General features: G+C 46.2%; 8 protein-coding genes, 1 long non-coding RNA gene, 3 other non-coding genes and 1 pseudogene across 29 annotated transcripts; 5 read left to right on the top strand and 8 right to left on the bottom strand.

The window, feature by feature from the left end:
- Positions 1-26,615: 26,615 nt before the first annotated feature.
- Positions 26,616-51,579, top strand: Ankrd52 (ankyrin repeat domain 52). Of its 3 annotated transcripts, none has more exons than XM_045151669.1 (28): positions 26,616-26,691; positions 27,006-27,089; positions 27,512-27,590; positions 27,759-27,829; positions 29,469-29,669; positions 31,771-31,858; positions 32,218-32,330; positions 32,648-32,860; positions 33,110-33,188; positions 33,412-33,526; positions 33,730-33,812; positions 33,902-34,019; positions 34,212-34,280; positions 34,456-34,596; positions 34,676-34,756; positions 43,552-43,663; positions 43,861-43,932; positions 44,184-44,385; positions 44,826-44,913; positions 45,035-45,152; positions 45,904-46,123; positions 46,290-46,377; positions 46,493-46,576; positions 46,678-46,823; positions 47,035-47,117; positions 47,303-47,385; positions 47,558-47,649; positions 48,062-51,579. In XM_045151669.1, the coding sequence occupies exons 1-28, from the start codon at positions 26,665-26,667 to the stop codon at positions 48,310-48,312; spliced, it is 3,201 nt and encodes a 1,066-aa protein (XP_045007604.1). In that variant the 5' UTR covers positions 26,616-26,664; the 3' UTR covers positions 48,313-51,579. The 3 variants fall into 3 exon arrangements, with proteins under 3 accessions (XP_045007604.1, XP_004650036.1, XP_045007605.1); XM_004649979.3 differs by having other exon boundaries at positions 32,218-32,360; XM_045151670.1 differs by having other exon boundaries at positions 32,218-32,360; positions 47,558-47,711; positions 48,062-48,259.
- A 1,975-nt stretch (positions 51,580-53,554) lies between these two features.
- On the bottom strand, positions 53,555-59,477 carry Slc39a5 (solute carrier family 39 member 5). 2 transcript variants are annotated; one of them, XM_004649978.3, is made up of 12 exons: positions 59,402-59,477; positions 59,036-59,116; positions 57,999-58,338; positions 56,973-57,156; positions 55,913-56,075; positions 55,596-55,765; positions 55,243-55,380; positions 54,793-54,886; positions 54,536-54,706; positions 54,326-54,406; positions 54,007-54,197; positions 53,555-53,815 (listed from the first exon to the last, which is right to left on the bottom strand). In XM_004649978.3, the coding sequence occupies exons 3-12, from the start codon at positions 58,265-58,267 to the stop codon at positions 53,672-53,674; spliced, it is 1,605 nt and encodes a 534-aa protein (XP_004650035.2). In that variant the 5' UTR covers positions 58,268-58,338; positions 59,036-59,116; positions 59,402-59,477; the 3' UTR covers positions 53,555-53,671. The 2 variants fall into 2 exon arrangements, with proteins under 2 accessions (XP_004650035.2, XP_045008525.1); XM_045152590.1 differs by lacking the exon at positions 53,555-53,815 and having other exon boundaries at positions 54,013-54,197; positions 54,306-54,406.
- Positions 59,478-59,639: 162 nt separating this feature from the next.
- Positions 59,640-69,235, bottom strand: Nabp2 (nucleic acid binding protein 2). 4 transcript variants are annotated; one of them, XM_045152282.1, is made up of 7 exons: positions 69,104-69,235; positions 67,254-67,355; positions 66,723-66,861; positions 66,517-66,588; positions 66,258-66,339; positions 66,103-66,166; positions 59,640-60,180 (listed from the first exon to the last, which is right to left on the bottom strand). In XM_045152282.1, exons 2-7 carry the CDS (start codon positions 67,330-67,332, stop codon positions 59,981-59,983), a joined length of 636 nt encoding a protein of 211 aa, XP_045008217.1. In that variant the 5' UTR covers positions 67,333-67,355; positions 69,104-69,235; the 3' UTR covers positions 59,640-59,980. The 4 variants fall into 4 exon arrangements, with proteins under 4 accessions (XP_045008217.1, XP_045008218.1, XP_045008216.1 ...); XM_045152283.1 differs by lacking the exon at positions 69,104-69,235 and adding an exon at positions 68,810-68,885; XM_045152281.1 differs by lacking the exon at positions 69,104-69,235 and adding an exon at positions 68,568-68,644.
- Positions 69,236-69,450: 215 nt separating this feature from the next.
- Rnf41 (ring finger protein 41) lies at positions 69,451-112,668 on the top strand. 4 transcript variants are annotated; one of them, XM_045152278.1, is made up of 8 exons: positions 69,451-69,649; positions 73,480-73,603; positions 73,681-73,859; positions 101,936-102,048; positions 106,378-106,649; positions 107,728-107,863; positions 109,169-109,272; positions 110,246-112,668. In XM_045152278.1, the coding sequence occupies exons 4-8, from the start codon at positions 101,959-101,961 to the stop codon at positions 110,595-110,597; spliced, it is 954 nt and encodes a 317-aa protein (XP_045008213.1). In that variant the 5' UTR covers positions 69,451-69,649; positions 73,480-73,603; positions 73,681-73,859; positions 101,936-101,958; the 3' UTR covers positions 110,598-112,668. The 4 variants fall into 4 exon arrangements, with proteins under 4 accessions (XP_045008213.1, XP_045008212.1, XP_045008215.1 ...); XM_045152279.1 differs by lacking the exon at positions 69,451-69,649 and adding an exon at positions 69,773-69,791; XM_045152277.1 differs by lacking the exon at positions 73,480-73,603.
- Positions 107,119-107,254, top strand: LOC123461975. The gene has a single exon (XR_006638017.1).
- An 11,152-nt stretch (positions 112,669-123,820) lies between the features above and the next one.
- On the bottom strand, positions 123,821-126,992 carry LOC123461421. The gene is made up of 3 exons (XR_006637685.1): positions 126,910-126,992; positions 126,703-126,784; positions 123,821-123,866 (listed from the first exon to the last, which is right to left on the bottom strand). It is a non-coding gene; the product is annotated as an uncharacterized LOC123461421 (long non-coding RNA).
- Positions 126,809-126,890, bottom strand: Trnas-cga. Its single transcript has one exon. It is a non-coding gene; the product is annotated as a tRNA-Ser (tRNA).
- A 593-nt stretch (positions 126,993-127,585) lies between the features above and the next one.
- Smarcc2 (SWI/SNF related, matrix associated, actin dependent regulator of chromatin subfamily c member 2) lies at positions 127,586-176,086 on the top strand. 7 transcript variants are annotated; one of them, XM_045152034.1, is made up of 30 exons: positions 127,586-127,721; positions 129,975-130,094; positions 136,597-136,682; positions 137,089-137,170; positions 137,265-137,357; positions 138,732-138,801; positions 139,043-139,112; positions 150,611-150,686; positions 151,147-151,278; positions 151,362-151,477; positions 151,989-152,113; positions 158,128-158,187; positions 158,333-158,370; positions 158,629-158,759; positions 159,054-159,125; positions 163,518-163,631; positions 164,076-164,229; positions 164,907-164,999; positions 165,236-165,352; positions 165,446-165,508; positions 165,881-166,139; positions 166,379-166,540; positions 167,367-167,431; positions 167,573-167,708; positions 167,789-167,955; positions 168,334-168,468; positions 173,718-174,099; positions 174,375-174,458; positions 174,738-174,803; positions 175,326-176,086. In XM_045152034.1, exons 1-30 carry the CDS (start codon positions 127,611-127,613, stop codon positions 175,400-175,402), a joined length of 3,456 nt encoding a protein of 1,151 aa, XP_045007969.1. In that variant the 5' UTR covers positions 127,586-127,610; the 3' UTR covers positions 175,403-176,086. The 7 variants fall into 7 exon arrangements, with proteins under 7 accessions (XP_045007969.1, XP_045007968.1, XP_045007972.1 ...); XM_045152033.1 differs by having other exon boundaries at positions 165,233-165,352; XM_045152037.1 differs by lacking the exon at positions 164,907-164,999.
- LOC123461877 lies at positions 148,885-148,990 on the top strand. Its single transcript, XR_006637936.1, has one exon. It is a non-coding gene; the product is annotated as a U6 spliceosomal RNA (small nuclear RNA).
- Positions 176,087-177,392: 1,306 nt separating the features above from the next.
- On the bottom strand, positions 177,393-180,424 carry Myl6 (myosin light chain 6). Of its 3 annotated transcripts, none has more exons than XM_004649973.2 (7): positions 180,308-180,424; positions 180,066-180,093; positions 179,164-179,307; positions 178,806-178,979; positions 178,635-178,712; positions 178,293-178,337; positions 177,393-177,577 (listed from the first exon to the last, which is right to left on the bottom strand). In XM_004649973.2, exons 1-6 carry the CDS (start codon positions 180,308-180,310, stop codon positions 178,309-178,311), a joined length of 456 nt encoding a protein of 151 aa, XP_004650030.1. In that variant the 5' UTR covers positions 180,311-180,424; the 3' UTR covers positions 177,393-177,577; positions 178,293-178,308. The 3 variants fall into 3 exon arrangements, with proteins under 3 accessions (XP_004650030.1, XP_045007974.1, XP_045007975.1); XM_045152039.1 differs by having other exon boundaries at positions 180,253-180,339; XM_045152040.1 differs by lacking the exon at positions 178,293-178,337 and having other exon boundaries at positions 180,253-180,339.
- Positions 180,425-180,605: 181 nt separating this feature from the next.
- Myl6b (myosin light chain 6B) lies at positions 180,606-186,746 on the bottom strand. Its single transcript, XM_004649972.3, has 7 exons — positions 186,619-186,746; positions 184,919-185,135; positions 183,971-183,998; positions 183,630-183,773; positions 181,482-181,655; positions 181,006-181,083; positions 180,606-180,880 (listed from the first exon to the last, which is right to left on the bottom strand). The coding sequence occupies exons 2-7, from the start codon at positions 185,087-185,089 to the stop codon at positions 180,852-180,854; spliced, it is 624 nt and encodes a 207-aa protein (XP_004650029.1). The 5' UTR covers positions 185,090-185,135; positions 186,619-186,746; the 3' UTR covers positions 180,606-180,851.
- Positions 186,731-208,134, bottom strand: LOC101607195 (annotated as a pseudogene).
- A 560-nt stretch (positions 208,135-208,694) lies between these two features.
- On the bottom strand, positions 208,695-229,418 carry Esyt1 (extended synaptotagmin 1). Its single transcript, XM_004650492.2, has 31 exons — positions 228,971-229,418; positions 226,059-226,100; positions 225,662-225,796; positions 225,472-225,545; positions 225,274-225,346; positions 225,009-225,098; positions 224,782-224,837; positions 224,023-224,146; positions 223,761-223,937; positions 223,555-223,637; positions 223,250-223,298; positions 223,038-223,124; positions 222,867-222,959; positions 222,577-222,648; positions 222,371-222,457; positions 220,366-220,515; positions 218,459-218,605; positions 218,163-218,339; positions 217,909-217,991; positions 217,761-217,809; positions 216,811-216,900; positions 216,610-216,705; positions 216,297-216,368; positions 216,120-216,206; positions 212,401-212,541; positions 212,071-212,225; positions 211,867-211,965; positions 211,656-211,787; positions 211,474-211,579; positions 210,333-210,382; positions 208,695-209,135 (listed from the first exon to the last, which is right to left on the bottom strand). Exons 1-31 carry the CDS (start codon positions 229,370-229,372, stop codon positions 209,096-209,098), a joined length of 3,318 nt encoding a protein of 1,105 aa, XP_004650549.2. The 5' UTR covers positions 229,373-229,418; the 3' UTR covers positions 208,695-209,095.
- Between the last annotated feature and the right edge of the window lie 19,632 nt (positions 229,419-249,050).

The raw sequence follows: 249,050 nt of genomic DNA, 5'->3' as shown, positions 1-249,050 counted from the left end.
GGTAATTCCCTCCCTCCCCCCACTTTCCCCTTTGAAACTCTACTCTCCATCATATCCCCTCCCCCTCTCAATCAGTGTCTCTTTTATTTTGATGTCATAATCTTTTCCTCCTATTATGATGGTCTTGTGTAGGTAGTGTCAGGCACTGTGAGGTCATGGATATCCAGACCATTTGTGTCTGTAGGAGCATGTTGTAAGGAGTCCTACCCTTCCTTTGGCTCTTACATTCTTTCTGCCACTTCTTCCGCAATGGACCCTGAGCCTTGGAAGATGTGATAGAGATATTTCACTGCTGAGCACTCCTCTGTCACTTCTTCTCAGCACCATGATGCCTTGTGAATCATCCCAAGGTCACTGTCATCTGAAAAGAGAAGGTTTTCTTACCAAAAGTAACAGTAGCATTAATATATGGGTATGAACATTAAGAGAAGTGCTTACTGGGCAGTTTGGTGAGTATAGTATATACTTATAGCCAGACAGCAGCAGACGTTACACCCCTAGGACTCATGACTACCCCTGTTGTACGTTTTCAGTATCAGGGATGTGTTCCCTCCCATGGAGCAGGCCACTTCTCAGCACCCTGCCTTTTAGTCATCCCAGTGGTCACCACCATCTGAAAAGGGAAGCTTCCCTAACCAAAAGTAAGAGAAGCATAGCATTAATATATTGGTATGGGGCTGGAGGGATGGCTTAGCAGTTAAGGCATTTGCCTGCAAAACCAAGGACCCAGGTTCAATTCCCCAGGACCCACGTTAGCCAGATGCACTGGGAGCATATGTGTCTGGAGTGCATTTGCAGTGGCTGAAGGCCCTGGTGCGCCCACTCATATTCTCTCTCTCCCTCTTTCTCTGTCAAATAAGTAAATAAATGTAAAATATTTATACATATATATATATGTATATATATAAATATATATGTATGTATGTATATATGTATATATAGAGAGATGTTAAGAGAAGTGCTTACAGGACAGTTTTGTGAACATAATATATGCATTTAGCCAGAAAACACAGGTTACTCCCCTAGGGCTCATGATCTCTCCTGCCATAGGCTTTTGACTAGGTTTTTAGTACAAGGCATGTGTTCCCTCCTGTGGAGTGGCCTCCAGTCCAATTAGAGAGCTGTTGGTTTCCCCCATAACAGAAATGCCACTGTTGCACCCCTGAAGTCCTGTATTTTTTGGGGGGGGGTGGAAGTAGGGACTTGCACTAGCCCAGGGTGGCCTTGAACTCACTCTGCCTCCTAAGTGCCACCACGCCAGGCTCCATTTTTTCCAATTTTTATTTTTTGAGACAGACTTGCTAGTCAATCCCAGGCTAGTTATAAACTCCCAGTCATCCTCCTACCTCTCCAAGATTTTTTTAATTTTGAATGAGATCTAGCTGTGTAGCCCAGGCTGGCCTGCTACTTGCCATGTAACCCAATTGATCCTCCTGCCTCAGTTTCCAAAGTGTTAAGATTACAGTTGTGAATCACCATGTCTAGCCAAGTAAATATAAGAGGCCAAATCAAAGTATCCAGTTTTTTTGTTTCTTGGTTTGTTTGTTCCTTTGTTTTGGTTTTTCAAGTTAGGGTCTTGCTCTAGCCTAGGCTGACCTGGAATTTAAACACCCAGTGATCTTCCTATTTTGTCCTCTAAGTGCTGAGATTAAAGATTAAAGTCTTGTGCCTATAGTGTCTTTTGTTTTCTTTTTGGTTTTTCAAGGTAGGGTTTCAGTCTAGCTAAGGCTGACCTGGAATTCACTCTGTAGTCATGTAGTCTCAGGGTGGCCTTCAACTCACAGTGGTCTTCCTACCTTTGCCTCCTGATTGCTGGGATTAAAGGCATGTGCCACCATACCCCAGCAAGTGTCCAGTTTTTATGTGAGTTCAAAGGATCTGAACTAAATATAACAAGCCCATTACCCACTAAACCACCTTCCCAACCCCAAAATTTACTTTCAGTGGAAAGACCCATCATTGGAAAAATGTACACTCAATGAAGGATGAGGCATTAGGCAAAAACCCAGTGAGTACTGCTGTACTGCTTTCCATGATTCAAGGTGAAAGCAATTGCTCGTTATAAAAATGAAATAGAGCAGGGCATGGTGGCACATGCCTTTAATCCCAGCATTTGGAAGGCAGACATAAGAGGATTTCCATGAGTTTGAAGCCACCTTGAGGCTACATAGTGAATTCCAGGTCAGCCTGGGCTAGAATGAGACTACCTCAAAAAAAAAAAAAAAAAAAGTGAAATAGGGCTTATGCTTAATAAGGCTTTTGCCTGTGAAACCTAAGAGCCCCAGTTCAACTCCTCAGTCCCCAGTCCCCACGTAAACCAGATGTACAAAGTGGTGCATGAGTCTGCATCTGGAATTCATTTGCTGTGGTTAGAGACCCTGGTGCAGCCATTCTCTCTCTCTTTCTCTCCCCCACTTCTCAAATAAGTAAATAAATAAAATATTAAAAAAGACAGTCGTGGGGTTGGAGAGATGGCTCAGTGTCTAAGGTGCTTGCCTGAAAAGCCTAAGAATCTGGGCTTGATTCCCCAGTACCTACGAGGCAGAGGTAGAAGGATTACCATGAGTTCAAGGCCAACCTGAGACTACATAGTGAATTCAGGTCAGCCTGGGCTAGAGTGAGACCTTATCTCAAAAGACAAAACAAACAAAAAATAAAATAAACAAATATCAATAAGTAACACAGAAATATCATTTAGTTATGTGATAAAATTTTATCTAAATAGTGGTGATCTTGCCCCTCCGGGTTTTTGGTCGGAGCATTGAACCCATAGCCTCACGCACCCTAAGAAGTATGTGCTCCACCACTGAGCCCCCTCTCCCCCCAGCCCTTAACCCCTTTTAAAAAACTGTTCTGAGGACTGGAGAGATAGCTTAGTGGTTAAGGCACTTGCCTTTGAAGCCCAAGAACCCAGGTTCAATTCCCCAGGATGCATGTAAGCCAGATACACCAGGTGGCACATGCATATGGAGTTTGTTTGCAGTGGCTAAAGGCCCTGGTGTGCCCATTCTCTCTCTCAAATAAATACTACTACTGCTACTACTAATAAACTGTTCTGAAAGCCAGGCCATGGTGGCACATGCCTTTAATCCCAGCACATGGAAGTAGAGGTAGGATCACTGTGAGTTTGAAGCCAGCCTTAGACTAGAGTGAGTTCCAGGTCTGACAGGGATAGAGTAAGACCTTACCTCCAAAAACACAATGAATGTTTTGTTACCCACCTTTTGTTCCCTTTCTTCCACCTATTTGGGGCGGGTGTCAGGAAACTCCCACATACAAAATGGTTTTATTTTTTAAAAAAAAATTGTATATGTGGGCTGGAGGTGATGGCTCAGTGGTTAAGAGACTTGCCTGTAAAGCCTGACTGCCCATGTTTGATTCCCCAGTATCCATGTAAAGCCAGATGCACAAAGTGGCGCACGCATCTAAAGTTCCTTTGCAATGGCTGGAGGGCCTGATACACCCATTCTCTCTCTCTCTCTCTCTCCTTGCAAATAAGTAAATTTACATATATACATATTGGTTTTTCGAGGTAAGGCCTCACTCTAGCCCAGGCTGACTTGGAATTCACTGCATAGTCTCAGGCTGGCCTTGAACTCATGGTGATTCTCCTACCTTTGCCTCCCAAGTACTGGGATTAAAGACCTAGCTTTCAATAAAAACATTTTACAAAATTTCATTTATTAGTAATTTGCAAGTTGCAAGAGAGAAAGACAGCTCAAGTGGCAGAGGTAGGAGGATCACCATGAGTTGAAAGCCAGCCTGAGACTACATAATGAATTCCAGGTCAGCCTGGACTAGAGTGAGACCCTACCTCAAAAAAACAAAAATGAAAAGAAAAAAAGAGAATGGGGTGGTGGGGAATGTGTATACCAGGTCTTCTTGCCACTGAAAACAAATTCCAGATTCATGAGCCACGTTGTGCATCTGGCTTTATGTGGGTACTAGGGAATCAAACCTGGGATGTCAGGTTTTGCAAGTAAGCACTTTAACTGCTGAGCCATATTTCCAGCCCATTTCTTTTTTTTTTTTTTTCTCCTAACATATTTTTTTCCATTAGTTTACCAGGAGTGTCCTAATTCTCATCCCCCTTCTCCAGTACCATAGTACACAATCTCCTTCTACTTCAAATAGTTTTGTGAGGGGCATATGACTTTGAAGAGACATTGACTCATTCCAGCCTCACTGCCATCTGGTTCATCTCCTGTAAGGACTCACATATGTGAGGAGTAAGGATCTAGTTGGGTAAAAGAGATTAACTGGTGCCAGGCATGGTGGTGCATACCTTTAATCCCAGCACTTGGGAGACAGAGGTAGGAGGTTCACCGTGAGTTTGAGGCCACCCTGAGACTACATAGCAAATTCCAGGTCAGCCTGAGCTAGAGTGAGACCCTATCTCAAAAAAAAAAAAAAAAAAAAAAAAAAAGGTTGGAGAAATGGCTTAGTGGTTAAGCACTTGCCTGTGAAGCCTAAGGACCCTGGTTCAAGGCTCGGTTCACCAGGTCCCACGTTAGCCAGATGCACAAGGGGGTGCACGCGTCTGGAGTTCATTTGCAGTGGCTGGAAGCCCTGGAGCACCCATTCTCTCTCTCTCTCTCTATCTGTCTTTCTGTCTGTCGCTCTCAAATAAAAAAATAAATAAAAAATGACCAAAAATATTTAAAAAAAAAAAAGTTAACTGGGATGCATGATTCAGCTGTGACCTCATTAATACTCTGTCTTAACTGAGTTAACTACTTCAGAATCCCTAAGGTCCAGTAGGCCTGCAAAGCCAATTTACTTGCTATCTCCCTACTAATTAAATGGATCATTGCTGCCATTCAAACCTTTCCTAGTTCATTTCCTGCACCTCCTGTCATGTCACTGCCATTCTCCACCAATAGCTTCAAGTAGAGACTCAGAACACACCTTTTCCAGGAAGACCCTCTTGACTAAACCTATCCATCAACACTACAGTGAATACATAATTCCTTTTTCTTTGTTTTTATTTATCTTTTTAAAAATATTTTATTTTTATTTACTTATTTCTTAAATAGGGAGAGAGAGTGCAAATGAACTCCAGACACGTGCATCCCCTTGTGCATCTGGCTAACATGGGTTTGGGGAATCGAACCTGGGTCCTTTGGCTTTCCAGGCAAACACCTTAACTGCTAGGTCATCCCTCCAGCCCTATTTATCTTTTGCTTTTTTGAGGGTGAGAAAGGGAAAGAGGCAGATAAAAGAGAAAGAATGGGTGCATCAGGACCTCTAGCCACTGTAAATGACCTCTGTGGGAAGCCGCGCTGGCTTCCTCAGGCTTTGCTACCTCAGCTTATTTACTGCTTTTGTATCCTAATCGTCTGCACATGAGCATATGACGTTATCCTAACATGGCTGCTCACCTATTCCGATTGGGTGATGCAAAGTCGTCTGATGAGACTTAAGCCAATCAGACGACGCTTCACATCCACATGACCACAAGTATATAAGCTTGGCGCTCAGTAGGGTTGGGGTCCTTCTCTCTTTCAGTTTGGAGCTCCCAATAAAGTGTGCTTGAGAAGAATCCTGTTGTCGTTCTTCCTGCTGGCGGCCTGTGCCACTTGTACATCTAGCTTTATGTGAGTACCAGGAAATAGAACCTGGCTCCTTTGGCTTTGCAAGCAAGTGGCTTAATAACCGCTAAACCATCTCTCCAGCCCCATAATTCCTTTTACTTACTTTTTTTTTTTTTTTTTTTTGAGGAAGGTTCTCACTCTAGCCCAGGCTGACCTAGAATTCACTATGTAGTCTTACGGTGAACTAGAACTCACAGCAATCCTCCTACCTCTGCATCTTGGGCTTAAAGGCGTGCACTACCACGCTGGGCATAAATTTGCTTTTTATTTTGGGTCTTTTTGTCTATACATTGCCTCTTTCTTATTAAATAATTACATTTATTGAGAGAAGTATAAAACCAAGGGAAGGAAAATGGATACACCCACATAGTCTGAGAGCCCATGTGATGGGCCTGGAAGAAATGTGAAAAGGGATTTAGAGAGGAAAGAAAGTACAGAGAGCTCCTGCTATATGGAGGGAGGAAGGAGAGAGCCCTTGTGGGAGTAGGGGTCAGGGGAAATTTACCAGGACCTGGAAGTTCAGGAGAGATGAATGGGCAGCAAAGAGGGCTTACCCCCTGGCATGCATCGCTATACATTCCCTATTACCCCAGGGCAGATCAGCAAGGTCACATCACTGAGGAACTTTTCAGTGCTGACAGGTGAGGCAGGGCTGGTTAGTACTGCTGATCTGCCATGGGGCTACCGGCATAAAAGGCTTGAGCTGTGTTTTGGAGAGGGGAGGGAGTAGTGGTTATAGCAGGACTGGGTCATGCTTGACCTGGAGGCTGAGAGGGCGTCTGGGGTTGGACACAGGTGTTGGTGTTGATGGAAATGGCTGATACCCCTCAGACAATGCTATCCTGAGCTTAATGGCCTGCAATCTGGAAGACAGCAATTGTACTAGAGGGCTGAAGAAACAGCAGATTTAGAACAAGACAGGGGCTGAAAAAAAGAGTAAAAAGAAATAAAATAGGGCTGGAGAGATGGCTTAGCACTCTAGGCACTTGCCTATGTAGCCAAAGGACCCAGGTTTGATTCTCCAGGCCCCATGTAAGCCAGATGCGCAAGATAGTGCTTGCGTCTGGAGTTCATTTGCACTGTCTGTCGTTCATTCTCTCCTCTCCCTCTCTCTGTCTCTAATAAATAGATAAAAATAAAAAGTTTTAAAAACTTAAAAAAATATTTTTTAAAATGTTTGGGTTGGAGGGATGGCTTAGCAGTTAAGGCATTTCCCTGTAAAGCCAAAGGACCCAGTTTCGATTCCCCAGGACCCACGTTAGACAGATGAACAGTGGGGTGCATAGGTCTGGAGTTCATTTGCAGTGGCTGGAGGCCCTGGCATGCCCATTCTCTCTCTCTCCCCCTCTTTCTCTGTCAAATAAATAAAATATTTTTAAAAAGAAATAAAATAATGCTCTAATGGTTAAAAGTGACACCAGGAGCCGGGCGTGGTGGTACATGCCTTTAATCCCAGCACTCGGGAGGCAGAGGTAGGAGGATCACCATGAGTTCAAGGCCACCCTGAGACTACACAGTGAATTCCAGGTCTGCCTGGACTAGAGTGAGACCCTACCTTGAAAAACCAAAAAAAAAAAAAAAAAAAGTGACACCAAGGCTAGAGAGATGGCTTAGTGGTTAAGGCGCTTGCCTATGAAACCTAAGGACCCAGGTTCGACTCTCCAGAACCCATGTAAGCCAGATACACGTGGTGGTGCATGTGTCTGGAGTTCCTTTGCAGAGGCTAGAGGCCCTGGTGTGCACATTCCCTCCCTCTCTCTAACAAATAAATTAAATATTTCTTTTAAAAGTGACACCAAGCCAGGCATGGTGTTGCATGCCTTTAATCCCAGCACTTGGGAGGCAGAAGTAAGAGGACTGCCATGAGTTTAAGGCCACCCTGAAACTACATAATGAATTCCAGGTTATCCTGGGCTAGTAGGGGAGTGGAGGTTCAAAGAGGAAAGTGGAGGGAAGGGAGGGAATTACCATGGGATATATACAATCATGGAAGTTGTTAATTATAAAATATAATTTTTTAAAAAGTGACACCATCCAGGCATGGTGGCACACATCTTAAATCCCAACGATTAGTAGGCTAAGGTAGGTGGGTCACCATGAGTTCTAGGCCAGCCTTGGCTACAGAATGAGTTCTAGATCAGCCTGGGTTAGAGTGAGACTCTCCTGCAAAACAAAACAAAGTTTTAATTTTTTAAGATTTATATTTATTTATTTGAGAGAGGGAAAGAGGCTGAGAGAGAGAGAGAGAGTTAGAGAAAGAACCACGGTTTCCAGCCACTGCAAAGGAACTCCAGATGCATGTGCCACCTTGCGCATCTGGCTTACATGGATCCTGGGGAATCGAACCGAGGACCTTTGGCTTTGCAGGCAAGCGCTTTAACCTCTAAGCCTTCTCTCCAGCCTCCAAAACAAAGTTAAGAAAGAAAAGTGAGCTGGGCATGGTGGCGCACACCTTTAATCCCATAAACATACATAGTGAACTCCAGATCTGCCTTGGCTCGAGTGAGACCCTACCTTGAAAAACCAAACCAAACCAAACCAAACAAACAAAAAAACACCATTTTTTGAGGTGGGATTTCACTCTAGCTCAGGCCGACCTGAAATTCATTATGTACTCTCAGGATGGTCTTGAACTCATGGTAGCCCTCCTACTTCTGCCTCCCAAGTGCTGGGATTAAAGAAGTATGCCACCTTGCCTGGCTAAAAAAACCTGAATAAATGAAACTAAAGGAGAGAACTACCAAACCAGCAGTATTCATTGCTGTCTGCTTCTTCACTGTGGGCTGAATGTGAGCAACTGACTCAAGCCCCCATGACTGTACCTCCCCCTCCACCATGGAATATAACCTAGAACTGTAAGCTGAAATGAACCTTTCTTCCCTTAAACTGATTTTCATCAAGTACTCTGTTCCAGCAAAGAGAAACTGACTGATACAGAAAATTAGCAGGAGGGCTGGAGAGATGGTTTAGTGCCTAAGGTGCTTGCCTGGGAAGCCTAAAGACCCAGGTTCTTCAGGTTCCATGTAAGCCAGATGCACATGGTGGCACATGCGTCTGTAGTTCATTTGCGATGGCTACAGGCCCTGTAGGTACATGCCCGTTCTCTCTCTCTCCTCTCTCCCTCTAATAAATAAATAAAAAGGGTTGGAGAGATGGCTTAGTGGTTAAGCGCTTGCCTGTGAAGCCTAAGGACCCCAGTTCGAGGCTCAATTCCCCAGGACCCACATAAGCCAGATGCACAAGGTAATATATGCTCTGGAATTCGTTTGCAGTGGCTGGAGGCCCTGGCATGCCCATTTTCTCTCTCTCTCTCTCTCTCTCTCTCTGTCTTTCTTTCTCTCTCTGTTGCTTTCAAATAAATAAATGAAAATAAACAAAAAAAAAAAAAGGAAAAAGAAAATTACAGAAGGCATCATGGTGCTGGAAAGAAGTGACAGGAGTGCTCAGTACTACAATATCTCTATCACACCTTCCAAGGCTCAGGGTCTATTGCGGAAGAGGTGGAAGAAAGAATGTAAGAGCCAAAGGAAGGGTAGGACTCCTTACAACGTGCTCCCCCCAGACAGAAAATGGCCTGGATATCCATGACCTCACAGTGCCTGACACTACCTACACAAGACCATCATAATAGGAGGAAAAGATGATGACATCAAAATTAGTAATAAAATTAGTAGGAGTAGTAGTATTGTTGCTGTGGCAAACGAATTCCAGAGGCTTGCACCACCTTGTGCATCTGGCTTATGTGGATCATGGGGAATCCGACCAGGTGGGTCCTTTGGCTTTGCAGGCAAGCACCTTATCCATTAATCCATCTCTCCAGCCCCATGGAATTTTTTTTTTAAGTGATGGACTAAAGCCAGATGTGGTGGTGCATGCCTTTAATACCAGCCCTTGGGAGGCCTAGGTTAGGAGGGAGGCTTAGGTAAAAGGATTGATATGAGTTTAAGTCCAGTCTGGACAACAGGATGAGTTCCAGATCAGCCTGGGCTAGAGTAAGACCCTACCTAAAAATAAATAAATAAATAAATAAATAATAAATAAATAAAAGAAAGGGCTGAAGAGATGGCTTAGCAGTTAAGGTGCTTGCCTGTGAAGCCTAAGGACTCAGGTTTGATTCCCCAGAGTCCACATAGGCGCATGGTGGCACATGTGTCTAGAGTTCATTTATAGTGGCCAGAAGCCCTGGCACACCCATTTTCTCTCTCAAATAAATAAAAATTAAAAAATAAAGATTCTTGCCAGACATGGTGACTCATCCCTTTAATCCCAGCACTTGGGAGGCAGAGGTAGGAGGATCGTCATCAATTTGAGGCTACCCTGGGACTACATAGTAAATTCCAGGTCAGCCTAGGCTAGAGTGAAACTCTACCTCAAAAAAAACAAAACAAAAATAAAATAAAATTATAATAATAAACCGGGTGTGATGGCACACACCTGTAATCCCAGCACGTGGGAGGCAGAGGTAGGAGGATCACCATGAATTTGAGGCTACCCTAAGACTACATAGTTATTCCAAGTCAACCTGGACTAGGGTGAAACCCTACCTCGAAAAATAAAAACAAAAAAATTATAAAAATAATAAGATAAAAATCCAATTCAGCCTGGGCTAGAGTGAGACCCTACCTCAAAAAAACAAAAAATAAATAAATAATAAAGTAATGGACTACCGTGTATGATGGAGAAGATTTCAAGGCAGAAAAGCATTTCATCTGTGGGACAATATCTCTTTGCCACTCTGACTAAGATTTATAATGAAGCTGGGCTTGGTGGTGCCTGCCTTTAATCCCAGCACTCAGGAGGCAGAGATAGGAGGATCACCATGAGTTCAATGCCACCCTGAGACTACATAGTGAATTTCAGGTGAAACCCTACCTCAAAAAAAAAAAAAAAAAATATATATATATATATATATATCTATAATGAAAGACAGACAGGAAAATACAGAACAAGAACGGAGAGATATAAAAAATATAAAGTCTGGGCTATAGAGATGGCTTAGCCTTTAAGTTTAAGGCACCCACCTTCAAAGCCAAAAGACCCAGATAAGCCAGATGCACAACGTGGCACATGTATCTGGAGTTCGTTTGCAGTGGCTGGTGGCCCTGGTGCACCCACTCTCTCTCTGTCTGCCTCTTTCTCTCTATCCCCTCTTACTAATAATATTTTTTTTTTGAGGCAGGGTCTCATTCTAGCTCAGGCTGACCTGGAATTCACTAAGTAGTCTCAGGGTGGCCTCGAACTCACAGTGATCCTCCTATCTCCTACCTCTGCCTCCTGAGTGCTGGGATTAAAGGCATGTGCTACCATGCCCTACTATAAATAAATATTTTAAAATATTTTATTTATTTGAGAGAGAAGCAAAGAGAGAGAAAGAGACAATGGGCACATCAGGGCCTCTGGCCACTGCAAATGCACTCCAGACACCTGTGCCACCTTGTGCATCTGGCTTATGTGGATACTGAGGAATTGAAACTAGGTCCTTAGGCTTTGTGGGAAAGCACCTTAACTGCTAAGCCATCTCTCTGCCATAAATTCAAGGCCACCCTGAGACTACAGAGTGAATTCCAGGTCACCCTGGGCTAGCATAAAACCCTATCTCGAAAAACCAAACAAAATAAAAATAAAGTTTAGCACAGTGTGGTGCCACATGCTTTTAATCCCATCCCTTGGGAGGCAGAGGTAGGAGGATTGCTGTAAATTCAAGGCCACCCTGAGACTACACAGGAAATTCCAGGTCAGCCTGGGGTAGAATGAGACCCTACCTTGGGAAAACCAAAGAGTTTGACATATAAAGAAATGAAGAAATGTAAACAAACTTAAAGTCCTAGCTTGGGACTGGAGAGATGGCTTAGCGGTTAAACACTTGCCTGTGAAGCCTAAGGACCCCGGTTCAAGGCTAGATTCCCCAGGACCCACGTTAGCCAGATGCACAAGGGAGTGCACACATCTGGAGTTCATTTGCAATGGCTGGAGGCCCTGGCGCACCCATTCTCTCTCTCCCTCTCTCTATCTGCCTCTTTCTCTCTGTCGCTCTCAAATAACTAAAAATAACAACAAAAAAAAATTTTTTTTAAATAAAGTCCTAGTTTGGAGACTGCAGATCCTTAGGCTGTAATTGTTAGAGATTACTACCTTGAAAAGGATATCTAGTGTTCTGTTCTGGACACTAGGAAAGATGCCCTGAGGGTAAAGCCAAACCCTTTGAAGATTCAAGATAGAAAGAATATGAATTCTTTGAAAGGAAAAGGCCTAAGGGAAGGTGCTGAAGGAAGCCAGCGGCTCCCCTAGGCTAGCACTAGAGGCAGGTGCAGCTGAGCTCCATGGGTGGCAGGCTTCATTTGGAACTGACAGCAGAACTGGATAGCATCTCCCATGTGGTACTAGTTTTAGAAGAATGAAAGATGCTAGATACAGGGCTGGAGAGATGGCTCAACAGTTAAGGTGCTTGCCTGCAAAGCCTAAGGACGTGAGTTTGATTCCCCAATACCCACGTAAAGCTGGATGCACAAAGTGGTGTATACATGCAGTGGCTGGAGGCCCTGGCGTGCCCATTTTCTCTCTACTTGCAAATAAATTATATATATGATGAACTATTTCATCATAATTCTGAAGAGCCATTGAAACTAAGCAGTGTGAGGCAGGGTCAGAGTCATTGCACAGAGGTCATGAAAGGCCACACTGCATGAAGCTATGAATACAAATCATAACTTGCAATGGAGACCCCAGGACGTTAGTAATGCCAAGACCATGACATCTTCCAAGAAACACTGTAGGCTTGGGATGGCTTCAGTCCAGAAAAGCAGCTACAGATAGCCCAGCTTGGAGCAACCTAAGTCTTTTGAAGCCCAGCTGATTTCATCATGAGTTCCAGATACTGGACACGCAGCTGCACAATTTGTGGTTGCCCTGCTGGGTATGGGTCTTGCTTTGGTCCAATCTTTCCTTGCTATGCCTCTAGTTCTCCCTTTTGGAATGGGAATAATTATTCTGCGCCATTATAAATTAAAAATACAGGGCTGGAGAGATGGCTTAGCGGTTAAGCACTTGCCTGTGAAGCCTAAGGACCCCAGTTCGAGGCTCAATTCCCTAGGACCCACGTTAGCCAGATGCACAAGGGGGCACACTCGTCTGAGTTTGCTTGCAGTGGCTGGAGGCCCTGGAGTGCCCATTCTATCTCTTTCTCTCTCTGCCTCTTTCTTTCTCTGTCTGTTGCTCTCAAATAAACAACAACAACAATACACACACACACACACACACACACACACACATATACACATATATGTATATGGAACTTGTGGCTCATATATTTAAGAGACTGCCTTGAATTTCAGATGAGATTTTGGATTTTTGGACAGTGTTGAAACTGGTAGAAGAAAGAGTGCTGGTGAAATGGCTTAGTGGTTAAAGTGTTTGCCTGCAAAGCCTAAGGACCCCGGTTCGATTCCTCAGGTCCCACATAAGCCAGATGCACAAGGGGTGCATGGTTCTGGAGTCTGCAGTGACTAAAGGCCCTGGTACACCCATTCTCTCTTTCTCTCTATCTGACACAAACACACACACACACTCTCTCTTAAATAAATAAATAAAACATTTAAAAAAAGAAACAAAAAAGCCATGAGGACTTTTAGAGGTTAAGTGAATATATTTTATATTATGAAATAGCCATGAATCTATGGCAAGAAGGGAGGAAAGGTTATGACTCAAATGTAGTATGTTTCAGTGTCAAACTGACAAGAGGGGGATTTGTGGTGGTTTATATTGATTTTCAACTTCATAGGACCTAGAATCATTACTGGGGGTTATGTAGATTAGGTTAGCCTCTGTGCAGTCTGTACCTAGGTTAATTAAGTGGAAAGACCCACCTTAATTGTGGATGGCACCATTCCATATGCTGAGGTCCTATACTATATAAAAAGGAGAGATAGCCTGAGAGCTGGTTCTGTGGTAAAGGCACTTGTTTACAATGCCTGAAGGCCTGAGTTTGATTCCCCAGTACCCACATAAAGCCAAATGCACAAAATGGTGCATTCATCTCGTGTTCCTTGGCAGTGGCTGGAGGCCCTGGCTTACCTATCCTCTCTTTCTCTGTGTATTTGCAAATAAATAAATAATAAAAATGGTGGGGGAGCTGAGGATATAGCTCAGCGTCAGAGAGCTTGCTTAGCATCCATAAGGTCCTGAGTTCCATGTCTAACACCACAAAAAAAAAAAAAAAGGAGTGGGCACACACCTTTAATCCCAGCCTGGGCTAGAGTAAAACCCAACCTCAAAAAAGAAAAAAAATAAGTTAACTCAAGAGTTAACTGGAGTTAAGCTGGAGTGATGGTTTAATTGTTAAGGTGCTTGCCTGCAAAGCCTAAGGACCAAGGTTCAATTCTCCAGTACCTACATAAAGCCAGAAGCAGAAGGTGGTGCATGTGTCTAGAGTTTGCAGTGGCTAGAGGTCCTGGTGAGCCCATTCTCTCTATTTGCCTCTTTTTTCTCTCTCAAACAAATAAATAGGATATTTAAAAAGTGTTAAAAACAAAAAGTTAGCTTAATTTTATTTCATTTCATTATTAGTAGTATTTTTTTTTTTTTTTGAGATAGGCTCTTACTCTAGCTCAGGCTGACTACAAGTCACTATGTAGTCTCAGAGTGGCCTTGAACTCATGGCAATCCTCCTATCTCTGCCTCCTGAGGCTGGGATATAAGGTGTGTGCCACATGTCCGGCTCTAATTTTATTTTACTTTATTTTTTTATTTTTCAAGGTAGGGTCTCACTCTAGTCCAGGTTGACCTGGAATTCACTATGTAGTCTCAGGGTAGACTCGAACTCACAGCAACCCTCTTACCTCTGCCTCGAGTGCTGGGATTAAAGGCATGCACCACCATGCTGGCTTTTATTTTATTTTATCATTATTTATTTATTTATTTTTGGTTTTTTGAGGTAGGGTCTCGTTCTAGCCCAGGCTGACCTGGAATTCACTATGTAGTCTCTGGGTGGCCTCGAACTCATGGCAATCCTCCTACCTCTGCCTCCTGAGTGCTGGCATCAAAGGCGTGCACTACCACGTCTGGCTTTATTTGTTTATTTTATTTGAGAAAAAGAGGGAGAAAGTGAGAGAGAGAGAGAGAAAAAATGGACACCCCAGGGTCTCCATCTCCAGCCACCGCAAGTGAACTCTAGACATATGCGCCACCTTGTGCATGTGGTGGGCAAGGGTACTGGGTAATATAACCTGAGTCCTTAGACTTCTCAGGCAAGCGCCTTAACATCTGAGCTATCTCTCCAGCCTCTCATGTTGTTTTTTTAAGATAGGGTGTGGCATAAGCTGGCTTGGACTTGCTATGTGGTCAAGGATGACCTTGAATTCATTTTTTTCTTCATTTAGTTGCAAGGAGGAAAAGAGAGAGAACATGAGCATGCCAGGGCCTCTTGCCACTGCAACTGAACTCCAGACACATGGGTCACTTTGTGCATTTGGCTTTACTGGGGAATTGAGCTTGGGCCAACAGGATTTGTAAGCAAGCCTTTTTAACTGCTGAGCCATCTCCCCAGTCTGACCTTGAATTTTTAAAAAATATTTTATTTATAGCCGGGTGTGGTTGTGCACGCCCTTAATCCTAACACTTGGGAGGCAGAGGTAAGAGGATCACCTTGAGTTCAAGGCCACCCTGAGACTACATAGTGAATTCCAGGTTAGCCTGAGATAGAATGAAAGCCTCCCTCCAAAAACAAAACAAAACAAAACAACAACAACAAAAAAAAAAAATTGAGAGAGAGAGAGAGGCAGATATAAAAAAAAAAAATTGAGAGAGAGAGAGAGGCAGATATATATATAGAGAGAGAATGGGCATTTCCAGGGCCTATGCCCACTGTATACGAACTCCATATACATGTGCCACCTTGTGCTTCTGGCTTTACATAGGTACTGGAGAATTTAACCTGAGTCTTTTGGTTTTGCTGGCAAGCACCTTAACCGCGAATCCATCTCTCCAGCCCAACCTTGAATTCTTGATCCTTCTACCTCTATCTCCCAACTGCTAGGATTACATGTACATACCACTACCCCCAGCAAGTTACCCAAATGTCAGTTGTCCAGTTGAATTCAGGACTGTGCACACGTGGACTTTGTCCCAGTTCTATCCTCTTCTCACCTCGAGCGTCACTCTGAGCCTCCATATCTCAGTGTTACCTACACCAGATTTCTTTCTCTTCTTTTTTTTTTTTTTTTTTTTGGTCTTTTGAAGTAGGGTCTCACTCTAGCCCAGGCTGACCTGGAATTCACTATGTAGTCTTGAACTCTCAGTGATCCTCCTACCTCTGCCTTCCAAGTGCTGGGATTAAAGGTGTATGCCACCTCACCCAGATCTTTTTTTTTTAATTAAATTTTTTTTTCTGTTTATTTATTTATTTGAAAGTGACAAACAGAGAAAGAGGCAGAGAGAGAGAGAGAAAGAGAGAGAATGGGCATGCCAGGGCCTCCAGCCACTGCAAACGAACTCCAGACACATGTGCCCCCTTGTGCATCTGGCTAACGTGGGTCCTGGGGAATTGAGCCTCGAACCAGGGTCCTTAGGCTTCACAGCCAAGCGCTTAACCGCTAAGCCATCTCTCCAGCCCTCTTTTTTTTTTTTTTTTTTTTTTTTTTTGTTTTTCGAGGTAGGGTCTCACTCTGGTCCAGGCTGACCTGGAATTAACTCTGTAGTTTCAGGGTGGCCTTGAACTCATGGTGATCCTCCTACCTCTGCCTTCAGAGTGCTGGAATTAAAGGTGTGCACCACCACGCCCGGCTTCCTCTTTTTTTTTTTTTTTAATATACTTTTGTTTGTTTGTTTGTTTTTGATGTAGGGTCTCACTCTGGTCCAAGCTGACCTGGAATTCACTATGTAGTCTCAGGGTGGCCTTGAACTCACAGCGATCCTCCTACCTCTGCCTCCCAAATGCTATGATTAAAGGTGTGAGCCACCACTCCTGGTTTAAATACTTTTTATTTTTACTTATTACAAGCAAAGGGAGAGAGAGAGAGACAGAAGAGAGACAGACTAAGAGAATGGCTGCTCCAGGGCCTCTAGTGCTGCAAGGGAACTCCAGATGCATGTGCCTCTTTATGCATCTGGCTTTATGTTGGTTCTGGAGAACTGAACCAGGTCATCAGGCTTTTTAGGCAAGCGCTTTAACTGCTAAGCCATCTCTCCAGTCCCAGATTTTTTTTTTTTTCTTTACTGGGAAATATTCCTTCTTGTTTTAAATAATATTAAATATAACTTTTCTAACCCTTCTTCCTTCCAGCTTCCCAGAGAATCAGTCTAGCAAGCTTTCTTGCTCACCTCCACCCTCATGCCAGACCACAGCACGTGACCCCAGCTCAACCCCTGACTCCAATTCCTCAGGTTACTAAGAGCTATTTTGGGCAGAGGAGGGCATATATTCCCCTCCTCCCTGCTGAGCTATATCCTAGCTTAGCTCTTCCTGGAAGGTACCTCACACCAATAGCCAAGCAAACATGTCCCAACACCCATAGCTGTTTGATCCTCCCATATGCTCTGTTTTTACTTGCTCAGCCTCTTCCTCTTCATAATTATCAACATCATCAAGCATTAAGTAACTGTTCCCCTGGGCTGATCTTTCAGAGAATGATTTAGGCCAGGAATGGTGGTACATAGCTTTAATTCTAGTACCTGGCGGACTGAGGTAGCAGGATCACTGTGAGTTCAAGGCCAGCCTGATAATACTACATAATGAATTCCAGGCCAGCCAGGGCTACAGTGAGACCTTACCTCAAAAAAAAAAAAAAAAAAAAAAAGAGGCTGGAGAGATTGCTTAGCATTTAAGGTGCTTGTCTGCAAAGCCTAAGAACGCTTGTTCGAATCTCACATAGTCAGACTCAAAAGTGACCCAAAACCCGGGTATGGTGGCACATGCCTTTAAACCCAGTACTCGGGAGGCAAAGATAAGAGGATTGCCATGAGTTCGAGGCCACCCTGAGACTACATGGTGAACTCAAGGTCAGCCTGGGCTAGAGTGAGACTCTACCTTGCAAAATAAAAAAAAAAAAAAAAAAGAAAGAAAGAAAGAAAGAAAAAGTGACGCAAGCATTCAGTGTTGCACATGCACACAAGGAGGCGCAAACATGGGGAGTTGAGTTCACAGCAGCTGAAAAGCCCTGGGGTGCTCATTCTCTTTCTCTCTCTGCCTCTTTCCCTCTCTCAAAAATAAAAAAAGAAATAAAAAAATGTGAAAGGAGGGCTAATCAAAATCTAAGAGGACATAAATAAATCATATGCAAACCTACTTTTTTGGACAATGGAACACTCAGGAGTCTCAGATTGTTACTAGAAAATTTTCAGTGCCATGGATGGGATACCTCTCAGTGAGTTGTTGGCCAGGGAGGTCCCTGATGCCCCCCAAACATTACAGGCCATTGCCAAGGTCCTTGGATTCCTACCGGGAATAGATGGTAAGACCCTACTGCTGAAGACTCCACATACTTGGGCTGCAAGGCCACTGAGAAACCCTGCTGGAGCTGAGCTGAAAACCTCCTCCATGTAGACCAGCTGACAGGAAGCTGGAAGAAGCCATTCTGCATGCAGTTCAGTAGGAGAAAGAGAAATCACTAGTGAAGATACTCAACAGTGGACACTGCAAGCCTTATATTTTGCCAGTCAGGTCAAATGGACCAAAGGGTGCAATAGTGACACATCTGTCATGGTGGAAACCAAATGCCCTCTAATTGGAATGGAGGCCTGCTCCATGATACTGATGCTGAAAACTTAAATCAGAGATAGTCATGAGCCCTAGGGGTGTAACATCTGCTACTGTCTGGCTAAATGTATGTATCAAACTGCCCAGTAAGCACTTCTCTTAATGTTCATACCCATATATTAATGCTACTTTCACTTTGGTAGAGAACCTTCTCTTTTCAGTTGGCAGTGACCTTGGGATGACTCAGAAGGCATCATGGTGCTGGAAAGAAGTGACAGAGGAGTGCTCAGCACTGCAATATCTCAATCACACCTTTCAAGGCTCAGGGTCCATTGCTGGACAGGTGGCAGAAAGAATGTAAGAGCCGAAGGATGGGTAGGACTCCTTACAACGTGCTCCTCCAGACATAAAATGACCTGGATATCCTTGACCTCACTGTGCCTGCCACTACCTACACAAGAACATCATAATAGGAGGAAAAGATTATGACATCAAAATAAAATAGAGACTGATTGAGAGGGGAAGGGGATATGATGGAGAATGGAGTTTCAAAGGGAAAGTGGAGGGAGGGAGAGCATTACCATGGAATATTGTTTACAATCATGGAAGTTGTTAATAAAAATAAATAATAAATTTAAAAAATAAAAATAAAGGGCTGGACTGATGGCTAGGTGGTTAAGGCATTTGCCTGCAAAGCCAAAGGACCTTGGATTGATTCCCCAGTACCCACATAAGCTAGATGCACATGGTGGCACATGCATCTGGAGTTCCCTTGCAGCGAACGATGCCCTGGCTGCCCATTCTGTCTCTCCCTTTCTAAGTTTCTTTTGCTCTTTCTCTCTCAAATAAATAATAAAGTTTTCATTTTATTTGAGAGAAAAAGGGAGAGAGAGAGAGAGAGAATGGATGGGTGTGCCAGGGCCTCCAGGCACTGCAAAGGAACTCCAGATAAGTGCGCCCCTTTGTGTATCTGGCTTATGTGGGTCCTGGAGAATGGAACTGGAATACTTTGGCTTTGCAAGCAAATGCCTTAACCACCTAGCCATCAGTCCAGCCCCAGGTGTTTTTTTTTTTAATAAATAAATAAATAAAAATAAAGAGGCTGGAGAAATGGCCTAGCAGTTAAGGTGTTTGCCTCCAAAGCCAAAAGACCCAGGTGTGATTCCCCAGAACCCAAGTAAGTTAGTTGTACAATGGGCACATGTGTCTGAAGTTCATTTGCAGTGGCTAGAGGCCCTGGTGTCCCATTCTCTCTCTGTCTGTCTCTCTTCTATCTCTCTCTCTGCTTGCAAATAAATAAATTTAAAATAAAAATAAGGGCTGGAGCCGGGCGTGGTGGTGCACACCTTTAATACCAGAACGCGGGAGGCAGAGGTAGGAGGATCACAGTGAGTTCGAGGCCACCCTGAGACTACAGAGTGAATTCCAGGTCAGCCTGGGCTACAGTGAGACCCTACCTCGAAAAACCAAAAAAAAAAAAAAAAAAAAAAAAAAAAATGGGGGCTGGAGAGATGGCTTGGCCTTTAAGGCATTTGCCTACAAAGCCAAAGGATCCCAGTTTGATTTTCCAGGATCCACTTAAGCCAGATGCACAAGGGGGCACATACATCTGGAGTTCATTTACAGTGGCTAGATGCCCTGCTATGCCCAGTCTCTCTCTCTCCCTCCCTTTCTCTCTCTCTCTGCCTCTTTCTCTCTCTCAAATAAATAAATAAATATTTTTAAAAACCAAATTTTTTTTTAAACTTTAAAAAAAGAACAATTGCCGGGCGTGGTGGCGCACGCCTTTAATCCCAGCACTCGGGAGGCAGAGGTAGGAGGATCGCCATGAGTTCAAGGCCACCCTGAGACTACAGAGTTAATTCCAGGTCAGCCTAGACCAGAGTGAGACCCTACCTCGAAAAACCAAAAAAACAAAAAAACAAAAAAAAAGAACAATTTGGGGCTGGAGAGATGGCTCAGCATTAAAGGCACTTGCTTGCAAAGCCTGATGGCCTGGGTTTGATTCCCTAATAAAGCAAGATGCACAAACTGGGGTATGCATCTAGAGTTCCTTTGCAGTGACAGGAGACCTGAAGAGCCCATTTCTCTATCTTTAATAATAAATAAAATAAAAACATATTTTTTTTAAAAAAAGAATGATTTAAGTAGGGTGTGGTGGTGCACGCCTTTAATCCCAGCACTCAGGAGGCAGAGGTAGGAGGAATGCCATGAGTTGGAGGCCACCATGAGACTACATAGTGAATTCCAGGTCAGCCCAGGCTACAGTGAAACCCTGCCTCAAAAAAAAAACAATAAATAAAAATAAAAGTAATAAAATACAAAAGAATTATTTAATGTATTTTTACCTAAAAGAGGAGTGCCACATATTCAAGGTCAGCATGGGCTACAGAACTCTGTCTCAGAAAAAAAGAAAAAGAAAGAAGGAACTAAATTGTGTTGTGGGTGTGTGTTGTGCTTTTGTAATTCTTTTTGTTTGTTTGTTTTTTGAGGTAGGGTCTCGCTGTAGCCCAGGCTGACCTGGAATTCACTATGTAGTCTCAGGGTGGCCTCGAACTCATGGAGATCCTCCTACCTCTGCCTCCTGAGTGCTGGGATTAAAAGTGTGTGTCACCATGCCCAGTTTATTTTTGTGATTCTGATGGTCAAAAATTACAGGTACTAGATACTTTACCATTGAACACTGAGCTAGATCCCCAACTGTCTTTACTTAAAAAAATTTATTAGAGAGAAAAACTGGGCAAGGCCTTTAATCCTAGCATTCAAGAGGCAGAGGTAGGAGGATTGCTGTAAGTTTGAGGCTACCCTGAGACTACATAGTGAATTTCAGGTCAGCCTGGGCTAGAGCGAGACCCTACCTCAAAAACAAAAAACAAAAAACAAACAAACAAAAACACCAAAAGAGAGAGGGAGAAAGAGAATGGGTGCAGTAGAGCCTCTAGCCACTGCACATAAACTCCACCATGTACATTTGGCTTATGTGGGTTCTGGGGAGTCAAACTTGGGTCCTTAGGCTTGTGCATGCAAGTACCTTAACCACTAATCCATTTCTCCAGCCCATCTTTATTTTTTATTTTGAGACAGGGCCTCACTAGGTTGCCCAGGCTACCCTACAACTCACTTTGTAGCACAGGTAGGATTTGAACTTGTGATTCTCCTGCTTGAGCCGCTTGACTAATTGGGAATATAGTCCTGTGTCACTAGGTCCAGCTTTGTTGTCTTTTGTTTTTGCAGTGCTGGGGGATTGGAACTCAGACCTCCTTTGCCAATGCTAGATGACACATGTTGTATTGTTGACCCAAACAACACCTCATTTTGTTTGTTTGTTTGTTTGAGGTAGGGTCTGGCTCTAGTTCAGGCTGACCTGGAGTCTCAGGGTGACCTCAAACTCATGGCAATCCTCCTACCTCTGCCTCCTGAGTGTTGGGATTGAAGGTGTACACCACCATGCCCAGCTTTTTTTTTTTTTAATTTGTTTATTTTTTTATTTGAGAGTGACAGACAGAGAAAGAGGCAGATAGAGAGAGAGGGAGAATGGGCATGCCAGGGCCTCCAGCCTCTGCAAATGAACACCAGATGTGTGTGTCCTCTTGTGCATCTGGCTAACATGGGTCCTGGGGAATCGAGCCTTGAACCAGGGTCCTTAGGCTTCACAGGCAAGTGCTTAACTGCTAAGCCATCTTTCCAGCCCTATTTTTTGTTTTTATGAGGTTTCATTCTAGCCCAGGCTGACTTGAAACCTAGAATTCACTATGAAGTCTCAGGGTGGCTTCAAATGCATAGCAATCTTCTTACCTCAGCCTCCCAAGTGCTGGAATTAAAGGCATATGCCACCACAGCCAGCTCGTGCTCTCTCTCTCTCTCTCTTTTTTTTTTTTTTTTTTTGGTTTTTCGAGGTAAGGTCTTGCTCTAGCCCAGGCTGACCTGGAACCTGGAATGCACTATGTAGTCTCAGGGTGGCCTTGAACTCACAGCAATCTACCTACATCTGCCTCCCTAGTGCTGGGATTAAAGGCACGCACCATCGCCCTGACTTCTCTCTCCCTTTTTTAAATGAGCGTGAGAGAGATTTGGTGCACCAGAGCCTCAAGCCACTGCAATCAGACTCCAGGCACATGCGCCACCTTGTGTGCATGTGCGACCTTGCACGCTTAGGTCACCTTGTACATCTGGCTTACATAAGATCTGGAGAGTCAAACATGGGTCCTTTGGCTTTTCACAAACGCGTTAACCACTAAGCCATCTTTTTAGCCCATACCAGTTCTTTTAAATAGCATTTTAAATTTATAATGGTAAAAACATTATTATTATTATTATTATTATTTTATTGGATTTTTGAGGCAGGATCTCACAGTTCAGGTTGGCTTTGAACTCATGGAGTCCTACCTCAGCTGCTGAGTGCTGGGATTAAAGGCATGTACCACTACACCCAGCATCCAAATGTTATTTTTAGGTTTTTTTTTTTGTTTTTTTTTTTTGTCGAGGTAGGGTCTCACTCTGTTCCAGGCTGACTAGAATTAACTATGTAGTCTCCGGGTAGCCTTGAACTCATGACGATCCTCCTACCTCTGCCTCCCGAGTGCTGGGATTAAAGGTGTGCACCACCGTGCCTGGCTCTTATTTTAGTTTTATTTATTTGTTTTTGAGGCAGGGTCTCACTGTAGCCCAGACTACATGGGACTCATGCTGTAGTCCCAAACTGGCCTCAAACTCACAGCAAGCCTCCTACCTCTGCCTCTCAATTTCTGGTATTAAAGGCATGCACCACCACACCTAGAGAAAAAAAAAAAAAATCCAAGGTAGGGTCTCACTCTAGCTCAGGCTATCTTGAATTCACTATGTAGTCTCAGGGTAGCCTAAACTCATGGCAATCCTCTTACCTCTTCCTCCCAAATGCTGGGATTAAAGGCATGTACCACCACACCTGGCTGAAAATGTTATTTTAAAAAAATTATTGAGGCTGGGGCCTGGAGAGATGGCTTAGTAGTTAAAGACACTTGCTTGCAAAGTCTGAAGGCCCAGTTTCAATTCCCTACTATCCATGTACAACCAGATACACAAAATGATACATGTCTGGAGTTTGTTCTTGCATGCCCATACAACTCTCTCTCACTGTTTCCCTTCACAAATAAATTTAAAAAGAAATGAAATTAGGGCCCGGGGTGTAGTGGTTCACTCCTTTAATCCCAGCACTTGGGAGGCAGAGGTAGGAAGATCATTGTGAGTTTGAGGCCACCCTGAGGCTACATAGTGAATTCCAGGTCAACCTGGGCTAGATTGACACCCTACCTTGAAAACCCAAACCAAACAAAAAAAAAAACAAAAAAAAACCGGTGTGTGGGGGAAGTTGCTGGAGAGATGGCTTAGCAGTTAAGATGCTTGCCTGCAAAGCAAAAGGACCCAGGTTTGATTCTCCAGGTCCCACATAAGCCAGATGCACATAGTGGTGCATGCATCTGGAGTTCATTTGTACTGGTTAGAGGCTCTGGCACGCCCATTCTCTCTCTTTCTTAACAAATAAGTAAATAAAGCAATTCTTTTAAAAATATTTTATTTTTATTTATCTATTTGAGAGGGAGAAAGGAAGGGAGTCAAAGAGAGAATGGGTACCCCAGGGCCTCCAGCCACTGCAAACGAACTCCAGACGCATGCACCACATGTGCATCTGGCTTATATGGGTCCTGGGGAGTTGAACCTTTGTCCTTTGGCTTTGCTGACAAGTTCTTAACTGCTAAGCCATGCCTCCAGCCCAAACAATTCCTTTTTTTATACTGTATTTTTAAATATTTTTATTTTTTATAATTAACAACTTCTATAATTGTGAGCAATATCCCATGGTAATTCCCTCCCTTACCCCACTTTCCCCTTTGAAATTCCACTCTCCATCATATCCCCTTCCCCTCTCAATCAGACTCTCTTTTTATTTTGATGTCATCATCTTTTCCTCCTATTATGATGGTCTTGTGTAGGTAGTGTCAGGCGCTGTGAGGTCATGGATATGTAGACCATTTTGTGTCTGGAGGAGCATGTTGTAAGGAGTCCTATCCTTCCTTCGGCTCTTACATTCTTTTTTTTTTTTTTAAATTATTTATTTATTTGAGAGCAACAGACACAGAGAGAAAGACAGAGGGAGAGAGAGAGAGAATGGGCCTTCCAGCCTCTGCAAACGAACTCCAGACGCGTGCGCCCCCTTGTGCATCTGGCTAACTGGGACCTGGGGAACTGAGCCTCGAACCGGGGTCCTTAGGCTTCACAGGCAAGCGCTTAACCGCTAAGCCATCTCTCCAGCCCAACATTCTTTCCACCACCTGTTCCTCAGTAGACACTAATCCTTGGAAGGTGTGATAGAGATGTTGCAGTGCTGAGCATTCCTCTGTCCCTTTTTCTCAGCACCGTGATGCCTTCTGAGTCATCCCAAGGTCACTGTCATCTGAAAAGAGAAAGTTCTCTAATGAAAAAGTGAGAGTAGTATTAATATAAGGGTATGAACATTTAAAAAAGTGATTACTGGGCAGTTTGGTGAGCATAGGATATACATTTAGCCAGACAGCAGCAGATGTTACACTCTTAGGGCTCATGACTAACCCTGTTGTAGGTTTTCAGTATCAGGGATGTATTCCCTCCCATGGAGTGGGCTTCCCAGTCAAATTAGAGGACGGTTGGTTTCCCCCATAACAGATGTGCCACTATTGCACCTGTTGGCTCATTTGGCCTGGTTGGCCAAATATAAGGCTTGCAGGTCCATTGTGGCATATCTTCACTGGTGATTTCTCTCTCTCCCATTGAGCTATATGCAGTGTGGCTTTTTCCAGCTTTCTGTCAGTTGGTCTACATGGAGGAGGTTATCAGCTCAGTTCCAGCAGGATTTCTCAGTGATGTTGCAGCCCAAGTATGTGCAGTCTTCAGCAATAAGGTCTTAGTAATGAATGAGCCACTGCAAATGAACTCCAGATGCATGTGCCATCTAATGCATCTGGCTTACGTGGGTACTGGGGAATCAAATCTGGGTCATTAGGCTTTGCAAGGAAGCACCTTAACCACTAAGACATCTCTCCAGCCCAACTCTTGGAAATCACCTTTTATAAAATGTACTTACTAATCCCTCAATCTCAATTTTTCCTTCTCATTTTTCTGGGTTATCCTATAGCTAGGTGCTTCCTCAGGGCCACACCTTGACCTCTTCTATAGGTGAGGGCAAGCACCTATTTTCCCTGAACTATTCTGGAGAGGAACAATTGAGTCTTTTGAAGCAGCGTTAAGGTGCGTTAAGGTGACAGAGGAGTTAAACTAAGTGTCCTCTTTTCGCCAATCTTTTTTTTTCTTTTTAATTTTTTTGTTTTTATTTATTTATTTATTTGAGACCGACAGACAGAGAAAGAGGCAGAGAGAGAGAGAGAGAGAGAGAGAGAGAGAGAGAGAGAGAGAGAGAGAGAGAGGGAGAGAATGGGCGCGCTAGGGCCTCTAGCCACTGCACAGGAACTCCAGACGCGTGCGCCCCCTTGTGCATCTGGCTAACGTGGGTCCTTGGGAGTCTCGAACCGGGGTCCTTTTGCTTCACAGGCAAGCTCTCTCCAGCCCTAACCTTTTTTTTTTTTTAAATTTAATTAATTTATTTGAGAGGGAGAGAGAAAGCGAGAATGGGCGCACCAGGGCCTTCAGCCGCTGCAAATGAACTCTAGACGCAAGGGCCACCTTGTGCATCTGGGGTGTTTCGGAGGCAGACGCCTTACCCGCTAAGCCATCCCTCCAGCCCAACCCTGGGGATTTCTCTTTCCTCCGCCAGAGTCGTGTGTCCTCTGCGGAGACAACGTCGACCCCTCCTCTTGGGGCTGCTGTCGCCAGTGCCACAAACTTTAGGTCTCCGTGTTCCCAATTTTCCCTATCAGCGAGGGACCGGCGGGCGGGCGGGAGCGCGATCCGGGAGGGAGTCCGCCCAGCCCGAGCCTTGTGGGCTGGGTGAATTCCGCCCGGCCGTTTGGTTTGGCTGGGGAGGCACGTCGGGAGCGAGACTGGCGTTTGTGCCATGGTGCTGTGGGGTCCCCTTCGGCCCGCGAGGCTGCCGCCCACAGCGCAGCGCAGCGCAGCGCAGCGATCTCCAGCCCGGGGTGCCGGGGCCGCTCGGGCTGCCCGCACCCGGCGGAGGACGCCCAGGCCCGGGCCGCCGGCGGGGCCGCGAGCGCCCTGCGGCCGGGCCCAGGATCGCCGCCAGGGAGCGCTGCGGGCTCCCGCTCGCCCCCCCCGCGGTAGGCGGGGCCGCCCTCTCCCCGCAGCCGCCGCCGCAGCCGCCGCCTGGGCCGCCCCGTGTCCCCGGTGGAGCCGCCGCCGCCGCCGCCGCCGCCGCCGCTGCCGCGAGCTCGATGCGGACGGAGCTTGGACCGGGCCATGGGGATCCTCAGCATCACGGACCAGGTCAGCCCTTCTGCCTTCCCCCCGCTTCCTCCTTCCAGGGGCCGGGCGCCTCCACCACGCGAGCCCGGGGATGTGCGGCCTAGGTTGGGCCCGAGCCCGGGGCTCCCGCCGCGCCCCACGCCGCGCTCCCCTCAACTGAGCGGGTGCCCTTGGGGGCCTGGCGATCGGAGGAGGGCGCCGCGGGAATTCGCTACAGTCAGGACCCCCATAATGGAGCCCCTCCAGCGACGCCCCCCTCCAACCTGGATGCTCCCCCACTACCCCGGCTCCGCTGTGGCAGGGGCCCGCTCCCTGAATGCCGGCTCTCTCTGCAGCCGCCCCTGGTCCAGGCCATCTTTAGCCGCGATGTGGAGGAAGTGCGTTCCCTCCTCTCGCAGAAGGAGAACATCAATGTGCTGGTGAGTTGGGAGCTGGGAGGATGGTGAGACCGGAATCTGGGTTCCAAGGCTCTGGACCCCTCCCCACCAGTGGGGCGGCTCCGTTTCTCCGTTCTGATGAAACCGCAGCTCTTCCTACCCTGGAGTGGGAGCCTCTGCATTCGGGGTTGGTCAGGCGTGGAGCATGGACCGGTGGGGCTGGGGATGCTCCGAAACGGTGTTCTCTTCCCCAACCATCGGGGTCTGCAGCGCCCCCACCCCTCCTGAGGAAGGTGGCCCTGACTCCACCCTCCCAAGGTGCTTGCTTTTAACTCCTAGTTCTGGGATTTAGGACGCTGCAGAACCATTGGGAAAAGATTGTGGGGAAGAGCCTGGAGCTCATACTTAAGCCGGGGTCCAGGATCATATCTCTCCACAGCTGCTTCTCTCTTTTACCTTTCCAGGACCAAGAGAGGCGAACCCCATTGCATGCTGCTGCCTACGTAGGCGATGTCCCCATCCTCCAGTTGCTACTGATGTCAGGTGAAAGTGGGGAGATAGAAGGTGTGGCATCTGGGAGGGGAGAAGCCTTTTTTCATATCCAAGGATTGAAACCTGGTGCTTGGTCCAGGAAAGACTTCCTTTCCATTCAGATTCCCCTTACCTCTTTCCTCCTCTCCTCCCATCAAGTAGGAAATTGTGTCCACACAGGTGCTAATGTCAACGCTAAGGACACACTGTGGCTGACTCCTCTTCATCGTGCTGCTGCCTCCCGAAATGAGGTATGGGCCTCCTACCTCATTTCACCCTCCCAAAATGGATGAATTGATGGAAAGCATGTTTGTTATTTTTATTTTTTATTTTTTAGAGATAGGGTCTCACTCTAGCCCAGACTGATTCACTCTGTAGTCCCAGGCTGGCTTCAGGCTCACGGCAGTCTTCCTACCTCTGCCTCCCAAGTGCTGGGATTAAAGGTTTTTTTTTTTTTTTTAATAATTATTTAGTTATTTGAGAAAGAGAGAGAATGGGTGTGCCAGGGACTTAATGGAGCCACTGCAAACGAACCCCAAATGCGTGCACCACCTTGTGCATATGGTTTATGTTGGTACTGAGGAATCAAACTTGGGTCCTTAAGCTTGGCAGGCAGGTGTCTTAACCGAAGCCATCTCTCCAGACCCAGGCCTTTTGTTTTTTTTTGTGTGTGTGTGTGGCATGTATGTGGCATGCATGCATGTGTGTTTGTATGTGTGTGGGTGCACTAGTATGTACAGATGCACATGCATATATGTGTGCACATGCCTGTGGAGGCCAGAGGTTGATATCCGGTATCCTCTTTCACTCTCAGAAAGGTGGATTTTAAAGGCTAATGAAACTCTGCCCCACACGGGGAGGAGACCAGACCTTGGCCACCTCTCTTCTACCCCTTAGAACTGGCTAGTAAGGGGGAGCTGAGTGCTGCCAGCTGATGTGATGTCAGGGAGGGCTTAACACTGGGCTGGCAGACGGTAATGGCCCTACTGCCAGACCTGAGTGACTCATTCCTCTCTGGGGGGCCACCTTGAGTCTGGTCCCCCTTGGAGCACTGAGTTTTCTTTCCTTGTGATGAGGGTAGGGGTAGGGATCTGTTGCATCTCTATCCCCCAAGCAGCATATAAGTTGACGGCACAAGGGGCCAAACAGACTTCTCAGTGGGATCCTATACTGAAGAGAGGGAAAGGAGACCTCATCTTGGATCTTCCATCACTTCCTTGGTGCTAGCCACCAGGGTGGGGGGGGGGGGGGGCCTGACGCTAATGGGAACAAGGTGGGTGATGATTAGGATGGTATTTAGCCTTTTTAAAAAAAAAATATTTATTTATTTATTTTGGTATTTCGAGGTAGGGTCTCATTCTAGCTCAGGCTGACCTGGAATTCACTATGTAGTCTCAGGGTGGCCTTGAACTCACAGCAATACTGCTACCTCTGCCTTCCAAGGCTTATGCCACCATGCCCAGAAGAGTAGCCTGGGTATTGGAGAGAAACCATTATGTTTGTTTATTGAGGTAATGGAAATGATTTTAGGGCCTATGGAAGGGCCAGTGATGGTACGTGCTTGGGACATGTATTTTTCTTGGAAATAGGATTGGGATATGTAGATTTCCTTAGGTCAGATTCATGTGTGAGTGAAGATTTTTCAGGAGGTGGGTTAGAGAGTGATAGATTCTAGGTGGCTTGAGAAAGAGGAAGGGGTCCCTGGCAAAACCAGGAGATCCAGAAGATGGAAAATAGGTATGGCCAAGCCAAGTATGTGAGCAAATGCAGAAACTAAGCTAGGAAGATGGGATCATATGTGCCACATTGACCTGTTCTGACTTCCATTTCCTCTTTTTTTAACCTCCTGCTCCCCTTCTGTCTTCTCTCTTGTCTTTTGCCCCTCTACAGAAGGTGCTGGGGCTGCTGCTGGCACATTCAGCTGATGTGAATGCCCGGGACAAGCTGTGGCAGACACCATTGCATGTGGCTGCTGCCAACCGGGCCACTAAGTGTGCTGAAGCTCTGGCACCCCTGTTGAGCAGCCTTAACGTGGCTGACAGGAGCGGGCGCAGTGCTCTGCACCATGCAGTGCACAGTGGGCATCTTGAGGTGAGGACCACTCCCACGTAGGTGCAGTGTTCTCCTATCACCTCTGTCTGCAGCTAGGCCATCAGACCTCAGGGAGGACTAGCTCAGATACTCACACAAACACTTGGGCTCAAGCACCAAATGAAGGGTTATACGAGATTGAGTTCTTCCAGGTGAATCCAGTGTGCCACGCGTATTTGGAAAGGGTTGTACCACTGAGCTATATCCCTAGTCCTGGATTGAATTATTCTTTTTATTTTTAATTTTATTTATTTATTTATTTGAGAGCGACAGACACAGAGAGAAAGACAGATAGAGGGAGAGAGAGAGAATGGGCTCGCCAGGGCTTCCAGCCTCTGCAAATGAACTCCAGACGCGTGCACCCCCTTGTGCATCTGGCTAACGTGGGACCTGGGGAACTGAGCCTTGAACCGGGGTCCTTAGGCTTCACAGGCAAGCGCTTAACCGCTAAGCCATCTCTCCAGCCCGGATTGAATTATTCTTTTCCCTACTTTTGGAGATTGAACCTAGGGCCTTGTCCATGGTTGGCAAGTATTCTATCACTGAACTACATCCACATCCCTCTTTTTGCTTTTTTTTATTTTATTTTAAATTTTTATCTATATATTTGCAAGCAGAGAGTGGGAGGGGGGAGACAAAGGGCACGCCAGGGCCTCCAGCCACTGCAAATGAACTCCAGATGCATGTGCCCCCTTGTGCATCTGACTTACATGGGTCCTGAGGAATTGAACCTGGGTCCTTTTGGCTTTGCATGCAAGTGCCTTAATCACTAAGCTATCTCTCCAGTCCCTATGTTTTATTTTGAGACAGGGTCTGGCCAGGCATGATGGCACATTCCTTTAATACCAGCATTTGGGAGGCAAAGAAGATCGCTGTGAGTTAGAGGCCAGCCTGGGACTACAGAGTGAGTTCCAGGTCATCCTGAGCTAGAGTGAAATGCAAACTTGAAAAACCCCCAAAATAAAAATAAGTAAAAATTAAAAATTGAAAACAAAAAACAGAGTCTGACTAGGTTGTTCAGGTTGGCTTTGAACTAGTGATCCTTCTGATTTAGCCTCATGAGTAGCTGGGATTACATGCATGTGCTATCACACACAGCCTGAAATTCTTGACTTGGGTTTCAGGAGGACTCTTTGAGGTTTCATGGAGGTGGAGATGTTTATATACATGCCTCCCCCCACCCTTTTTTTTTTTTTTGAGGTAGGGACTCGCTCTCCAGCCCACAATGACCTGGAATTTACCATGTAGCCTCAGATGGCTTCGAACTCACAGCCATCCACCTACCCCTGCCTCCCAAGTGCTAGGATTAAAGGCATGTGCCACTATGCCTGGCTCTTTCTTTTTCTTTCTTTCTTCCTTCCTTCCTTCCTCCCTCCCTCCCTCCCTTCCTCCCTTCCTCTCTTCCTTCCTTCTTAATTTGTTTTATTTTTTAAAGAGAGAAATAGAGAAAGAGGCAGATAGAGAGAATGGGTGTACCAGGACCTTCATCAGCTGCAAACAAACTCCAGATGCATGTGCCACCTTGTGTATCTGGCTTATGTGAGTTCTGGGGAATTGAATGTAGGTCCTTTGGCTTTGCAAGCAAGTGCCTTAACCACTAAGCCATCTCTCCAGCCTCATCTTTCTTTCTTCTTTGAGGCAGGGTCTCACTCCAGTACAGGCTTACCTGGAACTTATTCTATAGTTCAGGCTGACCTTGAATTTATGGTGATGCTCCTACCTCTGCCTCCTGAGTGCTGGAATTAAAGTGAGCACCGTCATGCCCAGCTACATGCCTTTTTCTGAAGAGTCCATGTTGTTCAACACACCTCCAAAGACTCATAAGATTTTGAGAACCACCAGAGCACCTAACGAGACTTCCCCTAAGTTTCCTTTAAACTCCCAGATTTATCTCCTGCTCCTCCTCTGTACCTGCTCCCACTATTCGCTCTAGTCCTCCAGATTGTTACAGTAGGAACAAAGGTATTAGTCTGCCGCCTCCAGCATTGTAAACAAGAAGGAAAAAAAAATGGCTGTCTTTGTCTTTGGGAGATGAGAAGTCTCTGTCCTTTGGTGGGTTGAGGGCATGAACCCTATCTGTGTCTTTTGTATTCTCATGTAGACGGTGAACTTGCTCCTCAATAAGGGAGCCAGCCTGAATGTGTGTGATAAAAAGGAGCGGCAACCTCTGCACTGGGCAGCTTTTCTTGGTAAGAGAGACTATATAGAAGTAGGAATTGAGTCCTTAAGATTCCGAGGGCAAGGCTAAGGAATTGCTGCCTTTGGAGGAAGGAGCACGGGGCCTTTGGGTTTACTCTCCTATCTCCTCCTCTTTTATTTAGTATTATTATTTATTTATTTTAGAGAGAGAGAGGCAGATAAAGACAGATATAGAGAGTTTGGGTACACTAGGGCCTCTAGCCAGTGCAAAGGAACTCCAGACACATGCACCATCTTGTGCACCTGGCTTTATGTGGGTACTGGGGAACCGGACTCAGGTTGTTAGACTTTGCAGGCAAGTGCCTTAACTGCTAAGCCATTTCTCCAGCTTGAATGTCCCTCTTTTTAGGACATTTGGAGGTCCTCAAACTGCTGGTAGCACGCGGAGCAGATCTCGGCTGTAAGGACCGCAAAGGCTATGGGTTACTGCACACTGCTGCGGCCAGTGGCCAGATTGAAGTGGTGAAGTACTTGCTGCGGATGGGGGCTGAGGTCAGGGCACTGAGCACTGGGGCTGGGGCGCAGGGCAGGGCATTGGAGGTCAGAATCTCTTAAAGAGATAGGAAGGTGCTGAGATCATTGGTGTGGCTTAGGGGAGTTGGGAAGATGTGACGAGAGGGTCTGAATAAGACTTGCACTATGTAATAGAATCCTTGTTCTTTTGGGTCAAAAACCTGAGGGGTTTGATGCAGTCAGATTTCTAGAACTGTAAGTCAGATTGGCTACTTTCAACTTGGTTTAAACTGATACAACCTTAACCCTCACTCTTGGAAATCCAGATTGATGAGCCCAATGCTTTTGGAAACACAGCTTTGCACATCGCCTGCTACCTTGGCCAGGATGCTGTGGCTATTGAGCTGGTGAATGCAGGAGCCAATGTCAACCAGCCAAATGACAAGGGCTTCACACCACTGCATGTGGCTGCAGTGTCCACTAACGGCGCTCTTTGCTTGGAGCTATTGGTCAATAATGGGGCTGATGTCAACTACCAGGTACCTAAAGGATGAAGCATACATCAGGGGAGAGGAACCTGGCTCTGGGGATCCAACCACATCTGCATAGCTGTCCTGGGGGAGTTGCCCACTTGTCTCCTGGAGTAATCAGGCCTTGCTAGGCACCCAGGAGGATGTGGGCTAAGGTGTCATGACCCTTCCATTCTCATAGATGTGTCCTTTGGAAGGGGGAACAGGGCATTCATTCTCTGTGCTTTGCACTGAATAAACCCCATCATGTTTACACAGAGCAAAGAAGGGAAAAGTCCTCTGCACATGGCTGCAATCCATGGTCGTTTCACGCGTTCTCAGATCCTCATTCAGAATGGTATGGACCCAGAGACTGTGCACCCATGGCAAGAAACCCCTTTCTTCTGCTACCCCATCCTCCACTCAAGATAGACATGGGGATCTCTGTCCTCTTAAAGTTTACAAACAAAATAATGTGTGGAGCATGCTTAGCTTGGCCCAACATATAATGAGCATTTGAATGGTTACTAACTGGTGAGAGTGATCTTAAGCCTGGGTTTGTGTGTGTATTCTTGTGTCAGGTAGCGAGATTGATTGTGCTGACAAATTTGGGAACACGCCACTGCATGTGGCTGCTCGCTATGGACACGAGCTGCTCATCAGCACTCTCATGACCAATGGCGCGGATACCGCCCGGTGAGTCAGGGTCCCTGACCCCACGTTGGGGCCACATCAGGTCTCTACGTATTGCTCACATCAGACACGGAGGTCAAAAGATGCTTGCCAAGGGAAGCTTGAGGAACTTCTCATCCTGACTCCCAGGGTGGTGGTGGGTCACAGAAAAGTCTGTAGCTGGCCCCTCCTGGAACAAAGGGCTGAGTCCCTCAACCTCTCCTCAGGCGTGGCATCCATGACATGTTTCCCCTGCACTTAGCTGTTCTCTTTGGATTCTCTGACTGTTGCCGGAAGCTTCTTTCCTCAGGTATGTGCTGACTGGCTGGGGGTTGGGGAGTTGGCAAGGGGAATGGAGCTCAGGGCTCCTGAATGCAGTCTGGCTGGTCTGCTCCCCAGGTCAGCTGTACAGCATCGTGTCTTCACTCAGCAATGAGCATGTGCTTTCTGCTGGGTTTGACATCAACACACCTGACAACCTTGGCCGCACCTGTCTTCATGCTGCTGCTTCTGGAGGGTGCGTTCACGTTCTCTCGTTGGGCTTGAAAGAGGCTGGGCAAGGTGGGCTAGTGCTGTCTGCCTGGCCCCTTCTGCTCAAACAGTGAAACCGTCACAACAGAGAGGTCTGTCCAGTTCCATCCTCTCAGCCTCTTCCTGGGCCAGCGGCCAGGCCTCCAGGCTCCCACTCTTACCCTTGTCTTCCTTCTAGGAATGTTGAGTGTCTTAATTTGCTGTTGAGCAGTGGTGCTGACCTGAGGAGGCGAGACAAATTTGGAAGGTAAGTTAATCTTTAGGGATGCACATAGGGAGTGTCTGGTTAAAGAGAAAATGGTAGGGGAGGTAGACAGTACGGGAGGAAAAAGAGGGAGAGTGAGGAGACTGTTATAAAGCAGGTCTTGTTGCGCATCTGGTTGTTTGGATCTGATTCTTTTACCCACCCCTTCCTTTTCCAGGACCCCACTGCACTACGCAGCCGCCAATGGGAGCTACCAGTGTGCGGTAACACTGGTGACTGCTGGGGCCGGTGTCAATGAGGCTGACTGTAAAGGCTGCTCTCCCCTCCACTACGCTGCTGCCTCTGACACTTACCGGAGGTGAGGCTCCCACGTGAGGCCTTCCCCACCCCATATGCCTCTCTGAGCTTTCCTAACCTCTTTACGCTTGTCTTCTCAGAGCGGAATCCCATACTGCTTCCAGCCATGATGCTGAAGAGGACGAGCCACTGAAGGAGTCCCGCAGGAAGGAGGCTTTCTTGTGAGTACCAGAGAGGCCTCTGGGAAACAACTTCCCCACAGTGCCACCCTTGGCACTGTTGTCTTCCCACCCACTCTGCATCTCCCCTGCCACATTACTGCTGCGTGACTCTAGCACAGCCCTGTCAGGCAGCTGGCAGCGTGTGTGGGGCACTTTGTGTATAGGTGAAGACAAAAGTGTGAGACACAGTTCCTCTCTTCTGAACAGGAGGGCTATTTTTTTTTTGGGGGGGGGATTGAGGTAGGGCCTCATTGTAGCCCAGACTGACCTAAAATTCACTACTTAGTCTCAAGCTGGCCTTGAACTCTCAGTGATCCTCCTACCTCTGCCTCTGGAGTGCTGGGATTAAAGGCGTGTGCCACTATGCCTGGCTAATTTTTGTTTTCTTCCAGAACAGGAGGCTTCTTGACATGACTGGGAAAATTACATACCCAAATCCAGTTTTTTATTTTAATTTTAATTTTTTTGTTGTTGTTTTTTCGAGGTAGGGTCTCAGTCTAGCCCAGGCTGACCTGAAATTCATTCTGTAGTCTCAGGGTGGCCTCAAACTCATGACAATCCTCCTACCTCTGCCTCCTGAGTGCTGGGATTAAAGGTGTGTGCCAACATGCCCAGCTATTCCAGCTATTTTTTTTTTGGAGGTAAGATCTCACTAGCCGAGGCTGATCTGGAATTCACTATGTAGTCTCAGGGTGGCCTCGAACTCACAGTGATTCTCCTGCCTCTGCCTCCTGAGTGCTGGGATTAAAGGCATGCACCACCACACCTGGCTTTTTTTTTTTTTTAAGATTTATTTTATTTATTTGAGAGCGACAGACAGAGAAAGAGGTAAAGAAGAAGAGAGAGAGAGAGAATGGGTGCTCCCAGGTCTCCAGCCACTGCAAATGAACTCCAGATGTATGTGCCACCTTGTGCATCTGGCTTATGTGGGTACTGGGGAATTGAGCCTTGAACCGGAGTCCTTAAGTTTTCAGAGGCAAGCTCCTAACCTCTAAGCCATCTCTCCAGCCATCCCCCCATTTTTTTTTTTTTTTTTTTTTTTGAGGAAGGGTCTCAGTTCTATCCCAGGCTGACCTAGATCTCACTTTACTTCCAGGCTGGTCTCAAACTCATAGCAGTCCTCCTACCTCTGCCTCTTGAGTGCCATTTGTTTATTTTATAAATATTAGCTGAACATTTACTTATTAGGTTCCAAGTATTATACTTCTACTAAGGCTAAGTGGTATTTTTTCATGGTACTGGGGATTGAACCTAGGTCCTTACCCCATGTAGGGCAAGCACTTTACCCTGAACCATGCCAGTGCTGGTACTAAGGATAAAGGATGAATTTCTCCTGGGCTGGGGAGGTGCTTCAGTGATAAAGAGTGTAAGGCTCTAGAATTGATTCAGTCCTCAACATCCAAACAGAATGACCTGTCTCTAGGTACTTTGTCTAGAGTGCAAAATTTGTTCCTATTTGAGAACTATTAACATAAATGAATGAATGGGTGAAATTGTGTTCCACTCTAGCCCAGGCTGACCTGGAATCACTGTGTAGTCTCAGGGTGGCCTCAAACTCATGGTAATCCTCCTACCTCAGTCTCCTGAGTGCTGGGATTAAAGGTATGTGCCACCACTCCTGGTTAAACTTCATTTAAAACAAATTTAAAAAAAAATTTTTTTTCCAGGTAGGGTCTCACTCTACCTGAGGCTTACCTGGAATTCATTATGTAGTTTTAGGGTGGCCTCAAACTCACAGTGATCCTCCTACCTCTGCCTCCTGAGTGCTGCAATTAAACGCATGTGCCACCATGCCCAGTTTAAAAAATTATTTGTTTATTATTATTTTTTGTTTGTTTTTTGGAGGTAGTATCTTACTCTAGCCCAGGCTGATCTCCAGTTCACTTTGTAGTCTCAGGGTTACCTCATACTCAATGAAGTCCTCCTGCCTCTGCCTCCCAAGTTCTGGGATTAAAGTTGTATACCACCATGCCCAGATTTTTTTTTTCCTTCTTTTTTTCTTTCTTTCTTTCATCCTTCCTTTCTTTCTCTATTTCACTTATTTATTTTTATCTTTATTTATTTATTTATTTTGGTTTTTTGAGGTAGTGTCTCACTATAGCTCAGGATGACCTGGTATTCATTACGTAGTCTCAGGGTGGCCTTGAACTCATGGCAGTCCTTCTACCACTGCCTCCCAATATGCTGGGATTAAAGGCGTGTGTCACCATGCCCGGCTTTATTTTTCAATTTTTAAAAATTAATTTTTTATTAACTTTCATGATTGTAAATAATATCCCATGGTAATGCTCTCCCTCTCCCCACTTTCCCTTTGAAACTCCGTTCTCCATCATATCCCCTCCCCCTCTCAATTAGTCTCTCTTTTATTTTGATGTCATGATCTTTTCCTCCTATTATGATGGTCTTGTGTAGGTAGTGTCAGGCACTGTGAGGTCATGGATACGCAGGCCATTTTGTGTCTGGTTGTAAGGAGTCCTACCCTTCCTTTGGCTCTTACATTCTTTTACCACATGTTCTGCAGTGGATCCCAAGCCTTGGAAGGTGTGATAGAGATATTTCCGTGCTGAGCACTCCTCTGTCACTTCTTCCCAGCACCATGATACCTTGTGAGTCATTCCAAGGACACTGTCAACTGAAAAGAGAAGGTTCAGGCTGGAGAGATGGCTTAGCGGTTAAGCGCTTGCCTGTGAAGCCTAAGGACCCCGGTTCGAGGCTCGGTTCCCCAGGTCCCACGTTAGCCAGATGCACAAGGGGGCGCACGCGTCTGGAGTTCGTTTGCAGAGGCTGGAAGCCCTGGCGCGCCCATTCTCTCTCTCTCCCTCTATCTGTCTTTCTCTGTGTGTCTGTCGCTCTCAAATAAATAAATAAAAAATTAAAAAAAAAAAAAGAAAAGAGAAGGTTCTCTCCCAGAAGTGAGAGTAACATTAATATATAAGTATGAACATTAAGAAAAGTGCTTACTGGGCAGTTGGATGAGCATAGTATATACATTTAGCCAGACAGCAGCAGATGTTACACCCCTAGTGACTACCCCTGTTTTAGGTTTTTAGTATCAGGGATGTATTCCCTCCCATGGAGCAGGCCTCCATTTCAATTTGAGGGCAGTTGGTTTCCACTGTACAGACGTGCCCCTATTGCACCCGTTGGCTCATTTGGCCTGGCTGGCAAAATATAAGGCTTGCAGTGTCTACTGTTGAGTATCTTTGCTGGTGATTTCTCTCCCTCCCATTGAACTACATGCAGAATGGCTTTTCCAGCCTTCTTTCAGCTGGTCCACATGGAGGAGGTTCGCAGCTCAGTTCTAGCAGGATTTCTCAGTGGCCTTGCAGCCCAAGTATGTGGAGTCTTCAGTAATAGGGTCTCACTATCTATTCCTGGTGGGAAACCAAGGGCCTCAGCAATAGCCTGTGATGTTTTGGGGCATCAGGGACCTCCCTGGCCCACATCTCACTGGAATGTATCCCATCTGTGGCACTGAAAATTTTCTAGTAACAATCTATGGCTCCTGAGTGTTCCATTGTCCAAAAAAGTAGGATTCCATATGATTTATTTATATCCTCTTAGATTTTGATTAGCCCTCCCTCCACCTTTTCTTTACTTAGTTTCTTCCCCTAACCTCACTTAGGCCTTTTCACCCCCATAAAGCGGGCTTCTTCTTCTTCTTTTTTTTTTTTTTGAGGTAGGGTCTCACTCTGGTCCAGGCTGGCGTCTCAGGTGGCCTTGAACTCACGGCGATCCTCCTACCTCTGCCTCCCAAGTGCTGGGATTAAAGGCGTGCGCCACCACGCCCGGCTAAAGCAGGCTTCTTTAATGCAGTGTTACACCTTTTTAGAAAATGAAATTACTGTGAGTTGAAAATAAGATGGCTTAGTGGTTAAGGGTGCTTGTTTGTAAAGCCTGCCTGCCTGGGTTCAATTCCCCAACATCTCTGTAAAGCTGGACACAAAATGACTCGTGTCTGTGATCCCAGCACACCTACAACAGTGGGAGATGGAGAAGAATCTCAACTTTAGTCAGACCTGTTGGCCTCAGCAAGGGACCCTGTCCCAAAGAGGGTGCACCACAGAGTGCTGACCCACACATGCAGATGTTTTCTTTCTTTTTCTTTTCTTCTTCTTCTTCTTCTTTTTTTTTTTTGGTTATCTGAGGTAGGATTTCAGTCTGGCCCAGGCTGACCTGAAATTAACTATGTAGTCTCAGGGTGTCCTTGAACTCACCACAATCCTCTTACCTCTGACTCTGGAGTGCTGGGATTAAAGGAGTGTGCTGTGATACCTGGCTCTAATGTGTAGCCCAGGTGGGCCTCAAACTACTGATCCTCCTGCCTCCACCTCTTCATCAATATCCCACTGGTGTGCACCACCACAACTGACTCTTTTCTTTTTTAAATTTATTTATTTGAGAGAGAGAGAAAGGCAGATAGAGAAAATGGGCGTGCCAAGGCCTTAAGCCACCGCAAAGGAACTCCAGATGCATGTGCTACCTTTGCATCTCGCTTACATGGGTCCTAGGGCATCCAGCCTGGGTCCTTTGGCTTTGCAGGCAAGTGACTGAACCACTGAGCCATCTCTCCAGCCCCCCCCCCCCTTTTTCAACCACAGCAAATTTATTACTCAGTATCCAGTTCCACATCATAGCACCATATAGAGCCCTCATTTTCCCTCCTAACCAGGCCCCAAGAAGGGACTTCGGCCAGGAAGTTCTTTCCACAGGTCTCAGTAGGCAGGAGAGCAAACCCCTGTGTGCCTAGAGAGCAAGGTTCCAGGCTGCCAGGAAAAGAGAACATGCAGGCAGGAGCCTGTCTGTGGGGAGGAAGAATGAGAGGGAAGGGCACTGCCTGAGGAGTCTGGGAGTTCCAGGTCCCCCCACACCTTTTTTTTTTTTTTTTTCAAAGTAGGGTCTCACTCTAATCCAGACTGTCATGGAGCTCACTCTGTAGTCAGGCTGGCCTTCAACTTGTACTGATCCTCCTATCCCAGCCTACTGAGTGCTAGGATTAAAGGCATGAACCCCCATGCCCAGCTCAAACTTCATTAAAAAAAAAAAAAAAGCTGGGCATGGTGGCACAAACCTTTAATCCTAGCACTTGGGAGGCAGAGGTAGGAGGATCACCGTGAGTTTGAATCTACCCTGATACTACATAGTGAATTCCAGGTCACCCTGGACTAGAGACCTTACCTTGAAAAGACAAAAAAAAAAAAAAAAAAAAAAGGTTTGGGAGAGGGCTCAGGTGGTAAACTACTTGACACTCAAGCATAAGGGTCTGAGTTTGAATATCAAGCACCCATGCCAAATGTTGGATATTGTGGTGCACCTGTAATTTCAGCACTGAGGAGGTGGAGACATGTGCATCTCTGGGGTTTATAAGCCAGCCAATCTAGCTGAATCAATAATTTCTAGGTTCAGTGAGAGACCCTGTTGTAAAAACAAAAGTGGAGGAGGTAGGTGTGGTGGAACATACCTTTTATCCCATAAATTGGGAGACTGAATTTGGAGGATCCCTGTGAGTTCAAGGCCACCCTACGCTAAAGTGAAACCCTGCTTAAAAAGAAAGGGGGAGCTTGGTGAAGTGGCACATGCCTTTAATCTCAGCACTCGGGAGGCAGAGGTACGTGAATTTGAGGCCACCCTGAGACTACATAGTGAATTCCAGGTCAGCCTGGACTAAATTATACCTTGAAAAAACAAAACAAACAAAAAGGTGGAGATCACCATCCTCCCCCCACCACACACAAAAAAAAGAGCCTGGTGTGGTGGTACACACATTTAATCCCAGCACTTGGGAGGCAGAGGTAGGAAGAACACCATGAATTCACGGCCATCCAGTGACTACCAAGTGAATTCCATGTCAGTCTGGGCTAGAGTGAGACCTTCCCTAGAAAAAGAAAAAAGAAAAAGAAAAAGATGGAAGCCTGACGTGGTTACATATGCCTTTAATCCTGGCACTTGGGAGGCAGAGGTAGGGTAGGTGAATCTGAGTGAATTTCAGTTAATCCTGGGCTAGAGTGAGACCCTACCTCGAAAAACCAGGCAGGTGCCTTAACCACTAAGCCATCTCTTCAGCCCCCTCAAAAAAAAAAAAAAAAAAAAGGTGGAGATCAACTGAGGAAGACCCTGATGTTATCTTTGGATGATGTTATCTCCATACTTGTGTCTTCACACATACAGATGATACACACATATACATACAAAAGAAATAATAAAACCCCCAAATACCAGCCAGGTCTTTAATCCAAGCACTCAGGGAGAGCAGAAATTGGAGGCAAATAAATAAAACAAATATATATAAATAAATACATATATATACTTAATATATAAATATATATAATATATTTAAAAGGCTGGAGAGATGGCTTAGTGGTTAAGGTGCTTGTCTACAAAGCCTAAGGACCCAGATTTGATTCTCTGGGTCCCATATTAGCCAGATGCACATTGTGGCACATGTATCTGGAGTTTGTTTGCCGTGGATAGAGGCCCTGGCATGACCATTCTCTCTCGTGTATCTAATAAATAAATAAAACAATAAAAAAAGAAATTGGAGGCCAACCTTGATCCATAGAGTTTATACATAAGGGACATATGAGACCTGCCTTGGGCTGGGGAGTTGGTACAGTGATTAAAGGCACTTGTTTACATGAGACCTTACCTCAAAACAAAAGAAATAAAGTGGCAGGAGAGATGGCTTAGTGGTTATGGCACTTACCTGCAAAGCCAAAGGACCCTGGTTCAAGTCCCCAGTACCCACATAAGCCAGATGCAGCAGCTGAAGGCCCTGGCATGCCTATTCTCTTCTTTATGTATCTGCCTCTGTCTCTCTCAAATAAATAAAGTAAATAAAAATCATTAAAAAAAAATTGAGAGCTAGGCATGGTGGCACACACCTTTAATCCCAGCACTCAGGAGGCAGCGCTAGGAGGATTGTGGTGAGTTCAAGACCAACCTGAGACTACATAGTGATTTCCAGGTCAGCTGGGCTAGAATGAGATCCTACCTTAAAAATCTTACACAGACAAAAACCAATTACTTGTGGTACATTTATACCTATAGTCCCAGGACTTGGGAGGCAGAGGTAGAAGGATTGCCATGAGTTGGAGTCCATCCAGCTCTATAGGGTAATTTCAAGGTTAACCTGGGATTAGAATGAGATCCTAAATTGAAAAAAAAATTAAAAAAAATTAAAAAAAAAAGCAAGCCAAATCTGGGCATGGTGGTTCATGCCTTTAATCCTAGCACTCGGGAGGCTGAGGTAGGGGATCCCAGTGAACTAGAGGCCATCATAGGCTACAGAATGAAATGGAGTTCAGGTTAGCTTTCACTGGAGTGAGACTGCTTCAGAACAAATGAGTGGGCTGGATAGATGGCTCAGTGGTTGAGATTCTTACTTGTATGCAAAGCCCAACAACCTGGGTTCGATTCCCCATTATGTACATAAAGCCAGATGCACAAAGGGGCCCATGTATCTGGAGTTTGTTTGTAGTGGGTAGAGGTCTTGGCCCTCATTTTCTCTCCTCTTCATTTCTCTGTGTGAAAATAAATGAATAACAAGGTTGGAGAGAGGGCTTGGCAGGTAAGATGCTTGCCTGCAAAGCCTAACATTTACAGGGTTCAAATCCCCAGTACCTATATAAGCCAGCTACACAAAGTGTCATGCATGTGGAGTTCATTTGCAGTGGCTAGAGGCCCTGGCACACCCATTCTTTCTCTTTTCCTCTTTCTCTGCTTGTAAATAAATTAAAAAAACAAAAACAAACAAACAAAAAACAGCCAGGCATGGTGGTGCACGCCTTTAATTCCAGCACACAGGAGGCAGAGGTAAGAGGATCACCATGATTTTGAGGCCACTTTAAGACTACATAGCAGGTCAGCCTGAGCTAGAGTGAAACCCTACCTCAAAAAATCAAACAAAACAAAACAAAAACAAACACTGGAACCAGGCTTGGTGGTGCACACCTTTTTAACCACAGCTCTCAGGAGGCAGAGATAGGAATATTGCTGTGAATTCAAGGCCACCCTGAGATTGCATAGTGAATTCCAGGTCAGCCTGAGCTACACTAAGACCCTACCTCAAAACAAACGAACAAAAAAACCCAAATAACTAAGTAAATGAATAAAGCCAGATGTGATGGAGCATACCTGTAATCCCAGCACTTGGTAGAGGCTGGAGGATCAGGGGTTCAGGTCATCCTCAGCTTGATACAGTAACATCTAGGAGGCTCAGCTATATGGCCTTTGGCAAGTTACTTTAATCCCTCTGTGCCTCAATTTCCTTAACCCCCTTCGGGATGCAAATGGCATCTACCTCTCTGAGTTATGATAGTATACCTGCTACTTACCTTAAGGTGCTTAGCGCATGCTTGATGCATGGTAAGTGCTGGGTGTGATTACGTAGTCATACAACTATGACTAAGGAATGAGTAGGGTGCCAAAGCAATACAGAGAGGTGGTAACTAACAGAAAGCTGGGCAAGGCCCCCCAGGACAGCAGCAAGGGTTGGATATTCAAGGAGTTGGATTTCTTCAGCGGAGCTAGGAGGAGCAAGCTAGCTGGTGGAAAGCTGAGCAGCATAGTGTGCCCCAGATTCTTGGGGGGGTTCTAGAGGATAAAGCATGGTATTGAAGCTGGTAGAAATCTCATTAAGTGTGTCCATAGCTGAAGTTGAAAGTTAGGATTTAAAGAACCCATCTAGAGCACAGGGTGGCCTGGGGGGCTCCTTTGCCCCTCTCCTCGGTCCCTGCCAGAACTGTACCTTTGTGGCCTGGGCTTCTATGCCTCACAGTCTATCCCTGACTTCCCAGCTGTCTGGAGTTCTTATTGGATAATGGTGCAGATCCCTCCCTGCGGGACAGGCAGGGCTACACAGCTGTGCACTATGCAGCCGCCTATGGCAACAGACAGAACCTGGAACTGGTAAGTGTTGGGACGTGGTCTGCGGGAACAGCAGGGCAGGGGTGCAGTCTGCATTCTGGTTTGTGGTTCTGAAACCAGGAGCATGTGGACTGGGTGTGGCCTCTGGGTACAGGATGGGGAGGACCGTGAGCGCCGCAGCCGGGGACTACATCTTGGAAGTTCACAAACCTAAGCACCTATTTTCTTGTTTATTGCAGCTCTTAGAAATGTCCTTTAACTGCCTGGAGGATGTGGAGAGCACCATTCCAGTCAGCCCTTTGCACTTAGCTGTGAGTCCCACTTCTATTCCTTGTCCCTACCTTATTCCCCCTCCTTCACTGCACACCCCCCCCCCCCAGGGATGCTAGCACTGTGACTATCTTTCTGCATTCTTGTGGGGATATGGCAAATTGGTAGTTGTCTGCCGAGGGATAGCATGAAAGAGGCCCGAGGGGCCCAAAGACGTTCTGGAGGATTAATGCCTGTCCTAGCAGCAGTGTTGGGATAGATATATCCAGCCATGTCCATTGGTTGCCTGCAGGCCTACAATGGTCACTGTGAAGCCCTGAAGACACTGGCTGAGACGCTGGTGAATTTGGATGTAAGGGACCACAAGGGTCGGACCGCGCTCTTCCTGGCCACTGAGCGAGGCTCTACTGAGTGTGTAGAGGTGCTTACAGCTCACGGCGCCTCTGCCCTCATCAAGGAGCGTAAGCGCAAGTGGACACCCCTACATGCTGCTGGTTAGTGCCTTTTCAGACTGCTGTCCTCCCTGGCCATGCCCTATCCCTTTAGAACAGGGCTGAGATTGGGGCAGAGCAAAGAAGATAAGAACTGAGGGCTGGAAGGATGGTTTAGCGGTTAAGGCATTTGCCTGCAAAGCCAAAGGACCCAGGTTCAATTCCCCAGGACCCATGTAAGCCAGATGCACAGGGGCGCATGCGTCTGGAGTTCATTTGCAGTGGCTGGAGGCCCTGGCACACCCATTTTCTCCCTCCCTCCCTCCCTCTTTCTCTGTCAAATAAATAAATATTAAAGAAGAAGAAGATAGGAACTGATTCATAACTTAACTACCCTTCTCCTTATCCCAGGCTTTCCTGGTACTTCAACTCATGAGTCCTTCCTGCTCAAACTGACTCCCTCCTCCCTAACATGTCCTGATGCAGGCTCCCTTTTCTTCTAGCTGCCTCTGGCCACACTGATTCCCTGCACTTGCTGATTGATAGTGGGGAACGAGCTGACATCACAGATGTCATGGATGCCTACGGACAGTGAGTGTGGGCCAGGGATGAGGGTCGTTTTCTCCCCTTGACAAACCCTTACCCTTTCTCCATTTTTTCTTAGCAAAGGCTGAGAAGTGATGAGCTTCACACTTTTCTTCTGTCTCCCTAGAACCCCACTGATGCTGGCCATCATGAATGGCCATGTAGACTGTGTTCATCTGCTGCTAGAGAAAGGATCCACAGCTGATGCTGCTGACCTCCGGGGCCGCACTGCTCTCCACCGTGGGGTGAGTAGACTACAGGGGTGCTTGCTCACAGGTGGGCCTCAGTGTGGGAGCACAGGACACATAGCCCCAGGGCACGAGTGTCTAGGATGTGTGACAGGGTTTTAGATCTAGGTTTTACTGACCCTGTGCTTGCCCTGTGATAAGTAATTGATACCTCATCTGATGACCTTCATCTTTTCATCACAGTCAGCCATATGTTCACCACCCAAACTATGCTCAATATGTCCTGCCAGTACTATCCTATCGGATTTTTTTTCTTTCTTTCTTTCTTTCCTTTTTTTTTTTTTTTTTTTTTTTTGAGGCAGGGTCTCACTCTAGCCCAGGCTGACCTGGAATTCACTATGTAGTCTCAGGGTGGCCTCGAACTCAAGGCACTCCTCCTACCTCTGCCTTCCAAGTGCTGGGATTAAAGGCATGCACCGCCACACCCTGTTCTTTTTTCCTTTCAAGATGGTATCTGGCTATGTTTCCCAGGCTGGCCTTGCAGTCTTGGGCTCAAGTGATCCTCCAGTCTCAGCCTCCTGAGTGGCTGGGACTACAGGTATACCTTGCTTTCTCACAAGAGTCTCACAAGATCCCTCAGCCTCCTCACTCTCCATTTGGTCTTTTGTTCAAAAGCTCCATCCATGGAAGGAGCTGCTGACTCCTAACACTAGAATTGTTGTAGAGATCAGGAAGCCCTGTGAGTGATTCTTGCTCCTGGGCCTGTCCCCAGTAACCTGCACTGTTTCTATCACTGTGTGTCTCACAGGCAGTGACTGGCTGTGAGGACTGCCTGGCCGCCCTGCTGGACCATGATGCGTTTGTTCTGTGCCGAGACTTTAAGGGCCGCACACCCATTCACCTGGCCTCAGCCTGTGGCCATACTGCAGTGCTGCGGACTCTGCTGCAGGCTGCCCTTTCCACAGACCCCCTGGACGCTGGCGTGGATTATAGCGGATACTCGCCCATGCACTGGGCCTCCTACACTGGTACTTGTGGGGGTCTTAAGCAGGTACAGGGAAATGTGGGGTGTAGAGAAGGAAGATGAGTTACAGGAAAGGATCTGGAAGTAGAGTGAAGGGTCAGAGACAGGGCAGAACAGATGGAGGACCTTGCCTCTTCTTTCAGTTGCCATATTTCCCTCCTCATGCTCAGGACATGAAGATTGTCTGGAGTTGCTACTTGAACATAGCCCGTTCTCATACCTGGAAGGAAACCCCTTCACTCCTTTGCACTGTGCAGTGTAAGTCCCGTCCCCTGTGTCGGTTCACTGTCAGTGCTGTGGCCTGGGCTCAAGGCAGGAAATATATCTCCCTTGCCCTACTGATGACCCTTCTCCTCCTCCTCCTCCTCCTCAGAATTAATAACCAGGACAGCACCACAGAGATGCTGCTGGGAGCTCTGGGTGCCAAGATTGTAAACAGCCGAGATGCCAAAGGACGGTGAGTGACAGAGACTTGGAGAGAATTGTGAACTGCCTCTGGCTTTGGCTTTCTGCTCATGCATAAGAGCCTCCCTATTTCACTCTGCCCTGGCTCCCCAGGACCCCCCTTCACGCCGCTGCCTTCGCGGACAATGTCTCTGGGCTCCGGATGCTGCTGCAGCATCAGGCCGAGGTCAACGCCACTGACCACACCGGCCGCACTGCACTCATGACAGCAGCTGAGAATGGGCAGACTGCTGCTGTGGGTATGTAGGGGACCCCTTGTGGCAGGGAGGAGTTCTTGGGGTGTTCATAGGATGGGTCTTCTGTGCCTGCAGGGCCAGTCGGGCTGAGGTTCTGTTGCAGGAGAATGTCTCTGGATGTCCCACCCCTAGCAGATGGGGTACAGAGTGCATGCACACAGAGTGGCAGGTGGAGCAGGAGGAAAATACCAGCCCCTCCATGTTTCTTTTGTAGAATTTCTGCTGTATCGAGGGAAGGCAGACCTAACTGTGCTGGATGAGAACAAGAACACTGCCCTCCACTTGGCTTGTAGCAAGGTATTGCCTGGAGCCAGGGGCATTGCGTGAGGGTCGGGGCTTGATGAGGTGGGTAGGTCCTGGGGGCAGAGCACCCTAGAACAGAAGCCAGGGTTGTCCAACCTGACTCGTGACATAGCTTGTCTGCCTTCCTACCCTGTGGCCTGCCATACTTATGTTCCACACATCTCCACTCTGTCCCTCAGGGCCATGAGAAATGTGCCCTCATGATACTGGCAGAGACCCAAGACCTTGGCCTTATCAATGCTACCAACAGTGCGCTGCAGATGTGAGTACCTGACGAAGAGGACTCCTGGCCGGGGGACGCAGGGGGTGGAGAAAGGAGCCCCATATTCCAGGGGCTCTCTGGCGTTCACAGTGTTGTTCATTGCCATCCAGGGTTGGCAAGGCAACCTAGCATTCTTCTGACTTCGCACTCCTTTTTTTCTCTTCCTTCCAAGGCCACTCCACATTGCTGCCCGGAATGGCCTAGCTTCTGTGGTGCAGGCCCTGCTGAGTCGTGGGGCTACTGTGCTGGCTGTGGATGAAGAAGGTGGGTGGGGTCCAGAACCCCCCGCCTCTCCTAGGTTTGGGGTCAGGGACATACTTCAGGAGGTGACTTCTTAACCTTGCTATAAATGAGATTTTTTTTCCCAGGGGAACTCTTGAGACCAGGGACCCAACACCAATATTGAGTCTCACAGGGGAGTCTGATGGAACTAGGTGGATCTAACAGGGTCAGGAAGACTTCACACACGTCCCAGGCTGCCATCCCATGTGCTGCCCTTTACCCCACACTCACAACCTGCCGTCAGCCTCCTGGGTCCTTGCCACCCTGGCTTTCTGACCATGCTGGGTGCTTGCCTGCCTTGGCTCCCCTCCATAGCTGAGAGCGCTCAGGGCCGGGGAGGGGGGGCCGTGAAATACAGAACCCTGTGCTTCAGTTTTTCCCTTTGGCCCTGCAGGTCACACCCCAGCACTGGCCTGCGCTCCCAACAAAGACGTGGCAGACTGCCTGGCCTTGATCCTTTCCACCATGAAGCCTTTCCCACCCAAGGACGCCGTTAGTCCTTTCAGCTTCAGCCTGCTCAAGAACTGCGGCATTGCAGCTGCCAAGACGGTGGGTGGCTGCGGTGCCCTGCCCCACGGGGCCTCCTGCCCCTACAGCCAGGAGCGGCACGGCGCCATTGGTTTAGATGGCTGCTACTCTGAGTAGCTCCCTCCAGTGTCCCTCTTCCCCACCGGTGGCTTGATATCTTATTCTATTTATTTAGAAAAAGTCTAAACATTTAGGGCACTTTAAAGGAGAACACGACTAGGTGGCAAGGCAGAGGGGGAAAGGAAGCCCTGGGGAGCAGCTGCTCACTCCTTTGCCACACCATCTTGGCCTGGCAGGGGTCTGGGACGGACAGGGAGCACCCCAGGCCCTTGGTACCCCCAGGGCAACCCCTTCTGCCAAGTGTCCCAAAATGATTGCTAAATGCCTGGCTCCCTCTCTCTCTGACTCCATCTCTCAGTTCCCCCTCTTTTGCTGCCAGCTCCCCCAGCTCTTCCCTCTGACTCTCCTCTCTGTGTCTCCTTCACCTGCTGCCAGGCGAACCCCTCTTCTTCCATACCCATCACTGCCTCCCTGCTCGGCCCCTCCATCCCCGCAGCAGTGAGAAGCCTTAATTTCTGGTACTGTGTGAGCACTCTGGGGGTGTCCCCTCCCCCTTCAGGGGCAGCTAGAGGACAAGGGGGGAGGGTATTTAGCACTGGGGCCTGGAGCTTTTTTCCTACTCTGTACCCTATCACCCCTAAAGTTCAGATGCAAAACACTTGAAGCAGCAACTACTGTACCTGGGCCCCAATCCTGCACTCTCCCCTGACTCCTCATATGCAAATCAAGGGCTGGTTTTGCCCCCACAGCCTGCCCCCATTCCCCCCGGCCTGGCCCCCTTACCACGCACTTTAACCTTGCTCCTTTCTTTTCTTTTAACTTCTTTTGAGAGAGCAGAGCCTGTGGCTATTCCCTCCCTGGCTCTCCTCCCTGAACTTTGAGGCTTGTCATGAATTTTTAAGTAAGCATTTTATTCTTTAGGGGAAGAAACAAATTTAATTTCCTGCCCATTTCAAAACCACAGCCCTAGAACATCCTCCGTGTTTCGGCTTGTGCTGGCATGTGTGTGGAGGGAGGGACCGCGTCCTTCCTCCTGTTTCCCCAAGTCCCAGAGGTCCTCCGTGTCCCTGTTAGCCTGCACCTCCCGTCATGTCTGAGAACCCACTGCCCCAGTCACTCCTGAACTGAAGCCAAAGATGGTGGGAGGGGCAGGGGCAGAGCAGGGAAGCAAGCCGCCTTCCAGCGGGAGGGGCGCTCTGCCAAGGGAGCAGCAGGTAGACCACGAGGCTAGGCCCCGGCCCTCCCGGCACGGGGGAGACAGGAGTGAGTAGGGGCTACACCAGTAAGATTCCTGGAAGTGCGGAGAAGCCAGACTGGGCTAGAGTGAGGAGGAACAGTGTTCTCTCTAAATGTAGCATTGCATCTGGCCCTGGTCCCTTCAGATGCCCCGTCCACCCATCTCTTTTTTGGTAAGCCTCTGCACAGTCAAACTTCCCTTGTAGTCCAGTGTCCCTTCCTCACACACAATACCTCAGCCAGGGGCCAAGACACAGAACTTGAATAGAGGTCCTGCCCCTCCACCCCACAGTGTACCCTTGCCCAGTTTGGCTGTCATCAGTATTGTCCCCTGAGAACTGGACAGGCTTCGTTTACACAGTACAGGGTCTCCCCTGGGGGATTCTTTTGCCTCTCTCCCCAACCCAAACTTGCTTTATTCACGTTTACCTGTTTTTCATTTATATTCCTTGAATGTCTTGCCCCCCTCCCCTTGCCAAGGGTGAGCTGAGGGGAGAGGAGCATCCCAGGGACCCCTCCGTCCCCGCAGATACCCTACACCATACCTCATGCTGGCTCTCCGAAGCCTGCGGTGTTTGTCTTTATCCCTTTCCATGGTCTCTCTTTATCTCTCTGTGTCTTGCTGCCCCAACCCCCCCCCATCCTAAACCATTTCAAGGCTTCCAAGTGACCATTATTGGTAAGAAGGATTGTGCAGCTTTTCATTTTTGTTTTTGTTTTCAAAGCCAAAGGGCCTTGCAATGCCCCTCTTGCCCACTCCCCTTCATCCCCTGTCCTCCCCTATATGACAATCAATGTGACCTCTCTTAAGGGCTGCCGCCCCCACCCCGACCCTGCTGGCTCTGCAAAGCTTGCCCCCTAATTTCAGTTCTCCTAAAATCTTCCCATTCCACTCCCTCCCTCTCATCTTGGTGCTGGGAATTAGGTGGTAGGGGCACGGGGAACAGGAAAACAAGTCCTCTGGGGATGACTCCGGGGTGTCAGTCGTGTTCTCCTTTAGCAATGCTTGGCAGTGACAAAAGGAATCTGAGTATTGTCAGGAGCCCCATTGTTTTGTTTTGCTAGATGAGATTTCTGGTGGCTGTCTGTTCCCTGCTGTCCTGGGCACACTGTCAGCAGTGCTGGGAACATGGCGGGGAGTCCTCTGTCCCTCATGTGGCTGTGAGGAGACCTGGAGGGCGAGCAGCTTCCTCTCCTATGCCAAAGGAAATCCCGCACCCCACCCCTGGATCCCCGACCCCCTAGTGTCTTTTGAAGCATTTTGACCATTCTCATGGCCACTGCATATTTATTTTAATGTTAAGGTTTCTTTTTAAAAACCTTTTTGACTTAAACGGGTGTGGAGAAGTAAAACAGGCAGGATTCCCCCCAATCTTAAAGGGGTTGGATGGGGAGGAAGCATCTCCTTTCTTCCCCTCCCTGTCCCCTTTCCTCTCCCCACCACAGCTCTAAAGCACTTGCTTCAAGTAATAAGCACTTTTGTGAAAAGGCCTATTTTAAGTGAGGACCCTGGGAACAGCCCTAGGTCCCAGCAAAGGAGACAGAGCGAGGGCTGCATAGGAGACAGGGAAACAGATGTGTGAATCAGAGGGCGAGATGAAAAGAGCCAGTGTTTAGTTCCTGATTTTGGGGGGATGTTTCTGATTGGGCGGTGGCTTTGGTAGGGTTGTGTACTATCCTTCAGAAAAACACATGGCACAAACTGTGGGTCCTAGGATGGACCAACAGACCGGGTCACTGCCACTGTCCAACTGAGACTCTGAGACTGATGGGCCACCTCCCCTACCCCGTGGCCCTCTGAGCCATAGGACTGCTGAAAACCACTGAATGTACAGCCCAGGTTGGGGTGGGAGCAGCCCCGAGGGGAGGGGGCTTCTCCTTTTGTTTGGTGCTGTGGGGGGTGGGAGACATGAGACTGAGGGAATGCCACCCCATGTAGACATGTGTTCCTTGGGGTGAAGGGGCTGAGGAGGGTCTGCCTCCCTCTCCAACCCCAGCCATGGCCCCTCCTCCTTCCTCACCCCTATCCGTTTTGACTGTAAGTCCAGCTCACCTTTGCCTTCAATATGTAACCAAAGGAAAACTCAATACTGTTTCCAGCGCTGTCTGCCCACCCAAGCACTTTCTTACTCCCTGGACCTAGACGGGGAGAAGAGGCCAGGGGTGGGACCAGAGTGAACGGTTCTACAACTGTACCCCCAAAACCCTCTCTGTGGTCTTGGAAGGGGTCCTGAGAGATGGGGTGGGGCCAGGCTGGCGGGCTGGGAGTAGGCACACTCTGTATCTTATGCATGTGAGTGTTTCTTTGTGGAAATGACTCCAGTGACTATGCTCCAGCAGGGAGGCCCCTTCCTCCTTCCCACTTAGCTGTTTCTCCCCTTTTCCCACCCAGCGTTCATCCCTGCCTTCCCTTCCCACCGCAAAGGAAAATAGCCTTACAGACCCTAGCCCAGAAACCCTACTCCTGGGGCAAACCAGTATGGCCCCTTCCAACCCACCACGTTTGAACCCTACCTTTTGAGAAGGAGGACCAAGGAGCAAAGCAGCCTCCTTCCCTCCATGGTGACTCTAGCCCTTGACCCAGGCTGGGGCAAGGGTGGAGGTCAGGAATCTTTAAGGACCAAGCCTAGTGGTCTGGGAAGAGGGAGGTAGAGAAGGAAGGGTCTGAGTAGACTAGGAGACTCCCTCCTCTCGGCCCAACCCCTAGAGAAGCGACCAAATCCCAGAGCTGGGAGGGAGCTGGGGTGGGGAGGGTCTGCTCTTTGAATTACTTGAAGGTACTGACTCCGAGGCTGCTGTTGCCCGCATAGGTGTGAGGGGGACACTGTCACTGCATTTGGGAGGGCAGAGGATGGCCGGTGACCCGCCCTCAGCCCTTGCTCACTCCCGTTTGGCCCTCTCCCTGGAGTGTGTGCAAGCCTGCTCGTCCCAGGGAGGGTGGGGAGAGCCTTCCCTCCCGTCTCCGCCCTCACTCTGGGCACCCTCTCCAATTGCACTAAAGTAGCTGTTGTGCCAGTCTTACCCCATGCCAGGGTGGGGTCTCTGCTTCCAGTCTTTCCCACCGCCTCTGCTCCCATCCTGGACAATCTCCTTGTTCCACTTGTATTCCTGGATAGCTCAGCTTTGTGTGTGTGTGCGTGTGTGCGTGCGTGCGTGTTTGGGGGTGGGGTGGGGTGGGTTTGGCTAGAGTGGGTTTGGCAGGGGTTTGGGAAGCACTAGGGGAAAGATGGAGGATGGTCTCCTACCCCCTTCCCCAACTCCAAGCCACAGAAGCCTGGGAGGGAGGGTGCCTACTCTCGCTGCTGTGTGTCTTGCAGATGTGCCAAAATGGGGGTGGGTGGGAGGGGAGGGTGCCTGGCAGAGCAGCCCCCAGGGTGGCTCTCTCAAAGCAATACAGTTCCCCTGCTGGGGGACAGCAAGACAGGGGAGAGGGTTGGGTGGGGACCTGGAAGTTCCCCATGTACAGCTGTGTATATTCTGGGGTGTTCTCTGTCTGGTACCCACTGTGGGCATCTATGTGTGTGTGAACCTCTCCTTCCCCATGCCCTGCATGACCTGTGATGCTGCAGACACCACCATCCTGTGTGCAGGTGTGTGCTGGGGGCACGGAGGGGCATGTCCCTGTTCTGCTGCACCCTCCACCCTGTGACCCATGTACTCGGTTGTAGGAAGTAAAGAGAACTGAGCACAATTCACTGGATTCTAGTTGAATCTTTCTCTAAGCAATTTCCCATTCCTGCCCTTCATCCTGTCCTGGATCCACCCGTGGTGCTAGTGTTGGGGTTGGGGGTGTTTAATGCTGGTGGGCAGCAATAAAGGGCAGATCTGCCCAGATTCCTGCATCCCAGGGTGCTGAGGGCAGCAGGAAAATGTGGGGACCTTGGTGCATTTGCCCTGCCCCTCCCCTTCTTCCCTGGGCTAAAGCACAATGCTCTCCCTTAAGGTTGATGCACCCCGCACTCTCCAGGCCCCCACCCATGTCCTCCAACCTGCTTTGAGCCCTCCTACTACACCCTGGTTTTCTATGCTGTTTTGGTGCAAGTACAACTGTCGTAGTCATGGCTTTGGGATGGGTTCTGTTTATTAAAATCCTATTGCTCCTACTGGCCCTGTGTCCCGCCTCCATTCCTGTGGTTGGGGGGAAGGAGGGGCAACTTGGATCCATTGCCACTGGACCCCCTCAGCCATCAGAAACCACGGGCAATAGCTGCTCCTCCAGCAGGGCTATAGTAAGCATAAGGCTGCCCCCCAGAAGCAGCCCCAGCCCCTGCAGAAGCACGTGGAGCCAAGGCAGGGGCTCAGGAGGACGCAGCAGGGCTGGAAGCTGGAAGAAAAGAAGAATATCAGGAGTCTGGTCTTGCCTCTTAACAGGAGAGAGGGTGTCAGCCAGTACCAGCAGCGTTCCCTCTGTGTTCCTTTTATCTGACAAGCCCATGGGTCAAAACCCCTAGGACCTGCTGGTGGGGATGAGGGGCTTCACTCCTGACTATACCCACTTCTGTACCCCATACTTACCATGTCCACAAGGGCCACATAGAGGAAGACCCCAGCGGTGACTCCAAATACCCAGGGAGTGAGGGGGACAGGGCCCAAGCTGAGCCCTACCCCCAGGGCTGCCCCCGCAAGTCCCAGAGCTCCAGACACGAGGCTCAGGAGAATCAGTCTCCGAAAGGACAGCCCTGCTTGGAGCAGCATTGCGAAGTCACCTGTTGGGGAGATGGGACAGGAAGGGATAAACCAGGGCTACCCCTCACCCTTGTCACCCACCAGCCTCCAAGTTCTCCTTGGAGGTCTCTTTTATGGAGCCCACCTACCCAACTTGTGTCATTCCTACCCAGTTCATGGGGTAGCTCATGGCAGAAGACTGCTAGTGTGGTGCTGAGGCCACTGGAGAAGCCGTCAGAGAAGGCAGCACCTGGTGTCACCAGAATCAAAGGGTGTCAGGAGCTTCCTTTGGGGTCTTCTCACCTGTCCCACCTTCCTGGTTGTCCTCTCAGCCTCAGCTGGTGGCAAGGAACCCCCCCCCCATTATTCTCCCTCACACCTATGGCCAGCCCATCAGTGAGGTTGTGCAGGCCATCTCCCAGGAGCACCATCCATGTGATACTGGTTCCACTGCCACCCTGGTGTCCATGACTGTGGCCTTGGTGCCCAGGAGGGGCTGGAGCTGGTGGGGACTGGGTGTTCTGCTCCCTCTGGCCCTGAGCCCCTGGCTCTGCAGCAAAAAGGACAAGGACAAGTGTTGGCATCTGTAAGTGAGAACTATGGACTGGGAGCCTACTCGTTTTTTCTTCTAGTCACCTGGCGTTGCCTGCAGGGGCCGCAGGACCATCTCACTGCCGTCCTCTGGGTCCGGGTTCGGTGCTCCGAGATCCCTTTTGCACCTGCAGCATCTCTGAAACGGGAGGGTATCCCTCCTGGTGGAGGAGGCAGCAGGGCAGGGGGCTAAGGGAGGCCAGACTGGCAGCTGGGAAAATGAACACTTGGTTCCACCTCTAGCACCTGGTGAATATTTGGCCTCCACCCTCTCCCCAGGTTGGCACCTTCCTCTGTTTAATGTTGATTTGAACTCCAGAGAAGCGACCATTTGGCCAGAAGACCCAGGTCTATACTGAGAGCCTGTGGGCAGGTCCTGCACAGTCAGGCAAACATCCAAGATACCGGGGCATGTGCTGCCCCGGACCTCCTGGCTTGGCCAGTTCTTGATTAGGACTCTAGTCTTACAGGAGAAGAGAAGGGTGTCTCACTCACTGGCCTGGGCCCTCTGTGCCGCAGAAACCCTAGCATGTTCTCCAGCACGAAGAGCAGGAAGAGTCCGCCCAGCACCGACAGCCCTGGACTCAGGTCCTCTGGTTGCTGACTAGGTCCTGTGTGCTGTCCTCCTTGTGCCTGGTAGAGAAGAGGTCAAGGCAGATTCTGGAAGCCCCCCACCCAACAGCACTCCCTTCTCCCTAGGGGAGGAGGTGTGCCTTTGCTCATAGGGGACGGGTCGGGATGGTGGGTGGAAGGCATCTGTGGGCTGAGGCTCTGGGGCTGGGGCAAGGCTTATCCTGTGGCTGGCAACACCTTTGGGGTTAGGGGTTTGAGGACAGGGCTTCACATACATGCGGTAGCAGGTGGAGCAGCGCATCCCCACAAAGGGTACCAACTGCCAGAGCCCCCAGGAAGCCCAGGAGGGGTCGCAATAGATGAGGTCCCAGAAGCCTCAGCAGCAGCAGGGAAAGGGGAGCAGGGAGGCTGAGCAACAGGACTGCCAGGGCGCTGTGGAGCATGGCTGAATCAGGGAGAATCGGGCCCATGTTAGGTTAGGGCTGGCCCAGAGACGCACCAAAGGGAGGCTGGGCCCCAGTGAGCTCCCTTCTTTAGCAAGGGGGACCCACTCCCTACCAGGATGCTTTCCACCCCATTTCTGCCCACTGACCAGATAGTACATCCCCTGGAGGGGCTGGGGCTGGGGCCTGGATGCAAACACGGCTGTCAATCTGGTAAAGCAGTGCTGGGCACAGCAGAGAAAACTGACGAGGGGTCAGAGGAGCGGCAGGGCTCAAGCCAAAATTGACCAGTAGCTGGGAACCATTCAGACACTGGGAATTGAAGAGAGGGTCATACATTAGGGACTCATGGGACTATAGTTCAGATCTGTTCATTGCATGGACTCCTGGGTCTTTGCTCACAGTGGCAGGTGGATCAGATGGGTCAGGGTCAAGAGTACTTCTAATCAGTGGGTGTTAATTACTGCTGAGTATCCAATCCAATGCAAATATTCAACTGAATGCAAATTGAACACTCCCACCCATGCTCTGGTAATTGCCTTGGTCTGGTGATAGAGCTCTTTGGACTAGAGCCTTCCATGCCATAACCCTAGAAGAGAAGGGAGTTGACACCCACCTGTCCAACCTCTCAACAGCCCTGCCAAGTGCTCATCCAGTGCCTCCTACGGAGGGACATGCTGCCTACTTCCAGGGCTCAGTAGCTTTCTCTGCCCACTTGGGTATGTGGAATAAAGAACAAGGTCACTGTCTTTCTAGATGGGCCCAGCCATCCTCTCTGCTGGTATTCTCTCCAGATAACCATTACTACATCCTACCCTGGTCTGCTTCTCTGGATTTCCTGTTTTGCTATATGTGGCCCCTAAACTTGGGCTACCCACTGTGAGCCCAAAGGAACCGTCTTTCACTATTATAATTACTAATATGTTAAGACCACATTGAGATTTTTTTTTTTTTAAAGTAACTATTAAATTACTGACTCTTGCCGGGCATGGTGGCGCACGCCTTTAATCCCAGCACTTGGGAGACAGAGGTAGGAGGATTGCCATGAGTTCAAGGCCACCCTGAGATGAAAGAGTTAATTCCAGGTCAGCCTGGACCAGAGTGAGACCCTACCTCAAAAAAAAAAAAAAAAAAAATTACTGACTTTAAACACTTTAGGTCACCTAATCCCATGTCTCCTTCCCCATCTCTGGAGATCATCAGACTCACATCCTCATTCAAATGGTCAGCCAGTGAATGGTCCAGCAGCAGAAGCCTGTGAAAGAGGTCCAGGCCCGAGGGTGCTGGCCCACGGGGCAGGTTGGGGGCCTTGGACTCCTCCAGGTCACCCCACCCTGAAGGACCCAGGGGCATCCCTGCCCACACGTCCACATTCAACTCTGGGTCCGGTGGCCTGGAATGGATGGGATAGTGAGTCACTCTCACTGAAGCTCCCAGAAACCCACCTGGAGATCTCCCAGGAGCTTAGGGGATAAGAGGGCCAACCACTGGCTAGAGTTTCAGACACCATGACATGCCAGTTCTGGGGAGATCTGAGAGCTATCATTTATGTTTATAAAAAGGCCTAGGAATGACAGCTCTGAGGCTGAGGGGGGAAAAACCAAAAGGGCCAGGTGTGGTGGTACATGCCTTTAATCCCAGCACTTGGGAGGCAGAGGTAGGAGGATCACCATAAGTTTGAGGCCATCCTGATACTACATAGTGAAGTCCACGTCAGCCTGGGCTGGGCTAGAATGAGATACTACCTCAACCCCCACCCCCCACCAAAAGCCAAAAGGCCTGAAGTTTGGAGGAAGCAAGTTGGATATGGAGGGATATATTACCCATAATGAAATACATTGTCATGTATAATTAACATGCCAGTAAAAAAAAATTAAGTTAACCCAGGAGTGGTGATACATTCCTTTAATCCCATCACTTGGCAGGCAGAGGTAGGAGGATCACATGGCCATGAGTTCAAGGCCAGCCTGAGACTATATAATAAATTTCATACCAGCCTGGGCTGGAGCAAGACCCTACCTCAAAAAAAAAAAAAAAAAATACACACACAAACACACACACACACACACACGTTAAAGAAAACTGGCAAAAAAGACAAGTAAGGCTTCTAAGGACTGAGCAGCTGGGTTCTGAAGGGTTTGTTATTCTGAGGGTTCCAGAAACCAGCTCTAGGCAACTAAGTACCAAGAAAAGCTGGGAGATGGGGCACTTTGGAGGTGACAGAGGGGTCAGTACCTGAGTGTGAAGTTCTCTGGGGGTGTAGCCCTCCCAGTTGGAGGCCCTTGGTGTCCCAGGCGAAGGCCCTGAACTCGGCCCAGCCCCAGGCTGTGCAGAAGCCGAGCCAGGCCCCCTGCAGTCAGCGTTCCATTCTCTCCGTACAGGCCGAACAGCTGGGCTAGGTAGTGGTTCTGTTCCTGCTCAGCTGGCCCCAGGTTGGGGTCTGAGCACCCTACCAAGCCCAAGACTACCACCCCACTCAGGAGAGACAGCATCGGGGGGCCCATCACTGGAGGGAATAGATTAGAAGCACTGGTTCCAGCGTCTATTCCCCCTGGAACATCCTGAGGATTGTACCCTAGAAGAATGAGGAGGCGGCTATCAGGTCTGGGGGCAGGGAAGGAGGGTGAACGTGACTCAGAACTGCCCCCACCTGGCCTGAATCCTCAGCTAGGCCTCTTCCCTCCATTCCCACTGCCTTCAGGAGCAGCCTCGTATTTGCCAGGTTTTGAGGCATCTTCTTAAAACAGAATTCTCCCTACATCTCTGATCCAGGATTGGCCATTCATTTCAGTTCCCCCAATGGTCTAATCCACCTGTCTACCCCCCACCAATGCCCAGGGCCTCACCCCTACTGGCAATGTGAGAGCTGTCATCTCAGGTCCCTGGAAAGCCTCACTGTGGATCTTAAGAGGTTCCTGAGTCATGGAGCAAAACCCAGACTCAACCTTCAGGTGCACTGGAGGCCACGTCACATAGAGGGCTGAGACAGACAGGTTCCCCTCTTAGCCCACCTGCTTTGGGGCGGGGTTTGGGTAGGGCCAATGCAGAAAGATTCATTCATATAGGAGTTAATGGTTCACTGGTCTGTGGGGTGGGGGTCAAAGGTCAGTCTCTGCTGGGGCCCTGATTGGGAGAGGCCACCCTCTGCCCTGAGAAATCCACATGGTTAAGAACCTGCACTCAGTTTTTTCCTCTTAAAACTTCACCCCTCCCCCCAGTGCATCTAGTACCACACTTGAGCCTTTTCTGACATACTCTCCTACCCCACCTACCTTACATCTGGCACTGAGCTTCATCGGCTTCCAACCCCATCCCCATGTTCACTGAGAAAGTTGGACCAAGGTTTCCTTGAGCTGGCAGGAGGGGCAATAGGCAAGTTAAGTGGCAACCCCAGATGCATTCAGGGAAGAAACTGTTCTCAGCAATTCCCCACCCAGGGATGCCTAAGCGCCAGTGGTTCCCCACCCCAGCAAGCAGAAATGCCAGAGCTCCGGGCTCTGGAATCATGGCCAAGAAAAGGGAAGTTCCTCCGCTGGGGGAAGCAAGAACTGGGCTCGCTCGGATTCTGATTTGGTCAAAATCAGGGGAGCAGAAGTCTGATTGGAGCAATTGGTTTAGGGGGTCGAGGTTGGCATTACCTGACAGCAGGAGACAAGAAAGACACCCAGAAGAAGGGGGACCCAGCCTTCTTGTGGCAGGCAGGTGGACAAGGGTCACATGCAGGGAGGGGGCAGGGGAGGGGCACTACCTTAAAGGGGCAGGCCTGTTTTGCCTAGGCCTCCTTGCCTACAATCACCTGTCCTTCTCCTAGGGACACCCCACTACTGTAAGTGCCCACCTGCTAACCTCCTTACCCACAAAAAGCAAAGGAGTCCATTACAGAGTGGGAACATTTATTAGGAAGACAGGATTTGGGGGGGAAGGATTTCATTTAGACCTTCATATCACATATAATAAACTGATTGTAACTGCCGTCTCTAGGAGGCGAGCAGGCAGCCCTGAAACCCAAGGGGCAGGCAGCTTCATCTGGACAAGGAGGACAGGAGCTTGGGGTGGCTAAGGCCACACTCACTTCCTTTCCAGGGAAGTTTAGTGGCTAAAATACTGCTACCTCATCCCCCAATTCCAAATCCAGCAGCCCACCAGAAGGCTGTGTTGTGCTCCAGCAGACACACCTGGCTGGCGGCTGGCGGTGGGAGAGGAGAGCGGCTGGCTCACTATCTTTTGCTGCTTCTGCGGGTTTCTTTGCCGTTGCTGACAGGGTTGCTAGAGGGGCCAGGAGGACCAGCAGGTGTGTGGCTGGGCTGGCTTCGGGTGATCCGAGTGCTGGGGGGATGGGAGGGCGTGTGAGCGGGATGGGGGCCACTGCCAGGACCTGATGAGGTGCTCAGTCCATTCCCATTCTGGCTCTCAGAAGCTAGTTGTAGGAGGAGAAGAAGAAACATAGAATTAGAAAGTTAAGGCAGGCGAGGGGTGTATCCCAAGGCCCAGACAGTGGCATGTCTTCACCATGCCCAACTGCACAGTAATGCCAACTGGCCAAACACAAAAGATGATGCGGGTCGTGGATATGAATGTGGCCCCACAGGAGAACCGATCATTTTAGAAGTTGCTACATGAATCCTAGAATGACATATTGCTTTTTATTCATCTTGGTATCAGTGAGAGCCAGGTCTAGAATTAAAACTGGAAAATTGGACTGTAAAACTGGAAAAGCATAGGAAGGAAAAAAGCCTGAAGTTTCTGTTAAAATGTAAAGGGGGAGCCTTGAAAAAACAAAAAACAAATAAACAAACAAAAAAAAAAAGTAAAGGGATTTTAAGCTGAGCGTGGTGGTGCAGGCCTTTAATTCCAGCATTTGGAAGGCAGAGGTAGGAGACTGCTGTTGAGTTCCAGGCCACCCTGAGAATACAGAGTGAATTCCAGGTCAGCCAGAGCAAGAGTAAGACCCTACCTTGAAAAAACAAACAAACAAACAAACAAAAAATATAAAGTTGTGGGGTGCCTGGAGAGATGGCTTAGCAGTTAAGGTACTTGCCTGCAAAGCCAAATGAACCAGGTTTGATTTCCCAGAATCCATGTAAAGCCAGACGCACAAGGTGGCACATGCGTCTGCAGTTCATTTCCAGGGGCTAGAGGCACTGGCACCCATTCTCTCTATCTGCCTATTTCGCTCTCTCTTAAATAAATAAATAAAGGTAAAGGGGAGACTGGAAGACATAGCTTAATTGTAGAGTGCAGACCTAACATGTGGGAAGTCTTGAGATCCATCCCCAGCACTACAGAAGAAAAGTAATGAGAGTCTTAAAAAAAAAAAAAAGTAGGGTGGCACACACCTTTAATTCCAGTACTCCTGAGGCAGAGATAGGAGGATCATTGCGAGTTCAAGGACACCTAAGACTATATAGTACATTCCAGGTCAGCCTGGGCTAGAGTGATACCCTACCTTGCAAGCAAGCAAACAAAATTTGTTTGGTTTCTCAGCCTGAAGTGGTGGTACAGGCCTTTAATATTAGCACTTGGGAGGCAGAGGTAGGAGGATCACCATGAATTCAAGGCCACCCTGAGACTACATACTGCATTCCAGGTCAGCCTGAGCTAGAGTGAGACCTTACCTTGAAAAACCAAAATAAGGGAGCTGGAGAGATGGCTTAGCAGTTAAGCGCTTGCCTGTGAAACCTAAGGACCCCAGCTTGAGGCTCTATTCCCCAGTACCCACGTAAACAAGATGCACAAGGGGATGCATGCATCTGGAGTTTGTTTGCAGTGGCTGGAGACCTTAGTGTGCTTATCCTTTCTTTCTCTCTCTGCTTCTTGCTCTTAAATACATAAATAAATAAAAACAAAATATAAAAGCCAAAAAATGTTTTGTTTGGTTTCTTGACACAGGTCTCTCTATAACAGCCTAGGATGGCATATAATTCACTATGTGGAGCCTCAGCTGTCTTCAAACTTGAGACAATCCTCTTGTTTCTGCCCTCTAAGTACTGATAAACATAGACCATCATGCCTGGTCTTAGATGTTCCTTACTAAAAACATTTGGTGGGTGGGGGGGGTGGCTGGAGAAATTTCTCAGTGGTTAGAGACACTTGTTTGCAAAGCCTGACAGCCTGGGCTCAAATCTCTAGTATCCACTGCAAAGCCAGATATACAAAGTGGTGCATAGATCTGGAGTTTGTATGAAGTAGCTAGAGGCTTTGGTGTACTCATACTCTCTTTCTTTCTCTGCTTGCAAATAAATAATTAAAACATGAGAGCTGGCTCAATGGTTAAGGCGCTTGCCTGCAAAGCCTAATGACCCAGGTTCAATTCCTCAGAACCCACATAAAGCCAGATGCACAAAATGGTGCATACATCTGGAGTTTATTTGCATGGCTAGAAGCCCTGGCATGCCCATTCTCATCCCCCACCCCTGCAAATAAATAAATAAAAGTATTTTAGGAAGAAGAGGGAAAAAAAAGAAAAAAGAAAAGATAAATCATTTTGTGGGGTTGGAGAGATGGCTTAGCAGTTCACCTGCCTGTGAAGCCTAAGGACCCAGGTTTGATTCCCCAGGACCCATGTAAGCCAGCTGCAAAACAAAACAAAAAAAAGTTTTAAACAATGGAGTCCTGAAAACAGTCACTTTTTTTGAAGTTTCTTTCTTTTTTTTTTTTTTTTGGTATTTCGAGGTAGGGTCTCACTCTAGCCCAGGCTGACCTGGAATTCACTATGGAGTCTCAGGGTGGCCTCGAACTCACAGCAATCCTCCTACCTCTGCCATGAGTGCTGGGATTAAAGGTGTGCACCACCATGCCCGGCTCTTTTTTTTTTTTTTTTTTTTTTTTTGAGGTAGGGTCTCACTCTGCCTCAAAGTGCTGGGATTAAAGACATGTGCTACCACACCTGGCTCTCTCTTTTATTTATTTTTTTTCTTTTGTTTATTTGAGAGAGAGAGAGAGCATAGGCACACCAGCTCTAACTGCATGCACCACTTTGTGCATCTGTCTTATTTACATGGGTCCTGAGGAATTGAAGGCAAGTACCTTAACCACTATGCCATCTCTCCAGCCCAATAGTTTTTTTTTTTGTTTTTTTTTTGGTAGTTTTTTGAGACAGGGTCTTGCTCTAGCCCAGGCTGACCTGGAATTCACTATGTAGTCTCAGGGTGACTCTGAACTCACAGCAATCTAGTTCCTACCTCTGCCTCCCAAGTGCTGGGATTAAAGACTTGTGCCACCATATCCAGCATCTTTTCTTATTTTTGTTTTTTTTTTAATTTTTTTGTTTATTTTTATTTATTTATTTATTTGAGAGTGACACAGAGAGAAAGAGGCAGAGAGAGAGAGATTGAGAATGGACATGCCAGGGCTTCCAGCCACTGCAAACGAACTCCAGACATGTGCGCCCCCTTGTGTATCTGGCTAATGTGGGTCCTGGGGAACCCAGCCTCAAACCGCTAAGCCATCTCTCCAGCCCTTATTTTTGTTTTTTGAGGTAGGGTTTCATTGTGGCCCAGGCTGACCTGGAATTCACTCTATAGTCTCAGGGTGGCCTCAAACTCATGGTGATCCTCTTACCTCTGTCTCCCAAGTGCTGGGATTAAAGGCATGCACCACCTCGCCAGGACTTTTTCTTTTCTTTTCTAAGAAATCTTTATTTTTAAATATTTTTAGAAATATTTTATGTATTTATTTGAGAGAGAAAAAGAGACAGAGAGAGAGAATGGGTGTGCCAGGACCTCCAGCCATGCAAATGAACTCCAGATGCATGTGCTACCTTGTACATTTGGCTTATGTGGGACCTGGGGAATTAAGCCTGGGCCCTTTGGCTTTGTAGGCAAGCACTTTAACTGCTAAGCCATCTCTCCAGCCCTTTTCTCCCTGTTCTTGGTCCTAGGGTTTAAATCCAACACCTTACCATTGCAGTAAACTCTCAACTCTATGGTCATAATTTCTCCCTCCCCCACCCATTTTTTTTCTTTTCTTTCTTTTTTTCAAGGTAGGGTCTCACTCTGGTCCAGGCTGACCTAGAATTAACTCTGTAGTCTCAGGGTAGCCTTGAACTCATGGTGATCCTCCTACTTCTGCCTTCCAAGTGCTGGGATTAAAGGCGTGTGCCACCACGCTTGGCTTTTTTTCCTTTTCAAGTTAGGCTTTCACTCTAGCTCATGCTGACCTGAAACTTATTCTGTAGTTCCAGGCTGGCCTCAAACTCACAATGATTCTACCTCTGCCTCTTGAGTGTTGGGATTAAAGACATATACCATTATTCTTGGTTTCTTTCCTTTATTATTTTATTTGCTAGGAGAGGGAGGAAGAGAGGAAGAGGGAAAGAGAATGGGTGCACCAGGGCCTCTAGCCACTGCAAATAAATTCCAGATGAATGCTCCACCTTGATCTGGCCTTAGAGGAATTGAACCCAAGCTTTCAGGCCTTACAAGCAAGCATCATAACTGCTGAGCTATCTCTCTCCAGTCCTCTTTCCTGTTTTTTGTTTTTTTTTTTTCTTTTTTGAGGCAGGCTCTCACCATATAGCCTTGGCTGGTTTGATATTCCCTATGTAGTTAAGACTGGCTTTCAACATATAATAATCTTACTGTTTCAGCCTCCCAAGTACGAGGATTACAGGTGTGAATAACCACACACAGCCAATAACAATCATTTTCTATTGAAAACACAGATGTTGCTGGGCATGGTGTCACACACCTTTAATCCCAGCACTTGGAAGGCAGAGGTAGGAGGATCACTATGAGTTTGAGGCCAGTCTGGGACTACACAGTGAATTCCAGGTCAGCCTGGGCTGGAGTGAGACCCTACTTCAACAACAACAAAAAAAGGTTATAGGGTCTGGAGAGATGGCTTACAGGTTAATGTACTTGCCTGCAAAGTCTAATGACCTGAGTTCAATTCCCCAGTACCCACATAAGCCACATGCACAAAGTGATGTATGAATGTGGAGTTCATTTGTGGTGGCTGGAAGCCCTGGTGTGCCCATACTCTCTCCCTCTCTCTGTGTCTGTATTTTTCTCCTTGCAAATAAATAAAATAATTAATTAACTAAAAACATAGGTTATATCAGGCAGGAGAAATGGCTTAGCAGTTAAGGTGTTTGCCTGCAAAGCCAAAGGATCCTGGTTTGACTCTACAGGACCCACATAAGCCAGATGTACAAGGAGGCACATGCATCTGGAGTTCATCTGCAGTGGCTGGAGGCCCTGGTACACCCATTCTCTCTCTCTCCCTCTTTCTCTCTCTCAAATAAATAAATAAAATATATCAAAACATAGGTTATGTCACACAGCATAGGTTTGTAGTTGGCTGTATCATGCATGTTTGTATGCATGTACTCTACAGTGTTCATGTCATCTAAGGACACATTTCTTAGAAAGCATCTCCATCACTCAGTAAACAACTTTGTACTTTTACATATGACTGTACTTTTTAATACTTATTTTATATATAAAACAAGATTTGTGAGGTGGAGAGATGGTTTAGTGGTTCAAGTTCTTGCCTGTGAATCCTAAGGATCTGGATTCAATTCCCCAGAACCCATGTAAGCCAGATGCACATGGTGGTGCATATGTCTGCAGTTCATTTACAGTGGGTAGAGGGCCTGGGGTTCCCATTCTCATTCTCTCTGTCTCTCTGATTGATAAATAAATAAAATATACATACATACATACACACACACACACACACATATATATATATTTAAAAAAAAAGATTTGCTACAAAGAATTTTAAAAACTTGTTTAGGAATGGAGAGATGGTTTAGTGGTTAAGGCTCTTGCCTGTGAAGCCTAAGGACACAGGTTCGATTCCCCAGAACTCATGTAAGCTAGATGCACATGGTGGTACATGCATCTGGAGTTGATTTGCATTGGCTGGAAGTCTTGGTGCACCCATTCTCTTTCTCTTTCTGCCTCTTATCACTAAGTAGATAAATAAATAAATAATTTAAAAAACAAAACAAAACTTCTTTAGCCAGGCATGGTGACCCACACCTTTAACCTCAGCACTCAGGAGGCAGAGGTAGGAGGATCATCATGAGTAGTTCAGGGCCAGCCTAGGCTTCAGTGAGACCATATCTCAGCAACAAACAAGATCCTTCACTTTTTCTTTGGCCTGTATCAGGCAAAATAATCACTGTACTAGAGCTCAGTGATTGAAATGGTCTCCAAATCTGTTCACTACAGACTTGAAAAAGGTATCAAAAACAAGGGTACAAGGAGAACTGGGTAGAAGGTGATATCCTGAGAGAGATCTGGAACAGGAATGAGGGAAATGCATTCTTCCAGGACTAGAAGAAGGGGAGGGGAGACAAGAAGGGCCACTGAAAGGAAAGCAGCGGATTTACCTGGAGAGGTAGCAGGGGGTCCTGTGGTAGGCTGGGGGGCAGTAGGGCTGCTGTCGTTCTGCACCTGAAGGCAGATTCCATACTCAGACCTTGCTCCTCACTATGTTCCATGGTCTAATCTACCCCCTTTCCCACCATCAGGCTCAGGGACTCACCACTTTGTTGGGTGCTTGCTGGGTGCTGTACTCTGGGTTGGGCTCACTGAAGTTTGGAACTTCAGAATAAACCATACAGAATCTGCAAAGGGAGAAAGTAGCCAAAGCCTTGGACCCATCCTTTGGGCCACTGCTGAAGACTTCAGAAAAGTCCAGGTGCAGGGCATGGACTGCACAGCCTTATGCTGCTGCCTCGAGAGCCTTACTTTCCCCCTTTGGATTGCAGCTGCTTGATCTTGATTCCCAAGACAGCACTTACTCTCCAATCTTCTGCAGATCACCCCCACGGCCAGTGTACAGTGTCAGACAGCCTTTGAACACTGAAGCATACCTGTGGGGTGGGGTGGGGTGGGGGGAGCAGGATTCAGAGCGCTCAGAAGGGTTATAGAAACTTTTGACCCCCATCCCATTTGACTGTTGCTGCTACTGGATAGTCAGGAGTCACCATGTAGCTAGCTGCCTTACCCTTTGGTGAGTCGGATAATGTCCCCAGGCTGGATCAGGTTGCCCACATCGTCCCACACGGAGATATTGATGCTGCCTGTTTTGTCTGCCACTTTGCAGGTCCGAACCTCGTGCCCGTCCTTTGTCTTGGTCACTCGCCCTAAAGGAAAAGATAAATAGTTGAGAAGATGGTCATACCAATAGGGCGCCAGTGATCAGAGTGGTATTGCTGGGTGAGGTAAAAGATGTATAAGCAGAGTAAAGCCCATAACCCTGGGGCAGGAAGGAGGGTGTATTTGTCTGGTGTGTGGGGGTGTCTGGGGGGGGAGTTGGTAGTGGAGGGGCTAGCACCATGGAGAGGGCACTGAATGGCAAGAAGCCCATGTGGGTGGCACAGGAGGCACTGGTCTGTCCAGAGTTCTATGAACACTACACCAGCCTGCATCTCCCTCTGCCAGGGCTTTGGGACGCACCCTGCCATCCCGTCCCTATAGCAAGTTAAGAATGCAGATGTTCCCACTTTGTCCCCATTCTGGGAACCCGCATAGCCACCTGTTTCCAGTACAATGAAGATAAGGTTCAGATTCTTGAGCCCGGGCTTGATATCTTTCACGAAGGTCTCCGTCGTCATGCTGCTGGAGCCGCGACACCCCACTGGAAGGTGGAACAGGAATCGAAGGTTCAGGGCTTGGCGCCTTTGCCCCCATGCTCCACTGCGCAAGGCCTACTAATTACATCAGGCTGGGATCAAGGCGCCACAATCCCCTTAACCCTTTCAGAAGGTCAGAAATGAACTTCCCTGAGGAGCTCGTACTTAAGATCAGAATTTAGGGGTTTCTGGATAGGATGCTTGGGGGCTGGGAGGCCTCTACGAGATATTTTCAGTCTCCTGCCCCAGTGCGAGGGAGCTAAAGAAGACCTCGGGGGAACCCAGTGCAGCGACAGGGAACAGAATCTTATTCCGCAAACCTCCCAGAACCCTCGTGCTGAAAACTCAGGGCTCGGTCTATCCCCTCCCCCATCCACTGCCCACCACCCACCAGCCAGCCGTTCCGACTGTGCACACTGTAGAGCCACCCGCAGGGGGAGCCAGGGGACTGGCAGCTACCGGATGGAACGCTGGAGTGCAGACATTCCCGGAAGTTTCTCCCGCTGACCTTCTCCGGCCAATCAGCACCGGCTGGGCCCCGCCCACTCAGCCAATTAGGCTGCAGTATTCAAGCGCCGCGAAGGGGGCGGCCTAGGTATTAAAAGAGCCTCGGAGATGGTTGGCTCCACAGGGGAAGAAAGATGAATTGACCACCAGGGGGCGCGTCAGGTTCCAATTTTCTTTTTTACTTGGGCTTGGAGCATGTACTCTGGGCTTAAGATTTTTTTTTTCCTCTTTAAGTAGTGACACAATAAGAAAAAGGATCAAGGGTTTTGGGATGCAAGGAGAAAACGCTTGAACCCCAGCGTGGCACTTTTCTTGTCAATTCTTGAATATATAATTCCATTTTATAGAAGTTATGTAGAGTAGTGCCTAAGACATGGCTGGTACTTACAAATATGGGGTCTTCATCTTTAATACTCTACTAACCAGTTCAGTTCAGGCATTGTAGAACAAATGGTATTTTACGCCATTTTTGGAAGAAATGGAACCCGGGGCACAAAGAACAATTCTTGGGCTGGAGAGATGGCTTAGTGGTTAAGGTGCTTGCCTGAGAAGGCTAAGGAACAAGGTTCGATTCCCCAGTATCCGCATAAGACAGATGCACAAGGTGGTGCATGTGCCTGGAGTTTGTTTGCAAGTGGCTAGAGGCCCTGGTGCACACATTCTCTCTCTCTCAAATAAATATAAAAAAGAACAAGTCCTTCTCAACTCACAAGGCATCTGTTCCTATGCCCTCTCGTTGGATTTTGGAGACACTTCGAGGTTGAAACAGGGTAAAGCCTTTGGATCCCTTTGGTACCTTTCACAGAGTGTCGTCAAAGGTAGTTAGCTCTATATTCTTGTATATGACTAATTACACATATACTAATGTGAATTACCATTTTCTTAAAGAATATCCATAACCAATACCAGATTAGCCTAAAAGAGGTATTGTTTGGCTTAACCAGTCCCTTACCTATCACAGAGCCCCTTCGGCTCCACCATGACTTCCCTCCGGGCCTAAGTTCTCTCCCACCCCACGATGCTGAAACCTAAGGAAATCATCCGACCCTGTCAGGTTTCAGAGCACCCTGAGTTTCTTGGGGCGCCATCGTGGACATAGGGGGGCGGACACCTCGTGGTGCACCCTAGATCAAAGCTTTGCGGTGAGGACACTCCCAGCCCCCCGCCCCCCGGGGCCGCCTAGTTAACTGCAGTATCCATTCCCATGACTGTGAGTCACAGGGTCGGGAGGCTCCGGGATGCTGACCACAGCTCTGTAAACTGACAGGGGCCGGGAGGACCGCAGGTCACCCTCGTCCAGCCGCCCGGCGACGATCGCTGCGAGCTCAAGGACCTAAGACGTGGGCGCCCGTCAAAGCCAAGTGTCGCTTCCCAAGGCGGCGGCGCCCAGGCGAGCCGCTTCACGCCGCGAGGAACGCGGAGTCCTCTGCCCCGAAGGCCCACCGAGGCCCAGCCGGGACCTCCGGGACTTCCGGTCTCGAGCCGAGGCCTCGCTAGCCCGCTCCCGGCTCGATGGCCGCTCCCAGCGTCTAGCCCGGGTCCGAGTTAAACAAAGAGGCGGGGCTTAGCGGCGGGCTTCCGCCTGGTTGCGTAGCAGCAGTGGGCGGGACAAGGGGGTTCATCGGAGACTGAGAGGAGTGGTCGGAACCTCCTTCCCCCTCCTGCTCCTTCTCCTTCCCCTTTCCCTACCGGGAAAGGCTGAGACCCGGCTCCCGGGCTTATCCGGTGGCGACTGCGGCCTCAGCTCCAGCCAGGCTGTAGGCTACGGAGAATCCTGACCGCGTCCAGGGCGGTGCGTACTGCGCCTGCGCGAGCTTCGGTGTGCGGAGGGAGGGGGCGAGGTCCTGGGGGACTGGAGCCCGGGTTCGAGACATTGGGGGTTCAGGAGAAGGGGTGGAGAAGAGAAGAAAAATGGAGGAAGGAAGCGTTGGGAGGTGAGAAGGGGGGCTCTGGAAGCTGGGTCATGGGGCAGGTCCTCTGGAGTAGGGGCCTTGGGCTGGCCGGGAGAAGCTGACCGCGCGGGCTGGGGGACAATGTGGAGTTTAAATGGGCATTGATTGACAGGCCTGCAGGCGAGGAAGGGGACGTCCCGGGGGCCAGTCTTGGCAGGCGCGGCGGAACCAGAACCTCCGCCCTCGGAGCGCCATGGCTTGGCTGCTCTCCCATGCCTTGTCTTTCATTCCTGACCGGCTCCTCTCCCCTCCCACCCCTCGGTGAAGGAATCTCACATTCCTTACATCCTTGCCCTTGGTTCGCAGCCCGGCCCTCTTGCACGCTCCACACAACTTCACACGCCGGGGAGTCTGCCCCAACTCAGGATGCTGGGAGCCTGAGAAGGAGCTGAAAGGACGAAAGCCTGGAGGGATGAGGGTGTTTTACCTGAAGGATTGGCAGACACCTTCCCTGTTCAGAAATCTTTGACATTATTTCACCTAGTAGCAAAGACGGCTGATGCCAAGGCCACTATTGAAGACTGACCTGGGAGAGTTTTAATCGGGTACTTCCTATACAGTGGCGTTTAGATAGATGCATACCAAGAGGGCAAGAGGTTAATAGTGTTGCTGCTTCTAGTCTTCCCCTAAGAATAGGGTGGGCTAGTGGTAGGAATGTGGGGGATACGATAGTATTGTTATGCTATGTCTCCAGTCGACCATGTGGTGGGGCCTGGTTTCCAGTAATTGAAAAGAAGGAACAGCATTTAGCAACATTTCCTCTGGACCTTACTATAACTTTACTTTGCCATTCTGTTGTTACAGATTATACCTTACCTGAGGAAGGCAGTATTAACTATGCTTTCATATTTATCATCTCATTTGATTTGTAGGACACTATATTAAGTAGATAAAGGCAAGTGGCATTTTCTCTGACAGCTGAAGAAATAAAAACCATAGAAGGGTTACATGGCTTAAGGATATACAGTTGGGACTGAGGTCCCAGTATTCTCACCCCCAGTTCTCTGCTCAGGTTTTTTTTTTTTTTCCAGGTAGGGTCTTGCTATAGCCGAGGCTGACCTGGAACTCACTATGTAGTCTCAGGGTGGCCTGGAACTCAAGGTGATACTCCTATCTCTGCCTCCCAAGTGCTGGCATTAAAGGCGTGCGCCACCACACCCGGCTCTGCTTGTTGTTTTTTTTTTTAATATTTTATTTATTTATTTGAGAGAGGGCAAGAAGCTGAGAAAGAGAATGGGCACGCCAGGGCTTCCAGCTGCTGCAAAGGAACTCCAGGTGCATGCGCCCCCTTGTGCATCTGGCTAACGTGGGTCCTGGGGAATTGAACAGAGGTCCTTGACTTTGCAGGCAAGTGCCTTAATGGCTAAGCCATCTCTCCAACCCTCTGCTTGGTTTTAAAACCCTGCTTTTTCTATCTTGCAAAGGATTGTTTTTGTTAGCATGAACATCTGTTTGCCTTCTGAGTCTAGAACTTGTCCATAGAAGATAGCATAGCCAATAGCCAATAACAGTGGTTCCTGGAGACTGTCTTTCTCTCTCCTTCCTTCCCCTCCCCGTCCTCTTTGTTTCTTTTGAGGTAGGGTCTCACTCTAGCCCAAAGTGACCTGGAATTCACTGTGTAGTTTCAGGGTGGCTTCAAACTCACAATCCTCCTACCTCTACTTCTGGAGTGTTGGGCTCAAAGGCATGCACCACCATGCCCAACTCTCTGGAAACATTTCTTGCTGTATAGGTGCATGCTTCAGGGTGTTGGGAACTGAGGTGTTATCCCAAAGAAGGAAGAGATGGGATAAATGCAGCTCTCATCTCTCTGGACCATAGGCAAGAGGAAATGTTGCAGGTTTTGCATCTTTTTCTCTCTGATAAGTTTAAAAATACATGTTGAACACATTGTGTTTGATGAATGTGGTAAACTTAGATCCGAGCATGTGGGAGGCAGAGGTAAGACTATCACAGTGAGTTTGAAGCCAGCCTGGGGCTGCAGAGTGAGTTCTAAGTCAGCCTGGGCTAGAGTAAGATTCTACCTCAATAAAAACAACAATAAAATAAAAATTAAGTACCAGACTTGGGAGAATGGAGTGGTCTTTATATTATGTAAAAATCAGTGGGCTGCAAAGATTGCTTAGTGGTTAAGGCGCTTACCTGCAAAGCCAAAGGACCAAGGTTTGATTCCCCAAGATCCACGTAAGCCAGGTGAACAAGGTGGTTCATGAATCTGGAGTTTATTTGCAGTGGCTGGGGGTCTGGAGTTCCCATTCTCTTCCCCACTTTCTCAAATAAATAAAAGTAAAAAATAAATGTCAGAGGCCTGGAGAGATGGCTTTAGTGGTTAAGGCATATGCTGCGAAGCCTAAGGACCTAGGTTTGATTCTCCAGGTCCCATGTAAGCCAGATGTATATGGTGGTGTATGTATCTGGAGTTTGTTTGCGGTGGCTGGAGGCCCTGTTGCACCCGTTCTCTCTCTCTCTCCCTTTCTCTGTCTCAAATAAATAAGTAAAATAGATAAATGAAATATTTTCTTTTGAAGATAAACAAAAATAGGGCAGATAGATGGCTTAGTGGTTAAGCACTTGCCTGCAATACCAAAGGACCCAGGTTTGAGTCCCCAGGACCCATATAAGCCAGGTGCATAAGGTGGACCATGTGTCTGGAGTTCGTTTTCAATGGCTGGAGGCCCTGGTGCACCAATTCTGTCTCTCAAATAAATAAAAATAAAAACAGTTTTAAAAATCGTCTTTAACCTATTTTATCCCAACATAACCCTTAAATTTTTATTTTATTTTATTTTTTGCTTTTTCAAAGTAAGGTCTTGCTGTAGCCTAGGCTGGCTTTGAACTCAGTCCTGAGTGCTGGGACTAAAGGTGTGCTTCACCATGTCACCATGTCCAGCTTTTTTCTTTTATTTATTTATTTATAGTTTTTGGTTTTTCAAGGTAGGGTATTGCACAAGCTGACCTTTCAACTCACGGCAATCCTCCTACCTCAGCCTCTCGAGTGCTGGGATTAAAGGCATGTGCCACCATGCCTGGCTTCTTTACCTTTCTCAAATATTTGCAAGGAGAAAGAGAGAAAGAAATAAGGGAAGAAAGAGAAAGAAAGAAAAAGTGTAAGCACAAACTCCAGACACATGCATCACTTTGTGCCTCTGGCTTTATGTGGATACTGGGGAATCAAACCCAGGTCATTAGGCTTTGCTGGCAAGCACCTTAACCTCTGAGCAATCTTTCCAGTCCTTCTTTTCCTTTCTTCCTCCCTCTCCCTTTTCTCCACTCTCCCTCCTTCCCTCCTTCTCTTCCTTCCTTGTTTTTCAAGGTAGGGTCTGCCTCAAGGAGGCCTCAAACTCACCATGATCCTCCTACCTCTGCCTCCCAAGTGCTGGGATTAAAGGCATGTGCCACCATGCCTGGCTTTAGCTTTCTTTTAAATAATTTATTTATATATTTATTTGAGGGGAGACAAAGTGGGGGCAAATAGAGAATGGCACAATAGGGCCTCTAGCCACTGCAAAGGAAATCCAGACACATGTGCTACCTTGTGCATTTGGCTTATGTGGGTACTGTGCAATCGAACCTGGTTTCTTAGGCTTCACAGACAAGCACCTTAACAGCTGAGCCATCTCTCTGGCCTTTGTTTATCTTTATTTGTGTCGCTTTCTTTCTCCCCTCTTAGCTGTGTTTGAATTGACTGGACTCGAATTGTGATTCCTTAGCTGATGACCTGGCCTATCGCTGAAACTTGTAGTCCTTCAAGGAATTGTTCATCCTTCCTGCTGGCCTCCACCCTCCAGATCTAGGTCTGTCTAGTCTTAAACTGCCAAGTGGAGGGAGGTAGTTCCCCTGACTCATTTCTCTTCCCTGTTCTTATTAATAGAGTATTCCTGATTGTGACATCACCCATCCCTTGGTCATAAAGTGGTCACTATGAAGGAAGACCCAGCTGGAGAATAGCCGACAAGATGGCATACTTGGAGCATCTCCTGAGTGGCACTGAGTGGAGGCATCAGGGGGTTGGAACCTGGTAAACGGAGCCTACCCCCCACCGCTTGAAAGGTAAACAACCTTGATGTGGAATTCCATTTCAGTTTAAGCCTCTTTTCTCTGCCAATAATGTGCCTTCTGACCTTGAAAACCTGATTCCAACAACTCTTCTGCAGAAAGCTTTCTGCAGTTAACTCATGCTGTTCATGTCTCAGATTAACTATTGCCTTTGCTTGTTGATAGTGTTTGATGGCTTCAGTGCTTTTTATCCTGTGGACCCCACTGTACTATGCCTTCAACTTAGTTTAAGGACAAGAATTGCATTTCTCACCCTACAGTGATTCTGTTGGCAAGGAGGTTGTATATTTAGTATGAAGAGGTTTGGGTTAACAAAACAAATAGTGTTGCATGCTGGTGGCCAACTGGGTGGTTGCTGCTACCTTTTGGAGCCCAGCAGGCAATTTCTTTAGGTATGGGATGGGTTCTTTTTTTTTTTTTATTTCTCAATTTTTATTAACGTTTTCCATAATTATAAAAAATATGCCATGGTAATAGCCTCCCTCCATCCCCCACTTTACCCTTTGAAACTCCACTCTCCATCATATTCATTCCCCATCTCAATCAGTCTCTCTTTTATTTTGATGTCATGATCTTTTCTTCTTATGATGGTCTTGTGTAGGTAGTGTCAGGCACGGGGAGGTCATGGATATTGAGGCCATCTTATGTCTGGAGGGAGCATGTTGTAAACAGTCCTACCCTTCCTTTGGCTCTTATATTCTTTCTGCCACCTCTTCCGCATTAGACCCTGAGCCTTGGAAGGTGTGATCGAGATGTTACTCAGTACTCCAGTCACTTCTTTCCAGCACTATGATACCTTCTGAGTCATCCCAAGGGCACTGCCATCTGAAAAGAGAAGATTCTTTACCCAAAGTGAGAGTAGCATTAATATAAGGATATGAATATTAAGAGAAGTGCTTACTGGGCAGTTTGTTAAGCATAGTATATACACTTATCCAGACATCAGCAGATGTTACACCCCGAGGGCTCATGACTACCCCTGTTTTAAGTTTTCAGTATCAGGGATGTATTCCCCCCCTTGGAGCGGGCCTCTAGTCCAATTGGAGGGCAGTTGGTTTCCACCATGACTGACGTGCCAGTATTGCACCCGTTGGTCCATTTGGCCTGGCTGGCCAATTATAAGGCTTGCAGTGTCCACTGTTGAGTATCTTCACTAGTGGTATCTCTTTCTCCTATTGAACTACATGTAGAATGGCTTCTTCCAGCTTTCTGTCAGCTGGTCTACATGGAGGAAGTTACCAGCTCAGTTCCAGCAGGATTTCTCAGTGGCCTTGCAGCCCAAGTATGTAGAGTCTTCAGCAATAGGGTCTTGCTTTCGATTTCCGGTGGGAAGCCAAGGGTCTTGGCAATGACCTATAATGTTTTGGGGGCATCAGGGACCTCCCTGGCCAACAACTCATTGGAGGTATCCCATCCCTGGCACTGAAAATTTTCTAACAGCGATCTATGGCTCCTGAGTGTTTGGATGGGTTCTTAAAGAACAGTAGGCCCTCTGTAGTCTTTTTTTTTTTTTTTTTCAAGGTAGGTCTCACTCTACTCCAGGCTGACCTGGAATTCACTATGTAGTCTCAGACTGGCCTTAAACTCTCAGTGATCCTACTGTCTCTGCCTCCCAAGTGCTGGGGTTAAAGGCATGTGCCACTATGCTCAGCTTTTTTTTTTTTTTAACTTTAGAGAGAATTGGCATGCCAGGGCCTCAGTGATTGAAGTAAAACTTCAGACTCTTGCACCACCTAGTGGGCATGTGTGACCTTGCACTTGCCTCACCTTTGTGTATCTGGCTAATGTGGGATCTGAAGAGTAGAACATGGGTCCTTAAGTTTGACAGGCAAGAGCCTTAACCTTAAATAAGCCTTAAATAAGAGATTAAGCAATCTCTCCAGCTCTCTGGAGTCTATTTGAAAGAAGCCAAACTTTAAAATCCTCTGATAAGTCCAAGTTCTAGCATTCTAGAATTAAATTCTAGAATTAAATAATTATGTAGCCTACCTTCTCATCTCACAGGTGAGAAAATTAAATTTCTAAGAGGAACCTCAATTTCAATCTAATGATTTCAGTACTTAAATAAAAACAAGACTATTTCCTTTCATCTAAAACATCAAGAAAGTTGCCTGAAGAGAGCATTGGTGGTAAAGCTAGGGCACCTTTTATAATATAATTGCCACCTAATTTATGTGTTTTTTTGTTTTGTTACTGTTTTTCATGGTCGGGTCTTGCTTTAGCCCAGGCTGATCTGGAATTCACTCTGAAATCTCAGACTAGCCTAGAACTCACAGGGATCCTCCTACTTCAGTCTCCTTCCTGAGTGGTGGGATTAAAGGGGTGTACCACCATACCCAGCTAATTTATCTACATATTAGAAATATTTTGGGCTGGAAAGATGGCTTAGCATTTAAGGTATTTGACTGTAAAGCCTGATGACCCAGGTTCAATTGCCCAGTACTCATATAAGCCAGATACACAAGGTGGCGCATGTACCTGAAGTTGGTTTGCAATGGCTGGAGGCCCTGCCATGCCCGTTCTCTATCTATTTGCCTCTTTCTCTCTCTCTCAAATAAATAAATAATCTATTTTTTATAAAGAAATAAATGTTAAACATTTCTTTGCAAGCAGAGAGAGAGAGAATGGGTATACCAGGGCCTCTTACCATCACAAATGAATTCCAGATGCATGTGCCACTTAGTGCATCTGACTTTACATGAGTATTGGGAAATCAAACTTGGATCCTCAGGCTTTTCATGCAACTGTCTTAACTGCTAAGCCATCTCTCCACCCCGCCCCTCTGCCTTTTTATTTTTTTTTAAATTTTTAAATTTTTAATTTTTTAAATTTTTTAATTATTTATTTATTTGAGAGCGACAGACACAGAGAGAAAGACAGATAGAGGGAGAGAGAGAGAATGGGCGCGCCAGGGCTTCCAGCCTCTGCAAACGAACTCCAGACGCGTATGCCCCCTTGTGCATCTGGCTAACGTGGGACCTGGGGAACCGAGCCTTAAACCGGGATCCTTAGGCTTCACAGGCAAGCGCCTAACCGCTAAGCCATCTCTCCAGCCCAACCCTCTGCCTTTTTAAAATTTTATTTTTTTATTTGAGAGAGAGAAAGAGGCAGATCGAGAGTGAGAGATTTGGCACGCGATGGCCTTAAGCCACTGTAAACAAACTCCAGACATATGTTCTACCTTGTGCATCTGGCTTACATGGGTCCTTGGGAATTGAACCTGAGTCCTTTGGCCTTTGCAGGTAAGCGCCTTAGCCACTAAGGCATCTCTTCAGCCCTATTTTTATTTTATAATCAACGAATCTTACAAATTGTAGAGCACCTTAGTATTTATGTAGCTGAGAGCCCAAGATGCTTCATGTCACATAAATTGTCCCAGAGGTAGGAGGATGGCCTTGAGTTTGAGGCCAGGCTGGGAATACAGAATGACTTTTAGATCATCCTGGGCTAGAATGAAACCCTACCTGGGAAAACAAACAAACAAACAAACAAATAAAAAAGCGCTTGCATTCTCAGTACAATACTGGCTAGGAAGAGATTAAAAACAGACCCTAGGGCTGGAGAAATGGCTCAGTGGTTTAGGCACTTGCCTGCAAAGGATCCAGGTTCAATTACCCAGAACTCACATAAGCTAGATACAGAAGGTGGTGCATGCATTTGCAGTTGGTTTGCAGTGGCTAGAGGCTATGGCATGGCCTTTCTTTCCCTCTCTCTCTGTCTCTCTCTACATAAATAAATAAAATAAAGTATTTTATTAAAAAAAAATCCAATGCCATACCTTGGAAAGCAAGTAATGTTGTTGCCTGGTTTAATTCTGGTCTGCAAAACAGTATGCTAGGAATATAGTTTTGGGTTTTATTTATTATTTGAGAGAGAAAGAGAATGGGCATGCCAGGTTGTCTAGCCACTGCAAACGAACTCTAGATGCATACGCCCGGCACCTTTTATATCCGGCTTATACGGGTCCTGGGGAATTGAACTGAGGTCCTTTGACTTTGCGAGCAAGCACCTTAACTGCTAAGCCATCTCCTCAGCCCTTCAGTTTGGGTTTTGGATGTGCAAATAGAGGGGGTCATCAGAATTTAGCTAAGCTTAAAAGGGACAGAGCTCAGTTTTACCTACCTCAGTACCCCACTTTGAATCCATATGAGGCCTTTTTCTATTCCACACCTCAAGAAGACTAGCTAGAAAACTGTCTTCAGTGGCTGTGGTCACTGTTTATAACTCTTGCAGTTCCTGTGGTTTCAGCTATATTAAGGCCTCGGCCCCAGGGCAGTAGGCAGGTAAATTCTGAGGTATTCTCCTTGGAATCACTACCTACCTCTGTGCCATCCCCCAGCCATGTCAGGAACCTCAGATATTGAAAGAAATAGTCAAAAGCCAGGTGTGGTGACACAGACCTTTAATTGCAGCCAGGTGTGGTGACACAGGCCTTTAATCCCAGTACTCCTCACTCAAAGCTAAGGTCAGAGGATCTCCCCAAAACAGGGTCATGAAGATGGCTTATTAGTTCAAGGCACTTGCTTGCAAAGCTTGAGCCAGATGCATAAAAGTGGTACATATGTCTGGAGTTAGTTTGTAATGGCAAGAGATCCTAGCACACCCATTCTATGTCTCTTGCTCTCAGATAAATAAACTTAAACTACTTGAAAAAAGCAAGGTGTGGTGGCGTATGCCTTTAATTCCACCATTTGGGAGGCCGATGTAGGAGGATTTCCATAAGTTCAAGGGCACCCTGAGACTACACAGTGAATTCCAGGTTAGTCTGGGCTAGAGTGAAACCCTACCTCAAAAAACCATAAGTAAGTAAATAAATAAATAAGGAGCTGGGTATGGCGATGCATGCCTTTAATCCCAGCACTCAAGAGGCAGAGGTAGGAGGATCACCCTGAGTTCAAGGCTGCCCTGTTACATACTGTTACTATTATTTTTTTAATGTATAATTTTTTTAAAGTTTTCCTTTCTTTTTTTTTTTTTTTGGTAGTTTTTCAAGGTAGGGTCTCACTCTAGCCCAGGCTGACCTGGAATTCACTATGGAGTCTCAGGCTGGCCTCGAACTCATGGTGATCCCCCTATCTCTGTCTCCCAAGTGCTGGGATTAAAGGCGTGCGCCACTATGCCCGGCTTAATGTATGACTTTTTTATTGACAACTTCAATACTTACAGACAATAAATGAGGTACAGTCTTGCTGTAGTGCAGGCTGACCTGGAATTCTCTATGTAGTCTCAGACTGGCCTTGAACTCATGGCGATCCTCCTACCTCTGCCTCTCCAGTGCTGGTATTAAAGCTGTGTGCCATCACACGCAGCTTAATGTATGACTTTTTTATTGACAACTTCAATACTTACAGACAATAAATGAGGTACAGTCTTGCTGTAGTGCAGGCTGACCTGGAATTCTCTATGTAGTCTCAGACTGGCCTTGAACTCATGGCGATCCTCCTACCTCTGCCTCTCCAGTGCTGGTATTAAAGCTGTGTGCCATCACACGCAGCTTAATGTATGACTTTTTTATTGACAACTTCAATACTTACAGACAATAAACCATGATGATTCCCTTCCCCACTTTCCCCTTCATACCTCTACTCTCCATCATATCCCCTCCATCTCTCCATTAGTCTCTTTTTTCTTGATGTCATTGTCTTTTCCTCCTATTATGTGGGTCCTGTGAAGGTATTGCTAGGCACTGCGAGGTCATGGATAGTGAGGCCAATTTCTGTCTGGATAGTTGCATTGTAAGGAATGGTACCCTTCCTTTGGTTCTTACATTGTTTCCACCGCCTCTTCCACATGGAGGGTGTGATAGACATGTTTCGGTGCTGGACACTTCTCTGTCACTTCTTCTTAGCGCTGTGTTGTCTTTGAGGTCATTCCAGTGGTCACTGCCATCAGAAAAGATGAGAGTAGCATTAATATATGAATATGAACATTAAGTAAAATGCTTACAGGGCAGTTTGGAGCATAATATATGCATTTATCCAAACAAGAGCAGGCTTTATACCCCTAAGGGTCATAACCTCCCTTGCCATAGGCTTTTGATTAGGTTTTCAGTACCAGGCATGTATTCCCTCCCATAGAGTGGGCCTCCAGTCCAATTAGAGAGCAGTTGGTTTTCCCCAGAGCAAACATGCCACTATTGGCACCTGTTTGGTCATTTGGCCTGTCTGGCCAAACTTGAGGCTTCCAGTGTCCACTGTTTTCACTGCTGATGACTTCTGTCTCCCATAGGGCTGCATGCAGTGCAACTTTTTCCAGCTTTCAGTTGGCTGGTCTACAGGGAGAAAGTTTTCAGCTCAGCCCCAGCTTGATTCTCAATGACCTTGCTGCCCAAGTGTGTGGAATCTTCAGAGTACAGCATTACCATCTGTTTCTGGTGGGAAACCAAGGGCCTTAGCAATAGCCTGTAATGTTTTGGAGGCAGCAGGGACCTCCATGGCCAACAACTCACCAGAAGATATTCCATCCCTGGCACTGAAATTTTTCTAGTAACAACCTATGGCTTCTGGATGTGATATTATCCAAAGAAGTAGGCTTTCATATGCCTTATTCAGAATATCTTTTTTTTTTAATTTTTATTTATTTATTTATTTATTATTTATTTTTTTCAGAATATCTTGAATTTTGTTTTTTTGAGGTAGGGTTTCACTTTAGCCCAGGCTGACCTGGAATTTTCTATGTAGTCTCAGGGTGGCCTCAAACTCATGGTGATCCTCCTACCTCTGCCTCCCAAGTGCTGGGATCAAAGGTGTGCACCACCATGGGCCGGCTAGAATATCTTGAATTTTGATTGACCCTCCTTCCACCCTTCTTTTACTCAGTTTCTTTCTCTGGCCCTGCTTAGGTCATTCTACTTCCTGTAATCTGTTGTTGTTCTTTTTTTTTTTTTTTTTCTGAGGTAGGGTCTCATTCTAGCTCAGGCTGTCCTGGAATTTGACTCAGAGTGGCCTCGAACTGATAGCAATCCTCCTACCTCTGCTGGGATCAAGGGCATACACCATGCCTGGCTTTGTGATATGTTCTACGTACATATATACAATACCATCCCCTTAAGTCCTTCCCTCTCCACCCTCCCTTATAGCCTTCTGCTACTGGTTTTTGGTTCCAGCTCACACACAAGTCTAAACATTTGTAGCTAGGATCCATATATGAGAGAGAACATGCAATGTTTGGCTTTCTGGGCCTAGGTTACCTCACTTAGTATAATCCTTTCCAGATCTATCCATTTCCCTGCAAATTTCATTTTTCTTTACTGCTGAATAGAACCCCATTGTGTAAATGTACCACATCTTTATTATCTGTTCATATGTTGAAGGACATCTAAGCTGGTTCCATTTCCTAGCTATTGTGAATAGAGCAGCAATAAACATGGTTGTGTAAGTATCTCTAAGTTAGTGAGAGAAGAGTCATTAGGATATATGCCTAGGAGGGCTATAGTTGGATCATATGGTAAATCTATTTTTAGCTGTCTCAAGAACCTCCACACTGATTTCCACAATGTCTATACCAGACTACATTCCCACCAACAGTTTAGAAGGGTTCCCCTCTTTCTGTATACCTGCCAGTATTTATTGTCTTTTTTTTTTTTTTTTTTTTTTTAGGAACATAGCAGGATACAAAATAAACACACAGAAATCAGTAGCTTTCCTATATACTAACAACAAACATGGAAGGCTGAAATTAGGGAATCTCTCCCATTTACAATTGCCTCAAAAAAAAAAAATTCCTTGGAATAAACCTAACCAAGAAAGTAAAGGATCTCTACAATAAAAACTTTAAAACACTCAAGAGAGAAATTGCAGAAGACACTAGGAAATGGAAAGACATCCCATGTTCTTGGATTGGAAGAATCAATATTGTAAAAATGTCAATCTTCCCAAAAGCAAACTATACATTTAATGCAATCCCCATTAAAATTCCAATGGTATTCCTCACAGAAATAGGAAACAACAATTCTGAAATTTATTTGGAAGCACAAAAACCTTCAAATAGCCAAAACAATTTTGAGCAACAAAAACACGGTCAGTGGTATCACCGTACCTGATTTTAAGCTATATTACAAAGCTACAGTAATAAAAACATCATAGGACTGGGTATGGTGGTACACGCCTTTAATCCTAGTACTCCCAGCACTCGGGAGGCAGAGGTAGGAGAATCGCCATGAGTTCAAGGCTATCTTGAGACTACATAGTGAATTCTAGGTCAGCCAGAGCTAGAGTGAAACCCTACCTGGGGGGGGGAGGAACCAACAGTAAAAAAAACAGCATGGTACTGGCACAAAGACAGTCATGTAGATCAGTGGAACAGAACAGAGGACCCAGATGTTAATCCAGGCAGCTAGATCCATCTGATTTTCAATAAAAATACCAAAAAAAATTCACTGGAGAAAAGATAGCCACTTCAACAAGTGGTGCTTTATGTATAGAATCATAACATCTGCAAATAATGATAATTTGATCTCTTTCCAATTTGTATCCCTCTGATAAGTGTCGCTTGCCTTATTGCTATAGCCAAGACTTCCAGTACTATATTAGATAAAAATGGGGGGCTGCGGAGATGGTTTAGTGCTTAAGTGCTTGCCTGTGAAGCCTAAGGACCCCGGTTCAAGGCTCGATTCCCCAGGACCCATGTTAGCCAGACGCACAAGGGGCGCATGTGCCTGGAGTTCATTTGCAGTGGCTGGAAGCCCTGGCATGCCCATTCTCTCTCCTTTCTCTCTCTGTCACTCTCAAATAAATTTTTAAAAAGATGAGGATATTGGACACCCTTGGCTTTTTCCTGAATTTAGTGGAAAAGCTTCAAGTATTTCCCCATTTAGTATTACGTTGGCTGTAGGTTTGTTATAAGTTGCCTTTATTATGTTGAGATATGTTTCTTCTATTCCCAGTTTCTGTAGAACTTTTACCATGAAGGGATATTGGATTTTGTCAAGTGCCTTTTTTTTTTCAAATCTTTTTTTATTTTATTTTTTCTCAATTTTTTAGAACATTTTCCATGATTATAAAAAATACCCTATGGTAATACCCTCCCTCCCCTCACTTTCCCCTTTGAAAGTCCATTCTCCATCCCCATCTCAATAAGTCTCTCTTTTATTTTGATGTCGTGATCTTTCCCTCCTCTTATGATGGTCTTGTGTAGGTAGTGTCAGGCACTATGAGGTCATGGATATCGAGGCCATTTTATGTCTGGAGGGAGCACGTTGTAAGGAGTCCAACCCTTCCTTTGGCTCTTACATTCTTTTTGCCACCTCTTCCACATTAGACCCTGAGCCTTGGAAGGTGTGATCGAGATGTTTCTTGGTAATCTAGTTACTTCTTTCCAGCACCATGATACCTTCTGAGTCATCCCAAGGGCACTGCCATCTGAAAAGAGAAGATTCTTTACCCAAAGTGAGAGTAGCATTAATATAAGGATATGAATATTAAGAGAAGTGCTTACTGGGCAGTTTGTTAAGCATAGTATATACACTTATCCAGACATCAGCAGATGTTACACCCCGAGGGCTCATGACTACCTCTGTTTTAAGTTTTCAGTATCAGGGATGTATTCCCCCCCCCTTGGAGCAGGCCTCCAGTCCAATTGGAGGGCAGTTGATTTCCACCATGACTGACGTGCCAGTATTGCACCCGTTGGTCCATTTGGCCTGGCTGGCCAATTATAAGGCTTGCAGTGTCCACTGTTGAGTATCTTCACTAGTGGTATCTCTTTCTCCCATTGAACTACATGTAGAATGGCTTCTTCCACCTTTCTGTCAGCTGGTCTACATGGAGGAAGTTACCAGCTCAGTTCCAGCAGGATTTCTCAGTGGCCTTGCAGCCCAAGTATGTAGAGTCTTCAGCAATAGGGTCTTGCTTTCGATTTCCGGTGGGAAGCCAAGGGTCTTGGCAATGACCTATAATGTTTTGGGGGCATCAGGGACCTCCCTGGCCAACAACTCACTGGAGGTATCCCATCCCTGGCACCGAAAATTTTCTAACAGCGATCTATGGCTCCTGAGTGTTTGGATGGGTTCTTAAAGAACAGTAGGCCCTCTGTAGTCTTTTTTTTTTTCAAGGTAGGTCTCACTCTACTCCAGGCTGACCTGGAATTCACTATGTAGTCTCAGACTGGCCTTAAACTCTCAGTGATCCTACTGTCTCTGCCTCCCAAGTGCTGGGGTTAAAGGCATGTGCCACTATGCTCAGCTTTTTTTTTTAACTTTAGAGATAATTGGCATGCCATTTGGCCTGGCTGGCCAATTATAAGGCTTGCAGTGTCCACTGTTGAATATCTTCACTGGTGGTATCTCTTTCTCCCATTGAACTGCATGTAGAATGGCTTCTTCCAGCTTTCTGTCAGCTGGTCTACATGGAGGAGGTTATCAGCTCAGTTCCAGCAGGATTTCTCAGTGGCCTTGCAGCCCAAGTATGTGGAGTCTTCAGCAATAGGGTCTTGCCATCGATTCCTGGTGGGAAGCCAAGGGTCTTGGCAATGACCTATAATGTTTTGGGGGCATCAGGAAACTCCCTGGCCAACAACTCACTGGAGGTATCCCATCCCTGGCACTGAAAATTTTCAGGCAATGATCTACGGCTCCTGAGTGTTCCATTGTCCCAAATCAGAGAATTGCATATGTTTTGTTTATATCATTTTAGATTTTGATTAGTCCTCCCTCCACCTTTCCTTTACTCAGTCTCCTCCCCTGATCTCACTTTGGGCCTTTTTACCCCAGTAAATCTCTTCTTCTATTTACATATATATAATACCAACCTATTAAGTACCTTCCTCCCTTCCTTTCTCTCCCCTTTATATCTCTTTTCTAGCTTACTGACCTCTGCTACTGAGTTTTTTCCTTCTCACACAGAAGCCCAATCATCTGTAGCTAGGATCCACATATGAGAGAGAACATGTGGCACCTGGCTTTCTGGGCCTGAGTTATCTCACTTACTATAATCCTTTCCAGATCCATCCATTTTTCTGCAAATTTCATAACTTCATTTTTCTTTACCACTGAGTAGAACTCCATTGTATAAATGTGCCATATCTTTGTTATCCACTCATCAGTTGAGGGACATCTAGGCTGGTTCTATTTCCCAGCTATTATAAGCAAATGCCTTTTCTGCATCTATTGAGATGCTTATATGATTTTTGTCCTTCAGTCTATATAGTATATTACATTTATAGATTTACATATGTTGAACCATCCCTGCCTCTCTGGGATAAAGCCTACTTGGTTGGGGTGAATGATCTTTCTGATATATTCTTGTATTCTGTTTGCCAATATTTTGTTCAGATTTTTTTTTTTTTTGGTTTATTCTTATTTATTTATTTGACAGCAATAGACAGAGAAAGAGGCAGAGAGAGAGAGAGAGAATGGGCACGCCAGGGCTCCCAGCCACTGCAGATGAATTCCAGGTGCGTGTGCCCCCTAGTGCATCTTGCCAATGTGAGTCCTGGGGAATCGAGCCTCGAACCGGGCTCCTTACGCTTCACAGGCAAGCACTTAACCGCTAAGGCATCTCTCCAGCCCTTGTTCAGAATTTTTTGCATCTGTGTTCATTAGGAAGATTATCCTGTTACTAACTTGAATTTTCAGTTTGGGAAGGAGGTTGGTACAGTGTTAAAAGGTTGTACTCTGGGGCTAGAGGGATGACTTAGCAGTTAAGGCACTCACCTGCAAAGCCAAAGGACTCAGGTTCCATTTCCCAGGGCCCATGTAAGCCAGATGCACAAGGGGGCACATGCCTGGATTTCATTTGCAGCAGCTGGAGGCCTAGCGCACCCATTCTCCCCCCGCCCCCTCGTTGTGTGTGTGTGTGTGTGTGTGCGTGTGTGTGTGTGTATATGTATTTTTTTTTTTTTTAAAAAGGTTGTACTCTGGAGCCATTCTGCCTGAGTTTGAATCTGGCTTGACTACTAGTTAATTGTATGATCGTGGGCAACCACATTAGCCTCTGTTACTCATCTATAAAATGGAATAACAATAAAGGCAACTTAATGGAGTTATTATAAGGATAAGATGAGTTCATAGGCCAAATGCTTAAAATAGTGCCAAAACTTAGTAATGTCCAGTAGTATTGGCTTCATTATTTTTTAGTATATATAAGATATGTTGTTTACAGGTATGATTCCCAGCATCTTCCAGAAAACCACATGGTGACCATTGTAGAAATAAACAGTAAAGCAAAGCTAGTCAATTATTTGCGTGTGTGTGCGTTTACAAGTTGTTGGGGGGGGAGGACCTGGGGGGGGACCTGTTCTTGTGTGGCTTTACATGGAAGCTGAGAAATAAAACAAGCTTGGCAGGATTTGCAAATGGGTACCTTAAACCACTGAGCCATCTCCCCATCTCCAAAGCTGAGTAAATTAAAAAAAATTTTTTTTTTTTTAATTTGCAAGGATAAGGAGAGAGAGAGACAATGGGTGTACCAGGCCCTCTAGCTGTTGCAGATGAACTCCAGATGCATGCACTACCTTGTGCATCTGCCTTTACTTGGGTAGTGAGGAACTGAACCTGGATCTTTTGGCTTTGCAGGCAAAAGCCTTAACTGCTAAACCATTTGCCTTCTCTCCAGCCCAACTCCCCCCCCCTTTTTTTCCTTTTTTGGGGTAGGGTTTCACTCTAGTCCAGGTTGACCTGGAATTTACTAGGTAGTCTCAGGGTGGCCTTGAACTCACAGCAATCATTCCTTTGCCTGTCAAGTGCTGGGATTAAAGGTGTGCGCCACCACCCAAGCTTCTTTTTCTTTTTGAATATTTTTACATATTTGCAAACAAAGCGAGAAAACAGGTGTGCCAGGGGCTCTTGGTACTACAAATGAGCTCCAGACACATGCCATTTTATGCATTTGGTTTTATATAGGTACTGAAGAATTGAACCCGGACTTGCAGGCTTTGTAAGCAAGGGCCTTAACTGCTGAGCCATCTCTCTCCAGCCCTTATTTATTTGAGGGATAGAGAGAAAGAGGCACATAGAGAGAGAATGGGTGCACCAGGGCCTCCCGCCACTGCAAACAAACTCCAGATGTAGCGCCATCCAGTCTTTTTTTTTTTTTTGAGGTAGGGTCTTGCCGTTGTCTAAGTTGACCTGGAATTTACTATGTAATCTCAGGGTGGTCTCGAACTCACAGCAATTCTCCTACCTCTGCCTACTAAGTGCTGGTATTAAAGGTGTGTGCCACCATACCTGTCCTCCAGCCCTTTTTTAAAAGAAGAATATTATTTATTTAGGGTGAATGCTTGTGTTTATGGGCTTTTTAGGATCTCTTGTCACTGCCAGTGGAAAGCCAGATACTTGTACTGTTTTTCTCATTAGGCATTATATGGGTGACTGGGGAATTGAACCTGGATCAGTAGGCAATCTTTGCAATCAAATGCCTCTAACTACTGAGCCATCTCTCTAGCCCCTCTTTTATTATTGTTGTTATTACTATTATTTTTGTTTTGTTTTTTTGAGGTAGGTCTTACCCTAGCTCAGGCTGACCTCAGTGGAATTCACTATGTAGTCCCAGGGTGGCCTCAAACTTACAGTGACCCTCTTACCTCTGCCTTCCAAGTGCTGGGATTAAAGGTGTGCGCCACCACACCCAGCCACAGATATCAACTCTAAACCAAAGAAATGACCTGGAGTGGAAGAGAAGACCCCTAAGGAAAAGAGAAGAAATAGTTGTAAGAAGGAAGAAAGCCAGCTTTTGTGGACTTCTGGGAGCTGGCCAATTGGGTTCACTGTCTTCTAGTGAGGAAGGGCTTCTTATTATTCTCTTGTACTGGAGGATGGGGATGGGATAGTAAAAAGATCCTATGTGTCATCCAGCAGAGCCCAGAGCTCATCCAGCATGCTTCCCAGCTTATCCACAACATCAAAATCAAACTCCTTCAGGTTTATTTTCTCTAATACCAGTCTACCTGAGAATGCATCTTCTTTGCCAGTAGTTAAGGCATTGACCAACCCATCTACCACCAGCCATTTATAGGAGCCTACCTTACTTGTTGCTGTAGAACTCATGAGGTTTGAAGTGTTTTCCCACCTCCAGGTAGTCATATAAGAGACCTGAGCTTTTTTCAGCCCCAAACTTTACAGGTGGAAGGGGACATCAAGTCCCCAGCCAGCCAACACCTTCTTGCTTAGGAAGTTCATCTCAGTGATATTGTGGGGTTTGTTGGAATTGAGGAATGTGCTTAATTCCAAGGTGTTGGATGTTGTAAAAAGCTTCATGGTTTAGTTACTGAGCCTTACGTTGGTGGCACTCCTGTACCAGCCAACACTGCTGCCTTGAACATGCCGTGGTGGCACGCTGGGGAAGACCACTACATTTCCTGTTAAGTGCAGCAGAAGAGTGTGTGTGTGTGTGTGTGTGTGTGTGTGTGTGTGTGTGTGTGTGTCCATGCATGCCCATTCACACACGCTTCGTTGTTTTAAACATTTTTATTTATTTATTTATTTGAGGAATGAGACACAGAATGAGAATGGGGCCATGTCAGGGCCTTCTGACACTACAAACAAACTCCAGACACATGCATCACTTTGGTTTTATGTGGGTACTACGGGAATTGGACCTAGGCCACCAGACTTTATAAGTAAGTGCCTTTAACCTGAGCCATCGCTTCAGCTCTGTTGTTTATTTATTTATTTACAAGCACAGACAGAGGTAGAGAGAAGAGAGACATACAGAGAAATTGGGCATACCAGGGCCTCCAGCCACTGCAAATACATGTGCCACTTTGTGCATCTGGCTTTCCATGGGTACTGGGGAATCAAACCCAGGTCCTTAGGCTTAGCAGGCAAATGCTATAACTGCTGAGCCATCTCTCCAGCTCCCTGTTTTGTGGTTTTTTTTTTTTTCCTTTTTGTTTTTGGAGGTAGGGTTTCACTCTAGTCCAGGCTGATCTGGAATTCACTATGTAGTCTCAGGGTGGCCTTGAACTCATGATGCCTACCTTTGCCTCCTAAGTGTTGGGATTAAAGGTGTGTGCCACCATGCCAGGCTTTCTTTCTTTCTTTTTTTTTTTTTTTTTTTTATGTAGGATCTTGAACTCTAGCCCAGTCTGACCTGGATTCACTATGTAGACTAAGGCTGGCCTCAAATACTTGGCGATGCTCCTGCCTCTGCTTCCTGAGTGCTGGGAGTAAAGGCGTGCGCCACCATGCCTGACTTGTTTTGTGTTTAAAATATATATATATATATATACATATATATATGTATATATATATTTACATATATATTGGTCTCTCTTTTAATTTGATGACATCATCTTTTTCTCTTATTATGAGGGTCTCGTGTGGGTATTGCTAGGCATTGCAAGGTCTTGGATATCGAGGCCAAATTCTGTTTGGACAGTTTTATGTAAGGAATGGTACCCTTCCTTTGGCTCTTACATTCTTTCCGCCACCTCTTCCACAATGGACCCTGAGCCTTGGAGGGTGTGAGATGTTTCAGTTCTGGACAATTCTCCGTCCCTTCTTCTCAGCACTGTGTTGCCTTTTGGGTCATCCCAGTGGTCCTCACCATCTGAAAAGAGAAGCTTTTCTAATGTTTTGTGTTTTTGAGAAATGGTCTCACTCTGTAGTCTTGGCTGGCCTGGAACTCCCAGTGTCCCCAAACTGTCTTTATACTTAACAGCCCTCCAGCCTCAGCCTTCCTAGTGCTGCAGTTACATGTGTGAGCTACCATGCACAGCTCAGACCTATTCTTTCTGTTTTCAGTCTATATGCCTTCTTTTTTAAAATACATTTTTATTTATTTTTTTTGTAAGCAGAGAGAGAATGGGTGTGCCAGGGCCTCGAGCCATTGCAAGTGAATTCCAGATGCATGTGCCACCTTGTGCATTTTGCTTTCCATGGGTATTGGGGAACTAAACTCAGGTTGCTAGGTTGTTTTTTTTTTTAATATTCGTTTTTTATAATTTTTGTTTATTTTTATTTATTTATTTGAGAGCGACAGAGAGAGAGAGAGAGAGAGAATGGGTGCGCCAGGGCTTCCAGCCACTGCAAACGAACTCCAGACACGTGCGCCCCCGTGTGCATCTGGCTAATGTGGGTCCTGGGGAATTGAGCCTCGAACCGGAGTCCTTAGTCTTCATAGGCAAGCGCTTAACTGCTAAGCCATCTCTCCAGCCCTCAGGTTGCTAGGTTTTAAAGGCAAATTCCTTAACTGCTAAACCATCTCTCCAGCCCCATTCTATATATTTTTCTTATATTTTTTTCCTGTTACAAATATTCATTATCAGTGTTTGCAGGCTGATAAACACCAAACAGACAAATTTCAGGATTCAATAACTGAAAGAACTCAAAATCTCACTGTGTTTTCCACTGAAGTGGGGATGCTTGCAAAACATTTCTGATCTAGCCATTTTCCCTGGAATTACTGCATTACTATTGTTTTAAAAATCTTTTATTATTGAAAACTTCAATAACTATAGGCAATAAACCATTATAATTCCCCCCCCACTTTCCCCTTCACAATTCCACTCTCCATCATATTCCCTCCGCCTTTTATTTTGATGTCTTCATCTTTTCCTCCTGTTATACTGGTCTTATGTAGGTAGTGCCAGGCACTGTGAGGTCATGGATATCCAGGCCATTTGTGTCTGGAATATTGCATTATAAGGAGCCCTACCCTTTCTTTGGCTCTTACATTCTTTCTGCCACCTCTTTCACAATGGACCCTGAGCCTTGGAAGGTGTGATAGAGATGTTTCAGTGCCAAGCACTCCTCTGTCACTGTTCTCAGCACCATGGTGCCTTTTGAGTAATCCCAGAGGTCACCACCATCTGAAAAGAGAAGTTTCTCTAACCAAAAGTGGGAGTAGCATTAATATGTAGGTATGAATGTGGATTCCTGTGTCCTCCGGGCCTGGTCATGGTCTCCCAACCCCCAAAGCATCTAGGCAACTGGGGTGGGTGAGCACATGACTAGAGAAACACTCCTGGGAGATAGTTGAACAGCTCTCTCAGTTTATTGTCAGTGAAATGGGTTTATAAGCATCTGAGGGTGGGGGAAGGACCCTAAGGGGATTAGATGTACCAAGTTAATTTCTGATGCCTAATTAGCATATGGGGACCTTCATTCTAGCACAAAGGCAGTGGGAGGGTCATGTGATCTATGGTCTCAGGACTGTGGGAAGTCTGGCTGATAAGGAGTTTCCTAGGCAACTGGCTAAAGGACACAGGGCTATGGACAGAGCCTAAATTCAGATGTGCTAGGCTTGGAGAGGGAGTGGCCGTGGCTATGTGTAGCCTGGGGGTCCTTAGCCATGCCTGGAAACTCAGGCCCCTCTCCTGAAGGCTCCAGCCTGTGGCTAGCAGTGCCCGACATATGAACATTAAGAGAAGTGCTTACTGGGCAGTTTTGTGAGCATAATATATGCATTTAGCTGGATACCACCAGGTGTTACACCCCTAAGGCTCATGACTTCCTCATCCTAGGTTTTCAGTATCAGATATTTATTCCTTCCTGTTGAGTGGGTTTATAGTCCAATTAGAGAACAGTTGGTTTCCCCCATAACAGACATGCCACTATTGCACCCATTGGCTCATTTGTCCTGGCTAGCCCAGCTTATGGCTTGAAGTGTCCATTGTTGTTTATCTCCATTGATGACTTCTTTTTCCCATGGAGCTGCAGGCAGCATAGTTTCTTCCAGCTTTCTGTCAGCTGGTCTACAGGGAGGAGGTTTTCAGCTCAGCTCTAGCAAGATTTCTCAGTGACCTTGCAGCCCAAGCATGGGAAGTCTTCAGCAATAGGGTCTTATGTATTCCTGATGGGAAACCAAGAGCCTCAGAAATAGCCTGTAAGGTTTTGGGGGCATCAGAGACTTCCTTAGCCAACAACTCACTGGAAGGTATCCTATCCGTGACACTGAAAGTTTTCTAGTAACAATCTGTGGATGTGCCATTGTCCAAAAAAGTTATGTTTATATGTGACTTATTCATACTCTCTTAGATTTTGATTAACCCTCCCCCCATCCTTCCTTTACTTAATCTCTTTCTATATACTTTTCATTGTGCTGTCTCTCAAAACCCATGGTTTTATCAACTTTATGATTTCTACTTGTGTCCTCAAATTGTTCTTGGGAGCTGGGTGTGGTAGTACATGCTTTTAATCCCAGTACTCAGGAGGCAGAGGTAGGAGGATTGCTGTGAGTTCAAGGCCACCCTGAGACTACAGAGTGAATTCCAGGTCAGCCTGCAGTAGCGTGGGTCCCTACGTTAAAAAAAAAAAATTAAAAAAAAAAAAAGATAAAAATTGGACTTGGATCCAGAAGAAAGCCAAGGCTGACCTAGAACTTGTGCAGTCCTCTTCCTCAATCTTCTGATTAGTAGGATTATAATCATGATCCACCCTACCTAACCTAAAATTCTTACTTTGAAAAAAAAAATTCTTACTTTGGCAAGTAAAAATTTGCCATCAGTAACTCAAAAACATGGGTGTCATTTTTGGGGGGTGCTGGGGGGGTTGATGTAGAGTCTTGCTGTAGCCCCAGCTGACCTGGAATTCACTATTGTAGTCTCAGGGTGACCTGAAACTCATGGTGAGCCTCTTACCTCCACCTCCCAAGTGCTAAGATTAAAGGTATGCACTACCATGCCTGGCTCTCTTTTTTTTTTTTTTTTTTTTTTTTTTTTTTGAGGTAGGGTCTCCCCTTAGCTCAGGCTGACTTGGAAATTCACTATGTAGTCTCAATAGTCTTTTTTTTTTTTTTTTTGTAGCATTTTCCATGATTATAAAAAAAATCCCATGTTAATTCCCTCCCTCCCCCCACACTTTCTCCTTTGAAATTCCACTCTCCATCATATTACCTCCCCATCACAATCACTGTACTTACATATATACAATATCAACCTATTAAGTACCTTCCTCCCTTCCTTTCTTTTCCCTTTATGTCTCCTTTTTAACTTACTGGCCTCTACTACTAAGTATTTTCATTCTCACGCAGAAGCCCAGTTATCTGTAGCTAGGATCCACATATGAGAGAGAACATGTGGCGCTTGGCTTTCTGGGCTTGGGTTACCTCACTTAGTATAATACTTAACAGGTCCATCCATTTTTCTGCAAATTTTTTTTTTTTTTTTTTTTTGGTTTTTCGAGGTAGGGTCTCACTCTGGCTCAGGCTGACCTGGAATTCACTATGTAGCCTCAGGGTGGCCTTGAACTCGTGGCAATCCTCCTACCTCTGCCTCCCGAGTACTGGGATTAAAGGCGTGCGCCACCATGCCCGGCATTTTTCTGCAAATTTCATAACTTCATTTTTCTTTACCGCTGAGTAGAACTCCATTGTATAAATGTGCCACATCTTCATTATCCACTCATCAGTTGAGTCTCAGTAGTCTTGAACTCACAGCAATCCTCCTACCTCAGCCTCCCAAGTGCTGGGATTAAAGGCATGTGCCACCATACCCGGCCTATCTTTAAAAGAAAAACCATAAAGAACCTTATATGTATTTATTTGCAAGGAGAGAGAGAGAAAGAGGATGTGCCAGGGCCTCTAGCCACTGCAAACAAGCTCCAGATGCATGCGCCAGTGTTCATCTGGCTTTTGGTGTGTACTGGGGAATCAAACTCAGGTTGTTGGGCTTTGCAGGCAAGCACCTTAATTGCTAAGTCATCTCTCCATCCTGAGGGTCATCTTTTGATTACTGAACTAATAAAGATTTCATATTTTTTGCATTACAGAAGATTCAACCCCTGGTCTCACACGTTAGGCAAGTGCTTGAGAGAGAGACAAAAAGAGTGAGTATGGGTGTACCAGGGCCTCCTGCCACTGCAAATGGACTCCCGATGTTTGCGTTACTTAGTGCGTCTGGCTTTATGTGAGTGCTGGGAAACCGAACCCCAGTCATCATGCTTTCCAAGCAAACGCTTTAACTGCTGAGCCAATTCTTTAGCTCTTTTAATTTTTTGTGTGTGATTTTTTGTTCTTTTGCGCTGCTAAGGGCTGAGCCCAGAGCCTCACTTGCTAGGCAAGTGGCTCATCCACTGAGCTAGAGCTAAATCCCCAACCCTCTTAAATATTTGAAACATGCTCTCTTTCTTACATTATACAGGCTGACCTTGAACTTCTAAAAGGCTTTAAATTTATTATTTTCCTGCCTCAGCTTCTTGAGTAACTGAAATTACAGGCCTGCACCATCAGGCCCTGTTAGATTTATGTCATTTTCATTTTTTTGGTGGTTTTTTTTTGTTTTTTGTTTTTTGTTTTTTTTTTTTTGGAGGTAGGGTTTCACTCTAACTCAGGCTGACCTGGAATTCACTGTGCAGCCCCAGGCTGGCCTCAAACTCACAGTGACACTCCTATCTCTGCCTCCTGAGTGCTGGAATTAAAGGCATGTGCCACCACACCTATCTAGATTTTATGTGTTAACTTTGTTGGTTTGCCTTGATACCCTTTTACAATAATCTAACATGGTCATTGTTTAGTCTCCCTACATTCTTTTTTTTCTGCACAACTTTCAGAACCATCTTTCAAAAACAAAAATGGCATGGCTGTAATCCCAGCACTTGGCAGGTAGAGGTAGGAATATCAGGAAATAAAAGTCATGCTTGGGGGCTGGAGAGATGGCTTAGTGGTTAAGCACTTGCCTGCGACACCTAAGGACCCCGGTTTGAGGCTTGATTACCCAGGACTCACATAAACCAGATGCATAGGTGGCGCATGCATCTGGAGTTCATTTGCAGTGGCTAGTGGCCCTGGTGCGCCCATTCTCTCTCTGTCTTTCTCTCTGCCTCTTTCTCTCTCTGTCTGTTGCTCTCAAATAAATAAAAATAAATAAACAAACAAACAAAAGTCATGCTTGGCTCCATATAAAGTTCAAAACTTCCTGGGCTACATGAGACCCTGTCTCCAAGACAAAAATTGATCAAGCCAGTTTCTTACTTAGAATTTCAGGTATATGTGCACTCAATGTATCTATTCATATTGTTCATATTAGTTAAAGAGGAAAAATAATAAATTCTATAGTAGATAAACCTAGCAGATAGCACTTAGCCAGAAAATCAAAATTTACATCACTAGTAACAGTAGTACTCTTAATCTTGCCTAAAATGAAAACCTCAGTTTAATCAGGAGGAAACATCATACAAACTCAAATCAAGGGATGTTCTCATGTAAGTGGCTTTTAAAAATTATTTATTTGAATCAGGTGTGGTGGTGCACGCCTTTAATCCCAGCAGAGGTAGGAGGATCGCCATGAGTTCAGGCCACCCTGAGACTACATAGTGAATTCCAGGTCAGCCTGAGCTAGAGTGAAACCCAACCTCGAAAAAGAAAAAAAAAAATTATTTATTTATTTGTGTGTGTGTGCATGTCCAGAGCCTTTGCCGTTGCTACTGAATGCCAGACAGTTGTGGCACTTTTTTTTTTTTACAAGCAGAAAGAGAGGGAGAGGGGAAAGAACGAAAGAAGGATTGGGCACCCTAGGGTCTCCTGCCACTGCAAATGCACTCCAAATGCATATGCCATTTACCTGGGTAGTAGAAATTCTAACCCATGCCTCCAGGTTTTGCAAGCAATTGCCTTTTTAATCACTAAGCCATCTCGTCCACCCTTGTGCCACTTTTTGCCTTGATAGCTTGGAAATTGACCCCAGACTGGCAGACTGCAAGGAAGTGCTTTTAATTGCTTAGCCATTTTCCCAGTCCCTAAGTGGCTTCTCTCACTCTATGTCTTTGTTTCTCTCTCAAATAAATAAATAAAATATTTAAAAAATATATCAAGGTCTTGAAATGGACTGTTTGATATTAGAGGAATTGAAAGACTCTTAACATTTCAATGTCATGTATAATATTGGATGTTCTTTCTTTATGAGAGAGAGAGGGAGGAGAGGTAGATAGAATGAGCATACCAGCGCCTCATGGTGCACGTATCTGGAGTTCTTTTCCAGCCACTGGAGGCCCTGCTGTATCCATTCTCTTTCTCTTTCTCTCTCTGTCTGCCTCTTTAAAATAAATAAATAAAAATAAAATATCTTTTTAAAAAAGAAAGAAAATACATGGTTATTTAGGAATAAGGATAGCAACATTTTTCTCTCAGAATTTGTTGATATGCATGTGTGCATGCAAATGCAGGTGTGCTATGCACATATGTGTTTCCAGAGGAGAATTCAGGTCTTGTTCTGCCTAATTTCCTTGAGGTAGGGTCTCTCCCTGAACCTGGAGCTTGCCAGTTTTTGGTTACAGTGGCTGACCAGTGAACCCCAGTCATCCTCCTGTCTCTACCCCATCACCCTTGTTTTAGAGGCATGTGCAGCCACACTCAGCTGTTTTTTTTCCCCCCAAGGCAGGGTTTCACTGTAGCCCAGGTTGACCTGGAATTCACTATGGAGTCTCAGGGTGGCCTCCAACTCACAGCGATCCTCCTACCTCTGCCTCCCAAGTGCTGGGATTAAAGGCGTGCGCCACCACGCCCGGCTACATTCAACTTTTATGTGGGCGTTGGGAATTGAACTCAGGTCCTTGTGCAGCAAGTACTCAGAGCCACTAAGCCAACTCCTCAGCCTCAACTCATACTTCTAAAAAGTTTTCCAAAAGTATTTTTATTTCTTTATGAGCAGAGATAGGGGAGGGAGAGAGAGAATGAATGGATGAGTGTGGGCATGCTAGGGCTTCTTAACACTGCAAGTGAACCAGATGCATGCATCACTTTGTCCATCTGGCTTTACATGAGGAATTGAACCTGAGCTGGCAGGCTTTGCAAGCAAGCACCTTTGACCGCTGAGCCATCTCTCCAGCTCTTAGTTTTGTTTTTGAGACAGAGTCTTCCTATGTAGTCCTAACTAGCCTCAAACTTGCTACTGTCCTGCCTCAGCTTCGCAAGTGCTATGATTCCAGATAGGCACCCACACTTGGCTTTCTATAATATTTTTGTTTTTTTTGTTTTTGTTTTCCCCAGGGAGGGGCTCACTCAAGCCCATGCTGACCTGGAACTCACAGTGATCCTCTGTGTCAGCCTCCTGAGTGCTGGGATTAAAGATGTTCATTACCATGGTTGACTTTCAGTAAATAAATAAATATGTGTGTGTGTGTGTGTGTATTTTGGTTTTTTTTCTCAATTTTTATTAACATTTTCCATGATTATAAAAAGTATCCCATGGTAATACCTCCTTCCCCTCCCCCACTTTCCCCTTTGAAATTCCATTCTCCATCATATCCCCTCCCCATGTCAATCAGTCTCTTTTATTTTAATGTCATGGTCTTTTCCTCCTCTTATGATGGTCTTGTGTAGGTAGTGTCAGACACTGTGAGGTCATGGATATCCAGGCCATTTTATGTCTGGAGGGAGCACGTTGTACGGAGTCCTACCCTTCCCTTGGCTCTTACATTCTTTCCGCCACCTCTTCCACATTAGATCCTGAGCCTTGGAAGGTGTGATCAAGATGTTACTCAGTACTCCAGTCACTTCTTTACAGAGCAATGAACCTTCTGAGTCATCCCAAAGCCACTGCAATCTGAAAAGAGAAGATTCTCTACCCAAAGTGAGAATAGCATTAATGTAAGGGTATAAATATTAAGAGAAGTGCTTACTGGGCAGTTTGATAAGCATAGTATATACATTTTTCCAGACATCAGCAGATGTTACATTGTTTTTGTTTTTGTTTTTCAAGGTAGGGTCTCACTCTAGCTCAGGTTGACCTGGAATTCACTCTGTAGTCTCAGGGTGGCCTTGAACTCACGGCAAGCCTCCTACTTCTGCCTCCCGAGTGCTGGGATTAAAGTCATGCACCGCCATACCTAGCTTTAGAAAATATTTTCAGAAAAATAACTTAAGGTTGAAATCCTGGGTGCTGGAGAGATGGCTTAGTTAGATAAAGTGCTTGCTACTCAATTGTGAGGATCAGAGTTTGGAACCCCAACACCCACATAAATGCCAGGTGGGTGTGGTATACAGGTAGCCTACATGTAATCCCAGTACTCAAGGGGCAGACATGGGATTCCCTGGGATGTCTGGCCAGCTAGGCTAGTTGAATCTGAGAGCTCTAGGTTCAGTGGAGACTCCCCTGCCTCAGTAAAACAAGGTGAAGAACAGTTGAAGAGACCAGGTATCAACCTCTGGCCTGTACGTGTACACATGTGCACATGCATCCTCTCACACACGAGATCAAGCATGCATATCATGCACATACAAAAACAAAGGTAGAGGTAGGAAGATTGCTGTGAGTTCAAGGCCACCCTGAGATTACCTAGTGAATTCTAGGTCGGCCTGGGCTAGAGTGAGACCCTACCTCAAAACATCAAAAAAATTTTTTTTTCTTTTTTTACTCTAAGCATGGTGGTTTACACCTTTAATTAATCCTAGCACTTGAGGCTGAGGTAGGAGGATCACTGTGAATTCAAGGCCAGCTTGGAGCTGTAGAGTGAGTTCCAGGCCAGCCTTAGCTAGAGTGAGGCCTGCCTCAAAATTTAATTTGGAAGGTTTGGTTCTAAATTCCTGAGAACTGTCTGACACACTTTCGAGGATATCACAGTTGATGGTTGGTCTGAATTGGCTTCCCCAATATTAGTCTTGTTAGCCCAGTGGTTAGATTGTTAACCGGCTTCTTTTATGTTTGACCTTTGAGGGTGTGACAGTATTGCTATCTTAGGGTCCTTGTTTATCTGAATCTCTCTTCTCTATATCCCTATTGCTGATGAACTAGTCTGACTTCATCTTAGAGTTATGAGCCATTTTATTGTTAATTCAAGATAAATTTCATTTCTGCTTACTATGAAACTTAAGTTTCTGTTAGGTCTAACTGTACCTTGACTACCTGGCCAGAACCTTCCATCCCTGGAGCTGCCTGGAACCTGAGTTACTCCCCACTCTGAAAGTACCTTGCTTCATACTCTCCCAAGATGTCATGTCAAGTAACTGTGGTCTGTTACTTGCTTCTGTATTTTGCTTGCCAAGTTCCCTATTAGAAATCTCTCAACCACACATAAGTTTATAAATTATAAAAGCCTGCCTTCTCTCTTGCTCAGGGCTGCTCTCTTAAGCTCTGCCTTTGGTTAAGACAGCCAGCTGGCCACCTTACAGGTATACAATACAGCTTGCTTAATTTGACCAAATATTTGAGTCGGTGATCTCTTTGCATCATGGATTTAACATTGCCAACACTTAATTTCAAATTTTTGACATCTGACTCCTGCCTAGAAAATTTTCTTCCTTTTTTTTTTTTTTCTTTTTTGTTTTGTTCTATTTATTCGAGGTAGGGTCTCACTGTAGCCCAGGCTGACCTGGAATTCACTATGGAGTCTCAGGGTGGCCTTGAACTCATGGCGATCCTCCTACCTCTGCCTCCTGAGTGCTGGGATTAAAGGTATGCATCCACACATCTGGAATTTGTTTGCAGTGGCTGGAGGCCCTGGCGCACTCATTCTCTCTGTCTCTCTCTTTCTCTGACAAATAAAAATAAAATATTTAAAAAAAAATAAAAGCGGGCTGGAGAGATTGCCTAGCGGTTAAGCACTTGCCTGTGAAGCCTAAGGACCCTGGTTCGAGGCTCGTTTCCCAGGACCCACGTTAGCCATATGCACAAGGGGGCACACGCATCTGGAATTCGTCTGCAGTGGCTGGAAGCCCTGGCATGCCCATTCTCTCTCTCTCTCTCTCTCTCTCTCTCTCTCTCTCTTTGCCTCATTTTCTGTCTGTCGCTCTCAAATAAATAATAAAAATAAACCAAAAAAAATTTTTAAAAAGCATGTGCCACCATGCCTGGCTAACATAATGCTTTTAAAAGGTAAATGTCTCATAAAAACAATGTAAATAAATAAATAAAATGTAGCCAGGCATGTTGGAGCATGCCTTTAATCCCAGCACTTGGGAGGCAGAGATAGGTAGATTGTTGTGAGTTCAAGGCCACCCTGAGATTAACACCCTACCTTAAAAAAAAAAAAAAAAAAAACCAAGCTAGGCATGGTGGTTTATGCCTTTAATCCTAGCTCTCAGGAGGCAGAGGTATGAGGATCACCATGAGTTTAAGGCCACCCTGAGACTACATAGTTAATTCCAGGTCAGCCTGCACTAGAGTGAGACCCTATCTTGGAAAAACAAACAAAATAAAGAGCAGGGTGTGGTTGTGCATCATTTTAATCCCAGCAGGGGTGGGAGGATCACGGTCCGTTTGAGGCCAGCCTGAGACTACATAGTGAATGCCAGGTCAGCCTATGATACAGTGAGACTCTACCTTGAAAAACCAAAAATAGAATAACTAAGTAAAAGGGAAATGTTGTTATTCACCCATTTTTCTTTTCCTTTTTTTTTTTTTTAATTTTTCTTAATCAAGTCAGAGTCTTGCTCTAGCCCAGGCTGACCTTGAATTTACTATGTATTCTCAGAGTGGCTTTGAACTCATGGTGATCCTCCTAGCTGTACTTCCCAAGTGCTGGGATTAAAGGCATGTGCCACCACACTCAGCGTTATTCACCCATTTTTATATAAAAAACTTCTTTTTGTTGATTTATTTGTAAGGAGAGAGAACGAGCATGGGTGTGCCAGGGCCTCAAGCCACTGCAAACAAACTGTAGATGCATGTACCACTTTCTCCAGTCCCCATTTGTTTATTTATTTATATGTATTTTTAAATTTTTATTTGTATACTTGAGAAAGATGCAGAGAGAGAGGGAGAGAGAGAGAGAGAGAGAATAGGTGTGCCAGGCCCTTCAGCCACTGCAGACGAACCCCAGATACATGTGCCCCCCCCTTGTGTGTCTGGCTTACGTGGGTCCTGGGGAATCAAACTGGCTTTGCAGGCAAACACCTTAACCGCTAAGCTATCTCTCCAGCTCCTCATTTATTTTATTTTATTTTTATTCTTTTTAGAGAGAGAGAGAATTGAGCGCCAGGGCCTCAGCCACTGAAATTGAACTCCAGACGCTTGCTGGGCATGTGTGACCTTGCCTCATCTTTGTGCATCTGGCTTACGTGGGATCTGAAAAGTCAAACATGGGTCCTTAGGCTCTGTAGGCAAGCACCTTAATTGCTAAGCCATCTCTCTAGCCCTAATATTTCTATTTATTTATTTATTTATTTATTTATGTGCAAGCAGAAAAAGGAGAGAGACAAGCAGAGAGAATGGGCACACCAGGGCCTCCAGTCACTGCAGACAAACTCCAGATACATGTGCCACTTTGTGCATCTGTCTAATGACCCAGGAATAGAACCCAGGTCATTAGGTTTTGCAGACAAGTGCCTTAACTGCTGAACCATCTCTTCAGCCCCATTATTAACCCATTTTTAAGTCCCAGTAATTTTTCATGGCCTTTGGGAGAGTCCAGTCTCTTTACATTGGATTCTTCATGGCCTGGTCCTTTGTTTTCTCTCTAGCCTTGTGTCTTGACACTTGCTCTTTTGTACTACTCAGGTGAACAGTTTTCTGAACTCATCTGGGCTTAATGGCCTAACAGCCCCTTCTTCCAATGCCTAACTAACTCTTATTGACCTGCAGAACTCATTTTGGTGATATTTAGAGCTGCAAAAATGTCTCAAAACCAACCTTTCAGCCTGAATTCAGTGTCTTCATTTCTTGCTCTCATAAGGCTAGACGTTTATTCCAGTGAGACATGTTGCTGGGTAATTTACATGTGTGTTTATAGCCGGGTGTGGTGGTACACACCTTTAACCCCAGGTCTTGGGAGGCAGAGGTAGTAGGATCACTGTGAGTTTGGGACCACCCTGAGACTACAGAGTGAATTCCAGGTCAGCCTGCAATAGAGTGAGACCCTACCTTGAAAAAACAAAATAAATAAAATAAATAAAGGTAGGACTGGAGAGATGGCTCAGCAGTTAAGGCACTTGGTTGCACAGCCTAATGACCCCAGTTCAATTCCCTAGAACCCATATAAAGCCAGATGCACAAGATGGTGCATGTGTCTGGGTTTCATTAGCAATGGCCAGAGGCCCTGGTGCACCCACTCTCACTCTTTCATAAATACATAAATAAAAGATGAAAAATTAAAAGTAGAAGAAAAATATGTATATAAATGAATGGATCTTAGCAATGAGTTCATGTTCACATATCTGTACATGTTTTCTTTTTTCTTTCCTCCTTTTTCTTTTTAAAAGTTTTTCTTTTTTTCTGTATATATTTTCTGAGGTGGCTTGTTTTTCCTTTGTTGTTCTTTTCAGGACGTGGGTTTCAGTGATGAGACATGGGGTATGATGTAGCCCGTTTCCAGGGGGATGTTGATGAAGACCTTATCTGCCCTATTTGCAGTGGAGTCTTGGAGGAGCCAGTACAGGTGAGTAGGTCTTATGGTAGGTTTGCGGGAGTGGCAAAGAAAAGTAAAATCTGATGTTCTGGGGAAAGGAATGAGCTGACTGTGGTGAAGGAGCAGAAAGAAAACCCAAATGGCTTGCATGCTGCTGGGTATATGCTCTGAGATGAGGAAAGGTCAAAGACACAGGGCCAATAGCCAGGCATGGTGCCACACGCCTTTAATCCCAGCACTCAGGAGGAAGAGATAGGAGGATCACCTTGAGTTCGAGGCTACCCCTGAGACTACGTAGTGAATTCCAAGTCAGCCTGGGCTAGAGCGAGATCCTACCTGGAAGAACCAAAACAACAACAACAAGAAGACACAAGGCCAGATCAGAACGAGTTTTTGTTCTGTTTTGTTTTTCGAGGTATGGTCTTGCTATAGCTCTGGCTGACCTGGAATTTACTATGTAGTCTCTGGCTGGCCTTGAACTCACAGAACTCCTACTTCTGCCTTCTGAGTACTATGATTATAGGTGTGTGCCACCATGCCCAGCTCAAGCAGTCTTTTTTTGTTTGTTTATTTTTCGAGATAAGGTCTTACTCTACTCATTTTAGCTCAGGCTGATCTGAATTTCACTATGTACTCTCAGGGTGGCCTCAAACTCCGGGTGATTCTCCTACCTCTGCCTCTCAAGTGCTGGGATTAAAGGTGTGTGCCACCATGCCTGGCCTAAGCAGATTAAAAAAAATAAGTATTTATTTATTTGATAGAGAAAGAGGCGGAGAGAGAGAGAATGGATGCATCAGGGGCTCTAGCCACTGCAAATGAACTCCAGACACATGTGCCACCTTGCGCATCTGGCTTACATGAATACTGGGGAATCAAACCTGAGTCCTTAAGCTTCACAGGCAAGCACATTAACCAATAGGCAGTCTCTCAAGCCCCACCTTTTTTTTTTTCCTTTTAATATTTCATTTATTTGTTTGACAGAGAGAAAGGAAGAGGCAGATAGAGAGAATGGGTATGCCAGGGCCTCCAGCCACTGCAAATGGACTCCATGCACATGCATCACCTTGTGTATCTGGCTTATGTGGGTCTTAGGGAATTGAACCTGGGTCCTTAGGCCTCGTAAGCAAGTGCCTTAACCACTAAGCCATCTCTCCAGCCCCCTGATTTGCTTTTATTTCAAGTGTGTGGAGGGGGCTACTGGGGTTTGAATTCAGGTCTTCAGCTGTGCTAAATGTAGACTAGGTTGTAAAGGGGTAAAATAAATGACTTAGAAGACATACTTAATAGTTAAGGTAAGGCTAGGCATGGTAGCATATGCCTTTAATCCCAGCACTTGGGAGGCAGAGGTAGGAGGATTGCCATGAGTTCAAGGCCAGCCTGAGACTGCATGGTGAATTCCAGGTCAGCCTAGGCTAGAGCAAGACCCTACCTCAAAAATACAAGTTAATAATAATAATAATAATAGCTTATTATTATTAAGGTAAGAGATGGTATGATGACAACATGAATGGGTTAATAGCATAATGGGAGAAATGTAGTCAGAGTTAAGACTTTGAGATGAGCTGGATATGATGATGATGCCTGAAATAATCCTAGTACTCAGAGTCAGAAACCCAAAGCCAGTTTCATCTGCATAACTAGTTCAGGGTCAGCCTGGGATGCATTCAACCCTGTTTCAAAAAAAAAAAACAAAAAACTTTGAGTAGAATCATGTGTCATTGGGTTTTTTAAAGTAACAACTACAGGTAATAAGATTAGCAATATTGAAAGTGACTCTTTTCCTTATGAAGCCTGTCTATCTTTGATGTCTCTGAACTTCTCATAGGTTTCTCGTAGGTATGTTGTAAACACTAAGCAAAGTGTTGGTGACAGTCTGCACTCCAGCAATTCACTCATCACCATCTCACCACCAAAGCGTCTGCTGTTGTTGCCCATTGCTGAATTCCAGATGGTATTTGCACAAGGACCATGGGAACTTCCTGAAATAGTCTTTTTTTTTTTTTAATTATAAAAAGGTGGGGGGGGGCGCACAGGCAGATAGAGAGAAAGAATGGGAACCCCAGGGCCTCCTAGCCACTGCAGATGAACTCCAGATGCACGCACCATCTTGTGCATCTGACTGTACATGGGTACTGGGGAATCTAACCTGGGTCCCTAGGCTTCCCAGACAAGTGCCTTAACAGCTAAGTCATTACTCCAGCCTCCCCCCCTTTTTTTTTTTGTTGTTGTTGTTTATTTTTATTTATTTATTTGAGAGTGACAGAGAGAGAAAGAGGCAGAGAAAGAGAGATAGAATGGACACACCAGGGCCTCCAGCCACTGCAAACGAACTCCAGATGCATGCACCACCTTGTCCATCTGGCTTACGTGGGTCCTGGGGAGTGGAGCCTCGAACTGGATTCCTTAGGCTTCATAGGCAAGTGCTTAACTGCTAAGCCATCTCATCAGTGCCCCCTTCCCTTTTTAAAAATGACAAGATTTCATGCAGCCCAGGCTGACCTTGAATTATTCATCTTCCTACTTCTATCTCCCAAGTGCAGGAATTACAGATTTACACTACCACACCTGGTTCTTTATTTTCTTAGTCAGGGTCTTGCAAACTAGTGCAGGCTGGCCTACAACTCACTATGTAACCCAGGCTGCCCTCAGCCTTCTGAGTGCTGCACCACCATGGGCAGCACTGCTTTGCTTACCTTGTTTCTTTGCTTTGTCTATGTATGTGGTGTGCATGCATGTGTATATACACGTTTGTATGTGGACACAGTGTGCTGGTGCAGGAGGTTGGGAGGTGTCTGCGTGTATGTATAGGCTAGAGGTTAACATCAAGGGTTTTACTCATTTGCTCTCTATCTTGTTCTTTAAGGTAGGTTCTCTCACTGGAGCTCATCAGTTTATCTAGACCAGCTAGCCAGTGACCCTAGGAATTCCCTGTCTTCACCTCCCCAGTGGAGGGGTCATAGGTGCCACTAGACTCAGTATTTTTATGTGGGTGCTGGGGATCCAAACATAGGCCCTCATGCTTATGTGACAAGCACTTTACTGACAGCCATTGTCCTGGCCCCTGTTTTACTCTATTTTATTTATATATTTATGTTTAATTAACAACTTTTATTTTTATTTTTATTTTTTTTTAATTTTTATTTATTTATTTGAGAGCGACAGACACAGAGAGAAAGACAGATAGAGGGAGAGAGAGAGAATGGGCGCGCCAGGGCTTCCAGCCTCTGCAAACGAACTCCAGATGCGTGCGCCCCCTTGTGCATCTGGCTAACGTGGGACCTCGGGAACCGAGCCTCGAACCGGGGTCCTTAGGCTTCACAGGCAAGCGCTTAACTGCTAAGCCATCTCTCCAGCCCAACAACTTTTATAATTGTAAACAATATCCCATAGGATTCCCCCTCCCCATTTTACTTTAAAAGTAGGGTCTCACTGTAGTGCAGGCTGACTTTGAACTCACAGCGATCCTCCTACCTCTGCCTTTCAAGTCCTAGGATAAAAGGCATGCACCACCATGCCCAGTAAAATTTTGTTTATTTGAACGAGAAAGAGGCAGAGAGTAAGAGAGAGAAATTGGGCTCACCTGAGAGAGAATGGGCTCACTAGTACCTCAAGCCACTGCAATGAACTGTAGATACCTGCCCCACCTTGTGCATTTGGCTTTACATGGTATTGAGGAGTCAGACCTGGGTCCTTTGGCTTTGTCAGCAAGTACCTTAACCACTAAGTTACCTCTCTGTTCTCTGTGTCCCCCCCACACACCTTTTTTTTTTCAAGGTAAGGTCTTCTAGCTCAGGCTGACCTGGAATTCACTATGTAGTCTCAGGGTTGCCTTGAACTCCACGGTGATTCTCCTACCTCTGCCTCCCCAGTGCTGGGATAAAAGGTGTGCACCACCACATCCGGCCATGTTGAACTTTTGTTAGTAAAGTTATCTCTGTCTTTCTCTATATATCTGGCAGAATCATTCGTCATAAATATCTGTTGTGGTTGACCTAGTCTGGAAAAATCTTGTCCTCCTTTGGACTTGTTTTTTTGGCAGTCACTGTGTATGCAATCCAGTTGGCAATTATTAATTGGCTGCCTTATGTCATCATTCTATTGTTCTGGGATGTTATTTATATAACTTTTTGCTTGTTTATCTTGTCTTGCAACCCATTTGTAATTTGTATTACAGGAAATAATATATCTGAAGCCTAACCCTAAAATGCCATGCCCATACTAGATCTGTAATTTACTCTGACCCCAAGGACCTCTTGATTCTAGAAGCTGCTCAGACTTGATAGGCTTCATTGGCATTGTATCCAGGCTCATAGCTCCTGCTAATTCCCTGTGTCCCTTTTGCCCTGCTTTTCCTTCTAGGCACCTCACTGTGAGCATGCTTTCTGCAACGCCTGCATCACCCAATGGTTCTCTCAGCAGCAGACGTGTCCAGTAGACCGTAGTGTTGTAACAGTTGCCCACCTGCGCCCAGTACCTCGGATCATGCGGAACATGTTGTCAAAGCTACAGATTGCCTGTGACAACGCTGTGTTTGGCTGCAGTGCTGTTGTCCGGCTTGACAACCTCATGTCTCACCTCAGTGACTGTGAGCACAACCCAAAGCGGCCTGTGACCTGTGAACAGGGCTGTGGGTAAGAGTCCTTCCCCTTGCCCCTCACTCAGATAAGGAAGGGCCTTCCATTCATATTCCTTCCTAGTGCTTTTCTCACTGGCCCAGAAGGTCATTCATGCAAGTAGACAAGTAATATTCCTGACCCAAGATCTCACTTTCTTGCTACTTTTCCAGCTATGATCTTTAGTGCTCTTGCATTAAAAAGAAGACATTGATTCAGCAACCTGTGGTAACACTAAAGATTGATGTACTGTATTCCACCTTTCAGTCCAGTATGGCTTTCTCTTTGTCAGGCTGACTGCTCTAATTTCTAGGCTCTCATGTTTCTTTTTGTCCCAATTTTCTTTCTGTGAGGAGTGCAATAGGTTAAGTACTGATAGCAGGGACACTGAATCAAGGACTTCTCAGGAGGAATAAGTGTGCTAGCAGAACAAGCAGTAGAAAGTAGAGCCATGTGGCTACTAAAACACTTTTTCTTGCTCTGGCCTCTTTCCTGCTTAACGTGTACAATTCTTTTTTTTTCCCCATGTGTGCAGTTCTAACAGGAATCACAGTAGTCTCCCTCACAGTTTAGGAGCACTGTTCTAAGAATAGGGCTGGTTCTAACAGGCATGAGAGGAGAGAATTAGTGAAAGGGTGCAGTGCTAGGGATGTATTGGGTTGGTAGAATGGCTTGCCTTGTATGCGTGAAGCTCTGGGTTCGATCCCTAGCATTACATAAACTGGGTGTGGTAGTGCACACCTGTAATCCCAGCACTCAGGAGATGGAAGCAAGTGGTCCAGAAGTTCAAAGTCGTCCTTGGCTACATAGCTAGCTTGAGGCTAGCCTCGGAAAAAATGAGACCATGTTGAAAGAAAGAGAGAGAATCCTCTAGAACACTGAGTCTTGAAGGGTAAAAGAAGTTTAAAGAGAGCAGTCAACAAAGGGGCAAGAGAGAAGAAAATAGAAAGTAAAACAATAGGAAGGCCTGAAATGTATGTTAGAAATATGAGGTTGAAGAAATCTCACTCAGCTATTTTCTGTCATAGAATAAGTCATTAGCCCACATGTTCCATTGAATGAGCCTGTTCTGCTCTTTCCTCACTCTCAACTGCAGCCTGGAGATGCCCAAAGATGAGCTGCCAAACCACAATTGCATTAAGCACCTGCGCTCGGTGGTACAGCAGCAGCAGACACGCATCGCAGAGCTGGAGAAGACATCAGCTGAACACAAACACCAGCTGTCGGAGCAGGTAGGGCCCAGAGAGCATGGGGAGAATGTGTCCATCATGTGCACATAACTGCCTGCCTATGAGTACCAGGCACCTCTGTGAACACCTTTAATCCCAGCACTCGGAAGGCAGAAGTAGGAGGATCACTGTGAGTTTGAGGGCACCTGGAATAGCAGAGTGAGTTCCAGGTGAGCCTGGGCTAGAGTGAGGCCCTACCTTGAAAAAAAAAAAAAACAAAAACAACCAAAAGAAATTAATTTTTTTTAAAAAGTCTGGAGCTGGAGAGATGGCTTAGCAGTTAAGGCACTTGCCTGAGAAGCCTAAAGACCTAAGTTAGATTCCCCAGTACCCACCTAAGCAAGATGCACAAGATGTCACATGTGTCTAGAATTCGTTTGCAGTGTTTAGAGGACCTGGTACACCCATTTTCTCCCTCCCTCCATCCATCCATCCATCCATCCATCCATCCCTCCCTCCCTCCCTCTCTCTCTCTCTCTCTCTCTCTCTCTCTCTCTCTCTGTGTGTGTGTGTGTGTCTTTCTCTCTTTATCTGTCTCTCTATCAAAATAAATAAATAATTTTTTTAAAGTCTGGATGAGGGCTGGAGAGATGGTTTAGCAGTTAAGGTGCTTGCTTAGAAAGCCTAAGAACCCATGTTCAGTTCCCTAGTACCCATGCAAGCCAGATGCACTAGGGTGACACATGCATTTGAAGTTTATTTACAGTGGCTAGAGGCCCTGGCATGCCCATTCATTCTCCCTCCCTCCCTCTCCCTCTTTCTCTCACAGTTAAATAAAGTAACTTTTTTTAAAAAAAAGTCAGGGGCTGGAGAGATGGCTTAGCGGTTAAGCACTTGCCTGTGAAGCCTAAGGACCCCGGTTCGAGGCTCCATTCCCCAGGACCCACGGTAGCCAGATGCACAAGGGGACGCATGCGTCTGGAGTTTGTTTTCAGTGGCTGGAAGCCCTGGCGTGCCCATTCTCTCTCTCTCTATCTGCCTCTTTCTCTTTCTGTCACTTTCAAATAAATAAATAAAAATAAACCAAAAAAAAAAAAATTAAAAAAAAAAAGCCTGGATGAGCACTTGATCTGTCTATGGTTTAGTAAAGAATCAGATTGGAGCTCTCACTTACCTAATAATGATTAAGTACCTTCCCTGGGAAGGCACTTTGCCGAGCACTGCAGAGACAGCTGGGAGTGAGACAGCCTCCTTCCTGTCTTCCTGAGGATCAAAGATATCTCAGATGCCCCCATTCTAAGATAAACTTTGGTCTTTTATCTGCTGTGTGCTTTAACTGTCACCCCTGGTTCTCCTTCTGTCCAACAGAAACGTGACATCCAGCTCCTGAAGGCATACATGCGTGCAATCCGCAGTGTCAATCCCAACCTTCAGAACCTAGAGGAGACAATTGAATACAACGAGATCCTGGAGTGAGTGTCGCTTGGGGTAGAGTCACTTACTCCATGTCCTGGCAGCATGGCCTAAGAGGAGGAAGAGCAGGAGAGTGGCCCAGGAGAGCAGTGAAAGAGCAAGCTAGGTCAGGGCTACTTCTCAGGTGCAGGGGTGAAGGCCGAAAAGAGGGAACTCAGCTCAGAACAGTCTAGGTGGAGGGAAGGGGACCCCTACCTGAGGACGCACTTCATCTAGAATTAAGCGAGTGCTACCATGTACAGATCCCTGCATTAGAGGGTATGGAGTGCTAAGAGGACCAAAAAGAAATAGAAGACATCCCTGTCTTTGGATAGCTTACAACCCAGAGAAGAGGCAGAATGAATGTCCAGGAAGGTGATGTAAAATGCAGCAAAGGGCTGGAGAGATGGTTTAGCGGTTAAGGTGCTTGCCAAAGGACCTAGGTTCAATGCCCCAGTACTCATGTAAGCCAGGTGCACAAAGTGGCTCATGAGTCTGTAGCTTGTTGCAGTGGCTAGAGGCCCTGGTGCACTCATTCTCTCTATCTGCCTCTCCCCCCCACACCCGCCAATCAAATAAATTAATTATTTAAAAACACTTTAAAAATATGCCAAAAATAGGCTAAGTAAACTAGTAAAGTCTTAAGATTTCTTTCAGCTCTGGAGTATATACAGTTGATAGGCTAAATTTTAAGTGTCAAACAGTGGAGAGCAGATAGAGCTGGGTAGGGCCCAGTTCAGAGGAAGCATCACTTCATTTAACACATTTGTTGAGCACATCCTACATGCTGGGTACTATTCGTGCTAGATGGGTACTGAGGCTTCAGAGAAAAGAGTGTGCCCTCATGGAATTTAATCTGGTGAGTAATGTGGTGATTTAAATGGAAACAAGGAGGAAGAGGCTTGGGGTTTCTGAGCCAATGCTGGAAGAAGGAAAGAATGCAGACAGGCTGCCCGTGGAGCTGGAATGACCATCCTAAACTCCTCTACACAGGTGGGTGAACTCCCTGCAGCCTGCAAGAGTGACCCGCTGGGGAGGGATGATATCAACTCCCGACGCTGTGCTCCAAGCTGTAATCAAGCGCTCCCTGGTGGAAAGCGGCTGCCCTGCCTCCATTGTCAACGAGCTGATCGAAAATGCCCATGAACGTAGCTGGCCCCAGGGTCTGGCCACACTAGAGACAAGACAGATGAACCGGCGCTTCTATGAGAACTACGTGGCCAAGCGCATCCCTGGCAAGCAGGCAGTTGTTGTGATGGCCTGTGAGAATCAGCATATGGGTGATGACATGGTGCAGGAGCCGGGGCTTGTCATGATATTTGCACATGGTGTGGAAGAGATATAGGAGCATTCAACTGGCTACCAGGAAGAGATGGAAGTCAGAAAAAACCATCACTCCAGCAGCTGAGCCCCAAGTCACCCCCTATCTTTATGCCATGGCTTGTACTTGGCCACATATCTCTGTGCTCTTCTGGCCCTGAAGGGCTCTGAGGCACTTTGCTCGGCCTTTCAGGGGGGAAACCCATATTCCTGACTTTTGCCATATTTCTTCCCCTAAAATGTCTGTAAATTTTCAGTCTGGGTGGGAAAGTCCCTAGCTCTGTATTTTCCTGCCTAGGGTCCCTGGTTCCCAATATTTTCAGAAAGCACAAAGAGATTTGTTTATCCTAGATGACCAGGGTGGAGTGAGGAATCTAATTGTCCCTCTCTTCCAAAACTGGGGAGTGAGACCAGGCAGGAGTGTTGACTCTGGGAGCAGACATCCTGAAGAAACGCTAAAAGCGGAACCAAAACCCTTGCAGTGAATTGGCCAATCACTAGCAGCCCTTAGGGGAAGACTGGACTTTTTGCCAAGCATGTCCCTGCTCAGCTCATCTTACAAAGGCACAGGCCTTGCTGGGTCTGTAGGTGTGCAGGTCGGGATGCTGAAACTTTCCAGATGAGCTCTTCTTTCCTACACTTTTTCAAAATTAGGGCAGCACAGGGTTGGGGCAGGGCCTAGACCATGGGGTCCATGTGCTCAGCCGGAAGCTGCTGAGCATTTGCTGAACTAGCATAAGCACTGCCTCTTGTGCACGTCCAGAGCAGTCCCTTAGGCCCTCTCCAGCCCTGCGATTGTAGTTAGCTATTTTGATAATTCCCCTTGGCCTTATTTGTTTATATTTCACAACCCCCTGCTGTTCCCCACTTTCTTTTTTTTAAGAATGGCCTAGTTATGGTCACCTGATTCTCTAGTCCAGCCACATGGTTGGCAGTTTAATTTATTTACTTTCATTTTTTTTTTAACAAAGGAAAAAAGAAAAAAAATTCAACAAAACTTAAAACTCTCTTTTGCTGTTCCTATTGTGGGGATTCTGGGTAGGGTGGGACAGGGCTGGGATGTGTTTTATATATTTTCTTTTTCAGCACAACCTCTGGTTTTAATATAGGAAAAGCCAAGGCAGTCACTGGCTGCACTTACACCTGCTTTGACCACCCCCCCCCATGATCCCATTTGAGGTGAGGAGCTTCCTCTGTTCCTGTGATACCTGTGCCCCATGAGGAGTTCTGCCAACCCCTTTTGGGTCTCACTATAAAACCCTGACTGTAGAGTGGTAATTTTGAAGGCAGTTCCCCCCAAGTTTTCTTGGAGGAAACATTTCCTATATGACTGGGTTCTAACCTTCACCATATAAAATTATGTGTAAAAGCAGGCTGTGCTCTGCCTAAACCTAGTCAACCTAAGTACTTAGATGCATTTCAGGCACTATCTGGCCATTACTTAATTATTGCAGTGACTATCAGAGGAAGGAAAGAGATATTGGGTGTGATTAAAGTGAAGGTGGGCTGGGCATGGTGACGTACGCCTTTAATTCTAGCATTGAGGAGGCAGAGGTAGGAAGAATGACAGGAGTTTGAAGCCACACTGAGACAACATAGTGAATTCCAGGTCAGCCTGAGCTAGAGTGTAACCCTACCTCGAAAAACCTAAATAAATAAATAAATAAATAACACAGTGAAGGTGGGACTAGTGTTAGAGAGGTTGAAGGCCTCCTCTTCACCATTATAATAGCTTGTCTTTTTGGAGATTTGTTCTAGGCTAGCTTGCTATTGGTCGGGGTAGTTGAGTCATGAACTTCAGTGGGATTCTACATTATGAGGACAGTAGAGAAAAGTCATATGTTCCGGCTCCAGGACACTGCTCAGGAATTTGAAAACGCTGCTAATTCTTTGTCTGGTTGTTATATTTATTCCAGTCTCCTTGGCCTCTGCTCTCCTTACCAGGCCCTCACTCTTGTCCTCACCCTGGGACGTAGCCAGGAAACTCCGCTGCAGCTTCCTTCCCCTTGCGCTAGCGTGCGTGCAGGTCGTTGGTTGTGTTGTACGTGTATTCCGTGGTGTTGAAGTGCACTAATAAACCTTTCTCTCAACTCTAACTTCTTCATTCACCACAATTCCACTCCCCTTGTGAAGGTTTCTCCTTTGCCTACTCTCTCTTTGATTCCCTTCTTCCTTGACTTGTAACCTACCTTTATCTTAGACTTACCTCTGCTTTAGGAGAGTATTTGGGAGTAGTGTGTACCTCACATATACTTTGTCCTGTGTGTCTGGACTCCTCTTGCACCCCTAGCTCTCTCCAGTGAGCTGAACTGTGCTCTCCAGGGTTGCCTTGTTCTAAATGCTGTCTTTTCTAAGTGCTTCTGAATTTGGGAGATACTTACTATGGAAGACATGCATACACCTCTTTCTGTTGTCCAAGTACCCTTGCTTTGGAACTTCTGCTTGCCTCCAACTGCCAGTGTCACTAGACCAAGAAAGTAAATGTGCTGGGTGTGGGCACATACCTTTAATCCCAGGACTCACAGGCCAAGGAGGACGGAGGATTTGTATGAGTTCAAGGCCAGTCTGAGACTACATAGTGAATTCCAGATCAGGCTGGGCTAGTGCAAGACCTTACCTCAAATAAACAAAAAAGGGGACTAGAGGAATGGCTTAGCAGTTAATGCACTTGCCTTTCAAAGCCAAAGGACCCAAGTTTGATTCCCTAGGACCCACGTAAGCCACATGCACAAGGAGGGGCATGTGTCTGGAGTTCGTTTGCAGCCAACCATTCTCTGTCGCTCTCTCTTTCTCCCTCCCCCAACTCTTTCTGTTAAATAAATAAAAACAATTTTAAGGGTTGGAGAGATGGCTTAGCAGTTAAGCTGTTTCCGGCAAAGCCAAAGGATCCCAGTTGGACTCTCCAGGACCAACGTAAGCCAGACATACAAGGGGCACATGCATCTGGAGTTTGTTTGCAGTGGCTGGAGGTCCTGGCGTGCCCATTCTCTCTCTCCCTTCCCTACTCTCTCTCAAATAAATAAATAAGTACATTTTTTAAATTAAAAAAAAATCTTTAAACCAGGCATGGGGGGTGCATACCTTTAATCCTAGCACTCAGGAGGAAGAGGTAGGATCACTGTGAGTTTGAGGCCACCCTGAGACTATATAGTGAATTCCAGTTCAGCCTGGACGAGAGTGAAATCCTACCTCAAAACACCGAAATAAAATAAATAAATAAAAATGGGGAGCCGGGTGTGGTGGCGCATGCCTTTAATCCCAGCACTCCGGAGGCAGAGGTAGGAGAATTGCTGAGAGTTCAAGGCTACCCTGAGGCTACATAGTGAATTCCAGGTCAGCCTGAGCCAGAGTGAGACCCTACCTTGAAAAAAAAAATGGGGCTGGAGAGATGGCTTAGCTGTTAAGGCTATTGTTTGCAGATACACAAGGGGGCGCACTCATCTGGAGTTTGCAGTGGCTAAAGGCCCTAGTGCACCCGTTCCCCCCCACACACACACACACCTGCCTATTTCTGTATCTCTCAAATAGATAAATAAAAATAAAATTATTTATATATATATATATTCTGGTTTTTCGAGGTAGGGTCTCACTCTAGCCCAGACTGACATGGAATTCACTATATAGCTTCAGGGTGGCCTCGAACTCACGGTGATCCTCCTACCTCTGCTTCCCGAGTGCTGGGAAAGAAGGCTTAGCAGCTAAGTTGATTGCCTGAAAAGCCTAAGGACCCAGGTTTGCTTCTCCAGGTCCCATGTAAGACAGATTCACAAGTTAGTGCATGCATCTGGAGTTCATTTGCAGTGGCTAGAGGCCCTGGCATATTCATTCATTCTCTCTCTCCCTGCCCCCCCTGTTTCTAATAAATAATTAAAACTTTTTTAAAAAAGAAAAATATGAGAGAACCTGAAACAACTACATTTGTTGTCAAACCTTGATAAAGCCTTTTAAAATTTTTATTTGCTGGCTGGAGAGATGGACTAGCGATTTAGGACTTTACCTGCAAAGCCAAAGGATCCTGGTTCAATTCTCCAGGACCCACATAAAGCCAGATGCACAAGGGGTGCATGCATCTGGAGTTCGCTTGCAGTGGCTGGAGGCCCTAGTGCGCCCATCTTCTCTCTCTCCCTCCCTCTTTTTCTCTCTCCAATAAAAATTAAATAAATAAATAGTTTACTTGCAAGCAAAGAGAGGGAGGGTGGGAATGGGCATGCCAGGGCCTCTTGTCACTGCAAATGAGTTCAAATGCTTGTGCCACTAAGCATCTGGCTTTACATGGGCACTGGGGAATCGAACCCAGACTATCAGGCTTTTCAAGCAAGTGCTTTTTACCACTGAGCCATCTCCCCAGCCTCCAATTATAAGTTTTTTTTTATTGACAACTTCCATAATTGTAAATAATATCCTATAGTAATTCCCTCTCCCTACTTTCCCCTTAGAAACTGCACTCTCCATCATATCCCTTCCCCCCTCAATCAGTCTCTTTTTTTTAAATTTATTTTTGTTTTGTTTTGTTTTGTTTTTTCCGAGGTAGGGTCTCACTCTGGCACAGGCTGACCTGGAATTCACTATGTAGTCTCAGGGTGGCCTTGAACTCATGGCGATCCTCCCACCTCTGCCTCCCGAGTGCTGGGATTAAAGGTGTGCGCCTCCACGCCCGGCAGTCTCTTATTTTGATGTCATGATCTTTTCTTCCTATTATGATGGTCTTGTGTAGGTAGTGTCAGGTATTGTGAAGTCATGGAAATCCAGGCCATTTTGTGTCTGGAGGAGCACATTGTAAGTAGTCCTACCCTTCCTTTGGCTCTTACATTCTTTCCACAACCTCTTCTGCACTGGGCCCTGAGCCATGGAAGTTTGTGATAGAGATATTTCAGTGCTGAGCAGTCCTCTGTCACTTCTCAGCACCATGGTGCCTTCTGAGTCATCTTAAGGTCACTGCCATCTGAAAAGAGAAGGTTCTCTAACCAAAAGTGAGAGTGTGAAGCCTAAGGACCCCCGTTCAAAGCTCGATTCCCCGGGACCCACATAAGCTCACGCTGATCTGGAATTTACTATGTAGTCTCAGGGTGGCCTCGAACTCATGATCCCTCCTACCTCTGCCTCCCGAGTGCTGAGATTAAAGGCGTGGGTCGCCACACCTGGCTAAACCTTAATCTTAACTCCAGCACTTGGGAGGCACGAGAATAAGGAGCCAAGGTCATCCTTTGCTACACTGAGGCCAGCTATAGGACACCACATCTCAAAAAATAAAATCACACAGGAAGTTGGAGAGATGGCCCAGTGGTTAAAAGCTGTGCCACCTGACAACTGAAGTTGGGATTCCCAGAATCAATGCAAATAGTATCCTCATCTGTAATTCCCGTGCACTAATGACAATAAGGAGAGGAGTTAAGAGAATCCCCAAATTAGCAGGCCAGCAGAAATGAGAAGTCTGTCTCTGTGAAAGGTGAGGACCTCCAACACCCTGGGGTTGTCCTCTCACCTCCACATGGCAGGCACACACACAGGAAAATGAGTGGGACCCTGGGGAGTCCCAGAAGTAATCTGGAACAAAATAGGAGATGGACGATAACATTAAAAGTAATGTTGGAGTAGTGAATCATCAACTAGCTGGCAAAGAAATGTTTGTCTCATTAGTTCCCTTAAATATTGTACGTTAAGATCATTTCCACCCAAGTCCTCTATTCATTGGCTTTATAGGATAAACTACAGAGGCATCTAAGCCTTTTAAAATGTGGAGTGACCCCAGCACTTGAGAGGCCAAGAGTTCAAGGACAGCCTGTGCCACATAGAGCTTTTATTTATTTGAGAGAGAATGGGCATGCCAGGGCCTCCAGCCACTGAAAAATGAACTCCAGACACATGCTCCACCTTGTGCTTCTAGCTTATGTGGGTCTTGGGGGATAGAACCAGGGTCCTTTGGTTTGCAGACAAAATGCTATAACCGCTAAGCTATCTCTCCAGCCCAAGCTTATTTCTTTTAAAAGATCCTGTCTTTAAAATTAAAAAAAAATTATAGTCAAAATCAGCCAGGTGTGGTGGTACATGCCTTTAATTCCAGCACGTAGGAGGCCACCCTGAGACTATATAGTGAATTCCAGGTCAGCCTGGCTTAGAGCAAAACCCTACCTTGAAAAACAAAAAAACAAAAAATCAAATATAGGGCTGGAGAGATAGCTTAGTGGTTAAGGCATTTGCCTGCAAAGCCAAAGGACCCAGCTTCAATTCCCCAGTACCCACCTAAAGCCAGATGCACAAGGTGGTGCATGTGTCTGGAGTTAATTTGCAGTGGCTATAGGCCCTGGCGCACCCATTCTCTCCCTCTCTCAAATAAATAGAATATTAAAAAAAAAATGGGCTGCAGGGATGGCTTAGTGGTTAAGGCATTTGCCTGCAAAGTCAAAGGATCCAGGTTGGATTCCCCAGAACCCACATTAGCTGGATGCACAAGGGGGCGCATGTGTCTGGAGTTCGTTTCCAGTGGCTGGAGGCCCTGGTACACCCATTCTCTCTCTCTGTCAAATAAATATAAATAAAATAAATAAATATAAATAAAATTTTAAAAGTTCTAGGTCAGGGCTGGAGAGATGGCTTAGCGGTTAAGCGCTTGCCTGTGAAGCCTAAGGACCCCAGTTCGAGGCTCGGTTCCCCAGGTCCCACGTTAGCCAGATGCACAAGGGGGCGCACACGTCTGGAGTTTGCAGAGGCTGGAAGCCCTGGCGTGCCCATTCTCTCTCTCTCCCTCTGTCTTTCTCTCTGTGTCTGTTGCTCTCAAATAAAAAATAATAAATAGATAAATAAATAAAAAGTTCTAGGTCAGCCTCTGCTAGAGCGAGAGCCTAACTTGAAAACTTTAAAAAAAAAATTTTTTTTTTAAGTGTGGATGGATATATATCTATAATCAGCATAGTACTTGGGAGATAGAAGCAGGAGGATTAAGAGTTCAAAGCCAGTCTGGGCAATATGAGGACTGGAATCAAACATTCCAAACCCTCCACCCCCCACACCCAGCACACACCAAAAAAAAAAAAAAAATAAATAAATAAAATAATAATCAATGGCTTAAACACAGCAAAGGATGGAGATTGAGAAGATACTACTAAAATATATCCAGGGCTAGAGAGATGCCTCAGCAGTTAAGGCATTTGCCTGAAAAGCCTAACCACATGAGATGGATTCCTCAGTACCAATGTAAAGCCAGATATACAAAATGGCTCCTAGAGTTCAAGGCCATCCTGACACTACATAGTGAATTCCAGGTCAGCCTGGGCTACAGTGAGACCCTACCTCAAATGCATCTAGAGTTGGTTTGCAGTGGTTGGGAGCCCTGGAGCACCCACTTTCTTCTCTCTCTGTCTCTTTTTCTCTCTGCTTGCAAAGAAATAATACATCCAATAGTTTTGTTGTTTTAATTTTTTGAGGTAGGGTTTCAATGTAGCCCAGGCTGACCTGGAATTCACTATGTAGTTTCAGGGTGGCCTTGAAGTCACAGTGATCCTCCTACGTCTGTCTCCCAAATGCTGAAATTAAAGGCATATACCACCACACCCAGCCTATTTTTCTATGTATTATTTCAGTATTTCCATCCTTGATCATGTAAATGTGTAAGTCCTTGCAGAGAAGATACACACACACACAAAGCCAGGCATGGTGGCATATGCCTTTAATCCCAGCAGAGGCAGAGGTAGGAGGAATGCCATGAGTTGGAGGCTACCTAGTCCAATCTGAATGACAATCAGAATATATACACGAAACCAATTTACACAAAACTTTTAAAAACAGATAAATCAGTTTATCAGTGTCAAAAGTTTATATTTGGACCTGGGAGATGCCTTAGAGGTTAAAAGTGCTTGCTTGCAAAGCTTGCCAGGCCAGGTTCAATTCCCCAACCACCCACATAAAAGATAGAAAGGTATTGAATTGCAGTGCCAAAAGACCTTGGCACATGTATCCCCACAGACACACTTGCAAACATAAATAAATTGTAGGAGCTGGAGAAATTGCTTAGTAGTTAAAGATGCTTGCTTGCTTACAAAGGCTGATGACTTAAGTAAGGTCTCACTGTAGCCCAGGCTGACCTGGAATTCACTCTGTAATCTCAGGGTGGTCTCAAATTCACAGTGATCCTCTTTCTTACCTCTGCCTCCCAAATGCTGGGATTACAGGTGTGCACCACAATGCTGGTTTAAGAGGTTTTCAGTAGAGTTTGAGGCCAGCCTGGGCTATAGAGTGAGTTCTAGGTTACCCTGGGTTAGAATGAGACTCTGCCTCAAAAAATAAAATAGAGGGTAGGGATGGGAATTATCATGGTTTATCGTCTATATTTTTGATTTTTCAAGGTAGGGTCTTGCTCTGGCCCAGGCGGACCTGGAATTCACTATGTAGTCTCAGGCTGGCCTTGAACTGATCCTCCTACCCCTGCCTTCCCAGTGCTGGGACTAAAGGTGAGTGTCACCATGCCTGGTGCATTTATTTAATTATTTAATTAAATTTTTTGGTCTTCTGAGGTAGGGTTTCACTGTAGCCCACACTGACCTGGAACTCATTACACTACATAGTCTCAGTTTGCCTCAGATTCATGGTGATTCTCTTACCTCTGCCTCCTGAGTGCCAAGGTGAAAGGAATGTGCCACTGTGCTGGTTTATTTTTATTTTTTCAATATTTATTTTTTATTTTTTATTTATTTGAGAGAGGGAAAGAGGAAAAGAGAGAGAATGGGCATGCCAGGGCTTCCAGCCACTGCAAAGAACTCTAGATGCCTGCACCCCCTTGTACATCTGGCTGAAGTGGGTCCTGGGGAATCGAGCCAAGGTCCTTTGGCTTTGCAAGGCAAGCACCTTAGCCGCTAAGCCATCTCTCCAGCCCTCTTTATTTATTTGAGAGACAGAGAGAGAAGATGGGCGTGCCAGGGCCTTTAGCCACTGCAAATGAACTCCAGACGCATAAGCCACCATGTGCATCTGTTTTACATGGGTACAGGGGAATCTAATCTGGGTCCTTAGACATTGCAGGCAAATGCCTTAACCACTGAGCCCCAATAAAAAAGTATTTTTAAAAATATTATTTATTGATTGATTTGAGGGAGAGGGAGGGAATGGGCATGCCAGGGCCTCCAGCCACTGCAAACGAACTCCAGATGCATGTACCCGTTTGTGCATCTGGTTTACCTGGGTCCTGGAGAGTTGAACCCAGGATCCTCTCACTTTGCAGGAAAACACCTTAACTGCTAATCCATTTCTCCAGCTCCAAAAGTGTGTGTGTGTTTTTAATAAACCCTTTCCACTGGCTGCTTTGGGCTGGGTGTTTTTATTAAGTTTTTTTTTTGTTTATTTAATTTATTTATTTGAGAGTGACAGACAGAGAGAGAAAGAGGCAGATAGAGAGAGAGAAAATGAGGTGCCAGGGCCTCCAGCCACTGCAAACGAACTCTAGACACATGCGTCCCCTTGTACATCTAGCTAATGTGGGTCATGGGGAATTAAGCCTCAAACCGGGGTCCTTAGCCTTCACAAGCAAGCGCTTAACCGCTAAGCCATCTCTCCAGCCCTTTGGTTTTTTAAGGTAGGGTCTCATTTTAGCCCAGGCTGACCTGGAATTCACTATGTAGCCTCAGGGTGGCCGTAAACTCAGTGATCTTCCTACCTCTGTCTCCGAGTGCTAGGATTAAAGGAGTGTGCCACCACACCCGGCTAAAAGTATTATTTATTTATTTATTTTTATATTTTAATTTTTTTTATTTATTTGAGAGCAACAGACACAGAGAGAAAGACAGATAGAGGGAGAGAGAGAGAATGGGCGCGCCAGGGCCTCCAGCCTCTGCAAACGAACTCCAGACACATGCGCCCCCTTGTGTATCTGGCTAACGTGGGACCTGGGGAACCGAGCCTCGAACCGGGGTCCTTAGGCTTCACAGGCAAGCGCTCAACCGCTAAGCCATCTCTCCAGCCCTAAAAGTATTATTTTTTAATTTAAAAAATTATATTCATTTATTTGTTTGCAAACAGAGAGAGAAAAAGAAAATGGGCGCACCAGGGCTTTTAGCCACTGAAAAGGAACTCCAGACACATGTGCCACCTTGGGCACCTGGTTTATGTGGATCCTGGAGAATTGAACCTGGTTTCTTAAGACAGGCAAGCACCTTAACCACTAAGTCATTTCTCCAGCCGCTTTAAAAAAAAAAAAAAATTTAGGCCAGGTATGGTGGCACATGCCTTTTATACTAGCACTTGGGAGGCAGTGGTAGGAGGCTTGCTGTGAGTCTGAGTTCAACCTGTGACTTCGTAGTGATTTCCAGGTCAGCCTGGACTATAGAGAGACCCTACCTTGAAAAACCAACAAAACAAAAACAAAAGATATTTTTTAAATTTATGTGCAATCAGAGAGAGAAAGTGGAAGAGAAGAGGCTTACGTGGGTACTAGAGAATTGAACCTAGGTCCTTTGGTTTTGCGGCAAGTGCCTTATCTGCTAAGCTATCTCTCCAGCCCTAACTTTTATTTATTTATTTATTTATTTTGCTTTTTGTTTTTATTTCTTTAGAGAGAGAGAGAGAATTGGGGCCCCAATACCTCAGCCACTGCAATCGAACTCCAGATGCTTCTGCCACCTACTGGGCATGTGTGACCTTGCATTTGTCTCACCATTGTGCGTCTGGCTTACATGGGATCTGGAGAGTTGAACATGTGTCCTTAGGCTTTGCAGGCAAGCACCTTAACTGCTCAACCATCTCTCCTACCCATTTTTACCTTTTTTTTTGGTAGGGTCTCATTCTAGCCTAGGCTGACCTGGAATTCACTATGTAGTCTCAGGGTGGCCTTGAACTCATAGCAATCCTCCTACCTCTGCCTCCAAAGTGCTGGGATTAAAGACCGTGTGCCACCATGCCAAGCTCAATGAAGTAATTATTTTTCTTTTTTTTTCACATTTTAATTAAAATTAATCTATTCCTATAGAAAAAAATTCAAATCTGATTCCTGGTTACAGGTGTCTCACCATCACACACTGGCATGACCCCTCTCAAAAGTGTCCTAGGGCAGAGTCAATCCTTGCAGGACTATGAGCAGAGCTTCTGTTGTTCATTCTGCCTCCTATTATGATGGTCGTGTATAGGTAGTGTCAGGCATGGTGAAGTCATGGATATCCAGGCCATTTTGTGCATGGAGGAGCACACTGTAAGGAGTCCTTCCCTTCCTTTGGCTCTTACATTCTTACTGCCATCTCTTCCGTAATGGACCCTGAGCCTTGGAAGGTGTGATAGAGATATTGCAGTGCTGAACACTCTGGTCACTTCTTTCCAGCACTATGATGCCTTCTGAGTCATCCCAAGGTCACTGCCATCTGAAAAGAGAAGGTTCTCTACAAAAAATGACAGTAGCATTAATATATGGGTATGAACATTAAGAGAAGTGCTTACTGGGTAGTTTGATGAGCATAATATATACATTTAGCCAGACAGCAGCAGACATCTAGGGCTCATGACTATGCCTATTGTAGGTTTTCAGTATCAGGGATGTATTCCCTCCAATGGAGCAGGCCTCCAGTCAAGTGTTTATTTTTAATTTTTATGTATTTGAGAGAGGCAAAGAGAAGAGAGAGAGAGAAAATGGGCATGCCAGGGCCTCCAGCCACTGCAAAGGAACTCCAGATGTATGTGCCACCTTGTGCATTTGGCTTATATTGGTCCTGGGGAATCAAAGCAAGGTCCTTTGGCTTTGCAGCCAAGCACCTTAACCTCTAAGTTACCTCTCCAGCCCTAAAATGTTTTATGAAACTATGTAGTCTCAGGGTGGCCTTGAACTCATGGTGATCCTCCTACCTCTGCCTCCCAAGTGCTGGGATTAAAGGTGTGTGCCACCATGCCTGGCTCTAAAATGTTTTATTTTTCTTGGTTTTTCAAGGTAGGGTCTCACTCTGGCCCAGGCTGACCTGGAATTAACTATGTAGTCTCAGGGTGGCTTTGATCTCATGGTGATCCTCTTATCTCTGCCTCCCAAATGCTGGGATTAAAGGCGTGCGCCACCACGCCCGGCTCCCAATATGTCCATGTAATGGGAGGACTGATCTGGAAGTCTGAGGGCCTGCTGGCACCCAAGAAGTAGACAAAACAAAATAACAGGGAGACCCTTTCTTAAGCAGGGTGTATTTATTTTTTTTAAGACAAGGTCTCTTGCAGCCCAGGTTGGCCTCTGTGATAGCTAACAGCAATGTTTTTAAAACCCTATTCCCCCAAAAGTTTATATTCTGCAAAAGAAACAAACTTCTCACAAGACCAGGGCAGGCTGGTGAGATGGCTGTGCCCTTTGGAGCTATGAGAATCTGAGTTTGGATGATGGCACCTGCTTGTGATTCCAGTGCTGGGAGGTGGGTAGAAGACTCCCTGGGGCTGGGCGCACGCCTTAATCCCAGCACTCAGGAGGCAGAGGTAGGAGGATCGCTGAGAGTTCGAGACCACTCTGAGACTCCATAGTGAATTCCAGGTCAGCCTGAGCTAGAGTGAAACCCTACCTCAAAAAGAAAAAAAAAGAGTATCCTTGGGGTTTACTGGCTAGCTAGGTTAGCTGAATTGGCAAGCTTTATGTTTACTGAGAGATTCTTTTCATAGAACAAAACTGGTTGAGAGGATGGAGCGATGGCTTAGTGGTTAAGGTGCTTGCCTGTGAAGCCCAAGGACCCAGGTTCAATTTCCCAGAACCCACATAAGCCAGATGCACAAGGTCACACATGCATACAAGGTGACTAGAGGCCTAGCCTTGCCAATTCTTCTTTTTTTTTTTCTTGTGGTTTTTCGAGGTAGGGTCTTACTCTAGCTAAGAAAAGAAGAAAGTAGTTGAGCGTTGAGCACTCACAGCTCAAGCTGGCATTCCCAGACCCCATGTAAAACGTTCGAAGCTAAGGCACTTATCTGCCAAGCCTAATGCCCTGGGTTCCATTCCCCACTACCCACATAAAACAATGTGGCCCATGCATCTGGAGTTGATTTGTAGCAGCTAGAGGCCCTGGCATACCTAGTCTGTCTCTTCTATCTTTCTCTGCTTGCAAATAAAAATTTAAAAGAAGCCTTTATCTCATAGTACTTGGCACTACCTACACAAGAGTTTCATAATACGAGGAAAAGAGGATAACGTCAAGATAAAAGACTTGGGGGCTGGAGAGATTGCGTAGCAGTTACCACACTTACCTTCAAAGCCTAGGACCCAGGTTCGATTCTCCAGGTCCTACATAGGCAGATGCACAAGGTGTTGCATGGGTCTGGGGTTCCTTTGTAGTGGCTAGACGCCCTTGCACGCCCATTCTCTCTTTCAAATAAATTTTTAAAAATTAAAAAAAGACTTGCCAGGCATGGTGGTACATGCCTGTAATTCCAGCTAGGAAGCCAGCCTGAGACTACACAGTGCATTACAGGTTAGCCTAGGCTAGGGTGAGACCCTACCTTGAAAAAACAAAACAAAACAACATATATATATGTATATATACACATACATACACATATACACACATACATACATATATACATATACACACACAGGCTGGAGAGATAGCTTAGCGGTTAAGGTGTTTGCTTGCAAAGCCAAAGGATCCTGGTTAGATTCTCCAAGACCTACTTAAGCCAGATGCACAAGGGGCGCATACTGAATCTGAAATTTGTTTGCAGTGCCCGGAGGCCCTGGCGTGCCCATTCTCTCTCTTGCTCTCTTTGCCTCTTTTTCTCTCTCAAATAAATAGATAAATATTTTTAAAAATTATTTACAAATAAAGCTGGGCATGGTGGTGCATGCCTTTAATCCAAGCACAAGGGAGGTAGAAGTATGAGGGTCACTATGAGTTCAAGGCCACCCTGCACTACATAGTGAATTCCAGGTCAGCCTGGGGCTAGACTGAGACCCTACCTGGAAAAACCAAAAGTAATTAATAATTAAAAATAAATTAGCAAGCCAGGCGTGGTGGCCCACGCCTTTAATCCCAGCACTCAGGAGGCAGAGGTAGGAGAATTGCCGTGAGTTCGAGGCCACCCTGAGACTCCATAGTGAATTCCAGGTCAGCCTGGGCTAGAGTGAGACCCTACCTTGAAAAACCAAAAATAAATAAATAAATTAGCAGGCTTGGTGGTACATGGCTTTAATCCCAGCACTTGGGTCAAGGCTACCCAAAGACTACATAGTGAATTTCAGGTCAGCCTAGACTAGAGCAAGACCCTTCTTCAAAAAAAAAACCAAATAAGGGCTGCAGAGAAGGCTTAGTGGTTAAGGTGCTTGCTTTCAAAGCCAAAGGATCCCAGTTTGACTCCCCAGGACCTACATAAGTCAGACAGACAAGGGGGTGCATGCATCTAGAGTTTGTTTGCAGTGGTTTGATTCCCCAACTTTAAAAAACCAAATAAGGGCTGGAGAGATGGCTTAGCAATTAATGTGCTTCCCTGGAAAGCCAAAGGATCCCAGTTCAACTCCCCAGGACCCATGTAAAGCCAGATGCACATGCAGTGCATGCATATGGAGTTTGCGTGGCTAGAGGCCCTAGTGAGCCCATATTCTCTCTCAAATGTATATATATATTTTTAAGTTGGGGATCTTGGGCTGGAGAGATAGGCACTTGCGTATGAAGCCTAAGGACCCATGTTTGATCTCTCTCCAGATCCCACATAAGCCAGACACACAAAGGTGAGGCAAGCACAAGGTCATACATGCCCACTAGGTGGCACAAGTGTCTGGAGTTCAACTGAAGTGGCTGAAGCCATAGCCAGCCAATTCTCTCTCTAGCTCTATGTGGGGAAATAAAAAAAAAAAAAAAGGTCTAGAGACATGGCTTAGTGATTAAGACTTTTTGCCTGTGAAGCCTAAGGACCCTGGTTCGATTCTCCAGTAGCATGTAAGCCAGATGCACAGGGGGTGCATGCATCTGGAGTTCATATGCAGTGGCTAGAGGCCCTGGCATGCCCATTCTCTCTTTTTCTCTCAAAATTAAAAAAAAAAAAAAAGTTGGGCCTGGTGTGGTAGCCCACACCTTTAATCCCAGCACTCAGGAGAAAGAGGCAGGAGGACTGTTTTGAGTTTGAGACCAGCCTGAACTAAAGTGAGACCCTATCTGGGGGGGAAAATGCCCAATAGCAACCTCTGGCCTTGGAAAAAAAAAAAAAAAAAAAGCAGAGATGTTTTGCTCCAAGACAGTGTGGTTATTCTGTAACACTCAGTGTTGGGGTTATAGGTATGAGTTGGTCCCAAGGGGATCAACATTTAGGTGGAGAGTGAACTTATAAATGGAATATAGTAAAAATAGAAGAGTAGTTATAAAAAAAAGGGCCAGATTATACAACACAAAAAGCAGTCATAGTAGTGCAGCTCAGCACACATTATCTCATATCATCTCCAAAGTATCACACACACCCTTCCAAATGAAGGCTCAGGCTGGTGGTAGGACAAGCATACACTCCTCACGGAGAAGAGGGGGCTAAGCTGAAACACTTATTTATCTATTTGGTTTTTTTGAGGTAGGGTCTCACTCTGGCATTTTATTTTGGTTTTTGAAACATTTAGAAGGCAAAAGAAAAAGAATTTGTTTCTGTGGAGCATATAAAGAGATTCCTTCCAGGGTGGAAGCAGTGGATTCACACTTGTAATTACAGCACTCAAGAGGCTGGGGCAGAAGGATTGCCATGAGTTTAACCTTGTTTTAGAACAGGGTGTGGTAGTGCATGCCTTTAAGCCCAGCACTGAGTTCAAGGCCAGCCTGGGAGTACATAGTGAATTCCAGGCCAGCCTGTGGGGAACTCTACCTCGAAAAAACATAAACTGTCTTTAAAAAGCTAACAATTAGCTGAGAGAAAATCCAGTGTCTTTTCCTGGGTCTTCTGTGTCCTCAGCCTTCAAGGAAAATTTAGCTATGTCTTCTTTTCCTAGAAATTCCAGGTCTCACTATTATTACACAACAAATATTTCCAATGAAAACAACTCATCTTCACCAAATCCTTCCTGATCTCTTTAAAAAACAAAATAAAAAGAAATGTGTGCCAAACGTCTGCTAGTAAGCCTTACATTACAGAATTCCGAGTGTCAATACAGTTTTAACAGCTAATACAGATCTGTATAATTCTTAAGTATCGTGACATTACCCCACCCTACTCCAGAGAAATGGTGCTACCTTTCGATTTTTTTCTTTTTTCTTCTTCTAATTAGAAAGAAAGTAAAGAAGCGTGTGTAAAATCGGTGTTCCATTTACAAACCTATGGGAGGCAAAAATAAAGAACCGTCACGAACAGGATTCGAACCTGTGCGGGGAAACCCCATTGGATTTCGAGTCCAACGCCTTAACCACTCGGCCACCGTGACTCCCAAAACCGTGGCTCACCGCGCGCTTACAGAAGGGGTCCGCGCGGCGCCCGCCCGCAGGAAGTGGCCTCGGCCGGGCCGCGCAGCGCACCGCACCTCGGGACCTTCGCCCCGCTCGCCGCTCTCCGGTCCTCCGCCACCCCGGGGGACAGGCGCGGCGCCCGGGCCTCCGCCGAGCCCGAGGAGCCGATACCTCCGGAGGAGGCGACTGTCCAGACCCGAGCCCCCCCCCCCCGTCCCCCGGTGACAGCTGAGGGGACTGAAGAAGTGACGGGGTGCAGGGTGGGACCAGGCGAGGAGCGCGAGGGAGACCCCGGGGTTCGAGAGCGGGGCGCCCGGAAATGCAGGGGAGGAACTTGGCGCTGGGCGTGCCCGGGGACTAGGCGCGTGCCAGGTGAGGGCCGCCCGGGGTTCAGAGTTGGGGCTCTGGTGGCCATGGCGTCCCCCTTGGGGGGCAAGCCCGGTGCCCTCCGACTCGGGGCCGGGGGCTGCCCGGAAAAGGGCGTCCCCCAGCCCCGAGAGGCAGCCGGCCCGGGTCGGCGGGCGCCGGGCCTGCCGGCAGGGGGCGCTACGCGGGCCGGGGCCGGCCCAGGCGGCGGGAGGCGGCGGCCGTGGCGGCGGGAGGCGGGCGGAGGAGGAGGCGGAGGAGGCGGGAGCTGAGCTGAGCGGCGCGGGCGGGCGGCGGCGGCGGCGGCGGCGGCGGGGCCCGAGCCCGAGAAGATGGCGGTGCGGAAGAAGGACGGCGGCCCCAACGTGAAGTACTACGAGGCCGCGGACACCGTGACCCAGTTCGACAACGTGCGGCTCTGGCTGGGCAAGAACTACAAGAAGGTAAGGCGGGCAGGGCCGCGCGGGCACCGGGGCGGGACAAAGGGACGGCGGCCCGCGGCTCCCCGGGGCTCTTAGCCAGCCTCCCGCCGCCCGGCCCCTCCCCGCGGCCTCCCCGGCAGGCCCCGCTCGTCCTAGTCGTCGCCCTCGGGCGGGCGGGCGGCGCGCCCCTCCCCCAGCGCCCACCCCGCCCCCACCGCCCTGTTCCTCTGCCTCGTCCGGTGCCAGCCGCCCACCCTCCCTGAGCCATCGTCCTTCGGCATTGGTGCGAGAGTCGGCCGCCCGGGGAGGGGGGGGTGGGGGGGATGAGGCCCACGGGGTGCCGCCGCGCGCCCGCCTCCTCTCCCTCTCCCTCTCCCTCTCCCTGGGGTGCAGGCTACGGCACCCGCTTGAACGCCCCACCGAGCCAGGTACCCGCGGGGCCCAGGCCTCCCCGGTGCTTTGTGTACGTTCCCAGATGATGAAAGCCCCCCCGGGGGGTGGAAAACAGTCAACGGAACGGGCCATTGGCTGCTTATCAGTCTGAAAGGGGTCTGCACCTTGGGATCACCTGTGTCCACGGTTCGTCGCCCACCTCTCCATCCACAAGGCCACAGAGCCTCTGGCTGGGGGCGGGGTGGTGGGAGAGACAGGGTACGGGAGCCCCTGGGCAGAGATCCCTTCTCAAACCATTCCTAGGCTTCACAATGAAGTCACTCTGCAACCTAGCCTTGCAATGCTTTGGGTTTGAGGTCTAGAGGCTAGGAGAAGCTTCACGGCTTCAACCTCCACCCCTTCCCCAATAACTAGTAGTAATAAGGGTATTAAACAAAGGGTCCAAAAAGTCTTACCTTTTTTTTTTTTTTTTTCTACCAACCTCTTCCTTGTGTCTTCTTTGTCTCCAGCCCCCCCCCACACACACAACATGGCCTGCTTCTCACTATCCCCAGTTAAGTGTTCTCTTTGCTAGCCTTCTTTTACTCCCCAATTCTTCCTGCCCCAGTTTGGCAGCCTGTAGTGGCTTAGAAGTCCCCACTAATCCTGGTTATGAGCCAGTCTCTGCAATTGCTGGTGGTCTCTGGGTGTCAGACTCCTGACAAACAGCTGTTGGGTCTGTGACTTGTGTGTACCCCAGCATGAGGCTCTGGTTTCCAAGCTTCTATCTTTGACCTTTTGAAAGGAGGTCAGTCTGGGGTCTTAGTCTGTGGCCCTGGGGGAATTGACAGCCTAGTGACCTGGTTCAGCTCTCTTGCTGGGATTCATCATTCACCTCTCCCCCTTATAGATCGCTTTACACCTCCCACTGAGACGCGCTGACTTTCTGTGATTAGGGTAGAGGAAATACGGGTCAAAAGGTAAAGAGAAAGTTAGCCTTCTGGCTCGGTTTTAAATTAGAAGCACAGAGTAGGATGCTAGGTTACATAGCACGAAAAGGTAGAAGGCCCAGGGTCCCTTGAGTTACATACAGTTTCCTCAGACAGGAAAGTGTTTCCCACTGTTACTTCTCAGGCTGTGTTGTAAATGGTCCTTTCCAGCGGTGAATGTTCTTGCCTAGTTTTAGCAGAAAAAGATGTAGAGGCTCAGCTCCCAAGTCAGTTTGCATCCTTACCTCGTTGCTCCCCTCTTTAGGTGTCATTAGAGAGGGAATCCAGTCTTCTACCAACTTCCCCCCCAAGAAATCCATTGCTGTCTTAGAGCCTCAAAGGTTTTGTTTCTCTGGCCTGAATTCTGTAAACCTTCAAAATTTTACAACCCTCAGTGCTGTTTGTTGGAGATCAGTTGCCTAGATAATAGGATGTCCTGCAACTCCGATTTCAGGTTGTAGTGGAGGAAGAACAGGACGCTCCCTTAACTGCCAGCACCCAGGGCTGGCAACCCAGGCTAGCGAGAGCAGCATTCAGCTTTCCAGCTAGGGGTTTCCATATCCTCCCTTCCACCATTTAAAATATACATGTATGTATGTCAGAGAATGTGTGTGTCAGGCCCTTCAGCCATTCCAAACAAACTCCAGACACATGTGCCACTTTGTGCATCTGGTTTACGTGGGTCCTGGGAAATTGAACCTGAGTCCTCTGGCTTTGCAGGCAAGTGCCTTAACTACTGAGCCATCTCTCCAGCCCCCTTCCACCATCTTCTTTATAGAGACTAGACATATGGAAGAGAACGAAACTACTTCCTCTACCCCAGGTGCTTCCAGAACCTTTGGGAACAAAATATGGGAAGTGTTAGAAAATTTATCTGGGAACTATTTTTCTTTCTTTTTCCTTTTTTCCCTAGTATATACAAGCAGAGCCACCAACCAACAAGTCCCTGTCTAGCCTGGTTGTACAGTTACTACAATTTCAGGAAGAAGTATTTGGCAAACATGTCAGCAATGCACCGCTTACTAAACTGCCGGTGAGTGCGAAAGGAAAGGGATGAATCCTCCATATTGGAAAAGGAGTTGTATTCTTTCATTCATTCATTCATTCTTTCTTTTTTTTCCCTTTTTTTTTTTTGCTCTTTTTGAGGTAGGGTCTGACTATAGCCCAGGCTGACCTGGAACTCATTCTGTAGCCAAAGCTGGCCTTGAATTCATGGTAATACTCCTAACTCAGCCTCCCTATAGTGCAGGGATTAAAGACATATACCACAACCCCTGGCTTAAAAAGATATATATGTATTTTTTAAATATTTATTTATTTGGGAAAGAGAGAATCAGAGAGAGAGAGAGAGAATGGGCACTCCAGGGCCTCTAGCCACTGCAAACGAACTCTAGACACATGTGCCCCCTTGTGCATCTGGCTTACATGGGTCCTGGGGAATCAAACTAAGGTCCTTAGGCTTCTCAGGCAAGCGCCTTAACCACTAAGCCATTTTCCCAATCCTGGGTTGTCGTTTTCTTTAATTATTTGTTTGTTTGGGGGTTTTGTGTTTTGTGTTTTTTTTTTTTTTTTTTTTTTTTTTTTTTTTTTTTGGTTTTTTGAGGTAGAGTCTCCCTCTAGCCCAGGCTGGCCTAGAATTCACTATGTAGTCTCAGGGTGGCCTTGAATTCATGGTGATCCTCCTACCTCTGCTTCCCAAGTGCTGGGATTAAAAGTGTGTGCCACCATGCCCAGCTGAATTTCATAATTAAAAAAATATGTATTTTATTTTATTTATTTAGTTATTTATTTGGCAAAGAGAAAGAGGGAGAGAGAGAGAATGGGCATGCCCAGGCCTCTAGCCACTGCAAACGAACTCTAGACACATGCGCCGCCTTGTGCATCTGGCTTACATGGGTCTTGGGAAATCTAACCTGGGTCTTTTGGCTTTGCAGGCAGACACCTTAACTACTAAGCCATTCCTCCAGCCCTGAATTTCATAATTTTTGAGATTCTTACTGTCCCTATCATTGGTTAGGGCATTACTGGTTTGACCTCGTCCCTGATTTGCTATTCCTATTGTGTTAGAAATACTTTGTGCAACAAATAGCCTGAGAACATCTAGGCTCAGCCCTCAAATCTCTCCTAGTAGGGTTAAAAGAGCATGAGATTTTAGGCCAGGTATGGGGGCATAGCCCTGTAATACCAGCTACTTAGGAGGCTAAGTCCAGAAGATAACAATTGAAAAGCCGAACTGACTCAATTATGCAAGACCCTGTCTTAGAATTGATTTTTTTCTTTAATATTAAGTTTATTTATTTGGTTTTTCACAGTAGAGTCTCATTGTAGCTCAGGCTGACCTGGAATTTACTGTGTAGTCTCAAAGTGGACTCAAACTCTCAGCGATCCTCCTACCTCTGCCTCCTGGCTTTTTGGTTATTTAGTATTATTATTATTGTTGTTATTATTTAAATTTTATTTATTTAGAGAGAGAAAGAGACAGAGACACACAGAGAGAGAATGGGTTTGCCAGGGCATTCAGCCACTGCAAACAAACTCCAGACACATGTGTCGCCTTGTGCATCTGTCTTACATGGGTCCTGGAGAATCTAACTGGGATCCTTTGGCTTTGCAGGCAAAGGCCTTAAATGCTAAGCCATCTCTCCAGCCCCTATTATTTTCCTTTATTATTCTTTATATTATTTTATTTTTGAGAGACAGACAGGGAGAGAATGGGTATGCCAGGGCCTTTCAACTGTTGTGAATGAACCTCAGATGCATGTGCCCCTTTGTAGCACATGTATGACATTGCATGCTTGCATCACTTTGTGTCTGGCTTATGTGGGACCTGGAGATTTGAACATGCATTCTTAGGCATCGCAGGCACTAATTGCTAAGCCATATTTCCAGCCCTTGGTTACTTTTTTTTTTTTTTGGTTTATTTTTTGGGGGGAGAGAGAGAATGGATGTGACAGGACCTCTAGCCACTGCAAATAAACTCCAGATACATGTGCCACCATGTGCATCTGGCTTATATGGGTACTGAAGTATGGAACCTGGGTCTGTAGACTTTGCAGGCAAGCCTGTTGGCCACTAAACCATCTCTACCCCCTTGGTTACTTTTTTAAAATAAATATTTTACTTATTTATTTGAGAGAATATGGGCTCACTAGTGCCTCTAGCCACTGCATACAAACTACAGATGCATGCACCACCTTGTGCATCTGGCTTTATCTGGTTACAAGGGAGTCAAACCCAAGTCATTAGGCTTTGCAGGCAAATACCTTAATTGCTGAGCCATCTCTCCAGCCTATGTTTTTTTCTTTTAAGATAGAGTCTCATTGTAGCCCAGGCTGACCTGGAACTCACTATATAGTCTCAGGGTGGCCACAAACTCATAGCGATCTTCCTACCTCTTCCTCCTGAATGCTGGAGTTAGAGGTGTGTGCCACCATGCCTGGCTCCAGCCCATTTTTAAGAAATAAATATTTTATTTATTTGAGAAAGAGGGAGAGAGAGACAGACAGACAGAGATAAAGGAGATAGAATTTTCATGTCAGGGCCTCTAGCCATTGCAAACAAACTCTAGATATAGATACTAGTTTGTGTATCTGGCTTTACGTGGGCACTGGGGAATTGAACCTGGGCCATTAGGGTTTGCAGGCAAGTGCCTTAACTGTTGAACCATCTCTCCAGCCCTTGTGTTTCTTTTTTCTTTTTATTATATTTCTAAATACATTAAAAAAAATTTTTTTTTTTTTTTTGGTTTTTGAGGTAGGTCTCACTCTAGCCCAGGCTGACCTGGAATTCACTATGGAGTCGAGGGTGGCCTTGAACTCACGGTAATCCTCCTACCTCTGCCTCCCGAGTACTGGGATTAAAGGCGTGAACCATCACGCCCAGCAAATACATTAAAATATTTTTAATTATTTATTTGAGAAAGAGAGATAAAGGCAGAAAGAGAATGGACATGTCAGAGCCTCCAGCTACTGCAAATGAACTCCAGACACATGCACCACCTTGTACATCTGGCTTATGTGGGTCCTGGGGAATTGAACCTGGGTCCTTTGGCTTTGCAGGCAAGTACTTTAACCGCTAAGCCATCTCTCCAGCCCCCTATTTTTGGTTTTTTGAAGTAGGGTCTCGCTCTAGCTCAGGCTGACCTGGAATTCATTCTGTAGTCTCAGGTCGGGTGGCTTCAAACTCATGGTGATCCTTCTACCTCTGCCTCCTGTGTGTTGGGACTAAAGGTGTGTACCAACATGCCCAGCTTCTGCTACTTAATTAAATTATTATGTTTTATTAAGTAAAGTGTAGAACCAAAGGAAGAAAAATGAATACACGCACATGGTCTGAGTGGCCTGGGAAAAAAAAAAGTAAAAAGAGAGAAAGCAAAGAAAATAAAGTACAAGAGCTCCTGCCATGTGGAGGGCAGAAGGGGGTAAAGAGCCCGTGTGGGAGTTAGGAGTTAGGTTCTCCCCTTATCACAGTCTAGCCTGTATAGAGGGGAAACTCACCAGAACCTGGAGGTTCAAGAGTGGTCAGGAAACCCAAAAAGAATTGTGTTACTTTTTGAGGCAGAGCCTCATTGTAATCCAGAGTAAACTAGAGCTCACTCTGTAGCTCAGGAGAGTTTTGAACCCTCCCTAGTGATCCTCCTACCTCAGCCTCTTGAGAGCCAGGATTAAAGGAGTGAACCACCACACTCAGCTCAAAACAAAATTTCATTTTATTTTTGAGGAGTCTCACTAGCCCAGGTTGACCTGGAACTCTGTAACTCCTCCAGGCTGGCCTCAAACTTACAGCAGTTCTTTGTTTTTGTTTTTCTAATTTGCAAGGAGAGAGAGAGAGTGAGAGTGATCCATGGCCTCTTGCCAGTGCAACAAATTTCAGATGCATGTGTCAATTTGTGCATTTGACATTACATAGATACTAAGGATTGAACCTAGGGCTGGCAGGCTTTGCAAGGCAAACACCTTTAACCACTGAGCAGTTTCTCCAGCCAGCCCCTGCCCTTAGTTAAGGATGGCCTGAAACTACTTTTTTGTTTTTTTAAGTTTTTTTTAAGTTTTTTTTTTATTTGAGAGTGACCAACAGAGAGAGAAAGAGGCAGATAGAGAGAGAATAGGCATGCCAGGGCCTCCAGCCACTGCAAACGAACTCCATATGCATGTGCCACCTTGTGCATCTGGCTAACATGGGTCCTGGGGAATCGAGCCTGGGTCCTTTGGCTTTGCAGGCAAATGCCTTAACCTTAACTGCTAAGCTATCCCTCTAGCCCATCTTTTTGGTTTTCAAGGTAGGGTCTTACTCTAGCCCAGGCTGACCTGGATTTAACTATGTAGTCTCAAGGTGGCCTTGAACTCATGACAATGTTCCTACCTCTGCCTCCTAAGTGGTGGGACCACCAAATCTGGCCTTTTTTTTTTCTTCCAATTTTGTTTATTCATTTATTTAGTTAGTTAGTTAATTATTTGAGAGTGACAGACAGAGAAAGAGATAGAATGAGTGCACCATGGCCTCCAGCCACTGCAAAGGACTACTGCAAACGGACTCCAGATACATGCGCCACCTTGTGCATCTGGCTTACATGGGTCCTGGAGAAATCAAGCCTCGAACCAGGATCCTTAGGCTTCACAGGCAAGTGCTTAACCGCTAAGCCATCTCTCCAGCCCTTGTTTTTTTTTTTTTTTTAAATATTTTTACTTATTTATTTGAGAGAGAGAGAAAGATGTAGAGAGTGAGTGAGTGCACCATGGCCTCCAGCCACTGCAAACAACCACTGCAAATAAACTCCAGATTAATGCACCTCCTTGTGCATCTGGCTTGTGTAGGTCCTGGGGAATTAAACCGGGGTTCTTTGGCTTTTTAGGCAAATGCCTTAACTGCTAGGCCATCTTCTCCGGCCCCCCTCTTGTTTTGTTTTTTGAGGTTAGGGCTTCCCGGGCTGACCTGGAATTCACCATGTAATGTCAGGCTGGCCTCACACTCACAGTGATACTCTGACTTCTGCCTCCCAATTGTTGGGAGTAAAGACGTGCACCACCACGCCCAGCCTTGGAACTGCTAATCTTCCTCTTCTACCTACCAAGTGCTGGGTTTATAGGTGAACAAATTGAACAAATACTCTACTGACTTACATTCCTGGACCTCAAAATAAAATTTTAAAGAAGGACTGGGGTGCAGCTCTGGTAGACTTTGTTGTTGTTTTTAAATGAATTTTTAAAATATTTTATTTATTTATTTGAGAGAAAGGGGGAAAGAGAAAGAGAGAGAGAATGGGCACACCATGGCCTCCGACCACTGTGAAAGAACTCCAGATGCCTGTACCTCTTTGTGCATATGGTTTATGTGGGTCCTAGAGAATCGAACCAGGATCCTTTGGCTTTGCAGGCAAATGCCTTAACCTTTAAGTAAGTGGTGGTCTCTCCAGCCCTCTGGTAGACTTTATTTTTATTTTATTTTTTTGAGGTAGGGTCTCACTCTGGTCCAGGCTGACCTGGAATTAACTATGTAGTCTCAGAGTGTCCTTGAACTCACAGTGATCCTCCTACCTCTGCCTCCCCAGTACTGGGATTAAAGGTGTGCACCACCATGCCCAGCTCTGGTAGACTACTGCTTCTTTTTTTTGGGGGGGGGGGTTTCAAGGTAGGGTCTCACTCTGGTCATGGCTGACCTGGAATTAACTATGTAGTCTCAGGGTGGCCTCGAACTCAAGGCTATCTTTTTACCTCTGCCTCCCAAGTGCTGGTATTAAAGGCATGCGCCACCACACTCGACTTTCTGGTAGACTTCTTAAGCCTGATATGTGTTGGGCTCTGGATTCTGATTGGTGGGGGTGGGTTTGGATTTGCACAAGCATGTTTAATCCTGGCATTGCCATTTGATGGCTCTTGGGCAACCTTTATAAGTCTTGATTCTTCATCTCTTGAGGAGTTAATATGCTTGCTTTGTAGGATTTGTGACATGGTAAATGAGGTAAAGTGATTGGCACGAGTGGTGCTTTATGAATACTGGTTTCTTCCCTCTTTCAGACCATGTGGCACAATGGCACAAGGGTTAAATATTTCCAACTTCGGGCTGGAGTGATGGCTTAATGATTAAGGCACTTGCTTGGGAAGCCTAAGGACCCAGGTTTGATTTCCTAGTACCCACGTAAGCTAGATACACAAGGTGGCACATGCTTCTGGGGTTTGTTTGCAGTAGCTAAAGACCCTGGTGTGCACATTTTCTCCTTTTCTCTCTCTCTGCCTCACTCTCTCTCTCAAATAAATAATTTTTTTTTTGCAAAGATTTCCAACTTTGAGGGCTGGGTATGATGACACATGCTGTAATCCTAGCACTTGGGAGGTGGAGGCAGAGGGTCAATGTGAGTTTGAGGCCAGCCTCGTCTACATAATGACTTCCAGGCCAGTCAGGACTACATGGTAAGACCATGTCTCAAACACAACAAATAGGGAGATCAGTTTAGAATGGATTTTGTGAAAAGACTTCTATATGATAAAAGCATTTACAATATAACCTTCACATACTTCTTCCCTGTCTTAATTTTGTAGATCAAATGCTTCCTAGATTTCAAAGCAGGAGGATCCCTGTGCCACATTCTTGCAGCTGCCTACAAATTCAAGAGTGACCAGGGATGGTGAGATGCCTTCTCTCCCGCTTCTTAGGTGTAGTTTTGAGAGAATTTCCCATTATTTTCTGGGGTCATCCTGAAGTAGAGTACATGTAGAAATTCTAGGTATCTCTTATTTTGGCTCTGATAACTATGTAGTCTGATAGCCAGAGCCAAAATAGTTTCCAAGAATCAGCTTGTGTGTGAATTGTAGAGGAAAGGGTTCTTAGGTTGGCATCTCGAGCTTTGTCACTATTTGGACTAAGCATAGAATGACTCAAGCAGTTGAGAGCAGGAACCCCAGATCACGTCTGAGTTTGGCAAATTGTGACAAGATTATCTCCTCATCCCCATATTAAGAAGTCTTGAATTCTTACCTTATCCATCCCCAGACATGAGCTATATCACTTATGTTTTATTGTCCCTTTACAAGGCGGCGTTATGATTTCCAGAATCCATCACGCATGGACCGCAATGTGGAAATGTTCATGACCATTGAGAAGTCCTTGGTACAGGTAATAGCCAGGAATTTCCCTCATCCATTTCCCTTCCCTCAGAATACAGAATAGCCCTTCCTCATGACTTCATCTCATCTGCTTCTCCCCACAGAATAATTGCTTATCTCGACCTAACATTTTCCTGTGCCCAGAGATTGAGCCCAAACTGCTAGGGAAATTAAAGGACATTGTCAAGAGACACCAGGTGAGTATATGGGTCAGGAGAAACTTGAAAAACTCCATGACTTTTCCTGGTGTTTTCTACACCAGGAAGCACCCCTGAATTACCACATTTTCGACTATACACATGGTTCTTTCTCTTTGGTAAAAGCTGGACTTAAGTCCTTGAGTCTCTCTTGTTTCTTCCCTTCCCTAGTACTGCCACGTTTAAATTAACGTTCCTAAGTACTACATTGGCCTGGGTGAAAAAGCATCCATTTCCACTGAGCTGCAGATGCCTGATTTCAGATAAATGAAGTTTTTATTTGTTTGTTTGTTTGTTTTTTCAAGGTAGGGTTTTGCTCTAGCCCAGGCTGGCAATTTACTATGTAGTCTTGAGGTGGCCTTGAATTCACAGTGGTCCTCCTACCTTTGCCTCCTAAGTGCTAGGATTAAAGGCATGAGCCACCACACCTGGCCAGATAAAGGAAATATTTGGACCCAGGTGTGGGGGTGCATGTCTGTAATTCTAACACTTGGAAAGTGGACTAAGACTTAAATCATCCTTGAAGCTGGCTGATGGCACATGCCTTTAATTCTGTCACTTGAGGAGGCTGAGGTAGGAGGATCACTGAATTTGACTTTGAGGCCAGCCTAGGACTACAGAGTGAATTCCAGATCAGCCTGGACTAGAGTGACATCCTAGTTTAGGAAAGAAAAAAAAGAAAGAAAGAAAGGCATCCTATAGAATGAGACCCTGTCTCAAAAAAAAAAATTTTTTTTTCTATATCCTAAAGATTTATTAGAGTTCCATCAAAAACTTATACAATGAGAAGAGAAAGGAAGGGAGGAGGGTACTTAATAGGTTGATATTGTATATATGTAAGTACAATGATTGAGATGGGAAGGTAATATGATATAGAATGAAATTTCAAAGGGGAAAGTGTCAGGGGGAGGGAGGGAATTACCATGGGGTATTTTTTTATAATCATGGAAAATGTTAATAAAAATTTAAAAGCAAACAAACAAAAAAAATTATACAATGAATAGTCATGGCAGTAGTATTCACAACAGCCAAAAACAGTAACAACTAGAATGTATGTTAAATGAGTGGAAAAAAATTTTTTTGATAAGAACATAAAGTCCTTTTGAAATTTCCCATGCATAGATTATCTTTCCAGAGGACGATCTTTAGCGATATTTAATTGAATTCATTAACTTTTCTCTGTTGTTAGCAGTTTCTCAGCTGCTTCTCTCTGCCACCCAGCAAGTGTGTGCTGAGAGGATAAACTCACTTTAATACCACTCTCAGACAATAACTAGGAAGGGAGATCTATGGTTATATTTATTTTGATTTATTAACACTGAAGAGTTTATTCAGAGGGGACTAGCCTTATCTGCCTCTCCTTGTGCAACCCAGGGGACAGTCACTGAGGACAAGACCAATGCCTCCCACGTTGTGTATCCTGTCCCAGGGAACCTAGAAGAAGGTGAGATCTGGGTTTTCTTGACACTTGAGTGAATGGCTTGTGCTAGGAGATGGAGAACTACTTGACTCACCATGAAACTCCTGGGGTTCCTTTATCCTTTTGAAACCTCTGAATCCTCATTTTAGCTCTAGTTCCGGTTACTGAGTCTCCTGCTACAGAGACTGTCTGATTAGAGCTTTTCAAAGGTTACTTTCTGTCTTTCTCTTTAGCTTATCTCTCTCCCTTCTCTGTCTGTTCTCAGAGGAATGGGTACGACCAGTCATGAAGAGGGATAAACAAGTTCTTCTGCACTGGGGCTATTTTCCTGACAGGTAAGGTTGGGCTTCTGGGAAGAGAGGCAGAGCCAGATAACAGCTGGAGCGTCTGCCAGAGTGAGAAGGCAGAGTTTGTAGTGGTTTGGGGGACACTGACTTTCTCTCTCTTTTTTTCTTTCTGTGGGTTTGGTTTTTTGGTTGTTTTTTTTTTTTTTGTTTTGTTTTGTTTTTCAGTGTTTTGAGGTAGCATCTCACTCTAGCCCACGCTGATCTGGAATTCACTATGTAGTCTCAGGGTGGCCTCAAACTCATGGTGATCCTCCTACCTCTGCCTCCCCGAGTGCTGGGTTTAAAAGCGTGCACCACCATACCTGGCTTTTATATATATAATTTATTTATTTATTTTATTTAATTTGACAGAGAAAGAGAGAGAGAGTTGAGTGAGTGAGGTGGACTTTTTGTTTGTTTGTTTGTTTTGGTTTTGGTTTTTTCTTTTTCTTCTTTTATTTATTTGTTTGAGAGTGACAAACAGAGAAAGAGGCAGATAGATAGATGGAGAATGGGCACGCCAGGGCCTCTAGCCAATGCAAAGGAACTCCAGATGCGTGCGCCCCTTGTGCATCTGGCTAACGTGGGTCCTGAGAAATTGAGCCTCAAACCGCAGTCCTTAGGCTTGACAGGCAAGCGCATAACTGCCAACCCATCTCTCCAGCCCTTGTTTTTGGTTTTTTGAGGTAGGGTCTCTGGTCCATGCTGACCTGGAATTAACTGTAGTTTCAGGGTGGCCTTGAACTCATGGCGATCCTCTGCCACCTGAGTGCTGGGATTAAAGGCGTCTGCCGCCATGCCCAGCTAGTTTTTGGTTTTTTAGGATAGCAACCCCTGCTTGTTTTCTAGGCCCATTTGCTTGAAACACCGTCTTCCAACCTTTCACCCTAAGATAATGTCTATCCTTTGTAGAAAGGTGAGTTTCTTGGAGACAACAAATTGTTGGATCCTGCTTTTTAACCCAGACTGCAAATCTATGTCTTTTCGTTGGGGCATTGAGGCCGTTGATATTAAGAGATATTATTGACAGGTGTGTATTTATGTTTGCCTTTTTTTTTTTTTTTTTTGTGGTTCTGGTTCTACCTGTGCTCTCTTGTGTTAAATAGTATTTGAGTATTGCTTGTTTTTTTCTAGGTTCCTTATATGTGTGCTTTTCCTTTTCTTCAGCATGGAGGATTCTATCAAGTATTTTCTGTAGAGCTGGTTTTGTCTTCAAATACTCCTTTAACCTGCTTTTGTCATGGAATGTCCTTATTTCTCCGTCTATTTGAATGGATAACTTTGCAGGATAAAGTAACCTTGGTTGACAGTTGTTATCTTTCAGAACTTGGAATATATCACCCCAAGCCCTTCTGGCTTTAAAAGTTTGTGTTGAATAATCTGCTGTAATCCTGATGGGCTTACTTTTGTAGGTAACTTGATTTTTCTCTCTAACTGCTTTCAATATTTTTTCTTTGGTGTGTGTGTTTGGAAGTTTGATTATAATATGGCGAGGAGAGGTTCTTTCCAGGTTTTGTGTGGCTGGGGTTCTAAAGGCTTCCTGTATCTGTATTGGCACCTCTTTCCCAATTTGGGGGAAATTTTCTTCTATGATTTTGTTGAAGACACCTACTATGCCTTTTGAGTGAAATTCTTCTCCTTCTACTATGCCCTGAATTCTAATATTTGATCTTTTCATAGTGTCCCGAATATCTTGAAATTCCCACTCATACTTTTCTATAAGTTTGTCTTTCTCTTTGTTGGCCTGTATTAGATTTGCCACCTGGTCTTCTAGCTTAGATATTCTGTCCTCTCCTTCATCCATTCTACTGGTGAGATTTTCTACAGAGTTTTTTATTTCATTAACTGTGTTCTTCATTGCTAGTAATTCTGAGTGGCTTTTCTTTATTATTTCTATTTCCTTATTTATGTCTTGTATTGCCTTCTTTATTTCATGAAATTGGTGTCCTGCATCTTCTTTGATTTCCTCTTTAAGTTCCTCTTTGACTCCTTTGATTTGTTCTCTGACTTCTTTGAACATATTTACAATCATTCTTTTGAAATCTTTTTCAGGCATTTCCTCTAACTCGTTCTCACTGGAGGTCATTTCTGATGCATTAATACTTTTAGGTGGATTTATATTGTCTTGCTTTTTAGTGTTTCTTGTGTTATAATGTATATATTTTTGCATCTTGGATTAAGTTAATGCTTGGATTTTCTAGCTAGCTGGGTATTCTTAGCTGTATCAATTGATTTGATGTTATATATTTTCAGGGTAAGAGCTTAAGGTGTTAGATGTGGCTCTTAAGACTCTGAGAGTATCTACAAAGGTGCTCCTAGGGGTTGAGTTTCCCTGCTATGGCAGTATTCAAGTAGGCTGAGTGGAATAAAACACAGGTAGATTCTAAAAGTTAACTAAACACTGTACCCATTCAGTCAAAAAAAGCCCCAAGTATGTATGCCAGAGTAGTTATTATTAGTTTTTGGTTTTTTGAGGTAGGGTTTCACTCTGGCCCAGGCTGACCTGGAATTTACTACATAGTCTCAGAATGGCATTGAACTCACAGGGATTCTACGTCTGTTTCCCCAGTGCTGGGATTAAAGGCATGTGTCACCATGCTCGACGCTTTTCTGTTTTTTTTAATATTTTTATTCATTTATTTGAGAGAGAGAGAGAAAATGAGGTAGACAGAGACAAAGTGAGTATGGGAGCACCAGGGTCTCCTGTCACTACAAACAAACTCCAGACACATGTGTCACTTTGTGCATCTGGCTTTGCGTGGGCATTGGGAAATCAAACCTGGGCCATCAGGCTTTGAAAGGAAGTGCCTTTAGCCACTGAGCAATCTCTCCAGCCCTGTTCTTTTGTTGTTGTTTTTGTTTTTCAAGGTAGGGTCTTGATGTAGCCTGGGCTGATCTGTAATTCACTATGGAGTCTCAGGGTGGCCTCAAACTCACAGTGATCCTTCTACCTTTGCGTCCCAAGTGCTAGAATTAAAGGCATGAACCACCATGCCCAGCCTACAACTGTAGTTTTATTTATTTATTTGACAGAGGAAGGTGGGGGTTGAGAAATAGGAACAGCAGGAACTCCAGCCACTGCAAACGAACTCCAGACGCATGTGCCTCCTTGTGCATCTGGCTAATGTGGGTCCTGGAGAGTTGAACCTGGGTCTTTTGTCTTTGCAGGAAAATGCCTTAACCTCTAAGCCATCCCTCAAGCCCATAACTGTAATTTAAATATATATTTTATTTATTTATATATTTGAGAAAGGGAGAGAGAGAAAGAGGAAGAGGCAGATAGAGAGAGAATGGGTACACCAAGGCCTCCAGCTACTGCAAATAAACTCCAGACACATGTGCCACCTAGTGAATCTGGCTTATGTGGGATCTGGGGAATTGAACCTTGGTCCTTAGGCTTCGCAGGCAAGAGCCTTAACCATTAAGCCATCTCTTCAGCCCTAACTGTAATTTTTTTTTTTTTTCAAGTTAGGGTCTTCTTCCTCTAACTCAGGCTGACCTGTAATTAGTCTCAGGCCGGCCTCAAATTCATAGTGATCCTCCTACCTCTGCCTCCCAAGTGCTGGGACTAAAGGCATGCACCACCATACTCAGCCCTAACTGTAATTCCAAATTTTGGGGGGGTTATTTTTATTTATTTATGAGTGACAGACAGAGGGAGAAAGAGGCAGAGAGAGAGAGAGAGAAATGGGTGCATCAGGGCCTCCAGTCACTGCAAACGAACTCCAGACACATGCACCCTCTTGTACATCTGGCTTACATGGGTACTGGGAAATCGAGCCTTGAACTGGGATTCTTAGGCTTCACAGGCAAGTGCTTAACCACTAAGCCATTTCTCCAGCCCTTCCAACTAATTTTTAATAGGTTGATTCCTTTTTCTTTGTTTTTTAATTAATTTATTTATTTTTTATTTTTTATTTGCAATCAGAGAGAGAGTGAGAGAGGAAAATAGGAGGGGGTGGGGAGAATGGGCATGCCAGGGCCTCCCGTCACTGCAAATGAGCTCCAGATGCATATGCCCCTTGTGCATCTGGCTTATGTGGGTCCTGGGGAATCCAACCTTAGGTCCTTTGGCTTCACAGACAAATGCCTTAGCTGCTAAGCCATTTCTCCAGCCCTCCCTTTTTTTGTTAAACTTATTTTATTTACTTGAGAAAGAGGGAGAGAATGAGCACACCAGGGCTTTCAGCCACTACAAATGAACAAACTCCATATGCAGGCGCCACCTTGTACATCTGGCCTACATGGGTCCTGGGGAATGGAACCTGGATCCTTTGGCTTTGCAGAGAAGCACCTTAACTGCTAAACCACCCCTCGAGCCCAAAAATTGCAACAGAAGACTAGTAGCTGTACAGTGCCATGATGATAATCCCAGCATTTGGTAGGCAGAGGTAGGAGGATTGCTGAGTTCCAGGCCATCCTGGGACTAGAGCGAGTTCTAGGTCAGTCTGGGCTAGAGTGAGATCCTACCTCATAAAAACAAACAAACAAAAATCCTTGAACTGAGTATGGAGGTACATGCTTATAATCCCAGCACTCTAGAAGCTGAGGCAGGAGGATCTTGAATTTGAGGACAGCCTGGGCTACATAGTGAAACTTTGTCTCAAAATTAAAAAAAAATACTAAAGGGCAGGGTGTGGTGGTGCATACCTTTAATCTCAGCACTTTGGGAGGCTGAAGTAGGATCACTGTGAGTTTGAGGCCACCCTGAAACTACATAGTGAATTACAGGTCAGCCTGGGCTAGAGCGAGACCCTACTTGGAAAATACGAACACACACACACACACACACACACACACACACACACACACACGCAAACGAGCTACACATGCATGAGTCCCCTTGTGCATCTGGCTTATGTGGGGAGCTGGGGAATTGAACATAATTGCTGAGCCATCTCTCCAGCCCCATGTATGTCCTATTTTGTTTTGTTTTGTTTTGTTTTTCGAGGTAGGGTTTCACTCTGTAGTCTCAGGGTAGCCTCAAACTCACACTGATCCTCCTACCTCTGCCTTCCAAGTGTACCCATACTGACCTAGAATTCATTATGTAGTCTCAGACTGGCCATGAACTCAAAAGTGATCCTCCTACCTCAGCCACTTTGTGCATCTTCTAGCTTTACATGGGTACTGGGAATCAAGCCAAAGTTGTCAGGCTTTGCAGGCAAGTGCCTTTATCTACTAAGCCATCTCTCTGACCCTCATCTTTTTTTTTTTTTTTTTCTTTTCTTTTTAGAGTTAGGGTATCTCTCTAGCCCAGGCTGACCTGGAATTCACTTGGTAGTCTTAGGGTGTCCTCGAACTCAAGGCGATCCTCCTACCTCTGCCTCCCAAGTGCTGAGATCAAAGGTGTACGCCACCACACCCGGCAAGCCCTCATCTTTTTACTTTAAAAAACAAAACAAAACTTTTTAAGCCCTCATCTGTTTACTTAAAAAATAAACTTTTTATGCCGTGCTTACCTGGAAAAACAAAAAACAAAACAAAAACAAAAAAAAAGCTTTATTTATTTGAGAGAGAGAGACATAGAAAGAAAGAATGGGCAATCCAGGACCTGTACCTACTGCAAACTAATGCCAGACACATTTGCCACTTTGTGTATCTGGCTTACATGGGTCGTGGGGAATTGAACCTGGGTCCTTTGGCTTTGTAGACAAGCACCTTAATCGCTAAAGCTATTCCTGCACCAGGACCTCAGCCACTGTACTCGAACTGCAGATGCTTGCACCACCTAGTGGTCTTGTGTGACCTTGTGCTTGCCTCAACTTTGTGTGTCTGGCTAATATGGGATCTGGAGGGTAGAACATAGGTCCTTAGGCTTTGCAGGCAAGTGCTTTAACCACTAAGCCATCTCTCCAGCCCTTTTTTACTTTTTATTTTGAGATATATCTCATTAAATTTTGGACAGATCTTGAATAATTGTTCTTGCTTCAACTACTTGAGTGGCTAGGATTAGGCATGTGCTACCAGACCAGGCTTATTCTTTTTTTTTTTTTTTTTTTTTATTTATTTGAGAGCGACAGACACAGAGAGAAAGACAGATAGAGGGAGAGAGAGAGAATGGGCGCGCCAGGGCTTCCAGCCTCTGCAAACGAACTCCAGATGCGTGCGCCCCCTTGTGCATCTGGCTAACGTGGGACCTGGGGAACCGAGCCTCGAACCGGGGTCCTTAGGCTTCACAGGCAAGCGCTTAACCGCTAAGCCATCTCTCCAGCCCAATATTCTTTTTTTTTAATTTAATTTAATTTTATTTTTTTAAACATTTTTAAAACATTCCCATGATTATAAAAAATATCCCATGGTAATACCCTTCCTCCCCCCCAACACTTTCCCCTTTGAAATTCCATTCTCCATCATATCCCCTCCCCATCTCAATAAGACTCTCGTTTATTTTGATGTCGTGATCTTTCCCTCTTATGATGGTCTTGTGTAGGTAGTGTCAGGCACTATGAGGTCATGGATATCGAGGACATTTTATGTCTGGAGGGAGCACGCTGTAAGGAGTCCAACCCTTCCTTTGGCTTTTACATTCTTTTTGCCACCTCTTCCGCATTAGACCCTGAGCCTTGGAAGGTGTGATCGAGATGTTACTCGGTACTGTAGTCATTTCTTTCTAGCACCATGATACCTTCAGAGTCATCCCAAGGTTGCTTCCAGGCTTCTTTTTTTCAAAAAGGATCTAAGCTAGGCGTGGTGGCACACGCCTTTAATCCTAGCACTTGGGAGGCAGAGGTAGGAGGATCACCATGAGTTTGAGGCCACCCTGAGACTACATAGTGAATTCCAGGTCAGCCTAGACCACAGTGAAACCCTACCTTGAAAAAACCCCAAAAATAAAAATAAAAAAGGACGTAACTGGTCATAGCTGGCTGGGAACTTCAGTCAAGCTGGTCTCGAACTTTTAGCAGTCCTGCCTCAGCCTTCTGAGGGCTAGGACTACAGTGTGTGCCACCCAATCTGGCTTTAAGCTTATTTTTTCAAAATGTTATTTATTTATTTGCAAGCAGAGAAAGAAAGGCAGAGAGAGTGGGCATGCCAGGGCCTCCAGCCCCTATAAACGAACTCCAGATGCATATACCACTTTGTGCATCTGGCTTTACATGGGTACTGGAGAATCAAATCTGGGTCGTTAGGCTTTGCTGGTAAGTGCCCTAACCATGGAGAAATCTCTCCGGCCCCCTTTAAGTTTATTTATTTATTTTGTTTTTAATTGACACACAGTAATTTAAATGGGGTACCATGTGATTTTTATTTATTTATTTATTTTTGAGGTAAGCCCAGCAGACTGGCCTTTTCTTTATGAGAGAAAACAAGAGAGAGGATTGGCACACCAGGGCCTCCAGCCACTGTAATCGAACTCCAAAGGCTTGTGCCACTTTGTGTGCACATATACAACCTTGCACATTTGTCACTTTGTGCTTCTAGCTTATGTGGGGATCTGGGGAGTTGAACATGAGTCCTAAGGATTCACAGACAAACTCCCTAATTGCTAAGCCACCTCTCCATCCCCATTGTGATTTTTTTTTTAATTTATTTAAAGAAGTATGGGTATTTCGGGGCCTCTTGCCATTGCAAATGAATTCAAGATTAATCCACAACTTGGTGTATCTGTCTCTATACGAGTACTGGAGAATTGAATCCAAGTTTTGCAAGCAAGCCCCTTTAACTGCTGAACTATTCTCTCCAACCCTGGTGTGATTTTTTTTTTTCTTTTCAAGGTAGGGTCTTCTTATTCTAGCCCAAGCTGACCTGGAATTCACTATGTAGTCTCAGGGTGGCTGTGAACTAATGGCGATCCTCCTATCTCTGCCTCCCGAGTTCTGGGATTAAAGGCGTGTACCACCACGCCCGGCTCCTAGTGTGATTTTTTTTTAATTTTATTTTATTATTTATTTGTTTGTTTATTTATTTTTTAGGTAGGGTCTCACTCTACCCAGGCTGACCTGGAATTACTCACAGTAATCCTCTTACCTCTGCCACCTTGGTGCTGGAATTAAAGGCATGTGCCACTGTACCCAGCAAGATCCATCTTTTTATTTATCATTTCTTTATATCCAGAATATTATTCTCTGATTTTTTAGTATGTTTTATTTATTTTTATTTATTTGAAAATGAGAAAGAGAGAGAGAGAATGGGTGTATCAGGGCCTGCAGCAGCTGCAAACGAACTCCGATGCATACACCACGTTGTGCATCTAGCTTATGTGGATCCTGGAGAATTGAACCTGTTTTTTTTTTTTTAATTTTTTTTGTTCATTTTTATTTATTTATTTGAGAATGACAGAGAGAGAGGGAGAGAGAGAGAGAGAAGGATGCAGATAGGGGGAGAGAGAGAGAGAGAATGGGCGCGCCAGGGCCTCTAGCTACTACAAACGAACTCCAGACACGTGTCCCCCCTTGTGCATCTGGCTAACGTGGGTCCTGGGGAATCGAGCCTTGAACCGGGGTCCTTAGGCTTCACAGGCAAGCGTTTAACCGCTAAACCATCTCTCCAGCCCGAACCTGTTTTTTTTGTCTTAGTTGGCAAGTGCCTTAACCACTAAGCTATCTCCCCAGCCCTCTGATTTTTTTTTTGTTGTTGTTGTTGAGACAGTATCTCATTTATTCTGTAGTCCAGGATGGCCTAGAATTCACTTATAACCCAGGCTAGCTTTGAACTGATAGCAATCCTCCAGCCTCAACCTCCTAAGTGCTGGAATTGTAGACATGAACCACCACACCCAGCTTGAAATGTTTCATGATGTGCTGTTGGTGAACTTGACCCTATTATTAATTGGAAAAATAATTATATTAAAAATTGTATCAAGGGCTGGAGAGATGTCTTACTGGTTAAGTGCTTGCCTGTGAAGCCTAAGGACCCTGGTTTGAGGCTTGATTCCCCAGGATGCACGTTAGCCAGATGCACAAGGGGGCACACGCTTCTGGAGTTTGTTTGCAGTGGCTGGAAGCCCTGGCGCACCCATTCTCTCTCTCTCTCTCTCTCTCTGCCTCTTTCTGTCACTCTCAAATAAATAAATAAAAATAAACCAAAAAAATTAAAAAATATTTTAAAAAATTGTATCAAGCCGGGGGTGGTGGTGCATGCCTTTAATCCCAGCACTCAGGAGGTGGAGTTAGGAGGATCACTCTGAGTTCAAGGCCACCCTGAGACTACATAGTGAATTCCAGGTCAGCCTGGACTAGAGTGAGGCCCTACCTTGAAAAACCAAAAAAAGAAAAGAGACTGGGGCTGGAGAGATGGTTTAGTGGATAAGGTACTTGTCTGTGAATCCTAAGGACCTATGTTCAACTCTCCAGATCCCATGTAATACAGATGCACAAAGGTAAGGCAAGCACAAGGTTGCACATGCCCACTAGGGGACACAAGTGTCTGGAGTTTAACTGCAGTGACTGAGGCCCTGGCACTCCAATATCCCCCCCCCCCACTCTTTCTAAAAAAACTAAAAATAAGCCTGGCCATGTATGGTGGCACACGCCTTTATTCCTAGCACTTGGAAGGCAGAGGTGGGAAGATTGCTGTGAGTTCAAGACCAGCCTGGGAACTACAGAGTGAATTCCAGGTCAGCCTGGGCTAAAGTGAGACCCTGCCTCCAAAAACAACAACAAAAAAAAACAAAAAAACCCAGAAACCCAATCAGGCATGATGGTGCACACCATTAGTATCAGTACTCAGAAAGCTGAGGTAGGATACTCAGCATGAGTTTGAAGCCAGCTTGGGGCTATAGAGTGAGTTCCATGCCTGTCTGGGCTAGAGTGAGACTCTACCTAAAAAAATGAAATGGGTGTTCACTTCAGCAGCACATACACTAAAACTGGAATGATAAAAAGAGATTAGTATGGCCCTGCACAAAGATGACAATGCAAATTTGTGAAGTGTTTCATATTTTTTTCTCAACTTTTATTAACATTTTCCATGATTATAAAAAATATCCCATTGTAATACCTTCCCTCCCCCCCCCCCACTGTCCCCTTTGAGATTCCATTCTCCATCATATCCCCTCCCCATCTCAATCAGTCTCTCTTGTATTTTGATGTCATGATCTTTTCCTCCTATTATGATGGTCTTGTGTAGGTAGTGTCAGGCACTATGAGGTCATGGATATTGAGGCAATTTTATGTCTGGAGGGAGCACGTTGTAAGGAGTCCTACCCTTTCTTTGGCTCTTACATTCTTTTTGCCACCTCTTCCGCATTAGACCCTGTGCCTTGGAAGGTGTGATCTAAATGTTACTCAGTACTCCAGTCACTTCTTTCCACACTATGATACCTTCTGAGTCATCCCAAGGTCACTGCCATCTGAAAAGTGACAATTCTATACCCAAAGTGAGAGTAGCATTAATATAAGGGTATAAATATTAAGAGAAGTGCTTACTAGGCAGTTTGATAAGCATAGTATATACATTTATCCAGACATCAGCAGATGTTATACCCCTAGGCCTTATGACTACCCCTGTTTTAAGTTTTCAGTATTAGGGATGAATTCTCTCCCTTGGAGCAGGCCTCCAGTCCAATTGGAGGGCAGTTGGTTTCCACCATGACAGACGTGCCACTATTGCACCCGTTGGCTCATTTGGCCTGGCTGGCTGATTATAAGTCTTGCAGTGTCCACTGTTGAGTATCTTCACTGGTGGTATCTCTTTCTCCCATTGAACTACATGTAGAATGGCTTCTTCTAGCTTCCTGTCAGCAGTGTTCCATATTTAAAAATTGAAGGGTGTCTGGAGAGATGGCCTAGTGGTTAAGTGCTTGCCTGAGAAGCCTAAGGACCCCAGTTCAATTCCCCAAGACACATGTTAGCCAGATGCACAAGGGGGTACAAACGTCTGGAGTTCATTTGCAGTGGCTGGAGGCCCTGGTGTGCCCATTCTCCCTCTATCTGCCTCCCTCTCTCTCTCTCTGTTGCTCTCAAATAAATAAATAAAATTAAAACTGAAGGGCTGGAGGGATGGCTTAGCAGTTAAGGTGCTTGCCTACAAAAACCTAAGGATCCAGGTTTAATTCCCTAGCCACATAAAGCCAGATGCAGAAAGTGGCACATGCATATGGAGTTCGTTTGCAGTGTCTAGAGGACCTGGAGCACCCATGTTCTCTGTCTCTGTGTCTGTCTTTCTCATTCCTCATAAATAAATTAAAAAAATTTTAAAAATGAAAAAAGCCAACAACTTGTCAATGGGAAAGATAGGGCTGGCCACATAACTCAGTGGAAGAGATTATTAGCGTGCATAAGGCCTGGGTTCCATCTCTAGCACTAAAAACAAAATAAAAACAAAAATGTAAAAAATCTGATCCAGGCATGGTGGCTCACACCTTTAGTATTTGGGAGGCAGAGGTAGGAGGAAAGCCATGAGTTCAAAGCCAGCCTGAGAATACAGAGTGAATTCAAGGTCAGCCTGTGCTAGAGTGAGACCCTAACTTGAAAAATGAAACAAACAAACAAAAAAAACTATGCTTTTATGTTTTCACAATTCCATTCCATTGATTTGCCTTGATGCTGAATTTCTCTTTGCAGTTATGACACATGGATCCCAGCCAGTGAAATTGAGGCATCTGTGGAAGATGCTCCAACCCCTGAAAAACCTAGGAAGGTGAGTTTTCCCTCAGTCCCTCTCTACCTCAGGAAGAATGCTAGGACCAGACCATCCTAGGTGAGGCAGGGACTGTGTGCTTGGACTTTTACTGTTGATAGTCCCTAGACACCCTATCTCAAAGTAAAATAAATAAAGATGTTTAACCATGATAAAAGAGTCCCTAGACAGAGGACTGGAGAGATGCCTTAGTGGTTAAGGTGCTTGCCTGCAAAGCCAAAGGACCCAAGTTCAATTCCCCAGGACCAATGTAAGCCAGATGCACAAGGTGGCACATGCATATGGAGTTCGTTGCACTGGCTGGAGGCCCTGGTGTGTCCATTCTCTGTTTCTCCCCCCCCCCCTTTCTCTGCTTCTTTTTCAAATAAATAAATAAAATATTTTAAAAACAAAAAATGAGTCCCTAGACAGAGCCACAGCCCCTAAAAACACTACAGCGTGAACTGCTTTTGTATCTTAGGTTCATGCGAAGTGGATCTTGGACACAGACACTTTCAATGAATGGATGAATGAGGAAGACTATGAAGTAAATGATGATAAAAATCCTGTTTCCCGCCGAAAGAAGATTTCAGCTAAGACACTGACAGATGAGGTGAAAATCCAGTTTTTTCTTCCTAAAGCCTTTAGCATAAATCTCACAACAAGTCTCACTGGGGACTCTTCTCTATCCTGCAGGTGAACAGTCCGGATTCAGATCGACGGGACAAGAAGGGTGGGAACTATAAGAAAAGGAAGCGTTCTCCCTCTCCTTCACCAACCCCAGAAGCCAAGAAGAAAAATGCTAAGAAAGGGTATGCCTGCCCTGTGTTCACCATTCTTTCCATATCATGTCCAAAGACAGGACAAATATCTTCTTGTATTGACTAGTCTCTTGTGTGGCTATTGCATGACACTCTAGGAATATTTTTCTTTTTTTTGAGGTAGGGTCTCACTCTGGTCCAGGCTGACTTGGAATTAACTGTGTAGTCTCAGGGTGGCCTCAAACTTATGGCAGTCCTCCTACCTTTGCCTCCTGAGTGCTGGGATTAAAGGCGTGAGCCACCACGCCCTGCTGGATAAGGGAATCTTTTTATTTTCATGGTTGGTTATTGGTTCCAATCCCAGTCAATAGTAACTAAAAGAAAGCTTAGTTACCCAATAAAAAGCCTTATGCCATCTGCTACTACCTCTCACTACTCTGCAGTTATCAATGTCTGTTGGTGTTTAGTTCTGCTTTTAGAATACTTTGTCACATCCTTTCCCTTAAGCCTCCAAAAGTTGTGTAGGGATGACTGGGTTGTTTATCATTTTTTTCTGTACCAGACCCTCAACACCTTACACCAAGTCAAAACGTGGCCACAGAGAAGAAGAACAAGAAGACCTGACAAAGGACATGGATGAGCCCTCCCCAGTCCCAAATGTAGAAGAGGTGACATTGCCCAAAACAGGTATGGGCCAAATGTAGCCCCTGAGACCCACCCATCCCTATACTCTTCCTTCCCTACTGTGCCTAACCCCTGAGTGGGCTGATTTTCCAGATCTAAAGTAGCTTTCACTTCAGTGTGGTTGCTTAGGGAAATCAGAACCATTGCCATAGAAAAACCCTCTCACTTGACACCATATCTGACTTGTGGACCTGCTTTGTACCTAACAGTAGTTATATCCAGATTCTTTGTTTCTGTGCTGAGGCTCAAGCCCAGGACTGGGTACTAAACATGTGTGCTTCTATGAACTATACTTTCAGCCCTCCAAACTTTTTGTTGTTGTTGTTGTTTTAGCTTTTTCATGATAGGATCTCACTAGCCCAGACTGACCTGGAATTCACTATGTGATCTCAGGGTGGCCTTGAACTCACAGTGATACTCTTACCTCGGCCTCTTGAGTGTTAGGATTAAAGGCATGCGTCACCACGCCAGCCTCCAAACTTTTTTTTTGTTTATTTATTTATTTGAGAGCAACAGACAGAGCAGGAAAGAGGCAGAGAGAGAGACAGAGAGAGAATGGGTGCGCCAGGGCCTCCAGCCACTGCAAACGAATTCCAGATGCGTGCTCCCCCTTGTGCATCTGGCTAACGTGGGTCCTGGGTAGTTGAGCCTCGAACCGGGGTCCTTAGGCTTCATAGGCAAGCACTTAACCGCTAAGGCATCTCTCCAGCCCCAAACTTTTAATTTTAATTTTTTTTCCACTTTTTATATACCCCTATTAATAAAGTACATTTGAAGCCAGATATGGTGGTGCACGCCTTTGATCTCAGCACTCAGGAGGCAGAGGTGGTAGGATCACTCTGAGTTCAAGACCATTCTGAGACTACATAGTGAATTCTAGGTCAGCCTGGGCTAGAGTGAGACCCTACCTTGAAAAACCAAAAAATAAAAATAAAAATATATTTGAGGGCTGGAGAGATACCTTTTAAGTGCTTGCCTGCTAAGCCTAAGGACCCAGGTTCAATATGTAAATCAGTTACACATAATAGTGCATGCATCTGGAGTTTGTTTGCAGAGGTCCTGACGTGCCCATCCTCCCTCCCCCTCCTCTCCCCCCCCCTCAAATAAATAAACATAAATTTTTAAAATTTTTTTGTTTATTTTTATTTATTTATTTGAGAGCAACAGACAGAGAGAGAAAGAGGCAGATAGAGAGAGAGAGAATGGGCGCGCCAGGTCCTCCAGCCACTGCAAATGAACTCCAGATGCATGCGCCCTCTTGTGCATCTGGCTAACTTGGGTCCTGAGGAACTGAGCCTCGAACCGGGGTTCTTAGGCTTCACAGGCAAGTACTTAACTGCTAAGCCATCTCTCCAGCCCCATAAAAATATTTTTAAAAACTACATTTGATAAGCTGGGCATGGTGGTACATGCCTTTAATCCCAGTACTTGGGAGACAGAGGTAGGAGGATTGCAGTGAGTTTGTCTATTCCAGGTCATCATGAGCTAGAGTGAAACCCTACCTTGAAAAACCAAATCCCCCCCCCCCCAAAAAAAGGAAAAAAAAAAAACCTACATTTGATGCTGGTCGTGGTGGCACATGCCTTTAATGTCAGCACTCAGGAGGCAGAGGTTGGAGGATCCTTGTGAGTTTGAGACCATCCTGAGAATACACAGTGAATTCCAGATCAGTCTGAGCTAGGGTAAGACATTGCCTTAAAAAGCAAAAAAAAAAAAAAGAGAGAGAGAGAGAGAGAGAGAGAGAGAAAGAATTTAATCCCAGCACTTGGGAGACAGAGGGGGGAGGATTGCTGAGAGTTCAAGGTCACCCTGAGACTACATAGTGAGAAGGGAGGTGGAGACAGGAGAATTTCCAGGCAACACATGGACCAGCAAGACTGGGAGAGTGGTGAATAATAATGAGACCTTGCCATAAGCAAGGTGGAAGGCAAGTACTGACCTGAAAGTTATCCTCTGATCGCCACATGGGCACCATGGCACACACTCACACACATAAGCATACTTACACACCAAATAAGTAAATGAATTTTTTTATGATTTTTTTTTTTTAATGGAGGGTAATCCCAGCACTCAGGAAGCAGAGGGAGGAGGATTGCTGAGAGTTTGAGGCCAGCCTGGGGCTATAGAATAAGTTCCATGTCAGCCTGGGCTAGAGTAAGACCCTATCTCAAACAACAACAAAAAAAATGGAGGAGAGGGCTGGAGAGATGGCTTAGCGGTTAAGGCACTTATCTGCAAAGCCTAAGAACTCATGTTCAAATCTCCATGTCCCACATAGCCAGACAGAGTGATGCAAGTGCACAGTGTCATACAAGCACACAAGGTAGTGCATGCGTCTGGAGTTCAGAGTAGCTGAAAGCCTTGGCATGCCCATTTTCTCCTCTCTCTCTCAAAATAAATAATTTTAAAAATAAGCTAAAAAAAATGGAGGCTCTAGGCATGGTGACACATACTTATAATCTGAACACTTGGAAGGTGGAAAGAAACTGGAGGATCAGTAGCTCCATGACCAGCATGGGCTACATGAAACACTGTTTCCTTCCCTCCCTCTCTCTTTGGTTTTTCAAGGTAGGGTCTTGCTGTAGCCCAGGCTGTAGTCTCAGTCTGGCCTGGAACTCACAGTGATCATTTTTGGCATGTGTGTATAGTGTGTAGTATGTGTATGCACATATGTGTGCAGCTACACATGTGCATATTGTATGTAAAGACATGAGGAGAACATCAGGTATCCTTTGAGACAGTCTTGCTCTGAACCCAGTCAGGGCTTCCCCTCCCTCCCTTCCTTCCTTTGCAAGCAGACAGAGATAGAAGAGAGACAGAATGGGTGCTCCAGGGCCTCTAGCCCTGCAAATAGACTTCAGATGCACATACCACTTTGTGTATCTCTTTTTGTTGTTGTTGTTGTTTGTTTGTTTGTTTTTAATTTATTTGCAAGCAGAGAAAGAAGAGAGAATGGGCATGCCAAGGCCTACAGCTGCTGCAAATGAACTGCAGATACGTGTGCCTCTTTGTGCATCTGGCTGTGGGTACTGGGGAATTGAACCCAGGTCATTAGGTTTTGCAGGCAAGCTCCTTAACTGCTGAGCCATTTCTCCAGCCCTGCATCTGGCTTTTACATGGGTACTGGAGAATCAAACATGAGTCCCTAGGCTTTGCAGGCAAGCGCCTTAGCCACTCTATTCCCAGAGCTGCCATTTTTAATCAAACTAGCAGATCAGAGACTCAGCAGTTCTGTCTCTGTCCCCCATAGTACTGGGCATACAGGCATGCATGACTACACCCACCTTTTATGTGTATGTTGGGGATTAAACTCAGGTCTTTACCAGTGAGCCATGTAACCAGCTCCCAGTAGATCATGTTTTATGTCCTATATTAGAATCCTATGTGGGAGGCCATTGTTCCATAATATTGGTTTGAATCTGTATTCTAACTCTAACCCCAGATACTCTTAAGAATATATTTCAGGGGGAGAGATTTGGGAAGCTGCTCATCAATTAGGTCTCCTCTATATGTGGATTTTTTTTTTCATGAGTTTGTATGCAAATTTAGTTAAGGGAAATGTTTCATCTTTCTACAATGTCTAAGGTTAGATTAGGGTGTCGTTTAGTTTAGTGTAGAGTACTTGCCTGCCATGTGCAAAGCTATGCATTTGATCTCTAACACTTCAAAAAGTTAACAAAAATGAGAATATTTAAGATCTAAGCCAGTTATGATGGCTCATGTCTATAATCCTACCATTTGGGAGGCTGAAGTAGGAGGATTACTCTGAGTTCAAGGTATACCTGGGCTACAGAGTGAGTTCTAGGTTAGCATATTCTAGAGTGAGACTCTGCCTCAAAAAAAAACAAAAACCCAGCATTTGGTAGGCTGAGGTAGAAGGATCACTGTGAGTTTGAGGCCACCCTGAGACTACATAGTGAATTCCAGGTCAGCCTGGGCTAGAGTGACACCCTACCTTGAAAAACCAAAAACAACAACAAAAACAGGCATGGTGGTACATGCCTTTAATACCAGTATTTTGGAGGCAGAGGTAGGAGGATCACTTTGAGTTTGAAGCCAGTCTGGAACTCCAGAGTGAGTTCCAGGTCAGCCTGGGTTAGAGTGAGACTTTTATCTCAAAAGACAGGGAAAAAAAACAAAACAAAAAAACAGGTCTGGAGAGATGGCTGGCTTAGCAGCTGAAGTGCTTGCCTGCAGAGCCTAAGGACCCAGGTTCGATTCCCTAGTACCCACGTAAGCCAGATGTACAAGGTGGCACATGCATCTGGAGTTCATTTGTAGTGGCTAGAGGCCCTGGCATGCCCATTCATTCATTCTCTCCCCTCCCTCCCTCCCCCCCTTCCCCTCCTCTATATATAGATATAGATATAGATATCATATGTATCTATATATACCTTTTTCTCAAATAAGTAAATAAATTTTAAAAAACAGAGCTGGAGGTGGTAGTGCACACCTTTAGTCCCAGCACTTGAGGAGCAGAGGTAGGAGGATTGCCATGAGTTCGAGGCCACTCTGGTATTACATAGTTAGTTCCAGGTCAGCCTGGGCTAGAGTGAGACCTTACCTTCCTCAAAAAAACAAAATAAATAAAAAAAAATAAAAATAAATCACTCAGCCAGGCTTTGTGGTACAAGCTTCTAATTCAAATTATTTTGGGAGGCTGAGGTAATAGGGTCATGAGTACAAGGCCTGTCTGAACTAGAGAATGAGTTCCAGACCAGTCTGGGCACCTTAGTGACACACTACTTCAAAAAGTAAAGGCCGGGTATGGTGGAACATGCCTTTAGTCCAAGCACTGTGGAGTTCAAGACCAGCCTGGCCTACAGAGTGAGTTCCAGGTCAACCTGGCTAGAGTAAGACCTTGCCTCGAAGAAACAAACAAAGGTTAAAAAAAAAAAAAAAGCCGGGCATAGTGGCTCATGCCTTTAATCCCAGCACTCCAGAGGCAGAGGGAGGAATTTGAGGCCACCTGGAGACTACATAGTTAATTCCAGGTCTGCCTGTGCCAGAGTGAGACCCTACCTCGAAAAAACTGAAAAATAAATAAAGTAGAAAGATGATGAGTGTAATAGCTCAGTGGTTAAGCACTCGCATAGGCATGGGTAAAGCCCTAAATTTTCCTCAGTACAAAGAAAGAAAGAATTGCATGTATTTCATTCAGATTCAGTACATTAAAAGATGATAGCCATAGCCGGGCGTGGTGGCACACACTTTTAATCCCAGCACTTGGGAGGCAGAGGTAGGAGGATCACTGGGAGTTCGAGGCCACCGTGAGAATACATAGTTAATTCCAGGTCAGCCTGGGCCAGAGTGAAACCCTACCTCAAAAAACAAACAAACAAACAAACAAACAAACAAACAAAAAAAGATGATAGCCAGGTGTAGTGTCACATGTCTTTAATTCCAGCACTTGGGAGGTAGAGGTAGGATCCCTGTGAGTTTGGAGCCACCATGAGACTACATGTCAGCCTGTACTCATTCTCTCTCTGTCTCTTTCTCTCTCAAATAAATAAAATAAAAATAATTTAAATGTGGAGAATAATAGAGGAAGACACCTGATATCTATCTCTGACCTCAACATGCATGCCCACCAAGTTGCACATGTACACACACACACAAACAAACTTATACATGCAAAAACTATAAAAGGAAGCTGGCCATGGTGGCGCATGCAAGAAAAAAGAAAAGGCTACAGTGGGTGTGGTGGCACACACTTTAATCTCAGCACTTGGGAGGCAGAGGTAGGATCACCGTGAGTTTGAGGCCACCCTGGCACCCCGAGACTACATAGTGAATTCCAGGTCAGCTGGGCTAGAGTGAGACCCTATCTTGAACCCCTCCCTGCAAAAAAAAAAAAAAAGAAGCTAAATGAATTTTTGGTTGAGGGCCAAGGTAAAGGTAGCAAGTGAGTTTTAAATTGTTAGAGGAATAACATCTGTAGGACTATAAACAGTTGAAAAGGTGAGGCCTCAATTTTGCTTGAACATGTCTGATAAAACGTCTCTTTCTCCTGGCAGTCAACACTAAGAAGGACTCGGAGTCAGCTCCAGTCAAAGGCGGCACCATGACTGACTTGGGTAAGACAGGGAGCTGCAGGCAAAGCAGGCAGTGCCCGAGGCATGGGGAGAGCTCAGCTGTCACCTCCTAGACTGCCGTTTTTCTGGTAGGACTCCTCTGACCCTTAGAGCTCCAGCCTTATGTTTGTTCTCCTTTATCTTTCAGATGAACAGGAGGATGAAAGCATGGAGACCACGGGCAAGGTGGAGCCAGTGTAGAGAGGCTCTACCTCTCTATTTGATTGTGATTTGTGTTCATAAAGTTCCTTCTGTCCAGATTCTTCCCACCATGGATTAGTTCTAGCTGTTGCTCAAAACTCTACCCCTTCAGAGTCCTGGGTCCCACAGTGCTCATCCCCATTCCCTATTGTTAGTGTCTGTATTCTGGGGATAGAGGAGAAGCAGAAGGTAACTAGGGGAGAAATGGGAATGCTGAGTGTCCAGCAGCCTTCATACTCATAGGATGAGGATGAGAGCAGTACGGGGAACAAGGGCGAGCAGACCAAGAATCCAGACCTGCATGAGGACAATGTGACTGAACAGACCCACCATATCATCATTCCCAGCTATGCTGCCTGGTTTGACTACAACAGGTACTGTTCCAACTCTTCCCTGAGTCTCTAATTCCCTTCTGGGGATCAGTGGGTTATTTCTCCTGGCTCCTCCAAGGAAGTTACTTCTTCCTCAGTGAGACAGCTGCATTTCCTACTAGATTTGCTCCTGATCTCTGTGAGTCCTGTAGCCCTGGTGGGAAGTTCTCCCCAAGTTTATGGTACTTTCTTAGAGTTTTGTGCTGTTTACCCACCTCCACCTTCCAGGAATTTCTTCCCTTTGGGGCACTATTCCTTTCCCAACACCTCCTGAACCCATTGTGAATTATCTTGCAGTGTTCATGCCATTGAGCGGAGAGCTCTCCCAGAGTTCTTCAACGGCAAGAATAAGTCCAAGACTCCAGAAATGTAAGATTTCATGTCATGGTTCTCTTTTGCCCTCCTTTCCCCATGTGTCCTCCCAGACCCATTAATATTCAGTTTAACAAATGTTTCCTTAGCAGCATGCATCCAGGCACTGTGCTGGGCTTACATTGACATGATCTAGGACATTAGACAGCCACAGCCTAGCACTTAAACATGTTCCTTTTTTGTTTTGTTTTTTGAGGTAGGGTCTCGCTCTAGCCCAGGCTGACCTGGAATTCACTCTGTAGTCTCAGGTGGCCTCTAACTTACAGTGATCCACTTACCTCTGCCTCCGGAGTGCTGGGATTAAAAACCGTGCCTGGCTTTTAAGTTTTCAGTACCAGGCACATATTCCCTCCCGCAGAGTGGGCCTCCAGTCCAATGTTAGAGTGGTGGGTTTCCCCTATAACAGACGTGCCCCAATTGCACCTGTTCAGTCATTTGGCCTGGCTGGCCACACTTGTGTCCACTGTTTTCACCACTGATGACTTCTGTCTCCCATAGGGCTGCATGCTGTGCAGCTTTCTCCAGCTTTCTGTCATCTTGGTCTACAGGGAGGAGGTTTTCAGCTCTGTCCCAGCTTGACTTCTCAGTCACCTAGCAGACCAGGCATGTGGAGTCTTCAGCAATAGGGTCTTACCATCTATTTCTGATGGGTGGTACACACTTTTAATCACAGTACCCACGAAGCAGTAAGAGGTAGGAGGATCCCTGTGAATTCAAGGCCAGTCTGGGACTTCAGAGTGATTTCCAGGCCAGCCTGGGCTATAATGAGACCTATGAGGTGGGGAGAGTGAGTCAAGCATTAGGTGTTTATTTGCAACAGCAAGAAACCCTGGTATGCCCATGTACACACACAAATACCAGGAAGGAAGCAAATAATCTAAATAAATGAATAAATAAAAAGAAACACAAGAGAAGGAAATAAAGAAAACCCAAATCCGAATTAACATGTATTTTTGGAGAGAAAATAACAGGTTTAAGGGTTAGGAATGTAGGCCAGCACTAGAGCCCTTCCTGAATATGCACAAGGATTTGATCCCCTACACCAGTGGAAAAAAATAAAAGTTTAGGATTAGGAATCCAAAGTCTAGCCAGGTTTATTTGAGTCTAATTTGTTGTTTTCCATCTTTGTCATACAGGAGGAGCTCTTTTGTAATTTTTCCTCCCCTTGGGTCTTCAACATTTATTTTTCTTCCTGTTCATTCCTCTCTCTCTTCTGAGTTACCTGGCCCATACCTGCTTGGGTCCTTAGTGGCTGAGATAAAAGGATCATGAGTTCAAGGGCAGCTTGGGCTACAGAGTGAGACCTGTCTCAAATGAAAAAGGTTCCTTTAAAGTTTACTTTCTGTCAGTCTGCTTGTCTTTGTATTAGGCTTGGCAGTCTTGCATGGTTATAGATACATCAGGGTAAGAGCTGAATGAATTTTTTTTTTTTTAATTTGGGAGGGAGAATGGGCACGCCAGGCCCTCCAGCTACTGCAAATGAACTTCAGACACATGTACCATCTTGTGCATCTGGCTTAGGTGGGTCCTGGGAAATCGAACCTAGGTCTTTTGACTTTGCAGGCAAGCTCCTTAACTGCTAAGCCATCTCTCCATCCCTGAATGAAATTTTTTTATAGCTATTCCTCAGCTTCCCCTCATCAGGATCATTTTCTTTTCTTACCTTGTTTCTCTCCCTATTACTTGGTATGGGTCTCACTTCTTCTTGGGGAAAGCAGTATGTGTGAAAAGGAGGAAAAGGACTTAGTTACTAGATGATGTGATTCATCATGATATACTGGCAGGAATAGGAACTGAATTCGTGCTACAGTAAATGATAATAATAATAATTACCTGCATCTTTTGAAGAACTTAACATCTCTTTTATTTTATTTATTACGAGAGAGAGAGAATAGGCATGCTAGGGCCTTCAGCCACTGCAAACGAACTCCAGATGCATACACCACCTTGTGCATCTGGTTTATGTGAGTCCTGGGGAATCAAATCGAGAGCTTTTGGCTTTGCAGGCAAATGCCTAACTGCTAAGCCATCTCTCCAGCCCCCCCCCCACCTCTTTTTTTAAATTTGTCTTTTATGTGTTATTTATTTATTTGCAAGCAAAGAGAAAGAATGGATGTGCCAGGGCCTCTAGCCACTGCAAACAAACTCCAGATGCATGTGTTGCTCTGCACATCTGGCTTACGTGGGTCCTGGAGAATCGAACTTTGTTTGTTAGGTTTGGCAGGCCTTAACCGCTGTACCATGTCTCCAGCCTGAGGACTTACCATCTCTTGAGACTTTACATTTGCACTACATATTGACGAATCTGTATATCTGCCACCTTTGAGGCTGACTAAATCTCCATCTCTAGTTTATAGGTTAGGACACTGGGAGCTGGGTGTTTTAAGTTACTTGGATGGGATCACATAGCAGTCAAGAAGTAAAACCAAAGCCAGGTGTTGTGGTGCATACTTTTTAATCCCAGCAGAGGCAAGAGGTTCTCCAAGTGTTTGAGGCCACCCTGTGACTACATAGTGAGTTCCAGATAAGCCTGGGCTAGAGTGAGACCCTACCCTGAAAAAAAGAATACCAGCATCTTTATCTTTTTTTTTTTTTTGCATCTGTATCTTTCAGTTTGGCTGTATTCTCAAATTGTACCTTATAACAACTACAAGTATAAGCTAGTACTATGCAGACTTCTGTACATTTCCATTCTACATGGACATTCCATTTTACAAATGAGGAGTCTAAGCTTCAAAGCACACAAGTTGAGCTAGGTTGATAGCTCAGTGGGTAAGAACACTTGCCGTACAAGTGTTAGGGCCTGATTTGCTCTGAGTTATATTCCCAACACCCATGTAAGTAGCTGGACATAGCCATGTGTGCCTGTAACTCCAATCCTGTAGGGAGCAGAGACCAGAGAATTGCTGGGGCTCACTTATCAGCCAGTCTGACTGAACATGGCAGTTCTGGGTTCAGTGAGAGACTGTCTCAGGTAAGCATGTGGCTGAGTGATAGAAGAAAATACCCAATGTTCTTTGGCCTTTGCACATGGAGATGCAATAACTACACATACACAAAAAGAACATGCAAGTTGCTTACCAAGATCATTATGATAGAACTGTGATTTGAACTTTTCCAGCTTCAAAACATAAGCTCTCATCTGTAATCCTAGCACTTCAGAGGCTGATGCAGGAGGCTGATTGTGAGTTATAAGCTATCCTGAGCCACAAAGCAAGTTCCAGACTACCCTGGATAATAGTATGAAACCCTATCTCAAAACAAAACAAAAAGCCGGTGTGGTGGTATACACTTTTAATTCCAGCACTTGGGAGGCAGAGGTAGGAGGATTGATGTGAGTTTGAGGTCACCCTGAGACTGCACAGTGAATTCCAGGTCAGCCCTTAGCGAGACCCTACCTTGAAAAGCAAACAAACAAAAAGAGCCAAGTGTAATGATGCATGCCTGTAATCATAGCACTTGGGAAGCAAGAAGCAGGACAATCAGGAGTTCAAAACCAGTCTGGGTTACATGACACCCTGTCTAAAAAACTCAAATAGGGCTGGGGAGATGGTTCAGTGGTAAAAGGCACTTGCTTGCAAAGTCTGCAGGCCTAGGTTCAGTTCCCAGTACCCACTTAAAGCCAGGTACACAAGATGGTGCATTCATATGGAGTTCATTTGCAATGGTAAGAGGCTCTGATGTGCATATACTCTTTCAAAATAAATAAGTAAATAAATAAATAAATAAAAATGAGGGCTGGAGAGATAGTTCAGCAGTTAAGGTACTTGCCTGCAAAGCCTAATGGCCCAGGTTTGATTCCCCAGTACCCATGTAAAACCAGATGTCCAAAGTGGTGCATGCATCTGGAGTTCATTTACAGTGGCTAGAGGCCCTGGTGTATCTATTCTCTCCTCTCTCTCTCTTTCTCTCATCTCTCTTCTCTGTCTCTCTGTGCTTGCAAATAATTAAATAAATAAAATTGAAAAGGCAAAAGCAAAACAGGAAGAACAACAAAAAAAAAACCCGTAAGTCCTTTCTCTGGTATCATGTTGATTCAGTGGATGCATTACTTTGGACTTCTGTTTAACATAGGTATTGGGAACAAAGACATTTTATTCTCTTACCTTTAGATCCTTTTTTTCAAAAGGCATGAGCTGAGTATGATAGTATATGCCTGTAATCCTACCATTTAAGAGGCTGAGGCAGTCCCAACTGTAAGAAGAGGGTAGTTCACTTAACTTGAATTAAAAATCCATCATGGAAAACATATTTGAATCCCATCCAGTTAGCAGGCACTGTGAGTCAAATCACCTGCTACTTTTCTTTGTCAACACAGGAAGTACCATTAGCTCTTTTGTCATATTTCAACATTTATTTCCTTTTGTTCATCTCGCTGTGTCTTCTAAGATACCTGGCCTACCGAAATTTCATGATTGACACTTACCGACTGAATCCCCAGGAGTATCTTACTTCTACTGCCTGTCGGAGGAACCTGGCGGGTGATGTCTGTGCCATCATGAGGTGGGTCTTGTGGCTGAGGAAAAGGGGTTTGCGAAGATGTGTACCTGTGTCTGACTTACCAGAACTAGGAATACCTGTGAGGAACTTAGTAAAACATACAGGATGAAACACCTCAAGACAGAAAATACTTGTAAACATAATCATAACAGGCTTGGTGATAAATGACTTGATGGTTTGGAGGTATGGGATAAAGGGGAATGCACGGCTTGTCTGCAGCAAAGAGATGGTGGATGTGCTTGACTAGCCATCCGGGAAGAGATAGATGTTCAGTAGAAGGTGACTGTGGAGAGAGAGGACCAAGCTAGAGATATATACTTGGGTGTCACTGCTGTTTGGGTGATAAGTGAGGGATTGCAGAGCTTGAAGGAGGAAGAGAGGAAGGGGAAACTTTGTGCCTCTGGCCTTCTTTCTCCTGTGATACTAATTCTGCCTTTCTCCTCACAGGGTCCATGCCTTCCTAGAACAATGGGGTCTTATTAACTACCAAGTGGATGCGGAGAGTCGACCCACCCCAATGGGGCCTCCACCCACTTCTCACTTCCATGTCTTGGCAGATACACCATCAGGGCTGGTTCCTCTTCAGCCCAAGACCCCCCAGGTAGGGTGAAGGGCTCAGGGACAAGGTGGGATGGTTAAGCCTGGGCTTCTTTGGACTTTTCTTTTTTCTGTTTTTTGTAGGGTAACGGTTCAGGAGTATTGTGAGGCTTCTTCCTTTTCTGTGGGTTGGGAAAGGCTGCAGAACCCGTCCCATGTGTTTAGCTCCTTCTCTCAGCATTAGTACCTAAGGCTATGAGCACTTGCTGAGAGAGAAAAGTTGCTCCTTGTCCTCAGGGAACAGAGAAGCTAATGTAGCTGACAGAGAAAAATTGCTTAAAATTAACTAACTTGTGTGTACTTTTTAAACTTTGTCATGTTTCCCACATTTTTTTTTCATTTTTGCCTCATAATTATTATCACCTTCATTTTTTTTTTCCATTTCCATTTCATACATTTTTTAAAGTACGAGAAAAGTTATGTGGCTTGCCCAAGGTCATGGAGTCCTGAATCTAGTATTAGAACCTAAAAGTCCAGCTCCTAAGAGAACCTGTAAAGATCTATGGATACAAATGTCTATCATGCCAACTACATGTCTGATTAACCATGAATGCAGCATGGAACAGTGGCATGAGTGCTCCCAGAGCTTGTGGGCTGCCCAGCATTTGGTCTTGAGGCCTCCAGAGCCTTGACCTGGCCATTTCCTGCCCAGCTTCCATGACGCCAAGCTCTGTCCCCCAGGGCCGCCAGGTTGATGCTGATACCAAGGCTGGGCGGAAGGGCAAAGAGCTGGATGACCTGGTGCCAGAGGCGGCTAAGGGCAAGCCAGAGCTGGTAGGTGGGGTGTAGACCCCGCTGGGCTTCTTATTTGCCCCTTCAGTGGGGGGCCCCTGCCTGGGAAAAAAGAGACATGAGAGCAGAGGAGCTGCAGCAATAAGGGAGAAAGTCCCACCCTGGGGTGTCCCTGGCTTCAAGAAGGAAGCTCCTTCTGTCTGTTTTCTCTCTCTGTCTGCCTCTGGCCCCTGTGGTCGTTTGTACTCACCTCTCTTTTCCCCTTCCACAAATAGCAGAGCTCTGCTTCTCAGCAAATGCTCAACTTTCCTGACAAAGGCAAAGAGAAACCCACAGACATGCAGAACTTTGGACTGCGCACAGACATGTACACAAAGAAGAATGTTCCTTCCAAGGTATGAGGTACAGCCACTGTGGGGTAGAGAACCGTCACCATAGGGATAGGGATTGTAGCTTCTCTCTGTGATTTACTTGTGTGTTCCCTGCAGAGCAAAGCTGCAGCCAGTGCTACTCGAGAGTGGACAGAACAGGAGACCCTTCTACTCCTGGAGGTAATTGGGAGAAGGCAAGGAGAATTCTTCTATGAAAACAGAAGTGGCTAGGGTGCTGGCTACCCTTGTGAGTGGGGAGAGCTCATGAAGTCTGGTGTGAGCAGAGCATGATCTTGCCTCAGGCACTCCCCTTCCTGATGCCTGTCACACCTGCCCAGGAACAGCATCAAGCCAGGGATTTGGACCATTTCACTAACTCCATATCCTTTCTTAGCACTTCTTGGAGACCCAACCCCCCTTGGACCCAGCAGAGTACACAAATACCAGAACACAGAGTGCTTTGAAACCGGCTGTCCTTAGTAGAATGGGGGGAGTTGACCTTCGAGAAAAGTGGCTAAGTAAGCGGAGTTGTGTCTCCACCACTACCACCAGGCCCTGGAAATGTACAAGGATGACTGGAATAAAGTATCCGAACATGTAGGAAGCCGCACACAGGATGAGTGTATCTTGCATTTTCTTCGCCTTCCCATTGAAGACCCGTACCTTGAGGACTCTGAGGCCTCCCTGGGCCCCTTGGCCTACCAGCCCATCCCCTTCAGTCAATCAGGCAACCCTGTTATGAGTACTGTTGCCTTCCTGGCCTCTGTCGTGGATCCCCGGGTTGCCTCTGCTGCTGCAAAGTCAGCCCTAGGTAATCGGGGAGTTGGGTGGGTCCTGGCCTTCATTTGCTTTTGAAGGGCTAGATGCTCAGATTGTAAAACCCTCTCGAGTCTGGCTACCCTGATGGCTTTGCTGCTGTCAAGCTCAGGCACCTGTCTAGACTCCTAGCTAGTCTTACAGGAAGAGGTGGGCTTATGAAGAAGTTTTCATAGGGATAACCAGAACTGGCCACCTGCTCCATCCCAGCCCTCATCCCTCTGGATCTTGCAGAAGAATTCTCCAAAATGAAGGAAGAGGTGCCCACAGCCCTGGTGGAAGCCCATGTTCGGAAAGTGGAAGAAGCAGCCAAAGTCACAGGCAAAGCAGACCCGGCCTTCGGGCTGGAAAGCAGTGGCATCGCAGGGACCGCCTCGGATGAGCCTGAGCGTATTGGTAAGACCTGGCAAGATTTTAGGTTCCTTCTCTTTTACCAAGAGTTAGAACTGGGGCTGGAGAGATGGCTTAGGGGTTAAGACACTTGTATAAAGACCCAGATTTGAGTCCCCAGTACCTACATAAGCCAGATGCACAAGGTGGCACACGTATCTGGAGTTTATTTGCAGCGGCTGGAGGCCCTGGCACGCCCGTTCTTTCTATCTGCCTCTTTCTCTCTCAAATAAATAAAATAAAATAAAATAAAATAAAATAAAGAGTCGGAGGGCTGGAGAGATGGCTTAGCAGTTAAGGTGCTTGCCTGCAAAGCCAAAGGACCCAGGTTTAATTCCCCAGGACTCATATAGACCAGATGCACAAGGAGGCACATGAATCTGGAGTTTGTTTTAGCTGCTGGAGGCCCTGGCGCATCCATTCCCTCTTTTTCTTTCTCTCTCAAATAAATATAAATATTTTTTAAAAGCTTTAAAAAAATAGCTGGGCATGGTGGTGCACACCTTTAATCCCAGCACTCAGGAGGCAGAGGTAGGAGAATGAGTTTGAGGCCACCCTGAGACTACATAGTGAATTCCAGGTCAGCCTGGGCTAGAGGGAGACCTTACCTTGAAGAAAAAAAAAAGAATCATCTACACTTTTGTGGATCTCTCTGTGCCACACGTTGGTATCAAGCACAGCACAGGAGAGAAAATTGGTAGGGCTTTATTTTCCTCAGGACTTCACCATAGGGACTTTCATTCCTGCTGGTCCTTTCACTGAAGTTTCAGCTGTTGAACAGACAAGACATTATAGTCATCTCTCATTTCCTTCTCTTTCCCCATGGTCCCAGAGGAAAGTGGAAGTGACGAAGCACGGGCAGAGGGCCAGGCCACAGATGAGAAGAAGGAGCCCAAGGTGAGGGAGTGACCTGGGGCTGGTAATCTCCTGGAGCCCGGCACCTCTGAGTAAGAGGGGTACAGTCCTCAGTCTGAGAGCTTGGTGTTAGAGCTAGTCACTGTAGCCTTTGATGCCTTCCTTTCTTCCATGGAACCTCAGGAGCCCCGAGAAGGAGGAGGGACTGTTGAAGAGGAAGCAAAGGAGAAAACAAGTGACGTTCCGAAGAAGGATGAAGAGAAAGGGAAAGAAGGTGATAGTGAGAAGGAGTCAGAGAAGAGTGATGGAGACCCAGTAGGTGAGCCCCTCAGAATGGTGGTTGGGGGCACAGGAAAGAGACATGAAGCTACAAGGCTAACTCAACCCTGTCTTGCCCAGTTGATCCTGAGAAGGAGAAGGAACCAAAGGAAGGGCAGGAGGAGGTGCTGAAGGAAGTGGCAGAATCAGAGGGGGAGAGGAAGACGAAGGTGGAGCGGGACATTGGTGAGGGCAACCTCTCCACTGCTGCCGCTGCTGCCCTAGCTGCTGCCGCAGTGAAGGCCAAGGTGAGGCCAGGCCTCAGAGAGCCCAGGAAGAAGACACCCTCTTCCTTATCTTCCATCTCAGTGGAAACCTTTATCTGCTCACCCCTTAAATAATGCTGGCTCATTTCCTTTTTATCCTAAGCAAGAGTTAGTCATCTCTAAGCTTTTTAAATCTTTTACCATTGGACCTATTTCCAGCCCTGCAAATTGTTTGACTTTGTCTTAACTCTTGCCATGCTTTTTCTTCCTGCTCTTTTTAAAATCAAGCTTGTCCTCCTCTGGATTGTGACCACAGCTACTTCCTTCTTAACCTACCAGCATCCGTCCTACCCTGTCTCCCCTGGACTGTCTGCAGCTGGGTCCTCCTGCTGACCTGCTGTCCTACTCCTCCTTGCTTAGCACTTGGCTGCTGTTGAGGAGAGGAAGATCAAATCCTTGGTGGCCCTGCTGGTGGAGACCCAAATGAAAAAACTGGAGATCAAACTCCGCCACTTTGAGGAACTGGAGACAATAATGGACCGGGAGCGAGAAGCAGTGAGTAGCATCCCCTTGAGGGTCAGAAGGAGCCTGGAACCCTGCCTGAAGACCAGGCATGGAAATCCTGACTCTTACAGGGCTTCAAAGTGAAGAGGAGTAGAGTAGAGGGAATGGGCCCCAGGCACCTGGGGACAAGCAGCCCTACTTGTGAATATGAAGGCTGGGGTGCCACCGAACACTAGCTCCATGGAGGAGAGTTGCCAGTTGAACTTTTTGGTTTATCTCCAGGTCCTGGAATAGTGCTGGCCCTTAGTAGACACATCAGTAAATACTGCCTGATTGAATGGATGGCCACCATCCGAGTTCTAGCTGCTTTGGGTTACAGAAAGAGTTCCAGGTCAGCCTGGGCCAGAATGAGACACAGCTTTAGAACAAAACAAAACAACAACAAAAAAAGACTAGGTGACTAAGGATCTGAGTGGTGAATTGCAAAGTGGGTAGGACAAACAAGTACTAACAGTTTATCTTTTTTTTTTTTTTTTTTGAAGTAGGGTCTTACTCTAGCCCAGGCTGACCTTTTTTTAAATTATTTATCTTTTTTTCAATTATTTATTTGCAAGCATAGAGAGACTCAGATAGATAGATAGACAGACAGACAGACAGACAGACAGAGAATGAGCACACCAGGGCCTCTAGCGACTGCAAACTCCAGATGCATACGCCGCTTTGTACATCTGGCTTTACGTGGATACTGGGGAATGAAACCTGGGTTGTTAAGCTTTTTTTGCAGGCAAGTGCTTTAACCACTGAGCCCTCTCTCCAGCCCAAGTTCATCTATTTTGAATTTTTTTTTATTATTGACAACGTCCATAAGTATACACAATAAACCATGATAATTCCCCCCTCCCACATTCCCCTTCACCACTCCACTCTCCATCATATCTCCTCCCCCTCTCAGTCACTCCTCTATCACTTCTTCTCAGCACTATGGTATCTTTTGAGTCATCCCAGAGGTCACCCCCATCTGAAAAGAGAAGCTTCTCTAACCAAAAGTGAGAGTAAAGCTGGCGTGGTGGCATACTCCTTTAATCCTAGCAGTTGGGAGCCAGAGGTAGGAGGATCTCTATGAGTTCAAGGCCAACCTGGGACTACAGAGTGAATTCAAGCTCAGCCTGGGCTAGAGTGAGACCCTCCCTCAAAAAACTAAAAAATAAAATAATAAAGTGGAAATAGCATAAATATATGGGTATGAACATTTAGAGAAGTGCTTACCAGGAAGTTTGGTGAGCATAATATATGCATTTAGCCAGACACCAGTGGGTGTTATACTTTTAGGGCTCATAACTTGCCCAGTCCTAGGTTTTTCAGTACCAGGCATGTATTCCCTTCTATGGAGTAGGCTTTCAGTCTTTTTGAGAGAGAGAGAAAGAGTCAGAAAGAGAGAACAGGCATACAGAGCCTCCAGCAACTACAAACTCCCCCTTGTGCATCTGGCTTACATAGGTCCTGAGAAATCGAATCGGAATCCTTTGACTTTGCATGCACATGCCTTAACTGCTAAGCCATCTCTCCACCACTCCCCCCACACACTTTTTTTTTTTTTTAATTTGAGAGTGACAGAGAAAGAGAGAAAGGCAGAGAGAGAGAGAGAATGGGCGCATCAGGGCTGCCAGCCACTGCAAGTGAACTCCAGATATGTGCGCCCCCTTGTGCATCTGGCTAACATGGGTCCTGGGGAATTGAACCTTGAATCAGGGTCCTTAGGCTTCACAGGCAAGTGATTAACTGCTAAGCCATCTCTCCAGTCCCCTCCCCCACACTTTTTGTTATTAGTGGTCACACTCTAGCCCAGGCTGACGTGGAACTCACTCTGTAGTCCCAGGTTGGCCTCGAACTTACAGAAATCCTCCTGCCTCTACCCCCTGAGTGCTAGGATTAAAAGTTTGTGCCACCACACCCAGCTTTCATTTATATATATGTATAATAATTATTATTATTAGAGGCAGAGAGGGAGAAAGTGAGAATGGGCATGCTGGGACCTCTAGCCACTACAAACAAACTCCAGACACATGTGCCACCATGTGCATCTGGCTTACGTGGGACCTGGAGAATAGAACCTGGGCCCTTAGGCTTCACAGTCATGTCCTTAGCCACTAAACCATCTCTCCAGCCCAATACTTTATTTATTTGTTTATTTATTTATTTATTTGCATGCTGAGATAGAGAAAGAGAGAATGGGTGAGCCAGGGCCTTTAACCACTGCGAACAAACCTCAGACTCATGCACCATTTTGTGTACCTGGCTTTACTTGGGTACTTGGGAATTAAACCCAGGTCATTAGGCTTTGGAGGCAAGTGCCTTAGCAGCTGAGCCATCTCTCCAGCCTCTGCACTTCATCTTTTTTATTTTTATTGACAACTTCCATAATTGTAAACAATATCCCATGGTAATTCCCTCCCTCCCCTCACTTTCCCCTTTGAAACTCCACTCTCTATCATATCCCCTACCCCTCAGTCAGTCTCTCTTCTATTTTGATGTCATGATCTTTTCTTCCTGTTATGATGGTCTTGTGTAGGTAGTGTCAGGCACTGTGAGGTCATGGATATCCAGGCCATTTTGTGTCTGGAGGAGCACGTTGTAAGGAGTCCTACCCTTCCTTTGGCTCTTGCATTCTTTTTGCCACCTCTTCTGCAATGGACCCTGAACCATGGAAGGTGTGATTGAGATATTTCAGTGCTGAGCACTCCTCTGTCACTTCTCAGCACCATGGTGCCTTCTGAGTCATCCCAAGGTCACTGCCGTCTGAAAAGAGAAGGTTCTGTAACCAAAAGTGAGAGTAGCATTAATACAAGGATATGAACATTAAGAGAAGTGTTTACTGGGCAGTTTGATAAGCATAGTATATACATTTAGCCAGATACCATCAGACATTACACCCCAAGGACTCATGACTACCCCTGTTGTAGGTTTTCAGTGTCAGGGATGTATTCTGTCCCATGGAGTGGGCCTCCAGTCCAACTTCCTCTGTGACAGATGTGCCACTATTGGCTCATTTGGCCTGGCTGGCCAAATATAAGGCTTGTAGCATGGACTTTATCTTTTAAATTTTTTTTTCTTTAATTTATTTGAGAGAGAGAGAATGGGCATGCCAGGGCCTTCAGCCACTGCAAACAAACTCTAGATATGTGCACCCCCTTGTGCACATGGGCAACATTGCACAGCATCACTGTGCATCTGGCTTATGTGGGACCTGGAGATTCAAACATGAGTTCTTAGGCTTAGAAGGCAAGTGCCTTAGCTGTTAAGCCATCTCTCTATCCCAAGTTCATCTTGTTAAAGTATGTATTAAAAAATATTTATTTTATTTTATTTATATATCTAGTGTATAAGGCCTGAAAGCTGGGAATAGTGGTACACACCTGTAATCTGAGCACTAAGGAGCCTGAGGCAGGAGGACATCTTAGGCTACTTAGTAAGTACCATACTAACTATGGCTGTGTAACAAGACCCTATCTCAAAAAAAAAACAAAAATAAAAAATAAATCTTACTGGGCTGGAGAGATGGCTTGGCAGTTAAGGCGCTTGCCTGCAAAGCTAAAGGACCCAGGTTCACCTCCTCAGGACTCAATGTAAGCCAGATATTCAAGGTAGCACATGCGTCTGGAGTTCATTTGCAGCAGCTGGAGGCCCTGACATGCGCATTCTCTCTCTGCCTCTTTCTCTCTCCCTCCTTCCCTCCCTTTTTCTCAAGTAAATAAATGAAAATAGAATATTTTAAGAAAATAAATCTGGGCTGGAGGGATGGCTAAACGGTTAAGGTGCTTGCCTGCAAAGCCCCAGGTTGGATTCCCCAGGACCCATATTAGCCAGATGCACAAGGGGCACATGCATCTGGAGTTTGTATGCAGTGGCTGGAGGCCCAAGCACAACCATTCTCTCTCTCCCTCCCTCTTTCTCTTTCAAATAAATAAATTATATACATATACATATATATATCTTACGAAGCTTGGTGGCTCATACTTTTTATTTTATTTTATTTTAATGTTTTGAGGTAGGGTCTCGCTCTAGCCCAGGCTGACCTGGAATTCACTCTGTAGTCTCAGGGTGGCCTTGAACTCACGGCGATCCTCCCGAGTGCTGGGATTAAAGGTTTGCGCCACCAAGGCCAGATAAAATATATTTGCTTTGTGAATTCCAGGACTGCCTGGGCTAGAGCGAGACCTTACCTCAGAAAAAATAAAAACAAAAAAATTTTAAAAAGGAAAAAAGAATAAGAAAGGTGAAAAATACACAGGGGGGGAAAAAAATAAAAATCCCAGGCCGGGCGTGGTGGCACACACCTTTAATCCCAGCACTCAGAAGGCAGAGGTAGGGGGATCACCATGAGTTCAAGGGCAGTTGAAGACTACATAGTGAATTCCAGGTCAGCCTATCTCCAAAAACAAAACAACAACAACAACAAACCCAAATATCTTTTAATTTCCTAAGGAGATCTTTGTTTCCTTTTCTACACTAAAAAGAAAACCTTTTTTTTTTTTTTTTTTTTTTTTTTTTTTTTTTTTTTTTTTAATGAAACAGAGAGGGAGAAACAGAGAGAATTGGCATGCCAGGGCCTCCAGCCACTGCAAATTAACTCCAGATTTGTGTGCTTCATTGTGCATCTGGCTTTACATGGGTATTGGGGCATCCAATTCAGGTGCTCAGGCTTTTCAAGCAAGTGCCTTTAACCACTGAGTTATTTATCTACCACCCTCCAACCCCCCCAAAAAAGAATTTGATTTGACAGGAACTGGTAGCATTTTCCAATCAAAGTAATGGTTCAGGGCTAGAGAGATGGCCTAGAGGTTAAGTGCTTGCCTGTGAAGCCTAAGGACCCCGGTTCGAGGCTCAATTCCCCAGGACCCACGTTAGCCAGATGCACAAGGGGGTGCACGCATCTGGAGTTCGTTTGCAGTGGCTGGAGGCCCTGGTGTGCCCATTTTCTCTCTCTCTCTCTCTCTCTCTCTCTCTCTCTCTCTCTGCCTCTTTCTCTGTATGTTGCTTTGAAATAAATAAACAAAAAACATTAAAAAAAAAAAAAAGTAATGGTTCAAAGCTTTTTGGAGTAACAGTGAGCCAGGCCTACCACCAGATTAACTCCAGTGTCCTGAGGAGGAACATGGGCAGCTAGGAGACATGAAGATCATAGAATTTGCAAGCGGTAGGGTAAGAAGGACAGAGGAAGCACAAAATTTAGATCTGGGGAACCTTCAGCATGAGAGGGAGAGTCTTTCAGAATAGTAACAGTATCCAATTGGCCTTGGCAGCTGGAGTATCAGAGGCAGCAGCTCCTGGCAGACCGACAAGCCTTCCACATGGAGCAGCTGAAGTACGCAGAGATGAGGGCCCGGCAGCAACACTTCCAACAGATGCACCAACAGCAGCAGCAACCACCACCAACCCTGCCCCCAGGCTCCCAGCCCATACCTCCCACAGGGGCTGCTGGGCCACCCACCGTCCATGGCTTGGCTATGGCTCCAGCCTCTGTGGCTCCTTCTCCTGCTGGCAGTGGGGCCCCTCCTGGAAGCTTGGGCCCCTCTGAACAAATTGGGCAGGCAGGGTCAACTGCAGGGCCACAGCAGCCACAACCAGCTGGAGCCCCCCAGCCTGGGGCAGTCCCACCAGGGGTACCCCCCCCTGGACCCCATGGTAAGTATGGGTTATGGAACTCTGATTGGCTAGAGATCCAGGTGAACGTACTAGAAGGGCATATGTTATGGGTATGAAGATAGGGTTGGCCTTAGTTTCTACAGATGGACCCATTTCTGTTATATCTCTAAACTGGCAGGGATTTCTCCTAAACCCAGACCTCGAGTTCGAGTCCAAAGATTTACCACTTAATGTAGTATCAGGAAAAGGGAAGGTGACACCAAGGAGAGACTGGGTACGCAGGATTTTACTATCTACCCTTTTTTTCTTCCCAGGCCCCTCACCGTTCCCCAACCAACAAACTCCTCCCTCACTGATGCCAGGGGCAGTGCCAGGCAGCGGGCACCCAGGCGTGGCGGGTAATGCTCCTTTGGGTTTGCCTTTTGGCATGCCGCCTCCTCCTCCTCCTGCTGCTCCATCCGTCATTCCATTTGGTAGTCTAGCTGACTCCATCAGTATTAACCTTCCCCCTCCTCCTAACCTGCATGGGCATCACCACCATCTCCCATTCGCCCCGGGCACTCTCCCCCCACCTAACCTGCCTGTATCCATGGCGAACCCTCTACATCCTAACCTGCCGGCGACCACCACCATGCCATCTTCCTTGCCTCTCGGGCCGGGGCTCGGATCCGCCGCAGCCCAGAGCCCTGCCATTGTGGCAGCTGTTCAGGGCAACCTCCTGCCCAGTGCCAGCCCACTGCCAGGTGAGAAGGGGCCAGGAGGGGAGAAGGGTGAGGGAGAGGGGTCCACATGGAGGGAAGAAGGGAGGGCAAGTGGAGAAAGGGTCAGGTACTAGAATTTCCACAATGCTTTTTGAACACTCCAGTAAAATTAGAATACAGGAGGAAGGGCCTCTCTGGCTGTCCTCCATGTCCCAGCCTGGCAGCTGCCATCTCTGGGATGACGTTGGGGCCTTGCACTGGTGGGTCATGGAGTCGTCCAGTGGTACAACATTTCAGTTGTAATCTTGAAAACCTGTTTGCACGATTGATATCCCTTTGCTTGCTCCCATCACATTCAAATGCCCCATTTAGAGTTCCTTTTTGGAGGCATGTATTTTCTCAGTGTAAGGTGGGAAAAGGTGTTGGGAAAAAAGTTGTACATTGTGGATACCTCATACATCTACCCACCCACTGCATGCCATGCCTGGTTCTGTGTTTGTGTGTGGAGCCTGGGGCTGGATCCTTCCCTCAGCCCCAGCTGATTTGCCTTCCTTTTCTCCACAGACCCAGGCACCCCCCTGCCTCCAGACCCTACAGCCCCGAGCCCAGGCACAGTCACTCCTGTGCCACCCCCACAGTGAGAAGCCAGCCAGCTATCTCTTCCCTTCATTCCCCATGGACATCAAGGTTCCAGAACAGCCTTCCCCCAGCACTGGGACCCTCCCCCAACCTGGAGAGTTCATCACTACGTAAGGAAAGCTCCTCCTGCCCTCCACAGCCCCTACCACGCCCAGCAGAGGCGAGCACTTTTCTATCCAGTTATTCAAGGACCTCAGACTAAAAGATGTTTCTAATGTCTAGGAGAAAGGATAGGATGGGAATGCTGTCCTCAAAGAGCTGGGGAAAGATGTTTATATAAGGTTCTACTTAACCACTTATAAGGGTGCATCCCCTTCAAAACTACTGCATTTTTCTATGGAAAACAAGAAAAAGAAGCCTTTTAAAGGAAGTAGATTTTACAAAGCCACATTGCAACCCACAAAAATAACAAAACTTTTACACCTCTGAGGGGGCAGGGTGAGTTTTAATAAAGGGCAATTAAAAGTTTTGGGGAAGAGTTTTGGGGATGGAATAGGGTACCAAGCCTGTCTGAGCCCCTTGGTAGTGCTGAGTCAGCTCCCCTTGCCCAGTCCACTGGTTCATTCATACTAATCTCTCCTGCTGCTCCTCGTGGTTGCTGTTTTAGGCCATCCCAGCTCAGCCAATGACCCTTCCCTCTGAATGTCAGTTTTGTATTTGTTTTTAAAAGTCATCTGCTTAGTTGATGTCAGCGTATGTGTATTTGGTGGGGAAACATTTTTGTGGGAGGGCGGGGGACTCCTGTGGTAGATAATAGAGGAAGAAAGGGCAGTAGGGGCTAATCTTCCTTCCCTAGGGTATATTCTTGCATGCCTAGAAGGCATGGAAAAAGGACAAGTTTTCAAAGCCAGAAATTCTGAAAAGCACCTAAGCACTTCCTGATTCAGTGATTGGTTCCCCTTACCTCTGTCCTCTCCCACCAAGCCTGGAAGAACCTCACTAATAGCTAAGGGTTCCCCAAATGAGAACACAGGTTAGAGGGCAAAACAGTTTGGCTGTGCTTGCTGGACTCCAGTATCTCCCTATTCTAGTTCTTCCTTTCCTCAAGGTGGGGCAAATGGAGTCCAGGCTCTGTACCATTCTTGGTCTCATCTACCAGCCCCTTGTTTCTCATGTCCCTGTGTTTTTCTTCCTCTGTCTTGGTAGCTTTCTTCTGTTCAAAGTTTTCTGTAAAATCCTATTTTCTTCCTTTTTTCTTCTTTTTTTTTCTTTTTTTTTTTTTTTTATAAATCAATTTGCTTTCAGTTCCATCTTGTGGATGCCTTTGTGTTCTTACCTGTGGCTGTCAGGCAGGGGGACTGGGCTGGGGGCAGCATTCCTGGACTCCCTCGTTGGATATTCACTGGGGCTGGAGTGGCACTATGCAAGCCATAGGCCCACAGATGCTGACCTCTTGTCACAGAAGGCCAGAGGCTGCCCAGAGCCACTAGGAGTCTGCACTGCTGCAGCAGCAGGGCTTCTCAACTTCTTTGGAAATAGTGCAGTGCTGACACTTGCAAGGACATCCAGACAGCATGGCAATTTTGTCTAACAATAAATCTTTCAGAAGTGGCTTCATTCCTTCCCATATTAGGGAGGAGGCAGGCCCTCACCTTACCCTCTATTATTATTGGCCCCTAGCCCTGCCTATCACACAGGCTCTAACAGTGCTAATAAAGCCTAGCTTTAGCTACAATAAACATTCCCAGCCTTCCCCACAAAAGGCCTTCAGTGTTTGGGAGGCTGGGTGCTGGGTTCTGAGAAGCCTAAGAGATTCAATTTGATACATGACAGAACAAAAGGATGCCTCCCACCCCCAAGATGGCTGGTCTTAGTCCTACAGGGATTTATGGGTGTAACCTTTGCAGCACAGATAGGTACAGCATTTCCTAAATGAGGCCAAGATTATACAGGCCTCACCTAGCTTTCCCCATAACCTGAAATCCCCAACAAAGAAATCATCATCTCACCTTTTCTCCAACACCCTGCTCAGGAAGGAAAGCAGAACCAAAATAGGGCAAAGGTAGCAAATTTATTTAGTGAATGCTAATGGCAAACATCGTCCCAAAGAGAAGATGTGAAAGGTGCTGTGATGAAGGAGCCTGAAGCCTCTGTGGCCACAGGGCTCTCACACAAGGCAAGGCTTGGGCTCAAGATCCAGGAATGTCCTCAGCCATTCAGCACCATCCGCACAAGCTCTGTGGAGAGGAGAGGAAGGGTGGGGTGAGCCAGAGAGAGGGCTAGGGAGGGGTATACCACGGGCCAAGGTAGCATGAGGGAACATGCCCATAGCAACCAACCTTGGGGTCAGTTTGCAGAAGTGTCACTTTGAGTGACCAAGTTCTCTCTGCCCCTGGTTCCCCTCCCACAGGTTGTTAGCTCCCACCACCACCCTACTCTGAGAAGCAAGAACACAGCAGAGGCAAAAAAAAAAAAAAAAAAATCTCAACTATACCTACAGCTACTGTCAGCCAGTTGCAGGAGGAAAGGACAGTTTTGGGTTAGGGTACCTCCAAGCTATCCAGCGGATGGGTGAGGAAAAGACTATTTAGCTGTTAACAGCAGAATGGGCCAGGCAACCCACCCCACTATGCCAACTCTTCTTGCTTCAGGGCCAAAGGATCACATAAGGCAAGCCTGCTTTATAAGGTGGTGAGAGTTCCCAGACACCAGCACCCAAGGCCCTGTAAGCCAAACCTGAGAGACCATTCCAGGAGAGAAGGAGGTACCATACCCCAAGCTGCCTTCCTCCTTAAGAAATCCCTCCCCTCCCTTGCCAGCTCCATGCAAAAAAAAAAAAACATGCCAGAAAGAAGTCAGATGGTAGTAGGGTAAGGGCAAAGAATAGAGAGCACAGGTTGGGAAGAAAAACACTAGGGAAACCAACTACAGAGAGGCTGGGAGGAGCCGTACCCGCCCCATGGGCCCGTCACCCCGACAGGATATGCCTCACAAACGCTGCAGGAAGGAAGAGACATTAATGGTGAAGACAAGACACCGACATGGGGTGAGGGGTTCAGGTGATGGGGGAACAGGCATTCCATGTATTTTCCATTCCTTCCCCACCCTTCACACCCCATTACCCTTTCCTTTTCTGTCACACCCCCAGCCTCCCAGTCCCAGGCCAAGCTGGGCCCATCCCTTGTCTCCTGGCTCCTTTTGGAACCAAGTCTAGGAAGAAGAAAAGCATCAAATGCTGTCCTTAATATGCCTTTATAGCCGTTTCTACCACAAAGGCCCCAGTTTTCCTCTCACCTTCGTAGTTGATACAACCATTGCTGTCCTCGTGTCCTGCCACCAGCATCTCCACTTCTTCCTCTGTCATCTTCTCACCTTCAGAGGAAAGAATATTTTGGAACTGGGTGATAGGTGAGGTATGTCAGCATAGCACCTTAGCTCCAGGAGGACAAGGGCACAGAACCTTACCCAGTGTGACAAGGACATGACGGATTTCAGCACCCATGACAGTACCATTCCCTTCTTTGTCAAATACCCGAAGGCCTTCAACATAATCCTCATATGTTCCCTGGTCCTTGTTCTTGGCCACAGTCTGCAGCATGGGCAGGAAGTGCTCGAAGTCCAGCACCTTCACATTCATCTCTGCCATTCAAGAGGTAGGAAGTGTCAGACCAGAAGTCATGTACCTTCTCAAGGTGGAATTGCAGGGCACACAAGGACAGATAATTCTGGTCTGAAGAGGGAGATCTGTGGGATTGGCTAATCGAGATAAGACTTGAAGAACTATGGCCCTACTGCCACACTAGCTGTTCTTGAGAATGCTCACCATCACTCTTGGGGTTCCCCAGGACCTTGAGCACCTCGGCGTTGGTAGGGTTCTGGCCCAGGGCCCTCATCACGTCCCCACATTGGCTGTATAGGATTTTGCCGTCACCTGTTCGGTCAAACAGCTGGAAGGCCTCCTTGAATTCTAGGGATTCAGATGAACATCAGCACCGAGGGTGAACTCAAGTCCCCACCTCAGAACTCTGCAGACAGTTCAACTAAAGTGTTGCAGAAACCTGATATCTACCCTCCTGTGCACCCAAGACTGTTAACAGGGATCTAGTTCTCCGACTCAAATGTCCCATATAAATATACACCCTACTTGACAGCATGGTGCTAGGCACTAATGCACCCCCTCAGCCGGCGGCAGGCCTGCTTACAACACAGCTCAAGCAGGAATTTGCCACCGCCCAGTCTAGGTCCTGTCCATATAAGGAAGTAGGACCGGGGACCTCTTGACTCCAGGGTCATCCTACCCTCTCACTACCCACCCTTCCCCTACCAAGAGACCTTCCTGGGGAGTGGGGCTAAGTGATCCTTAGCAAACTCTGGTCCTGTCTTCACAAATTCCAGCTGGAGCAGGGGGGCAGCTATCACAGGGAAGAGGCAGAGCACAGCAGCTGATAAGAGGAGCACAGGCAGCTGAGTACATCCTCCCCTAAACCCAACACAGCAGGCATTAAGTGAGCAGGTTGTAGCCACACCACCTAAAACTCACCCAGTGTTTGGGACTCAGATCTAGAGTGGAAGGGAAAAGAAGGAAGAATGAGAAAAGAAAATGGAGGATCTAGGAGGGAGAATAGACTGGGGGGGGGGCGTTGAAGTTGGGGTTGAGAGTAGGCGCTAGAGGGGGTGTCGAGCTCGGTAAGAATGAGCTCAGCCAGGGGCCCCGAGATTGCCTACCTGCGGTTTGGTCCTCGGTGAAGTCACACTGCTCGGAGAAGAAGGGAGTAGTCAGCACCTGAACTCCAACCCCACAGGCGCCCAGTCTCATAAACTCCAGTTCAGGCTGGCGGCTCGCTTCCCACCGCCAACGCTACACAGCTTTGACTTCCCTTCGCCCCCTCCCCTCCACTGCCCTCTCCCCTACCCGTAGCTCCCGTCTTTGCTCCATTCCCGCTTCTCGCCCCAGCCCCGGGACCCACCATCTTGACCGCTCAGCTTTGCGGGCCTTTCCCTGCAGTAATGGCTGCGAGTCCAGGCCCAACCCTAGCCTTAATACTTCCCATGACGTCACTCTCGGTAGTCTCGGCCAATAGGCGCGCCCGCCCGGGCTCGTCCACGTGACTTGGCCACAGTAGTGATGGGATGGGCGGGCCGCCGCCCCGCTCGCCCTGGCTGCGAGGGGCCGCGAAAGTTGCCCCTCAAGGCTGTGCCAAGAGCCGGCGACCTTGGCTTTGGCGCCAGAGAGCGCCTTCTAAAGAAAACAGTCTGACACCAGAGGAGGAACCATGTCTTTATTTTAAAACAATAGTTGGCCGCCTAGCGGCAAGAGCGTGCTTTCAGCTGCAACAGAGGTGAGGCAAGTTTGCTACCCCGCTACAAGTGTGGAAAAAATTCAAAGTGGCCCAGCCCTGGCGCTTGCGCAGTTCTGGATGGGAAACGGCGCTTCGCTGCTTTTCTAACTGAGCAGAAAGACGACTCGCCTCTCGAGGCGACCCAAGGGGCTGGAGGGGTTACCTGGGGAGCTCAGAGGCTTAGGATGTGCTTCAGGAAGGCTGCACAAGAGGAGGCAAGAGGGCTTCAGAAGCAGATCTTCGAATTTTAGGTAATGGGGTGACCCAGCTACCGCACAGCATCCCCCGCCTCCCCTGCTCCAGATCTTGCTGCTGCAACCTCTCACCCTCATAGTTGATACAGCCGTTGCTGTCCTCATGTCCTGCCAGAACAGTCTCCACCTCTTCCTCCGTCATCTTCTCTCCTGAATCCCAAACACAGTGTTGGAACCCCAGCCCAAGGCTCTTCAGAGTAGTACCTCCTCTGTCCCCACCCTGCTTCTTGCTTTCCATATCACTTGCACTAACAGTGTCCTAGAACTGGCAAAAGCGTTGACATATGAGGAAACAAGCTGCAAGGACTTAGACATGGAATCACGGAGGCCATGTGGCTTCCAAAGTGAGAACGTGGGGTTCTAACCTCATTCCCTGTCTTCTGCCCTTTGGTGGACACCTTAGCCGCTGGAGGAACAGTCTTGCAGACTCTCCTCCAATGACTGACCTTCTCAGTCCTTCCCACTAATGGCAGGACAGTGGTCCCTTCCCTGGTTCTACCTAGCTCATCTTTCTGTCCACCCCACAGGAGTCCTAGTCCCTGTCTCACCCAGGGTAGTGAGGACATGTCTGAGCTCTGCACCCATGACTTTGCCATTCCCCTCTTTGTCAAACACGCGAAGCCCCTCTAGGTAGTCCTCATATGTGCCTTGGTCTCTGTTCTTGGCCACAGCCTGGAGCATGGGCAGAAACGTCTCAAAGTCCACACGACGGGACTTCAGCTCTGGAGATTAGAAACAGGTGAGAGAGAGGTCACTGTCCAGTCATCTGCGACTCAGCTCGCATCCCTACCACAGTGACTTTCATCCCCTTCAATATTCACGATGTTTTTCTACCACGTGTTGCACAGCCTTGGAAGTCCTGAGATCCACCCAGAATTTGTTGTTGCCTTACCAGTGTTCTGCCATTGAAAGCTGATTTTGTTGTTAGGCTGGGTGGCATAGGTCTGTAATACCAGCTACTAGGCTACAATGTAAGTTCAAGGTCAACCTGGGTAAATTTAGTGAAGCCCTATCTCAAAAGAATGAATACAGGAAGAGCTGGGGAGCCAGGCATGGTGGCACATGCCTTTAATCCCTGTACTTGAGAAACAGAAGTAGGAGGATCATCTTGAGTTTAAGGCCACCTGAGACTTCATAGTGAATTCCAGGTCAGCCTGAGCTAGAATGAGAGCCTACCTCGAAAAACCAAAAATAAATAAATAAATAAACAAAAGAAAATTGAGGGCAGGAGAGATGGCTTACTAGTTAAGGCGCTTGCCTGCGAAACTTAAGGACTCATGTTCAACTCTCCAGGTCCCACATAAGCCAGATGCACAAGGTGATGCAAGTGTGCAAAGTTGCACGTGTGCACTAAGTGGTATACGCATCTGAAATTTGATTACAGTGGCTGGAGGCCCTCACATGCCAATTCTCTCTCTCTTACACACACACATAAAAAAAAAGAAGCAAGTAAAAGAAAGAAAGTTGGGTGTGGTGGTGCACGCCTTTAATCCCCAGCACTTGGGCGGTAGAGGTTGGAGGATTGCTTTGCATTCAAGCCACCCTGAGACTACATAGTGATTTCAGGTCAGCCTGCATTAGAGGGCGACCCTACCTCAAAAACATAAATAAATAAATAAAAATAAAATAAATAAATGAAAGAAAGAAAATTGAGGGTGGGCTGGGAAGGTGGCTCAGCTGTTACAGGCACTTGCTTGCAAAGCCTGTTAGCTCAGGTTCGATTCCCCAGCACCCAAGTAAAGCCAAGTGAACAAAAGTGGTGCATGTGTCTGTGCATATGTGCACTGTGAAGTGTCCATTCTCTCTCTCAAATAAATAAAAATTTAAAAAATAAACATCTTGGGCTGGAGAGATGGCTTAGCGGTTAAGCGCTTGCCTGTGAAGCCTAAGGACCTCGGTTCGAGGCTCGGTTCCCCAGGTCCCACGTTAGCCAGATGCACAAGGGGGCGCACGCATCTGGAGTTCGTTTGCAGAGGCTGGAAGCCCTGGCGCGCCCATTCTCTCTCTCTCCCTCTATCTGTCTTTCTCTCTGTGTCTGCCGCTCTCAAATAAATAAATTAAAAAATAAAATAAAATAAATAAACATCTTGCCAGGCGTGGTGCGATATACCTTTAATCCCAGCACTCGGGAGGCAGAGGTAGGAGGATCACTGTGAGTTCAAGCCACCCTTGAAACTACATAGTGAATTCTAGGTCAGCCTGAGCTAGAGTGAGACCCTACCTCAAAAAAAAAAACAAAAAAGACAAGAAGCCAGGAGTGGTAATATATGCATTTAATCCCAGCATTTAGGAGGCTGAGGTAGGAGGACCGCTGTGAGTTTGAGCCCAGCCTGAGACTACATAGTGAATTGCAGCCCAGCCTAGGCTAGACCCTACCTCAAAAACCAAAATAAGTGAATAAATAAGAAAATTAGCTGAGCGTGGTAGCGCACGCCTTTAATCCCAGCACTTGGGAGGCAGAGGTAGGAGGATTGTTGTGAGTTCGAGGCCACCCTGAGACTACATAGTGAATTCCAGGTCAGCCTGGGCTAGTACAAGACCCTACCTCAAAAAAACAAAATAAATGAATAAACTAAGAAAATTGAGGGCTAGAAATATCACTCAATGCTTGTCTAGCATATGCAAGGCCCTAGATTTGATCTCCAAGATCAAGAAAAAGAAAATTAAAGACCCACATCTTCCAAGGTTCTGCTCACCATCACTCTTGGGGTTCCCCAACACTTTGAGCACCTCAGCGTTGGTAGGGTTCTGGCCCAGGGCCCTCATCACGTCCCCACATTGGCTGTACAGGATCTTGCCATCACCCACTCGGTCAAACAGCTCGAAGGCTTCCTTGAACTCTGCCATGTAAGGAAGGGTCAGTGCTGATCAGGGATTCCCATTACCCCACACAGAAGTGGAGTTTAGAAACTTGTGTGCTAGGGCTGGATGGGACAAGTGTGGGAGGTTTCAAGGTCGGAACTACAGTTAAGGGAACAGAGAATCTGACCCGGGGTTGGGATCAGACAGTGAGTTTAGGGAATGAGCTTCTCCTCACCCTCCAGCTGGTCCTTGTTAAACTCGATCTGTGGAAGAAAAGAGCCAGGTGAGGAGAAATGACGGGTTTATTCAGTCTCTCTCCAGCACTCTTCCTAACCAACTGGCAGCCACTTCTGGGGAGGGGCCCAAAGGGAACAGGCTGGGAGTCTAGCCACCTCTGTCCCATTCCCAGCTCTGGGCCTTGGGAGAATCCCAAGCAGAGGAATTATAGGGAGGAGGGCTTCCTGGGAACAGGGTTAATCCCATGCCACCTGTTCCCCTCCCTCCTCTGCCCTGAGTCCTGAATCCCTCACATAACTGGGGGCTGAACAAAAGCTAAATTTACTCCTGGCCCCCAGCTGTGATTGTCTAACAAGCTTGTCCTCTTCAGCCTCCTCTCCTGGGGTCCAGAGCTGTGGCCTTTTGAGTTGAACAGCCAGCCAGGGGCAGGCAGCAGCTCTGTCCTTTCACCTTGAAACTGCCCTGACCTCACTAAGAACCCAGATGTTTCCCATCTTACAGTCTCAAATGACTCTGGCAGGGGTTAGCAAGTGTGTGTATGTGATACACACGCTGTGTGTTACAGGTTAGAGGAAAAGATCAGCAAAGACAACAGAGTTATAAACCTCGAGGTTTCTCAATGAGGAACTACAGGGAACCCCCAATCTCATTCCAGTGTTCATTCATTTCCTACCTTCTACATAGTCCATAATCCCTTAAGCAGTATCCTATCATAATCACCCCTTCCAAATTCTCTGCTAGAGCCTGGTGTGGTGGTCCACACCTTTAGTCCCAGCACTCAGGAGGAAGAGGTAGGAGTATCACTATGAGTTCAAGGCCACCCTGAAACTACATAGTGAATTCCAGATCAGCCTGGGCTACAGTGAGACCCTAGCTCAAAAAAACAGTAATAATTTTTTTTTAAAGTGGATTCTCCAAATTCTCCCCTCACTTTCCAAAGACTCACCACCACTTTGGAAAGATCAACAGGGGGCTCCTGGGTTTTCACAGGGGTCTGGGAGACAGCTGGCTCAGTCTTGGTCTTGGCAGGAGGGGCCCCTGCTGCAGGCTTGGCAGCAGGCTTAGAGATGGAGGGCCCTGCTGGTCTCTTCACGGGAACATCCTTCTTGGGAGGCATGATGTCCAGTGGCCAAAGGACAATGTGCTGATGGGGGCATCCATCTCTGTTTAAATAGGCAGGGAGTCTGGGATGTCAAGGGGCGGGGGCGGGGGCAGGGAGCCAGTTGGCAGTGGCCAGGGAGAGGGAGAGGAGAGATGCCTGTCTGCCCTCACTCTCCTGGCCTCCTGTGGTTTAGGACTCCTGCCTTAAGGTTTTCTTCCCTTTGTCCACCTCTCCCCAAAAGCTGACTGGAAATAAAGTTTTCTTTAGGAGGAGGAGAAGGAAACAAGAGACTACCCAGAACAGGGGAGTTAACCTCCAGGGTGAGGATAGAATGCTTGTTAATGACACTAAGATAAGAGTGAAGCAAAGGAAGGAACCCAGTAGCTTTAGACTCTGGACAACTCAAGTAATGGAAAGGGTTGAAAGATGGTTTCCAGGAGGCTAGAGTGAACTGGGAAAAAGTAAAGTGCCATCTTCACTTTTCCAGTAAAAGGTGAAAAAGAATAAAAGGAAACTTTTCACTCCCTGCTAATTATCCCCATAGCCTAATAATTCTTAAAACTCTTAGTCCCTGAGCCCTTGCCCAGCCCAGATCTGGAACTGCGTTCAGGAGCAGAAAGCCGGGCTCGTCTTTAGTCCCAGCAGAGGCAGAGGGAGGAGGATCATTGTGAGTTTAAGGCCAGCTGGGACTACAGAGTTTCAGGTCAGCCTGGGCTGGAGTGACACCCTATCTAAAAAAATGGGGGGGGGGCATGACATTACATACTCCCGAGCCCAGTTCTGATTTGGGGGTGCAGGTGTGGACAAGGTTCAGGGTTAATACCTAACCACCCGAGCTGGGGGTGGTGGTGCATGCCTTTAATCCCAGCACTCGGGAGGCAGAGTTAGGAGGATTGCCATGAGTACGAGGCCACCCTGAGACTCCATGGTGAATTCCAGGTCAGCCTGGGCTACAGTGAGACCCTACCTCTAAAAACAAAAACAAAAACCAAAAAAAAACTACCACCCATATTTCTAAAGAAGGAACCTTTTCTCACAAGCTACTGTTATTCAAGTCAGACAAAAGGTAGGGTGCCAATTGAGCATCCACACGATCCCTAGGTGGATGGGAGGGGCCCTGGGAGATAAAGGATCCAAAAGGATACAGGGTTCCCTATCGATTCCTTCCCCGTAACCAGGAGCACAATAATCGTCTTGGCTCAGGGCTCAGGATCACTAACTTGACTGAAGCGCCAGGGAAGGGACAAAGGTGTTAGAGGCGATTGGGAGCTAGGAGGAGGTGCTAGATGATTTTGTTTTTGGAGGAAAGGAAGAAGACTGATCCCTTAAGCCCAGGGTTTCAGAGTGATGCCATTTCTCCCGTTTAACAACAACAACAAAAAGCAAAAGAGCGTCAGATTCTTATAATCGCAAATTGTCCCCTTTTTGGAAAATGAATCATTCCTTCCTTCCGTGGACAATACACCACACACACACATACACACACCCTTTGAAAAACACCCACACACCCTTTGTAAAACACACTACCCAGCCCTCCAACTCACCCTGCCGTTCCAGGTTAGGGGCGGGACGCGGGGCAGCTCCGGGCTCTGAAGGGTTAACGCTGGTAGCCGCGGGGCATGCCGGGAGTCGTAGTCCCCGCGCGCGCCCGCTGGCTCACGGGAAGCCTCTCTCCGGCGGTAGGAGGTAGCGGAGCTTCCGGCAGGCCGTGGCAGTCAGTGACTCTGGCTCAGCGGTGGGCGCTCGTCCCGGAACTGAAAGGGAAGGAGCAGCTCACACCCTTGACCCTGAAAGGCCCACGGTCCCCTCGGGGTTTCCCCTTAGACCTACAGAGCTCCGCGTTTAGTGCAGGCGAGTGCAGAGAAGTCAACCTGGAAGACGGACACTGCTGCCGGCCACCTGGCCGTCCCTGATGACACTGGCTGCCCGGGGCGCGAGCCGCTATTTGGTGGAAAAGAAGAAAGGCCGGGCGTGGTGGTACATGTCTTTAATCCCAGCACTTGGGAGGCAGAGGTAGGAGGGTCGCCGTGAGTTCCAGTCCACCCTGAGACTACATAGTGAATTCCAGGTCAGCCTGGGCCAGAGTGAACCCCTACCTCAAAAAAAAAAAAAAGATTTACAGTTAATGCAGGTAATCTGTCTCAGGCTTTCCGAGGAGCTTTCCTTGAACCATTTATGCTCCCCTATCTCCCGGGGAGCAGAGGTCCCCTTAAAATGGCAGGTCTGACCTCTCCACCTCCTCCCTTTGAGATGTCACTACCCAGCCTGGGAGTTCGCTCTTTCCTCCAGACATCACCGAGGTCGAGGTGCTAGAAGGAACCGTGCTGGCCACGCTACCTGCGTGCTCCGGATCAATAACCTAGCAGGGCTCCTCGTGCCAGGAGTGGTTCAGGATAGGAAACCCATACCGCCTAGTAGGGAAGGGTGAGACAGGAGCCAACTTGATGAGTTAGTGCCTAGGAAAGCTTCGAAGAGTATAAGTGGTTTATACAGGAATGAGGGATGTAGCTCAGTTGTAGAGTGCTTACCTAACAAGCCTAAATCCCCCTGGATTCTGTTCCCAGTAGCCCATAACACTCTGGAGGTTGAAGCAGGCGAACCAGGAGCTCAAAGTCATACATAGGGATATTCAAGGCCAGCCTGGACTACATGAGGTGCTGTCTCAAAAAGCAGTGGGGCATGGTGGCACCCTACTTTAGTCCCAGCACTTGGGAGGCAAAGGTAGGAGGATTACTGTAAATTCAATGCCACCCTGAAACTATAAAGTGAATCCTAGATAAGCCTGGGCTAGAGTGAGACCCTACCTTGAACCACCCCCACCCCCCCCGAAAAAAAAAGCCTCCATTTGTGAGATCAGGAGTTGATGGACAAACCTTCCTGGGGTACTGAAGAGTTAGAACCAAAACATGCTTGATCTCATATGGATTCTGCTTCTGTCAGGTTCTGGCTAGTGATCTCTGGTCCTCAATCTATAAAATAGTCATAGTAGAGCTGTCGAGGATGAAACATGTTAATTAACATTTGTAAAATACAGATACAGGGGCTGGAGAGATGGCTTAGCGGTTAAGCGCTTGCCTGTGAGGCCTAAGGACCCCGGTTCGAGGCTCGGTTCCCCAGGTCCAACGTTAGCCAGTTGCACAAGGGGGCGCATGCGTCTGGAGTTCGTTTGCAGAGGCTGGAAGCCCTGGCGCGCCCATTTTCTCTCTCCCTCTATCTGTCTTTCTCTCTGTGTCTGTCACTCTCAAATAAATAAATAAATAAAAATTTTAAAAAAATTATAAAAAATACAGATACAGTGAATCTGGCACAGTATAAGAACTGTGCTTGCTTGCTTCTTTCTTTTCTTTTCTTTCCTTTCCTTTCCTTTCCTTTCCTTTCCTTTCCTTTCCTTTTTCCTTTCCTTTCCTTTTTCCTTTCCTTTCCTTTTTCCTTTCCTTTCCTTTTTCCTTTCCTTTCCTTTTTTCTCCCCTCCCCTCCCCTCCCCTCCCCTCCCCTCCCCTCCCCTCCCCTCCCCTCCCTCCCCTCCCTCCCTCCCTCCCTCCTTTCTTTCTTTCTTTTTTCTTCCAGGTAAGGTCTTGCTCTAACCTAGGCTGACTTAGAATTCACTGATGGCCCAGGTTTGATTCCCCGTACCCATGTAAAGCCATATGCACAAAGTGGTCCATGCATCTGGAATTTGTATGCAGAGGTTGGTGTGCTTAGTCTCTCTCCCTTCCTCCCCCCAACATTAAAATAAATAAATAAAATATTTAAAATCTCCTGGGACCTTTGTATGCCAAAAAGTTTCCAGACAATGTTCCCAAAGAATCTTAATTTAGGTCTGTGTTGGGGCCTGGGAATCATTTTGAAATAGTTTTAGCATGCTAGAAAGCAGAGAAGGAACTATCAAACTACCAAGCATGCAGGTGATCAGTTTTATCATTATTGACAATTTCCATAATTACGGACAATTGACCATGATAATCCCCCCTCACTTGCCTCTTCACAACTCCACGCTCCATCATATCCCCTCCCCGTCTCCATCAGCACCTTTCTCTCTCTATATTTATTTTTATTTATTTATTTATTTATTTATTTTTTTTTTTTTTTGAGGTAAGGTTTCACTGTAGCTCAGGCTGACCTGGTATTCACTATGTATTCTCAGGGTGGCCTTCTACCTCTGCCTCCCAAATGCTGGGATTAAAGACGTGCACCACCACACCTGGCCCCAGTCTGTCTTTTATTTTATAAATAAATAATAAAAGATATATATATGTATATATTTATATTTGAGAGAGAGGGGGAGAGAATGGACATGCCAGGGCCTCCAGCCACTGCAAACGAACTCCAGATGCATGTGCCCCCTTGTGCATCTGGCTTATGTGAGTCCTGGAGAATCAAACTGGGATCCTTTGGCTTTGCAGGCAAATGCTTTACCCACTAAGCCATCTTTCCAGCCCCTCTCTTTTATCTTGATGTCATCATCTTTTCCTCCTTTTGTGATGGTCTTGTGTAGGTAGTGCCAGACACTGCAAGGTGATGGATATGCAGGCCATTTTGTGAATGGAAGAGCACATTGTAAGGAGTCCTACCCTTCATTTGGCTCTTACATTCTTACTGCCACCTCTTCTGCAATGGACTGTGAGCTTTGAAAGGTGTGATAGAGATGTTTCAGTGCTGAATACTCTTCTGTCACTTCTCCTCAGCACTATGATATCCTTTGAGTCATTGCAGAGGTCACCACCATGTGAAACGAGAAGCTTCTCTAACCAAAAATGAGCATAGCATTAATATATGGATATGAATATTAAGAAAAGTGTTTACCAGGAAATTTAGTGAGCATAATCTATGCATTTTTCCAGACACTTGCAAGCATTACACCCTTAGGACTTATGACTTCCTCCATCATAGGTTTCCAATACCAGGTATGTAATCCCTCCTGTGGAACAGGTCTTCAGTCCAATTGGAGAGCAATTGGTTTCTCCCATAACATACGTGTCACTATTGCACTCATTGGCTCATTTGGCCTGGCTGGCCAAATTTAAGTCGTGCAGTGTCCACTCTGGTTTATCTCCACTGATGACTTCTCTCTCCCATGGAGCTGCATGCAGCCTAGGTTTTTCCAGTTGTTGCAGTCAGGTTCACATTGCTGGTAGAAATCACCCAACCAAAAGTAGCTTGTGGGAAAAAGAGGTTTATTTTGGCTTATAGGCTCAAGGGGAGGCTCCATGATGGCAGAGAAAGAGATGGCATGAGCAGAGGGTGGACATCACATAAGGTGGCTCACATAAGGTGGACAGTAGCAACAGGAGAGTGTGCCAAACACTAGCAAGAGGGAGCTGGCTATAACACCCAGAAGCCAGCCCCATAATACACTGCAGGCTGGAGGTGTTAATTCCATCAGCTGGGAACCTAGCTCTCAGCACACCTAAGTTTGTGGGGGACACCTAAATCAAACCACCACATCAGCTTTCTGTCAGCTGGTCTACAGGAAGGAGGTTTTCAGCTCAGCTTCAGTAGGATTTCTCAGTGACCTTGCAGCCCAAGTATGTGGAGTCTTCAACAATAGGGTCTTACTATCTATTCCTAGTGGAAAACTAAGAGCCTCAGCAATGGCCTGTAGTATTTTGGAGGTATCAGGGACCTCCCTGACCAACAACTCACTGGAAGATATCCCATCCTTGACACTGAAAATTTTCTAGTAGCAATCTATGGCTTCTGGATGTGCCATTGTCCAAAAACGTAGGTTTCTATATGACTTATTCATACCCTCTTAGATTTTGATTAACTTTTCCTGCCCCTGCACCTTTCCCTTACTCAAACTCTTCTCCTGATGTAATCAGTTTTAAAATATTTTATTTATTTATTTATTTATTTATTTGAGAGAGAAAGGGAGAAGAGAGAATGGACGTACCAGGGCCTCCGGCCACTGCAAACGAATTCCAAACACATGTGCCCCCTTGTACATCTGGCTTATGTCAGTCCTGGGAAATTGAACCTGTGTCCTTTGGCTTTGCAGGCAAGTGCCTTAACTGCTAATCCATCTCTCCAGCCCCATAATCCCAGTTTTAACAAAGAGTGATCATTTCAAAATGTATATTTTGGGCTGGAGAGTGAGAGTCCAGTTGGTAAAATGCTTACCTTGCAAGCATGAAGTCCTGAGTGTGAGCCCCAAAACCCATTTGTAAAAAAAGCCAGGGTTATTGGGATGCACTTGTAATCCCAGTATTGGGGAGGCAGATACAGGCGGGTTTGTGGGCGGCATACTAGGCAAGCTCTAGGTCAGTGAGAGACACCCTGTCTCAACAAGGACTGGGCCAGGCATGGTGGCACACCCCTTTAATTCCAGCACCCAGCACTCAGGAGGCAGAGGCAGGAGGATTGTCGTGAGTTTGAGGACACCCTGAGACTACATAGTGAATTCTAGGTCAGCTTCGGCTAGAGTGAAACCCTTCTTTGAAAAAAAAAAAAAGGAAGGAAGGAAGGAAAGAAGAAAAGAAAGGAGCTGCCTGCCTGAGGAATGACACCAAAGGCTGCCTTTGGACTCCATAGACAGGAGCACACGTGCACATGCACCTGTGTGCACAGTTAAAAAAAATAACAAAAACAAACAAACAAACAAAAAAACAAGGATTGGGGCTGGAGAGATGACTTAGTGGTTAATACACTTGCCCGTGAAGCCTAAGGACTCAGGTTTGATTCTCCAGTACCCATATAAACCAAGTGCACAAGGTGGCACATGTGTCCACTTCATTTGCAGTTCCTGGAGTCCCTAGCACACCCATTCTCTCTGTATCTGTTTCTTTCTCTCTCTCGCTAATAAATAATATATATATATTTTTAGATAGGGTCTTGCTGTTGCCCAGGCTGACCTAGAACTCACTGTAGTCTCAGGCTGGCCTTGAACTCTTGGTGATCCTTCTACGTCTGCCTCCCAACTGTTGGGATTAAAGGTGTATGCACCATGCTCAGCAAATAATTTTTTTTTTTTAAATTTGAGCTGTAGAGATGGCTTAGTGGTTAAGGTGTTTGCCTGAGAAGCCAAAGGACCCAGGTTCAATTCCCCAGGACCCACACAAGCCAGATGCACAAAGGGCACATGTGTCTGGAGTTCATTTGCAGTAGCTACAGGCCCTGGCGCGCCCATTCTCTCTGTGTGTCTTCTCTCTCTCTGTTTGCAAATAAATAAATATAATAAAAAGATTATTTAAAATTAAAATTTTTTTGTATGAGAGACAGAATGGGCGCACCAGGGCCTCTAGCCACTGCAATCAAACTCCAGATGCATGTGCCACATTGTGTGCATGTGTGACCTTGTGTGTTTGCCTCATTTTGTGTATCTACTTTACATGGGACCTGGAGAGTCGAACATGGGTCCCTAGGCTTCACAGGCAAGCACCTTAACCGCAAAGCCATCTCTCCAGCCCCAAATAAAATATTTAAAAACAAAAATGCTGAGTGTGGTGACATACACCTTTAATCCCAGCATTTGGGAGGCAGAGGTAGGAGGATTGCTGTGAGTTTGAGGCCACCCTGAAACTCCATAGTGGATTCCAGGTCAGCCTGGGGTAACATGAGTGAGACCCTACCTCGAAAAACCAAAAAAAAAAAAAAAAAAGGGAGCTGAGCCCGGCATGGTGCTGCACAGCTTTAATCCCTGCACTTGGGAAGCAGAGGTAGAAGAACCACCATAAATTCAAGACCACTCTGAGACTACACAGTGAATTCCAGGTCAGCCTGAACTAGAGTGAGACCCTACCCTGAAAAAGAAAGGAAGGAAGGAAGGAAGGAAGGAACTACTGAGGAATGATACCCAAGATTGCCTTTGGACTCCACACACAGGTGCACATGTACTTGTGTACACAGTACATACAAACACAAACATACCAAAAATGTACTTCTTACCATATTATTTCCCCTTTTAAATCCTTCTATCAGCTCAACACGGTGGTGTACACTTTTAATACCACACAGGAGGCAGTGGTAGGTAGCTTGCTGTGAGTTTGAGGTCAGCCTGAGACTACTTAGTAAGCTCCAAGTGAGCCTGAGCTAGAGTGAAACTGTATCTTGAAAAAAAAAAAAAATTTAAAAAAAAAAAAAAAGAAATCTTTCCATGTGGGCTGGAGAGACAAATAATCAATGGATCTTGCATGCAAAGCTCCATGGCCTGATTTTTTATTCCCAAGTCCCATAGAAATCCAGATTCACAAAGTACCACATGCATCTGGAGTTCATTTGCAATGGGCTGGAGTGGAGAGATGGCTTAGTGGTTGTGGTGCTTGCCTACAAAGCCTAAGGACCTAGGTTCAACTCCCCAGAACCCATAGAAGCCAGATGCTCATGGTGGTTCATGCATCTGGAGTTTGTTTGCAGTGGCAGAAGGCCCTGTCATGCTCATTCTCTCCCTTTGTCCCTCTCTTTCTAATAAATAAGGCATATGCCTTTAATCTCAGCACATAGGAGGCAGAGATAGGAAGATCAATGTGAGTTCAAGGCCACCCTGAGACTACATAGTGAATATATATATATGTATTTGTTTTGTTTTCGAGGTCGGGTCTGACTCTAGCCCAGGCTGACCAATATATATACATACATACACACATATGTATATTTTTTAAAATCCTTCCATGTGATTTTGTTTTGGTTTTTCAAAATAGGGTTTCTAGCCTAGATTCACTTGGAATTCACTAGGGTAGCCTCAAACTCATGGTAATACTCCTACCTCTGCCTCCCAAGTGCTGGAATTAAAGGCATTTGCAGCCACTCCTGGCAGAGAAAGAGAGAATAGGTACACTAGAGGCATGAACTGTAGATACATGCGCCACTGTGTGCATCTGGCTTTATGTGGTGTTGCAATCAGGTTTGCATTGCTGGCAGAAATCATCCAACCAAGAGCAGCTTGTGGAAAAAGTTTTATTTTGGTGTATAGACTCTATGGGAAAGCTCTATTATGGCAGGGCAAAACAATGGCATGAGCAGAGGGTGGACATCATCCTCTGGGCAACATCAGATGGACAATAGCAACAAGAAAGTATGCCAAACACTGGCAAGGGGAAACTGGCTATAACACCCATAAGCCCACCCTAACAATACAATGCCTCCAGAATCTCCATCAGCTGGGAACCTAGCATTCAGAACACATAAGCTTATGGAGAACACCTGAATCAAACCTCCACAGGTGGGTACTGGGGAGTCAAACCCAGGCTATCAGGCATTGCAACCAAGTGCCTTAATCATTGAACCATCTCTCTGGTACCCAACTTTTAAAAAAAATATATTATTTATTTGATAGAGAAAGAGGGAGAGAGAGAGAGAGGTACAGAGAGAGAATGGGCATGCCAGAGCCTCCAGCTACTACAAACAGACTTCAGACATATGTGCCCCTTTGTGCATCTGGCTAACGTGGGTCCTAGGGAATCGAACCTGGGTCCTTTGGCTTTGCAGGCAAACGCGTTAACCACTAACCCATCCCTTCAGCCCCACCCAATTTTTTTTTTTTTTTTGCTTTCCAAGATAGGGTCTCACTTCAGCCCAGGCTGACCTCAAACTCACTATGTAGCCCAGGCTAGCTTTAAACTTGTGATAATCCTCCTCCTTTAGACTCCTGAGTGCTGGGAATGCTAGGATTACGAACATGAACACCCACACTTTTTGGGGGGGGTCATTTATTTATTAGTTGAGAGAGACAAAGAAGCAGAGAGAATGGCCACGCCAGAACCTCTAGCCACTGCAAACGAACTTCAGACATATGCACCATCGTGAGCATCTGGCTTACATGGGTACTAGGAAATCAAACCTGGGTCCTTAGGCTTTGCAGGCAAGTGGCTTAACCTCTAGGCCATCTCTCCAGCCATTTTTGTTTGTTTGTTTTTGTGAGGGTCTTGCTATAGCCCAGGCTGACCTGTGAGTCTCAGGCTAGCCTTGAACTCAAAGTAATCATCCTACCTCAGCCTCCCAAGTGCTGGGATTAAAGGTATGCACCACCATGCTTCTGGGGTAAACAAGAAATTGTTGCTGGCAGTAGTGATACTTTTTTTTTTTTTTCAAGGTAGGGTCTCCCTGTAGCCCAGGCTGACCTGGAATTCACTACGTAATCTCAGGGTGACCTCCAACTCATGGCTATCCTCCTACCTCTGCCTCCCAAGTGTTGGGATTAAAGATATGCACCACCACACCTGGATAGTGATGCCTTTTTATGAGCCCTTAGAGACAACAGGTCATTATGGTTTCTTAAAATGGCTACAAGCTGGGCATGGTGGTGCACACTTTTAATCTTAGCACTTGGGATATTGAAGTAGGAGGACTGCCGTGAGTTTGAGGCCACCCTGAGACTACATAGTGACTTCTAGATCAGTCTGGGCTAAAGCGAGAGCCTACCTTAAAAAAAAAAAAAAAAAAGCTTCAATTCATAATGTTGAAGCTTTTTCATAAGACTTAATTAAAAATTTACCATAACTTGTTCTAAGTTTCATGAAACTTGGAAAAGTTAATAAACTGCATAGAAAGAAAAAAAAAAAAAGCTGGGCATGGGGGCACATACCTTTAATCCCAGCACTTGGGAGGCAGAGGTAGGAGAGCCATGAGCTCAAGGCTACCTTGAGACTACATAGTGAATTCCAGGTCAGCCTGGGCTAGAGTGAGACCCTACCTTAAAAAAAAAAGAAAAGAGGGCTGGAGAGATGGCTTAGCGGTTAAGCGCTTGCCTATGAAGCCTAAGGACCCCGGTTCAAGGCTCAGTTCCCCAGGTCCCACGTTAGCCAGATGCACAAGGGGGCGCACACGTCTGGAGTTCGTTTGCAGAGGCTGGAAGCCATGGCGCGCCCATTCTCTCTCTCTCCCTCTATCTGTCTTTCTCTCTGTGTCTGTCGCTCTCAAATAAATAAAAATTTAAAAAAAAAAAAGAAAAGAAAAAGAAAAAGGCTGGAGAGATGGCTTAGCAGTTGAGGCACTTGCCTGCAAAGCCAAAGGACCCAGGTTCAACTCCCAAGACCCATGTAAGCCAGATGAACAAGGTAGCATATGCATCTAGAGTTTGCCAAGGCTAGAGGCCATGATGCATCCATTCTCTCTCTCCCTCCCTTCCTCCCTTTCTTTCTTTCACTCAAATAAAATAAATAAATAATAAAATGTTTTTTCTAAACAAGCACAAAATTCTTAGGGTGGCCCAAGGTAAGCCAGATGCACATGGTGGTGCATGTGTCTGGAGTTCATTTGCAGTGGCTGGAAGTCCTGGTGCACCCATTCTCTTCCCCTGCCCCTCTTTCTTTCTCATAAGTAAAAATAAAATAAATAAGATATCCTGTGTCCTGGTTGCTCAGGGTGTTCTCTTTTTATTTTATTCTTCCCTCATATCTCTCCCTTCAACTTGGCCAGCCAGAGCCAAGTGCCTAGTGCATCCTAGGCCCTAAAATATATGTTGAATGGATATGGTTCTAACAAGTCAACAGGAAGGGACACTGGAGGGTCAAGGGTCTCGAGTGGAACAGTTTCCATCTTGAACTCTGTAATTATTTTATTTTTTTAAGATTTATTTTTATTTATTTATTAGAGATACAGAGAGAGAATGGGTACCCAGGATCCCTAGCCACTGCAAACAGACTCCAGATGCATGTGCTACCTTGTGTACCTGGCTTACATGGGACTTGGATCCTTAGACTTCCTGGGCAAGTGCCTTAACTGCTGAACCATCTCTCCAGCCCTAATTGCTTATTTTGAAAGATTTTTATTTATATTTATTTATTAGAAACAGAGGAGAAAGACAGAATGAGAATGGGAACGCCAGGGCCCCTGTAGCCACTGCAAACTCCAGATGCATGGGCCATCATGTGCATCTGGCTTACATGGAACCTTTTGAGAATCAAACCTGTGTCCTTAGGCTTCACAGGCAAGTTCTTTAACTGCTAAGTCATCTGTCCAGCCCCTAGTTGTTTATTATAAAGAGACTTTATTAGACTAAGGGAGAGAAAGGAGAGTAGAAAAAGCCCCTGCCCATGACAAGGCAGGAGGTGTAAAACCCCAAACTCTCTATTTTTATTCTGAAATAAAAGGTAAGGTAATTTTGACTTGCTAAGAGAGGAAGTGAGATGAGATGATGCTATAGAAAGTAATAAAGAATGCCAAGATTCCAGCACTACAGAGTGAGTTCCAGGGCAGCCTGGGCTAGAGTGAGTGAGACCCTACCTGAAAAAAAACAAGTCTCAGCTAGAGAGATGGCTTAACGGTTAAGGCGTTTGCCTGCGAATCCAAAGGAGCAGGTTCGATTCCCCAGGACCCACGTAAGCCAGATGCACAAGGGGCACACGCATCTGGAGTTTGTTTGCAGAGGCTGGAGGTCCTGGTGTGCCCATTCTCTCTCTGTCTCTCTTCTCTCATGCTCTCTGCTTGCAAGTAAATAAAAATAAAATTAAATAAAAAGTCTGGGGCTTAGCGGTTAAGGAGTATGCATAAGAACCCAGGCCTAAGAACCCAGGTTCGATTCTCCAGGTCCCCATTCCCATGCAAGCCAGATGCATATGATGCGTCTGGAGTTTGTTTGCAAAGGCTGGGGCACTGGTGCATCTATTCTATTCTCTGTCTGTCTCAAATAAAATGTAAAAAAAAGGCTGAAAAGCCGGGCGTGGTGGTGCACGCCTTTAATCCCAGCACTCAGGAGATAGGTAAGAGGATCACTGTAAATTGGAGGCCACCCTGAGACAACATAGTGAATTCCAGGTCAGCCTGGGCCAGAGTGAGACCCTACCTCAAAAAAAAAAAAAAAAAAAGACAGAAAGAAAGGCTGTTGTAGATCAAGTGTAGTGATACACCCTGTAGTCCTAGCACTTAAAAGGCTGAGGCAGGAGGGTCAGGTATTAGAGTCTAACCTGAGCACCTGAGCAGCTTAGCAAGACTCTGTCTCAAAAAAAGAACTTTTTTTTTTTTTTTTTTTTTTTTGGTTTTTTTGGTTTTTCGAGGTAGGGTCTCACTGTAGTTCAGGCTTACCTAGAATTCACTGTGTAGTCTCAGGGTGACCTTGAACATACAGTGGTCCTCCTACCTCTGCCTTCCAAGTGCTGGGATTAAAGGAGAGAACCACCACACCTGGCACAAAACAAAAATTTTAAAGAATGCTGTAGGCTGCAGGAATGGTTTAGCGGTTAAGGCACTTGCCTGCAAAGCCAAAGGACCCAGGTTCGATTCCCCAGTACCCACATTAGCCAGTGCACAAGGGGGCGCATGCATCTGGAGTTCGTTTGCAGTGGCTGGAAGCTCTGGTGCACCCTTTCATTCTCTCTATCTCCCTCCCCCTTTCTCTGCTAAATAAATAAAAGTAAAATATTTTTTAAAAAAGAATGCTATAGCCACATGTAGTGGCTCACATTTGTAATCCCAGAACTCAGGAGGCTGAGGCAGAACTGCTATGAGTTCCAGGTCATCCTGGAACCATACAGAGTCTCAAAAGCACAAATTTACCAGCCTAGATGTCCCTCAACTGATGAGTGGATAATGAAGATGTGGCACGTTTACACAACAGAGTTCTACTCAGTGGTAAAGAAAAATGAAGTTATGAAATTTGCAGGAATATGGATGGATCTGGAAAGGATTATATTAATTGAGGTAACCCAAGCCCAGAAAGTCAAACGTCTCATGTTCTCTCTCATATATTGATCCTAGCTACAAGTGATTGGACTTCTATGTGAATAGGAAGAAAACTCAGTAGCAGAGGCCAGTAAGCAAGAAAGGAGATATAAAGGGAATGGAAATGGAGGGAGGAGGGACTTAATAAGATGATATTGTATATATGTAAGTAGAAGAACAGATTAATGGAGGGTGAAAAGGCCTAAGAGAGGTCAGGGGAAGAGATTGAGTAAAGGAAGGATGGAGGGAGGGCTAACCAAAATCTAAAAAGATATAAATACGTCATCTGGAAACCTACTTTTTTGGACAATGGAACACTCAGTAGCCATAGACTGTTACTAAGAAATTTTTAATGCCAGGGATAGAATACCTTCCAGTGAGTTGTTGGCCAAAGAGGACCCTGATACCACCAAAACATTACAGGCCATTACCGAGGCCCTTGGTTTCCCACCAGGAATAGATGGTAAGACCCTATTGCTGAAGACTCCACATACTTGGGCTGCAAGGTCACTGAGAAATCCTGCTGGAGCTGAGCTGAAATCCTACTCCATGCAGACCAGCTGACAGAAAGCTAGGAAAAGCTACATTGCATGCAGTTCAATGAGAGAGAGAGAAATCACCAGTGAAGATACTTAACAGAGGACACCGCAAGCCAGGCCAAATGAGCCATTGGGTGCATAGTGGCACGTCTGTCCAACTGCCCTCTAATTGGACTGGAGGCCTGCTCCATGGAGGGAATACAACCCTGATACTGAAAACCTGCAAAAGGGGTAGTCATGAGCCCTAGGGGTGTAACATCTGCTGGTGTCTGGCTAAATGTATAAACTATGCCCAGCAAACTGCCCACTAAGCACTTCTCTTAATGTTCATACCCATATATTAATGCTACTCTTGCTTTTGGTAGAGAAGCTTCTCTTTTCAGATGGCAGTGACCTTGGGATGACTCAGGAGGCATCATGGTGATGAGAGAAATGACACTCATCACTGAACTATCTATCACACCTTCCATGGCTCAGGGTCCTTTGTGGAAGAGGTGGCAAAAAAAAAAAAAAAAAAAAAAAGTAAAAGCCAAAGGAAGGAAGGGTAGGACTTCATACAATGTGCTCCTCCAGTCACAGAATGGCCTGGATATCCATGACCTCACAGTGCCTAACACTACCTACACAAGACCATCATAACGGAAGGAAACAATCATAACATCAAAATAAAAGAGAGGGCCTGGAGATGGCTTAGCAGTTAAGCATTTGCCTTTGAAGCCTAAGGACCCCCAGTTCAAGGCTCGATTCCCCAGTACCCACTTAAGTCAAAGGCACAAGGTGGCACATGTATCTGGAGTTCATTTGCAGTGGGAGGCCCTGGTGCACCCATTCTCTCTCTCTCTCCCTTTCTCTGTCTCTCTCTCTCTTGCTCGCTCTCAAATAAATAAAAATAAAACCTTAAAAAAATAAATAAAAGAGAGACTGAGAGGGGGAAGGAATATCATGGAGAGTGCAGTTTCAAAGGGGAAAGTGGAGGGAGGGAATTACCATGGGATAGTGTTTACAATTATGGAAGTTGTTTATAAAAAATAAAAAGCACAGGGCTGGAGAGATGGCTTAGCGGTTAAGCATTTGACTGTGAAGCCTAAGGACTTTGGTTCAAGGCTCAATTCCCCAGGACCTACGTGAGCCAGATGCACGAGGGGGCGCATGCGTCTGGGATTCATTTACAGTGGCTTGAAGCCCTGGCGCACCCATTCTCTCTCTGCCTCTTTCTTTTTTTGTCTGTTGCTCTTAAATAAAAATAAAACAAATAAAATAAAATAAGGGTTGGAGAGATGGCTTAGCAGTTCAGCGCTTGCCTGTGAAGCCTAAGGACCCCGGTTCGAGGCTCGCTTCCCCAGGTCCCACGTTAGCCAGATGCCCAAGGGTGCGCACGCGTCTGGAGTTTGTTTGCAGAAGCTGGAAGCCCTGGCACGCCCATTCTCTCTCTGTCTCTCTCTGCCTCTTTCTCTCTCTGACTTTCAAAAATAAATAAAAATAATAAAAAAATAAAATAAAAAGCACAAACATGTATTTAAAATATTTTATATATATATTTATTTATTTATGAGAGAGAAAGAGAGAGCAAGAGGCAGATAGAATGGGCATGCCAAGGCTTCTAGCCACTACAAATGAATTTGAGACACATGCATCACCTTGTGCATCTGGCTTTATGTGGGGACTGGGGAATCAAACCCTGGTCCTTAGGCTTTGCAGGCAAGTGCCTTAACTGCTGATTCATGTCTCCAGTCCCATGAAAGGACATTGCTTGTTGCAGTTCCAGGTGTCACATCCTTATAATAATAACCTAAGCAAAAGGAAGTGATTATTCAGCTCTAGGATCAATTCCCAGCGCCCAGAAAAGGAAAGGGCAATGAAGGCTTTCTCATTTTTTTGTGGGTGGGGTGGGCTTTCTTTTGATGCACCAATCCCAAGTGACTTATTCTGGGAAAGACTGTAGTGACTACCCAGTTGTGAGGATAGTGATTAATCCCTCAGGCTGACACTTTGCAGCCAGGAATGCTGTGTATTTCTGTATGTATGGAAGGGAGCAGCCTGTAATCTATCAGCGTCAAAAGGAAGCTTTTTACTGACAAGAGTTGTAGCTCAGCGCTGTAGAGATGGTTTGGCCTAATGGCTCTGGATTTGATTCCCAAGTACCCACTTAAAGCCAGGTACACAAAGTGGCACATGTGTCTGGAGTTACCCTGGATCATCCATTCTCTCTCTCTCTCCCTCTGCCTTTCTCCGCTTATGAATATAACTTTTTTTTTTTTTTTTTTTGGTTTTTCAAGATAGGGTCTTGCTCTAGACCAGGCTGACCTGGAATTCACTCAGGCTGCCCTCAAATTCATGGTGATCCCCCTACCTCTGCCCCCTGAGTACTGGGATTAAAGGCATGCACTACCATGCCTGGCCATGAATATATATATATATATATATATATTTTGTTTTTTTCCGAGGAGGGTATTGCTCTAGCCCAGATTGACCTGAAATTCACTATGTAGTTTCAGAATGGCCTTGAACTCATGATGATCCTCCTATGTTTCCGGCTATAATTTTTTAAATATATTTTTATTTTTTTATTTGAGAGAGAGAGAGAGAGAAGGAGAGAAAGAATGGGTGGACCAGGGCCTCCAGCCATTGCAAATGAACTCCAGATGCATCTGTCACCTTGTGCATATAGCTTACATAGGTCCTGGGGAATTGAACCTGGGTCCTTTGGCTTTGTAGGCAAGTGCCTTAACCACTAAACCATTTCTCCAGCCTCCAGCTATAATTTTTTTTAAAAAAAGAGTTGTAGCTCAGTGGTGGAGTATTTATCTGGCATTTGTGGAAGTCCTAGATTTGAACCCTGGTGTTACACAGAGAGCAAACTGCTAGGAGCTGGGCATGTGGTGCACGCCTTTGATTTCAGCACTTGGGAGGCAGAGGTAGATGGATTATCATGAGTTCAAGACCACCCTGAGACTACATAGTGAACTCTAGGTCAGCCTGGGCTAGAGAGCAAGACCCTACCTTGAAAAACTAAAAAAGAAAGAAATAAAGAAAGAAAAGCTGCTAAGTTTGTAATTCCAGCATTCAGAAGACTGAGGAGGATTGCCACAAGTTCAAGGATATCCTAGGCTACATAGCAAGACCCTATCTCAAAACAACACAAAAGCTGGAGAGATGGCTCAGCCATTAAGACCCTTGCCTGCAAAACCAAAGGACCCAGATTTGATTCCTCAGTACTCATATAAAGTCAGATGCACAAGGTGGCACATGCATCTGGAGTTAGTTTGTAGTGGCTAGAGGCCCTAGCAAGCCCATTCTCTCTCTGTCACTTTCTCAGTCAAATTAATAAAACATTAAAAAAAAAAATCCAGGTGGTGTACACCTTTAATCCCAGCACTCAGGAGGCAGAGGTAGGAGGATTGCCATGAGTTCAAGGCCACCCTGAGACTACATTGGGGAATCCTAGGTCAGCCTGAGCTAGAATGAGACCCTACCTCAAAAAACAAAACAACAAAACAAAAACCTGTTTTGAGAAATAAGTATATTTGTTTAATTTCTAGTGGCCCAAACCAAACTAATTAGTTCATCATATCTATTTAAGGACAAGAATGTACTGAATTATCAGATACCTAGTATGTAACTGGCATTATTCCCTTTTGCAGGCTGAGCTTGAAAGGCTCCAGAAAGTATAATACATTGGGCTGTGTCTTTTCATTTTCTGGAAATGTAATTACTTAAAGTGATGAAGTAGGTCAGAAGTGTCTTTTGAAATCATACATAGCAAAATCTGTGGTTATGTTTTCTACAGCCAGCCCTGGGACACATGCCCAGTTCTCTAATAATTATACAAGAAACTTAAAAAATAATTTTATTTTTTGTTTGGTTTTTCGAGGCAGGGTTTCACTCCAGTTCAGGCTGACCTGGAATTCACTATGTAGTCTCGGGGTGGCTCGAACTCATGGCAGTCCACCTACCTCTGCCTCCCAAGTGCTGGGATTAAAGGCATGCACCACCATGCCTGGTTTAAAATTTTAATCTTCTCTCTCCTGTGTCTATGGAATAATCTAAATAGGGCTGGAGATATGACTCAAAGGTTAAGGCACTTGCCTGCAAAAGCTAATAACCCAGGTTCAAGTCCCCAATACCCATGTAAAGCCAGATGCACAAGTGGTGAATGTATCTGGAGTTTGCAGCCAGTAGAGGCCCTGGCGTGCCCATTCTCTCTCTCCTTCCCCCCTACCCAATTTCTCTTCCCCATCTCTCTCTCTGCTTGCAAATAACTAAAAATATTTTTTAAACAATCCAGGTATGAGCCAGGCATGGTAGCACACACCTTTAACCCCAGCACTCAGGAGGCAGAGGTAGAAGGATGGCCATGAATTTGAGGCAACCCTGAGACTACATAATGACTTCCAGGTCAGCCTAGGCTAGAGTGAGACCGTACCTTGAAAAATCAAACAAGCATCAAAAAAATAAATAAATAATAAAAATAGAATTCAGGTATGGTGGCATACACCTTTCATTCTAGCACTTGGGAGGCAAAAGTAGAAGGATTACTGTGAGTTTGAAACCCTACCTTGGAAAAACAAAAGTAAAATTAAAATTAAACAAAGCAAAGAGGATGTTGAGAAGTTCTGGAACTGAGCCGCTCCTCTCCTCCCAGTGTGGAGCACTCTAAGGGTTTTATCACTCTGGAAGCAGTTAGAAAATCCCTGTGTTCCTATTCAAACGACACTGTCTTCTTCAATAACTTCACCCTCTCATTCCAGTTGGCAACAGGAACAACACCTAGAGCTTGCATTCTGCACAGAGCCAAGTTCAAAGTGAGCAGATCCAAATAGGGATGAAATAGATGGGCCTGAAACACTCACCAGCAGTTTTTAGAGGTAGGGTCTCACTCGAGCCCAGGCTGGCCTGGAGCTCACTCTGGAGTCTCAGGCTGACCTCGAGCTCATGGTGATCCTCCTACCTCAGCTACCTGAGTGCTGGGATTAAAGGGGTGTACCACCACACCTGGCTAAAATATTTCTTTGAGGATTGGAGAAATGGTTTAGTGGTTAATGCTTGCAAAGCCAAAGGACCCAGGTTAATTCCCCAGGACCCACATAAACCAGATGTGCAAGATGGTGCATGCATCTGGAGTTTGTTTTCAGAGGCTGGAGGCCCTGGCATCCCCATTCTCTCTCTTTCTCTAATAAATAAACAAAAATATTTTAAAAATATTTCTTAGCTGGGTGTGGTGGTGCACGCTTTAATCCCAGCACTTGGGAGGCAAAGGTAAGAGGATCACAGTGAGTTCAAGGCCACTCTGAGACTATAGAGTGAATTCCAGGTCAGCTTGAGCTAGAGTGAGACCCTACCTCAAAAAACCAAAATATATATATATATATTTCTTTTAGAAATGAATGGGTGCCCAAGGGTCTCTTGCCACTGTGCTCCAGACACATGTGCTACTTTGAGCATCTGGCTCTATGTGGGTACTGGGGAATTAAAACCAGACAGGGCCAGGGCCGGCTGTGGTGGTGCACGCCTTTAATCCCAGCACTTGGGAGGCAGAGGTAGGAAGATTGCTGTTAGTTCGAGCCCACCCTGAGACTACAGAGTAAATTTCAGGTCAGCCTGGGCTAGAGTGAGACCCTGCCTCGAAAAACCAAAAGATAAAAATAAAAAAATAAAACCACACAGTCAGGATTTGCAAGCAAGTGCCTTTAACAGCCCTGTGGTTGGCATCCTTGATGGCAGAGATGCTATGAGCCTGTGGCGTGGTTGAGCTTCCAAGTTTATTAGGTATAGGGATCTTTTCTCCAGAACATCCATCAGGTGACAGTAGTCAGCAGACAAGTTGAATAGGACATCACTACCGTGCCTGAGTGTCTCACCTAACAGAGCTACTTCACGCAAGACACCTGACTGTCCTCAGTGAAACCAATACTCTGGGTTTCCAGTCTGTAGATTTTAACCAGTAATTAAACTGACAAGATTTACAAACTAAGGTTTGTCTTTGTCATAGTTGGATAAACAAGTGATGGGTAGATTTCAGTCCCAATTTTTAACAAGTCACAGCTGGTTTGAGTCTAATGTTTAAAGTACAGAGGATTGGAGCCAGGCATGGTGGTGCACTCCTTGAATCCTAGTGGTTGGAAGGCAGAGGTAGGAGGATTGCTGTGATTTCAAGGTCTGCCTGAGACTACAGAGTGAGTTTAAGGTCAGCCTGGGCTAGAGGTGACCCTACCTTGAGAACACACACACTCAAATAAATAAATAGAACTAAAATACAGTGGATTGGGCTCAAGAGATGGCTCAGCGGTCAAGGCACTCACTTGCCTGTAAAGTCTAACGGCCCGGGTTTGATTCCCCAGTACCCATGTAAACATGCACAGTGGCACATGCACGTGGAGTTCATTGCATCTGCTGGAGGCCCAGCGCACCCATTGTGTCTGTCTCTCTTGCCTCTGCTTTCAAATATATGTATTTGGTTTTTCCAAGGTAGGGTTTTGCCCAGGCTGACCTGGAATTCACAGGGTATTCTCAGGCTGGTCTAATCACAGAGATCGTCCTACCTCTGCCTCCCAAGTGCTGGAATTAAAGGCATATGCTACTATGCCCAGCTAATAAAGATATTTAAAAAAAAAATACAATGGATTGACAGAGTTTGGTGCAAAAGTTTCTTTTTCACTTGAAAACTTCAGGTATAATTCTTAAAGGCTCTTGGTATGTACATTATAAGTGTTATCTTAAAATTTTTTTTTTTTTTTTTGGTTTTTCGAGGTAGGGTCTCAATGTGGCTCAGGCTGACCTGGAATTCACTATGTAGTCTCAGGGTGGCCTCGAACTCTCGGAGATCCTCCTACCTCTGCCTCCCGAGTGCTGGGATTAAAGGCGTGCACCACCACGCCCAGCTCTTAAAATATTTTAATATAAAGTCAGTTATTTAGAAAAATAATAAATTCACAACATTGAGTACTCTTACCACTATGCTTAACACAATAATGTGAACTAAGATATTTGGTCTTGTTCTTTTGGTTCCTCAGTTCTCCACATATGACTTTGAATTTTCCAGTTTGCATAGTCTTTTTGGACCCAAGAATTATATTGTACCCTGATACACATTTTTTGGGGGGTAGGATCTCACTCTAGCTTAGGCTGACCTGGAATTCACTATGTAGTCTCAGGGTGGCCTAAAACTCATGGAAATCTTTTTACCTCTGCCTCCTGAGTGCTGGGATTAAAGGCATGAGCCACCAACCCCAGCTGACAGTTTTCTTAAGGACATTTTTTTGGTGGTTTTTTGAAGAATGACTTCATTCTAGCCCAGACTGGCCTCAAACTCACAGTGAACCTCTTACCTCAGATTTTCAAGTGTCCTGGAATTAAAGGTTTGTGGCACCATGCTCAGCTGTTAATTTTTATATAATGTGGGCCCTATGTCTATTCTTAAATAAAATGAATATAAAGTTGTGGCCCTTGCATGTTTCTATGATAACTCCCGTATGGCGCTCTCGGGCCCTTCCTGTCTTTCTTCTACCTCCCCTCTGGTATCACAATGGCATCCCTCAGCTCCTCTTCAATTGTGGTGACATCAGCTTCATTGGCCTGCTGCTGTGCCATAGCCTCCAGCTTAAGTCGGTACTGTTCTGCCTCCTGCTCTTTTTTTTTTTTTTTAATTTTTTATTTATTTATTTGAGAGCAACAGACATAGAGAGAAAGAAAGATAGAGGGAGAGAGAGAGAATGGGCGTGCCAGGGCTTCCAGCCACTGCAAACGAACTCCAGATGCGTGTGCCCCCTTGTGCATCTGGCTAACATGGGACCTGGGGAACCGAGCCTCGAACTGGGGTCCTTAGGCTTCACAGGCAAGCGCTTAACCGCTAAGCCATCTCTCCAGCCCAGCCTCCTGCTCTTTCTTGAGGAGCTGGCATCGGTATTCCTGGGCTCTTTGGCCTCCTGAAGTCGCTGCTGTAGTAGCTGTCTTTCAGTGTCTTCCTTGCTTTCTCCCACGTCATCTACCATCTTCTCCCTCCCTGGCTTCTTTGGCAGTGGCAGTTTCTCTATTGCTCCTCCAATGGCAGTTTCCTGTGCAACCTGACCAGCAGGCACAGTGAAAACTTGCTGTCCATCTTGCATGGTTACAAAAAATGGCTGGACAAAACTTCCAGTAGGGATTGCAGTCTGGATATTACCCAGAGAGACTACATCAGTCACTATGGTAACGACCCTCTGGCCTCCATTCCCCACCACTTGCTGGATTGATGAGTCAACACAACTTCCCTCTTCAAGTTTCTCTGAGGTTGTCTTGGTGTTGGCTGTAGAAACACGGCTAGCGAGGTTAACAACCTCTCCAGAGGTGAAGATGAATGGGGCAGCCGCAGTCACAGGGTTGGTCATGGGGGTGGCTCTTCCAGGGTTAGCATTCACCTGACTCTGCATTACTTCCTGGAGGATGAGCAGAATCTGAGCTGTTCTCCATGGCTGTGTCAAAGGCCAACTTGTCAAATTTGCTGAAAGCATGCACGTGGGCTCTGCACCTGATGAGTAACTCGGCGACGTCGTGGCGGTGCTCCGCGGCCCAGTGCAAAGCCGTCATCTTCAGCATGTCCCTGGCGTTCACATCGGCACCACTCCTGACAAGCAGTTCCATGACGTGTGCATGTCCGTCGGCTGCAGCCATATGCAGAGGGGTCCTGTCCACTTCGGTCCGGGCATCCCTGCTAACACCTGCTTGGAGGAGCACTTCTGCTGTGGAGTAATGACCATACTGGGCTGCAAGGTGGAGGAGGGCCGTTCCAAGCTCCTCGTCCGGAAGGCCGTCTTCTCCGCTTCCAAGCCAGCCAGCTTGGTCCCGTTTCTTTCCCATCCTGAACACTCCGGGTCACTGGCAGGAACTTTTTGGCCCTGTTTTGTGGTTCTTTTTTCCTCACAGAGGCATATTTAGGGGACCGTCATCACACCCCCAAAGGGGACATGGAGGCGAGAAGATAAAAGTATCTTGATTAACTTCTATACTAATTCACAGTGATCTTCCTACCTCAACCTTCCAAGTGGTGGGATTAAAGCCATGTATCACCACACCCACCTTAGACAGTGAGTTTATAATCTAGACACTTGGACAAAAAAAAAATTCTTGTTATGTTACATCCTTTATGCCCACGTACACACTTCCAGGCTGACTCCAACAGCAGAACCTCCTAGAAACTTAGATGGAATCCACGTGCTTCCCGTCGGCGTCCCCAGCTGTCATAGCGGGTTGTCTTCCGGAGAGGCTGTATAAAGCTTACCGTCAGTGAGGCGAGCGTGGAACGGACACGGGGCCTGGGCTGCCAACCATTTTTGCTACCACTTAGCGGTTCACCTGCCCACCTTCCACCCCCACGCCCATCCACCCTGACTGCTCCTGGCGGGGAAGGTGAGCGTGCAACGAAGGGGGTCTTGCGCTCACCTCAGCAGCATGCGCACTAACCCTGGAACAATGCAGAGAGAAGCATGGCCCTGCATAAGGAGGACACGTTCACAAAGCATTCCGTGGTTTTATTACTTTTTTTAAAAAAAAACTCTTTCTAAAGGCTGTGTTTGGCATGAGCTAATGCCACTGCTGGTGCTGCCAGTGGCCAGGCACAGGTACAGAAGGCCCTGAGGAGTTGGGTGGAAGAGAGCACAGTTGTGCAGGCAGAGCAGGAAAGAGGCAGCTCAGACCCCTGCCCGAGGAGCCTGTGGGATAAAGGCCGTGCAGTAAAGGGTAACACGTAGTCCTTCTCTTTGGTTAGGCAAAGGCCCGAGTGTGGGCCTGGAAGGCAAAAGGCTGGAGCGACGGGCTCAGCGCCGGAGCCCTAGCTGTAGCCTCATCCCATCGAGGCGGTGGTGCGGTAAGACGCGAGGCAAGAAGGCAGCGAAGTCAGGCTGGTCACTGCTAGCTTCTAGGAGCTGCCCTTGTCTTTGTCATCCATCAGGTCATACCTAGGGAAACAAGGACAGAGCTCAAGTACAATGACTCTTGTGTTCTCTTTTTTGTTGTTGGTGGTGTCTTTTTCTTTGCAAGGCAGGTCTCACTCTAGTCCAGGCTGACCTGGAACTAACTCTGTAGTCCCGGGCTAGCCTCAAACTCACACAATCCTTTCTCTGCCTCCTGAGTGCTGGGATTAAAAGCATGTGCCACCATGCAGGGGCTTTTTTTTCTTTTCTTTTTTTAATAATCTAATGAAGCAACTGAAGTTCTATTTACTTATTAGAGATGAGGTGGGTGGGGGGAAGGCGTAGAATGGGTGCACCAGGTCCTCTAGACATTGCAAACAAACTCCAGACACATGTGCCACCATGTGCATCTGTCTTATGTGGGATCTTGAGACCTGAACCTGGGTCCTTAGACTTTGCAGGCAAGCACCTTAACTACTAAGCCATCTCTCCAGCCCTGTTTCCTTTTTTAATAAAACTTTTTTGAATTTTTTATTTATTTGAGGGGTAAGAGAAAGAGACAGATTTTATAAATATATATGTATATATATATATATATATAGATAGATAGATAGATAGATAGATAGATAGAAAGAAAGAAAGAAAGAAAGAAAGAAAGAAAGAAAGAAAGAAAGAAAGAAAGAAAGAAAGAAAGAAAGAAAGGGTATGCCAGGGTATCCAGACACTGCAAACAAACTCCAGATGTATGTGCCACCTGTGCATCTGGCTTATGTAGGTAATGGGGAATCTGGGTTCTTGAGCTTTACAAGCAAGTGCCTTAAGGGCTAAGCCATTTCTTCAGCCCTTTTTTTTTCCCCCTAGTTTTTCGAGGTAGGGTTTCACTTTAGTCCAGGCTGACCTGGAATTCACTATGTACTCTCAGGGTGGCCTGGAACTCATGGCAATCCTCCTACCTCTGCCTCCCGAGTGCTGGGATTAAAGGCATGCGCCACCACGCGCAGTTTTCCCCCCAACCCTTTTTTTGTTTCTTGAGACAGGGTTTCATTCTGTAGCCTAGGCTAGCCTCAAACTCATAGTAATATTCTAGTGTGCTGTCATTATAGTTCTTATGTTCTCTTACAAATGAGAAACATCCTAAAGGCCCCTGTTCTTAACTGAATCAGTGGCTCTCTGCTCTGATTACATTTGTCCTCTTCCATCATCACATGTCCAGCCCACCCACACGCTCATGCAGGTACTCACCACTGGGCTGCACCCTGGGAAAGGTCCATCTCAGAGAGATCCAGCTGCACCTGGTTAGAGGATGTGGGGGACTAAATGTTACTTTACTTATTTGAGAATGAGAAGGAGGAAAATTTATGTATATCTATATGTGCATGCATGTATGCCAGGGCCTCCAGCTACTGAAAATGAACTCAAGACACATGCATCACCTTGTGCATCTGACTTACATGGGTCCTGTGGAATTGAACCTGAGTTCTTCCTTAGGTTTAGCAGGCAAGTGCCTTAACTGCTAAGCCATCTCTCCAGTCCCTAGATGTTTTTATTTATTCTTATTTTTTATTGTTATTTGTTTTGTTTTATCTTACTTGTTTTTTTTTTTTTTGTTGTTGTTTTTTTTTTGAGGTATGGTCTTGCTGTGGTCCAGGCTGACATGGAATTCACTATGTAGTATCAAGCTGGCCTCAAATTCATAGTGATCCTCCTACCTCTGGCCTCCAGTGCTGGAATTAAAGGTGTGCACCACCATGCCTAGCTAAGTAATATATTTTATTTTTTAATATTTATCTGAAAATGGAGAAAGAGAGGGAGAGAGACAGAGCGAGAGAATGGGCATGCCAGGGCCTCTTGCTGCTGCAAATGAACTGCAGATGCATGCACCACTTATTGTATCTGGCATTACATGGGTGCTGGGGAATTGAACCTGGGCTGTCAGGTATTCCAAGCAAGTGCCTTAACCTCTGATTCATCTCCCCAGCCCCCTAGATTTTTTTTTTAATATATTTACTTAATTGAGAATGGAGAGAAAGAGACAGAGACAGGAAGATAGAGAAAACGGGTGCACCAGGGCCTTAGACCACTGCAAACGAACTCCAGATACAAGTGCTACCTTGTGTATCTGGCTTACGTGGGTACTGGGGGAATTGAACCTGGGTCCTTAGGCTTTGTAGGGAAGTGCCTTAACTGCTAAGCCATCTCTCCGGCCCCCTAGGTGTTATTTTCATATGTCCAAAATACATGTCCCTTCATTCCCTCTGGTGTCAAACCACTGCAAGGTGACAGACTCACCTCACAAGTATCATATGGGCTGCCTCCTCCTTAACCAAGACTACAGCCTTGGTCCCAGCAGCTTCTAAGTCTCACCTCTGCCTTGCCCTCTTACCTTACCAAGAAGCTCACGTTCTCTTGACATGAAGGAGGAATTGGATTTCACAGAGACTTCTAGCTTTCGCTTGAGAGTTCCATCCAGGGGAAGTTCCCATTCAAACCTACGGAGGTACTGGGTGTTAGAGCCGAGGGTCCACCCCAGCCTCTACCTCTCTGCACGAATGCCTACTCACTGACCGCTCACTGAACTCAGGGTTGAGGGTCCTCTTCTTCTGGGAGGTCTTCCTCTTGGTGCCTCGGCTCTTGTCTGGCAGTAGCAACAGCGACACATAGGGATCAGGGAGATCTCTTCCGCTTTGTCGCAGGGCCCTGCAGCATCAGGACGTAGGTGATAAGGAACGGAAGGGGAGGGAGGGAAGCCAGGAGGACAAGAGGATGGAGCGCTCACCTGCAGCTGTGAACGATGCTGACAAGCTTTTGTTCTTCACTGTAGTACCAGACTGTTAGCTTCACTTGGCCCAGAGGCCCAATGGCAGCCTCAGAGGGACTGTGGAAAGATAAGGAGAGGTCTAGGAGAAGTCAGTGCCTTAGGAACCGATAACTCAAATTTCAAATGCCTGCCTGCATCCCATCTCCTGTCCCAATCCTTTACCTGTCACCATGGGTGAGGCGATGCCGGAGCTCTGGGACTGAGGAGGTGGTGTGAGACAGTCCCCCTAAGAGCTCTGGCTCTTCACTCAGAGAAGAGGAGCTGGGGCTGTAGCTGTGGCTATGGGCTTCCACTCCAGAATGCTGGGACACCAGGATCTGGAGGCAGGAAAGCTGTGAGCTAGGGAGTTTCCTCAGCTCCATGGAGCTGTTTCCTACAGCTCCCTTACTTGTAGTGCATGTCCCTCTGTCCCAACCCTCTCATGTCCTTTCAGCCAGGAAGGTCTTCCCTTCTCCCTTCCTTCTAGCCTGCTGGCCATCTCTTGGTACTCACCCCTAGCTGTGCTCTCAGTAACACCTGGCCCTGACCATTGCTGAGAGCAAACCAATGGTCCACACAGAGCCGGTCTGCCTGGAGGATCTCTGAGAGGGGCAAGGATAAGGAGCCCAGGTTGCCACTCCCCTCACCACGAACCTGTGGGGCAACAGGACAATGATCAGTGATAGATACAAAGACACAATTTAGTCCTGGTGACCAAGGTCCAAGCACTTGGACTCAGGTATTCTATGAGATTCTTCTTTGTGGAGAATACATAATCCATATTAACTTGTAGAGAGACTAGTTGGAAAGAAGGGATTCAGTGGAAGAGGGACTTGGGAGGAGGAAAAATGAAGATGGCAGGAGGGGATTGTGATCATGGTTTATTGTTTATACTTATGGAAGTTGTCAATAAAAGTTTTAGAAAGCCAGCATGGTGACACACCCCTTTAATCCCAGCACTTGGGAGGCAGAGGTAGGAGGATCACCATGAGTTCAAGGCCACCCTGAGACTACATAGTTAATTCCATGCCAGCCTGGGCTACAGTGAAACCCTACCTTGAAAAACAAAAAAAACAAAGCAACAACAACAAAAAATTTAAGTAGTTTAAAAAAATAGCTGGGCATGGTGGTGCATGCCTTAATCCCAGCACTCGGGAGGCAGATGTAGGAGGATCACCATGAGTTTGAGGCTATTCTGAGACTATGTAGTGAAGTCCAGGTCAGCCTGGGCTAGAGTGAGACCTACCTTGAAAAACAAACAAACAAAAAAAAGTTTAAAAAATAAAAAATTAGGGACTAGAGAGATGGCTTAGAAGTTAAAACACCTGCCTGCAAAGATTAAGGACCTATTTTCAACTCCCTAGATCCTACATAAGCCGAACGCAAAGGTGAGGCAAGCACAAGGTCGCACATGCCCACTAGGTGGCATAAACATCTAGAGTTCAACTACAGTGGCTAACGCTCTAGTGTACCAATTTTCTCTCTAAAATAAATAATTAAAAATTAGAGCTGGAGAGATGGATCAGTGGTTAAGTCACTTGCCTGCAAAGCCTAACAACCTGGGTTCAATTCCCTAGTAACCATGTAAAGTCAGATACAAGTGGCGCATGCATTTGGAGTTCATTTGCAGCAGCTGGAGGCCCTGGTGCACCCATTCTCTCTCTGTCTCTCTCCTATCTCTCTCTGCTGGCAAATAAATAAAATTTAAAAAAAAATGCTTACTCGGGCTGGAGAGATGGCCTAGCGGTTAAGTGCTTGCCTGTGAAGCCTAAGGACCCCGGTTCGAGGCTCGGTTCCCCAGGTCCCACGTTAGCCAGATGCACAAGGGGGCGCACGCGTCTGGAGTTTGTTTGCAGAGGCTGGAAGCCCTGGCGCGCCCATTCTCTCTCTCTCCCTCTATCTGTCTTTCTCTCTGTGTCTGTCGCTCTCAAATAAATAAATAAATAATGAAAAAAAAAATGCTTACTTGAAGCCGGGCATGGTAGTGCACGCCTTTAATCCCAGTGCTCAGAAGGCAGAGGTAGGAGGATCACCATTAGTTTGAGGCCACCCTGAGACATTCCAGGTCAGCCTGAGCTACAGTGAGACCCTACCTTGAAAAAAAAAAAAATTTTTCCTTGGGGCTAGAGTGATGGCTTAGCAATTAAGGCACTTGCCTGTGAAGCCTAAGGACCCAGGTTAAATTCCTATGTAGACCAAGGTGGTGTATGTGGACGGAGTTCTTTGGCAGTGGCTAGAGGCTCTGGTGTACCCATTCGCTCTCTCTTTCCCTCCCTCTGTCTCAAATAAAACTTTAAAAAACACCCTTAAAAAATGCTTACATGGGCTGGGCTGAAGAGATGGCTTAGTGATTAAGTGCTTGCCTGTGAAGCCTAAGGACTCAGTTCGAGGCTTAATTCCCCAGGACCCACGTTAGCCAGATACACAAGGGGGCACATGCGTCTGGAGTTTGTTTACAGTGACTAGAGGCCTTGGCATGCCCATTCTCTCTCTGTGTTTGTTGCTCTCAAATAAATAAATAAACAAAAAATTACTACTTAATTTTTTACTTGCAAAATCTGATGACCCAGGTTTGATTCCCTAATACCTATGTAAAGCCAGAGTTTTGGGGTTTGTTTGAAGTGGCAGGAAGCCCTGGCATGCTTATACTCACATTCTCTCTCTCTCTCTCTCTCTCTCTCTCTCTCTCTCTGCCTCTTTCTCTCTCTCACAAATAAATGAAACCAACAAACAATTTCTGGTTCTCTTCCTTGCCTTCTTTTTTGGTTTTTCGCGGTAGGGTCTCACTCTAGCCCAGGCTGACATGAATTCACTATGTAGTCCCAGGCTGGCCTCAAACTCAGTGATCCTCCTGTGCCACACTACAACTTGTGCACAGGTGTGTGGCATATGCACCTATTTGTATGGGCATGGGCATGTGTGCACACGTAGTGGAGGTCAGAGGTTGACATCTGGTGTCTTTCTCCACTGTGAGTGTACATGGTGCGTTTGTGTGTCTGGTATATGCACATATATGTGCAGATGCAGAACTCCATGTATGAAGGCCAGAGGAGAACACAGAATGGCCCCTCTATTGCTCATCTACATGTTTCCTTAAGAGAGAGTTCTCACTAATTCTGGAGCTTTCTGCTTTTGCTAGTTTACATAGTGCTGGGATTGAACCCAGGGCTTTGTGCATGTTGCAGCACATGCTCTACCACTGAGCTACTACAGCAGGAAGTTTTAAAAGCCATTACATGTGGAATACAGAAATGAGAATAAGATAGACATAAAGCTTGGCATGGTAGTGCACACCTTTAATCCCAGCACTTGTGAGGCAGAGGTAGGAGGATCGCCATGAGTTCAAAGCCAGACTGAGATTACATCATGAATTCCAGGTCAGCCTGAGCTACAGTGAGATGCTACCTCGAAAAAAAAAAAAAAAAAAATCTGGAGGGCTGGAAAGTTTTCTCAGTGGTTAAGGCACTTGCCTACAAACTCTAATGACTCAAGTTCAATTCCCCAGTACCCATGTAAATCCAGATGCACAAAGTGGCACATGCATCTGGAGTCCATTTGCAGTAGCTGGAGGCCCTGGTGTACCATTCTGTCTTTCTATCTCCTATTTCTCTCTGCTTGAAAATAAATTTTTAAAAGTTAAACTATATATATATATATATATTCTATTTATTTTAGAGGGAGATAGAGACAGAGAGAAAGAGGCAGACATAGAGAGAGTGAGTATGGAAGTGCCAGGGCCTCCTGTCTGTCCAAACTCCAGACATGTGCCACTTTGTGCATCTGGCTTTCCATGGTACAAGGGAATTGAACCCAAGCTATCAGACTTTGCAAGCAAGCACCTTTAACCACTGAGCCATCTCTCCAGCCCCCAAATTCAGGAATCTTCTAAGGATGCCTTTCTCACAGCCTCCACCCGCTCCCCAGTATGATGGAACTTATCTTGTCTTCTTTGGTGCTTTTATCTTGGCTTTTATTCTCGAAGTGTTCTCTGAGAATTTTCCCAAAGCAAGAGTTCCATGAGGATAAGTACTCAAACCTCTTCTCCCCTCCTTCCCATTCTCTTTGTTGTTGTTGACATAGACCCTTGCTATATAGTCCAGGCCAGCCTTGAACTTGAGGCAATCCTCTTGCCTCAGACTCCTAAGTACTGGGAGTATAGGGATATGCCACCAAGCTTTCATTTCTAACTACCCTGTAGCCAGTTCAGTGCTTGTAGAGTGAATTTACAGTACCTGTAACTCCAGGCTCTCAGTATGTGGCTTCCTGATGAGAAAGGAGGCACTCTCATCCCAGATAGGGGCTGATGTTTGGGAAGCAGTCTGATGGAGATGAGAGTTATAATCAGTGGCTGACACTCAGTCCTCTACTTTTTTCCCTCCCGTTCTTAACAGTGCAGCATTTCCCAGTACCTTGGTTTTATGGGAAGTCTCTCCCACAGTGAGGGTGGCGTAAGGGTTAGGAGGCTTGGTACCTTTCCGGAGCTGGAAAGAGAATATCATGTTAGTCTTAAATTTTAACCTCCTTAGATAGGTCTCTTGCCACAACCACACATCCACATTCACTTGACAGCCACGATCCCCATGGCTTGGATAATCTTCTCACCCCAGCACCATTCTCACAAAGAGAAGGTCTGTTAGCTATTCCAAATCCACAAGGAGCATCCACACCCATGGGCTCTGGGCGAGGGGCTAGGGCGCTATGGGGTGGGGGAAGTTCTCTCACCGGCAGGCCCTCTGCCCGTTCCAGGTAGACAGACAGCACGGCTGCTGCCAGCTCTGAGCTCTTCTGAGTCTGCAGCAGACTGTTCACTTGCAGCACCTGGGGGTGGGCAGGCACACAGAGGCTGGGGGTGGGAACTGACACCTAGGACTTGGGCTTTGGAAACAGAAGGGATCACCCTGCCCTCTCCACTGCCTTCCTTACCTCCTCTAACTCAGCAGCAGTGGGCCTGGGGGTCAGACGCTCCAGGCGCAAATGCAGGCGGCCAGAAGGGACATCCTCCAGGGTTAGCCACTGTGGACATAGGTAGGGTAAGCCTTGAGAATGGGGACATGGTAATGATGAAAATGAGGCGAGGCCAGGCGTGGTGGCACACATCTTTAATCCCAGCACTCAGGAGACAGAGGTAGGAGGATCGCCCTGAGTTCCAGACCACCCTGAAATTACAGTGATTCCAGGTCAGCCTGAGCTAGAGTGAAACCCTACCTTGAAAAAAATCAAAAATAAAAAGCCGGGCATGGTAGCACAAGCTTTTAATCCCAGCACTCGGGAGAAGAGGTAGGAGGATCGCCATAAATTCCAGACCATCCTGAGACTACACAGTGATTCCACATCAGCCTGGGCTAGAGTGAGACCCTACTTTGAAAAACCAAAAAGAAAGAAAGAAAGAAAAAGAAGAGGCAGGAGGGATGGCTTAGCAGTTAAGTTGTTTGCCTGCAAAGCCAAAGGATCCTGGTTTGATTCCCCAGAACCCAGCATTAGCCAGATGCACAAGGGGGTGTATGACATCTGGAGTTCATTTGCAGTGGCTGGAGGCCCTGGCACACCCATTCTCTCTCTCTTCCTCTTTCTCTGCCAAGTAAAGAAATAAAATATTTTTTTTTTAAAAAGAGGCTTGGGCTAGAGAAATGGCTTAGTGGTTAAGACATTTGCCTGCAAAGCCAAAGGATCCGGTTCAACTCTCCAGGACCCAAGTAAGCCAGATGCACAAGGGGCACATGAGTCTGGAGTTCATTTGCAGTGGCTACAGGCCCTGGCATGCCCATTCTCTCCCCCTCTCTCTCTGCCTCTTTTTCACTGTCAAATAAATAAAATATATATTTTTTAAAAAAAGGCTTGTGTCAAGATCAGGAGGGACTGATTTCCACACTTACCTCATCAAGGAAGCCACTGTTGAGGACTGTGGTGAGACTTACTTTACACCTGTAGAGGGGAAAGAGGAAGACGAGAGGCCAGTGACCCACTCGGTAAGCTGCAAGACCCAGCCCATCCACTCAGCTGGACTCCTTCCTGCCCTCTTACCTGCCTAGAAAGTCGTCCTTGTCCAAGTCCTTGTCAAAGACCTCAACATCTAGCTCCTGGCCTGGAACTGATGTGACAATCACCTAGTGGGAGAAGAAGAAAAAAAAAAAAAAAAAAAAGGAACTTGCCTCCTTTTCCTCTCCAAATGACTGTTCTCCCTTGCCATCAACTGACAACAGGAGATTCTGGGTCACTGGTGGAGCCGGAGGAAGAATGAGGCAGACCGAAAGGAGCCCCAGCCACTCAATTCTGACCTCAAAAGCCTCATTCCAGCGGGGGTTGAGATCTTCCCGAACAACGTGGCTCCGGAAGCTCCTTCCTGCCACCTTCAGCTTGACGTAGGGGTCTGACTTCCCCTTCACCAGTCCCCCCAAGAAACGGTCTTTGGCAATCAGATCCTGAGCCTCTAACACATGGATCCGAAGTACATTCTGCAGAAGGGACGGATGGGGTAGGAGACAGCAGTCAAAGGAAGTGAAACCTCACAGAACTAGCCTTAAACTAGGCTTTGTGCATTTAGGGTGCACAAGTGCTGCAGATATCAACTTACCTCAGTGCCAAAGTGGCTGTCAGGAGTCGTGTGACTGGGCCGAGGCGGAGCATCCACGCTGCTGCCTCTCTGAGGGCTCTCACCGTCTGCATCCCAAGCACTGGGCATAGTGGAGAAGGAGATGTGTGACGAGTCCAAATACAAGATCTGGGAAGGAGAGTGTGGTTGTGGAATCAGGAAAGTGCACTGGGGCACTGGAGAACCCAGCAGAGGCTTTGACAGGGAAACCAGCTTCCTGAATTGGCTGGGCTCATCTCTACAAATTCCTTCCACACCCACTCAAAATCACATCTCGCCAGGCATGGTAGTGCATGCATTTAATCCCAGCACTCTGCAGGCAGAGATAGGAGAATCGCAGTAAATTCAAGGCCACCCTGAAATTACATAGCAAATTCTAGGCCAGCCTGAGCAACAATGAGTTCCTACCTGAAAAGAAAGAAAAAAAAAAAAAATTGAGGGCTTGGGGAGATGGCTTAGTGGTTAAGGTGCTTGCCTGCAAAGCCAAAGCCTACGTTCAATTCCCCAGGACCCACATAAGCCAGATGCACAAAGGTGGTACATGCATCTGGAGTTTGTTTGCAGCAGCTGGAGGCTCTGGTGCGCCCATCCACTCTGTGTCTCTCTCAAATAAAAAAATATATAATTTTTAAAATAAATTCAGGGCTGGAGAGATAGCTTAATGGTTAAGCGTTTGTCTGTGAAGCCTAAGGACCCCAGTTCAAGGCTCAGTTCCCCCAGGACCCATGTTAACCAGATGCACAAGGTGGCACATGCATCTGGAGTTCGTTTGCAGTGGCTGGAGACCCTGGTGCACCCATTATTTCTCTGCCTCTTTGTCTGTCACTGTCAAATAAATTAAGAATAAACAAAAATAATAGTAATAATTTGAGCTGAGCATGGTGGCACATGCCTTTAATTCCAGCACTTGGGAGGCAGAGGTAGGAGGATCGCTGTGAGTTTGAGGTCAGCCTGGGACTACAGACTGAGTTCCAGATCAGCCTGGGCTACAATAAGACCCCTGGCAAAAAAAAAAGAAAAAAAAGAAATTATGTATTTGTGAGTGTGCATGTTCATGTGTGACTGCAGGTATACACATGTCTTGGCACACATGTGGAGGAGGCCAAAGGACAACTTTCAGGTTGCTCTCCACCCATCCACTTCATTTGGAGCAGGGTTTCTCACTCTGGATTCCCGCTCTGGAGCTTCTGGGACATTCTCCTGTCTCCATCTCCCATCTTGCTGTCAGTATCAACATCAACATGCTGGAATTACAGAAGCTTGCCATGACTCCCAGTTTTTTATTTATTTTTTTGAGGTAGAATCTCACTCTAGCTCTGACTGACCTGGAATTCTCTATGTAGTCTCAGGCTAACCTCAAACTCCCACTGATCCTCCTATGTCTGTCTCCAAGTGCTGGGGATAAAGGGCATGTGTCACCACAGCCAGACAACTTCCAGTTTTTTACATGGGGCCTGGGAATTAAACTTAGGAATTCCAACTTCAGTGGCCAGTATTTTATCTACTGAGCCATCTCCCCAAACCCTCAATGTTTTTTTAAAAATATTTTTAAATTTTTATTTATTTTTATTCAATATTAGAGCAGGGGAGACAGAATGAGCATGCCAGGGCCTCTAGCTACTGCAAATGAACTCCAGACACATGCATCACCTTGTGCATCTGGCTTATGAGGGTCCTGGAGAATTGAAACTGGGTCCTTTGGCTTTGCAGGATAATGCCTTAACCACCGAGCAATCCTCTAGCCCCCCCCCCCCTTTTTTTGATGTGCCTGCTAGATGCTTCTGCATACACCAGCTCCTTTCATCTCAGTGGGCTCCCCTTCCACACTCTGACCACCAAGGAATCCACAGGCTTCCCCATGCCCCTCAGTGCTTCCACCATTGCCATACCCGCAGGATCAGTTTCATGTAGAGCCTGGAGTTTGGGCCTGAGCCACTGAGCTGGAACCACTGGTCCATAGTGAGTTCTGGTGCGGTCAGGAGGCGAGCCAGAGGCAGGGTCAGCGCCCCCAGAGTCAGGGCTCTGGAGTCATCCTTCACCTGCAGGCATGGGGTGGAGATGGAATGTCATGAAGGGATGAGGGGATAGGAGGTATACTGAGGCAACTAAAGCACAGTTCCAACTCCATTCCCCTCCTTCTTACCATGAAACTTGTGCTCCACTCAGTCCCCCACCACCACCCAGGCAAGGTCCCTCTAGCCCAAACCTGGAATTCGCTCTGTCGTCCAGGCTGACCTCGTACTCATGCCAGTTTTCCCAGCTGTCTCCTGAGTCCTGGTTTTAAAGGTGTAGGCCACCATACCTAGCTAGAGCCACCTTTTTACAGTCCTCTACCCACCTCAGGGTCAGAGTCTACCTTTACTCATTCTGTTCCTACTGCTTGTAAAGTTTTCATTCTCTTCCCCTCTATCAGGATCCTACTTATCTATCCTTCAGGGCTCAATTAAAATCCTTCTTCCCTTTACAAAATTTCTAGTTGCTCCAGTCTCCAAGTCCTTCTCTGGCCATTCTTAGTGCTACATGATCAGTATTTTACTTATGGCTTGATATACTAGGGTTTTGTCTATGAAACTGATCAGTAAGCAAGGTGAAACAAGGATACTGTTTCATGCTTTTTCTATGACCTTTAAAACACTGGATGTTAATTTTAGTGAGGCATAGTTTGCATACCATAAAAATTACTCATTTTAAGTACACAATTACCAATTATATGCCTAGCATGCAAAAGACTCTGGGTTTGATCCCTAGCATAAACAAATGGTGGGGAGGCTTCGTGGTTAGGCACTTGCCTGTGAAACCTAAGGACCCCAGTTCAAGGCTCGATTCCCCAGGACCCATGTAAGCCAGATGTACAAGATGCATGCATCTGGAGTTCATTTGCAGTGTCTGGACGACCTGGTATGCCTTTCTCTCTCTGTCTGCCTCTTTGTCTGTCACTCTCAAATAAATAAATAGAAATAAAAAAAAATGTTTTAAAGGTATAAGTTGGGTGTGGTAGTACATGCCTGAAATCCCAGCACTTTGGAGGTAGAGGAGGCAGGAGAATCAGGAGTTCAAAGCTACAGAGTGAAGCCGGGAGTGGTGGCGCACGCCTTTAATCCCAGCACTCGGGAGGCAGAGATAGGAGGATCACCATCAGTTCAAGGCCATCCTGAGACTACATGATATATTATTCCAGGTCAGCCTGGGCCAGAGTGAGACCCTACCTCAAAAAAAAAAAAAAGGCTAGAGAAGTGACTTAGCAGTTAAGATGCTTAGGCAAAGACAAAGGACCCAGGTTCGTTTCCCTAGTACTCACGTAAAACCAGATGCATAAGGTGGCACGTGCGTCTGGAGTTCATCTGCAGTGGCTAGAGGCCCTGGTGTGCCCATTCTCTCTCCTTCTCTCTCTGTCTCTATCTGCATTTTTCTCTCTCAAATAAATAAATAATATCTCATTTATTAATTTTCAGTTTTTCAAGGTAGAGTCTCACTCTAACCCAGGCTGAACTGGAATTCACTATGTAGTCACAGGCTGGCCTCAAACTTAGAGTGATCTCCCTACCTCTGCCTCCTGAGTGCTGAGATTAAAGTTGTGTGTCACCATGCCCATCTTAAATATTTTTTAAAAAACTAAACAAAACAAGAAACTCACAACTCTCCTTCCCCACAAAAAAAACTCCAAAACACGCTGTTGTCCCTGCTTCTGGAACCTGAGTATATAGCTCAGTGATAGCTTGCTGAGCATGCATGAGGCCCAGGGTTTAATCCTCAATATCATGAGAGAAAGAAATAGGGGGAAAAGAGGGAGGAAAAAAAGAAGGGGAGGGAACTTATTAAAGAGATCAGGAAAAGGAGAGGAGCAATGGTTCAGATTTGGGAAAATGGACTAAGGAAAACAGGTGATTATCTCACCTGCACATCAAGCTCCTGGCTTCGAGGGTCTTGCAAGAAAAACCGAAAAGCTGCTTCCCACACTGGACAATTGGTGTTGTAGATAGCCTGGGGAGGAGAATAGGGTAAGGTTATAGACTCAGCACTTTTCCCATTTCTCTACAAAATCCCAAGAACAGAGCTCCCCACAAAATGACTTCCCACCCCAGTGATAGCTTGGCTGTTACCTTGCTCTCCTGAGTGACATCCTGAATTGACAGTTGTACCATAGGGTTTGGTTCCTTGTTTCCTTTCTTCAGCTGTGTGTGTGGGGGGGGATAGAATTTAGAGGTCACTATTTGTGGATTAGACATTTGAACTTTGTTGAAGAGTGGTGTGATCACAGCCAAACCTCTTCCCCAAGGTGGACCTGATACTTCCTTGGAAACCTTGAATCACCCTTCTTCTGGAGCAAATCGGGGCATTTGCATCCTTAGCAGGCTCCCTGTTCAGTAGTAACCCTAGAAGCCAAACTCACAGGAAGATCCTGGGCACGATCCAAGTAGACCACCAGGATGGCAGCTGACGGGGGCTCTGGTCGAGAGGAGATGCCCCGATTCCACTGTAGGACCTGGGGAAGGGGAGCAGTAGTTAGACTTTAGTTCTCTGACGTCTCGCTGCCAGCTTCCTGTTTCCTGTATAGCTTTACCTGCTCCAGTTTTTCTGCATCTGGCAACAGTGACAGCCATTCTAGCCTCAAATGAACCTGGCCTTGCCCACCTTGGAGAGGGTACCACTAGAAGGAATAGAAGAAAGTAAGGGATAGCAGATCAGATGACTGCCCAACCACGTCACCAATGTGGCAGTTATCACCTTCCCAGAGAGTGAAGTCACTCCCACCTTCCTCTTCTCCCAACTTACATCATCCAGTACTCCAGCCTGTAATACCTTCCCTACATCCAGCTTCATTCTGGGAACGGGTTGGAAAGAGAAGGCAGTGCAGAGGAAAAGGGGGAGTGGTATAATTAGTAGCATGTCAATGGCCCTCTGTTCGCCCACCCAGAAATAACTGGTGAGTCTTATACTATGGAGATATTTGAGTGTTTGCATGCACATACATGTGGAATGTACAGTCAGAAAAATAAGTCCTGGTTGCAGAAAACTATAGCTACCTCCAGAATCTCAACAGCACTAGGGTTTTAGAATCTAAAAGTGAGCAGTCTCACCTGCCTAGAAAGTCATCTTTATCTGGATCCTTGTCAAACACCTCCACCTCGATCTCCTGCCCTGGGACCTCGTGTACCATGACCTGGAGAGCACAGAGGATTAACCTCCCATAGGATGCAACTTTGAAGACCATCTAATCAACTTCTTCCTTCTTCCCTTAGGACCTCCTTATTTCACACAGCCCCACTTTTCCTCAGCTTCCTACCTCATAAGTCTCTCCCCACTGAGGGTTGAGGTCCTCATTGATGACACGGCTGCAGAATGTCTGGGTGCCGACACGCACAAGTGCATAGGGGTCTGACTTGCCCTCAATCAGGCCTTTCACGTATTTGTCCTTGGAACTCAGCCCTCTAGCTGCCAGCAGGTGAATCCGTATAATGCCCTAGGGTTAGGAATCAATTGGGTGAAACTGAGAACCCAGCAGAGAGCTCTTGAGAGAAGGATCTATCTAGTCAGAGAGGCCATACCCTGGGCAGAGGGGAACGCAACTGGGCCACGTCTTGAAGGTCAGGCATAAGGGGCACCAGTAGACGGTTGGGCAACACAAGGAAGGCAGCGATGGAATCCATGATCATTGTGTCAGAGAGAGAGCTGAATGGGGGAGTGGAAAAGAAACACAGCCCAACTTCCAGTTTTTTTTCCCCCCAAACCCTACTGTGCTTCTTATTGCAAAGGAACACTAAGTATATAAGGAGGTCCATTCTTGAAAATCCTTCTTGCTACTTAAAAAAAATTTTTTTTTGCTTATTTTTGTTTATTTGAAAGTGACAGACAGAGAAAGAGGCAGATATGGGCACACTAAGGCCTCCAGCCACTGCAAACAAACTCCAGACACATGCGCCCCCTTGTGCATCTGGCTTATGTGGGTCCTGGGGAATCGAGCCTCGAACTGAGGTCCTTAGGCTTCACAGGCAAGCGCTTAACCGCTAAGCCAGCTCTCCAGCCCTTGTTACTTTTTACCCTAACTCCCCACCTACTACTCTTTGTTTCTTCATTGCCATCCTCAGCTTTTCTCTTTTTGTCCCTACTTAAGCAGGCTTTAGTTCTATTTATTCCCTATCAAAGTGCATGCTCCTCCCATAGAAAAAAAAAATACCAGTATGAAAGTCTTTTGCCTCCTCTCCCAGCTAGAGCAGAGGTTTTGGAGGCAGAGGTTACATCTTCTACTGTTTTGTATTCCCGAAACCCTCAGCCTGGGACTGGGATACTCATGAAGTCCTTAATACCTAAGTCCTGGGATATCCAGCAGGTTGGTCATTCCTGTCCAGTTGATGTCTAAGGTCTAAAAGAAAAGGGCAAGAGTCAGGAGTCAGGACAGATCCTTGGGGGCATGGTTATACCATTCAATGACGCTAAGTCCCTCAGCCGGTGGTCAACCTTCTTCACAACTTCCACAGCTAGCTATTTCCACCCTCCCACAATCCTGTTTCCCATGCCCGATGCTTTCCCTTACCGGACGTTTGATAAAGAACATTGACACAGCTCCCACAATAGGAAGGTCCCCAGTGAGCGGCTCGAGAATCACCCTCAAGATACCATGTAGCTAGGGCAGGAAGAGAAAGCCAAAGCTTTTCCCCAGAAGAGGCTCAGTTTCCTCCAAGACTTCCCCAGTTGTGGGTTTTGTTTTGTTTAACCACCCCTCCATACCTCCCTAAATCCCATGAAACTTAAAGCAAGGACTCTCTGGAATGAGGACTTCTGACTGAGGACTTTCCCACCTGCATGCCCTTGACTCCTGCTTTGCAGAAATACTTCTTTATTTCCACATCAATCTGCAAATCACCTACATAGCTAGGAGTTGGTGAGAAAGAAAATAAGGAAGGTTAGTTACAAGGCTTTTCTGCAGAGCAAGAGGAGCTCAATAGCCAGGAGTGACCAAGATCCACTATGGGGAAAGCAAACAAGTGGCGAGTTACCTGATGTTCAAGTCCAGTAGGATCTGATCTTTTCTCTGACTAGGGTGAACCTTGACTCCTATGATGCGTAATGGCTGGAGGGGGGGGGGGAGGGAGGGATTGCAAGAGAGTCAGAAGGAAAAGAGAAGTCCTCATTCTAGACAGCCCCACTACCCCCACCCCGCCACCATTCATTTTCTCCCAAACATACTTTTTCGCCCAATTCCACTCGTGTAAATGTGAATGTCTGAAGATGTGGGTTAGATCCCCGAACAGCCGGGGCCACAGTTTCAGCCAGAAGCTTCTCCATGTACTGACCCAGAAAAGGCCACACTTGAGCCATAATCTGGAAGGAAAGGGAAATAGAGGAGAGGCCCATCTTCCTTCTAAAAGCAACTTCCAGCCGGGCATGACAGCAGACACGTGTAACCTCAGGAGTAAGGAGGGAGGCTAGAGGATCATAAATTTGAGGCCAGCTTGGGCTACATATACGTACCTTTTGTGTGGAGGTTGGGGCAAGGCTCAGATCAGACCTGTGTAGCAAGGCCTGGCAAGAGGAAAGAACCCCATGGTCCCTTCAGGAAAATAAAACTCAGAGTGGCTCTCACCTTGTTTAGCCATTCCGCCTTTTCCACATCTGGGAAGCTGACCTAGGGGTGGGGAAGGCAGACAGTCAAGAGGATAGCTATGCCTATGCTTCTAAGAGGTCAGTGGGTGCCCCAGAGGCCATCAGACATGTTCATTTGGCAGTAACTCCTACCCTGGGACTGGGGGAATGCCCTGTGCTTCCTTTTCCTTTTGTCTTTCCCTCCCCATTTTAAACATATATTATATATATATATGTATATATATATATATATGTGTATGTGTATATATATATGTGTATGTGTATATATATATGTGTATGTGTATATATATATGTGTATGTGTATATATATATGTGTATGTGTATATATATATGTGTATGTGTATATATATATGTGTATGTGTATATATATATGTATGTGTATATATATATATGTATATATATATATATATATATATATATATATGGAGAGAGAGAGAGAGAGAGAGAGAGAGAGAGGGAGAAAGAGGCAGATAAAGAGGGGGGGTGAAGAGATGACAGCAGTTAAGGTGCTTGCCTGTGAAGCCTAAGGACTCATGTTTGAGCTCCAGGTCCTAGGTAGGTAAGGCAGATGAAGTGATGCAAGTGTGCAAGGCCGCACATGCACACAAGGGGGCACATGCATCTGGAGTTTGATTGTAGTGGCTAGAGGCCCTGGAGTGCCAATTCTCTCTCGTGTGCACATCATCATCATAATAATAATAACAAAAGGAGCCAGGTGTGGTGGCACACACCTTTAATCCCAGCACTCAGGAGGCTGAGGTAGGAGGATCACTGAGTTCAAAGCCAGCCTGAACCTACATAGTCAGCCTGGGCTAGAGTGAGACCCTTCCTCGAAAAACCAACCAATCAACCAAACAAAGCAGTCTGTTGGGTTTGCCTCAAAAAAAAAAAAAAAAAAAAAACACAGAATGGGCACACCAGGGCCTCTAGCCATTGCACATGAACTCCAGACATATGTGCCACCTTGTGCATCTGACTCTATGTGGGTACTGGGGAATCAAACTCTGGGCCTTAGGCTTTGCAGGCAAGCGCCTTAGCAGTTGAGCCATATCTCCAGTCCCCCTGCTCCCTTCATTCTAAAGCAAAGTTTATTCAGAAAAGTTTGGCCAGGCATGACAGTGCAAATCTGTAATCTCAGCACTTGGAAAATGGAAGCAGGAGGATTAGGAATTCAACAGCTTCTATCGTACAGTGGCCCAGCCTGGAGTACATGAGACCCTGTCTCAAAACAGCAGCAGCAACAAAAAGGGGAGCTGGGTGGTGTTCAGTTGGTAGAGTGACTGACTGGTATGCATGAGACCTTGGGTTTAAGCCCTAGGACCCCATAGAACAGGCATGGTGGTGAATGCCTAGAATCTCAGCATTTAGGAGGGGAAGGCAGGTGCATCAGAAGTTCAAGGTCATCCTTGTCTCCATCCTGGAGAGCTTGATTTGAGGACTGGGCTACATGAGACCCTATCTCAAAAGAAAGAAAAAGAGAGAGAAATTGAGCATTCACCTCTGGACTTTCGTTCCTAAGAATTTGAGGGCACTGAGGTTTCTCTAATAAGAGGAGTTATCGGGGTGTAGGCCACACAAAGATGCTTCTGGATAGCTTGGGGGTGTAAAATGACAGCTCTGGGGCAGAGGAGACGGCGGAGGAAGAAGGGCATTTCCTTTATGAAGAAGGAGGTCCTGTCAAATCAGAGCTCCAAGGAATCCTGGGATTGAAGAAGCCCTGGTTCCTTTGTCCAGCCTTCCGCCGTCCCCTGGGACTGGGCGAGGGCTTCCACACCAAGAAGGTGAAGAAGAAAGGAAGGACTTTCATGTCCTAGGGAGGCCCAGGAAAGCTACTTCACCCCAGCACTAGAGCTCCGCCCTTCTCTCTCTCCCCTCTCGTCCCGGTGTGACCCTTTTTATGGGAAAGAACACCTGTGCTCTGTATGGAGTAGTGCAAGCAGATTAACTGCCATGAAGGGGGGTAAAAGGAACAGACAGCTGCTGTCTAGGCTACAAGTGCCACAGACCATGTCTCTTTTCTTCTCTCCAGTCCAGGGCCTGGGAAAGAAAAGTGGCTGCGGCTGCCTAGTGTCTCCCATGACTTTTTGGAGGGGCCGGTAACGGGTCTAGCTTCTGCAAGGCCAGAGAGGAGGCATGTGCTTCAGCCTGGGAGACAGGGCGCAGAAATCGGGGTCGCGTTCAGCCGAGCAGGCGCTGCCCACGGCCCGGAAAAGGGTGGGGCCGGCCCGCCGCGGAGCGGAGCGGAGCGCGCGTACTGCAGGCACCGAACCACAGCCCCGCACGCCCCTCGGGCCCGCCGGCGCCGCTCCGGGGCCCACGACCGCCCCTCGCGGCGCCGCAGCCTGCCGGCTCACGGCTGGAAGGCGACTACGGCGGGTCATTCGCGGTACCAGGGCCTCAGCTAAGCCAGGCTCGCAAGGGCTGGGACCCAGCAGGTACCCGGTGACCGAACAGGAAACGGGAAAACCTCAGGGCCTTAAGTAGGTAAATAAATAAAATAAATAAGTAATAAAAGTCAAAACAAAACAAAACATCTTGAGGCTGAGAGGCAGATGCCCGGGGCACAGCAGCAAAGGCACGGCAGTCACCAGAAGTCAGAGGGAGAGCGCGACCCCAGATGCTCTGGGCTGGTGCCCGGGAGACGAGGAAGAAGTCCCGGTGGTGCGGAAGGACCCGCTCTGCGCATCCGGAGGGGCGGGCGGGGCGGGCGGGTAGTTGGTCCCGGGAGTGGCGCGTCCCAGCCGGCAAGCGGCTAACGGGGCGAGGTGGAAGTGAGGGTGTGTGCAGGGGTACTGTCCCAAGATGGAATGCTGACTGTCAGGGGGAGGGGGACCCAATACCGAGGGGCTGGGATGGAGCCACCCTGCACCGAGGGCTGAGGGGGCAGCTCACCCAGGCAGGTAACTCTCGATGGCTCATGTAGAGCGTTTTGGCCGTGATCCGTTCCTCGTCGTCCAGGAGCTGCCTGGCCGCCCGCAGGCTCCGTTGTTTCTCGTCGCGGACCCGGCGCCAGCCCACGTACAGGGCGAGGCCAAAAAGCACGAAGCCCACGCTGAGCCCCGCCGCCCCGGCCAGGTACACGGGCACCAGCACTAACAACCGCCGCCCGAACGAGGTCAGCACCGCCAGGGCCTCGCTTGCCGCGCCCGGCCCACCGGGGGGGACCCCAGAACCCGGGTCTGGTTTCGTGGGTGCAGCAGGGGGCTGATCCGAGGGGTCGGAGGGCGCAGGGGGCTGTTCCGCGGGGCCGGGGCCGGGGCCGGAGCCGGAGCCTTCCTCCGGAGGGTGCTCCATGGTGCTGCCTGCAGGAGGACCCGCCCGAAACGGACACTAGCTGGAGAGAGCGCCCGCTGGCAGCCAGCTCCCCGCCAATATAAGGTGAGCCCCGGGGTGGGGGGGAGGGGACCCCCAAGCCACGCCCCCGGGGCGGTCCGGGTTGGTCCCCGCCGAGTTGACGGAGGTGGGGTCAGAAGGCTGAGACTCCTAGCAAAGAGGTTGGAGCTTGGATCGCCCTTATTGGGTCACAGCGTGCCAAAATGGGTGTTCTCATCGGCGAAAAGGAGGAAAGGACACTAAAAGGCAGCGTTTGATTGGTTACCAGCGAGAAAAAGGCGTGGTGTACTTTGAAAGAGGCAGAACCAAATGCTCCTACCACGTGGGTTTGGAGTGCCTATGGAATGACGTCATGCAGAGTCGCTACTCCAATAAATTCTAGCGTGAGCTGGATTTGCTAATTGGGTTGCGAGTCGTGAGGATTTCCTTCCACCCGTTCAGATGGTTTGGCAGCATCTGATCTGGGATTCTCACGCGTTCACTTGTCAACTTTCCCTAAATCTTGATACTCTAAACTAAGCACACATTCTTTATTTTTCCTGGCTGGGCCTTACAAAAAGGAAATGACCCTATTTGGAATGGAAGTGTTCTTATGAATGACCCTTAATAGAAGGTCCCCAGTCCCTTTCCTAATCTGTGAAGTAGAACATATGACTCTAGAGAAAACTGGAAAATCGGGATAATTGGAGAAGGCAGGGAGGGAGGAAGCAGAGGAGTAAATAAGCGAGGCTTTATTTCTTTTAGAATTCTGCAATAGTTAGTCATCTCTACAGCAGAAAATAGATCAAGACTAAATTGGCTCAAAAAAAAAAAAAACAGGTGGGAGAGCTCAATTGCAACAATTATATTTACAAAGAATTGTTAAAAATTGTATTTGTCTGTTTTGAATTGTATTTATGGGTGGATGGGTGGGTGTGTGCACGGGCACACGTGTGCATGCTTGCTAAGGAACATCAGAAGCTAATCCCACTTTGTTTAATTTAATTTATACGAGAGAGAGAGAAAAAAAGGGAGAGAGAGAGAGAATGGGCTTGCCAGGGCCTCTAGCCACTGCAAATGAACTCCAATTGCTTGTGCCCCCTTGTGCATCTGCCTTATGTGGGTTCTGGAGATCCAAACCGGGATCCTTTGGCTTTGCAGGCAAATGCCTTAAATGCTAAGCCATCTTTCCAGACCCTAATCCCATTTTTTGTGTCTAGCCTTATGTGGGTGGCTTGGGAATTGAACCAGGGCCACAAGGTTTTGCAAGCAAGTGCCTGTAGTCTCTGAACCATCTTCCCTGTCACAAGAGTTTCTTGACAGTAAGAAATTTCTAGAACACTAAAATGAGGAATACAGCCAGACATACAGACTCACACGTGTAATCTCAGCATAGGAAGGTCTACAGCAATATGATGGTGAGTGCCAGACCAGCCTGAGCTTACATAGTAAGTCCCAGACCATCCTGGGGTACATATTAAGAATCACTGGAAGCCCGGCGTGGTATCCCAGCACTCAGGAGGCAGAGGTAGGAGGATCGCCGTGAGTTCGATGCCACCCTGAGACTCCATAGTGAATTCCAGGTCAGCCTGGACCAGAGTGAAACCCTACCTCGAAAAAAACTAAAAGAATAAAGAAAAAAAATCACTGGATGTGGATTCTAGCTACAGATGACTGGACTTCTGTGTGAGTAGGAAGAAAACTCAGTAGCAAAGGACAGTAAGCTAGAAAAGAGATAAAGGGAAGAAAAAGGAAGGAAGGGGATACTTAATAGGATGGTATTGTATATATGTAAGTAGAAGAATAGATTAATGGGGGTGAAAAGGCCCAAGTGAGGTCAGGGAAAGAGATTGAGTAAAGGAAAGGTGGAGGGAGGGCTAATCAGAATCTAAGAGGATATAAATAAATCATATGGAAACCTACTTTTTTTGGACAATGGAACACTCAGGAAACCCTAGATTCTTGCTAGAAAATTTTCAGTGCCAGGGATGGGATACCTTCCAGTGAGTTGTTGGCCAGGAAGGTCCCTGATGCCCCCAAAACATTATAGGCCATTGCCGGGGCCCTTGGTTTCCCACCAGGAATAGGTGGTAAGACCCTGTTGCTGAAGACTCCACATACATAGGCTGCAAGGCCACAGAGAAATCCTGCTGGAACTGAGCTGAGAACCTCCCATGTAGACCAGCTGGCAGAAAGCTGGAAGAAGCCATTCTACATGCAGTTCAATGGCAGAAAGAGAAATCACCAGTGAAGATACTCAACAGTGGACACTACAAGCCTTACATTTGGCCAGCCAGGCCAAATGAGCAACGGGTTCAATAGTGGCACATCTGTCATGGTGGAAACCATCTGCCCTCTAATTGGACTGGAGGCTCACTCCATGGGAGGGAATACATCCCTGATACTGAAAACTTAAAGCAGGGGTAGTCATGAGCCCTTAGGGGTGTAATGTCTGCTGTTGTCTGGCTAAATGTATATACTATGCTTATCAAACTGCCCAGTAAGTACTTCTCTTAATATTCATACCCTTATATTAATGCTACTCTCACTTTTGGTAGAGAATCTTCTCTTTTCAGATGGCAGTGACCTTGGGATGATTCAGAAGGCTTCATAAGCCAGATGCACAAGGTGGCACATGCATCTGGAGTTCATTTGCAGTGGTTGGATGGCCTGGTGCACCCATTCTCTCTTTCTTTCTCTCTCTAAAATAAATAAAATATATTTTAAAAGGATATATATTATATAAATATATATTTATATTATATATATCATATATATGATATATATAAATATATTTTTAAAAAGCTGGGCATGATGTCACATGCCTTTAACCCAGCACTTGGGAGGCAGAGGTAGGAGGATCGCTGTGAGTTCAAGGCTACCCTGAGAATACATAATGAATTCCAGATCAGCCTGAGCTAGAGTGAGACCCTGCCTTGAAAAGCAAAAAAAAAAAAAAAAAAAAAAAAAAAGAGATTGCTTAGTGGTTAAGGCACTTGCCTATGAAGCCTAAGGACCCAGGTTCAATTCTCCAGTACCCACATATATCAGATGCAGAAAATGGCACGTGTGTCTGGAATTCATTTGCAGTCACTAGAGGCCCTAATGTGCCTGTTCTCTATCTGCCTCTTTCTCTTTCTCTTAAATAAATAAATAAATAAAATATTTAAAGAAACAGAATATACACTGTGAACAGAAACACAGTGGGTGAATTCTTAGAAGGACTCTACTGACAGGGAGTGAGATTCTTTTATATAGTTAAGAGAAATTACCTAGCTATTTGTGTGGGGTCTATTTGAATAGATAAGAGGCCAGCAGCTTGCTATCTTGTTAGGTACTTAATTCTTTTTTTTTTTTTTTTTTTTTTGAGGTAGGGTTTCCCTCTAATCCAGGCTAACCTGGAATTCATTAGGGTCTCAGGCTGGCCTCAAACTCACAGGGATCCTCCTACCTCTATCTCCTGATCTATCCTCCTCTACTTATCCTTTCTGAGACTGGCCATTTGAGGTGAAGTACCAGGGGTCATTAAGATTTAGGCTGTAACTGTTTGCATAAGGCATAAACACTAGGTCAGACCCCAAAATGTCAGGGTCTTATCATGTAGAATTTTTAAAAAACATTTTATGTATTTATTTATGTAACAGAGAGAGAGAGAGAGAATGGGCACACCAGGGCCTCCAGCCACTGCAAACAAACTCCAGACACATCACCTTGTGGCTAACAAGGGTCCTGAGGAATCAAACCTGGGTCCTTTGGCTTTGCAGGCAAATGCTTTAACTGCTAAGCCATCCCTCCAGCCCATCAAGTAGAATTTTGCTTTTTTTTTTTTGAGGTACGGTCTCACACTAGCCCAGGCTATCCCGGAATTCACAGTGTAGTCTCAGGCTGGCCTTGAACTCACAGTAATCCTCCTACTTCTGCCTTCTGAGTGCAGGGCTTAAAGGCATGTTCCACCACTCCATGAATTATGCTTTTTATTTGGGCCTTTTTGTCTATACATTCCCTTATTACTCCAGGGAAAATCAGGAAGGTCACATCACTGAGGAACTTTTCAGTGCTGACAGGTGAGGCAGGGCTGGTTAGTACTGCTGATCTGCCATGGGGCTACAGGCATAAAAGGCTTGAGCTGTGTTTTGGAGAGGGGAGGGAGTAGTGGTTATAGCAGGACTGGGTCATGCTTGACCTGGAGGCTGAGAGGGCGTCTGGGGTTGGACACAGGTGTTGGTGTTGATGGAAATGGCTGATACCCCTCAGACAATGCTTTCCTGAGCTTAATGGCCTGCAATCTGGAAGACAGCAATTGTACTAGAGGGCTGAAGAAACAGCAGATTTAGAACAAGACAGGGGCTGAGAAAAAGAGTAAACAAACAAAATAACGTTCTAATGGTTAAAAGTGACAACAGGACTGGAGAGATGGCTTAGTGGTTAAGGTACTTGCCTGCAAAGCCTAAGGATCCAGGTTTGATTCTCCAGAGCCCACGTAAGCCAGATGCACATAGTGGTGCATGCATCTGAAGTTTGTTTGCAGCGATTTATACCTTGGCATGCGCGCTTACTCTCTCCCTCTCCCTCTCCCTCTCTCTTTCTCTCTCTGTCTCTCAAGTAAATAAAATAAAATTTAAAAAATGATGCCAGACATGGTGGTGCAAGACACCTTTAATCCCAGCACTCAGGAGGCAGAGGTAGGAGCATCTCCATGAGTTCAAGGCCAGCCTGAGACTTCGTAGCCAATTCCAGGTCATCCTGTGAGAGAGTGAGACCCTATCTCGAGGGGAAAAAAAAAAATGGAGACACAAGAAGAACTTGATAGGGTTCAATCTAGACAGCTAGCACTGAGTGCCATTTTATCCTATGGGACAGTTTTAGGATAGACCCAGTTTCCCAGGTGAATGTGTGGAGCTGGACTTGAGAAGGTGGAGTCATGCTTGGAGGTGTATTTATCCTGGTATTTAATGACAGCTTGATTGTCTGTCCCAATCATATTCTGAGTCAGATAAATTTGGCTCCAGTAAGAGGTGTGGATGGAGGAAGGGCTTTGAAGGGACTGAGGTGGGTTGTAGACTTGAGGGATCCTAAAGGTCTAATTGTGAGTAAAGTGGGCCAAGACTGTTGAATGTTGAGTGTGAACTTGTGAGAGATTTAGCTCTCTTCTTCCATTTTGGGTTTTGTTGGTTTTGTTTTTTCAAGGTAGGGTCTCACTCTAGCCCAGGCTGACCTGGAATTCACTATGTAGTCTCAGGCTGGCCTCAAACTCACAGCATTCCTCCTACCTCTGCCTCCCCAGTGCTGGGATCTAAGGTGTGCACCACGTGCTTGGCCTTCATTTTATCTTTTGAGACAGGATACACTATGCAGCCTGGCTGGCCTTAAGCTCATGAACAATTTTTTTTTTTTTTTTTTTTTTTTGCCTCTGACTCTCAAGCATTGGGATGCACCTGAATGGCTTAATGAGAGATCCCTTAAGAGTTAGATTTGCTGAGCTGGGAAGATGGCTCAGTAGTTAAAGGCACTTGCTTGGAAAGTCTTTTAGCCTGGGGTTCAATTCTCCATGTAAAGTTGGACTCAAAATGTGGCATGCTGAGCCGGGCGTGGTGGTGCATGCCTTTAATCCCAGCACTCGGGAGGCAGAGGTAGGAGGATCGCCATGAGTTCAAGGCCACCCTGAGACTACAGAGTTACTTCCAGGTCAGCCTGGACCAAAGTGAGACCCTACCTCAAAAAAAATAAAAATTAGGGCTGGAGAGATGGCTTAGCGGTTAAGCGCTTGCCTGTGAAGCCTAAGGACCCCGGTTCGAGGCTCGGTTCCCCAGGTCCCACGTTAGCCAGATGCACAAGGGGGCGCACGCATCTGGAGTTCGTTTGCAGTGGCCGGAGGCCCTGGCGTGCCCATTCTGTCTCTCTCTCTATCTGCCTCTTTCTCTCTCTGTGTCTGTCGCTTTCAAATAAATAAAAATAAACAAAAAAATTTTTGAAAAAAAAAATAAATAAAAAGTGGCATGCTGGGCGTGATGGCATGCACCTTTAATCTCAGCACTCGGGAGGCAGAGGTAGGAGATTGCCATGAGTTTGAGGCCATCCTGAGACTACATAGTGAATTCCAGGTCAGCCTGAACTAGAGTGAGACCCTACCTCAAAAAAAGGGGGGGCACAGTGGGCTGGGGAGATGACTTAGTGGTTAAGGCACTTGCCTGCAAAGCCAAGGACCTAGGTTCAATTCCCCAGGACACACGTAAGCCAGATGCACAAGATGGCACATGTGTTGAGTTCGTTTGCTGTGGCTGGAGGCCCTGGTGCGCCCATTCTCTCCTGTCTCTCTCTCTCTGTGCCTCTTTCTCTCTCAAATTTAAATACACACACAAACACACACACACATGTGGCACAAGCATCTGGGACTCGTTTCCAGCAGTAAGAGACCATACACACATGCAAATACATAAATAAATAAATATCAGAATTAAAAAGCGCCTAGCCCCTTTGACCTTTCCTAAAGAGTAAGGGTGCCAGGCTGTGTGGATATAATATTTACCTTTTTGTTTGTTTGTTTTCTGAGGTAGGGTCTCATGTTAGCCCAGGCTGACCTGGAATTCACCACATAGTCTCAGCATGGCCTTGAACTCATGGCGATCCTCCTACCTCTGCCTCCCAAGTGCTGGATTAAAGGCGTGTGCCACCATGTCTGGCAAAATATTTTATTTATTTATTTGTAAGAAGAAACAGAGAGAGAGAGAGAGAGAGAGAAATGGATGCACCAGGACCTCTAGCTACTACAAATGAACTCCAGATACATGCACCACTTTGTGTATCTGGCTTTATGTGGGTACTGGGAAACTGAACCAAGATTGTTAGGCATAACCCAGCCCCCCCGCTCCCTCCTTTTTAAAATTTTTTTTAGTGTTTTGAGGTAGGGTCTTAATGTAGCTCAGACTGACCTGGAATTCACTATGCAGTCTCAGGGTGACCTTGAACTCATGGCGATCCTCCTACCTTTGCCTCCTAAGTGTTGGGATTAAAGGTGTGCACCACCATGCCAGGCTGGCACTACTGAATTTTTTTTTTATATATTTGAGGCAGATAGATAGAGAATGGGTGTGCCAGGGCCTCCAGCCACTGCAAACGAACTCCAGATGCATGTGCCACCTTGTGCATCTAGTTTACGTGGGTCCTGGGGAATCAAGCCTCGAACAGGGATCCTTAGGCATTATAGGCAAGCAGTTAACCACTAAACCATCTCTCCAGCCCCAGTACTGAATTTTGTTTGAGAGCGTCACTCACTGACTGATCCTGGAAATGAAAGCTAGGCCATTAACAGACTACAGGAACCTGGGGAAGCACGAGGTGAGGAATAATGTGTTCTATGAAGACAGTGGTTACCTCTGAGGCCCCTTCTGTGTTATGGAGAATGCCTCTGTCCATCTGACGGTGTCCACCAGAACTAGTAGATATTTCAGTACCTTGAATGGGGCATGTGAGTGACATCTATTTGCCAATTTCCTCCAGGCATAGTTCCCCTCTGCTAGCCAGGTTGTAAAAGGGGAGGGTGTTTGAGGTCTCCCTCAGAACAGGCCTGACAACAGGTAGGGTAAGCATTGGGAATGGATCACAAGGTCTGAGGATTTCCTGTGCCTGTGAAGAAGCTCTATGAGAATCGGAAGGGCCTTGATTCACAACATGTGTCTGACACAAACTCTTAAGGATCCTCCCCTGAAAGGATTCAGGGGACAACAGCTTGTTTTCTGGGATCAGCAAACATCCCTCTGTGGTGGCTGTGAAGCCAACTTAAGGCCTGTTGGGTGACAAGTGAGAGTGGGGTTGGACACTAAGGCAACATGGAGTGGAACTGAGGTGCCATTGACCAGCTTAGTTGTTACTCAGAGAAATGTCAGCGTGGTCCTGGTGGCTCTTGTAATGTATAGTGGCCACCTGGGTTGTCAGATGATTTCTACTGCAGCCAAAATCTCAGGGACATATTTAATATTTATTTAATTAGAGAAAGAGAATGAATGGGTGTGCTAGGGCCTCTAGCTCTGCAAATGAATTCCAGACTCATGTGCCACCTCATGCATCTGGCTTCCATGGGTTCTGGAAAATCAAACCAGGGTCCTAGCTAAGTGTGGTGGCGTATGCCTTTAATCCCAGCTGAGGTAGGAGAATTCCTGTGAGTTCAAGACCACCCTGAGACTACATAGTGAATTCCAGGTCAGCTTGGGCTAAAGTGAGACCCTACCTCAAGAAAAATTAAAAAAAAAAAAAACAACTGGAGGTGGTGGTGCTGCACGCCTTTAATCCCAGCCCTTGGGAGGCTGAGGTAGGAAGATCGATCACTGTGAGTTCAAGGCCATCCTGAGACTACTTAGTGATTCCAGGTCAGCCTGAGCTAGAGCAAGACCCTGCCTTGAAAAGCCCCCCCCCCCAAAAAAAAAAACTTGGGTCCTTAGGCTTCACAGGCATATTCCTTAACAGCTCAGCCATCTCTCCAGCCCGTCAGGGTCATTTTTAGTAGAGGCATTATAAGCAGTAGAAGACCCCCTTCTCTCCAGGTGGCTGCATGGGTGTAGGTTATGCCTATTGAGGGGTAATGAATTTAGCTTTTGGGGCTGACATGAAATTACCAGGGGTACTGGGTAAATGGTAAAGTGCTTGTGAAAACATGAGGACCTACGTACAAATCCCCAGCACCCATATAAAAGACTGGGGTGGTAGTTTATACCTGTAATCCCAGCCCTAGGGAGGAACAGACAAGAAGATCCCTGGAGCCAAATCAATGGGCTCCAGGTTGACAGAAATACCCTATCTTTTTTTTTTTTTTGACAGAGAAAAAGAGGGAGAGAGAGAGAGAGAGATAGAGAGAGAGAGAGAGAGAGAGAGAGAGAGAGAGAATGGGTATGCCAGGGCCTCCATCCACTGCAAACAAACCCCCAGGACCCACGTAAACCAGATGCACAAGATGGCGCATGGATCTGAAGTTTGTTGCAGTGGCTGAAGGCCCTGGCATGCCCACTTTCACTCTCTCTCTATCTCATTCATTCGCTTTCTCTCACAAATAAATAAAGCAAATTAAAAAAATTTATAGCCAGGAGTGGTGACATATGCCTTTAATCCCAGCGCTCGGGAGGCAGAGGTAGGGGGATCACTGAGAATTTGAGGCCACCCTGAGACTACATAGTGAGTTCCAGGTCAGCCTGGGCTAGAGAGAGACCCTACCTCAGAAAAAAAAAAAAGTTAAAAAAAATTAAATTTTTTAAAAACCCATAGGCCTGTGGAAAGAAGATCACAACAAGGCCATGAGCATGGAATGCCATCATATGCTCCTAAGACAGACAACTGAGTGTCAGTGGGCTACTGTCTCCAAATGATGAGTGATATTCTCAGCTTGGGTCAGAAAGCCTCTCTTTAAAAAAAAAAAAAATTATTTACTTGAGAGAGAGAGAGAATGGGGGATACCAGTGCTTCCAGCTGCTGCAATCTATACGTATAGGCCACCTGTGTACCTGGCTTAAATGGGTTCTGGGGAATGGAACCTGGGTCCTTAGGCTTCGCAGGCAAGTGTCTTAACCAGAATGCTTTTTGCAACAGGCAGTAGTTACTACAGAGACGTCTAACTGATCAAAGTACTGAGAGTCAGTGACTATTGAGTGCTTGGTTCTGATACTATTATATCAGCCTGTTAAGGCTCAACAGCACAGAAGAGGGAGCAGAAAAAAATGGAAGAGCTGGAGGAGAGAGAGAAACACTGTGGAAAGCTGGCCATTTCACTCATAAACTCACAGCAGTTGTGGTTACCTGCATAAACCTGTACAATATTGGGCCCATCAACATTCCATCATGGATGGGAGAGGAGCTTATGAGGCCCCACCCCTTCCTGAAGAGGTCTCCCCTTCCTGAAGAGATCTGCTAGTTAATTGTTGCCTGGGGAAGGGGAGGCAATTTCCTCAGTGTTATAACTACTGATAAATTGACCATACTCCATTAAATAACCCTTACCCATGTTCATGCAAGCAATCCAATAAACTCAGTCACTTAATAGAGGGTTGGAGGGATTGCATAGTGGTTAAGGCATTTGATTGCAAAGCCAAAAGACCCGGGTATGATTCTCCAGGACCCACGTAAGCCAGAGCACAAAGGGGTACATGGGGGCATGCATCTAGGGTTCAGTTGCAGTGGCTGAAGGCCCTGGCGCACCCATTCTCTCTCCCTGCCTCTTTCTCTCTCACACAAATAAATAAATATATAAAAGTTTAAAAAGAAAAGATATGAAAACAGAAGAAAACTAACAGGGAAGAAAATTGGGTTCAGGGGAAGGGGCTGAGGGATGAGAAGATAATGGAGAGAAAATCTGGTCAAAATATATCCAAGCATGATAGTGCACACTTTTAATCCCAGCACTTGGGAGGAAGGAAGAGGTAGGAGGATCACTGTGAGTTCAAGGCCACTCTGAGACTACATAGTGAATTCCAGGTCAGCCTGGGCTAGAGCGAGTCCCTACCTGGAAAAAAAACAAACAAAAAATGCATTATATACATGTAAAAAAAATTAAAAATGCCATACAGGGGCTGGAGAGATGTCTCAGTGGTTAAAGTACTTACCTACAAGACCTAATGGCCTGAGTTTAATTCCCCAGTACCCATGTAAACCCAGATGCACAAAGAGGCACATGCACCTGGAGTTCCTTTGCAGTGACTAGAGTCCCTGGCATGCCCATTCTCTATCTGCTGCTTTCTTTCTAATAGCTAAATAAATAAAACATTAAAAAAAAAATAGCTGGGCATGGTGGTGCATGCCTTTAATCCCAGCACTTGGGAGGCAGATGTAGAATTGCTGTGAGTTCAAGGCCAGCTTGAGACTACATAGTGAATTCCAGGTCAGCCTAAGCTAGAGAGAGACCCTACCTAGAAAAACTAAAAAATAGGGCTGGAGAGATGGCTTAGCAGTTAAGGCATTTGCCTGCCAAGCCTACGGACTCATGTTCAACTCTCCAGATCCCACGTAAGCCAGATGCAAGGTGACGCAAGTGCACAAGGTTGCACATGCACACGAGGTGGCACACGCATCTGGAATTCAATTACAATGGCCAGAGGCCCGGTGTGCCAATTATGTCTCTCCTAACATTCTCGCTCCCACTCACTCACTCTCACTATTTCACATAAAAAAAAAAAAAAAAGGCCAGTCTGTTGGTCTTGCCTCAAAATAAATAAATATTTTAAGAACTAGAAGTACCCTACCATCCCCTGGTCCCTGAGGACCTAGCTAGCCTGGGGGCAAGGGCCAAAATGCTTGCTGGGTAAAGGGAAGGAGAACAGGCTTAAAACAGCTTCATGCAGTGCAGCTAAAATTTATCAGCTACAGATCTAATCACTCCCCAGTAACCAACCCTACTTCCCCTGTTGCTCAGACAGAATAACACACCCACTCAACACTGCTTTCTAAACTTTTTTTTTTTTTTTCGAGGTAGGGTCTCACTCTGGTCCAGGCTGACCTGGAATTAACTATGTAGTCTCAGGGTGGCCTCGAACTCTCGATAATCCTCCCACCTCTGCCTTCCAAGTGCTGGGATTCAAGGCGTGCGCCACCACGCCTGGCACGTTTTTGTTTTTTACACAAATTGGTGAGGATAATGCAGAGATACACAGCTGGTGAAAGTGCTGATAAAAAGTGGCTATGTGGGCTTAGTCCTAAATTTATATCACCCCTCCCAAGGCTCCAGAAGTGGGGGTGGAAAGAATGTAAGCATCTGAGGATGAGGAGGAGTGCTGTGGAATGCTGTCTTCTGAACACAACACGACCCTTACACTCATGAACTCACAGCAGCTGTGGTCTCCTGCACAGGACTGGGTCCAGTTAATAACTCCCCTCCCCCCCATGCAAGCAATCCTAAATTAACCCAGTGGACCCCTACCTCTCTCTCTTTCCTATGTTCTCTCTTACACACACACACACACACACAAAACATGAAAGTAGGAAAGGAATTAGGTGAAAAGAAGGGGCTTAGCAGGAGTGGGAGGTGAAAAGAAAGGAAAAGGGGGGCTGGAGAGATGGTTCAGTGGTTAAAGGAACTTGCTTGCAAAGCCTTACTCCATGAGTTTGATTCCCCAGTATCCATGTAAAGCCAGATACACAAATGCACACGCCATCTGGAGCTAATTTGTAGGCCCTGGTGGTGCACCCATTCTCTCTCTGTTTTCTCTGTCAAATAGATAACTTTTTTTTTTTTTTTTTTTGGGGGGGTAGGGTTTCACACTCGCTCAGAGTGAAACCCTACCTCAAAAAAAAAAAAAGTTTAATTTCACTTCCCAGGAACTAGCAGTCTATGCGGCTTGCAGAACTGTGCAAGGGACAAGATTCTAGCTGCAGTCACATGCCCAGAGGTGAGCAGGCAGAAAACAGAAACAAGGGGAACTTAGAAGAAAGCTAAGTGATTGTCTTGCCAACTGCTGAACTGAAGGAACCATACATATGTGCCAAGCAATGAACCTCTGCAGAGCTCTTCCTCACAGACTGAAATATGCAAAGTCTGTGTAAAGGAGGCGCCGCCAGAGTCGGGAAAGCAGACAAGGGCTTCTTTGAACTTTCTCTTCACCCCATTCACATCATGAGACTCTCTTACTTAAGACATTATATGGTGTAAAAGCCATCTTTAGGAAGCTTTGGCCGCCGCTGGAACCCCTGAGCAACAGGATCAGCTGCAATGCAGTTAGCACAGATAAGCGGGCTGGGTCTCCACCCATGGACGATCCCGCTCCCCAGGTGCCACCTGGTGGTGGTAAGCAGTAAGTGGTCAGCAGGAAGGCAGGGCCGTTTGTTAGAGGAAGTGTCATTAAGGGTGGAGCCTCAGGGAGTAGAGAGAGTAGGAGAAAGGACTTACACTTCCTGGATTTACGGTTTTACATCTCTAATTACCTCCTAGAGGTGGCAGAGGGTCAGATCTAGCATTCAGCTCTTACCACAATTACAAAAACTAGAAAGCAACAGGATTTGAAGTTTCTTCTGCATATTCCTTAAAAGTTACTGTCTATCCCATTGTTGGATGGTTGTATCAGAATTTTAATTTATTTATTCAATTTTTTTTTTTTTTTTTGAGGTAGGGTCTCACTCTAGCCCAGGCTGACCTGGAGTTCACTATGTAGTCTCAGGGTGGCCTTGAACTCACAGTGATCCTACCTCTGCCTCCTGAGTGCTTGCCTCTTGAGTTCCTCAAGATGCACCATCATGCCTGGCCAGAATTTCATTATGCTAAATCTGGAGTCAGACTGCTTGAACAGGTTTCTGATCCTATTGCTTAGTAGTTGTAGAACCCCAGGGACATTTGTTTCAGGCAGGCAGGCTTAGGCTAACCTGGTACTCACCATATAGTCCTGACTGGCCTCAAACTCACAATGGTCTTCCAACCTCAGCTTCCCAACTACTGATGTTAAAGGTTTGAGCCACCAAACCCTGCTTGCAGAATATATTCTAAGCTTGTTTGCTTGTTTTTTCTCTGCAAAATGGGTATAATAGCTGGACAGCGTAGTTCATACCTGTAATCACAGCGCTCGGAAGGCAAGAGCAGGACTGTCCCTCCCACCCTCTCTCTTCTCTTTTCAGTGATCTGAGACAGGGTCTGAAACTAGCAATGCAGAAGATGACCCTGAACTTCTGATCCTCCTACTTCTACCTCTCAACTGCTGGAATTAGAGGTGTGTACCACCATGCCCAGTTTTTGTTGTTTTTTTCAATTTAGTATCTCAAACTAGTCTTGGCTGGTCTGGTATTCACTATGTAATCTCAGGGTGGCCTTGTGCTCACTAAAATCCTCCTACTTCTTCTTCCCAAGTGCTGGGATTAAAGTCATGCACCACCATGACAGGCCTTTTTTTTTTTTTTTTTTTTTTTTTTGAGTAGGGTCTCGCTTTAGTTCAGGCTGACCTGGAACTTACTCTGCAGCCCCAGACTGGCCTCAAACTCACAGCAATCCTCCTAACTCAGCATCCCAAGCACTGGGACTAAATGGGTGCACCACTATGGTCATCTTACATTCTTTTTTTTTTTTTCTTTTTTTTTTTTTGCCCTTTAAAATTTTTTTTATTTTTATTTATTTGAGAGACAGAGAAAGAGGCAGAGAATGGACATACAAGGGTCTCCAGTCACTACAAATGAACTCCAGATGCATGCACCACCTTGTGCATCTGGCTCATGTGGGACTGGGAAATTGAACCTGGATCCAAGGGCCTTAACTGCTAAGTCATCTCTCCAGCCCTCTTAAAAAAAAAAAAAAGCCAGGCGTGGTGGCACACACTTTTAATCCCAGCACTCTGGAGGCACAGGTAGGAAGGGAGGCAGACGTAGGAGGATTGCCGTGAGTTCGAGGGCACCCTGAGACTCCATAGTGAATTCCAGGTCAGCCTGGGCTAGAGTGAGACCCTACCTCGAAAACCAAATATATATATATATATATATATATATATATATATATATATATATATATATATATGTAATCATTTATGTATTATTTATTTATGACAGAGAGAGATAGGGAAAATGGCACACTAGGGCCTCCAGCCGCCACAAATGAACTCCAGATGCATGCACCACCTTGTGCATCTGGTTTACGTGGGTCCTGAAGAATCAAACCTGGGTCCTTTGGCTTTGTAGGCAAGTGCCTTAACTGCTAAGCCATCCCTCCAGCCCCAGCCCTCTTTTTTATTTTTATTTTTGACTGTTCAAGGTAGGGCCTTGCTCTAGCCTAGGCTGACCTGGAATTAATCTCAGGCTGGTCTCAAACTCACAATGATCCTCTTACTTCAGCCTCCTGAGTTCTGAGATCTGGGATTAAAGGTATGCGCCACCACACCTGGCCTATTTTTCTTGATTTTAAAGCAAGTTGCCCAAGCTGTCCTTTAATTTGTCCTTCCTTCTGTCTCAGCCTCCTGAGTAGCTAGTAGTACAGGTGTGTACCACTATAACTGGATGGACAGCCTTTTAAACATGTGAAGAGGGCTGGAGAGATGGCTTAGCTATTGAGGCACTTGCCCACAAAGCCAAAGGACCAGGTTCAAATTCCCAGTACCCATGTAAACCTAGATGCACAGGTGTCTGGAGTTTGTTGGCAGTGGCTGGAGGCCCTGGCATACCCATTCTCTATCTGCCCCTTTCTCTCTCTCTCAAATAAATAAATTTAAGAACATGTGGGCCAGACATAGTGGTGCACGCCTTTAATACCAGCACTCGGGAGGCAGGGGTAGGAGTATCACCATGGGTTCTAGGCCACCCTGAGACTACACAGTGACTTCCAGGTCAGCCTAAGCTAGAGTAAAACCCTACCTTAAAAAAACAAACAAAAAACAGACATCTAGTGAGTCTCTTGTTAGCCTTCTCTTAAGGATTATTTGGTGTTTTGTTTTCCTATGGTTTACCAATGGCCATCTTTAAAAATTACATCTGGGGGCCTGGAGAGTTGGCTTAATGGTTAAGGCACTTACCTGTAAAGCCTAAGGACCCATGTTCAACTCTCCAGATCCCACATAAGTCAGATGCACAGAGGTGAGGCAAGCACAAGGTCACACATGCCCACTAGATGGCGCAAGCATCTGGAGTTTGATTTCAATAGCTGGGGCCCTCACTTTCTCTCTCACTCTCTCTAAAAAATAAATAAATAAATTACATTTAGAGGAGCTGAAGATGGCTCAGCAGTTAAGTTCTTGCCTGCAAAGCCTAACCACCTGGCTTCAGATCCCCAATAACAATGTAAAGTCAGCTGTACAAAGTGGCACATGCATCTGGAGTTCTTTTGCAGGGGCTGTAGGCTCTGGTATGTGTCTCTATTTTCTGTATCTCTGCTTGCAAATTACTAAAAAAAAATTTTAATATTACATTTTAGGGGGCTGGAGAGATGGCTTCAAGGTTAAGATGGTTGGTTGCCTGCAAAGCCAAGTGGTTCAGTTCCCCAGAACCAATGTATGTCAGATACACAAGGTGGTGCATGCATCTGGAGTTCATTTGCAGTGGCTAGAGACCCTGACATGCCCATTCTCTATCTAGTAAACAAAAAAGAAAAAATATATGTATTATTAAATTTTATATATATATATATATATATATATATATATATATATATATACACATACATACATATATACACACACATATGTTGATATTGATATTTCACTTTTTTCGAAGTAAAAGTGTGTGCTGCTAAAGCTGGGCATGGTGGCCCACACCCTTAATCCCAGTGCTTGGGAGGCAGAGGTAGGAGGATCACCATGAGTTCGAGGCTACCCTGAGACTACATAGTGAATTCCAGGTCAGCCTGGGCCAGAGTGAGAACCTACCTCGGGGGAAAAAAAAAAAAAAAAGATAAACCGGAGCTGGGTGTGGTAGTACACACCTTTAATCCCAGTACAGAAGGATCACCATGAGTTTGAGGTCACCCTAAGACTACATAGTAAATTCCAGGTCAGTTTGGGCTAGAGTGAGAGCCTTCCTTGAAAAGCCAAAAGAAAAACACCTAATCGGGAGTGGTGGCTCCTGCATTTAATCCCAGCACTCAAGAAGCAGAGGTAGGAGAATCGCCATGAGTTCAAGGCCACCCTGAGACTACATAGTGAATTCCAGGTCAGTCTGGATTAGAGTGAAACCTTACCTAAAAAAAAAAAAAGAGAGAGGGAAAGAAAAGATGGGGCTGGAGTGATGGCTTATCTGTTGAGGCACTTGCCTGTCAAGCCTAAAAATCCATGTTTTGACTCTTCAGATATCGTATAAGAAAGACACACAAATGTGAAGCAAGTGCAAGGTTGCACATGCATACTAGGTTGGCAGAAGCATTTGGAATTTGATGTCAGTAGCTGAGGCCCTGAGGCACCAATTCTCTTTGTCTAGCTTCCTCTAAAATATAAAGAAAAGAAAAACACATCAAGGATGGTGGTGCACACCTCTAATCCCAGCACTGGGAGGCAGAGGTAGGAGGACTGCGGTAAATTCAAAGCTACCCTGAGACTACACAGTGAGTTCCAGGTCAGCCTGAGCTACAGTGAGATCCTACTTGAAAAAGAACAGTAACAAAAACAAGAAAAGAGAAAAGAAGAAAAACACGATTCTGAGGATTGGTTCCACTTAGGCAGAACTGCTTTATTTACAAGCCATGACTAAGGCTCAACTACCCTCATGGGCCCCTAGAAAGCTACTAGAACATAACATACTCCAGTAAGTATTTGTGAATCAACATGCTAAAGACTAAAATTGAATCCAGGTCCTTGAACATAATAGGCAAGGGTACTACTACTGAGCTACACTGCTAGGCCAAAATTTTATTTATTTATTTTTTCACTTTCGAGGTAGGGTCTCATTCTAGTCCAATCTGACCTGGACTTCACTACGTAGTCTTAGGGTGGCCTTGAACTCATGGCAATCCTCCTACGTGTGCCTCTCTAGTGCTGGTATTAAAGACTTGCACCACCACGCCCGGCTTTAAATTTTTAATTTCATTGTAGCCAGTTGGAAGTTCCTGGTTGTTCTCATGTGAATTACTGTTAATGCCTATCTTCAAATTGTTAGAAAAACTCAAGTCTTTACCCTTAGGCAGCACTGCTGTGTGTGCCTTCCTTCTGGAACTACAGCATTAACAGGACAGCTGTGCCTACCCTGAGATCCACTACAAGACCTCAGGCCTGTTGGCGGTTAGAAGTTCCCGCATATGAGGGCGTGGGAATTAGAATTGACACATGAAATTCCAGCCACTCACTTCCTCCTATGCCCTGTAATTCTGCCTCCACTGCACATGGTCTTGGGAAGTGGTACAGAAGGTATGTTAACTGAAGGGAGGATTACAACTATGAAACTATGGGGAAGTGATTATCCATCTTGGGGTGACTTTTTTTTTTGAGGTAGGGGCTCACACTAGCTCAGGCTGACCTGGAGTTCACTATAGAGTCTCAGGGTGGCCTCAAACTCATGGTGCTCCTCCTACCTCTGCCTCCCAAGTGCTGGAATTAAAGGCGTGCGCCAACACGCCTGGCGACAGACACTTTTTTTTTTGGCTTTTCAAGGTAGGGTCTCACACTAGTCCAGGCTGATGACCTGGAATTCACTATATAGTCCCTGGGTGGCCTTGAACTCATGGTGATCCACCTACCTCTGCCACCGTAATGCTGGGATTAAAGGTGTGGCGCCGCCATGACTGGTGACAGCCACTTTTTGTTGTTTTTTGTCTTTTCTCAAGGTAGGGTCTTGCTCTAGCCTAGGCTGATTTGGAATCCACTCTGTATTCTCAGGGTAGCCTTGAACTCATGGTGATCCTTCTACTTCTGCCTCCCAAATGCTGGGATTAAAGGCATGCGCCACCACGCCTGGTGACAGACATTTTTTTTTTTTCGAGGTAGGGTCTCACTCTAGCCCAGGCTGACCTGGAATTCACTATGGAGTCTCAGGGAGGGCTTGAACTCATGGCGATCCTCCTACCTCTGCCTCTCAAGTGCTGGGATTAAAGACATGTGCCACCATGCCTGGTTTGACAGACACTTTTTGATGTGGCTGTTTTGAGGTCAGCCATGCTCAGTGAACTCACTCTTTTTTTGTTGTTGTTTTTGGTTTTTCAAGGTAGGGTCTCACTCTGTCTCAGGCTGACCTGGCTTTGACTGCATAGACTCAGGGTGGCTTCAAACACATAGCGATCCTCCTACCTCTGCCTTGCGAGTGCTGGGATTAAAGGCGTGGGCCACCACGCCCAGCTGTTTTTTGTTTTTTTGAGGTAGGGTTTCACTCTGGTCCAGGCTGACCTGGAATTAACTCTGTCGTCTCAGGGTGGCCTGGAACTCATGGTGATCCTCCTACCTCTGACTCCCGGTGCTGGGATTAAAGGTGTGCGGCGCTATGCCTGGCTATCACTTGTCTTTTTTAAAAAATATTTTTAATTTATTTGAGAGAATATGGGCACTCCAGGGCCTCTAGCCACTGCAGACTCCAGACACACGCGCCAGGGTCCTCTTTGCAGACAAGCTCCTTAACTGCTAAGCCATCTCTCCAGCCCTGTTTGTGTCTTTTTGTAGCCCAGGCTGGTCTTAAACTCTCTAGATAACTGAAGATGTAGGACTGCTGATCTACCACACCTGGCTACCAAATGTTGTTTGATTCCTCCACTCCTATTAGCTGTCCCGTAACTTCTTCCTATTTGCTGTGACTTGGGTTGACAAAGAAGACATCAGTTCCTGACATCCAGAACTGGTTTTACACTGCCAGCCAGGCTTCAGGGTGTTTAGGGCTGATTTAGTGCTCATAGGTAGCTAATGAGTTCTGGTGTTGGACCAAACAATCTCACAAAATAGCAGCATCAGACAGTGGTTGTGAAAGAAAGAATACGGATGAGGTTGAACCAAGTTACCCCTGAGCACAGAATGAGTTAGTATGCATCCCCTCCGACCTAACGCGTGACTACTGCTCCTTCCCCGCAGCGTAGTGTCACCCATCTACTCTGCTTCTACATACTCAGGTTATAGACTTGTGCCACTATACTCCATGTTGTTTTTTTAATTTTAATTTATTTGAGAGTCACAGAGAGAGAAAGAGGCAGAGAGAGAGAGGGAGAGAGAATGGGCATGTCAGGGCCTCTAGCCACTGCTAACAAACTCCAGACGCGTGCATCTGGTGCATCTGGCTAACGTGGGTCCTAGGGAGTCAAGCCTCGAACCGGGGTCCT

Source organism: Jaculus jaculus, chromosome 6 (genome assembly GCF_020740685.1).
Source record: "Jaculus jaculus isolate mJacJac1 chromosome 6, mJacJac1.mat.Y.cur, whole genome shotgun sequence".
Lineage (NCBI taxonomy): Eukaryota > Metazoa > Chordata > Mammalia > Rodentia > Dipodidae > Jaculus > Jaculus jaculus.
This window is presented reverse-complemented; position numbering and strand designations above follow the sequence as displayed.

Coding starts and splice junctions, on each gene's coding strand:
- Nabp2 (XM_045152281.1), bottom strand. Junction 66,862..67,253: donor CTTCATTGTACTGGAAACAG/GTGGCTATGCGG, acceptor CTTTTCCTTTAG/GGCGAGTGACCAAGACAAAG. Junction 66,167..66,257: donor AGCAAGCACCCAACAAAGTG/GTGAGTCCCTGA, acceptor ATCTGCCTTCAG/GTGCAGAACGACAGCAGCCC.
- Slc39a5 (XM_004649978.3), bottom strand. CDS start 58,267: ATGGGCCCCCCGATGCTGTCTCTCCTGAGTGGGGTGGTAGTCTTGGGC. Junction 56,076..56,972: donor CTGACCATTTGAATGAGGAT/GTGAGTCTGATG, acceptor TTCAATTCCCAG/TGTCTGAATGGTTCCCAGCT. Junction 54,407..54,535: donor CACTGATGGGCTGGCCATAG/GTGTGAGGGAGA, acceptor TGGTGACACCAG/GTGCTGCCTTCTCTGACGGC.
- Smarcc2 (XM_045152031.1), top strand. CDS start 127,611: ATGGCGGTGCGGAAGAAGGACGGCGGCCCCAACGTGAAGTACTACGAG. Junction 139,113..150,610: donor TGGGGCTATTTTCCTGACAG/GTAAGGTTGGGC, acceptor TTCTCTTTGCAG/TTATGACACATGGATCCCAG. Junction 158,188..158,332: donor CGGCACCATGACTGACTTGG/GTAAGACAGGGA, acceptor TTTATCTTTCAG/ATGAACAGGAGGATGAAAGC.
- Rnf41 (XM_045152277.1), top strand. CDS start 101,959: ATGGGGTATGATGTAGCCCGTTTCCAGGGGGATGTTGATGAAGACCTT. Junction 106,650..107,727: donor ACCTGTGAACAGGGCTGTGG/GTAAGAGTCCTT, acceptor TCTCAACTGCAG/CCTGGAGATGCCCAAAGATG. Junction 109,273..110,245: donor GAATACAACGAGATCCTGGA/GTGAGTGTCGCT, acceptor TCCTCTACACAG/GTGGGTGAACTCCCTGCAGC.
- Esyt1 (XM_004650492.2), bottom strand. CDS start 229,372: ATGGAGCACCCTCCGGAGGAAGGCTCCGGCTCCGGCCCCGGCCCCGGC. Junction 222,649..222,866: donor ATCGTGCCCAGGATCTTCCT/GTGAGTTTGGCT, acceptor CCACACACACAG/CTGAAGAAAGGAAACAAGGA. Junction 222,458..222,576: donor ATGTCACTCAGGAGAGCAAG/GTAACAGCCAAG, acceptor TCTCCTCCCCAG/GCTATCTACAACACCAATTG.
- Ankrd52 (XM_004649979.3), top strand. CDS start 26,665: ATGGGGATCCTCAGCATCACGGACCAG. Junction 27,591..27,758: donor CCAGTTGCTACTGATGTCAG/GTGAAAGTGGGG, acceptor GTGTCCACACAG/GTGCTAATGTCAACGCTAAG. Junction 34,281..34,455: donor AGGCGAGACAAATTTGGAAG/GTAAGTTAATCT, acceptor TTCCTTTTCCAG/GACCCCACTGCACTACGCAG.
- Myl6 (XM_045152039.1), bottom strand. CDS start 180,276: ATGGAGCAAAGACGGGAGCTACGG. Junction 179,308..180,065: donor CACCGAGGACCAAACCGCAG/GTAGGCAATCTC, acceptor CTGAATCCCTAG/AATTCAAGGAGGCCTTCCAG. Junction 178,713..178,805: donor TCATGTCCTTGTCACACTGG/GTAAGGTTCTGT, acceptor TTTCCTCTGAAG/GTGAGAAGATGACAGAGGAA.
- Myl6b (XM_004649972.3), bottom strand. CDS start 185,089: ATGCCTCCCAAGAAGGATGTTCCCGTGAAGAGACCAGCAGGGCCCTCC. Junction 181,084..181,481: donor ACATGTCCTCACTACCCTGG/GTGAGACAGGGA, acceptor TTTGGGATTCAG/GAGAGAAGATGACGGAGGAA. Junction 180,881..181,005: donor CGGCTGTATCAACTATGAGG/GTGAGAGGTTGC, acceptor CCTCTTGTGCAG/CCTTCCTGAAGCACATCCTA.